General features: G+C 63.6%; 8 protein-coding genes across 10 annotated transcripts; 3 read left to right on the top strand and 5 right to left on the bottom strand.

Moving 5' to 3' along the window:
* Positions 1–63,968: 63,968 nt before the first annotated feature.
* On the bottom strand, positions 63,969–71,630 carry METRNL (meteorin like, glial cell differentiation regulator). Its single transcript, XM_037492197.2, has 4 exons — positions 71,458–71,630; positions 67,464–67,849; positions 64,872–64,931; positions 63,969–64,584 (listed from the first exon to the last, which is right to left on the bottom strand). Exons 1-4 carry the CDS (start codon positions 71,628–71,630, stop codon positions 64,241–64,243), a joined length of 963 nt encoding a protein of 320 aa, XP_037348094.1. The 3' UTR covers positions 63,969–64,240.
* A 10,257-nt stretch (positions 71,631–81,887) lies between these two features.
* B3GNTL1 (UDP-GlcNAc:betaGal beta-1,3-N-acetylglucosaminyltransferase like 1) lies at positions 81,888–93,009 on the top strand. 3 transcript variants are annotated; one of them, XM_037493374.2, is made up of 9 exons: positions 84,793–84,827; positions 86,322–86,387; positions 87,070–87,165; positions 87,388–87,483; positions 87,910–88,034; positions 88,988–89,123; positions 89,285–89,353; positions 89,651–89,725; positions 90,391–93,009. In XM_037493374.2, exons 2-9 carry the CDS (start codon positions 86,331–86,333, stop codon positions 90,469–90,471), a joined length of 735 nt encoding a protein of 244 aa, XP_037349271.2. In that variant the 5' UTR covers positions 84,793–84,827; positions 86,322–86,330; the 3' UTR covers positions 90,472–93,009. The 3 variants fall into 3 exon arrangements, with proteins under 3 accessions (XP_054545561.1, XP_037349271.2, XP_054545562.1); XM_054689586.1 differs by lacking the exons at positions 88,988–89,123; positions 89,285–89,353; positions 89,651–89,725; positions 90,391–93,009 and adding exons at positions 81,888–81,916; positions 82,908–83,002; positions 88,290–88,975 and having other exon boundaries at positions 84,763–84,827; XM_054689587.1 differs by lacking the exons at positions 84,793–84,827; positions 88,988–89,123; positions 89,285–89,353; positions 89,651–89,725; positions 90,391–93,009 and adding an exon at positions 88,290–88,975 and having other exon boundaries at positions 86,356–86,385.
* On the bottom strand, positions 91,932–171,028 carry TBCD (tubulin folding cofactor D). The gene is given in 40 exon segments (XM_037493372.2): positions 91,932–92,534; positions 93,121–93,230; positions 93,502–93,589; positions 93,902–93,991; positions 95,337–95,414; positions 95,856–95,977; positions 96,478–96,616; positions 96,756–96,804; positions 96,807–96,913; positions 97,190–97,273; positions 97,738–97,878; positions 98,282–98,373; positions 99,301–99,419; positions 101,276–101,348; positions 102,139–102,215; positions 102,707–102,769; positions 103,828–103,859; positions 106,010–106,032; positions 107,016–107,076; positions 107,693–107,810; positions 107,984–108,057; positions 110,200–110,280; positions 111,043–111,128; positions 111,985–112,014; positions 113,089–113,146; positions 119,425–119,581; positions 136,644–136,738; positions 138,506–138,580; positions 139,470–139,530; positions 139,670–139,818; positions 141,764–141,896; positions 143,670–143,715; positions 151,012–151,144; positions 160,930–160,985; positions 161,427–161,573; positions 162,325–162,426; positions 163,091–163,188; positions 169,155–169,205; positions 169,295–169,576; positions 170,893–171,028. Coding segments are annotated over 40 exon segments (4,269 nt in total). The 3' UTR covers positions 91,932–91,981.
* Positions 130,825–133,441, top strand: ZNF750 (zinc finger protein 750). The gene is given in 4 exon segments (XM_037494644.1): positions 130,825–132,236; positions 132,762–132,925; positions 132,928–133,266; positions 133,269–133,441. Coding segments are annotated over 4 exon segments (2,088 nt in total).
* Positions 171,029–171,227: 199 nt separating the features above from the next.
* FN3K (fructosamine 3 kinase) lies at positions 171,228–177,655 on the bottom strand. The gene is made up of 6 exons (XM_037494645.2): positions 177,515–177,655; positions 176,377–176,528; positions 175,066–175,157; positions 174,608–174,681; positions 172,165–172,287; positions 171,228–171,667 (listed from the first exon to the last, which is right to left on the bottom strand). The coding sequence occupies exons 1-6, from the start codon at positions 177,653–177,655 to the stop codon at positions 171,329–171,331; spliced, it is 921 nt and encodes a 306-aa protein (XP_037350542.1). The 3' UTR covers positions 171,228–171,328.
* Positions 177,656–179,682: 2,027 nt separating this feature from the next.
* On the bottom strand, positions 179,683–183,220 carry FN3KRP (fructosamine 3 kinase related protein). The gene is made up of 6 exons (XM_037491953.2): positions 183,080–183,220; positions 182,625–182,776; positions 182,218–182,309; positions 181,702–181,784; positions 180,955–181,077; positions 179,683–180,782 (listed from the first exon to the last, which is right to left on the bottom strand). Exons 1-6 carry the CDS (start codon positions 183,218–183,220, stop codon positions 180,444–180,446), a joined length of 930 nt encoding a protein of 309 aa, XP_037347850.1. The 3' UTR covers positions 179,683–180,443.
* A 14,663-nt stretch (positions 183,221–197,883) lies between these two features.
* On the top strand, positions 197,884–207,629 carry WDR45B (WD repeat domain 45B). Its single transcript, XM_037493900.2, has 10 exons — positions 197,884–198,004; positions 200,769–200,843; positions 203,122–203,223; positions 204,294–204,381; positions 204,597–204,691; positions 205,189–205,379; positions 205,583–205,668; positions 206,012–206,113; positions 206,284–206,405; positions 206,491–207,629. The coding sequence occupies exons 1-10, from the start codon at positions 197,938–197,940 to the stop codon at positions 206,595–206,597; spliced, it is 1,035 nt and encodes a 344-aa protein (XP_037349797.1). The 5' UTR covers positions 197,884–197,937; the 3' UTR covers positions 206,598–207,629.
* A 4,526-nt stretch (positions 207,630–212,155) lies between these two features.
* On the bottom strand, positions 212,156–229,450 carry FOXK2 (forkhead box K2). The gene is made up of 13 exons (XM_037493371.2): positions 229,212–229,450; positions 228,436–228,617; positions 227,136–227,299; positions 225,495–225,667; positions 225,054–225,184; positions 223,291–223,657; positions 222,457–222,604; positions 221,627–221,773; positions 219,351–219,544; positions 218,630–218,805; positions 217,771–218,067; positions 217,476–217,685; positions 212,156–212,604 (listed from the first exon to the last, which is right to left on the bottom strand). The coding sequence occupies exons 1-13, from the start codon at positions 229,448–229,450 to the stop codon at positions 212,408–212,410; spliced, it is 2,625 nt and encodes an 874-aa protein (XP_037349268.1). The 3' UTR covers positions 212,156–212,407.
* Positions 229,451–231,223: the final 1,773 nt, after the last annotated feature.

Below are 231,223 nucleotides of genomic sequence, written 5' to 3'. Positions count from 1 at the left end.
TGTTTGTAAAATGCTAACCAGCATTTTCTTATACTAACAAATACTTGGGAACACTCTAAATCAAAACTCCAGGAATCACTGAAATATATTACATTATATACATAAAGCAAATGTAGAAATTAGGTACAATAATTCTGAATAGTTTTCAGTAACTTGAAATATATGTATGTTATAATGTTAAATAAAGGAAGAAAGATATAAAATTGTAGGCATAGTGTTGTTTCAGCTATAAAATAAACATAATATGATTTATTCAAATCTTAAATACCAGACAAAATTAAAATCATGTGTTAAGTATGCATTTATTGATACACACTTAGGTGATGCATTGTCATGAAGGGCAAGGAAAATAATTATAATGACAGACACACATTCATGCTTAATTAGTGAGGAAGATGATGATATAGTGTGGTTGTACGTTTCCTCACTCAGCTAATGAGAGTTCATTTTGTAATTCTACAATTTCACATTTATAGTCTCTGCCCATACACATGGGTCCTATAGTTCACAGTTCAAAATACTGAAAATTATGAGGAAAAAAGTAAGCTAACTCACAAAATTATCTCTTTTAAAAAGATTTATTTATTAATGCATACAAATGCTGGGGTGTAGGCCAAAGGAACAGCGTGTGAGAGGACTCACCAGACACAGAGTGGGGAGTACAACAGGTATATCCACTGAAATCCACTGATGAGGGGAGCAGCAGGGAGACAGAAGAGGTCTGCTCTGCCTTGGGAGTCAACTCCCTGGCCGGGGATCAAACTCAGGTCACAGTGGTTGGCAATAGCTTGACAGCGCTGAGACTTTAACCCCTATACCCCCAGGGAAGCACTAAAAGGATTTCTCTTTTGATGAAAAATCACAATTCACTGTTCCTCATTGTATTTTATTCTAATGTTCAGATTTTCCACAATGTCCACAACTCCTTTTCAGTTTCAGAACCAGCCAACCAAAGCTAATAAAAAAATTAGTGCAATCAGTGGTTCAATTAGCCCCCTGTTCCTTGGCAGGTGAAAAGTAACCATAGAATTACATAGAGCTTCCATATGATCCAGCAATTCCACTCCTAGGTATTTACCCAAAGGACACAGAAACATCAATTCCAAAGAGCACCTGCACCCCTATGTTTATAGCAGCACTGTTTACAATAGCTAAGCTTTGGAAACAACCCAAATGCCCAAAAATAGATGACTGGATCAAGAAGATGTGGTACATATATACCATGGAATATTACTCAGCATTCAAAAAAGATAAACACATGCAATTTGCAGCAACATGGATGGCGCTGGAAGGGATCATGCTCAGTGAAATAAGCCAAAAAGAAAAAGAAAAATACCGGATGGTCTCACTCATAGCAGGAATCTAGAAAACTTAAATAAGGGACCAGGAAAATGAATATAAGAAAGTGAAAATCAAAATCAACAAAAAACTATGAACCAGAGACACTTTTTGGGGGTGGGGGGGCGGGAGGGAAGGATTGGGGTCAGAATGGGGCGTTTGCAATTGTATGGGGGAATATAAAAATAAAATTTATTATTTAAAAAAAAAAAAGAATTCTGTTGTGGTGGTCCTCCCTGGTGGTGCAAGAGGTTAGGATGCAGCCTGTGTAGCTGTCCACAGCCACTGTAGCACAAGTTCAATCCCCAGCCAGGGAGCTACCCTCATGGCACAGCAGGCCTCTCCTGGTTCCCCACTGCTCCCCGCAGCAGTGTATTTCAGTCAATCTGCCTGTTCTGTTCCCCACTCTGTCTCTGGTGAATCCTCTCACCACCACCCCCCCCCGCACACACACACACACACACACACACACACTACTGGCCTGTACCCCAGTTCTTGTATGCATAAATAAATAAAGCTTTAAAAAAAGCATTCTGTTGTGGTTATGTAGCAGGGTGGTACCCAGGAAAGGGGGAGTTACAGGTCTTGCCTCACCCAAGGGAGGGTGGAGCTGAGCAGGGAGGACAAAACCTGGACAGGAGACTGGAGAAGGAAGGAAGCAGTGTGGAGAGCAAGATGGAGACCTGGAGGAGACACATGGAGCAAGGAGACATGTGAAGAAACTGTGCTTGCCTTTTGGTCGTCGACTGGGTGAAACGTGGGTGAGAGACCCGTGGGGAGGTGACAATGGCGGTTTTTGTCTTGATTTTGATTTTGTTCTTTTCCTCCCAGACTTGTCTGGCTATTTCTGACCCTTTCCTATGGGCCCCCCTGGAAGGTGCTTTGTGGCAGCTTTTGGGCCTTGCTCTGGGCCAATCCCATTTGTCTAGACTTTTGCCTAGAGGGGATTGGTAACTCTGGGTGATTAATTTAGAAATTATATTCTTTGTCTTTTCTGTATTGTTTACTAATTGTATTAAATTTCCTTTCCATTAAAGGTGTTATGTTTTGTCTTGATGTGGCAGATGGCAGAACCTATTTAGAGCAGGCAGATTTGGGGGTTCTGGGGTGCCCCTCTCCCTGCCCTGTAACAATTATAAAAAATTTAAGGGTGAAAATATGGCATTCCTGATAGTAAAGCAGGGGTGGACAGAGCAGCTGCATGTCAGTTAATGTCAAGCTCACCTCGTTTTTGTTTGTGTTTTGTTTTCTGTTTATTACTGAGGGGTGATGGATTATTGGAATAGAAAAATTTAGAAAGGAAGATACTGTAAGGACAATTTATAAATCTTTATTAACCCAACTATGGAAGGTCCCAGCAATCTAAGGTGGGGTCAGAAAAGGTGATCAGCCAGAGGTGGGAGCAGAGAGGATTATCAAACTTAGAAGACCAATCCATTCTAACACCAAGGCAATAATTTCCACAATAATTCCATCAAGGAACCTTATGAAAGAATACCCCTTACCCCAGCAAAATGCAGTTTTTTTTCTTTCAGAAGCCTGTGTCTATGCAGACGTCTCTCTTTGCTGTTCTCTTTTCCTCAATAAACTTGATGCGTGCTAATGAAAAGGAACATTACTCAATTATTTGTCAGAGGGATCCAAGAAACCCCCCTATACTGAGCCTCATCACCTGAATTCCATCAAGGGGTTTTCAATTTTTAGTTTGAACTGAGGCTCCTACTCATTTGTTGGTCCAAATGAACACATTTTACCCTTTTTCAATTTTTAAAATATTTATTGTGCTTAGTCAACAAGCTTCATATAGTTATAGGTAAAAATTAAACGGTGAAAATAATAAGGCACTAAGACCAGACCCTTCCAGCTTTCGATACAAGATGCCTGGGGCCTCTCTCATGGTGCAAGGGGTTAAGTCTCAGCACTATCAAGCTACTGGCAGCCACTGTGGCATGAGTTCCATGCCCAGCCTGGGATCTGGCCCACATGGTGCAGTAGACCTCTCCAGTCTCACCCACTGCTAACCTCAGCAGAGTGTCTCTGCATCTCTGGCCTACAACCCCATCTTGTATGCATAAATAAATAAAAATTTTACAAAATAAACAAGTACAAGAGGCCTGAAACTTGTAAAAAATTATGGGAAGAAAAAGACAAAATTTTGAATGGAGCAATGACATTTCATAAAACAAAATTTGAAATAACTAATAAAACCTTCCTGTGACTAGTTCATTGCCTTTAGAAAAAGAAACATAGAACATAATAGAATGAAATTCCTGTGTTCCAAGTCAACTTGTCACAGATCAATATAAATCTAGTGTCCTACTGTAACAGGGTGGTCCCCAGGAAAGGGGGAGTTTCCAGGTTTCCTGTCCCACCCAAAGGAGGGTGGAGCTCAGCAGGGAGTAAAGAAGCTTCAGAGGAGACTGAGGAAAGAAGGAAGCAGGATGGAGCCAGAAGACCTCGAGGAGGCACAGGGAGCCAAGAGACATGTGAAGAAACTGTGTTTACCTTTTGGTCGTGGACTGATTGACACACACGTGGGTGAGACCCATGGGGTGGTGACAATGGCAGTTTTTGTCTTAATTTTGATTTTTCTCTTTTCCTCCAAGACGTGTCTGGTTGTTTCTGATACTTTTCTGTGGGTCCCCACTGGAAGATGCTTTAGACTTGTGGCAGCTTTAGGGCCATGCTCTAGGCCAATCCTGCTTGGGTTGACTTTTACCCACGAGGGAATGGGTAACTTTGGGTGCTTGATTTAGAAACTATAATCTTTGCCTCTCCTGTATTGTTTACTAATTGTATTAAAGTTCCTTTTCATTAAAGTCTCATATGTTTTGTGTTGATGTGGCAGATGGCAGAACATATTTAGAGCAAGCAGGTTTGCAGGGTCTGGGGTGCCCCTCTCCCTGGAAGGTAACACTACCAAACAGAACACTTTCATTTTCTGTCTCATCCTAGAACTGAAAACCTGATTATTTCAGTGGAGGTTCCAAAATAGACAAGAAATACGGTGATATCAAAATTTATATTGATTCATCTGTGGTAGTTCAACAGTGAGCCTATTTCTGGGTAAGCTTGCAAACCATTCAAGGTCAGAAGCATAAATGAAGAGGGTGCTAAGGCTCAAGGAAAAGAAAGAAAAAACACTGGGGGGCCTCCCCAGTGGCTCAGCGGTTGAGTGCTGGGCTGCGAACCTGCCTGCAGCCTCTGCAGCTCCAGTTCGATCCCCGGCCACCAGCGAGGGTCCCACATGGCACAGCAGACCTGTCCTGTCTTGCCTGCTGTTCCCCACAGCAGCGTATTTCACTCAGTCTGCCTGTTCTGTTCCCCGCTTTGGCTCTGGTGAATCCTCTCACCCTCCCGCACTTCTGACTGTACTCAGTGCTTGCATAAATAAATAAATAAATCTCAAAAAAAAATACACTGGGAATAGCAAGAGTCATATGAGGAACCAAAGAATGCCAACAATATTTAAATCCCATTTTTTAAAAAGGAAATTTTATTTTTTGCTAAAAAGCTACCCTATAAATGAATTTTGTCAACTGTCAATGAAAGTGAGTCACTAATACATAGCAGACAACTATTGCAATGTCTATCCGTGACCTTTATTGTGTTTGACAGGGTGACTTTCAAAGTAGCAATGATAGCAACAAATGTTGTAGTCTCAACCCATTTGAGCAATGTTGAAATGGAATTGTGTACCGACCCACAAAATGGACATCCTCATCAACATTTCCACCCAAGACGAAAAGACACTCGAGTCTTCCCCATTTATCTTAGAATTTTTAGATTGTCACCATCTTCGGAGGAAAAATGGGCTATTTACCTGTATCTCACTTTGAATTTCCACACCGTTATGATGCAGCAAGATCATCGGGTGGGTGTCGCCACCGTGAGTCCTGTCCTCCTTTGTCAGGGCTCTCCTAAGAATTGGAGTGAAGTCCCGACCTGGGCCACAGGTACATGAAGGTCTGATCACTGTTGTGCTTTGAGTGCTCTGAGCAGAGGACTCAATGGAACAAGGTAAAAATGCACCATGGTCTACCCAGGAGCTCGTCCTGCAACTGTGTCCATCACACTATGGGTCCCGCTACAGCTGATCACTGCCTATGACAGAAGCTGCACAGACTCTCTGAGCACCTTCATCTTCCCTGTAGCCAGAAGCTCTGCCCTGGGGGTGCAACAACCACACCATCTCCTCACTGGCCATGAGGGATTAGCGCCTGCCTGGCAGTGTCATTCCAGGCATCGAGGCCCCTGACAATTGAAAGAGAGGTGGGTAGGGCTGCTCCAGCACTTCCCCCCACCCAAGAAGATGCCAGGTCTGTGCTTCTACCTACACTGAATAAGGAGAGAGAGAAGTTGACTGGCAGGGGCACCAAGACTACCCCCTCTGCTGAAATGGAAGGTTCTAGGCTCAGGCAGGCCCAGGGGGTGTAGGTTTTTCTTTTTGTGGCTCCAATACCTGAGCCACAGTTTCCTCATCTGTACAAAGGAAAGTATCTCCTCAACTCTAGAGGTGGACATGACCCCTTCACCTGTTGTTGCTGAGTGCCCACTGTCTGCTAGATGCCTAGGACACGAGCTGAGCTAGGCCCACAGCTCAGGACACCCTCTCGAGCAATCAAGGACACAGGGAACTTCAACAGACACACAAGAATTGTGACGGGAAGTTTGAGATGCCACAATCTTCCCTGGAAGGGGCACCTGACACGCTCCTGGCCAAGGGGGCATCATGCAGGGCTCCAGCGGAATGACCCTTGAAGTGGACTCGGTCAGGTGAATGGGGTGGGGGAGAGAGGAGGAGGCTGTCAGAGAGGGGCCATGGGCCTGAGACAGCAGGAGCAGATGGCAAGACTCTCGTAAGCTTTTCTGGAGGCTTGGATTTTAGCCTGAGTGAGGACATGGGAGTCACTCAAGAGCTCTTTGAGGCTGTAAATAAATGATGTGACCCAACAGGTTTTCTTGTGAGGGCAGCGAGGACCGAGGGAAGGACTGCAGACAGCCCTTGAGAAACATCTGGTTCCTCCCTTTCCTCTCCCCAGCCAGGTAAAGATAGGAGGACGTGAACCAACCCACTCAGGACAGCAGCGACATGCCCTTGCTCTCCAGGTAAATTCAGACCCCAGGCCCAGCTTCAGAAAGGACCATCCACGGATGAGTGGGTCTGGTACTGCCTTGTCCAGCAGCAGGTGATCAGCCCACAATCAAGGATTGTGGATTTTATGGACACATGTGACCAGAGACGTGGTTCTATCCTTATTAACAACTTCATGTTTTCCAGTTTCACGTTTTGAATTTCGTGACTTAATTCCCATCCTTGATTCCTTTATAAAGCATACTGGCACTATCCTGCAATTAAGTCACTTGAGTGCAACATTTTCTCCGGTGGCATCATGAAGCAGAAAGGTGGAAGAATATCCTAATATTATACTATCAATAACTTGTCATCTATTATATGATAAAACACCTTTGCCTTTCAATCTGAAATATTCCTTCTTCATCTCTAGAGAACAGACTTACTTTGTCTTTTTAGAAATTATAGAAAATAGGGCCTCCCCTGGTGGAGCAGTGGTTGAGCGCTGGGCTGCAAAGCTACCCGCAGCCTCTGCAGCACTGGTTCGATCCCCAGCCACTGGCGAGGGTCCCACATGGCATGACAGACCTCTCCTGTCTCGCCCGCTGCTCCCCTCAGCAGTGTATTTTCATCAGTCTGCCTGTTCTGTTCCCCGCTCTGGCTCTGGTGAACTCTCTCACCCTCCTGCACTTCTGACTGTACCCAGTGCTTGTATAAATAAATAAATAGATAGATAGATAAATAGATAAATAAATAAATAATTTTTAAAAAATAAAATAAGAAATTATAGAAAATAACACCTATGTTTTTTATTAATACTCTGTTTTATGAATGTTCCATAATTGGAAAAGAGCAGCATACCTAGGTGGGACTTCCTATTTTGTATGCAATTGCCAGATTCAATGGAATTCCAATAAAAATTACAATGGTGTTCTTCAATGAAATGGAGCCAATACTGTTCAAATTCATATGGGATCACAAAACCTCTAGTAGTGAACATTCTTCTAACTAAAAGAGGGGAAGAATGGAGGTATTACACTCACAGACATCAAACAATACTGTTAGGGGGAAAGGATGTCCTGAACAAACTCCATACAGGTTTTGTGGACTCCACCCCCACTCCAGACCAAAGCCATCAAGATGCTGGGAATGACAAATCCCATCATCACCAGAGGGAGGATTGCTGGGACCGACCTGAGGGTGGAGTTAAGCAGCAAGGTTTGGTATAAAACCAGACATGGGCCTTGGCTCTCTCTCTCTTAGCCTCAGGGCTCTTGGCTTTTCAACAGCTCTCAGCGTGCCATTGGGATTCCAGATCAATGGAACTGGTAGGGCACATTCACGAATTTTCTCCCTCTTTTTGTAAACAAACCTTTTATTAACCTTGTGTGTGTGCCTGCAGTTGAGTATTAATAAGTCCATTTTAAGCACGCAGGTGAGGAACCACAGGCAACCCATTTCATGTCAGGGTTGCCCTGTAACAATACTACAAAGCTTTTATAATAAAAACATTATTGGAACAAAAACAGACACAGAGACTAATGGAATCTAATTTAAAGCCCAGAAATAAAACCACACTTCCATGACACAGGAACAAGGAATAAAACATTGGAACAAGAATAGCCTCTTCAATAAATGGTGCTGGAAAACTGGATTGCAACATGCAAAATAATGAAACTAGACCACTATCTCACACCATGCACAAACCAACTCAAGTCGATGAAAGACTTGAATGTGAAACCTGGCATCATAGAATATATAGAAGGGAACATAGGCAAACACTCAATGACACAATCCTCAGAAACATCTTTGAGGATTCTTCTCCAGAAGCAAGGAAAACAAAGGAGAATGTAAACAGTTAGGGACACATAAACCTAAAAATCTTCAGAACAGCAAGAGACAGTGATCAAAACAAAGAGACGCCCCACTGAATGGGAGAAAATATTTGCAAACCATATGACATATAAGGGACTGATATCAAAGATTTACATAGAGCTTACACAACTCAAAACAAACAAACAACCCAGTCCAAAAAAGGGGCAGAAGTCAAAAGACACTTCTCCAAAGAAGAAATGCAAATGACCAACAGGCACAGAAAAAAGGTTCAGCATCACTAATATCAAGGAAATGCAAATCAAAACCACATAGATGCCACCTCACTCCAGCAAGAATGCTCTACATTTAAAAAAAAACTGGAAACAACAAATGCTGAACAATCTGTGGAGAAAAAGGAGACTCCTACACTGCTGGTGGGAAGGCAAACTGGTCCAGCCTCTATGGGCAGCTGTGTGGAGCTTCCTCAGAACACTGAAAACGGATCTACATATGATCCAGCAATTCCACTCCTAGGAATCTACACACAAGAGACAAAAAAAAACAAAAACAGGAAACCTGAACTCCTATGTTTATTGCAGCACTATATTCACGGACTCGGTCAGGTGAATGGGGAAGCCAGAGAGAAGGAGGTTGTCAGAGAGGGGCCGTGGGCCTGAGACAGCAGGAGCAGATGGCAAGACACTCGTAAGCTTGTCTGGAGGCTTGGACTTTAGCCTGAGCGCGGACAGTGGGAGCCACTGAAGAGATTTTTGAGGCTGTAAATAAATGACATGACAAACAGGTTGTCTTGTGAGGGCAGCGAGGACCGAGGGAAGGACTGCAGACAGCCCTCGGGAAACATCTGGTTCCTCCCTTTCCTCTCCCCAGCCAGGTAAAGATAGGAAGACATGACCCAACCCGCCCAAGACAGCAGCGACGTGCCCTTGTTCGCCAGGTACAAATTCAGACCCCAAGCCCAGCTTCAGAAAGGACCATCCATGGATCAGTGGGTCTGGCCCTGCCTTGTCCAGTGGCGGGTGACCAGCCCGCAATCGAGGATTATGGATTTTACAGACACACGTGACCAGAGACGTGGCTCTAACTTCATTATCAACTTCATGTTTTCCAGTTTCACATTTTGAATTTCCTGACTTAATTCCTCTCCTTGATTCCTTTATAAAGCGTGCAAGTAAGTCACTTGAGTGCAACATTTTCTCTGGTGGCACCATGAAGCAGATGACAAAGGGATGATCTCACTGAGCGTTCCATCAGCAGAAAGGTGGAAGAATATCCTAATATTATACGATCAATAACTGGTCATCTATTATATGATAAAATACCTTTGCCTTTCAATCTGAAATATTCCTTCTTCATCCGGAGAACAGACCTACTTTGTCTTTTTAGAATTTATAGAAAATAACACCTACGTTTTTTATTAACACTGTTTGATGAAGGTTCCATAATTGGGAAAAAGTAACATACCTAGATGGGAGTTCCTATTTGTATACAATTTACAGATTCAGTGCAATTTCGATGAAACTTTAAATGGTGTTCTTCAACAAAATGGAACCAATACTGTTCAAATTCATATGGAATCACAAAACCTCAAGTAGCGAAAGTTCTCCTGACTAAAAGAGAGGAATAATGGAGGCCTGAGATTCCCAGACAGCTGACAACACAACAAAGCTATTCTCATAAAAACTGTGTTGGGACAAAACCAGACACAGAGACCAATGGAATCAAATTTAAGCCCAGAAATAAAACCACCCATATATGGTGAACTAACCTATGACAGAGGAGCAAAGAATATACATTGGAAAAAAAAGCCTCTTCCATAAACGATGCTGGGGAAACTGGATTGCAACATGCAAAAGAATGGAACTAGACCACTACCTCACACCACACATAAACCAACTCCAGTGGATGAAAGACTTGCATGTGAAACCTGGCACCATAGAATACACAGAACAGAACACAGGCCAACACTCAATGACACGATCCTCAGAAACGTCTTTGAGGAGTCGTCTCCAGAAGCAAGGAAACCAGGGAGAATGTAGATAGATGGGGCTACAGCAAACGACAGTCATCAACACAGAGACACCCGCTGCATGAGGGAAAATATCGGCACACCACACCACATAACAGCTGAGGGACTGATATCAAAGATCTACAAAGAGCTTACATGACTCAACAAAAACAAACAACCCAGTCAAAAAAAATGCCAGAAGTAAAAAGACACTTTGCCAAAGAAGAAATGCAAATGGCCGGCAGGCACAGAAAAGATGTTCAGCATCACTGATATCAGGGAAATGCAAATCAAAACCACAATGAGCTGCCACCTCACTCCACTGAGAAGGCTCCACATTTAAAAAGAGAAACTGGAAACAACAAATGCTGGAGAAGTGGCGGAGAAAAAGGAGCCTCTGACACCGCCGGTGGGCGCGCAAACTGGTCCAGCCACTATGGGCAGCTGTGTGGAGGGTCCTCAGAACACTGAAAATGGGTCTACACATTATCCGGCTTTCCACTCCTAGGAATCTACCAAAGGGACAAAAAAAAAAACCCAGGAAATCCGAACTGCTGTGTTCATTGCAGCCCTATTTATAACAGCCAGGACATGGAAACAACTCATGCCAGAAAACAGATGAATGGATCAAAACGTTGTGGTACAGTTACACCACGGAATATTGCTCAGCAATCAAAAAAGACACATTCATGCCACTGGTGGCGATATAGATGTAGCTGCAAGGGATGGTGCTAGCCACAATAAGGCAGGAGAAAGATAAATATCAGGTGGTTTCACTTACATGAGAAAAATAGAGAAACTGAACAAAAGGTAGAGAAAAAGACAACACTAGCAGGCTGACCAAGACCTGAGGCACCCAGCGGGGAGGGGAAGGGAGGGGGGTGAACAGAGGGGAGGGAAGAGCACAAGGGATTGTGGTGATGGGGCACGGGGGCTATTTTGGTGGGAGCACTATGGGGACCACCCCTGAGGGGAGACACCAATAACTAAAAAAATGAACAACGATGCAAGAAAAGAAAAAAAAAGAGAGATGGTCTTTAAGGACAGGGAAGACCCGAAGACAATATAAATAAATAAATGCTCTAAAGGGGGTCTCACCTGAGCACTGCTGGAGGCACTACCAAGGCATCCCCTCATCAGTTGTTCTAGATCTCAAGGAATTGTCTCTGGCCTGTGCAGCAAGTAAGCCTGCTGTGTGTGAATAATTAGAAAAATGCTATTTTTATTTTTAAAGATTTATTTATTTATACAAGAACCGGGGTACAGGCCAGAGGTGCGGGAGTGAGAGGAGTCACCAGAGACAGAGTGGGGAGCAGAACTGGTGGATGGATTGAAATCCAGGGCTGAGGGGGGCAGCAGGGAGACGGGGAGGTCTGCTGCGCTCTGAGGGCTGCTCCTGACCCACGGGGGTGGACTCGTCCTGCAGGGGCTGGCCAGAGCTGGGGATCTCCATCTTACCCCCCTGCCCCTCAGGAAGCCCATGAATATGACCTGAAATGGTCCCCAGTTCTCACCAGGAAGCTGAGCACAATCTGAGCTGTAGGAGAGATGGCGCCACCATGGGGATCATGATGGCGAGACCTTGCTCAGGGCAGCGACCTCCTGCCCCAGGACGGTGCAGGGGCTCCTGACCCCAGCTCCCCCTGCCTGGGCAGCAGCTGCCGGCCACGTCCTGGTGCCGCCCCCGGCCAGGGCCTCTCTACCCGCCAGCCCTCAGCAGAGGCAGCGCCGTTCAAGGGCCCACCCCACCCGGAACCCTGGATATCCAGTTGCTGCATCCCCAGGACTACCCAACCCTCTGAGCACGCCCTGGCCCTGGCCACACTCGCCGGGGGATAGAGGGTCACCTGCACCCTCCGCTCGCACTAACAACCCCAGAAGCAGCCTGGGCGGAGGGGCGAGGTCACTTGTCAGGGAGGCTACCCCAATCTAGCCACAGGCAGTGACCGCGCCCACAGCCAGGAAATGCAAATAGCACCCCCCCCCGTCACCTCAACGCACGCAAGCCCTGGACAACCCACATCCCTGATGGGGAAAAGCCCGCACCTGCCCCAGCTGACCTGAGAAACCCCAGGCTCAGCACCCAGGTGAGCCAGGCCCCACCCATCCACTGTGAAGGCACAAGTGACAATTTCAGAACCGTGGGTAGGGGCCGCCAGAAACCCCCTAGACCCTATACTCCCTGTCTTCTCAGTATGTACTTCACAAGGCGCACAAACCCTGGACAACCCGCATCCCTGATCGGGAAAAGCCCACAACGGTCCTTATTGCAATATTTCTCCTCAGATTTTTCTCCACAGAGGCCTGTCTTCTCACCAGAATCAGCTTCCAAGGGTGTCACTTCTCAGATATTTCTCCTCAACACTACTTACTACAGTATTTGCCCTCAAATTTTCTCTTCAGAGGCGTGTCTTCTCAGAACCTGCTTCCCAACGGGTAATTTATCCTCAGATATTTCTCCTCAACACTCCTTACTGCAGTATTACTCCTCAGATTTTCTCCTCAGAGGCCTCTATTCTCCTCAGAATCTGCTTCCCAAAGTGGCATTTATCATCAGATACCTCCTCTACACTCCAAACTACAGTATTTCTCCTCAGTTTTATTTCCTCAGAGGTCTGTCTTCTCAGTATTTGCTTCACAAACTGTCATTACTCCTTAGACACTTCTCATCAATAATCCTTACTGCAGTATTTCTCCTCAGATTTTTCTCCACTAGGCCTGTCTTCTCCTCAGAATGTGCTTCACAGGGTGTCATTTCTCCTCAGATATTTCTCAACAATCCATACTACAGTATTTCTCCTCAGATTTTTCTCCTCAGAGGCCTGTCTTCTCCTGAGTTTGTGCTTCCCAATGTGTCATTTCTCCTCAGAAATGTCTCAACAGTCCTTACTGCAGTATTTCTCCTCAGATTTTCTCCTCAGAGGCCCGACTTCTCAGTTTGTGCTTCCCAACGTGTCATTTCTCCTCAGATGTTTCTCCTCAACAGTCCTTACTGCAGTATTTCTCCTCACTTTTTTCTTCTCAGAGACCTGTGTTCTCCTCAGAATCTGCTTCCCAGGGGGGTCATTGCTCCTCAGATATTCCTCCTCAACACTCGTTACTGCAGTATTTCTCCTCACTTTTTTCTCCTCAGAGGCCTGTCTTCTCCTCAGTTTGTGCTTCCCAACGTGTCATTTCTCCTCAGATATTTCTCCTCAACAGTCCTTACTACAGTATTTCTCCACAGATTTTTTCCCCTCAGAGGCCTGTCTTCTCCTCAGAATCCGCTTCCCGGGGTGTCATTTATCCTCAGATATTTCTCCTCAACAAGAAACACTACAGTATTTCTCCTCAAATTTTTCTCCTCAGAGGCCTGTCTTCTCCTCAAAATCTGCTTCCCAGGGGGTCATGTCTCCTCAGATATTCCTCCTCAACATTCCTTGCTGCAGTATTTCTCCTCAGATTTTCTCCTCAGAGGCCCGTCTTCTCCTCAGTTTGTGCTTCCCAACGTGTCATTTCTCCTCAGAAATTTCTCCTCAACAGTCCTTACTGCAGTATTTCTCCTCAGATTTTTCTCCTCTGAGGCGTGTCTTCTCAGAATCTGCTTCCCAGGGTGTCATTTCTCCTCAGATATTTCTCCTCAACAGTCCTTACTGCAGTATTTCTCCTCAGATTTTCTCCTCAGAGGTCTGTCATCTCCTCAGAATCTGCTTCCCAGGGGGTCATTTCTCCTCAGATATTCCTCCTCAACACTCCTTACTGCAGTATTTCTCCTCACTTTTTTCTCCTCAGAGGCCTGTCTTCTCCTCAGTTTTTGCTTCCCAACGTGTCATTTCTCCTTAGATATTTCTCCTCAACAGTCCTTACTACAGTATTTCTCCACAGATTTTTCTCCTCAGAGGCCTGTCTTCTCCTCAGAATCTGCTTCCCAGGGTGTCATTTCACCTCAAATATTTCTCCTCAACACTCCTTACTGCAGTATTTCTCCTCAGATATTCTCCTCAGAGGTCTGTCTTCTCCTCAGAATCTGTTCCCAGGGTGTCATTTCTCCTCAGATATTTCTCCTCAACACTCCTTACTACAGTATTTCTCCTCACTTTTTTCTCCTCAGAGGCCTGTCTTCTCCTCTGTTTGTGCTTCCCAACGTGTCATTTCTCCTCAACAATCCTTACTACAGTATTTCTCCTCAGATTTTACTCCTCAGAGGCCTGTCTTCTCCTCAAAATCTGATTCCCAGGGGGTCATTTCTCCTCAGATATTCCTCCTCAACACTCCTTACTGCAGTATTTCTCCTCAGATTTTTCTCCTCAGAGGTCTGTCTTCTCCTCAGAATCTGCTTCCAGGGGGTCATTTCTCCTCAGATATTTCTCCTCAACACTCCTTACTGCAGTATTTCTCCTCACTTATTTCTCCTCACTTTTTTCTCCTCAGAGGCCTGTCTTCTCCTCAGTTTGTGCTTCCCAACGTCTCATTTCTCCTCAGATATTTCTCCTCAGAGGCCTGTCTTCTCCTCAGAATGTGCTTCCCAAAGTGGCATTTCTCCAAAGATACTTCTCCTCAACACATCTTTTGCAGTACTTCTCATATTTTTCTCCTCAGAGGACTTTTTTCTCAGAATCTGCCTCCCAACATGTCATTTTGTCCTCAGATATATCTCCTCAACACTCCTTACTACATTATTTCTTCTCAGTTTTTCCTCCTCAGAAGCCTGTCTTCTCCTCAATATGTGCTTCCCAATGTGACATTTCTCCTCAGGAACTTCTCCTCAACACTCCTTACTACAGTATTTCTCCTCAGAGGCCTGTCTTCTCCTCAGAATCTCCTTACCAGCATGTCATTTCTCGTCAGATATTCCTCCTCAACAATCATTACTGCAGTATTTCTCCTCAGGTTTTTTTTTTTTTCCACAGAAGCTTGTCTTCTCTTCAGTATGTGCTTCCCAAAGTGTCATTTCTTCTCAGATACTTCTCCTCAACTTCTCAACACTGCTTACTGGAGTATTTCTCCTCAGATTTTTCTCCTCAGAGGCCTGTCTTCTCCTCAGAATCTGCTTTCTAGGGTATCAATTCTCCTCAGATATTTCTCCTCAACACTCCTTACTACAGTATTTCTCCTCAGATTTTATCCTCAGAGGCCTGTCTTTTCCTCAGAATTTGCTTCCCAAAGTGTCATTTATCATCAGATATTTCTCCTCTGCACTCCTACTACAGTATTTCTCCTCGGTTTTTTCTCCTCATAGTCCTGTGTTCTCACTATGTGCTTCACAACATGTCATTACTCCTCAGATACTTCTCCTCAACACTCATTATTGCAGTATTTCTCCTCAGATTTTTCTCCACTAGGCCTGTCTTCTCGTCAGAATCTGATTCCAAGGGTGTCACTTCTCAGGTATTTCTCCTCAACAAGAATTACTGTAGTATTTCTCCTCAGTTTTTTCTCCTCAGAGGCCTGTCTACTCCTCAGAATCTGTTTCCCAAAGTGTCATTTCTCCTCAGATATTTCTCCTCTACACTCCTAACTACAGTATTTCTCCTCAGTTTTTTCTCCTCAGAGGCTTGTGTTCTCACTATGTGCTTCCCAACGTGTCATTTCTCACCTGATATTTCTCCTCAACATTCCTTACTGCAGTATTTCTCCGCAGATTTTCTCCTCAGAGAGAATCTTCTCAATGTGCATGTCTCCTTAGATATTTCTCCTCATCAAGACTTACTGCAATATTTCTCCTGAGTTTTTTTTTCCTCAGAGGCTTGTCTTCTCCTCAGTATGCTCTTCCCAATGTGTCATTTCTCCTCAGATACTTCTCCTCAACACTCCTTAGTACTATATTTCTTCTCAGATTTTTCTCCTCAGAGGCATTTTTTCTCCTCAGAATCTGCTTCCTTGGGTGTCAATTCTCCTCAGATTTTGCTCCTCAACACACCTTACTACAGTATTTCTCCTCAGAATTTTCTCCACAGAGGTCTGTCTTCTCCTCAGAATATGCTTCCCTACGTGTCATTTCTCATCAGATATTCCTGCCCAACACTCCTTACTAAGTTTTCTCCTCAGTTTTTTTCTCCTCAGAGGCCTGTCTTCTCCTCAGAATCTGCTTCCTAGGGTGTCATTTTTCCCCAGATATTTCTCCTCAACAATCCTTACTACACTATTTCTCCTCAGTTGTTTCTCCTGAGAGGCTTGTCTTTTCCTCAGTATGTGCTTCCCAACGTGTAATTTCTCCTCAGATTCTTCTCCTCAACACTCCTTACTACCATATTTCTCCTCAGTTTTATCTCCTCACAGGCCTGTCCACTCCTCAGAATCTGCTTCCTAGGGTTTCATTTCTCCTAAAATACTTCTCCTCAACACTGCTTACTACATTATTTCTCCTCAGATTTTTCTCCACAGAGGCCTGTCTTCTCCTCAGAATCTGCTTCCCAACGTGTCTTTTCTCCTCAGATATTTCTCCTCAACACTGCTTACTACAGTATTTCTCCTCAGGTTTTATCCTCAGAGGCCTGTCTTCTCTTCAGAATCTGCTTTCCCACATGTCATTTATTGGTTCGATTCCCGGCTAGCCAGGGAGAAACCCACATGGCGTGCAGACCTCTCCTGCCATGCCCGCTGCTCCCCTCAACAGTGCTTTCACCAGTCTGCTTGTTCTGCTCCCCGCTTTATCTCTGGTGAATTCTCTCACCCTCCCACACCTCTGACTGTACCCCAGTTCTTGTATAAATAAATAAATCTTTAAAAAAAAAAGATTTACCCCAAATGGGCCTTCCTAGTGGTGCAAGAGATTAAGATGCAACCTATAAAGCTATCCGCAGCCACTTCAGCACAAGTTCCATCCCTGGCCAGGGAGCTAACCACATGGCACAGCAGATCCCTCCTGTCTCCCCGCCTCTCCCCTGAGCAGTATTTCACTCTGCCTGCTCTGTTCCCCACTCTGTCTCCGGTGAATCCTATCACCCCCCACACCTCTGGCCAGTACCCCAGTTCTTGTATGCATAAGTAAATAAATAAATCTTTTAAAAAATAAAAGAATTATCCCCCCCATATGCCAGTTTGTGGATCAGGAAACGATAGGGAACTAAACAGTAGTACGGACTCACTCAAACAGGACCGACAGGAACCATCTCATCTAGGCACGAATATTCTTCCCCAGATATGGAAACATGCAGCTCTAGCATCATGTCCTTTTTTGCCTGTATACATTTCCTGCCCATCATCTCTTTGCTCTCTTCCTAAGAGAGAGGGGTTTTATTTGTGTCACTGCTCTGTTACCTCATTTTCCAGATCTGTCTGTTCCCTCTTATCTATACTTTGTCTTTCTCTTTCACTAGGTTATAGACAGCCCCCCTCTTTTTCTCTGTAAGCCTTTTTTTTACCAAAACCTATCCCTTTGGCCCTTCGAACCTCCCTGCTCCCTCTTAACCTCAAAAACCTGCTTTGGGTTATCAATGTTCACAGCTTTTTAATTATTTCACTTCATCAGTATATCCACTTTGATTCCCTGTTTTCCACATATAAGTAACATTGCCCAATATTTGTCTTTATATTTCTGACTTGCTCTATTTCACCTAATTCTCCCAAGCTCCTTCCATTTTACCATAAAGGACACTCCTCTCTCCTCACACCTGAGGAGTGTTCTGTGTGCTCTCTTTTTTTTTAATGATTGATTGATTGATTGACACAAGAACTGGGGAAACAGGCCAGATGCAAGGGAGGGTGAGAGGATTCACCAAAGACAGAGCAGAGAACAGAACAGGCAGACTGACGAAATACGCTAGGGCTGAGGGGAGCAGCGGGCATGACAGGAGAGGTCTGCCATGCCACGTGGGACCCTCGCTTACCGGCTGGGATTGAACCGGAGCTGCAGAGGCTGTGAACAGCTTCACAGCACGGCCCTCAACTGCCTGTGCCACCAGAGGAGGCCCCATGTGCTCTTTAAGGCTTTACCCTCCTTCACAGACCTTGTTGATTGTCCAGGTAGTCTGCCCGTGTACTCTCCTTTCCTCCACTTTCATGGAGAAATCTGAGAGAAAGTGGAAGGCAAAGAGCCTTAAGACATGGGGTTTGGCCCTGGATTCATTACCCACATAAGCCCTTTCTTTTACCTTTAGAATTCAGACGCCTTCATTATTTACAAGGGTTGCTGAGGTGTTGCCTGAAGTCATCCACATGAGAACACGTCACAAGCCCTGACTGACTAAAGAAACGAACCTTGTCTTTTCATGTGACTCTCTCATTGCAGGGAATGTCCAGAGCTGCAGTAAGTAGTGAATCTAGTATGAAAGAAATGTCAGGAACAGCCGCTTTGCTGAACACCAGTGGCTTAGAGCAGGCCCGGAGACCAGAGAACCTTCCTAAAGAAGCAAGTACTTCTGGACAGCACTCTAGACAAAAACGGGGTAAGAGAAAAGAATTGGGGTTTCATCCTCTGAGTCCTGTAGGAAGGTTAAGAATGAACTAGCTGTGTGGAGTGGACTTTGGATGTGCCTGGGCACATTCCCCCACAGTGGGAATGACAAACTCGAAAGTCAAAAGGTCAAAGAAAGGCCCAAACCTTTGCTTACAAGGCTAAGGCAGAAGAACATTTCAAAGGCCTTTTCCAGCCAAAAGTGGAGCTCTAGGGAGCATGAGAGAGTGACGGAGGGAGAGCCAAGCCCAGGCCAGAGAGAGAATCCAAAGGACACAGGCAAATTATTCACTGGGGTAGGATTGTCAATAACTACAACAGGCGAGTATGGAGGGAGTGGGCATCACACCTCAGCACACACCAGAAGATACACACAGGGGAGAAGCCCTGTGTCTGCAGGGAGTGTGGGCGAGGTTTCGGCCATAAGTCACACCTAATCAGACACCAGAGGACACACAGGGGAGAAGCCCTGTGTTTAACAGGGTGAGTCGGTCATTTCCTGTGAATCACTTCTCAGCAGCCACAGAGGAAAAAGTAGCCACCACTCATTCTGCACTTCCCCTGGGGCTGGGGGTGGGGGCTTCTGAGGAAATCTACTGACCGGTCCACTCCCCAAGAGCCTAGTGGGGTCAGAAATCATCTGAATCACCCTCCACTCTCAAGACAAGAGATGAGGACAAACAGGTACCTGAGTGGCATGGCGGTCAGTGCCCTCCATGGTTGTGTCTCATTTGTCTTGTTGCCTTTGCTCGAGTAAATTTTGTCTCCATACAAACCTGACCCAGGTCACGTACCTCATTGGTCCTTGGAAGCAGAGGGGATTGGGAGGGCCACGCAGAACTCACTCTCACCCAGGCTCCACACAAGCGCAACCCCTGGCAAGGTATCTATCTGGAATCAGACTTAGTAGGTAACTGGAGAATCGGCTGCTGGGCCCAGGGAGAGCAATCCAGGACTGAGGCTCCCGGGGAGGGAAGTCCCTGTCCAGAGGGAGGTGGGGCCTTTTCTCTTGAAAGAGCCCTTGCCTCTGCGGACACCCTGCTCCCTCCCTCTGGGGCCTCTCCAGCTCCTGCCTCTGCAGCCTGGGGTGAAGCCCTGGTGTGTGGTGTGCTGTGCCTCCCTCCTGCCCCTCAGGGTCCGCATTGTGGGGCTCCGCACATGGACTCCGGACCCAAGCTGAGGCCTGCCCTGAGGAGGACAGGACACTCCAGCTCAGCTGTCCCGTTTGTAGCTATTCGAGGGGGTGATGGCCAGTCTCTTCAACAGCACGGCCACAGGGCGTGCCTGGCAGTGCAGGCCACCCCGCCTTGTTCTCCCCCTGCAAAGCGCTCAGTGCCCAATTGCGGGCGGTCATCGCTGGTCAAGGGAGGGGTGGAGCCTGGGGGCCAAATGCTTTGGGGGGCCAACACCCCACGCTCTGACTCGACTCCCCTGGGGAAGAGGCGTGAGGTCAGGGATGCGCCTCCTCCCAGGCACTGCCCTTCCACGGGGGTGCGAGGGCGACCTCACACCCCCCAACGCGGGCGGGGGCCGTGGAACCCCCTACGGGGACCCCCGCCTGCCGCGACCCCCGGGGCGCGGGTCCTCCTGGCCGGCGCGGAGACCAACCGCGTCCACCCGGCGGAGCCCGCGCGCAGCGCCCGCCCCGGAGGCTGCGGGAGGCCCTGGGGGTCCCGCCCGCTCCCTGGGTCCCGGCGCCACCCTCGCGGCCGCACCCCGCCCTCGGGCCGCCCTCCCGCCTCGCCAGCGTCCACGCCCCACGCCGCGGTCACCTGTTTCCTGCGCGGGTCGGAAGGAGGGCGCCGGGCGCTGCCCGCGAGGAGAGGACCCGCGCCCCGTGGCCCGCGGCGTCCACAGCCGGGCTGGTGGGCGGGGCTCGAGTGGTGGGCGGGGGCTGGTGGGCGGGGCTCGCCGTGGTGGGCGGGGCCAGGCGCTGTGGGAGGGGCGGGGCTTGGAGCGTGGGGGGCTGCAGCGGCCCCGCGGGGTCCAGCCGGTTGTGGGCCCGGCGCGGGGACCCCACACTCCAGCTCCCAGGGCTGACGCAAGCCCCCGATGAAAGGCTTGCATGTGAAACCTGGCACCATAGAGAACATGGGCAAACACTCCATGACATGATGCTCAGAAACGTCTTTGAGGTAGCCTGGCTCGCACCAATCTGGTATTTAGGAGTAGCAGACCCACAAGGTATAACACTCCCAGACATCAAAGAATACTACAAAGCTGTTATAATGAAAACATTATTGGAACAAAAACAGACACAGAGACCAATGGTGAACTAACCTATGACACAGGAGCTAAGACTATACATTGGGACAAGAATAGCCTCTTCCATAAATGGTGCTGGGGAAACTGGATTGCAACATGCAAAAGAATGCAACTAGACCACTACCTCACACCATGCACAAACCAACTCCAGTGGATGAAAGGCTTGCATGTGAAACCTGGCACCGTAGAATACACAGAAGAGAACATAGGCAAACACTCCATGACATGATGCTCAGAAACGTCTTTGAGGTTTCTTCTCCAGAAGCAAGGAGACCGGGGAGAATGTACACAACTGGGGATACAGCTAGAGACTGTCATCAACACAGAGACACCCGCCGAATGGGGGAAAATAGCGGCACACCTATGACAGATAAGGGACTGAAACCAAAAGAGCTTACATGACTCAACAAAAACAAACAACCCAGTGCAAAAATGGAAATGCAAATCAAAACCACAATGATCTACCACCTCACTCCAGTGAGAAGGCTCCACATTAAAAAAGAAAAACTGGAAACAAGAAATGCTGGAGAAGCAGAGGAGACAAAGGAGCCTCTGACAGTGCTGGTGGAGCACAAACTGGTCCAGCCACTATGGGCAGATGTGTGGAGGGTCCTCAGAATACTGAAAACAGGTCTACATATGACCCAGCATTCCACTCCTAGGAATCTACCCAAGGACAGAAAAAACAGGAAACCTGAACTCCTGTGTTTATTGCAGCACTATTTACAGTAACCATGGTATGGAAACAACTCAAATGCCACAAAACAGATAAATGGATCAAAATGTTGTGGTATAGTTACACCACAGAATATTACTCTGCAATCAAAAAGACAAATTCGGGCCTCCCCGGTGGCGCAGTGGTTGAGCGCTGGGTTGCGAGGCTGCCCGCAGCCTCTGCAGCACCGGTTCAATCCCCGGCTGCTCCCCGGGCACCAGAGGAGGGCCCCACATGGTGCGCAGACCTCTCCTGCCGCCCGCTGCTCCCCTCAGCAGTGTACTTCGGTCCTTCTACCTGCTCTGCTCCCCGCTCTGGCTCTGGTGAGTTCTCTCACCCTCCCATGCTTCTGACTGTATCCAGTGCTTGTATGTATAAATAAATAAATAAATCTTTTTTAAAAAGACAAATTCATGCTGCTTGTGGTGATATGGATGGAGCTGGAAGGGATGATGCTAGCCACAATAAAGCAGGAGAAAGATAAATATCAGATTTGTGCGAGCCAGGCTACCCATGCTGTTTGACAGGGTCCAGGCAGGGGGGAAATTCCTGAAAGGTTGGGAAGCTCCACAGCCAGCTCCAGCTACTTCCTTTCATTTGTTTATGGCAGTTTTCACAATCATGGAAATTTTCTATAAAGATTTAAAATGACATTGTAAGTATTGACGTTAATGCTTGTTTTGGTAACGTGCACTACAGCAGTTTAAAAAATGTACATTCCAGAGAGGGCGGAGCAACATGGCGGCGAGGAGACGCTGCGAGTAAGATCTCCCATTAAAAAAAGTTAATAGGGAGGAAAAGCGGCAGGTCCCAGTGAGAACTGGGACACGGAAGATAAACGGACGACTCCAGCAAACTGCCCGAAGAAGAAAGTTGCCATAAAAGAGGACGAGAAGGGAGGGAAGCGCAGAACCCTGCTCCCCTCCCCCGCCCACAAAGTCGGCACTCTCCGACCCGCAGAGAGGAGGAAACAACAAACCAAAACAGCCAACAAGAAAAACGGACACAGCAAGCGGGACTGTGAGTGGAAAGGAACTATTGCAGCCACCACACCCCGTGAACGGGAGCTGAGGCGAACCCTGCAGGATCCGCCGCGGAGGTGAGCTCCAGACGCCATTAAAGAGAGCCCCGCCCCCCAGGAGGAGACCAGCACCAGCACACAGCCCCGGCCGCCTGATGACTCCTGGAAGAACCAGAGGGGAACAGAGAAGCCCACCCAAGATGCCGGCCAGTCCCAACAACACAGTGTCCCAACGCATACAGCAAATTAGAAAACAGACAGTAGGGAGGAGAAGAACCACACGCAACCTAGCAACTCTCCAGAGAAAAAGCACACCACAAAAAGAAAGCCAGCCCCCAGATTGCAAAGACAATAACTTGGAAGAATTTCTGAGCCTTCCAGAAAGAGAATTTAAAATTGCCGTGATTAAAAAACTGACAGAAGTCATAAAGGAAAACAATGATAAGGGAAAAATAATCAACGATCAGAAGAATGCAATTGAGTCCCTAGAGAGGGAAAACAATGGTCAGAAGAAAGAAATTGAGTCCCTAAAGAGGGAAGTAAAAGAAATGCAGGAGATCAAAGAATTAATGGAAGAACTAAAGAATTCTGGGAAAAGCAATGAAAGCAGAATAGATGAAATGGAAGAACGAATAAGTAATCTTGAAGACACAGAAATAAAAAGAACCAAAACAGAAAAGGAAAGAGAAGTACGAAGGAAAAAGAACGAAGAAAGACTTCGGGAACTATCTGACTCCATGAGGAAAGGAAATATAAGAGTTATAGGAATACCAGAAGGAGAGGAGAGAGATGTAGGAACAGAGAAAATATTCAAAGAGATAATTGAAGAGAACTTCCCAAATGTGAAGAAGGAGCTGAAAATTGATATACAAGAAGCAAGAAGAACACCAAACTTCCACGACGAAAGGAAAAATACAGCAAGACACATAATAGTAAAGCTCCCAAGAATCCAGGACAAGGAAAAAATAATGAAGCTGGCAAGAGGGAAGAAACAGATAACATTCAAAGGAAAACCAATCAGGCTGACATCAGACTTCTCCGAAGAAACACTACAGGCAAGGAGAGAGTGGAGGGACATAGTCAACAGACTCCAAGAAAACAGATGCCAACCAAGAATACTCTATCCCGCAAAGCTCTCCTTCCTCTTTGAAGAAAGAATATGGACCTTCCCAGACAAACAGAAACTCCGGAATTTCATTGCAACTAAACCCCCACTCCAAAAAATACTACAAGGAGTCCTAAAGCCAGAACCTCAGAGGGACGAATAACAATGAAAGAAGGCCAAAAAAAAAAAAAGTTATTAAAAGAATAAATAAATAAAATCAAAGGAAAGACAAACACAATGGCAAATACAGATGTTAACATATCAATATTAACTCTAAATGTAAATGGACTAAACTCTTCAATAAAAAGACACAGAGTGGCAGCCTGGATTAAGAAACAAAACCCAACCTTTTGCTGTCTCCAGGAAACACATTTAGCTACAAAAGATAAAAATAGGCTCAAAGTTAAAGGATGGAAAACAATCCTACAAGCAAATGGACCAAAAAAGAAAGCAGGAACAGCTATACTTATATCAGATAAAACAGATTTCAAACTCAAAAAGATAAAAAGAGACCCCAATGGTCACTACATTATGATCAAGGGGACAATACTTCAAGAAGAAATAACACTCATTAACATATACTCACCAAACGAAGGAGCACCAAAATATATCAGACAACTGTTGTCCTCTCTGAAAACAGACATCAGAGAAAACACATACGTAGTGGGAGACTTCAACACACCACTATCAACAATGGATAGATCAACAAGACAAAAATAAGTAAAGAAACCAAAGCTCTAAATAAGGACCTAGAGCAATTAGGCTTAACAGACATCTATAGAACACTAAACCCCAAAAAAACGGAGTACACATTTTTCTCAAGCGCACATGGATCATTCTCCAGGATCGATCACATACTGGGGCACAAGACAAACATCAACAGATACACCAAGATTGAAATCATATCAACCATCTTTTCTGACCATGAAGGCATCAAACTAGAAATAAACCATAAAAAGAAGGCAAGGAACTTTCCTACCTCATGGAGATTAAAAACCACACTACTGGAAGACCATTGGACTAATGAGGAGATCAAAGAAGAAATTAAAAAATTTTTTGAATTGAACGACAAGGAGGACACTAATATCCTAAATGTATGGGATGCAGCAAAAGCAGTAATAAGAGGAAAATATATAGCAATAGAAGCTCACATCAAGAAACAAGAAAGAACGCAAAGAAACAACCTCATCTCGAAGCTCAAAGATCTAGAAAAAGAACAACAAAAAACCCAAACCAGTAGAAGAAAAGAAATAATAAAAACCAAAGCAGAAATAAATGAAATTGAAACTAAAAAAACAATCCAAAAGATCAATGAAACCAAGAGCTGGTTTTTTGAAAAAATCAATAAAATAGACAAACCCCTAGCCAGGCTCACAAAGGAAAAAAGGGAGAAAGCACAAATAAACAGGATCATCAATGAAAGAGGAGAAATCACAACGGACACAGCAGAAATCAAAAGAATAATCAGTAACTACTATGAACAGTTATATGGAAACAAGTTTAACAATCTAGAGGAGATGGACAAATTCCTACAACTCTACAATCACCCAAAGCTAGATAAAGAAGAAATAGAACACCTAAACAGACCAATTACAATTAGCGAAATTGAAATGGTAATAAAAAACCTCCCCAAAAACAAAAGCCCAGGACCTGATGGATTTACAAATGAATTCTACCAAACATTCAGAGACGAATTAGTGCCTATCCTTCACAAACTCTTCCAAAAAATTGAGAAGGAAGGGACAATACCAAACACGTTTTATGAAGCCAACATTACACTAATACCAAAACCGAACAAGGACAACACAAAAAAGGAAAACTACAGGCCAATCTCCCTAATGAACACTGATGCAAAAATCCTCAATAAAATTTTAGCTATCAGAATCCAACAATGTATCCATAAGATAATTCACCACGACCAAGTTGGATTCATTCCAGGGGCACAAGGATGGTTTAACATCCGAAAATCAATCAACGTTATCCAACACATCAACAAAAAGAAATATAAAAACCATATGATAATATCAATAGATGCTGAGAAAGCTTTCGACAAAGTGCAACACCCATTCATGATAAAAGCCCTTGAAATTCTGGGGATACAAGGAACATACCTCAACATCATAAAGGCCATCTATGACAAGCCAACAGCCAGTATCATTCTCAATGGTGAAAATCTGAAAGCAATTCCATTAAGATCTGGAACAAGACAAGGATGTCCACTCTCACCATTGCTTTTCAATATAATACTGGAAGTCCTAGCCAGGGCAATAAGACAAGAGAAAGACATCCAAGGAATCCAAATAGGAAAAGAAGAAGTCAAACTATCACTATTTGCAGACGATATGATATTATACATAGAGAACCCCAAAAACTCCACAGAAAAGCTAATTCAACTCATCAATCAGTTCAGTAAAGTGGCAGGATACAAAATCAACACGCAAAAGTCAGTAGCCTTCCTATACACAAACAATAAATCTGAAGAAGAAGAAATCAAAAAGACCATCCCTTTTGTTATTGAAACAAAAAAAATCAAATATTTGGGAATAAATCTAACAAAAGAGGTAAAGGACCTATACAAAGAAAACTATAAAACACTGTTAAAAGAAATAGAAGAAGACACAAAGAAATGGAGAGACGTCCCCTGCTCATGGATTGGAAGAATAAACATTATTAAAATGTCCATCCTACCAAAAGCAATATACAGATTCAATGCTATTCCAATCAAAATTTCAATGTCATTCTTCAAAGAAATAGAACAATTATTGATGAAATTCATATGGAATCACCAAAAACCCCGAATAGCCAAAGCTCTCCTGAAAAAAAAAGAAGGGAATGGAGGCATCAGACTCCCAGACTTCAAACTATACTACAAAGCCATAATCATCAAAACTGCATGGTATTGGAACAAGAACAGACATACAGACCAATGGAATCGAATAGAAAATCCAGAAATAAACCCACAGATTTATGGTCAACTAATCTTTGACAAAGGAGCAAAGAATATGCATTGGAGCAAAGAAAGTTTGTTCAATAAATGGTGCTGGGAAAACTGGGTCGCTACATGCAAAAGAATGAAGCTTGACCACCACCTCACACCATACACAAAAATCAACTCAAAATGGATTAAAGAACTAGACATAAGACCTGAAACCATAAAATATATAGAAGGAAATATAGGCGAAACACTACGTGATTTGCACATCAAAGACATCTTTACAGACACATCACCCAAAGCAGTGATAGTGAAGGCAAAGATAAACAGCTGGGACTACATCAAATTAAAGAGCTTTTGCACAGCAAAAGAGACAATAACAAAAACAAAGAGAAACCCCACCAACTGGGAGAACATTTTTGCACCCAACACTAATGATAAAGGACTGATCACAAAAATCTGCAAAGAGCTGATGAGACTCAACAACAACAAAGAAAATAATCCAGTCAAAAAATGGGCAGAAGAGCTTAAAAGAAACTTCTCTGAAGAGGAAATGCAAATGGCCAACAGGCATATGAAAAAATGTTCAACATCACTTGTCATCAGGGAAATGCAAATCAAAACTACCATGAGATACCATCTTACACCAGTGAGAATGGCACATATTAAAAAAACTAGCAACAACAAATGTTGGCGAGGGTGTGGAGAAAAAGGAACTCTTCTGCACTGTTGGTGGGAGTGCAAACTGGTCCAACCACTGTGGAAAGCTGTATGGAGATTTCTGGACCTACTAAACATAGAGCTTCCATATGATCCAGCAATTCCACTCCTAGGTATTTACCCAAAGGACACAGAAACATCAATTCCAAAGAACACCTGCACCCCTATGTTTATAGCAGCACTGTTTACAATAGCTAAGCTTTGGAAACAACCCAAATGCCCAAAAATAGATGACTGGATCAAGAAGATGTGGTACATATATACCATGGAATATTACTCAGCATTCAAAAAAGATAAACACATGCAATTTGCAGCAACATGGATGGCGCTGGAAGGGATCATGCTCAGCGAAATAAGCCAAAAAGAAAAAGAAAAATACCGGATGGTCTCACTCATAGCAGGAATCTAGAAAACTTAAATAAGGGACCAGGAAAATGAATAACTATAAGAAAGTGAAAATCAAAATCAACAAAAAACTATGAACCAGAGACACTTTTAGGGGGGCGGGTGGGAGGGGAGGGATTGGGGTCAGAATGGGGGGGCTGCAATTGTATGGGGAATATAACAATAAAATTTATTAAAAAAAAAAATAAAAAAAATAAAAAATGTACATTCCAACATAATTGATAATGTGACGATTTCCAGTATTTCTCCATGTCCCCTGATTTGTAAATCACCTACCATGAGCAATGCTAAAATCTTTAACAAATCATGCTTGAAGGAACTATTGGAACCAAACCTGGTAGAAGTCCTCACAAGAGGAGGCACTGAGGCGCCCCAGAGACAAATTGGCCTGAAAAAAATGCACCACATACTGTTCCCACAGTAGGGGGACCCATTGTCCCAGCAAACTAGGAAGCTGCCTTCTGATCTTACAATGCCTGCTTGACCTTTATGTAGTTAACTAGCTTGGCCACATAAGTCATACTCTGTCTAGCTCTTGTTTCTAGTTCTGAGAAATTTACTTCACTTAAAGAAAAAATGTAATCAGGTTAATCACAGACAAGGAAATTTGAGTAAAGATTGTGCACTGTTAATAATTTAAAAATTATTAGAGAATCTAATCGCCACTGCAGAGGCTGCGGACAGCATCACAGCTCTGCGCTCAACTGCCTGCACCACCAGGAGGCCCTTTTCATCTTTGCTTACATAGTAGTTCATTTTTGTCTAGTTATTGGTTTCTCCCCTCAGGGGTGGTCCCCATAATTCTCCCACCACCCTAGCACCCATGACCCATCACCTTGTGCTCTTCCCTCCCCTCTGTTTCCCCCCTCCCTCCCCCTCCCTGCTGAATGCCTCAGCTCTTGGTCAGCTTGCTAGGGTTACCTTTTTCTTTACCTTTTGTTCTGTTTCTCTATATTTCGCAGGTAAGTGAAACCATCTGATGCTGGAGTCCAACTCCAGCCAAGGCAGGGTCCACGAAGGTAAGGAAGGCGTCAGCGGAAATGAGGGAATGAGGAGACACTGACACTTGATCAGGTGACAAGTATCTCCTCCTGATAGCCTCAGCGGAGTTTTATTTATGCATCAGAAATTTGTTATTTTATCATGCAATCATGCGATTTTATTTTTACATTCTCTCTAAATAAATACATAAATACATAAATAAATAAATAAATAAATAAATAAACTTGCAAAAAATTTTTAAAAAAAGAAGAAAAAATAAAAAGAGATGGTCTTTAAGGAAAGGGAAGACCCTAAGACAATATAAATAAATGAATGCTCCTAAAGGGGGTCTCATCTGAACAATGCTGCAGGTACTGCCGAGGCATCCCCTCCTCACCAATTGTTCTAGATCTCCAGGAATTTTCTCTGGTAGGTGCAGCAATTAAGCCTGCTGTGTGGAAATAATTAGGAAAAGGCTATTTTAACTGCAGTCTCTTGCAAGTAGCAATCACGTTTGGGATTAGAGCCATTCTAAAACTATTAAGTCATTCACGTTCAATATTAATGACAGCATCTTCACGCGGTGCAATGAAACTTGAAAGTTTTCTTCTGTCTTGTTTTAGGCTGAAGCTCCTTCCTTATGGAGGAGGACACCCAGCACCCGAGGACCTGTTCTGAGGATGGGTGGGGGCGCCCAGATTCCTTCCCTTCCCCTGGCCTCCAAGAGGGTTACAATTTACTCTCATTTTATTTTTTTTAAATATTTATTTATTTATTTACACAAGCACTGGGTACAGTCAGAAGCGCGGGAGGGTGAGAGGACTCACCAGAGCCAGAGCGGGGAACAGAATGGGTAGACAGACGAAATACACTGCTGAGGGGAGCAGCGGGTGGCAGGAGAGGTCTGCGCGACTTGTGGGACCCTTGCCCTGCGGCCAGGGATAGAACTGGTGCTGCAGAGGCTGCGGGTAGCTTCGCAACCCAGCGCTCAACCACTGGGCCACTGGGGAGGCCCTACCCTCATTTAAAAACCTCCAGTTCAATACAAAACACAGATTTGGGAATCCAAATATATCTGGCCCTTGATCTCAGAGAAGTTAATGATCCATTTTTGGACCTCAGGGTCCACGACTACAGGGTAGGAATAATATCTCTATAGCGTCATTAATGGAGATCACATAACTAAAGCAATGAACTTGTTGCTCCAGCAGGTGCTAAATAAATGCCAATTCCTTTCTCCTTTACAAAGAAATCCAACTTCTCTCCAAAGCGAGCGTAACAGCGGGATTGGCAAGGAAGGAGGTAACATCAGTTTAACACATTAAAAGGTAAAGTGCAGCCTCCCCTCCTCCACCCCAGTGGCCTAGGGGTTAAATCTCAGTGCTGTCACCACAATGGTCTGAGTTCAGTCCTGGCCACGGAGCTACCCACATGGTGCAGCAGACCTCTCCTGTCTCGCCTGATGCTCCCCTCAGCAGTGTACCTCGGTAGATCCGCCTGTTCTACTCCCTACTCTGTCTCTGGTGAATCCTCTCACCCTCCCACCCCAATGGCCTGCACCCCAGTTCTTCTATGAAAAAATAAACAAAAACTTTTTTAAAAAAAGATAAAATGGAGTATCTCCAAAATGTCCAGTTCCCACATGAGTCACTGTGGTTTACACAATCCCTGAAATAGGAGGAATCCTCTTAGCACCATCTATAGAGAAAAGATCTCAAGAGCTTAGAAAAGGGCCCTTCAGTGTCTCACATACTCCCCATGAAGAAACTTTCCACCCCGATGGGTGACAGTGCCCAGCTGTCACTGCTGTGGGGTTTCTTGGATGCAGAGAGGGCCACTGCTTTCAATACACTGAATTGGTTAATAATAACCCACATTAGAAAACCAAAGACTTGTAGCCAGAGTGTGGCAGGCCATGTGGCTCCTGGTCACTCAAGGCTCAGGAAAGCCTGGATTCTGTTCAAGGGTTGTTGTAAAGTCGCCTCATGAGGCAGTTTCCAGGGTCAAAGCCCCTTCAAGGCTCTGAATGGCCACATCACCTGCATGACAGGTAGTGACGCCTCGGCTCCCAGGCATGGGCCGAGGCCCAGCACAGGCGGCATCTCAGGCCCCATGAGAAATGCAGAGAAATGCAGGCACCAATCAACCCACTGGGTCAGAACCTGCACCCCGGGAGACTGGGACTCGACTCTGCCCTCCGGCCTGCTGGACCTGGTGTGGGGGGGGTGTCAGCCCCCGAAAAGTTTACAATACATCCCCCAAATTATATCCTAAGTCCACAGAAATAAAACACACGGATCAATGGAACAGAGCGCGGAGAAACCAGAAAACCCACGGGGGGGGGGTGATCGGTGCAGCTGGGAGGAGCCGGGAGCAAACACGGGGGGTGCGCCTTCATTCAGGGGCGCTGGGCACCCACGGGTCACACTCGGGAATGTCCTGACCCCCATGTTCCTCCAGGACCCCAATGACCCGCAGAGCTCCCCACAGCCCGCCCGCCCCGCCCGGGCCCCCGACGCGCCGCTCCGCATCAGCCATGGGCAGGGAGACGTCCTCGCCCCCTCGCTCCGGGGCGGCTCCTGAAGAAACCGGGGTCCCAAGGCCAAGGCCTCACCCCGAGTGCCGGGGAAGCGAGTGCCAGGCGAGCCCGGCCGCTGGGGAGGCGGGAGCCGGGCACAGGGTCGGGCGGCAGGGGCGGGTGTGGGGGCGCGCCAGGGCCGGGGGCGGGGGGGGAAGCCCCGGGGCGCTCACGGGGCGCCCCCGCCCGTCCCGCTGCCGCTGAAGTTCAGGAAATCAAACGCCAACGGAGGCCGAGAGCGCGTCTCTGAAAACACCGTGACCCTGAAATTCCCGCAGCCATGAAAACAGCAACTCGTGTCCACGCGCATTAAAGACACTGACCCGCGGCCACAGAGGGCCCCCAAAACCCGCTGCCCCCCACAGGGAGAGAAAGGGCGGCCCGCCCCGGGGGCGCCACCGCCCCGCCCCCGCCCCAGCCGCGCCTCCTCAGGATTCCCCGCGAGGCCGCACTTCCCCGCCTCGCCACCAGGCGGCGCGCGCTCCCCTCACGCCTGCGCGCTGCCCCGGGGCTTCTCCTCCTTGGCCCGGGGCCCGCTCCGCTGGGGCGGGCGCTCCTGGAGTCCGCGGCTCCGCCACTTCCGCTCCCGCCGCCGCTCCCGCGTCAGCGCGCAGGGGCATGACGTCACACGCAGGGGGCGGGGCTATGCCAGGAAGGAGAGGCTCGCGGGGGAAACCAGGGCTGGAGCAGCGGCGCGCGCCGCCTGGTGGCGCGGAGGGGCGGGGCGGCCGGCGGGGCGGCCAGGGCGGGACGCGGGCGGGAGGGGGAGGCGCGGGGGCCTGAGCCGCGGCCAAGGGGCGGGTAGGCCGGGCCAGGCGGGACGCAGCCCGGAGAGTAGTGGGGGGGAGGCCCGCGCAGAGGGGGAGCAGGAAGCGGGAGGTGTGACGTCAGAGCCCTGAAGATGGGGAGACGGAATGACGTGGAGGCAAGAACCCGCTGAAATAGGGGTTCTCGCTCATCCGAAGAAGAGAACAAGTTGGTGCTGCCCTTCTGCGGGAGCTCTGGGTTTAGAATTGGGAATATTATCTATGTGCGTATGTATTAAAAGAAATAGTGATTCAATAGTAATTCCCAATAGTAATGGGGAAATGACCTAAGGAAATGATTTGAACACAAATAAAAATCTTTATTTGTAAAATGCTAGCCAGCATTTTCTTATACTAACAAATACTTGGGGACAATCTGAATAAAAACCCCAGAAAACAGTGAAATATATTACACTGTATACATAAATGTCGCAGTTGGGTACAATCATTCTGAATGGCTTCAAATGACTTGAGAAATACTTATGTCATAATGTTAAATGAAGGAGGAAAGACATAAAATTGTAGACATCGTGTTATTCCAGATATAAAATGAACATACTATGATTGATTTAAATTTTAAATACCAGACAAAATTAAAAGCATGTGTTAAGTCTACAGTTACTGACACGCACTTAGGTGATGAATTGTCGTGAAGGGCAAGGGAAATACTTACAGTGACAGCCACACATTGGTGCTTACTCAGAGGGGAAGAATATGATACAGTGTGGTCTTGTGTTTCCTCACCCAGTTAATGGAGTTCATTTGGTAATTCTAAAATTTCACGTTTATACTGTCAAATAAATGTCACGTTTATAAATGTCACGTTTATGTCTAAAATGTCACATTTATACTGTTTACACGGATACGGCACCCAGAGCACACCTGGAAACTGTGTCCCCTTCTTCACTGACATCCAACCAGCTGCCCCTGTCTCATGGGAATCTTGTGATCACAACATGGGAATAGAGGATATTATCACACACGACACAGACACACACAAATAGGGACGCCCCAGACACAACGAAAGTGACAGATGGTCTGTTATTATCTTACTTGAATCAGGTTATGTTCAAGTGTGTGATGCTTATAGATCTTTTCTGGTGGTTTCTTTTTCCTAAATACATTCTAAAAATATGATTTAAGAAAAAAGAGAGCTGTATTTGGAAGTTGATTTTTTTTTTGAAAAAATGTTTTATCCTTTGTGCTGAGCTATAATTTATAATCTTTTTTAAAAGATTTATTTATTTATGCTACAAGAACTGGGATGCAGGCCAGAGTTGCAGGGGGTTAGAACAGTCACCAGAGAGAGCGCGGGGAGCAGCACAGGCAGACGGACCGAGAGCACCACTGAGGGAGCAACGGGGAGACAGGAGAGGTCTGCGTGCCCTGCGGGCATCTCCCTGGCCTGGAATCTAACTCAGGCCGCAGAGGCTGCCGACAGCTTCACAGCGCTGACGCTTAACCCTGCGCCACCTGGGAGGCCCGGGGATTTTATTTTTCGCTGAAAATATTTCATTCTAAGTGAATTTACGTCAGCTTTCAATTTAAGAGGGTCGCTCATACCACGCGGATGCCTTTCACGACGTATGTCCAGGGTGTCCCGGGCCACAGCGGGAAACCCACCCTAACCCTGACCCTGACCCTGACCCTGACCCTCACCATGACCCTCACCATGACCCTCACCATGACCCTAACCCTGACCCTAACCCTGGACAGGGTGCCACTGGAGAGAACGCCCTCTTCTATATGGGCGCCCCCAGGAGCCCGCGGCCCAGTGCCTGGACAGGCCCCACCTTTCCAGCCAGGCCCTCCCACCACCGCAGGGCTCAGAAGACGACCAGCGCACGTCCAGGTGCTTTCCAGGGCGGCCTGGGAAAGACGGGGGCCCCCGGGCACCCCTGCGTGCTGCCCCCTGCTTAAACTCTCCCTCCCCCTGAACCCCTGGGGCACAGCCGCCTGCAGCCCGTCACTTCCCGTCGGTCAGAAACGGGCTTTGCCCGCAGCGAGAGGCCGCAGGACACGCGCCGGAACCGCACAGCTGCGGGCACAGCCCCGCTCGGCCGGGCAGGGGGTGCCGAGGCGAAGGCGCGAGGCGGGGGGGGGGGGGGGGGGGGGGGGGGGGGGGGCGGGGCGCAGCGTTTCCTGCAGCTGGGCCAGGGGCGCCTGCGGGACAGCTCGGGGTTCCCAGCACCAGAGATGCATGTGAGTGGGTGTGAGTGGGTGTGCATGTGTGTGCACGCGTGCATATGTGTGTGTGTGTGCGCGTTGCATGCACACGCGTGGATTTACAGACGTCTACAGGGCAGGGCAGGCGCGATCCCACAGGGGGCACCGGGGTCACCGAGGCCCACCGGGCTGTGTCACCACAACAGACTAGAGCCGCAGGCGAAGCGGGGCTGGGGAGCCCCCATCACGGAACAGCCCCCCGCAGGCTCGGGAAGGGAGGAGCGCGGCAGAGGGGGCTCTGGTTAGAGGTCCAAGGGGGACTTGGGGCTCAGGACGGGTGACTCGCCCGCAGCCGGGCTGGCAGCTGGAGAGGGGCAGAGAGGACGGGCGAAGGGCAGGGGCGGAGCTGGGGCAGCCAGGGCTGCGGGGCAGGAGGGGGTGGGAGGGAAGACGCGCAGGGGGGGCAGGGGTTCTGGATGAGGGGGGTGGATGGAGGAGCAGGAGCTGGAGCCTCTCCCTGCAGCTCGCGCCCCCCACACACACCAGACAGCACCCCACGCTCCATAAGTGCGCTCGGCCCCCCACTTCCCTCCCCTGCTCCCTGTCTTTCAAGCCGCTGGCCCAGGGCCACCCTCGGCCTAGGGAGGAGGGGCCGCCGGCCCCAGGACACCCCCATCTCGGACAGGGAAAGGCAGGCGGGAGAACGCGGTTTGCACCGGGAGGGCAGAGCGGAGAGGATGGCTGGAGGGAGCCTGGGGGCCCCTGGGGTGGGCAGAAAGCCCGGGAGTGCTCCGGAGGGACCCTGGGGAGGCAGGAGGGCGGGAAGCCGGATGCCATTGGCCACAGGCTCCTCAGTCTGAGAGGGGAGCCTCCGCTGGCCGGGGACCCGCAGGTCATGTAGGTGAGGCCGGGCCCTTCCTGCTGGGGAAAGGAGGAAGAGCAAGCGCCAATGTGGGGGTGCAGGGGCAGGCAGGTCCGTGGGGCACGTGTTACTGCCCAGCTGGGGCAGAACTCAGAGAAGCCGACTTGCCCGGGTCAGCAGACGCTGAGGTCCCCTGGTGCAAAGGGGAGATGACCCTAAGGAGACACAGGCCCAGGTCCACGGCCTGCAAACGGGCCACGGTGCTTCCCCTGGGGCACAGGGGCTGCCTTGGCCTTGCGCTGGCGGGCACAGCCACACCGGGCATGGAGGGCAAGGCGCTCTGTGACCTGCCCGGTTACAAGGTGGCTCCGGGCCGAGGGTGCGGCTCGGACCCTCAGGCTTTCCAAAGCCATCAGACAACCCGAGCCGTCCCTGAAGGCTCCTCAGGTGCCACCATAAGGGGGAGGGTTCTGACCTCCTCTGCCCTGTGGTGGATCCGGTTCCAAAGCTCCCAAGGCAGCTGCCCTGCCCCAGCAGCACCCCCAGGATGAATTTCCAAGGCTTTTGGCAGCTTGAGTCCAGCCCCCCACGCAACCCCCTCCGAGCTCCTTGCCCGTACACCAGAAACCAGAAATCCTCTGCCAGAGCGCACCTATGTCTGCCTGCTTGGGCACGGAGCCTGTCCCAAGGGCTCTCCAGGCTCAGCCATGGAGGTCTTGGGCGGCGGCACTGAGTCCCAAGGCCGGGAAGGGAGGTGAGGGAGCCAGCTGGCAGCGAGGACAGAGGGCAGAATGAGTCAGGAGCTTCAGGAAGGAGAGGGAGGAGATCCTGGCTCTGAAGTCCCGGTGTGCCCCCCAGTGTGGAGCTGGTGCAGCAGGAGGCAGACACACCGTCCATGCAGCAGGTGGAGAGGCATGTACCGACCTCGGGGCTGACGCTCCTCGGGGGTCACCAAGTGATTCTGAAAGACAGCACGAAATCAACATGGCAGTTCACACGCAGGGACGAGGCAGGCCTGGGGGTGGGGGCACACACATGCACACGCCAGGCTGCAGGGGGCCTTGCTGCCCTAGCCAGGTAAGACACTGGCCAGCAGCTAAGAATAGGACCTCACACTGTGGGGCTGAAGAAAAAGGGCCTCACACCATGGGGCTGAAGACTTTCAAAGAGCCTCACACCGTGGGGCTGAAGATTCCTTGTGCCTCACACCGTGGGGCTGAAGATTAAACATCCCTTTGTTTTTTGCTCTTGGTCATAAAAAGAAAAAAACTCGTGGAATATACATTGGGCAATAAATTACACATTTAAGAATATTGTAAGTACATGGCATGGAAAATTATTTGCTTATAAATTGAACACTGAATAATTTGGCTCACTTGACAATGGGAAATAATTATTGTGCAAGGGCATGTCTGATAAGCAACCCACAGCTGGTCATAATATTCCTCATATGGAAGTTCCGTAGAGAAACCTTGTAATGAATCACCAAGTTGATTATGCTAGGAGTTTCTAGATAGAAAAAAGTTCTAACAACTGATTACCGGAAAGCAACTGGTCTCTGGCTACAGGCCATACAGATAGCAGAGTCTCCTGATATTGAAGCCTTGGCCATAGGGCGGTGCCAAGGACTGTTAGCTGACCTAGGTAGTTGTTTAGACTGAAATAATGAGTCTAAATTTTAATTATCTATTAACTTTTTTTTTTATAAAGAGGCACGTATTTTATTTATTTATTTAATTGTTTGTTTATTTGTTTGTTTATTTGTTTGTTTATACATGCACTGGGCACAGTCAGAAGCGCGGGAAGGTGAGAGAATTCACCAGAGCCAGAGTGGGGAGCAGAGCAGGCAGAAGGACCGAGGTACACTGCTGAGGGGAGCAGCGGGCGGCAGGAGAGGTCTGCGCGCCATGTGGGACCCTCCTCTGGTGGCCGGGGAGCAGCCGGGGATCGAACCTGCGTCGCAGAGGGCGCGGGCAGCTTCGCAACCCAGCGCTCAACCGCTGCGCCACCGGGGAGGCCCTCTATTAACTTTTAAGGTTGTTTCTTTTCTCAAAAACACGTAGGCGCCAAAATGTCTATGGGAAAGGAACGTACTAATTGTTTTGTTTTGCTTCTATGCATATGATGATGTAATCCCATCGCTTGCCTTAACGTATAAATAAAGACCCGCTGAGACCCTCAGCAGGAGATGCTTGCACCAATATAAGAGTGTCTGTGTCTGCCTCGCTCCCCTTCCCTTTAGCCCTTAAAGTTTGGCCTCGGCCGTCTCATCCTTTCAGGGACACCTGACCCGACATTTTGCCGAAAGCTGGTCTTCGACAGGGCGAGAAGTGGTAACTCGCGGCCCGCATCCTGCCTTCCAGGGCGCCCCCATGGCTGCTGCTATGGCCCCGCCCAAGTCTGCACCTGCCACGTCCTGCCTCAGAGCGAGGCAGTGCCCACCGTGAAGGGACCCCCCCCCGCAGCACCGCGTCCCAAGGGGAGTGGACACCAGGTGGGCATCTGCACTCACACCAGGGCACAGCGGGCAGGGCCACTGCGGACAGCCAGCTGCACGGATGGACACTCGACTCACGCACGTGCACACATGCGCGCTCACACGTGTGCGCACACACCTACACACACTCGCACTCAGTGTGCACACTCACACATATACACACGCACATCTACTCACACCAGTACACACCCACATGCATGCTCATGTATGCACACATACACACTCACGCTCAGTGTTCACACTCCATACATACACATGCATATCCGCTCACACATGCACACCTCCACAGTGCACACACACACCTGCCCAAAGGCGCACATGCACACAAACGTGCACATGCATCCGATCACATGTGCACACCTCTACAGTGCACACATATACACACCCACATACACATGTGCACACTCACACATATGCACACATCAGCTCACCTGCCCACACACATGCACACCCATCCACACATCTGCACACACGTGTATTCACACATATGTGCAACCCACACAATACTCATGTGCACATGTGCTCACGCAGAGATGTACATCCCTGCTCACACATGTGTGTGCACTCATAACACATGCACACTCAGAACATTCACATAACACGCAGTCACACACATAACAAACATATTCACATGTAACACACACCCACAACCAGGCACACTGACACCCACACTCAAACCCACAGTCCTCCCCCCAGATTATCCGGTCTCCACTGACAAGCTCATCCCTGCCAATCCTCTCAGTAATGAACCCTTTGACGTCCAAACAGACCGTGCCGATGTTCCAAACACCTGCAGGGTCAAAATTTGGATTCACTACTTTGCCAAAAGACTTATAAGGGATACCAGGTTATTCAGAGAGGAATCCTGTGCTGCCTGTGATAGGCTCGTCCCAAGCTCCGTGGTGGGGATGGACGGTCACTCGGCAGCAGGCCTTACTTTACATGGGAGCAGCAGCCTCGCTTTACATAGAAGCAGCAGGCCGCAGTTTACATAAGGAGCCACAGGCCTCGCTTTACATAGGGGCCGCAGCCTCGCTTTACATAGAAGCAGCAGGCCTCGCTTTACAGAGGCAGGAGCCTCACTTTACATAGGAGCAGCAGGCCTAGCTTTACATAGGGGCAGCAGGCCTAGCTTTAAATGGGAGCAGCAGGCCTCGCCTTACACAGGAGCAGCAGCCTCGCTTTACATGAGCAGCAGTGGGCCTCACTTTATAGGAGCAGCAGACCTCGCTTTACATGAGGAGCAGCAGGCCATGCTGGCATGAGGAGCAGGGGACCTCGCTTTACATAGGAGCAGCAGGCCTCACTTTATACAAGGAGCAGCGGGCCACACTTGATGAGGAGCAGTGGGCCTCACTTTATAGGAACACTGGGCCTTCTTTACATGCGGAGTCGCGGGCCTCATTTTACATGAGAAGCAGGTCTCACTTTACATAGGAGCAGCAGGCCTTGCTTTACATGAGTAGCCCTGGGCCTCACTTTATAGGAGCAGTGGGCCTGGCTTTACATGAGGAGCAGCAGGCCTCACTTTACATGAGGAACAGCGGGTCTCTTTTACATGAGGAGAAGTGGGCCTCGCTTTACATGAGGAACAGTGGGCCTTGCTTTACATGGGAGCAGCAGGCCTCACTGTACATGAGGAGCAGTAGCCTGGCTTTACCTGAGGAGCAGTGGGGCTTGATTTACATGAGGAGCAGCAGCTTCACTTTACATGAGGGGCAGCAGGCCTAACTTTACATGAGGAGTAGCAGGTCTCACTTTACATAGGAGCAGCGGGCCTTGGTTTATCAGAGCGGCAGTCCTTGCTTTACAAGGATCAGCAGCCTTGCTTTACATGGGGAGCAACAGGCCTTTATAGGAGCGGTGGGCCTAGCTTTACATGAGGAACAGCGGGCCTCACTTTACAGGAGGAGCAGTGGGCCTCGCTTTACATGGGAGGAGGCATCAGGCAGGGCTGTAGTGGAATGACCCTTGAAACGGAATCGGTCAGGTGAATGGGGGACAGGGAGAGGAGGTTGTCATCGAGGGGCCGCGGGCCTGAGACAGCAGGAGTAGATGGCAAGACTCTTGTCAGCTCGTCTGGAGGCTTGGACTTTAGCCTGAGCGCGGACAGTGGGAGCCACTGAAGAGATTTTTGAGGCTTTAAATAATGACGTGACAAACAGGTTGTCTTGTGAGGGAGCGAGGACCGAGGGAAGGACTGCGGACAGCCCTCAGGAAACATCTGGTTCCTCCCTTTCCTCTCCCCAGGGAGGCAAAGATAGGAGGACGTGAACCAACCCACCCAGGACAGCAGCGACGTGCCCTCGCTCTCCAGGTAAATTCAGACCCCAGGCCCAGCTTCAGAAAGGACCATCCACGGATGAGTGGGTCTGGCCCTGCCTTGTCCAGCAGCAGGTGGCCAGCCCACAATCAAGGACTGTGGATTTTATGGACACACATGACCAGAGATGTGGTTCTATCTTTATTATCAACTTCATGTTTTCCAGTTTCACTGGAAATTTGAATTGAATTTGAATTTCCTGACTTAATTCCTCTCTTTGATTCCTTTATAAAGCATACTGGCACTATCCTGCAATTAAGTCACTTAAGTGCAACATTTTTTCTGGTGGCACCATGAAGGAGATGACAAAAGGATGATCTTACTTAGCATTCCATCAGCGGAAAGGTAGATTAGTATCCTAATATTATACTATCAATAACTTGTCGTCTATTATATGATAAAATTCCTTTGCCTTTCAATCTGAAACATTCTTCATCTCTGGAGAACAGACCTACTTTGTCTTTTTAGAATTTATAGAAAATAACAACTACATTTTTTATTACCGCTCTGTTTTATGAATGTTCCATAATTGAAAAAGAGTAACATATCTACATGGGACTTACTATTTGTATATAATTCATAGATTCAATGCAGTTCCAATAAAAATCTCAATTGCATTCTTCAAAGACATGGAACCAATATTGTTGAATTCATATGGAATCACCAAAAAAATCTCTAATAGTAAAAGTTCTCCTGACTAAAAGTGGGAAGAATGGAGGTCTTACACTCCCAGATGTCAAACAAAACTACAAAGCTATTATAATAAAAACAGCATGGTAATGGAACAAAGACAGAAACACGGACCAATGGAATCAAATTGAAAGCCCAGAAATGAAACCACACACATATGGTGAACTAATCTATGACAAGGGAGCAAAGATTATACACTGGAACAAGGAAAGCCTCTTCAGTAAATGGTGTTGGGGGGACTGGGCTGCAACATGCGAAAGAATGAAACTAGCACCTCATGGCATACACAAAAAACAACTCAAAATGGATGAAAGACTTGAGTGTAAAACCTGGCACCATAAAATATATAGAAGGGAACACAGGCAGAACACTGCATGACACAAACCTCAGAGACACCCGGAGGATCCCCTCCAGAAGCAAGGAGGACAAAGGACAGTGTGATCAGCTGGGGCTGCATCAATCCACATCCTCAGCACAGCAAGAGACAGTCATCAAAACAGAGAGACACCCCATTGAATGGGAGAAAATATTTATACACCATATGACAGATAAGACATATCAAAGACATATCTTTGATATCAGTCCCTGATAACTACAAAGCGCTCACACAACTCAACAAACATAAAGCAGACAGCCCAGTCAAAAAATGGGCAGAATAACTAAAAAGAAGAAATAAATGCAAAGAAATGCAAATGGCCAACAGGCACAGGAAAAATCGTTCCTTGTCACTACTATCAGGGAAATGCAAATCCAAAACCACAATGAGACACCACCTCACACCAGTGAGAATGGCCCACATTAAAAAAATTGGAAACAACAAATGCTAGAGAGGATGTGGAGAAAAAGGAGCCTCCTACACTGCTGGGGAGATGCAAACTGGTCCAGCCACTACAGACAGCTGTGTGGAGGTTCCTTAGAACATTAAAGATGGATCTGCCACATGATCCAGCAATTCCACTCCTAGGAACCTGCCCAGAGGACACAAAAATACTAATTCAAAAAGAAACCTGCAGGCCTTGCTGGTGGCACAAGGGGTTAGTCTCAGCACTATGAAGCTCTCCGCAGCCACTGCAGCACAAGTTTGACCCCCGGCCAGGAAGTGACCCATAGGGCACAACAGCCCTCTCCTGTCTCCCCACTGCTCCCTCAGCAGTGTTTTTCAGTGGCTCCGCCTGTGCTGCTCCCCACTCTCTCTGGTGAATCATCTCACCCTCCATCCCCCTCCACACACCTCTGGCCCGTGCCCCAGTTCCTATACGCATAAATAAATAAATATTTTTAAAAAATAAACCTGGGGCCTCCCTGGTGGTGCGGGCAGTTGGGTGCTGCACTGTGAAGCTGTTCACAGCCCCTGCAGCATGGGTTCCATTCCAGCCAGGTGGCGAGAGTCCCACATGGCGCAGCAGACCTCTCCTGTCTCACCCGCTGCTCCCCTCAGCAGTGTATTTCTTCAATCTGCCTGTTCTGTTCCCCGCTCTGTCTCCGGTGAATCCTCTCATCCTCTCGTGCATCTAGCCTGTACCCTGGTTCTTGTATAAAAATAAGTAAATCTTTTTAAAAAATAAACAAATAAATAAACCTGTATGCCTGTGTTTATTTCAGCACTATTTACAATAGCCAAGACATAGAAACAACCCAAATGCCCCAAAATAGACAAATGGATCAAAAAGCTGTGGTATATTTCTATAACAAAATATTACTAAGTGATCAAAAAAGACAAACTCGTTCCACTTGCAGCAACATGGATGGAGCTGGAGGGATTATGCTAGCCAAAATAAGTCAGAAGGAAGAGGATGAATATTGGCTGGTTTCACTTATATGTGGAATGTAGAGAAACTGAACAAACAGTGAAGAAAAAGACAAACTGGCAGGCTGACCAGAGATCTGAGGCATGTGGGGAGGGGGAGGGAGGGGGGTGAATGCAGGGGAGGGAAGAGCACCAGGGACTGTGGTGACGGCCATGGGGGATATGGTAGCGGGAGCACTATGGGGACCGCCCTGGAGGGGAGAAGCCAATCGCTGCACAAAAATGTAAGGAAAAGAAAAAAAAGAAAGGGGCTTCCAAAGGCAAGGAAGGCCCTAAGATACTACCAATAAACAAATGAATCCAAAGGGGGTCTTACCCTGAACACTACTGCAGGCACTGCCAAAGCATCCCCGCCTCATGCCTCACCAGCTGCTCCGGATGTCCCCCCAGGTAGGCGTGGCAGCTAAGCCTGCTGTGTGGGAACAAGAGGAAAGGCTGTGTTGAACTGCAGTCTCTCAGGGTCACCTCATGTTTGGGATTAGAGCTGTTCTAGAACTATTAAGCAAATTACGGGTATCTGCATGGGGCTCTGTAGTGGCAGGAATGGGCACAGGGTAGGATCTCTACGACCCAAGCAGACAGGGTAAAGGAGGAAAGTGTCCTGGAGCCCTCAGTGGCTTTTGCAGGCTTTTATTGGGATTACCAGGTATATGGCAGGCAGGGGCACTGGGGGGCCGGGAGGCTGGCAGGCCTCCCAGCCAGTCTTCACTCTATCTGGGCTCTCCGGCGTTCTCTCTCTCTCTCTCTCTCTCTCTCTCTCTCTCTCTCTCTCTCTCTCTCTCTCTCTGCTTCTGTTCTGCTTCTCAGTTTCTCTGCTTCTGTTTGTTCTCAGCTTCTGCTGGCATCCCTGTGACGCTGCCCTTAAAAGCCCAGTCTTAGCCCAGGTGAATCCAATCTACATATGCCCACACCTTATTCCAGGTGTCTGCCATCAGGCATGCATTTAGGACCGCAGGGTTCTGTCATCTATCCTAATGGCAGGAGGGCAGAAAAGCCTGATACTTTTACCTTACCCTACAGGCTCAATGACACTTTAAAGTTTTGTTCTGTCTTGTTTTGTTCTTGTGAAGGAGGGTGCTCCGCACCCACAGAGCCATCCTGAGGACAGAGAGGGGAGGGGGTGCAGCCCACAGTCCTTGCTTCCCTGGCCCCCCGGGGAGGGGGATTTTCCACAGTTTACCCTCATTTGACAACCTCTGGTTCAGCACAAAATACAGAGATTCATGAGTCCAAAAGTATCTGACCCTTGTGCGTATTTGTGATCTTAGAGAAGTTCCTGGTCTCCTTTCGACCTCAGGGCCCACGACTACAGAGTAGTACTGATACCACCATAGCATCATGAATAGAGCTCACGTGAATTAAATAGCACATGCACTGCGATGCTCAGGTAATCTCCAGCAGGTGCTCAAGAAACGCTAAGTCCTTCTCCTTCCCAAAGAAGTTGAACTTCTCTCCAAAGCAAGCATAACAGAGGGATGGGCAAGGAAGGAGGTAACAGCAGTTTAACACATTAAAAAGGTTAAAAAGTAAAGTGCATTCAGCAAAAGAGACAATAACAGAAACAAAGAGAAACCCCACCGACTGGAACATTTTTGCACACAACACTAATGATAAAGGACTGATCACAAAAATCTACACAGAGTTGATGAGACTCAACAAAAACAAAGAAAATAATCCAGTCAAAAAATGGGCAGAAGTGCTAAAAAGAAACTTCTCTGAAGAGGAAATGCAAATGGCCAACAGGCATATGAAAAAATGTTCAACACCACTTATAATCAGGGGAAATACAAATCAAAACTACCATGAGATACCATCTCACACCAGTGAGAATGGCACATATTAAAAAAACTAGCAACAACAAATGTTGGTGAGGATGTGGAGAAAAAGGAACTCTCCTGCCCTGCTGGTGGGAGTGCAAACTGGTCCAACCACTATGGAGAGCTGTCTGGAGCTTCCTCAACCTGCTAAAGATAGAGCTTCCATAGGATCCAGCAATTCCACTCCTAGGTATTTACCCAAAGGACACAGAAACATCCATTCCAAAGAGCACCTGCACCCCTATGTTTATAGCAGCACTGTTTACAATAGCTCAGCTATGGAAACAGCCCAAATGCCCAAAAATAGATGACTGGATCAAGAAGATGTGGTCCATATACACCATGGAATATTACTCAGCATTCAAAAAAGATAAACACGTGCAATTTGCAGCAACATGGATGGCGCTGGAAGGGATCATGCTCAGCGAAATAAGCCAGAAAGAAAAAGAAAAATACCGGATGGTCTCACTCATAGCAGGAATCTAGAAAACCTAAATAAGGGACCAGGAAAAAGAATAACTATAAGAAGAAAAAATCAAAATCAACAAACAACTATGAACCAGAGACACTCTATGGGGGGTGGGGGGTGGGGAAAGGAGGGATTGGGGTCAAAATAAGGGGGTTGTAATTGTATGGGGAATATAAAAATAAAATTTAAATTAAAAAAAAGTAAAGTGCATTATCTACAAAATGCCCAGTCCCAGGTGAATGAGACATTGTGGCTTATTCAATCCCTGAAATAGGAGGAATCCTCTTAGCGCCAGGTATCAGCAGAGAAAAGATCTCAAGAGCTCAGGAAAGGGCCCTTCAGTGTCTCAGATGATTCCCCATGAAGAATTTTCCACCCCCACTCCCCATCCCCCACGTTGGTGACAGCACCCCGCTGTCCTGCTGTGGGCTTTCTCAGGTGTGTCCTTCAGTGATTCAGAGAGGGTCATTGCTTTCACACCGAGTCAGTTTATAATAACCCGTTTTGGAAAACCAAAGACTTGCAGCCAGAGTGTGGCAGCCACGTGGCTCCTGGTCACTCAAGGCTCAGGAAAGCCTGGATTCTGTTCAAGGGTTATTGCAAAGTCGCCTCATGAGGCAGTTTCCGGGGTCAAACCCCCTTCAAGGCTCTGAATGGCCACATCACCTGCACGACAGGTAGTGACGCCTCGGCCCCCAGGCGTGGGCCCAGGCTCAGCCCGGCAGCATCTCAGACCCCGTGAGAAATGCAGAGCCCCGGGTGCCACGCAACCCCCTGGGTCAGAACCTGCACCCCGGGAGACTGGGACTCGACTCTGCCCTCCTGCCTGCTGGACCTGGCGTGGGGGGGGGGGGTCACGCCGGAAAAGCTGACCGTGCGTTCCCCAGACTGCATGATAAACGGACCAAGACAGCCCAGAACCTGACCCCGGCGTCTCGACGCGCGCAGCGCCGGAGGCAGCAGCCCGGCCTTCTCCGGCGGCCTTCGGGGCGGGCGGCGAAGCGCGTCCACCAGGACAGGCCACCGCGGCCGGCTGCCCTCGCTCCCTCCGGGCGCCGCCCCTCGCCGTTCTCCGCACCCGTGCAGGCGCCGCCCCTCGCCCGGGTCCCCGCGCTGCGTCCCCGCCGCGCGCCCTCCCGGGCGGCTCCCGGCCTCGGCCTCGGGCGCCCGCTGCGTGTGGCTCTCCGCGGCCCCTCGGCCCTCGCACCGCGCCGCGCCCGCCCCGGCCCGGCCCGGCCCGCCCCGCCCCGCCCCAGCGCCGCCATCACAGGCTCCGGGGGCCGCTTCACGGCCTCCCCGCCAGGGGGCGCCCCCGCCGTTTCTCTGCCTTTGTGCCCCCCAGGACGCTCCAGCGTCCCCCTGCCCGTTCATGGGTCCCCCTCTAAGGCTGCACCTCGTCACATGCACACGCAGGGGTTCCTCGCCCACTCCCGGGGTGCTCCTGTAGATGCTGCCAAACATGTGTCACTATGAAGCAGGTGCTGGTCAACGTGGTTACCCGTAAAGATCATCAGTATTTCAGCAGCTCCTCAGGTCGCTTCCCAAATATACAGAACTACCACAGCAGGCAGCGCACACCGCCTGAATTCACAGGTCTCTGCAGAATGTTGGCACACTGATTCTTTCCTCAGGAATGGATGAAAGTACATATTTCACCTCACCCTGGCCAACATTTCATTCCGTCAACCAGTCAGTCTTCAAGATTGTGATGCTACCTTTGCACTAGAAACACGTGCACAAGGTTTTATTATGCATAAGAAATAAATACTTTAGACTCTCAGAAAAGGAGCACCATTAGCTCAGTAGCACTAGTAAGTGAAAATTTAAAGTGGCCCAAATCTTAGGTGGCCCAATGAAAGAGTGAAGGAACAGAACCACAGCAGAATGCCCATGGCCCTCCACGCACATGTTCCCTGGGGACCTCGCGATCGCATCACCTTCACGGGATCCCTCAGCTGCAGCCTGAACGCAGCTCTGGCCACGGGATGGGAACCGAGGAGACGTCACCTCAGAAAGGCCCCCTCCTCCTGTCTTCCCCGTCACCATCCTGAGGCTGGATGCAGGCGGCTCCCTGGACACCGAGGACAGAATCACTAAAACGAGAGCCTGAGTCCTGTATAATCATGTGGACACCGCCTGGCCAGGAAGGCACCGGCACGGGAGCAGCGGGATCCTAGTGGGTGAAGCATCTGGAACTCCATGTTGAACAACAGCTGGGCTCACTGGCTGCGGCCATGACAAGTGACTTCTTCAGTAATAAACATGTTCTGACACTGTTCAATGTGTCATGTTTTTGTCTTTAATCCTCTCATTCTATGCCATTCTTATGCCATTCACCCCATCTTAAAGAAACTGATTTACCCAACATGTATTTTAGGGGTCAGAGTTCATAAAGAGGTCAAGCCTAATTATTTGGGATCATGGAGGCATCAGAGCTCATGAAGAGGTCAATCCTAAGTACTGGGGGGGTTATGAAGGTCAGAGGTCATGAAAAGGTCAACCCTAAGTACTTGGGGTCATGGAGAGGTCAGTGGTCACAAAGAGATCAAGCCTCATGACTTGAGGTCATGGAGAGGTCAGAGGTCATGAAAAGGTAAACCCTAATGACTTGGGTCATGGAGAAGTCAGTGAGTTCAGTGTAGATTTCGGTGAAATCAGAGTTGAGCCTTTCTGGCGACTGTGTGGAGGACGTCAGGGAGGTGGTGTCTGGGTGTGGAGGGAAGCACTGGTGTGTGGGGGGCACACCAGCTGACTTTGTGCCTGTGAGTAGGGCAGGGGGAGAAGGCAGATGGTGTGAGCACCTGAGGTGCTCACAGAATGATTTAGTGGCCCGACCTTGACCCTGGCCTGGGGCAGGCAGAGGGCTTCATGCAATGTCCAGGTGACTCGACCTCAGCAGCGAGCAGCTGGAAGTCACTCAAAACCAGTCGGAACCAGCAGCAAAGACAGGGTTTGCGGCGCCGCCCCGGGGGTGGCAGGAGAGTCTGCGCCTGGACAAACGGCACAGCTGGTCCACGCAGTGTCCACTCGGGGGTCACAAGATGTACTCGTACTGCCATGACTCCACCAAGGGTCTCCCACGGGGGGCGTGGTCGTCAGCCCAGGCCTTGCTCTGCAGGGCGGCTGCGAGCGTCAGGCCCGCCTGGGTGCAGGGTGTGGGCTGAGCTGGGGTTGGGGGCCGCCTGCCACCGCTGGATGCTGGGCCCTGATCGCCTAAAGGGAGTGCTCCGCGTGCTGGTTGGCACACCCCAAGGCCATTTCCCTCACTGAAGCAGCTTTTCAAAGTGTTATCTGGCCCCAGGAATGTCGAGCTGAGGCGACAGGACACCAGCACTGGGCTAAGTTCTGGCACGGTGGTCAGCGCCCCTGCTGCCCAGCTCCCCCAGGGCCAGCGTCTCCTGCCATGGGCTTGCCCGGCCCGACACCCTGCTTTCAGGGTGGCTCTGAGCCAACACCGGATGTGGCTTCCATGGAGATGGCCCTGGGCGTTGCCAGCAGCCTGGGGATTGGCTGCGGGAGTCGCTTAGTGTCCCAAAGTCACCATTTCCTCCTAATCTGTGAGGGGACCCCTGTTCCTGACCCAAGCGGTGTCTGGCATGGCTATGGGACCCACCATGAAGGTGAAGTCCCCCTGCTTGCACCCCAGCTGCACACCCCCAACATGATGCCAGCACATAGGAGGAAGAGTCCCCAGCAGGCCCCTGCTCCAGGAACGTAACACTTTGGGGAGCGGTGGGGGACGGAGACCCCCCTAGGCCCCACTGGATGTAGTGCAGGCCCCAGGCCTGTGCTGCTGTGGAAGTGGCCCAGCAGACTCCTTGTCCTGGGCTGCAAGATGCTGCTCATCACGCTCAGGCCAGGGCTGGCAGGAGCACCAGTTGGCTAGGACCCCTGCCCTCGGTGCACCGGCCACAGCAAGCCACAGGGTGGCAGTGGGCGGACCAAGCCCCCAGCACTGGGGCCTGCCTGTCCCATTCAAGTCCAGTCTCCCACAGTGAGGCCCACCAAGAGGAGGGAATCAGCTGACCGGCCGTCCCCCAGCACCGGAAACACACACCCCTATGGCCATGGGCCTCGTGGAGAAGACCCAGGCACCCCACAGCCAGGGCCCTGTGGACAGGGCAGGGCCAGCCTCCAGGGGAGCCCAGTCAGGCCAGCCTGGAGCAGCGATGGCCCTGGGGAGCCAGTGCTGGGCAGCAGAGAGCAGAAGGCCTGGTAGACAGTGGCCTGCCTGGGCGGCGAGGCAGGGCCCCAGAGCACCGGGGCCCCCCTCCCTGGCTCTGCCCTGCTCCCTAACAGGGTGGTGGTTCTGGGGTCTCTTCCCTCTCGGTGTTTCACTCCAAAGGTGGGTGCGGACACGTGGGCTGTGCGGCTCAGACAGGCCAGCTCGGCTCCATTTCTCTGATGTGGCCACTGGGTTCTGGGCCCTGGGGTGGTGCTGGCCGCCTCTGGCTGACCTCCCGCTCTGCGCCCAGCACCCAAGGGTGAGGCCTCCCCACCTCAGCCCTCTGTGGGAACTGAGTGAGGGCGCTGGGCATCCACCACAGCCCCCCCTGCCCCTCAGCGCCGCGCGGGGCTCCCCCAGGCCCCCTGCTGCGCAGCGGGGCCTCTCCTCTCTGCCCACCTCCCGCGCCCCCACCGCGGCAGCAGGCCCGGGCGCCTGGCGCTCTGCCGGGCGTGGGCGAGCGAGCCCGCGGGAGCGGGGCAGAGGCGCTGTGTCCCCCCGGGGCCTCCCTCAGCTTCCCAGGACGGAGGCTGTTTCCAGCAGCGGGGAGAGGGGTGTTCGGGGTGGCTCTCTCTGGGGTTCCCGTGGCTGGGGAGGGCGAGGGACGCCAGCTCAGGCTGCGGGCTGGGGCGCTGCGGGGGCGAGGTGCCGGGGCGCGCCGGAGGCGGGTGCAGCCCCGCGCCCTCTGTGGGGTGAAGCTGCCACGCCGCTGTCCTCAGGGTCGGCGCCCGCAGGGGCCGCTCACGGCGCCCCCGAGGCCCGCGGAGCGCGTGGGCACCCGGGACAGCGAGGGGCTGCCGTCCCCGGGCGGGGCGGGGCGGGGCGCAGAGGAGGGCCGCCCCGAGGGGCCGCCCCGAGCGGACACAGCGAGGCCCCGAGGTTGCTGCCGGGCCCGCGCTTCGCCTCGCAGCTGCGCCCTGTCCGGGGCCGGCGGGCTCGGCGTCTCCAGGGTCCTGGCGCGGCCGGGCCGGCCCCGCCTCCGGGACGCTCCGCGCTCACGGCCCGCGGAGGGGAGGCGCGGGCGGGCGTTGGCACCGGCCCTGGGCGTCCGGCCCTCCCGCCGCGAGCGGCCAGCGCCTGGCGGCCAGCAGGGGGCGCCGCGGGAGCGCGGGAGCGCGGCCTCAGGTGGGGGCCCCGCCCCGCACCCCTTCGCCCTCGCGCAGGGGCTCGAGCGCGGCCTGGTCCCCCCAGGCCCGCTGCTTGGGCCGGAGGCGGAGGCTGGGCAGGGCCCAGGGCGGCCCAGCGCTGCCCGCCCGGACTCGCTGCCCCCGGCCCTCCCCCGCCCGGGGTGTGGGCGCGCAGGGCATGTGCGCGAGTCTTGTGTGTCTCTGGGTGTGTTGTGATGTCACCCCTGGGGGGGTGTCTCTGGGTGTGTGTGTCTCTAGGGTGTGTGTGTCTCTGGGTGTGTGTGTCTCTAGGGTGTGTGTGTCTCTGGGTGTGTGTGTCTCTGGGTGTGTGTGTCTCTAGGAGTGTGTGTCTCTAGGGTGTGTGTGTGTCTGGGTGTGTGTGTCTCTAGGTGTGTGTGTGTCTGGGTGTGTGTGTCTCTGGGTGTGTGTGTCTCTAGGAGTGTGTGTGTCTCTAGGGTGTGTGTGTGTCTGGGTGTGTGTGTCTCTGGGTGTGTGTGTCTCTAGGAGTGTGTGTGTCTCTAGGGTGTGTGTGTGTCTGGGTGTGTGTGTCTCTGGGGTATGTGTGTCTCTGGGTGTGTGTGTGTCTCTGGGTGTGTTGTCTTGGGTGTGTGTGTCTCTGGGGTGTGTGTATCTCTGGGTGTGTCTGTGTCTCTGGGGGGTGTGTGTGTGTGTCTGGGGGTGTTGTCTCTGGTGTGTCTGTGTGTGTTGTGATGTGTGTCATCCCTGAGGTGTCTGTGTGTGTGTGTGTGTGTGTGTCTCTGTGTGTGTTGTGATGTGTCATCCCTGGGGGTTGTGTGGTGATGGGTGTGGGTGTCTGTGGTGACGTGTCTGGGTGTGTCTGCGGGTCTGTGTCATCTGACCTGTCCACTCAGCATCCTCATGCTGTCCACGATGCGGGGGCCGGGGGGGCAGCTGCTCTGACCCAGTCCCCTCCCCCCCAGGGCCAGCGGACCCTCCAGCACACACCCGGGGCTGGGCCGGGGTGAGGGTCCCACCATGTCCCTCGGCGGTTCCTGTCGGGCTCTCAGACCGGAGGACGCCCAGTTCATCCACCAGAGCCTGGTGTCCGCCAGCCTCGCTGTGCCGGCCCCGGTGGCCCCTGCGGGTCCTGGGTGGCTCTGGAAAGGGCTGCTGTGGAGACAAGCCCCCTCAGGCCTTCAGAGCAGCGGCCACTCTGCTGACAGTCAGCAGAAAGCCCCGCTGCCTCGCTCCGAGGTCACATGGCCCGGCTGCCTGCACCAGAGGGTGACTCAGCTGCAGAAGCTCGGGCTGCACCCGCCCTCCCGGCCCTCCCCGCCTGCTTCACCCACGCGGCCACGGGCCTCTGCTTCCTGCCCGCCCAGCCTGAGGCCCCGGGGCATGGAGGGCCCCGAGGCCCAGCAGGGGTCAGTGCCCCGGGCTCTGGCTCAGTCAGCTCAGCCCACCCTCAGGGCGCTGGGCGATGTGTCCCCGGGGAGGCCCCGGGGAAGGTGGGGGATGAAGCTGAGGCTGGCGACCCCAGGGCCAGAGGCTACCAAGAGCCTCTAGTGGCCAGGCGCTCCCTGCAGAGCTGGGCCACAGGCCTGGCCAGCCTGACGGACACAGGGGGCAGTGAGAAAAGGGCTCTGACCCTGGTCTAGGCGGAGCCCTGGCACCTGCTGGGGAAGGGACAACTCAGCAGGGTGACGACGAGGCGATCAGCCCAGGGCGTCCAGGGAACGAGCTGGTGGGGCCTGCCTGATGTCTGCTCGCCTGCTGCGGGACTGTCCCTGGGACCTGGGGCCTCAGCCAGCCTGGACAGGGCCCCAGGGTTCTGGCCATCCTCGGGGAGGGCAGGCAGCATGTAAGCCAGAGCTGCCCCAGACCCCGCTGGTCCCGCCCGCCCTCCCTAGCTAGGGTCTGGGGCCCTGGTCCTGGCCCAGCTGGGCACATGGGCCAGCTGCTGTCTGGGGTGCTGGAGGCTCTGGGGCTCACACCCCAGCCCCTTCCTGCCCCCAGGGGCGCCCAAGGGCTGCTGGCAGTGGCCAGCTCTGCAGGATGGCAGGAGCCAAAGCGGCCCTTGCTCACACCAGGACGGGGCTCTTGCTGAGAGTCGCCCCTTCTGGCCAGTGCCGCAGCCCCGGGCCTCACCAGCCCGACACAGGAGAGCCCTGGGCTCCACGGCGCCCCCAAAACCTCCCATCAGTGGAGCTGCCTCCCCAGGGGGCCGGGCATGCCTGGGGGCCTTGGGTTGGGAGCTGGGAGCTGGCCACACGGACTCACGGCCACCAGCTGCAGCCCGGGCGCCACTGCTCACTGCTCACCTGAGACTGAGCCCCGCTGTGGACGAGCAGCCTGGGTGCTGGAAAGGGAGCCCACCGGCAGGAACCCGTCTGGGGAGCATGCAGGTTCTGGGGCCCAGGGGGCAGCCCCAGGTGAGGGGGACATCAAGTCTGCAGCTGGGAGCGGGCTCTCTCGGCAGGCTGCTGTGGGGCGCCCCTGCCTCTCCCAGCCGAGGCATCGCCAGGGGCCCCCGAGCCCGCGGAGCCGCAGCTGAGGGGCCACACCCCCCCAGGAGCAGGCCACCCGCTCGCCCCTGGCTGGTCCAGTAAGGCTGCCTGCAGGGCCAGCTGGGGTGGGCGGTGGCGGGGGACGCAGGAAGACCAGGACCCGCCGCAGAGGGTGCCCACCCGGGCAGCGAGCCGGGGCGCACACGTGAGGGAGCAGGGCAGGGGAGGTTTGGCGGGTTTTAAAGGCCTGTGCGCTGGGGCCGGGCGCCCTGTGGGCTCTGAAGTAGGAAAGGAAACCGCTGCCAGCGTCCGGGCCACTCTCCAGGGAGACCACACAGCTGTCTGTTGGGGTGTCCTGAGAAAGACGTGTCTCCTAACAGCCCTGCCCCGCGGGGTTGCTTCTGCACGCCCTGCACACCCCGATTCCTCTCAGCCAGGAGCAGAGAGCCCGGCAGCCACCCCCAAGCTGCCCTCCCGCTGCGCTGAGACTTGGCTGATGTTGGGAGCACGGGCTGGTGAGCAGGACACCAGCCTGCCCCGGTCCCAGCCCCAGGCCAAGAGGCCATTGGGCAGCCACGGCTTCCCGGTCAGGTCCTGGTTCAGGACAGGCAAGCCCCACGGAGGTGCCCCCACCCCAGGAACTGGAGGCGGGCGACTCGCAGGACTCCCCAGTGGCTACTGTCCTGGTCACGCCTCCCGAGGGGCCTTCTCTGCTCTGAGCTGCATTTCCCTGGAGCCCTGGGGTGAGCACACTCCCAGCCCTCAGTGCCCCAGTCTCTCAAGGCCAGCGTCCCTGCCCATGCCCCAGTCAGGCATGCCCCCTGGTGACCTCAGGGCCACTGCCGTCCCTCGCCCCCTAATGGCCACGCTGGGCTCGGAGGGCACCCTCCCGGCCGGCCGGCCCAAGCCGGGACTAAGGGGCAGCTGGACATCTCTGCCCAATGCCCAGCACAGTGACATCCTCCACGCTGTCCAGAGGCCTGTGCCTGCAGGCGCCGCCCTCCCCTGTGTGTGGACATGACCCTGGCCAGCCCAGCAGGCACCGCCCACAGCCATCCCTGGCCGCAGGGACAGTGTCCAGGGCCCGCCGACCCGGAGCCGGCCCCGCGGTGGGCAGGGCCTGAGCAGGAGCCCAGGCAGGCAGAGCCCGGCGGTCAGGCCCAGGGCCCTGACAGGACCCCCACGTGCCCGGCCAGCCTGCGCATCCCCCTTCCTGTCGCTGGGATGAGCCTGGCTCCTGAGCTTCCTGTGACAGTGCGGCTCCCGCACATCCGCCCTGAACTATTTCTGACTGATTTATGTATTTCTGATATGAGGAAGATATCAACTTCTGTTTTAGTCAGTTTTACAGGAAAGTGCCGCAGCCACTCAGCCCAGCAGCGTCCGGCCCTCCCTGGCGGGGGCGGGGGATTCTGAGGGCCCCAGCCGCTGCGGCCGGCACTGCCTCTTGAACAGGGTCTCTTGGGGCCACCAGGGGTGGGGTAGAGGCCCCAACAGCCCCCGGAGTCGCTTCCAAGGCCAGCCCCTGAGTGTGTGAGGGCCCAGCACAGCTGGGCCAGGCCGGTCTGCCTCCTGCCGTCTGCCCACTGGGGCTGGTCGTATGCCCCCGCCCTGGCTGCCCTCAGCCGCTACCCTGCCTACTGCTGGCCTCAGCCTCTCCCTGCGGGCCCAGGTGACCACCCCGACTCCCAGCTCCTCGCCGGCACGCCGCAAATACCACGGGAGGCCCCTGCACAGGGTGGGACCTGGGGTCAGCTGGGGCAGCCCAGACCCAGACAGTCAGGGGCTGAACAGAAGGACAACCCCATAGGGCCACCAGATGGCCTCCATGGAGGGCTGGTGCCCAGGGCCTCGGCTGGAGTGTCCACACCGTTGGCACCATGGGCCCACGCAGCGCAGAGGCCCCGGGAGAGCCGAGCTACGAGCGGGTCCAGGGGCAGCCGGGCAGCCAGGGCGCCGGGCCTGCTCGGGCAGGAGCGTGTCTGTCCCTGGCCTGTGCCCCCAGCTGGTCGAGCCCTGGCTCCTCCCAGAAGTCTGCAGCTGTCCTGGAGGGGGGCACCTCTCAGGCCGGCCGTGTGGAGGCGGTGGGCTGTCCTCCCCCCGGTCCACCCTCGTCTCTACAGGAAGACGTGGTGGGTGCCGGCCTGGGAATCGCTGGGCTGGACCCTGAAGCTGGACCCAGTCACGGGAAGGCAACCGTCCCCCACACACTGCAGTCCTTTCAGGGAACAGGACACGGAGGCCGACAGGGCGTTGACTGCAGCCGTGGCTGTAACCTGTGTGCTCCGGGCGCAAGATATTTAGGTAGAATGAGGGAAAGTGGTTCCACTCCGTCTCACCCCAGACCCAGGCTAGAGGCAAAAAGCACCTTACACAAGCACCAGGACCGCGCGGTCAGGAGGGGTGAAGCCAGGTCTGCGGACACGGACATTGCCCAGGCGCCCAGGGCCGCAGCCACAGAGCCGCCCCCCAGGTTGTGGGGGAGGACCGCGGGCACAGCTCTGAGTGGGCAACGCAGGGCAGAGGCCAGAGGCCGGGCAGGAGGCAGCGGTGCGGCCAGCGAGGAGGTGCCGTCGGGCCTGCCTGGGCGCTCGGAGCCTTTCCGGGAGCTGAACGTGGAGTGGACACGCAGCTGGAAAGGTGTCTGTGTAGGTGCTTAGGCAGCGCCGAGGACAGCTCTCCCGGGGCAACCAGAGCTGGGGCCCTGCGGCCTGGGCCCTCAAGGGCCATGTGAGCCAGAGGCCGGTGGTGACCCCCGGGGGCCACAGCCAACAGGCAGGGTGAGCACAGGGGCAGGTCCTGCCCTGCTCCCAGGCCCCACTGACCCCCCACCCCCACCCCCGCCACGGTTTCCATCCTGGTCCTCACCAAGGAGCCCGCACAGCCCCTCCCTCTGCCCCCGTCCAGCCAAGGCCAGGCCCGGTGTCCCTGCCTGGGGCCCTGCAGGGCTCCCCGGTCCCCCACCAGCAGTCCTTGTGGCTGGTTCCCTCAGGACCTGATGAGGTATGAAGGCCCAAAGAGGCAGCAGACACACCACCCAGCTGCGGGGCCAGGGGCTGGGGCGCCCAGCTCTGGGGTGAGGGTGGGTTGTGCCCTCAGCAGCGCTGCTCCCTGTGCCCGCCTCCCTCCCGGCTGCCAGGGCCCCCGTTCCTTCCGGCACAGCCCCTTCTCTCCTCGGGCTGCCCTGGAGTCCCCAGCGCCACCCCCACTCCCATCGGATGAGCTGGGGGGCTTCCGGCTCCGGCTGTAACCCACACCCACTATCAGCGTTATTTGATCCAGATGCTGTGGCTGTGCCTTGGGGCAGGGTCCTGCGGGGGTGGGGGCCGAGGAACCAGGAGAGAGCTGAGGGGGGGACCCCTTCCTGGGAAACTCAAGGGACTCGGGCCAGGTGCTTTCCCGCCCCGCCAGCCCTGAGGGTATGGGGGTGTGAGGGCGTGGGGTGCGAGGGCGTGGGGTGCGGGTGCAGGGCTGCTTGCTCCCTGCCTCTCCGGGCCCGGCTCCAGGCCTGAGGAGGGGCTTGGCCCCGCCACGTGCCCTGGGCCTGGGGTCAGCCCGGGAAGCTGAGAGGCTCTCAGGCACCCCTGGGGGCTCAGGGCCCATCGGAAGCTGCCCCCCAGCCCTGCCTCCTCCTCTCCTGGCTGCCCCCATGGGCGCTGCCTCCAGCTGGGACACCGGGCCGGCTGGTCTCTGCTCTGCTGGCCGCCCTGGGCTCCTGACTCACTCAGCATCAAGCCAGACCCCCGGGCAGGGCTGCACCCCACACCTCAGGCAGTGGGCCCCGTGCAGATGCCCCTCAATGGGGGTGTTCAAGAGGCCTTCCTCTGGGAGCCGCCAAGGGCAGGCGGCATTGGGCCTGGCCCAAACGTGGTTCTGGATATTTAAGAACAAAATATGGTTGAGGTTGGCGCGGCCGGAGCCGAGTTCCTCCAGCCGGGCCAGGGCTGCCTGTCCCGGCCGGGGTGTGCCTGCCGCGCAGAGCTGGGCCCCGGCCAAGAGACACAGCCCGTTTCCTCTGGGGGTGGAGACCGCAGGCCGGGCGGGGAGGACGGGCCCAGGGTGAGGGGGGGCGCCCTGGGCAGGGGCCGGGAGCAGCAGGGGTGCTGGGCTGAGAGCGGGTCTGGTCCCGGCCACCCTCCCGGGCCGCCCGACCTCTGCCGGCTCGCCGCACTCTCCCTCACGGGCCCGGGCTCCAGGCTGACCCTGCCCGCGGGCCCGGCGGCTACAGCGTGGCCCACAAAAGCCTGGCCCCAGACTCCGTCGGGGAGCAGGGAGCCGACACCCAGCTAGAGGCAAACCCGCCCGGCCCATCTCAGTTCCTGTCCCCAGACGGGGCTGCTCTGGGCTCCCAGTGCCGCAGCCCCTCCTGCTCCTCACAGCCCCGCCGCTCTGAGACCCACTGCCAGGCCCCCCTCAGCCCCCACGCTGCTGAAACGGGGTCTCCCCAGCCCGCCAGCCACCCTAGGGGCACAGCACCCCATCCATCAGCCATTCTCAGGCCTCCCCCAGGCAAGACCCTGGGGTCTTTCTGGGTGCAAGGTCACAAGGGGGGGCAGGGTCACCATGGGGGTGTGGTTACCACAGGGGCAGGGGGAGTGGGGTGACCACAGGGGAGGGGCAGGGTCACCAGGGGTGGCCAGCGGCCTTGAGACCCTTCGTGAGACCCTCCTGGGAGCACGAGGTCCAAGTCAGAGGGACAGGACCGGAGACCCTGGCCCCCCGACATGGGGCATCCCGGATGCCCCCATCTGCCTGGCCCCACTCGGAGGCCGCCCAAGGGGCAGCGTGGCCTGGCGGGCTGTGGGCAGGCCAGCTGCCCTCCACTGTCCCTCTCACTCCCGACTGCCCCGCCCAGGCGCAGAAGGGGAAGTGAGAGTGGGGGGCAGGCGGGGCTTCGGCGGTCTGGGCCGGACGACACCCCCGCCCGCGCGGCTTCCGGTGAGTGCACTCCTGGGGGGCCTGCGCCGCGCTCCCCTCGCCTGGCCTGGGCGTGGGCGCCGACGCACCCCAAGACGCGGCATCGGCCGAGCAGTCAGCTCACGTCACCCGGGCCGGCAGGGACAGTGGCCGCGCGGCCATTGCGCTCCCCAGCAGACGCCACCCGGCGGGGACAGCGAGGGCCGGGGCCACCGGGATGCCAGTTCTGCACACGCCCCCGCCCAGGCCCTCCCCGACGGCCGACCGCGGAGGACAGGGCGCCGAGGGTAGTGGGTGATGGACACACCACGACCCAGCCCCGCCCGCTGCCGTGGCCCCCGCCCAGCAGGGCAGCAACGGAGGCCGCGCGGGGCCCTGGCCTCAGCCTTCGTCAGCCCCCCGCCTGCCGGGCCCGCCGACCCCTGACTCCCAGCGGAGGGGACACAGAGAAGGTGACCTGCGTGTCCCCGCCAGCCTACCGGGAGACAGTGCCCCATGAGTGGGTGCTGTCCTCGGCCAGTGCCCCCCAGTTCCCTCCCCAACCATCGCCCAGGAGGCCCCGCCAGCAGGACTCTGGGCAGGCCGCTTCCGAGGGAGGCTGCGTCCCCGCCACGTCTGCCCCGTCCCTCCCCAGGCTGCGCTCCTGCTTTTTCCCGCCTTCCAGCCACACCTCCCAGCCCGCCTGTGTCCGCGCCTGCCCGCGCCTGCGGTCAGCTGTGAGACAGACAACAAAGCCCTCCGGCCAGCAGGACCAGGTTCCAGCCGCGCATCACACTCACTCCTCACCCGCCTCTGCTTTGCTCTGACACCAGGGTGTGAGGCCTGCGGCCGCAGCCAGCCCAGCACCCCAGCAACCCGTGCTGGCCGCCAGTGAGCTCTGGGCTCCAGGAGGCCGCTGCCGTGGAGACAGCTGCGGCCATGCGGTTGCCACGGCAGCGGGCGGCGCCGGGTCGCAGCAACATCTCACCTCTCCCACTTGCCCAACTGCTGGTTTCGTTTGCACAGAAGTTCTGCACCGAGCCCCTGGCCTGGCTCCAGGGCAGGCCCTGCCAGCCTCTGTCCAGCTCCAGCCACCGCCCAATGCAGAAGGGTCCAGCACTGGGCTGTGGGTAGAGGAGGCTCTGATCAGGAAGACCCTGGACTCCTCGGGCAGTGACCTGAGGTGCTGCGAGGCTTCGTCCAGGAAGAAAGAGGACAAGAGGCTGCAAGATCCACCCAGTCCCCCGAGCCTGTCCAGCACCACCCACACTTGACCCCCCATACCCACCACCAGCCCACCGCGCCCCCACAGCATCCCCAAACCTCCCAAATGGCCTCCCCCCGGCCACAGAACCCCTCTGGCCACCTGGTAGCCCACGCCCTGACCACAAGGTGCCCCACCGCCCCCGAGCGGCAGCGCCCAGGGCTCAGTTGGCCCCTCCTGGCCACGTGGCCAAGGCCCTCCCAGTCTCCACAGGCCCAGGAGGTCAAGCTCGTCCAGGGCCGTCAGCCCGGCGCTGCCCCGCGGCCACTCACCGACAGAAGACACGGGGCGGCCGCCGCCCGCCTCTGGACCCAGGTGGCCGCGGCTCTCTGGGCACGGTCCCGGCGCTGCAGCGGGTGCCGGGGGCCGCGGAGGGCACCGGCCGGAGGGCACCGCCCAGCACCGCCCGCGGGGGCCAGCGCGACCCTCTCCCGCCGACCTCGCGGCCCCTCGGCCGCCCCGACGACCCCGCCCCACGGGGCCCGCCCCCCCGCCGGCCCCGCCCCCGCCGTGGCCCCGCCCCTCCCGACTGGCCCCGCCCCGCCGGGCCCCGCCTCCCCCAGGTGCCAAAGGGCGTGGGCGCACCCAGGTCACGGCGCCCCACGCTCTCCGGGGTCCGGCCACGCGCAACCGCCGCCCCGCGGACGCCACGCCCCTCCCCGCGCGGCCGCCCGCGCGCCCCCTGCCCCGGCCCGACGGCGCCCCCGCGGGGGTCGGGGCTGGCCGGGGCTGGCCGGGCGTGCGGCGCGTCCACGCGGGCGCGCAGACCCTCCCGCGCGGGGCGCACCCGGCGGCCCACGCGGGTCACCGGCGCCTGCGGGAGCGCCCCTGGGGCGCCTGGTCTCAGGGAGGTGGGGGGGCACGCACCCCCGAGCCGGCGGGGTGGGGCCGGAGCCGCGTGAATGAGCCTCTGTGCCCGCCCCCGCGCGGCCCGCGCCAGGACGCCGGACGGTGACCGGCCGCAGCCCCCGCGCTGTCCCCCGGGGCGGCCGCCAGACCCGGCGCTTCAAAGCGCGCGGCCGGCAGGGCGCGGGCGGCCGCCTCTGGGCCCGAAGCCACGGCCGGGCCCGGGCTGCCAGCGGCGGGGGGGCGGGGGGGGGGCAGGGGCTGTCGCGGGGACCTCACGGCCAGCGTAGAGGACAGAGGCCCCTGGGACGCCCAGGCCCTCAGCCGGCCATGGCCAGTCCCTCCGCACACGTGGGACACGGGCATGTGGGCACGCGCGGGCACACGCACAGCTCAGCAGCCTGGAGCAGGGCCCGGCCTCCCCGTGCCTGCCCCTCGCGGCGCCGCCGGCCTCTGCCACCCTCAGCAGGGCCCTTCCAGCGGACACCCGCGCGTCGCCAGCTCTGGCGGCGCCGGAACCGCTGCCCCGCAGGCCTGCCCCTGAGCCAGCCCCAGACCCCTGCTCCCAGGCACACTCTCGGCGGCCAGGCTCTGCCAGAGCCCCACCAGCTTCCTGCATTCCTGGGCCCTGACACCACCCCCGGCCAGATGTGAGCGGCCAGGGCTCCCCGCCCCTCCCCTCCACGGCCGGCGCGCTGGGGCGCAGGCGCGCTGGGGTTCCCTCCCGCAGCTGAGCCCGCGGGGAACTGCTGCGTCCTCAGGGCGGGAGGGCAGCAGGTGACCACAGGGCTCCCCGCGGCTCGTCCAGCTGACTCCAGCCACCGAGGCGCCTGGACCTGGCCCCCTGGAGGGGCCGGGGAGCCACATGGTGGGGGCCCGGGAGCCTCCTGTCTGGCTGTGAGCCCCCCAGACAGCACCACAGGGCCCTGGGGGGAACTGGGCCGAGGCCCCTATCCCGGAGAGGGTTGGCCCCTCTGTGACCTCCAGCCCCTGCCTCTCCAGAGCTGTGGCCTGGGGGCTCTTGGGTCCCTGCCCAAGACTCATGCGGACGCCCCCATTCTGCTGGCAGCATTGCAGCTTGTGCCTCTTTCTGGGGTCATCTTGCCCCTCGGCATTCTGAACTCTGGGGACATCACTCTTGGGCTCCAGGACACCACTGGGGGGCACGGGGCAGGACCTGCTGTACCCCGGCCCCGGGCCTGGGCAGGCTGAGTGGCACAGGACACGCTGTGAGGAGTCCAGGCCCTCGCAGGGGTCTCTACCCCCGGGGGACAGGCCTCGGCTTCCCGTGCATGCTCTGCCCGGGCAGCCCTTCCTCCCAGCCCCTCCAGGGAGTGGCCGGAGCTGGACCCTGCGGGCAGCTGGGGCCGTCCTCTCCTCCAGGCCAGCTCATCCTGTCCCACGAGCTGGGGAGCCCCAGAGTTGCTGGCCAGCTCAGGGCCTCAGGACAAGGAACAGTCACACAGCCCTGCGCCGGCGGCCCCGGCACCTGCGGCTCTGAGGGCTGTTCCCTGCCTCTGACTTGCCTCCGCTTCCGCCTCAGAGCCCGCAGGCCCCTCCTCCCTGGCTTCAAGCCCACAGACCCCCAGGCTGTGGCTCGGCCCGAGCGAGCGGGGTCAGCGGGCTGCAGAGCACCCCCGCCCCGCTGGAGCGTCTGGCCCAGGTCCACCAGCTGGGGCCGGACAGCTCGGGGGCAGAGCGTCTCTGTGGCCCCTCCTGCGTGGCCTGCCTCCTGGCTGGGGCCATGCTCCCTGGCCAGAGCTGACCACTGCAAGACTCGCATTGCACTGGACCTGGGGTCACGTGGGGGACAGGAGCCCCCAACTGGGTGGGCGGGTGAGAGGCAGGGCTGCAGGGCGGCGAGCAGGGGTCTGCTCCCCTGCAACCCTCTTGCCATGCCGAGGCACCTGCCCCCCTCTCTGCCCCTCTCCTGGGTGGGTAGAGACAGCCCTTGGCAGTCAGGGGCCCTGGAGGAGCAGTGACCGCCTGGGCTAGGGCCAGCAGTGGGGCCAAGCAGGCGCCTTCATCTCTGGTGTCGGTGCTAGCGCAAGTGGGTATCGGGCCGTGGGGCCAGCAGGGCAGGAGAAGCAGTGGTGTCCAGGAAGGCTTCTGTGTGGGCACAGAGGGCGGCTGCCCTGGGAGGGCTGGGGCAGGGCCCGCGAGGCTGCTCCCACAGGCCCTTGTGGCCTGGACGCAGACCTGAAGGGCCCGGAGGGGCAGCCTTGCGAGGAGCCAGGACTGGTTGTTACTTCAGCCTTCTCTTCCTCCTGACAGACGGTGCCAGGGATGTGCGCGCCTGGGCAAGCATGGTCCAGCCGCTGTGGCCACCCTCACGGATCCAACTCAACCTGGGTGTCGTCACAGACCCCTGCTGCCTGGGCTGCCCCGACACCCCTGCAGGGTCCTGCCGGCCACCTGCCCAGGCCTGCGGTCAGAGGAAGGACGTGCCGTGCCGGGGCCAGTGACCCCAGCCACACTGACCACAGCCCAGGGGCTTTCAGGAGGGACAAGGCCCTGCCCTCCTCCCCCCAGGGAGAAACCCTGGGGTGGGAGGGACCCTGGGGAGGGAGGTGTCCTGGGGAAGGGGAAGGGCACTGGGGGGGGGGCTGGGGGAGGGGCCAAAACCCAGGCTGCGCCCCAGCCGGCCTGTCCAGTATCACTCCAGGGTCCACCGCTGGGCCCCTAAGGCCCAGCTGAGACCCTGTGGGGACCGCTGGTGAGTGGCCCCTTCTGGGCTGGGTATCCCAAGTCCGAGCCCAGCCCCCGCCCCCACAGCAGAGCAGGAGAGGTCTTGACTTTCCTCCTGCCCCAGCTGCCCGGCCCACACGGAGCAGGGAGGGTGGCCTGAGGCTTGGAGTGTGGGGCGCCCCGAGGCGCAGGTACAGGCAGAGCCCAGCCAGGAACAGGCCTGAGCATGTCCGCAGACAGGACAGCAGCAGGGGCACACCTGGGACCTTCGGGGTCGCCAGGGGAGGCGGGATCTGGACAGAACAGGAGCTGCAGGTGGGCCCAGGGGGCCAGTGGGCGCCACCCACAGAGGCGAAAGCAGGAGCTGCCCTCCCCTTAAGTAGGTGCAGAGGGTGACTCAGGACAGGTGACCCCAGGTGTGGGCAGGTGCGTCCCAGATGGAAACACCTGGAGCCAGAGATGGCCTCAGGCTGGGAGGACCCCACCCCCAGTGCCAGGGGTAGTGCAGGCCTGAGGGCTTCTCCTGCCCTGCTGGCCTTGCAGACCGAGGCTCCTTCCGGCAGCACAAGGCCTGGTGCGGCGTGGGGGCCCGTCAGGGGGAAGGGGTGGCGGTGGGGGGGCTCGGCACCCCTCAGCCTCCAGCAAGACATTGGGTGCCCACGGCGGCCCTACAGAACACTGACCAGGCACGGGGCCTCTGGCGTCCTCAGGCCTGGTGCGCGCTTCCCCAGGATGGACACACAGGGCAGGAGGTTGGCCCCCACCCTGCCCTCCCCACAGTGGCCGGAGCTGTGCCCCACCAGGCTCCTCACAGGACAGCACCTGCGCAGGCCCGGAGCAGCCCGCCCACCCGCCCGCCACGGGTCAGGGTCCTGAGCCCCGCAGAACTCAGACCACGCAGCGCCGCCCCAACTGCCTCGACCCTTCCTGACCCTCCACATGGGTGGCGGACACTGCCTGCGCCTGACAGCAGCCCTGGGCCTGCTGTGGCCCCAACCCCCGAGGGCCGCCAGCCCGAAACTGGAGCCAGCGCCTGGTCGTGCGGCACCTGCCCACAGACCCACCTGCCGGCGCACCTGAGCCGGCACACCTGAGCCAGGACACCTGAGCCAGCACACCTGAGCGGCACACGACTCCCCCCTGTGGCCACACGCTGGTCTTCAGCACCCGCTGGTCAGGATCCCTGAGTGCTCACTCCCTGTCTGCTCTGCAGTCAGGAGGCGGCGCTCGGCGCACCAGACGCCTTGCGGGGGTGGGCGCCCCCAGGCCAGACCAGCCGGAAGTCTGGGTGCGAACTTGTTTGGAAATTGGGTCCTGGTGGGCAGAGTCGTCCTGGGTCGGGGCTAACCCAGGAGCAGGGTCCCCAGGGAGGGGACCGGGCACACTGGCAGATCATGTGACGCTGAGGGGTTGGCGAGCAGGCGGGGAGGGGAGGCCCCTGCCAGCTTCCAGACAGCCGCAACACCTGGGCCTTGGCCCTCAGGCCTCTAGACACAGATGGAGCCCTCTGGGGCACAGAGGCTCAATGTGTGGGTGTTGCAGGGCCGCCAAGGACACCTGCTCGTCCTCCGGGGCTCTGGGGAGCCCTGGCCTCGCAGCGGCTCAGGCGTTCAGGGCGGCCAGTGTCCGAGGGCGGGCACCACGGGACAGGAGGAACAGGGAGCGTCTGGGGGCTGGGCGGGAGCCTGGGTGCGGGTCTCAATCTCCGGAGGGGCCGTGGGCCTGGAACCAGGGATCGCACATTGCAAACCAGGCCTGGAGAAGACACGGAGTATTTATGGATCCCTGCCCTAGAGATGGCCCTGGGGCAGCCCGGGCCGGCTCACCACACGGGGGCATTTCCTGTGGACACTTCTTTTTAAAAAAAATATAATAACTTAGTTAGCATTTTACATGCGGCCAAGCAAAGGCAGGGCGCCCTGGGCCACGTGGCCCTGGGGTCAGGTGCCCGCGAGGGCGGCCGGGCCCACGTCCTCAGACCCCACCTGGCAGGGGTTCAGTGCCCGCTGCTCTGCGTCCCTGTATGCCCGCTGGAAGTCCTGGAAGCGGGGCGCACAGCCCAGCTGGGCCTCCCCAAAGTGCATGTGTCCGGTGAAGAGGAACTCGCCGGGACCTGGCCGCACCCCGCACCGCAGCAGTGTGCTCACTCGGCCCCGCCAGCCGCCCTCAGGCGCCGGCCGGAAGACGCGGCTCTTCTGCCGGTATACCCGGCTCACTCGCAGGTGGATGGCCGAGGCCTGCCGCTCCGGCTCATGGGACACGTCCTGGATGGCGCCGCGCACGACTGTGGGGGGGAAGGAGGGATGAGGGGTGGGTGAGGGGGCCGCCCACCCCACTCCCCGCCCGCCTGTGCCCAGAGCCAGCCACATGCCCACTGGCCAGCAGGAGCCACCCTGGACCTGGGGGACCACGCAGCAGAGCCCGGGTCCACCGCTCCTCCCTCCAGGCTGTGCCCACCCAAGCCCTGCCCAGGCCTGGCCCTCCCAGCCAGCACCTCCCAGGGCCAGTCCCAAGTCCACCACCAAGGGCACGAGCTGCAGGCAGGCAGGCCGGTGGCTAGCGGTCACTCACCAAAGTCGCTGGTGCAGGCAGCCAGCAGCACCTCTGCATCGCTGCAAGGTCGGCAGGCGGCTGTGAGAGGGCAGGGTGGTCAGCAGCCCACGCAGGACCCGGTGGCTGCCATGGGCACTGCCCGTCCTTGCTGCCCACCCCTCTCTGCCTCGTGGCCAGGTGCGGGGGACGGGACAGTAGATGGGCTAGGGGCAGGTTGCATCCAGCCGATTCAGGGGACACCTGGGTGCACCCCAGAGTGTCCCTCACCAGGCCAGGCTACCTGCACACCCCCGACCCGGGTCCCACCACCCCACGGGGCCACAGTGGTGCCACCCACCCTCCTGCTGAGGCCGTGGGGCCTCCAGCTGACCAGCAGGTGCAGAGGGGCCTGGCCTTGGGCTCCAAACGCCCTTTGTAACACCCTTCACAGTCAACCCAGCTCTCAGCATCCCCAGAGGGCCCGGGGCTTTCCGCAGCCCAGCTGCCTCCCGTGAGGGCCTGCACCTCTGAGGGCTCGGCTGCGCTGGCGGAGCGAGAGCAGCCTTCCTGCCAGCCCCCACGTCCACACCCGAGCCTCTGTTGCACCTGCTCTATGTTTCCCAGTTTGGCGCGAATCCCCAGACGCCACAGGCGTGAGCATGCCCCGCCTCACCTGACTGCCCCCCGCCAGGCTGCCCACCGCCAGGCTCAGGGTGGCCACCCCAGGCGGGTGCAGTCCCTGCTGGGCAGAGCAGGGTCCTCGCAGGCCTGGGGAGCGTGCCCCGAGGCTGCGTCCTGCCCGGAGGAGGGCGCGTCCCAGCTTGGCTGAGCAAGCGCCTGACTCACACCCGCCCACCGCGGCCGCGTCTGACGCGGAACAGAGCCACGGAGCAGGACAGGCCTGTCGAGGCCCGGAGCCAGCCCGGCCCAGGCCGGCGGCCGGCGCCTCCCACCGGCCTGCCCCGTGCCTGCCCCCACGGGGTCCTCGGAGGGTCACGAGTCGGCTGGGGAGGGGCACAGGGTCCCCAGAGGGGGCTTCCTGCCCGGCCACATGCCAGGGGTGGGTGGGGAGGGCCTGTCCCAAGGTGAGGGGGCATCTGGAGATCCCGCACGGGGCTGGCGGGGCGAGAAGCCGTGAGCCCCAGACCCGCGGGGTGCAGCGCCATGACAAGCCCGCCGGCCCGGCCAGCCCACCTTGGAGGGCGGTCAGCGCACAGGCCAGGCGAGCCGTCCGCCGACCCCGAGGCTTGCGTCCCGGATCTGAGCTTCAGGAGCTGCGAAGCTACGGAAACAAACCCTGATGGGCTGGGGCCCCGGGCAGGGGCTGGGGTCTCAGATGAGCCCTGGGGGTGCACAGGAGACGGGAGAGGGGCCAGTCAGGGAGCGGGGGACAGCATGTCCCCAGCCCGGCAGGGGCCTGCAGTGGTGCGTCCAGACCTGCCAGGTGAGCGGGAGGTGGAGGGCGCCGTGTTGACCGGCAGCCAGGAGACAGGGCAGGGGGATGCAGGCCGTGGAGCGAGGCCCAGCTGCCCAAGGCCCACGGCCGCGCTGCCCCGAGGTGACCCCATGGGAGCTCGGATTCAACAGTCGTCCCCTGCGCCTGGCCTCACCCTCCCTCCCTCTTCCTGGCCAGGAAGTCAGGGAGCCACACCCTCCCTCGAGCCAGGGCGGACGCCAGGGCCACGCTGGGCAGAGGAGCCGCCAGGGCAGGCCCCCAAGCGCCACCCACAGGGCAAGGAGCTCTCCCTGTCACTCCTACCCTGGCCACTCGGCCCCATCAGGCGGGGCTGCCCCCAAGCTCTCAGGTGACAGAGGGGATCCGCAGAGGGGCTCTGAGGTCTCCAGGCAGGAGGGGAGGCCTGTGGGGCCCAGGTCCTCCCAGCGCCTCACTGGCCCGAGCAGCAGAGCGAGGAGGCCCTGTTCTGGGGGCCTAGCTGTGGGTCCAACGGCCGCCCCAACCCCAACCCAGAGTATGGGAGGGGCCGGGCGGGCCCCACTCCAGCTGGGAGAGAACCCCGCAGAAGGACTGCACCCCAAACTGCACAGCCGCCTTGCTGGCCGCACCCGTGTGCCGTCCCCATGGCCCAGCTGGTGCCCACATTCCTGGATGTGCCGGGCCGGGAGGAGCCACTGGCCGCCTGGGCTGACCTCAGCAGGGGTGGCCAGGGCTTTGCCCATGGCCCAGCGGCATCTGGCCACTTCCTGCCACCCCAGCCTCCCACCGGGGAGCAGCTGCCCTGGCCTCTCTCGGCATTGGTGCTGCTGGCGCATGTGTGCCGAGACTGGACGTGAGGCCAGCAGCCCAGCGCCCCACACCAGCCGGCCGCAGCCACGGACTATGTCCTCTCGAGATAGCACAGGCCAAAACCAAAGCCTCATCCCCAAGGGCGGGGGATGGTGGCCATCTAGCCCCAGGACAAGCCTCGGGCCTCCAGCCCCAGCAGGGGTGGGAGCCAACTCTGCCCGCCAGGGGCACCGGAGGCTGGGAGGAGGGGACAGTCCCCTGTGTGCGGCCGTCCGGGCACCACCACAGCCCCAGACTGCGCCAGCACTTGGGCGTGGGGGCGCGGGGCACCTCAGAACCCAGCCCCTCCAGCCTCCCATCCCACGCAGGCCAGCTCCCATGCTCACCGGAAGGCGCGTGCAGGTGGGAGCCAGCGCGGTGGCCCGTCAGCTCGTACTGGAAGCCGGTGGCCCTGCGGCTGATGTCCAGCTGCGGAGTGGCCTCCACGAACAGGCCGCCCTGCTCGAAGGGGAAGCACCGCACCTGGCCAGGCCCGGGCTCCCCGTCCCGCACCAGCAGCTTCAGTTCTCCAGTTTTTTCCAAATAAATATTGGCCCCCGAGGCGTCCTGGAGAGGCTTGACGCACAGCGTCAGGGGCCGGAGCGGGGACAGGGTGTTGGGCCGCAGGTTGACGATGAGCGCGCCGGTGGGGTACATCCACTCCACGGCGCCCGCGGCGCAGCGCAGGTACACCTGCTCCACCTCCTTCCTGTGCGCCTCGTGCGTCAGTCCGCTGCGGGGGAGGGACAGGGTCAGCAGGCGCCCCGCCCCAGGCCAAGGCCCCGCCCCCACCCCAAGGGGCCCCTGCCACCATCCCGCAGGAGGCCGGCCACCGCCATGTCTCCTGCAGCTCGGGGCCACCTCCGGGAACTGGTGGCCACCCAGCATCGGGCAACAGTAACCCCACACATCTCCCCACAGGCTCCCCCAGCACACCTGCTGCAGGACTCCAGGGCTGCAGGCCGGCAGCTGACCCCTCCCTCCAAGCCCAGTGCCTGCACCCCTGGCCTAAGGCGCACGAAGTGGGGAGACGGGGGAGAGGTGACAGCAGAGAACAGGGCTCTCCTGCATCAGCCCAGCAACAGCAGGGGCAGTGGAGGGAAGGGTGACCCCAGCGCCTGGCCCCCTGCAAGAGCAGACTGCTGGCTGCAAGGGTGCCCTACTGAGTCCGGGCAGGATGGGGTGCCGGCCCAGCCCATCGCCAAGACACCACTCTCTCTCCTGAGAGGCCACGTGGCTTCTCTCTGCTGACCACACTTTTTAAAATAAACTCAAGCATTATCACGGCCAGCCTGGGGTGGCGGGGAGGGTCCGCAGGCAGCGGGGGCCTGCAGGAAGCCGCGCTCTCAAGTCCGCGCGAGCCTCACTGCTGTTGTGCTCCACTGGCTGCTGGGCGCTGGCCGGGTGGGGCAGGCCCGGGACGTGGCTGGTGTTGTGTAGACAAGGCAGAGCCCCGAGGCCGGCCGGCGGGGACACACTGCAGCCCCGGCACCCGCACCAGAGCCCGCAGCCAGCCAGCTTTCCCGCATGGGGTCTGGTTCTGATCGGGGGCTCAGACAGGTTCCCCCACATTCTTGGGATTTTTATGTGGCATGAACAATGCCGCATTGAGTGTCCAGCCAGCCGAGGGAGCCCAGTGACCGCCACGGGGAGAGGCCCATGTCCTCGGCCCAAAAGCCTCACTGCCTGTGGATAGCCAGTGGCAGACCAGGGCTGCAGTCCGCCCGCAGGTCACCCACCGCAGGCCAAACCCAAGGGCCAAAGCCAGGGGACGCTCACAGGCCCCGTGAGGCTGGGGCAGCACCAGCCGGCGCGTGTGGGGTCAGGTCACGGGCGAGGGGCTGACCGCGCCATCATCGCCCACTGGACACAGCCAGGCTAGTCTGCCCCGGGCGCCCGGCCCGGCCCCAAGGGCCAGTGGGGGACCTGCCCCGTATCCAGGCACCGGCCCTCAACTTTCCCCAAAACCCCTCCTGTCCGAGGGATCACCTCCCTCCCGGCAACCCTGGGGTAGGGGAGCCACATGATAGGCCGTGCACCCCTCACTGAGTGGCCTTCATCAGGCAGCTCGCACCCCACCTGGTGGGCCAGAGGGAGCCCCATGGGCACAGGCGGGCACCCCACAGCCTCCCAGGATGGAGACCTGAGTGCGCACAGTGGCCCCTCACCCGCACGATGCCCATGGCGTCCCCGGGTCCAGGTACAGGGTGAAGGCCCACGTGGGCCCAGGCCCACCACCTCCCCTCCCCCAGCACCGCGGGGCCCACAGGACGTCAGGCCTCACGGCCTGCCCAGAAGGACCCCAGAGAATCCAGCCTGCAGCAGCCCTCTGGGTCTCCAGCACCTGCGGGCAGGAGGAAGGCCAGAGCCACCAGAGAAGCCAGCACTGCACCCCCGATGGTCAGCGTGGGGCGTCCCCGACATTCCCAAGAAATGCGGGAGGATGAGGCAGGACACAGCTCCACGTGGACCAGTGGGGCCCGGGTGGTGAGAGCTCGGCTTCCGCAGGGGGAGCGTCCAGTGGCGGCTCCAGGCAGACACTCCTGGAGCAGCCTGACGGGCAGAGGGCAGGGCATCCACCTCGGGGCCTTGGAAGGGTGGGTGGCTCCTGCCCACGTCACCAAGAGGAAGTGACAGCCGCTTGTTCGCCCCGTCAGGAAGCCCTCGATGGACCCTGGGAGCCACAGGCCCTGTGGCCAAGCCCCCGCGCAGGTGCAGCAGGTGCGGCCCTGCCCCGCCCCGCCCGGCCCGGCCCTGCCACAGCGGGAGTCCATGGTCCGCCTTTATGGCCACGGCCTGATAAAGCCCGTCCCAGGCCCACTTCGCTGCTTGGAAACTCAGGAGCACGTCCTGGCGCATCACATGCGCCGGCGCTATGGAGAGCCGCTCCCCCGACCGGCACAGTCGGCTGCACAGCGGCAGCCAGGCCCACCGCCACCCCGCCAGCTCCGTCGGCTGCTCCAGACACGGGCTGAAAAGTGGGGGGCAGTGCCGCCAGGCAGAGGGGGCTGCTCTGGGAACACGGCCCCGACTCCTCTCCGGACCCCACCCCAAGCTCCCCCGCCCTGCAGCCAGGCCTGCCTTTGGGCTAAGCGGGAGAGGACTGGAGGGAGCCCACGACCGAGGGCGCGCCGGCAGTCCTGAGGGTGCACAGGCACCCTGCTTCTCCTGGCAGGGACAGGAGGGAAAGGAACTCCTCCTGCTGCAAACACCTGCCTGGTCCGGCTGGAGAGCCCTGACCGGCTCTCCGTCCGGCGGAGACGCAGGCTCCCAGGCCAGGACTGGGTTTCTGTTTTTAATCGGCAGAGGCAGGACACCCCAAGGCTAGTGTGGGGGTGCGATGACTCGTCCGGCAGAGGCTGTGGGGCGGGGATCGTAGTTCGCAGCAGGGGAAAGGGCAGGCCAGGAGTGTGTCAGCCGGGGCTCGCGGCCAGCTCCGCTCTGGGGCTGCCCCCCCTGCAATCTCAGTTCCTCTACCCTGCTCTGGGGGGGCAGGCGGGCACCTCCCCATGCAGGGCCCGCAGGCTCTTCTAAGGGGGCGGGAAGGGGGCGTGGGGCGCGAGGCCGGTGCCCACAGAGCACTGGGGCTGCCAGTCCCCCGGAGGGCGCTGCCCGCTGCGGGGCCACCCTCTGGGGAGGGCACCAGGGGACCCCGCGAGGCCCGGCGCGAGGTGCCCGGAGCCTCCGGCCAAGGGGCTGGGCGAGGCCCGCTCCGGGCACCCCGACGCCCAGGCCCGGCCGGCCGCAGCCACGAGGCGTCGCCCCGCAAACGCGGGCTCCGCGGCGGCCCCGGCGCAAGACCGGCCCCGCGGAGGCGCGCGCAGGCCCGGGCCGCCCTCCCGCCGGGCCGCGCCCTGGCCTCGCCCGCGCCCCGGAGCTCCTCGCCCGTCCCTGGCCGGCGACAGCCCCGGGGCCGCGGGCGGCGGGGCGGGGGTCGCGGCCCGCGCTCCCCAAGGGCGGCCCGACCTTCCCCGCGGGGCGCAGGTGTCGCCGGCCGGGCGCCCGCAGAGGCCGCTCGCCCCAGGTCGCCGCCGCCGGGCTCGGGGGACCCTTCCCGCTCGCGGCCGCGCCGCCCGCAGGGCCCGAGGCCGGCGCCGACCCGCGGGCGCCCCAGCGCGGCCGGCCGGGCGGGCGGCGAGGGACCCGGGGGCCGCGCGGGTGTGGGCGGCCGGGCGTCCCCGCGCGCCGGGCCGGGCCGGGCCGGGCCGGGCCGGGCCGCCGCGGGCTCTTTTGTTCTCAGGCCGGAGCCGGGCCGGAGAGCGCGCCCCGCCGGTGCCGGCTCCGCGCCGCGGCCCCGCGGGCCGGAGGGAGGCGCGAGGCGGGGGGCGCGCGCGGACTCACCTCCCGCGCCAGCTGCAGCGGTCGCTGGAGTACTGGGCGCCCGCGCCGGCCAGCAGCGCGGCCAGCAGCAGCAGCAGCGGCAGCAGCGGCGGCGGCGGGCCGGGGCCTGGGGCGGGGGGCCGCGGCCGCAGCTGCCCCGCGCGTGCCCCGGCCGCCCGCGCCGCGCCCCGCATGCCCGGCCGGCTCGGCTCGGCTCCCGCTCGGCTCGGCCGCCGCCCGCGGCCGCGCGCCCGGAGACGCTCGCCCCGGCGCGGCCGGCGGGCCGGGCTCCGCTCCAGGCGGGTCACGGCGCGCGCCCCTCGCGCGCCCGGCGCGGCCGCCCGCCCATCCCCGCCGGCCCGGGCGCCCGAGCCGCTCGAGCCCCGGGAGCGCGCGGCCCCGACCCGCGTGGAGCCCCGCGTGGAGCCCCGCGCCGCAGCCCAGCCGCGTCTGGAGTTGCAAGTCCGCGGTCGGCGTCCCGGCACAGCTGGGGGGCGGGCCCGCCGGCGCCCCGCCCCGGCCCGGCCCGCCCCGGCCCGCCCCCGCGCCCCCGCCGCCCCGCGCCCCCGCCCCGCGCGCCCCGCCCCGCGCGCCCCGCCGGCGCTGGGCCGCCGTGGAGGGGCGGGGGCGCGCGAAAGGCCGGAGGAGTCAGGCCGGACCACGGAGTCGGGGGCGGGAGGGGCGGGGGCGCGGGGGAGAAGGGGGGGCGCGGGGGACGAAACTGAGACCCGGGCCGAGCGCCTGGCGGCCGGTGCCACGTCTAAGCCCTCGCGGCCTGCGGCCCCTCCCGGCCAGGCGCCCGCGGTGCCGGCTCTGAGCCCCCAGCCTGGGCGCCAGCGTGTCCTGCGCCTGCTCCCCGCGGCCGGGCCTGCTCCCCGCAGGTTCGGCGGGGTCCGGTTCTGCTGAGCGGAGACCCTGCTGTGGCTGATGGTGTAGCCAAGTGGCGGCCGGTGCGCCCTGGACACCGCCCGAGTACAGGAAGGCCCCGGCCGGCACCCTCCTGCGGGCAGCGCCGCCCCTGCGGCCGGCCGGGCCTCGGGACAGTGCAGACCGGCCGCTGTGCTCTCCGGCCGATCGCCTTTAACGAGGCAAACCGCCCCCCATACTGCAAACGCCCTCGGAGACCCCAGGACCCAGCTGCCGAGGCTGAGGGCTCAGCCAACACCCAGAGGGGCACGGCAGCCCGGCCCCGGGGCAGCGTCTCCTGGCCCGGTGCCCCCGAGAGGAGGGCGAGGGCCTTCCGGGCAGCACCACGGCCGTCCAGGCCCTGCTCCAGCCCAGACACACTCCAGGAGCAATGTCGCTGCCCCCGGGGCTCCCTCACAGTGATGTGCAGGCCGCAGCTCCTCAGCTGGCCGGGGGTGGGGTGACCACACTGGGCAGGCTGGAGGTGCAGGGCCCAGCATGGCCAGCACAGGCCTGGGAGGGGGAGGCGGGCCTCGGGCTGCCAGGCGAGGATGCCGGCTCACCCTGGAAGGAGTCCGCCTGGCCCTAGGACTGAGCAGGCCTGTCCATCCCCAAAGGGTCCTCTCACAGCGTGGAGGGGTGGGATGGGCTGGGGGCTGCAGGACCCCCGTGTCACAAATGCGGAGGTGGGCCTGCTAGGGCTTCGCCTGCCCGCCGGCCCTGGTGGCGGAGAGGCCGTCTCTGGGGCCCTGGAGCTGGCCAGCCCAGGCCCAGGGCTCCGTGGCTGCGGGGAGCTGCTGCCCCCAGCCCAGGTGTCCTCTCTAAAGCTGAGAGGATAGAGCAGGCGCAGCCACAGGTCGCCCCCGAGTCAGCACCGCCTTGGGCCCGCACGTCTGCTGAGGGCTGGGAGGGCCTGGCCTTGCTGCTGTCAGGCCTTCTCCCTCGGAACCTCCCTGGGACGCAGGTGCCTCCAGATTCCTGGAGGGTCCCTGAGCAGGAATTTCCAGATCCCCTCCTGACAGGCGAGGGTGGGGCTGCAGCTGCAGAACTGGTTGCCCGGCTTCTCAGGCCTGGCAGGTTCCTGCTGCCAGCAGGCGGCCTCCTTGACCGCCTGCAGGCCCTGGGGGCTGAGGGGGCCGTGGCTGTCACCCAGGGCCCAGCCAGGACACAGACCCCTGAGGGTTCTACCTGGGGGGCCTTGCCAGTCACAGAAGAGGGTCCCCCTGGCAGCAAGAGGACCTTGGGGCTGTTACTCCACCATGGCTGGGCTGGGGAAGCAGTGGGGGCCTTCCCAGTGCTTGTTTCACCTGATGAGCCCCGGAAAGGGCCATGGCCAGGCCACCCCCAGGGGAGGAGCTGGACATCGTGGTGTCCCGGCTGGACCCCTGGCTTCTTTCACGGCCCCCAGCGTGAGGCAGCTGGAGCCAAGGAGCAAAACTGCTCCCCACCAGGCCTGTCCTGCACCCCAGGCCTGCAGGGACCCCTGCGGACAGCAGCCACAGACCCAGGCCCCCAGCCTAGGGCTGCCTTGACCACGCCCCCCCCCACCCAGGGGCCTGGGCACTGAGAGGCCAGTAGAAGGGCCGCAGCAGTGAAGGCTGAGGCCTGTGGCCACCTCCAGCTCCCGGGCCCAGCCACATGGGCAGTGGTGGCTCTGTAGGTCGAGCTCACCTTACTCACCGCTTCTGTGGTCAGGACCCTTGCTGCCCGAGAGGGCCGCATGTGGCCAGGCAGGGAGCCCGGCAGTTGCCCACCCACTGTCCCCGGTGCTGTCCCAGTCGGAGCCACCTCGGGTCTGGCTGACTGGGCTGCGGGGCCAGGTCTGCTTTTGTGTCCTGGGCACCTGCCGGGGCTTCGGGGGTCCACATGCAGCCGGGCAGGCGGCCATGGCCCCAGCTCGCCAGGGAGGGGTGGCGGCAGCTCTCGCTGGCCCACGGCCCCCAGCACCCTCAGGACCTCTAGGTCATGTTCCCAGATGCGCCCGGTTGTATTCCCAGATGCCCCCAGATGTCGCGCTGCTTTGGGGACCGGCCACCCACACCAGCTCGCTAGAGCCTGCTCGCCCCACCCGCCTCTGCCTTTGGGGTCGTGGCCTGGTTCCAGCCCACCCCCTTGTGGTCCCCGCCCCCGGCCTGCCCACCCCTGGTGGGTCCATTTTGCTGATCTCTTGAGGGACATGATGGTTGAACTTGTAGTCGGTCGACAAACAGGCCCAATGCTATGATCAGACGCGCAGGCGCCGCAGGAGCCAGCAACATGTAATTACAGCGCGGCCACGCCCAGCTGCGTCGGAGCTGGACCCCACAGCCAGCACAGCAGGGCGGGCTTGGTACTGGACTCCCCTCCACCGGACCGAGGGCCCCGCCTTGAGGCAGCGCCCAGCGGGGACTTGGCTGGCAGGGAAGCTCTGGGAGCACCTCAGGAGGGGCTGGCCGCAGCAGAAGGTGAAACCGCACCTGGAGGGGTGGCGTGACATCGAGTGGCCTCCAGGGCTGACCACGGGTGGCCAGCAGGTCTGCGCAGGGGCCAGGGCTGTGAGTGTCCGGAGTCCCCAGGGGCTGAGCCGGAGCTGGGCCTCTGCCTTCGAGGCACTGACAGCCCCCGGGGCTGCCTTGGGAGGGGGCGCGGTGTCCTTCCCCACCAGGAGCAGAAGACTGAGAGGGGGAGTGTGGTCAAGCAGAACTCTTCCCGCAGAGGCCCAGCCTCCGCCCCTGTCCCCACACCTGCCCGTCTGCAGGCCCTGGGCCCAGGCCGGTGGCTCTGCCAGAGGGAGCGTGGCCCTAAGGGTGTGCTGGGGCAGTCTCCAGGCGCGACATCTGGAGGACAGGGCCCTCGCCCAGAGACCCCCTTCCGTGCCGAGGCCCCGCCCCTCTCCCTGCGCTGGGCTCTAGGCCAGAAGTAGAAGCCCCCGTGCTCCCAGGGGGTGCTCCCACGGGGTGCTCAGGGGGCCACACCCCACTGGAATCGGGCTGCAGCCACAGCATGCCCTGACCGTGCTGGCCACTGCGTAAAGCAGCTCCTTCACCTGCTCACTCAGGGCTGCCGGGCTCACCACTGGGCCAGCTTGACGGAGGATGGAGACGATGACGGACCGGGCTCATCCTCCTGGGTCTGCCGGAGGCGGACACCAGCCCCTGGTGACCTTTCAGTGGGCGCCAAGTGGGAACAGACGGGGGGGAGGGCATGGGGCCGAGCCCCAGGTCTGAGTCAACTGTCAGCGTGCAGGGCAGTGGCCCCCAGACGCCACGGGGCCTGCAGGCTGCCCCCAGGACACAGCAGCCTTGGGAGAGTGTCCAGACCCAACAGTGTCAGTCCCAATGGAAAATCGGCAGGAGGGCACCTGCCTCTCAGCCCCGGGCACCTCTCCTTCCGCACATGTGTGGGCAGGAGGGGGCAGGTGTGGGCACGAGTGGACAGGTGTGGGCACCTGTGGGCAGCCCTCCCGCAGCCCGATCGGCCCTTCACTGCATACGCAAGCAGGAGCGGCCAGGGCCTGGCGCCATCACCCGAGGCCGCCTTGCTCGCTGCAGGGAAGTCCACCTTCCCGAGCATCGGAGTAAGGGCCACAGCCCCTGCTGGGCACTGCCAGGAGCCTCAGTCCCTGGAACTGTGTCTTCAGCCTCTGCGGGGCTCACTGGACAGTGCCGCGGCCCCAGCAGCTGCGTCCTGCCCTGAGTCAGCCCATTCACACCCCGATCCCGGCCAGGCCTGCGGGGACCAGCCTCTGCCTGCGGGGTGGCCGTCGGGTCGCTAGGTCTGGCACAGAACGTCGATGGGGCCTCTGGGCATGCCAGGGGATGGGGGAGAACCAACCCCACCCCTGTGGGGCCCTCACTGGGGTACCCCGGGCTGCGGCAAGGGCTGGGGGGGACAGTGCACCTTGTGTTCACTGTCCAGGAACTGCCACCCCAGGCTTGCCCTGCTATGTGCCCGGGTTGGTCCTGCCTGGCTGGCACGGGCAGCTCTGGGTCACACCCGTGACTCAGCGGAGCAGGCAGGGGCGGCCATAAACACCTCGTCCAGGCCAGCAGGTGGGGCCGAGTCTCCCGCCACCTCCCGCCTGCAGGAGGCCAGACAGCCAGTGACTCAGGGTCGCCCCCTGCCGGGAGGTAGTGCAAGAAGGGCAGCCCGGGACAGGAGGGCCACTGCCCCCTCACCCGAGGTCCTGTGGGGTGGATAGCCCCAGCCAGAGCCGGGGAAAGCAGGCAAAGCGGCCTGGGGGACGGGGCGCCCCGGGCACCTCAGCCACCTGCCCAGTGGGGCCAGGGATGGGGTGGTCCAAGGGGAGCTGGCCACCTGCATGCTGCAGGCCCTGGAGACCGTGGCTGCATCAAAGCTGAGGCTGGGAGGGGCGAAGGGGCAAGCAGGAGTGGGGACCCCAAACCCCACTAAGCCGCCTGGGTGCGGGCTGTGGCCGCAGCCAGAGCCGGCCCCCTGTTGGACCTAAACCAGGGAACGCAACGGTGAGTGAGGCTGTGGCTCCAGCGGGGAGGACGGGAGGCTCCAGCTGGACCCCACTGCAGGCCCCGCCCGCCCCGCCGCCCTCGCACCCCGGGGCGGTGCTCGCCCAGCTGGACATACCCGCAGGCCAGGGCACCACGCAGGGGCGGGGCTGGAGGTCCGGGGCACCTGGAGGAAGGACTCAGGTGAGGGGCACCCTGTTCCGCCTGGACGGGGCCTCGGGCCCCTGGCTCCGGATGGACCCGCCACCAGCCCGCAGGCTGGGCCGCCCCGGCTACAGGACACTGGGCAGCGCTCACGGCGCCAGAGCCCTCCCTGCCCTGCGGCCCCACCAGGACCGTGGGTGGGCGCTGCTGCAGCTGTGGGACCCCCGGCCCCCAGCACAGCTGGCATCATTTGGGGGCACCACCTGTGCATCCATCCACCCTCCCCTCTGCAAAGGGGTTTTGGCATCCCAGCGTGGACCCCACGGGGGCCGGCACACACGGCTCGGGGGCAGGGATGCGCCAGCCCAGGGCAGCGAGGGCCGGTGTCTGCATGCCCGGCCCAGGGGCTTGCGGGCAGCAGGGCCTCACAGCCTGGGGTGCGGCCTGGGTGAGACGGTCCCCTCGCCCGGCCCAGGCGCCCGGCGAGTCCCTGCGCTGTCTCAGACGCCAGGGCTCCGGCGCCGTGTGCACGCGCTGGCACGTGTCTTGGCGTGCACGTGTAGCCCACGTGTGTGCCGTGAGTGTGCACGTGTGCTGCGCAGTGTGCCGGCATGTGTCTCTGTGTGCCTCGTGTGTGCGTGTGCCGTGTGAGCATCACACGCGTGTGTGGCGCAGGGTGCCAGCGTGTGTCTGCAGGAGCCTCATGGGAGCGTGCTGCGGCTGGCGGGCTCCGCGCCGGGTCTTCCCGGCCCGGCCCCGGGGCAGAGCTGGCGTCCGACTGTGGGGCTGGGTGTCCGTGCCCGAAGCGCCTGGGGGCACAGCGGCCGTGGCGCCAGCTCTGGGGCAGAGCAGAAGGAGCCAAGTCTGCTGGTGTCAACAGGAAGCTCTTTTGTCGGCGCTTTGGAACCCGCCTGCTCCGGCCTCTTTCAAGTCCGGCCGAGGGGCGGGCAGAGCGGCTGCCATCTCCCTGGGTGACCAGCCTCTCCGTGTCCACAGTCTCCTTCTTGGCCACCCCAGCTGCTGCCCCACATTCCCTCCCGCCCTGCTAGGCCTCGGGGGCCAGCCCCACAGCAGACGGGGCCGCTGGGGCTGGAGCCCACTGTACCCTGCCCTGCCCGCCCTCGCGGGGACTTCACCTCGCTCCCCTCAGCCCTGCCCATGCCCTTGAGGGAGACCAAAGAGCCATCCCAGAGCGCCTGGCAGCTGATGCTGGGCTCCCTGTCTCCCCAGGCATACCCACACTGACCCCTTACCCAGAGGCGCCAGCTTCTGCCATCCAGGACTCTGCTCCTGCAGCCCAGCCCGGCCCCAGGAGGCAGGACCTTGCTCTGTGCTGCCCCGAGAAGCCCCTCCTAGGTGGCAGGCAGGGCCTGGTGGGCTTGCAGCGCACGCGGCCAGTGGGGAGCCCGCAGCTGTCCAGCGCCTTCTGAAGAGGCCTGCTCTGCTGGGGGTCCCGGCACCCCGTGCCCACCATCCAGGCACCCGCCCACCATGGCGCAGGCAGCCGCAGCCCCCAGACGTGCAGTGCCCGGCACACAAGCGCTGGCCCTCACTGTGCCCGTCCCCTGCTGGCACATGTGGTTTTCAGGGACTGCAGGTCACTCTGGACATTTCCTGAAAACAATCATTTTGGTGAATGTCGAGGATAGTTTTCCAAAAAAAGAGGGTGTAGGATTGTTGAGCTTTCTAGCAGCCGGTGGGGCCGCCACATGCGGGGCCTGGCGGCCCACGTCCACGCGGGCCCTGCCCGTCCTCCCTGGCCAGCTGCTGGGTTTTACGTGCTGCGGACACAGCGTGGGGCACGGGATGGCTCCGGACACTGTCTTCGTCCGATTGACGAGACTTCTGCACTTCCGCGACGTCCCAGCAGAAAGCGCCAACCACAAAAGGCAAAACGAGCTTCGTTGGTGCCGGTGCCATCTCAGCCCCACAGCCGGCCGAGCTGCCTCCCGCCCCGCCCAGAGCACACTCCTGCGGCCGGCGGCCACGGGGACCAGGCACAGGTCTCCCCAGGGGCCTGTGATGCCTGTGGGTGGCAGGAGCTGCACCGAGAAGGGGCACAGAGCAAGGGAGCCCCACCGGGTCTGCTGGGGAGTGCGGCCAGGAGAGGATTCTCCTGGTCCCCCGAGTCCTGGAGCAGGGCAGCCAGCTGGGGCCAAGGCCCACTGTGTCCATGCGGTGAACACAGCCTGGGGGCAGGCGGTTGTGGAGCCGGGCGGGGGGATCCTGGCCGTCACTGGCGCTCTGCTGTGGGAGGCCCAGCTGCCAGGTGCCCACAGGAAGCTGGCGCACCCAGTGGGGTCCAGGCGGGCGCCCAGACCACGAATGTGGGCCGGGGCTCTTCATGGGCCAGCAACAGGCAGCGGCACCCAGGCCTGGCTCCCAGGGGTGGGGGGCCCTGCCCCTGCCTTCGAGGGTGCTGGGGGTGGGCCCCTAGGTGGGCAGTGGCCCCCACCCCTGGCTCACCTGGGGCCCTCTCCCTCCTTCCAATTCCCTGTTCTGGCTCCGCATCAGCTGCTAGCTCATGTGGGGCTGGACTCCGCGGCCTCTGGGGTGGGTGGTGGACAGAAGGACCCCGTGGGGGTGGCCTGGGGCAGGGTGGGCGCACTGAGGTAGCCCCACAGGGTAGGCAGGCTGGTGGGTCTCTTGGGCGAGAGGGCAAAGGCGAGGCTCAGGGCTTTGTGCTGAGCCTTTCCTTACTGGGAAGATGGTCACCGGCATGGAAGCGGGCAGAGCGCCGGGCGTCCCCCAGGAAGGCAGCTCAGCCCTGGGCTCCTGGTTCAGGGCCACCTGCTCTGGGCCCACAGGCCGGGAAGCTGCCCCAGGCCGCCACGCTGTCCGCACAGGCACCAAGCCTCTCCCCTGGGTGACCTAGCGCTGCTCTGAGCCAAGGGGGTGGCCGCTCAGGGCTGGCCACTGTGGGGAGGGGGCTCACGGCCGCTGCCCGTCGGGGCGCACCCTCTCCAGCGTGGACAGAAGTCCCGAACCCGGTCTGGCCCCTCATTAAGTGAGCAGGCAGCGGAGCCACGCCGGCCGGGACTGCTCCTCGAAGCTCACCTCCCAGGGCCTCCGTGCTGAGAGGCACAGGGGTTCTGCGTCCTGGGCTGCGGCCGGGATCCCCAACTTCCAGCGTTTACAGAGCCGCTGCCAAGTGCTGGCCCTGTGGGGCATGTGGCCCAGGAGCCCCCACTAGACACCGCCCGGTGACCCTGCCCCCTCCTGAGACTCTGTCCCCTCCTGGACCTCACCTACTCCCGGACTCCATGCCCCCAGGACCCCCTCCCCGGGAACCCCCAGCCCTACCCCCAGCAGTCGGGTTTGGGGAGGCGCGGCATTAGGACCGCGCGTCCACTTGGCTGCGCCACGGCTGTGGAGAGCCCGGCACCCGCACCCTCCAGGGCAGCCGGCGGGGTGGCGGGCATGGCCTGCTCCCCAGGGACCCAGGCGCCGGGCACAGGGCCGGAGCAGCAGGTGTCCTGTGGCCTGTGTGCTGCCAGCCACACCTGGGGGCTGGCGGGAAGCCTGGTGTTGGGGTGCAGGCTGTCCCCATGAAACGCGACCCGGTCCTCTGGCACTCACAGGCCCCCAGACTCCAGGCGGTGGCCGCCCCAATCCCCACATGCCTTTAGCCCGGCTTCGTGGAAGTGCCACGTGCAGGTCTTCTTGTATCTTCGTTTTTTTAAGATCTTATTCGGGGCCTCCCTGGGGGCGCAAGGGGTTCAGCACAGGCTAGACGCGGTCGCGGCCCCTGGGCACGAGCCGGGGCCCCGGGCAGGGAGCCGCCCGCGGCCAGCAGACCCTCCTGCCTCCCGCGGCCCCTCGGGTGTCCCGGTCCCGGGGGTGTCCTCTCGCGCCGGCCGGCCGCGCCCCGGGCTGAGGGGACCCACAGACCGGCGGGGCGGGACGGGCGCCGGGGGGGCTGCGCGCCGTGGGCATCTCCGCGGCCGGCTCGGGCCGCCCTTGGGCAGGGCCGGCGGGTGCCCAGCGGGCAGCGCGGCCTGGACACGGCGGACACGCGGCCGCACCCCGGGGCCCTCCCGGCCGCGCCCCGCGCCTGCGCCTCGCCCGGGAGCCCCCGGCGGCGGGGTCCGCGCGAGCCGGGCCCGTAACTCGGGCGACCTGGCCGCGGGGCGCGGGGGGCGCGGGGGGCGCGGGGCGCGGGGGGCGCGGGGGGCGGCGAGCCCCGGCCCTGACCACCGGCGGCCCCGCGTCCGCGAGCGGCCCCGCCCCCAGCCCCGCCTCCCCGGGAGATCCCGGCGTCTCACCCCAAGTTCCGTCGGGTCAGCCCCGCCCCCCCCGCCGCCGCCCAGGAGGCCCCGCCCCCCGCGGCCCCGCCCCGCCCAGGAGGCCCCGCCCCCCGCGGCCCCGCCCCGCCCCCGCGGCCCCGCGCACGCGCCGTCCGGAGGAGGCGGAGGCGGCGCGGCCATGGCGGCCCGGGGGGGCCCGGCGCGGCCCGCGCGCTCGTGGTAGGTGCCGCCCGCGCCCCCGCCCCGCGCCCCCCCCGCCCCCCGCCCGCCCCCCCGGCGCCCCGGCCCGGCCCGGCCCCCCCCGGCGCCCCCCGGCTGGCCTGGGCGCCCGTCCCGCTCGCGGCTCCGCGCCTCCTGCCGCGCGGCTGCGGCTCCCCCGGCCCGGGCGCTCTCGGGGCGCAGAGCCGGCGGCGCGGGGCGACCCGGGGCCCCCAGTTCCCCGCCTGCCGGCGGCCGGGGACCGTTGGAGGCGTCTGGGCGGGGCGCGGGGCGGGAGCAGCGGGCGCCCTTGGGCGGCTGGGTGCGGGCGCGGCGCCAGCGGGCGCGCGAGGGGCGCGCGAGGGGTGCCCGCGCCCGCGCCCGCCAACCCCGCCCGCCCTCCAGTCGGTCATCCTGCCGGTGCGCAACGCGGCGCGCTGGCTGGACGCCTGCCTGCGGTCCGTGCTGCGCCAGGACTTCCGGGGCCCCTTGGAGCTCTCGGCCTTCGACGACGCCAGCACGGTACGGCCTGCCTCGTGCTCAGCGGGGCGTGGGGGTCGGGCGCCCCGCAGCCGCCTGCGCTGAGCCGGAGCTGTCTGGCCTTGATGGGCAAACTGCTGGGGGGCAGCGGGCCAGCCGCCCGCAGGGCTCGGCGGTCAGCACAGCCCGGCGCCTGCCCTGGGACCCTGCGCTGGGAGAGTCTCGGGTGACGCCCCGCACCCGGCTGCGCCCCAGCCCTTGTCTGCAGACACCGGGGTCTCTCCGGCCCCCCACAGTACCCCTTGCCAAGCTCGACCCCTTGCCCGCGCCAGCGCCTCCTGGCCCTGGGGTGCCTGGCCCCGCGAGGCGGCCCGGAGAGGCCGTCCTCCAGTCTCTGCGTACACAACTGCTGGGGTGTCTTGGGCTGTTCACCCCGGTCTCTGTATAGTGACGCCCCCCTGGGGGCCACCCTACCACATTCCACCCGCCCGCTGCCCAGTCTCCCCCGCACCCCACCCCGCGCCCTCGCTGTACACCCTGGGTGGACGGTCGATCACCCACGAGCTCTGCCCTTTCCTGGGCGAGGACCTGCGCCCCTGACCACAGCAGCCCGGGCTGCCCGACCCCAGGGGCACTGCAGGCAGGTGGCCGGGGCAGCTCGGGAGCCTCCCAGGGGCAGGCAGGTGGCCGGTTCTCCAGCTGCCATGATGTTGCACCTCCTGTGGCGCAGGAGACTGTCCTCGTCGCTCCAGGCCAGTGTGGCCTCCCGGTTCCAGGCCCCCTCGTTCCCACTGAATGTCCCGCCCGTCCCGATGCCCATCACGTGCTGCTGCTGCTGAGCGAGCACTGTAATTCTGGGCTTGGGAACCCAACTCCCCACAACTGTTGGGGGGGAGGTTCCCCGTGGCGACAGACGCCAGCTGGTGGTCGAGCTACCACCTCTCGCCTCCTTTCGCGGTTTCCAGCTGGAAGGACGGGCTGCTGAGAGCCGGCCAGAGGCCCTGACTGCCGTGTCCCTGTGCTTTCAGGACAGGTCTCTGGCTATCCTCGAGGACTGGAGAGTGAAGCTGGAAGATGCCGGGATCCTCGTGGTGGTTGGAGGCCACAATGCTCCGTCTCCCCGGGGAGGTCGGTTCTGGGGGTCCTTGTCCTGCCTGGGGTGGGTGCTGCTTCCTGCAAGGTCCGCTGAAAGCCACCTTGGGGGTGCTCGGGCTGCTGCTGGCCCAGAGGCCACCAGGCCTGGACTTCTTGTTGTTTGGTGAGGACTCAGGCCGGGGCATTGCGCAGCCGTTGCTTCCCTTGTTTGATGAAGACTGGTGGGTGTTTTTACTTCCGGTGTGATTATCATTGTTGGTCACCTCCACTTCTCTTTTTTTTTAAGATTTATTTTTATTTATTTATTTATACAAGCACTGGGTACAGTCAGAAGCGCAGGAGGGTGAGAGGATTCACCAGAGCCAGAGCGGGGGGAATAACAGGCAGACTGACGAAGTACACTGCTGAGGGGAGCAGCGGGCGGCAGGAGAGGTCTGCGCGCCCTGTGGGACCCTCGCCGGTGGCCGGGGATCGAACCAGCGCTGCAGAGGCTGCGGGCAGCTTCGCAACCCAGCGCTCAACCGCTGCGCCACCAGGGGAGGCCCTTGCTTCTGACTTTTTTAACATGGGGCGACCCCTGGGTGTGGCTGGGGCCTCACTGCAGCTCATGTCTGCATTTCCTGGACAGCCACGCTGACCATGGGCGTGGCCCTGGGACAACTGCCTGCTCAGTGCCTCAGCCATTTTGGGGGGGTGTTTGCTGTGTCTTGTTGAGGTGAGTGGCTGTTAGCCCACCCTGGTGATCAGTCCCCAAAAGGGTGTGCCCGGCGCCGACATCCCACCCAGAGCCACCCGGCCTTGGGCGCCGTCTTGCCTTGGTCACCGTCCCAGCGGCGGCCCTCCCGCGAGGACGCGTCCTCAGGGTGCTGCTGGGCGTGGGCCACAGGGTCTGGCCAAGGCTTCTCCATGTCCGCCTGGGTTCCTGCTCTTGCATCCAAGCCTTTTGTCCGTTCCAAGTTGATCCTCACACGTGCTCAGCTCGTGGCTGCTCTGTCCTGGGCGTGGGGAGGCCCCGCTTCCAGCCCCATGCATGCAGCGGGGTCCCTGCTCCGCGCAGGTGCTGGCGGGTGGCCCTGGCCCGGCCGGCATGGCCCTTGCCTCCCACTGCCGCCTGCTGGGCCAGCAGGGCACCCAGGCCGGGTGCTGGGTGCCACGGAGGAGACTGTTCTGGGCATGCTGGTCGGCGCCCCTTTATGCCTCCTGACCCGTAGTGGCTGTGGTGTCCCCCTCGTCCCCACCAGCCCTTCAGGGCACCCCAGTGGGAGCTGCCTCATCCCCTGCCCCAAGAGGTGCTGCAGGGCAGGCTGGGCAGCCCTGGGTGGGCACCTCCCGGGCCCACGTTCTCCTCAGACCCTCCTCTGGACTGCAGCTGTCTGGCCACTCGGCCCGGCCGGCCAGCCTCTGCTCCAGGGAGGCGGGTGCCCGCCTGGCCCCTCTGGCTCTCACTGCCCCTCACTACCTACCAGAGGCTCCCGCTGGGCTCGTGTTCCTTGAGGCCACTGCTCAGAAACCTCCCCGCCTGCCTCCCAGGCTGAAAGCAGTTCCCACAGGCTGCGCTGAGCTCACCTGCCCTCTCACCTGCTCCCTTACCACACCTGCCCCTGTGGCCCACTCTCCGGGCTCCAGCAGCCTGTGGGCCTTGCTGCCATAGACTCTCTCAGTACCACTGCCACTGGGGCCCCCAGCGTGGCCTCCAGCAGCCCGGCCTCCCTCCTGCCCTAGTGGGCGGCGTCAGGGAAAGAACCACGGGGGTCTGAGTCATAAGAGAACATTTCTTTTTCTTTCTTGAACAGTCGGATACTCCAGAAACCAAGCGATAGCACAGAGCTCGGGGGCCTTCCTTTGCTTTTTGGACTCGGTGAGTGACTCTGCCTTGTTTAGAATGCACGGTGTGCGTGTGGGGTGAATGACCGAGCTGAGATCCGAGCGTGGCCACCCACATGCTATGGTCAGGAGCAACAGTCGGGCTGCAGTGGCAGCTGCGGTCCAGTCGCCGTGGCATTCCGTGGCTTTGGACAAATAAGATGACGTGGCATGAAGCACCACAACCGGAGGGGCTGGGGGCCTCGTGTCCAGCGGGGAGACGGCCTGCCTGCCTGTCTGCAAGTGCCGATGGACTCAACCTCAAGCCTTCCCTGTCTGTGTCGGCCTGGCCTGCCCCTCATCGCAGGGCCCGACGGGGGCGGCCGGTGCGGCGGCCTCCGGCACTTCCTGTCTTCAGGGTCTTCGTCTCTGTGGGGATGGGGGGATGGGCCTCTGGCCCCTTGTGCTGTGGGAGCCTCAGCTCACAACCACATGCTGAAGGAAATGGGGTGCTTGCAGGTGCAAGGGGCTTAATGAGCTCCCCTGGGGCCGAGGGCATTTTGTCGGCCACCAGGGATACTGCCTGGTGGCCATTAGCACCCACCCAACCTGTGGACCGGGCCTCCTTCCTTGGCGTCAGTGCCACCCGCTGCCAGGTATAGAGACGGGATGGGACGAAGCACAGACAGGAGGCCGGGGCCTCCCTTCTTGTCCACCAGTTGGCCATGCCACCCAGCACCAGCGCCTGCCCCAGGCCACCTGGCTGTCCCTGCTCGGTCAGGCCGCCCCTCCAGGGGGCTCTGGGCCTGCTTCCTGGCGCCAGCTGGAACTTGGCACGTCCCAGTGGCAGCTGCTCTGTGGCCTCCTTCTACGGAAGGAGGCTCTCGCTTCTCCCCCAACCTCTGGCTACCCTGCCCATAACGCAGACCCCCAACACCCTTCAGTCCCCAAAACCCACACACTTGCCTTCGGTGGTTGGGGTGGGCTGACACTGCCTGTCGCTCCCCATCGCCAGCTTCAAAGTTTGCCCTCCTTAGTCTCTGGCCCCAGCTGTGTCCGCTTGTTTAGTCCACGCTTGTGAGGTGACACCTTGTCGCCACACTCTGCCAGGGGGCCGGTGCCACTGTGGTGGTTTCCAGGTGGTTCAGCCTTGCAGTTAACAAGCCATCCACACACTGTAATACGGTGCCCTGCTTTAACTGAGCCTTCCTGAGAGCCCTGGCTAGTATCTCCCCAAAACAATTGGGGCGTTCTCAGACCCCTGTTGAGGACAGCCCAGCAGTACTGGAGTGTGCTCCTGGACTCAGGGTCTTGCCATTGAGAGGCAAAAAGGGCCAGCTGCGCGACCCGGGGCAGGCGCTGGTGATGGGCTGCCCGGGCAGCTGGCAGAAAAGGGAGGCTCCGGCCTCCTGTCTGGGCTGAGGCCCGTCCTGTCTCCATACCCGGTGCCGTGTGTGGGTACCTGCTGCCTGCCTTCCTCCTGGGCCCGGCCCGCCTGGCTCTTGTTTGTGGAGCTGCCTCAGGTGCGTGGGACGGCGTTCTCTTGCAGGACGACGTGATGATGCCTCAGAGGGTGCGGCTGCAGCTGGAAGTCGCCATGCAGCACCCGACCAGTGTGAGTAGGCGTCCTGCTGCCGGCCCCTGCTGCCCCCCCAGGTGCCCAGCGGGTGCAGCCAGGCCAGCGCCGTGTCTGACTTGGGCTGTAACACAAGGGCGTCCACCCTTAAGGACACATGCTTCTGTCTGAGTGGCGCTCGCCCCTCGGGTGGGGATGCGGGGTTTGTTTTGCTCCTGATGGGGCCACACGTCCGTCGTGAGTTTGAGCACCGCTCACAGCAACGTGTCCTTACTGTGCACTCGGCAAAGGCCAAAAGTGGCCCATCAGTGACCTCCGTGAGAAGAAGGGGTCTTTGTTGTGGCATCAGCCCATTGCTTGGCTGCATCTATCAGCGGCTGCAGTGGGCCTTGGTGCTCCTCCTGGCCAGGTGCTCCCTCCTGGGTAGGTGCTCCCGGGCCAGAGCCACGAGGCAGCCTGCTCTGGCTCGCCGCCCTCTTGAGAGGACCTTCGGGCTCCTGGGGCCCACGGCCGGAGCGGGGCTTGGGAGTCCACGCTCGGGGGGACGCGGCCTCAGCCTTTGAGCACCGGAAGCGCATCTGTGGGCCCAGCCAGGGCCGGCCGGGCCTCCACATGCTTGGGAACACAGGATTCTGCCTCACGGGTTTGGCCCACTTCCCCCGTCCCCGATATGCTATCACAGCGGGTGCAGGCCGGGCAGCTGTGCTGCGTGTTCCCGCAGGTGGTGGGCTGCCGGGTGAGCAGGGACCCGCCCGACTCCACTGAGCGGTACACGCGGTGGATCAACCAGCTCTCACCTGATCAGCTGCTCACCCAGGTACTTGCCGGCCCTGGGAGGGCTCCCGTGCAGCAGGGCCTGTCCTGCTGCACCTGCCGCCGTGGTTGAGTGGCTCTGTGTCTGGCTGAGCCCGCCCCATGCCGAGGTCTGAGTCCGTCCAGACCGCCTGGGGCAGCAGGCCCGGCATGGCCTTCTCCAGCTGCCCTGGCAGGGCTTGGGGCGCGGGCAGAGGCCCACGCGCCTCCCTCCCCGTCTCCCCAGGTCTTCACCTCCCACGGCCCGACCGTGGTCATGCCCACCTGGTTCTGTTCCCGTGCCTGGTTCTCCCACGTGGGCCCGTTCGACGAGGGCGGGCAGGTAAGTGTGGGTGCCTGTGGGTGTCAGGTGAGGGCGCCGGCCTCCAGGCAATCTCCCCAAAATCCTGCTGCCTAAGGCAGGGTTTCTGCAGGAAGGCCAGGGCGCCTGGCCCGGCCCCCTCCCCTCCCCTGGGCTGTCTGGGGACATGGGGTGCGGGCAGGTCAGGCCCTGTCCTGTGGAAGCACCGGGACTTCGTGTCCAAACTATTGCTCTGTTCTGGGCCACGTGGGTGCTTGGCCTCACTGGCTCTGGCCTCCCCAGCTCTGGCCTTCTCGGGTGGGGCCTGTGTCAGCACCCCAGGTCTCATCCCTTCTGCCTGGAGAGGACCCCGTGCCTGGGGCTCTGTAACCCGGCGGCAGGGGGAAGCCAGGGCCCAGACCAGGCCGTGGGTCTGGCCGCAGCCCTGACAAGTCTCGCCACCCGCAGGGTGTACCCGAGGACCTGCTCTTCTTCTACGACCACCTGCGGAAGGGCGGCGGGGCGGTGCGCGTGGACCAGAGCCTCCTCCTCTACCGCTACCACCCACATGCAGCCACACGCTCCGTCCTCGAGTGCGTAGACCCAGAGGGCGGGCAGGGGCCCTGGACTCCCGGTCCACAGCGGCCTGCTGGGCCTGCGGCTGCTGCAGTGCATGTCTCATGGGGCCGGGGAGGGAGGCCCCTCTGTGCCCAAAGGCTGTGCCGCCCACATGGCGGTGACCAAACCCCAGTTCCACGTGGGGTGACAGCCCTGGGCTCCTGGGGGGCCGAGCCCCCGCGCCCTGCTGGATCTTGGCCATGTCCGTGTCCACATGTCCACGTGTCCAGGAGAGACTTCATGACGGCGCAGGGGAGAGGCCCAGCCCCAGGGGCAGCTGCTGCCTCGAGCCTCCCATCTGATGACCACTGCCCTCGCCCACCGCCTGCTGCTTCCCAGAGTCTGCAGTGTCCCCGGGATGGGGCTGCACACCCTGCCTGCTGCCCAGCGGGGTCTGGCTCAGGCCTTGTGCAGGGCCAGGTCAGGCCTCCAGGCACAGCCTGGCTGGGCAGCTCTAGATCTGTGGCTGCCCTGTCTCTTTCAGTGGAGGACCCACCCCGGGACCCCCGTGGGTGTCCATGCCCATCCCCTTCACCTGGTGTCTGCCCTGGTTGGCTCTGGGGGGCGGTCAGCCCCAGCGGTTCCCTTAGTGGCCTGGGCTTGGGGACACCGGGCCTGGCCTTCCAGCCCTCGCGCACAAGTGTCTGCATGTCAGACCCCGGCCACCCGGCCTGCAGGTCGCCCACGGCCCACCATCCACACCAGGCGGCAGCCGCACGTGACCCCTGCTGGCCCAGCTACAGACCCCCAGAAGAGGGCCTGGGTCCTGCCTGGGGGCAGCCAGCGGTCAGGACAGTATCTGTGGGTGGGGAGCAGCACCCTGTGTACCTCCCCAGCACCTCACCCTGGCTCACGCGCCCCTGAGCTGGCGGGTCCTGGCGGGGGAGGGGCAGCTGAGGCCCTGCCCCGTCCCCTCCGACCCCTGCAGGGCCACCATCTGGAGCCACCGCGTGCGCTTCCTGGAGGAGCGGGCCCTGCCCCACTGGGCGGCCTTCACCATCTGGAACGCGGGCAAGCAGGGCCGGCGGCTGTACCGAAGCCTCACAGCAGGGGCACGGAGCAAGGTGGGCCCCCGTCCCCTGCTGCCCCGAAACCCCCACCCCTCCGAGACCGCCCTGTGTCCCGAGACCACCCCGTCACCCAAGACCCTCAGCTCCCATCCCCCCAAGACCGCCCCCTGTCCCCCGACATCCTAAGACCGTGCCCCACACCTCGCCCTCCACAGGTGGCTGCCTTCTGTGACGTGGATGAGAACAAGATCAGGAAGGGCTTCTACAGCTACGAGGACTCCCAGGTGGGCACCCGGGGCCCTGGTCTGCAGGGTCCCCCATCGACTGGGGCACCATCCTACCGCTGAGTGGACACTGCCCGGGAACCTCCTCCCTGGGCCAGGCCCCCTGAGCAGTGGGTGTGGGTCTGGTTCCCTTGCCCGTGGGGTCCCTTCTGAGGTTGGGGGACCTGCACGCTGTCAGCACTAGGACCATGTGGGGTGTACCCCAAGCGGAGCGGGCACCCCAGCTGGACCCCCAGGGCCATGCTGCCAGGCACACACCCCAAGGCAGGAGCAGGCCCGACCCCAGCGGTCTCTCAGGACAGGCCTAAGCCCCGGATCCCCATCCTGCACTTTCGAGCTGCCCGGCCACCCTTCGTCATCTGCGTGAAGCTGGTGAGTGTCGGGCGGGCCCCAGGCGCCTGACGGGGGGGCTCGGGCCCATGACTGAACCCCCGCCCCCACCGTGGCTAGCTCGGAGCCACCTCCCACCAGACCAGAGGCCAGCAGAGCCCCAGGCCCCAGTGTCCTCATCCAGCGGGCACGAAGCAGGGCCATGTCTTGCAGGCCGGGCGCCCTGTCACGTGACCCTGGCAGTGCGGCCATGGCCCCTTCAATCAGCCACACACTGCGTCTGCTGCCTCCACCCTCTACTGGTCTGTCTGGCCTTTCCACTCTTGACCGGGCAGCGTCAGCCTATATAGGGTCCCAGGGCCCGTCCAGCCCGACTGCTCCCCTTCCTGGCGGGGGCCAGGCCCCACCAGCCCACGGCGACACTTTGAGAGCGTGGGGGGGCAGGCAGGGCCACACTGGCATGGCCAAGGACACACGGGGCCTGCCTGGGAGTTGCAGGCTGAGCCCTGAGCCTCCCACCTGCCTTGGGGGACCACATCCTCTGCAGGGCTGGGGGTGATCCCCTCCCAAGGGCATCTCGAGGCTCCAGGCTAAGCTGGGGGAAGGCATCCGGGCCAGGCTGCCCGGAGTGGGTGCTTCCAGTAGAAGGCCAAGAGCACCACGTGATGGGGGGCGCCGGGAGCCTGACCAAGTGGACCTGCCCCCAGGACCTCACCGGGGGAGCGTTTGAGGACAACTTGCAGTCGCTGCAGCTGCAGGAGGGCCGGGACTTCATCCACTTCAGCTGATCAGGTAGCAGCGGGGCTCAGGAGAAGGAGCTGCAGGCCCTCGTGGGTGCTACACAGGTGGCTGGCCACCTCCCAGGGGCAGCGGTTCTCCTGGAGACCCACGTCTGGCAGCTGTAGGCCGGTCTGGGCCACGGGGTAGGGCTGATTCTGCAGACCAGTGGCTGCCTCATCTCGAGCCCCTGGACCAGCATGAACCCTTCGCCTGCGTCGTTGGCACTGCTGGACACTGCACCCAGGCGGAGCCAGGGGCACCTGCAGGGCTCGCAGCGCCCTCCTGAGGCCCAAGAGGGGTCCTGGACTCCACCCCCCTAAAAAAAAAACACCCAGGCCCGGAACCCTTGCCTGCTGCCCCCTGCTGGCTCCAGGGCTGGGCCGGTGCCTCTGCCCTCTGACTGGACAGTCCTCCTGAGCCCAGTGTGCTCCAGCTGCACCTAGCCGTTGGCCCCCACTGCCACCCCAGGCCCCCACCCCTGCACTCCTCACTGCACTCCCTCTCCACGTGTGACCCAGTCAGGGGCCAGCGGATGGGAGAGCCCCAGGCCGAAGCGGGCTGCTCGTGTGCGCTCAGCCTTTCGGATGGGTGGGCTGGCCCAGAGGACAGCGGCCCTGGCCTGGCGTCCTGGAGGAACAGCAGGGAGCAGAGCCGGCTCTCTGGAAGTGCCCACACCCCAGTGGCCACAGGCATGCGCGGTCTCTGCTGTGTCCAGCCCCTGGCCGGCACTCAGCCTGTCTAGCCCACTCTCCGCCCAGGCGGCCCCGCTCACACCACTGCAGGCGGACGGCTGCTCGTCTAACTTTATGAGATGTGGGTCAAGGCTACTACAAAAGCACTACCACCCCAGCCAGCGCAGGCCACAGCCACTGCCCAGCCCCGCCCTCAGCACCGCCATCCTCCAACGGTGAGACGTGGGTCCAGGTCTCCGTGCTGGACGGGTGCAACAGCTCAGCTCCAGGAAGGGACTCAGCGGGCACTGGGCTGCAGAGGACACAGGGCAGAGGTCGGCCTGAGCTCCCGAGGGCAGGCGGGGACGGCTGCCGGGTTACCCTCCATGCACAGACGAGGACAGCAGCAGCCGCTTGGCCCCAGCAAGGTGACAGCAAGCCCGACGGTCGGTGCTCATGGGTCAGACAGACACCTCAAGGACAGAGATTCCTGAGCTGAGCTTCACAGAGGACCTGCCTGTGATCTCGAGAGGGACACACAGAGAGTGGGGGCAGGCACCAAGCCACCTGGCTCCTGCCAGCTCCAGAGGCCTGGGCCCAGCTCTGGGTGGTGTGGGGCCGGAGGTGGCCTGGAAGGAGGTGGGAACTGCGTCCCTGACCTGCACTGGGAGACCAGGTGCTCGGCCTACAGCCCAAGCAGAGCCCACAGGATGGGGGGCCCAGCCTGCCCCACGCCTCTGGGGCCTGAGAGGCTGGCCACAGCCCACCGCCCTGGGACCTGCTCGCTGCACTTTCTGCAAGCCCATGCAGGAAGCTGTCCCCAGCGCCAGCGGGGCCGAGGGGCAGGCTAGGCTGCTGAGCAGAAGGCACGCCTGCCTCGGTCTGTCCAGAGCCACGGTCCAGCCCGTGTCCAGAGGGACATCGCCAGTGGGAACAGGATGGGGGGCAGTGCTGGGTTCACCTGTGGCAGAGCCCACAGGCTGGAGACTGGACAGCCAGGGGGCCTGCCCCTCTGCCCGGGGCACCACGTGGTGACCATACGCACCACAAGAGGCGCCAGAGCCCTGACTTCAGGGAACCACAGCTCTGAGCAGATGTCAGGCCATGGGGAATGGCTGGGGGGGCAGCCCCCAGGTGGGAGGTGGCTGAGGCTGGCATGGCACGGGGTGTCGAGGGCTCTCCCCACATGGCGTAGCAGGAAGCCCAGCCAGCACCGAAGGCCCTGGCAGAGGGCGGGTGGAAGGACCCAGATGGGGGTGCAGGCACCGTGGGGCAGGTCCCCAGGTCCCCATGCAGCCTGTGGGGATGTGGTTACCTTGGGGACCAGCTGAGGTCGGGGCACACCGAAGAGGTCACACAGGCGGTTGCGCTGGGCTCTCACCAGCGGGAGCTCTGCGTCCCTGGTTGGGGTTGGGGGGGGGGGTGTCAGCAAGGGGCAGGGCCCTGGGAAGCCCAGCCCCACACCAGCGGTGGCCGCTCTGCTGCTGGCACCACCGGGCCTGCAGGCAGACGAGCCCCCCAGCCGGCTCCCAGGACGGAGGGTGGGGGGGCCACAGCTCTCGCTGCATGATTTTAAGAAAATTTTGACTCTGAAGACTGTTTCCTTAATTCTCGTCACACATGGAAATTAAGCAGCACCGGCTCTGCAGACATGCGAGTCCCGCCCCCACCAGGGGCGCAGCCCCTGCACACGCACAGGGAGAAGGCGGGCCTGGGAGCGAGGGGCCCTTGACCCCACTGACAGTCACCAGCCCACGGACCCCAAAACATCGTGCCTGGCTCCCCGGACCCCTTGTCTCCCGAGGGGCCCACCCGCTTCACCCTGTGCCTGGCCCGCGTATTCTCTGCCAGCACTGAGGGCGGCTGTGGTCGGCCCAGGGGCACCTGCAGGTGGGGTGGGCGGGGCTGGCACGGCTGCTCCTGGGGGCTCCGTGCCATGCGCAGGCCAGAAAAGACAACCTGGAGAGGCCCGGGCCTGTCACTCACCAGGCCGTGTCGCTGAGCACAGTCAGCACCTCATTCAGCACGTCCACCCCCACAACGTCCCCATAGGTCAGCAGCATCTCATACACCTGGCTGGCCGTGGTCTTCCGGATCTGCAGGGCAGAGCCACAGTGGTGGGAAGCGGGCAGGACATGGGTTCCTGAGGGCACTGACCACCAGGCGCCGCGACGCAGCCCCTCCGGCCGCCAGATCAGGAGGCCAAGCGGTCCCCGCCCTGGGCCACACATCCTGTCAGGGGACGCATCTGTGCCATCCACCTGGTCGCGGCCCAAGCCCTGCCTCAGCTGGCTGAGGCTTGGTGGCCTGGGTACCCAAGGGGACACTGGAAGCCAGGTCCACCCCCAGGTGGACGGGGACACTCACCATGGGGAAGGGGTGGCAGAGGAGCAGGGACAGCTGCAGCAGCACCTTCTTCCGCACGGCGCCAGGGAACTGCACCATCCCACAGAACCTGGGGGAGGCACGGGTCAGCGGGGCGGGCGGGGCCGGCATGCGGGCATGTGGGGTGCCGGCTGGGGGTCCGGGCACGTGCACACCCGCATGCACCAGGGCATGTGTTAACACTGGCCTGGGCTGGGAGGATGCCCAGGACACGTGGGGGTGCCCGTGGGGCGCAGCCTCAGGGCTGTCTGCAGGGGGCACATAGGCTGAGGCTGGGCTGGCAGTGCCGGCTGGCCCGTGTCCACCCCACACTGCACAGCAGGCCCTGGGCCAGAGGGCTGATCTCCAGGGGCCGGATCTCCAGGGCGGGGGCGGCACTCACACGGCCACGCTCGACCGGAGTTTCTGGACATCTTTAGACTTCTTGGTCTCCTCCCTGCAGAGCTCCAGCAGCTTCACGCAGAAGGGGTGGCTGCAAGGACAGCGCATGAGAGCCCTCGCCCCACCCACCCCTGCTTGTGCCCATGCCCATGGCCCTCGTCGGTGGGCATGCTGACCCCAGTGCCCGCTGGCCTGCTTGGCGACACCGACGGCCAGCACCCCTGTGGGCACAAGGAGAGCCCAGGCCAGCAGGGTGACTGGGACCCCAGAGGAGGCTGGCTGGTGCCCGGGGTCCAGCCGAGTGCTGGGCTGAGAAGGACGTGGGGCCAGGGTGGCAGGGCCAAAAGGGTGCCTAGGAGACGTGCCTCTTCTGAGGTTCCCGGCCAGCAGCTATGCCCCCAGCCCCCCAAGTGAGCTACAAACGTGCAGTGTGGGCTGAGGGGGCCACGAGCCCTGCTCCCCGATCCTGCCCGCGGGCTGGAGGTTGCCCCAGGCAGGGGTGGAAGGGCACAGAAAGGGGCTCCGCGCCATGGTGGGAGGGTGGGCGGGCGCCGCCACCACTGCAACAGCGTGGAGGGTGACAGGACCGAAGCCTGCAGCCTGAGTATCTTGCTCTGGTGTCCTCCCAGGGAACAGAAACCCACTCTGGAGAGACCTGGCCCCCACGCTCCCCCGGCGCTCACAGCAGCCGCAGACACCGTGCACCGCCGCACGCCTCGGCCGAGCAGGAGGGGCCGGCAGGAGCTGGGGGCTGCGCTAAACGCAGCAAGTCAAGGCAGCCAGCGTCATCCCGAGGGGTGAGGAATAGCCTTAGGCTCTAAGGACGAAGCGGGGGCAGGCGGGCGAGGTCACTGGCCCAGGGTGGGCTGTGTGGAGAGGCGGCGCAGGGCGTGGCTGGTGGGGGGCAGGTGCTCGCAGAGCCCAGCACACGGCGTCGAGCCCACTGGCCAGCGCAGGCTCAGAGTCAAAGGAGCAGCCGAGGCCATGGAGGTGGAACAGGCTGGCCTGGCCACCTGGCCCAGAGAGCGGCCGTGCCCAGTCACAGGAGGAGGCCTGAGGCTGAGAGCTCCAGGTCAGCCCAGGCCTAACCACAGGCCGTGTCCGGCACGAGTCCAGTGCCCAGGGGTGTAAAGGCCACCCGGGCCCGTGACCAGGGGCCCAGTCTCAGCCCCACCCCGGCTCCATCCACCGGGGTGACCGAGTCCTCCTACCACACCAGAGCCAGCCATCACAGGCCCCGGCAGGGACCGCCCACAGCCGTCCCCTGCCAGGGGCCCCAGGCCTGCTCACGTCCATTTCCCCTGGGCAGCAGGTGGGCGCGGAGCCCGCAGGAGCGCTTTGGGAAGGGGCACGCGGCCCAGCATGTTCCCAGCGTGGGCAGCGCAGGCCCTGGCGAGCCTGTCCCGCGCGGCGGGCCAGCGGGGCGGCGCACTCACTCCTCCTCCGAGGTGAAGGTGTCGAAGCAGCCGTTGGCCAGCATCTGGTCCAGTGTCCTCAGCAGCGGCACGGACACCCTGGGGAGAAGACCCGCTTGAGAGCCAGGCAGCAGGGGTGAGGGAGAGCGGCGCGGGGCCTTCCACCGCCCCGGGACCCTGGAGTCCGCAACCGCAGGAGCCCGGCGCCCACGAGCAGGCCCCACCCCAGACGGCCACAGCACTCCCGCCGCACCGATGCCACGGCCGTCACGGGGGGCTGGCGCCCCACGGCTGCCAGGAAGGCCAGGGCCACCGTGGCAGGAGGCGCAGCCCAGAAAGGCCCCGAGCGCCCGGGCCGGCCTGCGCTCGCTGCAGGAGGCGGGTCGTGTGCGGCCTCCACAGGCAGTCAGCGCAGCCGGGACCAAGGAGCCGCTTGCCCCACCGGGCTCCACTGCTGGTGCCACTGGCGTCTGCCGCACCGCCCAGTGCCCATGGGGGACCCCTGCCCCCCGAGTCCCGGCGAGAACGGCCCCTCCTCACCTGTCATTCAGGAGGTTGTCCTCAAACACCTGCAGGAGGGTCCCTGCAAAGCTGTCCAGGGCCTGCATGTCGCCCTGCAGGCCCCTGGTGAACTCCAGCAGGCTCTGGGTGGAGTGCCGGACCTGAGGAGAGCTGTGCTTGGAGGCTGCCAGGGCCTGCGGCGCCCCCTGCATCTGCTGCGGGGCAGGCACCCAGCAGGCCTGGCCACCCCGGAGACCCAGGGAGGGTAAAGCAGTGCAAGGAGGAGGGCACAGTGCGAGGGTGGGCCTGAGGGCAGTCCCCACCCTGCCGGAGGGCCCTCACCCCGGCCAGCAGAGATGGGGGGAGGGAAACAGACAAGGAAGAGGAGCCCGGGGCACAGCAGGCTGCAATGCTGGGCCAGGAGCCCGCAGCCATCTGTGCTGGGCACCTCAGACATGGCCAGTCCCCACCGGCGCCCAGCAGCACCCTGGATGGAGGCCCCAGGACAGCCTGGGGAGCATGAGGACCTGACGCCCCCAGCACGGCAACACCCCAGGACACGCTGCCCCCCCAAGACCCACCCAGGCCCCTCGAGCCCTAGGGTGGAGACCCCAGACTGCCCCTGAAGAGGAGCTGGCAGGGCAGGGCCGGGGCCCCTCACCGTGGACTCCGTCAGGCCACCCACAGACACGGCCAGCCCCAGCAGGACGCGGTAGCGGTAGGCGGGCAGCCCCAGGAGCCGAGTGATGCGTGGGAAGGCCTGGGAGGCGGCGCTCCAGTCCACAGCGGCCACCTCCGACCTGCGGGGAGCGAGCACAGCTGGAGTGCAGGGCGAGGGGAGCTGGGGCTGCCACACGCTGGTGGGGGAAGTGCCCGTGGGAGTGGGGCAGGGCTGCTCCTGCTCCCCGTGGGGGCATGTGGGGGCCGTGCCCTGGGTACCTGGGAAAGAGCTTCTCCAGCTCCTCGCGGTGGGGCACGTGGGGCACGGGGGGCCGTCGGGGTGCAGCAGCCGCAGGAACACGCGGGCAGCGTGTGCGCGGAACCGGTCGATCTTCTCACTGGCCTGCTGGGCCAGGCCAGCCATGACCTGCTCGCAGCTGTGGGTGGGGGGAAGGAGGGTGGCCATCAGCACCCAGGACACCCCGGCCCCAGCCTGCACAGCAGCCCCACAGCTGGGGGAGGCCAAGGGCTTTGTTGGGGGCGGTGGGGGGCAGAGGGCAAGGAGGGGCGGGCATGAGGAGGCAGAGGGAGAGCGGGCTGGCAGGTCAGCGGGTCGGGGCGCAGGAGGGCATGGACATAAGAGGCAACCGCTGGTTGGGGAGCTTGGGTGCCGCTGAGGGTGCAGGCGGGTGGGGGTGCAGCGGCACACTCACACGCTGGCCTCGATCAGGTCAGGCTGGTCCCTGGCCAGCAAGAGCGTCAGGTCCATCAGACTGGTCATGGCGGCCTCACGGACCCTGCAGGCACACGGAGCAGTGAGTGAGGAGCCGGGGCCCACCCAGGCCCTTCCGCGCCAGGAAGTGCTCGCCAGCGGAGCAGGGAGGGCAGGGCCAGCCCCCAGACCAGCCACAGGAGCCGCCACTCCCAGGGGCCCCCGGGCCGGGGCGGGAAGCCCTGGGCTGTTCCAGGAGCAGGACGCCGCTCTGGACATGAGCCCCCATGCCGAACCCACGAGCCGCGGGCCCAAGCAAAGCAGCATAGCTCAGGGGACGGGAGGGCAGGGCCTCTGCAGCTCACCCGTGCACGGGCCGTCCCCCAGGATCTGGACCCTGAGCTTGTCCCGCTCAGCAGAGCCCCGAACCCAAAGTCCAGCCGGACCCCAGAGCAACCAAGGTGGATCAGGTGGGACGGCCGGGCCCTCCTCGTGCCCAGGTGGCCCCGCCAGCTGCCCACGGGACACCAGGGAAGCAAAGCTGCTTACCAGGCGCCCACATCCCCGCGGCTGTCGGTGGTGTAGTCCTGCAGGCAGGCCAGCAGCGTGCGGTACACCTGCGGCACGTTCGCCTGGCACAGGGCCTCAGCCGGGCGCCCTTCTGCCTTCACGCCGACAGTCTGGCAGACCCTGAAACATGGCATGTGACCCGTCCCTGCCCCATTTCAGGTCATCTCTGCCTGAGGGTGCAGGACAGGCCTGGAGCCCCCCTGGCAGGCTCGGGTCACGCCCCCTGCCTGGCCCCAGCAGAGAGGCCTCCTGCGTGGACTCCCTGGAGCCGGCCCCTGGGGAGGAAGAGCTCTCGTGGCCACACCAAGGCGTGTGCCCCTCGGCAGCCGGGAGCAGAGCCCCGGGTTGAGGCCCAGGGTCAGCGGCCAAGCCAAAAACCTTCCGATAGCAGGAGAAGCAGAGTGAAAAGAACTGAGCTTTGCCTCCTCAGGGCCAGCGGCCAGCTTCCCACCCATGGACGGCCGTGGCGTCTGGGGACGGGCCGTGAGAGGACAGTGCCTGTGGGGAGCAGATAGGCACTCACCTAGTGATGGCCTTCAAGGCGTCCCGCCGGGCCTCTGCGAAACTCACGTCCGCGGGAGAGATGTGGGTGACAGCCCCCAAGCCTGCGAGGACCTGCAGAGCCACAGAGCTCTTGCACCCAATGAGGGGGCAGCCCCCAGGAGAGCACCCAGTGTCCTCTGGTCCCACCCTCTGTGGGGGGAACGCCCAGGAGACCCTGCAGTCCAGCCCAGGTGTGCTGATCCCAGATAGGCCACACGTCCTTCAAGGTGCCATTAGCTCCAAGGCCAGTGTCTCTAGTGGTAAGCAGCGCGGGGCCGTATACCGCCCTACTGGGTGGCAGTGAGCCCACCCTCACCCCCGCAGATTCGGGGTCTGGGCCCGATTTCCCAGCCATGCTGTGCGGGGGTGGCCTACAGGTGCAGGCGCTGGAGCAGGACATGGGGGGCGGGGCGGGGCAGCCAGGATCCTGAAGGGCCCCGTCAGGTGTGAGTGTGGTGGGCTGAGGTCAGGCTGGGGTGCCGGGCAGTGGGCAGCCCTCCTTGGAACTGTCGGGGGGCTCAGGACCCAAATCAGGGCCTCAGGAGGGCAGCGGCCAGCCCTGAGAGGCAGAGAGCGTAGACAGCACAGCTCGAGGCACAGGGAGGCGGGAAGGCCCTGGGGCGGGAATGGGGAAGTTCCGGGCCAGTGTCCTGGATCGCCACAGTGGGGGGTGGGGCTGAGGAGCAGTGCTGGGGGGGGGGGGGGAGCCCATCTGGTGGGGGCAAGAAGCTTCCGGGGTGCCAAAGCGGGCCGGGAGACGCGGTGGAGACCGCGCGAGCACCCCACCGTGGGGTGTCCCCACCAAGCAGCTCCCTCCTGCCGGGCAGCAGCTCCCGCTCCAGGATGAGAACCCCACCCCTCCTGTGGCAGCCACCCTCCAGTACCCCCTAAGCCAGGCGCACCACAGGGCACTGAGCTGCGGCCCCTCCCACCACACCGGATAAGCTCCTCGGCCGCCTTTTTGGGCCGGATGTCAGAGCAGGACGCCTGCCCGCTCACCTGCTGCAGCCGGCCCCGCAGAAGGAAGCCGGGGAGGGCGCCCAGGGCCAGCGAGAAGCCGCAGCGCGTCGTCTCCTCCGGGCTCCGCAGCTCCGCCAGGTACTGCTCCACCAGCGCCTCTGCAAGGAAGCGGGGTGTCACTGCCCGCGGCGCCTCGGCACACGGCCTGCAGCGTGGAGGGGGCAGCCCCGCGGCTTCTGAAGCAGACTCTATCCGGGGTAGAACCAGAGCGTGTGAACAGGGAACCTCTGGGAACGGGGCTTCCAGCTTCCGTGAGCACGAACACCTCCGAGCTCACTCTCAGGAAAACAGGTCCACGAGGTGTGAGTGACGCTGCCCGACTTCCCCCTTTCACTCACTAAGCCTGTTACAGAGCAGCCCCGATACAAAACGGGGTGCCTGACTGTGGGTCCTCACCCGCGCGCTATTTTCCCCTAACAAGACCACAAGTTATCGGGGACGCCTCCCTCAGAAATGAGTGTCCGCAAAGGCCGGAGCAGGTGCAGCCCCAGGCTGACGCCAGGGCGCGGCCAATGAGCTTCCCAGGCAGGGCGGGACAGGGCAGGGCTGCCTGCCAGGGAGGGTCCCTAGACATCCACGAAGCGGGGGGTGGGGGGGGTGGGGGGGTGGGGAGGCACCTCCCACCTCTCCTGCCTCCTGCAGCCCCCAAGGCGCCCCGTGCCACAGTGTGTCTGGGAGCGAGCAAGGGCGCTTGGCTGTCGCAGGCACTGCTGGGCCGTCTGGGGGTGCAGTGGGGGCAGCAAGAGCAGAGCTCCCCTCCTCCGGACCCTTCGGCGAGACCCCAGCCCCCAGGAGGGGCTAATTTCAGAGAATACTTTCGCCTTCTGTGCAGATGGAGGCGGCGCGCCCCGCAGGTGGAAAGTAAAGTGTGGCCGCCCCGGACACAGACAAGATAACAGACGAGATAACGTGCTGACCCTGTGTGAACGTGCCCGCGGCTCGCTCGCAAAGTCTGTTAGGAGGTTACGGTACGGAACATGATTTTGTGTTTCTGAAAACCACAAAGCAGATTTAGACTTCTGTACACAATGTTTTTGAACACTGAAGACGATTTGTGAATCACCCTTCACACGCCTTTGAGTAACTGTCGTGCGTGCTGCATGAAATGGGGCAGTAAAACATGTGAGCACGGAGGTTTAATTCCTGCGTGAGACCATGGACTGGGTCCCAGAAACACACACGGTCAGGGACTCCCAGAGGCGGCTCAGGAAGACCTGAGGCCCAGCTGGGCCGGAGGCGGCTGCCAGAGGCGCCGTGGAGGGTGGGAGCCCAGCGTGCCGACTTGGGGGGACTCAGGGGGCCCGGGAGCCTAGCCAGGGCAGCCCTGACAGCCAGCGGTCCCTGCTGACGGGCCGGGGCCAGAGGGACACGCGAGACCTCAGGGCAGACGGCGCCAGCAGAGCTCAGTGAGGAGACGTCACGACAAGACAAGGGGCTGAGGACAAAGATAGGAGAAGGAAACCTGAATGGACAGAAGCACGAGAATGAGGTGACACGGGAGGAGATGTTCACGCAAAAGCACAGAGGCTGCAGACGGGTGGAGGGGGGTTCAGCGCAGCACGCGGGCTCCGGAGGATGGGGGTGGGGGGGAGCGCAGCACGAAGGCTCCAGAGGACGGGGTGGGCGGGGGGAGGGGTGCGCAGTACGCGGGCTCCAGAGAACGGGGGTGGGGGGGCGGGATGCTCCGGAGCCTGAGCATGCACCTGCTGGGCCGCAAGGGGCCCGCCCAGCACACCCGGCTCCGTCCAGGGCCGAGGCGCATCCTCAGGCAGGTGCTCGGAGCCAGCGGGGCCGAGGGTCACTGCGGCGCGTCAGTAGGTGTGCCCCCCGTGGCTCCTCAGGCCCCCACGCCCATCACCCTTGGTCTACAAGATCAACCCCAAATGGACCCGGCATGACTGCCCAGCTCTGCCCCCCCAGTGGCAGCCAAAGCCCCGCTGCCCGGGCCACTCACCCTGCCTGGGGGCCCCGGGCTCCGTGCGGTGGTACTCACTGCAGAGGGCGGCCAGGGCAGCGACGGCCGCGTCCTGAAACAGAGAGGGCGTGAGGGCTGGGGCGGGGTGGGGTGGGGGGTGGGGTGCCAGGGCCTTAGGCCCAGCAGCCCAGCCACATTGCCCCTTCCGGGTGCCCGCTCCTCTGTCCTCTGTGGACAACGACTGGACAGGGGAATTCTGGGTCCCTATGCGCCACAAGCAGAGCGGGCTCCAGGAGAAGGGCTGGCCAGGGGCCCAGAGCACGGGCAGGCCGGCCAGCCTGCTGCAGGCGAGAGGCCATGGAAAGACCTGGACACGATGCTCAGAGACCACGGGCGCAGCTGCACAAGGACCCGAAGGGCGGAGCCCTGGGGGGCCCGGAGAGGCGGCCTGAGCCGGGACAGCTGCCACGGCACCCGTGTCCCGCCGCGCCCCCAGACAGCCCGTGCAGATGGACGGGGTCTCACCCATGCAGGCGGGGGACCCGGCGGCCTGCCTGCTCCAAGCCTGACGCTGCCAGGCCGCCGCGTGGGCGCTTCAGAGGCTGGTTCCAAGCCGACTCACAGCCCTGGACGTGGCACTCGTCACAGCCAGCGTAGGGCATGCTGACGAGGTGATTACGGTGAACGGGCACAAACAGCCGTACAAAATTTAAATATGCTGCAAACCAACGGCTGCGCTCGTTTCCTGGCTGTCAGCAGCGTGCACGGCACCATCTGGAGGCCCCAAGGGGCGCAGGTGCTTACCGGGCACCAAGTCTCCACGTGGGGCCTGGAGCCGCTGGGACAGCTGCAGGTAGAGCTCATGCCCGTCTCTGCAGGCAGCAGCCGGAGCGCACGCTCACCTTGATCTGCTGTCGGGAGTGACTGGAAACGAGATGGAGATTCCTCAGTGTGTCGTGGATGAGCCACTGCCAGCCCCCTGCAAGGGACGCCGCCGTCAGCCCGTCAGCTGGCCGCGGGGACCTGGAGCGGCCTGAAGCGAGTACCCTGGGGCCGGCGTGACTCACAGGGAGACGCGGACGCCTTCACTGACAGTGGGGAAGGGGAAACTGCTCTGACCCCGCACACTGCCAGCCCCTCAAGCCCCCTGCGGCCCCCAGGTGAAAGCCTAGCACCCGTCCCAGCAGAGCCAACCCGCACAAGCGTCTTTTTCTTTGACGCTCCTGAGCCTCTGAGGCTGCAGAGCAAACAGCAGAGCGGGCCCAGTTGAAGGTGGCCCGAGGCCCACCGCCCACAGCACAGGGTGAGGGCGGCCAGGCGCTGAGGCTCCCCGGATGGGGTGCGTGGTATGTTGGGAACACGGGGCTCTTGCACCGGGAACCCTTATCCCCCATGCAGCCAGGCCTACTCTTACGCTCAGTGCAGGGGCTCTGGGGGCGCCACAACGTGGGGAGGAGGAAAAGCACTGACCGACCACGGCTCCATCCTTGACGGGCAGGCCGGAGAGCGACAAGCTTTCTATCAGGACGCACACTGGGAGACAGAGCACAGGCCGACGTCACTCCCCTCACGGTGGCAGCCCTGCCCCGAACCCCGCCCCGTCCCCCGTCCCCCAGGCCCCGTCCCAGGGCTGCGGGCAGCCGAGGCCAACCGAGAGCACAGCTCTGGGGCGGCACAGGGGACCCTCCCCCAGCCGGGGACGGGGGTGGTGGGTGAGGGCCCGCAGCAGCACGTGTGGGAAGGAGCTGGCTGTGCGGGGAGAGGGCCTGGCCACACGGAGGACGGGCTCCCGCACAGCTGGGCAGGGCGGCGCTCCTCGAAGGCCCATGCGCGGCAGAAGAGCCTGCGCCCTCGGCCCGTGCCCCAAAGCCAAAGCGGCCTGGGGCTTTCTCTCCAGACCTGTGATCGGCTGCCACTGGCTGGAACTCTCACCACTACAGGAAAGCGCAGGGCAGGAGGCTTGCGGACGCCCCGGAGCGCGCCCTTCTGCGCTTCACGTACCCAGCCGGGGTGGTGGCCTGAGCCAAGCAGACCTGACCCAGCCCACACAGCAGCCCCTTCTGGGACCCAGGCTGTGACCTTGCCCCAGCCTGCTCGGTGTCACTAGGTGGGCCGCGGGGCCCCTCCCCACGCTCAGCACGTGCACCCGCCTCCGGCCAGGCCAGCAGGGTACAGAGGAGCCTCGGGAGTGTCAGGGCAGACGGCAGCACGGAGCCCCTGGGTCACCAGCAAGCCCAGCTGGCCGCTCCCACCAGCTCCCAGCACGGCGCAATGGGCCCACTGCAGCAGCCTGGAGAGCGTGCTCGGGCCCTGCCGCAGCAGCCAAGTGCACCTGGGCCTCCAGGACGGGGGCAGAAAGGCCCAAGGGGACACCGCAAGGCCAGTTAGCTGGGCCTTTGCTCAATCAAGCTGGCCAGAGGGAAAGGGGTCTCTCCCCAACTCCGTCCCATTTGAGTTCCGACTAGAAGAGCAACATCCCCCGTCACCCCTGCAGCAGCCCCGGCGCGCCCACCGCCACCCCTGCCTGCCCTGCCCACGGCCAGGCCCGCTGCCCGCCGGACATACACGCAGGCCCCGTCCTTCAGACCTACCTGCGGCTCTCATGAGCTCGCCTCCCAGGCCCCTGAAACGAGGAAACACCTAGTCACGCTCCAGAAGCCACAGCGGCGTCCTCACTGCCACAGCCGCACCTCCTGAGAGCAGGGGCCGCTCCCTCAGGGGTGGCGGGACCTGGAGGAGACGCCACCGCCGCCCCGCGGGGCCCCTGCCGACGCCGTGCCGACGGGACCCCACATGCCGGCCTCCCCACGAAGGTCCCCCCCGGGCCCTCAAGCTGCGCCCCAGAGTCTGAGGGGCTGAGCGTGCAGAACCGCATCGCCACAAAACCCACGGAAAAACCGCCCACTCCAGACGCCTGCCCACGTTCGGGCTGGCCAGGGAGCTGGGTTGTGGACGGGACACTGAGAAGAAGACAAACCAACACGAGGCTCTGGGATCTCCCCACGGAGCAGCAGGGGTGGAGCTGCCTCCGCCCAAGATGGGGTCAGGCGCCAGGAAGTGTCCACGCGGCACTGGGTGAGCCGGGGACAGCAGCAGTGGCCGCCAGAGTGGAGGGGTGGCCACAGTCTCTGGTGGCCACAGGCCAGACCCGTCATCATCAGCTAGCCCGGCATGGGGCCAGGAAGAGCAGGCGGTGCCGGCAAGGGCTGCGACGGGCCTCCACCAGCACCATGGGGTGCAGGTGGCAGGAAGGGGTGGCACGCGGGCCCCACCACTGCCGGGGTGCCGGGCCCCCGCGGAGGAGGGCAGAGGGTCAAGAAGCACAGCTGCGGTCTGGAGGAGCATCACGTGGACGTGGCAGTGGGGTAGGCCAAGGAAGGGTCACTGTGCAGATGCAGACAGCATGGGTGGAGCCGCAGGAAGGACACCAGGGACGCTGAGGGGCCAGCAGCTGCAGGAAGGCAGGCCACGGGCCTCAAGGGACAAGCTGAGTGTGGGCTCATCCTGCCAAACTCCCAGAGACAAGGACAGATTGGGGGGGGGGGGCGCGGTTGCCCGGAAGAGCCCACTCCTCGTAGTTGTCCACTGGCCACTCACCATGGGGCCGAGCCCACACACACTTGGGGTCCACAGGAACTCCACAGCCCCTTTGTGCATCACACAAGCACCCACGACTGTCACCCCATCACCCGGTACGTCACCTGAGCTACCCTGGCCCCAGAGGAGCCCTGGCAGAGGCAGAGAAGGCTGTGGCTGGACCACGGCCTGGGCTCTACAGCAGACCCCCAGGCAGGCCAAGCCAGTGTGGGCACAGCAGGGCGCGAGGGAAGGCCCCTCTCCCGGGCAAAGCGACAGAGAACACCGCGCCGCCCGTTGGGGCGTGGAGCTCACCCCGAGGGTCAACCCAGGCCACGCAGAGCTCCCTGGGCCGCTACTAGCAAGGCCACCCCCTGGCTGACAGCACCACCCCAGCCCGCTGGACACCCGCTGCCCTGTCCGTCCGCCAGCTCAGGCAGAGAGTCTGTAGGAGGCGCGGCCCCAGGGCTGGCGCAGTGTTAACACCTGAGGGCCCCCTGCAGAGGGGGCTGTCCCCACTACCAGGTCACCTCAGGGGAGGGTCTTAGGGAGGAGGCCCAGGGCTACCTGCAGCTCTCTGGGCCAACTGAAAGGCCTGCCTGGCCGGGCCACCTGGGGCCGCCACGGGGTCACGCATGTTCCTGCATGGAGCAAGGCACCTCGGCAGGAGATAAGGGTGGGGCTGGGGCCAGAAGCTCTGCAGCCTCGAGGCGCCCACCCAGGCCTGCCTCACACCGTTCACAGGCACGGCCTGGGCCTGGAAGCCGCCCCCTGCAGCTGCCCTCGGGTCCTGTGACCTGGAGAAGTGGCCAGTAAAGCACCGAGAAGGAGCCACAACAGCCCTGGGACACTGGGACCACCCAGCCCTGGGACCACCCAGCCCTGGGACCACCACACAGGACACTGCGAGGGCCTGGCCGACGGGCAGAGGACTGTGAGGCCGCAGGAGCCCGGGGCCTGGCTGACGTCCACACGGAGACCAGAGAACATGGAGCCGCAGGGCAAGCAGGGAGGCCACTCGAGGGCCTGGCCCAGCCCACCATATGCCCCACAGGACGCCATGCGGGCAGATCCTGGAGGCTGGTCTGGAAAGCGGCTCTGCGCACAGAAGGGTCAGGGAAGCCCAAGGCTGACTGCAGTGCTGGTCAGGGGTGCCGGGCAGAGACACGGGCTGCGAGGACCGGGGGTGACACTCACCTGTACAGCTGGCGGTCGAAGAGCTGGAAGTGAAAAGAGTGGACAGGGAGTCAGCGGGAGGCCGGCCGGCGATGGGACAGCAGGCCTGGACAGGGGAGCAGCCCCCAGGCCCCGCCGGCCACCCCCTGCTTGTGCCGCCTGGAGCCTGACCCACCGGGCCCAGGGCTGACCCCCACCTCCCTCATGGCCATGGAGAGGGCCTACCCCACGGCTGCGCCCACTGTGGGCCGCCGAGCCCCAGGCATCCCGCATGCCCCCAGAAAAGCTCAAGTGGCAGGTCTGCCATCAGCCACACTTCACAGATGGGGATGGTGCGGCTGGGGTCCCCACTCTCTCTCCCCTGCGGGTCCCGCTGCCCCTCGTGGCCCCGAACATCGGAGTGAAGCCTCCAGTCTAAAGGGAGGACTGTGAGCGGCCTGGGGGGCCAGACCCTGGAGCAAGCTGATGGCCCGTGCAGGACGTAGGTCTGGGTTAGGAGGAGACAAGGGCACCGACCAAGGCATGGGAGGCCCCCACCCTTTGGAGTGACCCTCACGCTGCCCTGCACTGGGGAGACCATGTCCCGTGAGAATCCCCAACCAGGAAAACGCACATACCACGGTGCCCCCCCGACCCCTGTGGCCCTCTGGCCCTCCCCCGGCCCCCGCCCCCCAGCGCCCCGCGGCCCTCCCTCCAGGTTCCGCCCCCCGTCCCCCCAGGCCTAGCAGGCAAGCACTGGGTGCAATTTCGGGGGCTCAGAGGCGGCCTAGACTGCCGGGCCTGTGCGCGAGGGGAAGCAGGCAGTTCCCCGCGAGGAAGTGGCTGGCCGGACCGAGGGCCGGGCTGAGGGAGGGGCCGCACGCACTCTCCAAGCGGCACCTGTCCTGGCACATGCCCGAGGACATGGCCTCACGAGGGACACAGCGACGAGCCTAGAGCCGGGCGCGCCGGCGGGCCCAGGGCCGCAGGGTGGGTCCTCCCGCGGCTGGGACCCTGGGCCTGGGCAGCGCAGGCGCAGCCCACTCACCTGCTGGTGGGTCTGCCTCAGGCCCTCCATGACCTCCTCATCCAGGTGGGCGGCAAGGGGCCTGCAGGCAACGGCAGCCAACTAAGCCCACGAGCCCCACTCAGACGTGTGCCCTGGAGCCCGACCACACGCGGGCCAGGCCCTTCCCCACTGAGCCCAGTGGGGCAGGGCAGCCGTGCTTGGGCTGCCTGGGAGGGAGGCCTTAGGGCAGCTGGGCCAGCTGGGGGCTGGTGTGTCAGTGTGGGGCGGATGAGTGGCCCTTGTCCAAAGGGAAGGTGCCGCCTTCAGGGACGAGGCAGAGAGAGCTGCTTGGGCTGGGAGTCTGGGCCGCGCCTGCCTGCAGCTTGGGGACAGGGCCGAGGCACCCGCGTGGCTGCCCTGGGGACAGGGACGGCCCTGGTCTCCCTGCAGCACAGAGGAACTGCCCAATTATCAGGTGAGACCGGACACAGCCCCCCCGGAGTGGAAAGCTTGGGGCAGGCCGTCCCCCGGGGCTCCAGGCTTGTGCCTGCAGAGCACTCAGGGTGAACGAGCGGGGGGCGCTGGCCACGAGTGACAGGACCAGAGGGTGCAACCCATGGGCAGCCGGCAGTCCTCGGGCAGGGCCGAGAGGGCCAGGGACGAGGGGCAGTGGAAGTGGGCGTGGGCAGTGGGCGGGTTCTGGAGGCTGCTCCTACCTGCCCTCCTGTGCCGCCAGCATGTGCAGGCCCCTGGTGACCTCGGCGCAGGCCAGCAGGGCCCCGTGCCGCGTGTGCAGGTCGGAGCTGTGCGTCAGGGACAGCAGGTGCGGGAGCACTGCGGGGACAGTGGTGTGAGTGTCTGCCGCCCGCCAGGCTCGGCGCCGCCTGGGGAGAGGTGCCCCGCACTGGGCCAGCCAGGCTGTGCCCTTGTGCACACGTGTGCTGGGAGGTGGGGGTGCGTGTGGCATGAGCGTGCGTGTGTGCAGCCATGGCTGAACCAGCGCCTACCGTGAGTGGCCATGTACTCGGGCGCCTGGGGGGTCAGGTTGCGCAGCGCCTTGGCGGACAGCTCTCTGATGATCCTGCGGGAGAGGATGGTCAGCCCTCCGCCGGCGACTCCATGTGCCGCGCCTCCGAGCCGGAGAGCGGACAGACATGCGCCAGGAGCCAAGTGGCCATGTGCCGAGGACGCATGGTGACACTCCGCTCGGTGACCATAACTGGACGAGGCCCAGCACGGCCTCCTCCAGGAACGGCGGCTTCCGGGTGCCTGGCAGCAGAGCCTCCAAACTCCCAGGAGGATAGCGACCCCGCCAGGGCCCTGACCTCCCGCGGTGGAGAAGGAAGAACGTCACGGGGGGGCACCCGCCGCGTCAGCACAGGCATTTCCAGCCAAATCCCACCTGACGAATTCTCGGCAGGGGACCGCGGGAGATGCGCCCAGGATGGGAGGGAGCTGAGCCCCGCAGGCCAGCCCTGGTACCAGGGGCTGATGGACAGCCCCTCTGGGCACCGGAAAGCAGGAGGGCTGGGCGACAGCCCTGGATGGAGCAGGAGCTGCCCTCGCCTTGGTGGTCAGGCAGCGGCAGGACCACATGGGTGCGAGACAGGCCCCTGGGAAGCCGCATCTGGTCTTGCCCCTTAACAGGTGCACGGTGCGGGGGGAGCACAGGTGGGGAGCGGCTGCCATGGAGGGCTTGGCCCAGAGCGCGCCCACAGCCTGGGCCCCGTCTGGCAGGGCCCTGTGCGAGGGTGGGTGGCCAGCAGGGGCCCTCGTGCCAACACCACCACGTGCAGCTGCACACATGGCGCCTCGCGCAGGCCCCATCCAGTGCCCAGCGGGATTGTCTCTGGAGTGCAGGGGCTGCCAAGGCTGCAGCGAGAGCATGGACCTCGGCAGGGAAGACCTGCTGCCGCCGGGCCCCGTGAGGACAGTGTGGAGGCCCTGCCGTGGGCTGCATGCCACCGTGTACATGGCCACCCGTCAGCCAATCAGAGGCCAAAGCCGTCAGCACTCAGAAGAGGACAGGAGGGAGTTTCACGACGGGTGTCTGCAGCACCGTCCCGACAGGCCACACAAACAACAGTCCGCCAAGGCGCCGGCCCCTGGGCCAGCAGGCAGCAAGGATGTCAGAGCCCGCCAGAGCAGCCTGCGGGCAGAGAGCAGTTGCCAACTGCCCCTGGCAAGGGCCAGCCTTGGGGTGACCAAAGAAGCCAGACCCGGCAGCAAACACCAGATAACGTGATTAAAAAACGGTCAAAGACCTTGAAGAGACACTTCTCCTGAGAGAATGGAAACAGCCAACAAGTGCGTGGATAGAGACTGGCGTGGCTGGTCACTGGGAGCCCCAATCAGACCACGACGGGGGCAGCTCATAGCCACCAGGATCACAGCCATGAAGCAGCGACCGGGACAGCAGGGCTGGCAAGGACATGGACACACGACTGAGGTGTGTGGTCTCGGGGAGTCGGTCTCCTCAGGAAACTCCACACAGGATGACCCCGTGACCCGCAATCCCGCGTGGGGTCTGCACCCCGGGAATGGGCAGGTGGCAGGTGAGTGGGTGAGTGAGACGTCTACCTTGAGGCAATTCCGGCCACAAGAGTGGGTGCCCCCAGGGCATCGGGTCACAAGAGCCCAGCCAGGCGCAGGGCAGACACCAGCTGCAGCCCGGGGCCGAGCGGGGCAAGGCGGGCCGGGGACCCTGCGGAGGACAAGGGCGCGGGGAGGCATCACCACTGCAGGGCTGTGTGGGAGGCAGGGCAGCGCCGGCAGGCGTCCCAGGCTGAGGGCTCCTTGGTAGGACCATGGCCAAGGATGGAGTTTGCATCTTTAAACAGTTGCGCAAATGAAAACAAACATCTTTACGTGGGACGTGGGGTCCTCTGAGGAGCCTGCAGTGGCTCCTCACACTGGCCGCTCTCCACACGAGGAGGCAGACGAGACGAGGGCGTCCGGGACGCGGGGCGCCGCAGCCAGGAGGCAACTACAGGAGTCAGCCAGGCACGCGCACCCGAGGCCACACCCAGGCCGGCCTGCTCTGGGGACAATTCCAGGTCAGACTGACTCGGGGCCCAGGGCCAGGCCGGCCTCCCTGCTCCAGGGCATCCAAAAGACAAGCGCTGTGGGGAGGAGGGCGCCCACCGCAGCTCTCCTCGGGGCGGCCTCTCACCCGACACAAGCTCGTGAGATACAGTTTAAGGCCGACGCCACACAGACCTACCCATCCCAGTGGCCGATCTTCATGGTCAGCAGGTGGTCGATCATGGGCCGCGTGTACTCGGTGAAGCCCGCGATGGTCGTGCTGCGGGGACAGGGCAGAGGCGGCATAGGGCTGGCGGCCGAGAGGCGGGGCGAGCGGGACCGAGGGACCCAATGGGTTAAAAGCACAGGCCGAGAGTCCCCCGGCTTGAAGGAGCTGCTTTGCAGACCCAGCCCTCCCCCCGCAGGGCGCCGGGACGGGCTCCCTCCAGGTGCGGGACACAGGCAGGTGCCGAGGCGGCTGTGCACTCCCCTAACTGCACCGGGCCGCGCGCCCACCCTGGTCCCAAGCGTCGGCCCGCGCTGGCTCACCAGCCATGGGAAGTGCTGTTTCCACGGGACAGGAAGAGTCACCTCCAGCCCCACAGCCAGGATTCGCCCCACAGCCCCACCATGCGGAGCCCAGACCCCAGCCCAGCCCACACGGGTGCACACAGGGGCACACGATGGCCAGAAGGTTCAATCCAAGGCAGCACCTCAAAACTGCCCACTTGAGAAAGGAAGCCAGCGTCTCCCCAGCGACTCCCCGCGGGGCCAGCACCCCGGGGTGCCTCTGGAGGGGCTGCACCTCCACTCACCCCCACCCTGGGCACCGCACCCCACACCAGCACCCTGCCCACTCCCCCAGCTTTCACGCAGGTGGAACCAGATAGGCGGCTCCGGCCGGCCTAAGGGAAATGTGCTGACGCCTCCAACCCCACGGCTGCTCTTCACACACAGCGCCATCGGCCCTGAGACGCACGGGCCTGAGCTGCCACAGCTAAGTCAGAAGCGACACGTCTCGCGACAAGTCGCGAAGCCTCACCTGATGACGAGGAAGCAGTTGGAGATGTTGCCAACAGCAAAGTAGTCAGCTGCGGTCAGAATGTCGATCCCGTGAGGGAAAGTGCCCTAAAAGACAGGGGGGCAGTGAGGACCGGCCGACGGAAGGGCCAGTCCCCACGCTCCCGTTCACCCCCGCTGGCGAACACAGAGGCACAGCCGCCTGCCCCGGCGGGACAAGCGGGGATCACGGGGCCACTTAGAAACTCTGCACTTTCTGTCAGATGGCCCCTCAGACGCGGTGGCCCGGGGCGTGGTGAGCGTGTCCGTGGAGCCCACGGCATCAGCCTGCTGCTCCCGGCAGCCGCGCACTGCGGTCTCCGCCCTCCCGCCTGGAGGTGCCCCGGCCACTGAGGACAGGCTGACCAGCAGCGCCCATTCACACAGCTGCAATGCCCGCCTCCCACACCACTCCCCGGGGGCGCCAGTGCTACCAGACGTGCTGGCCGCGGCTCGGCGCCCATCTCCAGGGCGCGGGGCTGGCCAAGGTCCCCTGGAGACAGCAGTAGTGGCTGGGCGCTCGCCACGTGTGGCCTGCCCGTGCGCGCCTCCCCTTGCCCTTAGCTGCCGCCTCACACAGCCCAGGTGGGTCCTGGGCAGCAGCGGTCGACGCCCCGCAGGCGGCCCCTCCACCCATGGAGGTCGGGGTCACGGCTGCCTGTGCCTCGAGGCCGGGCCCGCAGGCCCCTCCCCCGACACGGCCCTCAGCAGCACGTGTGTGTGAGCATGGGCATGTGTGCACGCGCACTGCTTGCGCGCCAGGGCAGGGGGCGCCTCGGCGCACACGCAGGCTCCCTACAGGAACTGCCGCAGCCCGGCCGAGGGGGGCCGGTTCCAGCCTGGGCTCCGCGCCAGCATATGCGGCTCCCAGCGCCCCCTCCAGCCCCCAGGAAGCTCCAGGAAGGAAGGGTCGGGGTCACCGTACCTGTCTCCCCACGTTCTCCTGGAAGGCGGCCTGTGGGCAGAGAAGAGCGGCGTCAGGCTGGCTTCACGGCACCGAGCGGTCAACTGGAGCAGACGCGCCGGGAAGCGCCAGCCCTGCTGACAGCCGCAGGGCCCGACCGGACCATGAGAGCCAGGCGGCTGCTAAACAAGAGCCTGACGACCGGCCTGGGGCGCGGCTGGGTGGCGGGGCACATTGCATCGGCTGCTGAGCGGTGGGCGCGCAGGCCCACAGACGGTCAAGAGGTCTCAACGTGGCGGCGTCGCAGGCAGCATCCTTGCGACCCCAGCCCCCGGAGGGACCCCACGCCTGCTGCCCACCCCGGCATGGGGATGGCGAGGGCCTGGGCACGGCAAGGCTCCCCCACCCGTCGTTCCTCCCGAAGTGGCGGGGCCCCCTCAGGTGACAGGGCAGGTGACAAGGTGCGTGGCCGGGGAGGGCAGCACTCCCGCTGCTCTGAAGGGGAGTCCTTGGCAGGGCCTAGGCTGTCTCACCTGCCTCTCAAGACCCCCTCATCCCCGGCCCCCCTCACGGGGGGGCCCCAACGCCACGAGACCAGAACGCCAAGCTCCGGGCCCCTGCCAGTGCCGCCCGCAGCCGTCTCAGAACACTGCCCCGGACAAGCCGTGGCTCAAGGGGAGGCGCTGGCCCCGCCCCCGCCAGCCGCCCCCCTCACTGGCACCGTGGGACCCCAGAGTCTGCTCTGCCGGAGGAGTGCACTCGGCCGTGCCTCAGCCCCTCCATCCGGACCCCGCGCCCAGCTCTGCTGCTCCACATTCGAGGCCCGGTCAGCGGGCCCAGAGGTTGAGGGTGGCCAGGATGCCAGGGCCTCTGCCTCCTGAGCCACCCGCGCTATGTCCACCAGGCCATGCCCCAGGGGCCTGTCCTTCCACAGTTGGGCAATGGCCGGGTGGTGTCGCCCATGATGCTCAGGACGTGCCCCACAGGGCACCCTCCTGGCCCCACAGACCCACCACAGACCGCGGCCTTGCCCCAGTGGCCGCTTAGGCAGCCCCAGGTGCTCTTGGGGGCCGGCCGGAGCTGCCCGCTGCCCGCACCCCCAAGAGAGGCCCCGCTGGGACTCACGGAGGCGGCCCGCCTGCAGTTCACGTTCCGGTCAAACAGCGCGGCAACCACCAGGGCACTGCAGAGAAGAGGGGAGAGGTCACTCGGGCCCTGTGTGGGCACCCAGGCCACAGCAGAGTCCTCCTCCTTGCTTTCCCTCCCAGGTCCGGACATCGGCGAGGCCGCGGGCAACGCCAGGGCCCCAAGGGACACGACAGCACCAGCAAGGGGGGCCCAGTGGCAGGCAGGCCCCCTGAGAAAGCAAGGGGGGCCCCCTGAGAAAGCAGGTGCCCCAGTGCAGAGACAGCTAGAGGGGGTTGCACCCCACTCTAGGACGGAGGCGGGACTGTCCCTTGTGGACGAGGCCTCAGGGGCTCTGGCAGCAGGAGGGCCCGAGGCCAGAGACCCCAGCAGGCACAGCAGATGGCGACTGGCTGTCACAGCCCTGGGAGCATGCCCCCCACGCTCCCAAAGCGGCACTCCGCTCAGCCGCGACCAGACCCCGTGCTGGCCACCGCGGTAGATGCCTGGGAGGTGCTCACGAAGGACCGGGGCGCGGGGACGACACGTCTCCACGTGACCCGCGAGTGTGCACGTCACACCCGCCTCTGGGGAGAGGTTCTGCACGTGGATTTCAGACACCCTGTCACCCCGAAGGGAGCCCCGCAGCTGGGGCCTCACGCGGCCAACGCGACCACGTGCGCTGACCAGCTGACCTTGCCGAGGGCGTGACCTGCAGACACAGTCGAGGCCCAGGACCTCAGGGTGTTAGGAAGCAGGGGCTGGGAGACACTGGAGGGGCCCAGTGGCTGCCGGCCTCGAAGGGGGAGGGAGAGGCCAGGGGCCGAGGGGCAGGGCGGCGCCCGGCGTCCTCAGGAAGAAACCAGCCCCACCACACCCACGTGGCCCCTGCGACCCAGGCGGGCCTGTGGCCACCGCGTCCAATCGAGAAGACCCCTGCGCAGTCGGGGAGCCGAACGCGAGCGCGTGGAAGGGCTGACCACACGGCGACCACTGCCCGCAGCCAGAGCGGCGCTGCTATGGCTCCTGCTCCCCCAGAAGGCACCTCAGAGTGCCCGCCCCAGGGGCGGCGGGCGGCATCTGGGCCCTGTGCACAGTGTCGCTGCCGCGGCCCTAACACACGAGAGTCTGCACCCCGCCTGAGCGCACGGCGGCCCGGGTGCGCCCCTTGGCAGTGTGGCCTGCTTGCAGGCTGGCACAGGTGCAGCGCGAGGGCCGGGAGTGGGGCAGGGGCTCGGTGTGTGGGCGAGAACATGGGCTCCCAAAACACGCGCCTGGCCACGGGGGGCAAGGGTGCAAGGGAGGGCACGCGTGTGCATGTGAGTAATGGGGGTCAGTGTGAGAGGCGTGACGTGGGGCTGCGCGGGCTCAAATGTGAGCAGGACCAGGCCTCGGGCCGCAGCCATCTCCCCAGAGGCCCCGGAGCCTGGAGCTGGAGATAAAGCACCAGGGAGGAAGCGGATGAGGGTGCAGGGCACAGCCCCGGGAGCACCCCACAGGCAGCGCGGGGCCACCGGACATGCCAAACAGCACGCAGGGCGGCCAGCACGCCGGCAGGAGCACACGTCACGAGGGACTCCGACGCAGGGAGGCCCACAGGGCCGGCTGGACGCGGCACCGGCCAGCTTGAGGGCACCGCCCTCCACACACCACAGCCGGGGCCAGCCCTACCCACCCGCCGCAGGGAAGCGGGGCCGGCGGGGACACCGGACGTCACACGGCCCGAAGCCCTGTCCCTGGGCTGAGGTCTGCCTTGGCTGGCACAGTCTCAGCAGAAGCCTGCCCCCCACACACACCCCACTATGACGGACACTGCCGGGGCGCGGCTTCCTCAAGGCACAGCTTCTCCTCTGACCTCTGCTCTCTGACCCCGCGCGCTGACGCGGGTCTCCTGCACGAGCGTCTGTGTGGACGAGGCAACGTCGGGCTCCCGGGGGCCCCTGGAGGGGGGCTGGCACGGGCCCGGGGTGCGGGGCGCGCGGACCGGGAGGGCGTCGGGCCGGTCGGAGGTGGTGGGGAGCCCGGGGGCCCCTGACCCCGACCCCTCCAGGCTCGGGGCCGCCCGCGGGCGCGGGGAGAGCGGGCGGGAAAGGCGGGCGCGGGCGTCTGGGCGTGGGAGGCGGAGGGAAGAGGCGCCGCAGCCCAGGGAGAGCCCGGGGTCCCCCCACGCAGGAGGAAACTTGTGGGTTTTTCCATTTTAAAAAACTCAAGAAAATAAATAAATAAAAATAAAAAACTCAAATTATTTAGTTCTAAAATACTAAAAAGAAACGAAATCCACCTACAGTTGATCTGCTTCTAGCTGATTCTATTTCAGTATCAAACTGCATTTGTGAACAAAATCTTAGGAACCCTTGCACGGACGCTGCCCTGACCGAACTTCACCAAACGTCACGACACACAGCGCAAGCGCAGCAGGACTTAGAGGCGCAGCTTTCAGTCAGCTGGACGCTGAGCCAACGCCGCAGATCAAGCGTGCATACCCCCCAGCTTCGTAATATTGTTTTCATTAACTTTTCTTTCAGGTGCTCTAATTTCACACTTTCAGAATGAAACTGGCTCTTCTAGAAACACTAGTCTTCCCGGCACAAGCAGGTCTGACAATGCGGGTTACAGAGACACGGAGGCTCCTCGGCTCCACGGCCCACGTGGGCCTCGCGGTGCTGCTGCACAGGAGCCGAGCCCCAGTCCGCCGGCCGGCCTGTGGGGCCTTGGCCCAGGAGGGGGCGCGGGATGCAGGGCCCCCCGCCTGCTTCTAGGCAGAGGGCTGAGGGGCTCCCCACACAGACAGGGTCCGTGCCCGACAGAAAGGGGCCTTCTTGTCCCACTCGGGGGAGTGCCAAGTGCCCGATGCCTAAGGCCAGGGACAAGCCTGCCCAGCTTGGCTCCACAGGCCGCGCTGCTCCTCCGGCAGCAAGGACACGCTGCTTCCGGCTGAAGCCGCAGCACCCGCTCGTCGGGAGTCCGGGCGTTTCAGGTGTCAGGCCAGCAGTTTGAGTCCCGCCCCCGCAGCGGAGTGTTGCCCATCGTGCCCTGTTTTGAGGTGAGCGGCTGGCGGCCTTGTGGCCGGGGACCCTGCCCCACGCTGGGCACGGGGGCCGACGGGCTGGTGGGCCAGCCGGTTGGGGCACGCCGGCCAGCGGCTCCCACTCCGCCTTTCCCGAAGCCCCAGAGGCTGTCTTCCCTCTGGAAGGCAGCCACCAAGAAACGCTGAGTGTGAACAGGACGTAGCTTTGAGCAACGCTTGCCTGTCCTGATTTTTCAGGACAATCCTGCCCTCAAGGAAGAGACCCGGAGCCAATCCCAGGCTGCCCACACCAGCTGCCCGCCCTCTGCTGCAGGGGCGGGGCCGACACTGCCCGTTGGGGGTGGGGGGTGCAGGCTGATGTCACCAGCCTGCTTACAACAGAGTTTCAGGTGAGGAAATCCGCACGGGGCGGCGACACGCCATGGCGATGGCAGACGCTTCCTTCCCTTCTCGCAGGCGCTCTGAGTCCGGGGCCGGCGTCTCTGGGCCATGCTCGGCCCTCCCGGCCGCGCTGGCCGGACGTGGCCCGTGTTCCTGGATCACAGCTAGCTTTTCAGGAAGCCTTATTTGCTTTTCCACAAAACATTCCCTCTCTTTGTGCATCTGTGTGTGATGTTCAAGAACCAGGGATTCTCGGAGCCACCGAAGGCCAGTCCAGACACAGCAGAGCAGACCTGCCCGGCGGAGCCGCAGGGGGCAGGGGCGTAGGGCTCTCATGCTGAGGGGAACGCGGCCTTCCTGCCATCGAGAGTACGCTTCATCTCCACTGGCTGCCTCGCAGGCTCCCTGGAGTTTGTGAAAGTACTTACAGGTATCGAGATTTTATCACGTGCCAAGATTAATGGGCTTAAAAGCTGACAATTAAAATGTGGTCACTCATTACAAACCCAGGGAGGCAGATCTCAAAGGACACACCCCAACCGATACTCTGGGGCAGGGAGGCGCGCGCCAGCAGCGTCCTGCAGGCTCACCTGCTCGGTGACTCACCTGAGCCCGCCCTCCCGCCCCCGGACGCCTGCGGCCCAGATGGACCAGGCGGGCTGTGTACAGGCTCCCCAGAACCGGCCAGACCGGCCTGAGGAGCCCGGGGGCACGACTCTGAGGGCACCTGCTGATCTGGGCCTGAGGTGGGTGCAGGGAGTGGGGCTGCGAGGGGCCTTTTCCAGCAGAAACCCCAGGGGGCCACTCCACTCCGCCTGGCTAATTAGAAGGAACGGGAAGGGCTGGGAGGCAGGAGCCGGGAGCCCCCAGCTTGTGTGAGAGTGGGCCAGTGGCGCCCACGTGGGCATGCCAGGAAACCGGTCCTCCTCCAAGATCAAAGGGCCAGGGCCCGGGAGTTTCTGCAGCCGACGCGGCCCGTCCCCCGCAACCGTGCTCAGGTCACCAGGAGTGACACGGAGACCCAGGTTGGCTTGGAGCCCCATGAGGTCCCACAAGCCCAGCCCCTTCCTCGCCCATCGTGGTTCCTTAAAAAAAAGAGCCCCAGCTCAGGAAAGCCGCGGGGCCCAGCACCCACCTCCCGCCCACCCTGCCCACCCAGACAGACGTGGTGCCCTCACCCTCAGGGAGCCCCTGGGGTGGACTCAGCTCCGCCAGTCGGGGACAGGTGTCCAGTCACTCCCCCGTGCACCATGGGCGTGGCCCCAGCACCCACAACAGCCCCCATGTGCCGGACCCTCCCAGAGGAGCTGGCTGGTGGCTTCCAACCTGCCTGTCCCCCTCCAAGTGACAGCGGGCTGACTGCAATGGGGAGAGCGGGCCCCGTGCCCCCTCCTGTGGCGACGCACGGGCAGGAGCGGCCCGGTGCGGCCTCCCAGCAGGCATGAGCCAAGCACACAGCAGCCACGCCTGGGACAACAGACCATGCCCCACCGCTGCTCAGGCCAGAGGGGCTCAGGGCCAAGGCCTGTATCAGCAGCTCTCCTGGGGGACACTCTGCTTCATGGACGCTCATGAGGACAGCGCTACTACGTCACGTCCTGGTGCAGCAGGAGCAGAAGGGACCTGCGTGCAGCTAAAAGAACCTCCCTTCCAAAAGCCCAGGGCTGGGCAAGACCCCAGACCTGCGTCCACACCATGGGCCGGACACCAGGGCTGAGGCACCAAGGCTTACCAGCCGGTGGCCCCCACGGAGCCGCGAGGGGCAGAGGCGAGGCAGAACCTGGTCTCAGCCACCCTGCACCCTCCTGGCCGCAGGTCAGCTGACTGACCGCGAGGCTCTTGCTCCACCCGCCCCTCCCAGGTGGACAGGAGCAGGTGAGGCAGATGCCACTGCTTCCGGAAGCGCTTTATCTCCTGGAACAGGGAGTGGGTCCTCGGGCTCTGTGGGCTGCTTTGATGTGCGTGTCAAGATGGAGATACGCGGGCCGCACGCCAGGCCCCAAGACGAGACTCCCGCGGGAACAGATGGCCGCACCCCAGGCCCTCCACACACACGTCCCTGGAGACCACGCAAAGCTCTGGGGCCCTTCCTTGCAGAGCCGTGGAGACAGCATGCACACCAGAGCACCATCTGTCCTGGGGAGCCCATCCTGGGGAGCCCGTGGTGGAGGGACCATCCTGGGGAGTCCATCGTAGGAGCACCCATCCAGGGGGAGCCCGTCCTGGGGTACCCATTCTGGGGAGCCCGTCCTTGGGGAACCGTCCCGGGGACACCATCCTGGGGGCCCCGTCCCGGGGAGGCCATCCTGAGGAGCCCGTCCTGGGGGAGCCCATGCCGGGGCACCCATCCTGGGGAGCCTGTCCTAGGGAGCCCGTCCTGGGGAGCCCACACTGGGGAGCCCGTCCTGGGGAGCCCATGCCAGGAAGCCCGTCCCGGGGAGCCCATCCTGGGGCACCCGTCATGGGGAGCCCATCCTCAGGCCTCACCGGAAAGGCGAACCTGGGTGAGCCAAACGCGTGTCCTGGCGCCCGGGAGCGGAGCAAGGACGCGGCACGGAGCAGCAGGGGCCGCGGGTTGGCTCGCTCCCAGGCCAAGACAGGGGCGCGAGGCAGGCCCAAGCAGAGGCCAGGGCTGCCTGCTGGGGCTGGGCGCACAGGGGCGCCTGCTCTCCATTGGGACCCCAAGAAGCCGATGCCCCCCCCCCCCGGAACTGCCATGCAGCCTCAAAGCGGTAGTTTTGGCGCCGCTGTCACGGCGAGCACCCAGGCGCCCGACACCCCCTTCCCCGGGACTCCTGCCCAGGCCGAGGCCCCGAGAGCCCCCTCCGCAGAGCATGTGCCCCAAGAAGCACCCTTGTGTCCCGTGTGTGCCCACTCATGTCCCCCATGCATCCCCACGCCAGCACCCGTGTCCCGGCGCAGCCCACCTGGAAATGGCGGCCACAAAGGGCTCCAGCTCCCGTGGCTCGTAGGCGCGAGCGAAGGCCCAGCACACGTAGCAGGCGGCATCCCTGACGTTGGTGCCCACGCTGCAGGCGCCCCGCTTCTCGTCGTAGGCCAGCGCCTTCAGGATGACGGGGACCACTGTGCCAGGAGACAGGCGTGAGTGCCCGCCCAGCCCCTGCCCACTGCGAGCCGCGCACAGCCCTGCAAGCCGTGGCCCCGCAGGAGGAAGCGTCTTTAAGAGGTGACCCAAGAGACCTGCGGTGAGGCTGCCAGGCGGGGCAGGGCCGCGGGCACAGCCTGGGGGCGGAACGGCAGGCGCGGGGAGCTGACCCAGGGCTGTGGGGAGGTCGTGGCTGCAGGGGGTGGGGGCACTGGAGGCCCTGGGGCGAGGCCTTCCAGAAGGAGCCCGTGCCCACCCAGCGCACACAACCCCGGCATAGAGCTGCCCTGGGGGTGCAGCAGCCCAGCGGTGGGCGGCCAGTCCCCCCGGCTTTTGGGTCTAAGCATCACGGGCTGAAAAGGTGGATTTGGTTCATGCGGGTAGTTCTGAGGCTGGGGGGAGGGGGGGGCTGGGGGGCACAGAGCCGGGGGCATGAGGGGCATGGAGCAGGGGGCTGGGGGCTCGGGCTGAGGGGCTGGGGCGAGGCTGGGGGTGCGGGGCAGGTGACTGGGCACCTCCTACAGGGCTACCTGACTGACGGCTGGTCTGGGCCCTGGGTGGGTCCCGCACCTGTGCGGGGAAAGCCTCAGGTTCCCAGTCCAAGCCCAGGTCCGCCCAGGCCTCCCTGGGCCAGCAGTGGGGGAAGGTGGGTCTGTGCAAGGCCGGGAGCTGCACATGGGGCGGGAGCGGCAGAAGCCCCAGCAAGGGCCCACACTCCCGCCCGGCCCATGAGCTGCCTGCTGACTCCCGGCCACGCCCGCCCCCCGGGGCAGAGGAGAGCCCGCGGGGCCTCCCCACAGCCCCTCCGAGCAGACTGTACCCTCGTCCCCCCAGGCGCCGTGGAGGACCCACACCACACCAGGGGCCATGCCGGGGCGCGAGGACGTGGCGGCCGCAGCCCGGAGCAGCCTCCCTGCTGGCCGGGTCAGGCAGGAAGAGAACCCCCGCCCACCGTGAGGAGCGCCCGCTCACGGGGCCCTGGCAGCACCCTGCAGTATAAAAGTGAAAGAGCTCGGAGGACGGCAAGGCACAGGCAGACACAGGCTTCGGGGCGAGACACTTGGAAACGGCTGTCAGCACCAGCACAGCCCGGGCTGCGAGAGCGGAGACGGCGGGGTAGGGCGGCCGCACGGGGCTCTGCCCGGGCCACTGCCCAGGCCACACCGCCAGCTGATCCCGGCCTCCCGCCTCTACCGCGCCCAGGGCTGCCCGCGTCTAGGGGCCTGGCCAGGAGCCGCCTCAGCGGCCATGCGGGGCCTGGGCAGCAGGCAGCACACAGAGGAGCAGCAGTCTTCGCCCCAGACGTTCACAAAGTCATCGCTAGAGGCCAAAATTCAGAACAACTCCCGACTCCACGGGTTTAGCACAAGGAAGCTCTTCCACAGCCTGACCCCCCCCCGTGCCCCCCCTCCCTGCAGTTACACCTGCAAACGCGTGTCCAGCACTCGGCCCCAGAGGGCTTCCTTCTGGCAGCCCAGGCCAGCAAGGTCGCTGGGCGCCCTGCCCTGAGGCGGCATGTCAGCTGTGTGACGCCAGGGCCTCAGGACAAGCAGCCTCCGGGCGAGAACCGACTTAACGCTGAGGGTGCCAGCCACCCCCTGCACCCCCCGCCCCCGCCCCATCCTTCTCTGCCGAGGCAGAAATGCTCTCCAGGAGAATCACCCTACAGGCAGCACAGGGGCAGGGCCCTGGCAAGTGGCAAGTCACACTAAAAGAAAGACAAACGTCCGCAAAGGCCTCGGCATGGGGCCGCCCCAGCCGGGCAGGACCCTGCGCGCCGAGCGCGGCTTCTGGGAGCGGGTGTGGCCACCCCACAGCTCCCACCGCAGCCGCCGGCACAGCCAGCCATCGAGCCTGCGCAGAAATGCAGCCCAACTGGCTCAGGAAGAAGCCAGCACTGGATTTGCTGGGGGGCAGGAGGAAACGGTGGCCAGAATATCTGGTTCCACAGATGTTTGGGTTTTGAGCTCCCACAGGTCAGTCCTGAAAACCGCCCCAGGCCGGAGTGGCGCGGTGGCGGGTAGCCCCAGGAGTGCCCACCGCGTCCGTGCCGCTCCCCAAGGCCGCCGCCTTGGGCCCGTGGCCATGCCCCAGGCACCCCGGGAGGCCAGGCCCCACTGCCCGCAGGCGGCACTAGGGGCCAATGTCACGAGCGCCTTGTCCACTGAGCGCACGGATGACCCCGCAGAAGCAGCCCCCAGGCGAGTGGAGGCCTCGCTCCGGCTGGCGGCCAGCCAACACCTCCCAGAGGGGCTGAGCCCAGGCGGGGGCGCCCAGAGCCCCAGCCCCCTGCACACGAGAGGCCCCGTGGCCACAAGAACCCAAGCCACTGAGCAACGCGCCCACCAAGCTGGCTGAGCTGGTCCACGGGCACCAGGCCTCTGGGACCCGGGGAGACTCCGGATCGGTCAGGGTCTCCCTGAGCCTGAAGAGGGAGCAGCGGGCGGCAGTGGCGGTTGCAATGTCACGCTGGAACCCACTGCCCGCGGCGGCCCTGCCCGGCTAGCCCTGTCTGCCACGCGGGTGAGGCTGAGGCCCAGCGAGGCCCCAGAGGGCACCCCGGGTGGTCTTGAGGCGCCACACATGCCTCTCTTCAGGGCTCCTGCCATCACCCTCTCATTTGTTCAAACATGGAAACCAGATTCTTCCCCAAGAGCAAGACATTCCCCTCCTGAAACATCTCCTGGGGGGCCACACACAAACCCCAAGGGGAGAGGAGGGGCCTGTGCCCCCCCCACCCCGCCCCGGCCGGCCCTCACACCAGGCCCTGCACACACTCCAGCTGGGCTCGCCAGCAGCTGGCCCTCACCAGCGGGGGGACGCGACCCACAGCCAAGACTAGGAGGCCACTCGTCAGCCCGGACTAGATGGAGCCGCTCCACGGAGGCACCACGGCGTCCCTCATGCCCAGGCCGGTCAGTCAGGTGGGGCTCAGGGATCTGGGGCCCGGCAGACCCCAAAACACAGGGATAAGGGAGGTGCTGCTCACCACGCCCAGAACCGGCTGGTGCCACCACCGCAGCTGGTGAGGTCCGGCAGCCCCACCAGGCCGGTGGCCTCCAGGGACGGCCTCTGCCCACTGGTCACCACCTGCGCAGGTGGGTCAGAAGGTGCTGCCGGACGGGCCGGAGCGTGGCTCGGGCGGCCTCGCAGCTGGCGGGCACATGGGCATTGCATCCCCCTGGACAACCCCTGACCAACGTGTTGCTTAGAAATGTTTTCAAATTGAAAGTCCTTGTCTGACCTTTGCCTTTCCACACCCAGTCCCGGGCTGCCCAGTGGCTGAGGACGCGGCCTCCCACAGTGGCCCTCTGGCGCATGCCACGTGGCTCTGAGCACCCGGGGGACAGCAGGGCCACCCACTAAGCTCTGCTCCCTGCCCTCAGGGTGACTCAGGGCCGTGCGGCCTGGGAAGAGCAGAGGTCTGGGCAGGCAGGGCCTCCGGGGCAGGGGAGCGACACTGTCTCCTCAGCCTCTATAGGCAGGGCCTGGCATGGGAGGCCTGCAGTGTACCGGAGCCCAAGTGGGTCTGGGATGCTGCGCCTGCCCCGTGCCCACCATGAGGGCGTGTGGGTGGCGGCGGAGCGGTCGCTCCTGGCTCAGTTCAGCGGTCCTGGGGGGGAGGGGGACAAGAAGACAGGCAGGGTGGGGGCAGCAGCAGCAGGGGGTGCACGCGGCTCAGAGCACTGCTCTGCACGCACACGACGCCAGAACCAGCGGGGCGGAGCCTGGCAGAGGGGCCACAGATCAGCCGGCAGGATGAGCAGCCAGGGCAGCAGCAGCCGCTCCCGTGGCAGGACCCCGGGCATCGCAGACTGCAGAGTAGCCCCCAGGCTGGACCCTTACTCACTGGCAAGTCCAGCCGCAGAGGCTGGGTCACCCCCTGGGCTGAGGAAGGGTCCTACCAGCCATGCGGATCAGGATGGGTCCCTGACCAGCGAGCCCCCAGTGCCCAGGCCACGCCAGTGCGGGGAGGGGGCTCTGTGCGGGCACGGCACGGCCTGGGTGGCAACTGGCCCCAGACCAGGAAGCCGAAGCCCCTCGATGCTGCGAGCCGGGCGGAGCCGGAGACCAGCCGCCCGGAAGTCAGCAGGGATACGCCACACGTGTACACGCCTGGCGGGCGCGTCCATGGCGGCGCGGAGCTCAGTGGCCGGCGCCGAGGCCCCAGCCCCGGCCAGGACCAGCGGGGAGCACAGAGTCAGGAGAACCTGACACGCACCCGCTGGCCAAGTGGGCACCAGACGGAGTGGGCGCAAGGGGCGCACGACCCTCACCCGCCCCCACCACGGCTCTCCAACGTCTCGGCGCCTTTTTTTGTCTCTGCTGCTCCGGCAGCCGTGGCAGGAAGGACAAGCGGAGAAGCAGCCTCGTCCGCGCTCCCCACAGGGTGGCCACAGCTCCTCCCACGCACGAGCACGAGGCGGCCGCGGCGTGGGCCTGCTCCCCGGGCCGGGGCAAGCCCGAGGCAGGAGCGCCCAAGCGGGACACGCTGCTGCAGGGCGGGGAGGGCGCAGCGGTGGAGGGAGCTGTGGGAATCGCAAAACTTGGCCCAAGTTCACCACCTGGATCCGTTTCTCAATCAAAGACAAAACCAGCCGCAGCTGCTGGTTTCGAGTTTCCCGGAGGACCGAGGCGGGAGGGCCCCGGGGTGGGCAGCGCGCACCGCAGCGGCCACGGCCCTGCAGGCCAGGCAAGAGGGAAGGCCCTTCCCGGGGGGCTGACCAGCTCCACGTGCACGCGCCTCGGGCGTCCCCTTCCCACCCGCCAGCTCCGGGCAGAGGCTCCGCGGGGGTCGCCTCAGAGCGGGCAGCACAAACGCATGGAGGCCACACACCCAGAAACCGAGGCCTCTGCCCACCCACATGGGCCGCACTGCCCGCCAGACAAGACAGCCCAAGGCAGAGGGGCTGTGCACTCCGCACCCCCAAGACAGAGGCCCCCAATCGGCAACGCAGACGCCGGCACGAGGTGGGGACGTCCAGCCGAGCCTCAACGCCGTGTCCCCCGCCGCAGGCCTGAGGGACGAGCCGTCCACTCAGCATTGTCAATAAAGGTCCACAGCAAGACCCTCCACCCCCCGGCAGCCATGGCCACCCCACCCCAGGCGCCCCGCTGCCTCCTGGCAGCGCTGTCTGGCCCTGGCTGGAGGGAAGCTGAGGACAGAGGCACAGGTGGCCTGCGCGGCAGGAGGCCCCGCAAAGCAAACCACGGCCAGCAACGTCTGTCGAAGGGGGCTCCGGTCTGGGGGGCATCCAGAGGCCACGGCGGGGGGCCCAAGACCACTGCCTCCTTCCCAGACAGGCGGCGGCGCCAGCAAGGAAGGGCTGAGGGGCAGGCGCATGGCGATGCAGGCTCAAGGCCTCCAACCTGCCCGCCCAGCCTGGACGTCCACGTGCCTGCGCCAGGGTGACCGGCAGCCACAGATGCCAGCTTGTCCGCAGCGGTCTGGGGATGGTCGGAGGCCCGGCCAGAAGGCAGCGGGGGGCCCCGGGGCCTGGCCACCCCTGCCCCTGCTCAGGCGCCCGCAAAGGCACAGTGGCACCAGGACTGGCCCCGGCACAAGGGCAGCGCCCAGAGGGTGGGCAGAGGCAGCAGGTGGTGCGGGAGCCACAGCCGCTCAACACCCACGTCCCGCAAGGGACGTCGCCCGACAGACCGGCACCCGTGGGCGTGTGGGCGCAGGCAGAGCCCTGCTGCTGCAGTCCAGAGGGCCACACTGGGCTGAGGGTCAGGGGCCAGCAGGGGTGGGGCGGGCGAGGGCCCAAGAGGAAGGCCCCCACCCCCCGAGACAGGCTGCTGGGGCAGGAAATGGGCAGGGTGGGGACCCCAGAGCGGCACGCCGCTGCTGCCCCGCCAGCCCCCACCGTGGCCGGCGGCAAGGCAGGAGCCTGGCCAGGGAGGTGCGGGGTCTGAAGCCGCCGAGCCCGGGGTCGCAGCAGAGAAGGGGAGCGCGGCTGGCCGCGGGGCACGCGTGCACAGGCCTCCCCTCGCGCTCGGGCGGCAGCTGTCAGAGCCACACGCGGCCGGCCCCGACGAGGGTGACTGAAGCAGCATTGCCAGGAGCTCAACAGAAAGGGGCAGTGAAGGAAAATCCTGAAACTTCAACGTTCTTCAGAAAGTGCCCGGCCTGGCCCGCTCCCAGCAGGAAGACCAGGCGGGCGCCCGGGAAGGGGCGAGGGAGCCACTCGGGGTGGGGGTGAGGGGCGCGAGGGTGCGGGCCGTCCCCAGGGCGGCCGCTGCTCCCGCCCTCCAGTGGCCCGGGGCGGGCGTGCTGCAGCAGGCCCCGCGTGGTGCTGAGGTGAGGAGGCCGGCGGGAGTCCCGGCACGGGCGGGGAGAAGTCAGCAGCAGGAGGCGCCTCGGACCCCAGGGCGGGGGCCGCACCGGGGCCCCCTCCCAGCCAGGTGGGTGGTCCAGAGGTCCCAGGGGCTGCCCGCGGTGCCCAGTGTCCCCACGGCAGCCTCCTGAGTGAGAAGAGCCTCCCGGAGACCCACCTACACCCGGGGGGGCTCCCTGCTGCCAGCAGCGTCCCGAACCCATGCCCGTGTTGCCCCGCAGTGCAGAACGGCACCCCGAAACCCGCGCCAGAGGCAGGGAGTCGGCGCGGTGACGCTGGCGGGGGAGCAGCACATGAATCGTAGCTGCGGGCGGGGAATATCAGGTGCATCTCTACGCCCCGAGGGCCCGACTCCTGCCCTTAAATCCCGCCCACCGCGGCGGAGGCTCCAGTTTCAGCGAGCGCGCGCGTGAGAACAGGTCCTCTCCAGCCAGCCGCCGCCCGCAGCCCGGCCCGCAGCCGCCTCTGGTGAGTACGGCCGCTTCTTCTCAAACCCCAGCTTCCTCCCAGGCCCCACAGGCCCCGGAGCGCGCAGCCCCGCGCCCCCCACTGCGCCCCCCACTGCGACTGCGGGTGGCAGGTGCGCCGGAGCGCCAGGCTCTCTGCTCTCAGGCCGGGAACAGGTTTATCTGGAAGTGAAGTTCTTGTTTCGACCATAAAATTTAAACCAAAACTCAAATTTTTACTATTGCTTATCTGCTCCTTAGCTTAAAATAAACTTCGGTAAACGTCAACATCAAAGCAGCAAGGACGACACAAGCTTTTACGTGTAGGATCAGCTGCTGTTGTAATTTATGATTTCTTTAACTCTAAAATCTATTGTTTTAAAGAAAGCACTTTTCTGATATAAGCGTGCCCCCCCAGAGACCTCAGCTGGACCGGCGCCGCACGCGTGTGTGTGTGTGTGTGTGTGAGTGTGTGCTTATTTACTTACTTAAGGGGCTTCTTCCCTCACAGAAAGTGCCTCAAGCCTGTGCGAGAACAATTACTGACCCAAGGCAGACTTGGCTCAGACAGAGCCTGCCTGCGTCTGTTAGGCTGATTTTATGCCGTGAGCAGAGCCCCGACCTCCGAGCCCGTCTGTGGGGACCACGGCCGGTGCCCGGGGAGGGCCAGGGCGGCCAGGGGCAGGCCGGGGACTTGGGCTCCGGGGCTGAGGAACGTCCCAGCTTGTCCTTCCGGGTCCACCCTTGCAAGTTCTGTTTGGCCTTTCTGGGAGTCCTTCCGAGCTCCTGCCCAGAAAGCTGCCACCTCCTGGGTCATGGCTGTCCTGAAGTTTGTCCTTCACTTTAAAGAACCGAAAGTCTGGGAGGGAGTGGTGGTTAATCACTGGAAAAGCTCAATTGGAGTAAAACTCACAAATCTCGTTCTTGCGACACCCCGGTGGGTAGGTGACAATGGCGTGTCCTTGGGTTATGCAATGACGCCACATCACAGCGCTGTAATTAAGGCATGCCCTTCAAAGCGCTGTGCTGCCGGGCTCCGGGCCAGGCAGCTGGACACACGGAGGAGCGTCGCGGCCGCGCACTCGCCCGCCTGTCACATCCCGGCCCATAAAGTGAAGCCGTAATTACCTCCATTGTGTCCTACCGGAGTCCAAAAAGCCTCCCCCCGCCTGCTTTCCAGAGCCAACTCCTCAGGAGCTTTTAACACACGCCGGCCACCCTCGCTGGCCCACCGCCGGCAGCCGTGCTGGTTGGCGTGAACCCCGGGGACCTATCAGGAGCCGGTGCCGGGGCCCCAAGCCCCTCGAAACGGGCAAACAGAGCCCGTGGCCGAGTGAAACCACAGGCTGTTCAAGGTGTCGTGGGGGCAGGGTGCCCGCCGGCCCGCCAGGAGCCAGAGGAGCCGGGCCAGGAGGCTCTCGGCCCTCGCAGGAGCTGGCCAGCCGCAGACAGGCAGGGGCTGGATCGCGGGGCCAGATGCGGCGCCAGCTCCTCTCAGGCCAGCCGACCGCCCCTGCTCGTGACAGCCACCTCTGACCCCGCCAGGGATGGGGCCGGACGTGGGGGCAAGTGGGAAGTGAAAGGAAGGGGCGAGGAGAGAGCTAACTTCTGAACTGTGAACCAGCACAGGGGATCCACGAAGCCAGCCCTCGAGGGCCCCGCCCTGGGGCAGCACCCGAGGTGGGCACAGGGCTGGGGGCCTCAGCCCGTGCAAGCAGCTCAAGCCCCAGGCGACCCTGCTCTGGCGGCCACAGACTCTCTCCAGGATTCTGACCCCGGCAGCTGCCCAGGAGCAGGTGCCTAGCAGCTGCGGGCGGAGACGTCCGAGCCCTGCCCACAGGCGGCTGGCAGCGCCCCGCACAGAGGCCGCCGCCCTCGGGAGCTTACAGAAGCCTCCACCTCGTCCCACTCGCCCTCTGACTTTGCTGCGTCTTTACAGCCCAGGGAACGGCGCCGTCTCCCGCGGCCTCCTCAGCAGCCCCATCTCCTTCCTAATGAGCAAACGGGGCTACCCTGAGGTCGGTTTACACAGTCGCTGGAGGCACCGCGCCGGCAGACTTGCCCCCAACACCAGCACCCAGGGCGCCCCCCGCCCGGGGTCAAGGAGCCGTGCCCCAAAGCAGCCACTTTCCTCCTGCGAGCTGACACGGGCAGGAATCCAGACAGACACCCGGGGGCCGCTGACACAGACGCGGCCCCCCGACTTTCGGGCGACCCGCCCAGCGGGCGCAGGGCGGCCTCCCGGCCCCTGCGGGGAGGGACTGGGCCGCGCAGCTGCTCTGCGGCGCGCGCCCGGCTGGCGGGGCTGCTCTGCGGCCGGTGTCGCTGAGGCTCGGGCTCGCACTTGATAAACGTTTTGCCACTGTCATCATTTTGATCACGGCGCTTGCAGCGAGTGATGAAATCACCGTTTCAGATCTCTGCCGTGACATATCCTGCACAATCCTGGGAACCTGACTCGCAGAGGTTCTCACGCCTTCAGGACCGGGAGCCGGACGTGCCGGCACAGGCCCGCTGACTCACCGGCTGGCCCGGCCGGGCTGGAGGCGCTTCCTGGGGGCGAGGAAATCGGGCACTGACGGAAAGCCGGGCGCGCCTGCCCCCCGCAGTGGGGACTGAACTCAGAGCACGCTGCGAGCTTTTCCTTTAATAAGAGGGGAATTAGAAGGAGGCAAAGCTGTGATTACGTGTTTTATTTGCGGCTGTCACTCTGCCTGGCACCCCGGCGGCTGCGTGGTGGGAGAGGAGGGGCCGGGAGCGACACCAGGCCGCCGCCCAGCTGCCCCTGAGCCTGAGGCCGCCCGCCTCGCCGGGTCATAGGCAGCCAGAACCTCACTCTCCTGCAAAGTGCCTGCCCAACCGGGCCCTGCAGAGGCCGCTGGGGCGACCTTTGTGCCCAGGCGCCTCAGAGGCTTCTTGAAAAGAAATGGAGGACAGCAGGGGTAGGGGTCGGAGTGTGCAGCGGGACGGCTGCCTCGGCACCACGGCACCCGAGCGCCCCTCCTCGCTCTCCAGCAGGTTTGGTCTCTGGGCAGGTGGGCTGCAGGTGGGCTTGGCCTGATCCCGAACTTGACCTCTGACCTCCACAGCCCAACGCTGCTGTGGCATCATTCTGATTTCACTTTACTTTCAAGCTGGCTTGAAAATATTGAAAAACGAAAGAGCTTTTCTTTCTTTTTCCATTTTTATGCAAATGAATGCCTGGGCCTCCGTTCCTCACCTCCCTCCACACACCCCCACCTAGTCTCCCTTGGAAGTCAGTCCTGCCGGGGCTGGGCCCCAGATCCTACTGGGGGGGCCCCAGATGCTCCCGGGCTCCCAGCTCCAGGGCAGGAGGTAGAGTGAGCCCCAGGGATGCAGAGCCGCCTCTGAGGAAAACCCGGGCCAGGCAGGGTGCAGGAGCAGGAGAGGGGACACTCTGAGGAGGTATCTGGAAGGCCAGACACACCTGCAGCCCCTGGTGTGCCCCAGGGTCCTGCGGGAGATGGCCACAGACTCCACTGGCCACTCCATCCTGCCGGTCACCTGCAAGGGTCTGAGGGGTGTGGTGGGAGGCCAGGATACCCGGGGCCTGCATCCCTGCAGATGACAGGAGCGGCGCCACCCCCCCCCCCACCGACCACCCCTAAACCAGGCAGCCTCACTCTGGTTGCTCTCCTTGCAACCAGGGGTGCAGGCTTGGTTCTGCCCTGGGGAGGAAAAGCCAGGAAAGGCAGGGGCCTGGTCGGCCATGCCCTGCTGTCCACACCTGACGGGTGGCGAGTGCGTGGACAGCAGACGCAGGCCGTGCGGCAGGGGGGGGGGGGGGGGGCGGGTCAGTGGCAGGGCTAAGACATGCTGGGCGACACGCACGCCATAGCCGCGCTCATGTCCACGTCCACGTCCCCACTGGACACCCACCTGCAGACACCACAGACCGGGCCACACGCACGTCGGCTCCCGGGAGCCCCAGGGGCATCAGGGCGCAGTGCCCACTCTCCACAAGCTCCTGGGTGGGCCCAGAGGGCACAACCCTCCTGACCTCTGAGGCCTCGGATGGCAGGATGAAGGTTCTCAGAACCCAGAGGATGGCAGATGAGCCCAGGCTGACAGGAGACACTGCACATGCTGCGGCTGGCACCCCAGGCCACGCCCTCGGCCGGCTCCAGGGGAAGCCCGGGCCCAGCAGGGCTGGCTGCGGGGCGCACGCCCCGAGTGGGCCAGCTCCGGGATGCCGGCCCCTTGCCCTGGCCCCTGACCCCTCCCCAGTGTGCGAGGCCCTGTCCGGCCCGGCCCTGACCCTGCTCTCTGCCCTCCATTACAGCTCCTGGCCGTGGGCCTCAGCAGGAGGAACACCTGGGAAGCAGGAGGAGTGGCCACAACAGGACAGGCAGACGCCCCCAGGCAGCGCCCAGGAGCGGGCCGTGAGCACAGAGGGGACCAGCGCCCCCCGGAAAGATGAGTCTCCTCAAGGAGCGGAAGCCCAAGAAGCCGCACTACATCCCCAGGCCCCCCGGGAAGCCCTTCAAGTACAAGTGCTTCCAATGCCCCTTCACCTGCAACGAGAAGTCGCACCTGTTCAACCACATGAAGTACGGGCTCTGCAAAAACTCCATCACCCTGGTGTCGGAACAGGACCGCGTCCCCAAGTGCCCCAAGTCCAGCTCCTCAGACTCCAAGCAGGCCCACCCGCCCGACCCCACGGCCAAACCCTCCCCCGCCAAGGCCCCCACGGGTGGGCTGGCCCCACTGGACGCCAAGCTCCGGGGTCTGGCCGCGGATGAGCTCAAGGAGAGCTTGGAGCTGCAGGCGCGGGGGCCCCCCAAGGGCCCGGGGCCCAAGGCCACCCTCCACAGGGACGCGGCAGCCCCGAGCCCGGGCCCCGAGGCCGTCATGGGCGCCCAGCCTGTCCTGGACAGCACAACCCGGCCGTCAGCGTTTGTTCCTGTGGGTGAGCACAGGCTCAAGGGGCCGGAGCACGCCGAGGGCCCCGAGATGCTGGCGCTGGCCGGGCCTGCTGCCAAGGCTGCCTCCTTCCACGCCAAGTCGGCGTTCCACACGCCCGGCTACCCCTGGAAGACCGGCGCACCGTTCCTCCCACCTGACTTTCCGCATAAAGTCTCGTCGGCAAAGGGGTTCGGGGCCATGTCCCCGTTCCTGCACCCCACCATCCCAGAGTACCAGCCCCACTTCTACGCTGAGCACGGCCTGGCCACCATCTACTCGCCCTACCTGCTGGCCGGGAGCCCGCCCGAGTGCGACGCCCCTCTGCTGTCGGTCTACGGGGCCCAGGACCAGAGACACTTCCTACCCCACCCGGGGCCCATCCCCAAGCACCTGAGCCCGGCGCCGGCCGCGTACGACCACTACCGGCTGCTGCAGCAGTACCACGCCAGCCTGCCCCTCCCCTACGGCTTCTACAGGCCGGACTCGGCCTTCTCCTCCTACGGCCTCCGGCTCCCGGCCGGCACCGGCGTCACACGAGAGCACGGCTCTCATCTGCTGGAGGAAGCCGCCCTGCTCTACCCGGCCTCCAGCCCGCCCAAGGCAAGCCCTTCCAGCGCCCACAAGAAACACACAGAGTTCGAGAAACAAAGCCCGACCCCTGAGGCGAAAGACCCTTCCAAAGACGGGCCAAGGGCCGCGGAGGGGGCCAAAATGAGTCCACGCGCCGGCAGCGCGGCCACGGGCTCCCCGGGGAGGCCGAGCCCCACCAACTTCACGCAGACCAGCCAGCCGTGCGCAGGGCCGTGCGGGCTCGCGGACAAGCTGAGCATCGGCGCCCCGGGGCGGCTCCACCAGCCTGAACACAGCCTCGCTGGCCCCCCCCACGCCCAGGCGCTGGCCGGCAGGGCCGGGTCGCCCACGAGGTAGGAGCGGTTCGCGTCCAGCCCTCCCAGCGCCGTCCAGCGCTTCCCAGCGGCTTCCTTCTCTCCCACCACGGCCCTCAGGCCGCCCCAGCAGTGTGCGAGCCGGTGCTGCCAGGTGCTGCCAGCTCGCCCGCTCAGAGCCTCGCTTGCCCCCTGCCACGTGACTGTCGTCACTCTCTGGCTTGCTCCCGTGCGAGGCTCCCCGCACGAGGCCCCGCCTCAGGCTGGCGCTCTCCTGCTCCCCTTTCCCGGGCACGGCCCCCCTCACGCCAGCAGGTCTGCGGGAGTCAGCGCTTCCAGGCTGCACCCGCCACAGGTGACACCGCGAGAAGCGGGAACCCGGGCGGGCACGCTGGCACTCCTTGGGGGGAGTCCCAGGCGGGGCCCGCGGCAGCCCCACTTCCAGTCCTCCGCGGTCAGTCCAGAGGGCCGCCCTGCCGGGCGGAGGCCCCCTGGCTGCACGCACCCTGGTGCCGGGCGGCGCCCTCAGCACGGGTCTCACCAGCTTTCTCTCTGCCTCCCCAGCCTCGATGCGGCAGGTGCCGACGCGCCCTTCCGGCCGGGCAGCGCCTCTCCGGACGCGGAGGCCGCACCCCCCAGCCCAGAGGACAGCTCCAGGATGGCCCCGCTGAACCTCTCCAGGAGACCGGAGACGATGCCTGCGGCGGCACCCGACCCCGGGGCGAAGACCCCACGGAGCTGCAGGACGTGCCCCTCAACCTCTCCGTGAAGGACCCCTGCAACGCCCGGACCCCACGGCCATCTTTCCACAGCCCGCCCCGCACCGGGGTGGCGCCAACGACCGAGGCCGGGAGCTCCGGGGAGGCACCTGGGCAGCCCCGGGCAGCAGGCAGCAGCCCCGACGCCGAGGCGGCACCCACCCCATGCGCCCCCCAGGGGGCCCCGGAAGCGCGGGGGGCGGACAGCAGCGACGAGCAGAAGCAGACAGCGGCCGTGGCCCTCTGCCAGCTGGCGGCCTACAGCCCCGGCAACGCCCGGCCCGGTGACGGGGAGCCCACGGCCCAGGGGCCCCGGACGTGCCCAGCACCACGGAGCGCCAGGAGGCGCCGAGCGTGCTCAGGGCCAAAGGGCAAAAGAGGACGAGTCCAAGGGAGGCAGGAAAGGCCCAGCAAGGCCCAAAGCGGGCAAAGCCACACGGCACGGCCAGGGTGTTCACCCTGCGGAAGAGGACTCGGGTGTCCTAGGGCACCTGGCCAGGTTGCTGCTTGAGGGCACCTCACGGCGTGGCTTTTCTGGAAGACCACAGAAGCCGGCGCTGCCCGGGAGGTGTGTAAATAGTGAGCATGCGTGTAAAGGTGCTCGGCCTCCCGTCCGTGAAAGTGCAGGAAGGGCGGCCTGGGAAGCTGACCAGGGCCGTGCACCCTGTTGGGGGGTGGGCAGGCAGCCGCGAGGCGACTCCCCTCGTGCGCCGCCATGGAGGACGCCTCCCGGGCCCTCTGCTGCGAGGTGTCTGCTCGGGACCAGGGGCTCCGGCCTCCCCGCGGTGAGCAGCACTGACCGACCACAGGGCCGGCCCAGCCCCGCGTGACAGAGACTCGCAAACGCCAGGGGCTATTTATGCCGTAATTTATTTCCCCAAGGGAAAATACCTTCTGGTGAAGGGACCATGATGTACCCTGCTTCCCCGTAATGCTTCATGACTCTTGTGACCCCCGCAGCCCATCTCCACCCCCATAAACGGTGTCTGTGTTGCTGCCATCCCTGCACCTCGCAGGAGGACTCCGAGGACCCCGGAACAGAGCCATGTGTACCGCGTCCTGCCCCAATAAAGATGCTGGATGACGAGGTGTCCAGAGCCGAGGTGGTGCAAGCACACTGGTGGGCATGGCTCCGTCCCCACGGGATCCAGCACAGGCCGCCCCGCTGCTCGCAGACCCTGGGCTGGGGCCAGCGGAGAAGGCCCAGGCCCAGCAGCCGAGAGGCCGTCCTCCGCGGCACCCGTGGCCCTCTCACACCAGCCTTCTGTCCCCGCCCTCGCCAGCACAGCTCCTGGGGTGCCAACATGGCCAGCGAAGAGGCTGCTGGGCCAGTGGGCAGCCCCTCACCTCAGGGGAGACCCGAGAGCGCCCCAGCCTGCAGCCCCACGGGGGCGTGGCCAGGGCCTCAGCATGGAGTGCCTAGCACAAGAGCACTAGGCTGCGGGGGCCTAAGCCAGAGCCCACCTCGGAATGCCTCCCCCAGAGCAGCGTTGTCCTGCCGACACGCTGCTAGTAACGGACTTCTGGACAGCTTCACCTAGAAAAATAGTTGCCCAGACCCCGTGGCCACAGGGACCGGGACAGCTTCCCGCGTGGACTCCCTTCCCTGAAGGCATGGCCGGGCCCGTGGAAGGCTCTCTGGGCCAGGCAGGGCAGCCCCTGCGGACAGTCCACACACTGGGCCCACGGAGAGAGGGGCAGCGGGTTTATCCTGCTGTAGGATGTGGGGTAGGCACAGCAGGACCCAGACAGACGTGCACGTCACACGAACCTGACACAGCTGCTGATGCAGACTCAGGAGGGCTGCGGGGCACGTCCCTTTAGGGGGAGCTCGAGGCCCTGTCCAGAGCCCTCCAGGGTTAAGGCTGCCTGTGCCCCAGGAGCTGCACCCAGGAGCGTGCCCGCCCCACCACCAAGCAGGCCATGGGTGCACGCGGGCTCCCTCCCACCAGCTCCTTGGTGTCACGTGCCACATGCGCTTTGACAGAGGACAAGAGGGTGCCCTGCGTTCTGGGCGTCAGCACCCCACAGGAGGCGAAGGCTGGGGGAGGCGACACCAGCATGGTCCCAGAGCCCTGCACCCGCAGACAACCCCCATCCTGACCCAGAGCACAAGCCCTGAAATTCCCACAGGCGCATTTTATGGCACAGCCAGAAGTGGCGGGAGGAAGCAGGACAGTCGGCCCCAAGAGCAGGCGCTGCCCGGAGTGAGCCGAGGATAAGCGGTCACGCCGCAGCCTCCGCACGTGCCACACGGAGCAGCCCCGAGCCATGTGCTCTAGACAGAGAGGTGCACGCAGGGGAGCCGCTTGACACGAGGACCCTGGGACTGAGGAGGTCCTCTCTTAACAGGCTGCAGTGGCCATGGCCACCCATCCCCACCGCGGTCCAAACTCAATCCAATGCCACCCCCACAGGCGGGAAGCGGGTGGGCGCGATACGCCTGTGGCCTCCAGGAGCAGAGACGTCACCACAGAAACAGGGTCTCGACCCTGCACTGGGGACACTTCCCTTCAGATCCATGACCTGTGGCTCAGGCCCCCACAGGACCTAAAATCCAGAGCAGGCGGACATGAGCAGGGCACCCAAATGCCAGGGCCAAGGTTCATGGGCCGAGGGGAGCAGCGAGGCCAGAGGGCAGGGTCCTGCAACCCGACAGCCGCGCCACGGCTGGGCGCATAGCAGCCAGCCGGCACCGCCCTCCCTGGGACCCCGCACAGGGACTGATAGGGCCCCCTCCTGAGCCCCTGCCCTGCAGGCAGCACGTGGCCATGCGGCCTTCCCAGACCCCACTTGCCCCACAGGCACCCCCAGGAGCGCCACCACCCACGCCTGCCTCGGCAGCTGCTTCTTCACAGAGCTGAAGACGGCACTAGAGGCTGCTGATGCTCGACGGGGTGAGCTGCAGAGCGTGGACGCCCATGGGCCAGCCCCTCCAGCACAGCAGCCGTCGGGGGGCAAGAGCGCTGGCTCGACACAAGCACCTCCAGGCCAGGGCGCTCGCAAAGAGCCGTGTCACCGCACAGGCACCAGGCCTGGCGGCCACTGGGAAAACCTAAGAGGCCTCTGCTGTCTGCCGCGCCCAGTGCTGGTGCTACTGGGCGACTTTGCGTGCTCGCTGACCACTTGGGTGCCCCCTGGGAAGACATCTCTTCAAGTCCTCTGTCCACCTGAGACGTCAGGTTACCGGCCTCTGCTGTCGGGAGTGTCAGAGCAGACACGGAGACAAGCGGGAGTGCGCAGGCACAGCGTCCTCGTGCTCCAGCGCCACAGGCGCCACCTCTGGCTCCCAATGGCCGGTGCTAGGCGGGGGGCTGTGCCATGGGTGGTGATGCCAGAGAGGCCACAACCAGGGACAGTCCCCATCAGCCACAGACAGGGCTTCACGTGTGGCCAGGCCCAAGAGCCAGGACACACAGGGCCGGGGCGCAGAGTCCTCTGCCTCAGTCCCCGCAGAGCTGGTTGGGGCTCCTGCTCCCTGCAGGGCGATCTGGGACCTCGGACATCACGTGGCTTGTGGCCTGTGGCATTAACATCTCAGGGGGAAAAGCTGCCCTGGGAGACGCAGCAGCCTGGTCTCAGCGGCGGGGGCGGGGCAGGACGCGGTGTCAGGAGGCAGCGCAGCACTGGGGCAGGACAGAGAAACACCACCCACACTGCACAGAGGCAGTGGGCAGCAGCTACTCACCATCCGCCAGCCGAGAAGGGAGCAGCAGGCCTCTTCTGCCCAGTTCCGCCAGCGCCAGGCACCCACCGTGCCAGGCGTTGTCTGTCTCCTGGAAGCTGAGGGCACAGGGAACCTGAGACGGCAGCACCAGCCGCCCTGCAGCAGGTCCCCAAGTCTACACTGTCACACCTGGCTTTGCTACCGGGTGCCCGCCAAGGAGATGGGTCCTGGGGGAGCTGGGGCCTGAGAGGGTCTCCCGAGAGGGTCTCCTGCCCCAGCCTGCACGCCAGCCACTGTGCGAGTCCTGGACTCACTTGGGGCGCTGACCCTCGACACATGGACTCGAGGCCACGGGCCCAGGCCGCCCACCCACGGCCGACAGCTGACTTCAGTGACGGAAGCAGGAGTCAGAAAGTCCAAAGTGGCATTTAGAGAATCCCTGGCACTGTTTGAAGTACAGACGTTAATAAATATCTGTGACGCCAGCTAGTCAGCCATAATATAATTTTACTTCAACAAAAACTCCAAAGCGGTTTGGGAGGTGGGTCTGGCGACAGAACCGGCAGCTCCTCCCCCTTGGTCCCCAAAGCCAAGGAAACTACGGGGCTCTTTACTGCGTTGATAAGTCAACGTGATGCCAGGAAATGCTCAGGAAACCGCCTGGACAGCTCTCCCTGCGGGCGCAGGGCTCCAGGCCGGTGTGTAGCAGGCGGGTGCCGCTCTGAAAGAGCCAGCTCTGGACCGACCCTGAGGGGACGACCGTGCAGGCCCTCTCACGTCTGCCCCAAACTTCAGTGTGGGCGCCCAGTGTCCCCCAGGGCTGTGACTGGGAGAAGATGCTTGCGCTTTTCAGAGACACAGTAACGTCTGAGACAGACATGCAACCCCACCCTCACGGAGACCCACGTGGACGCTGTGTGCCAGTGGCCGCAGGTCAGCTGTTTGACAGGCGGGTCCGTGCAGGCCCAGCGGCTCGCAAGGGCCCAGAGGCCCACAAGAGCCCAGAGGTTGTGGCCACCGAGGGCAGGTGGGTGATCAGGGAGCGGGAAAGGGACCCTTCGCCTGCATCAGTGGCCCTTGAAAGACCCAGGAGAATCGGGGAGGGGGCTCAGGGGCCAGGATGGGGCTGGGGGGTGGGGGCTCTCACTGTCTTCCCTTCCATCTGACGCCAGGAGGAGGCACCTACGTGCAACTCCCAAGGGGCCAGCACTGCTCCGGGGCCTGGTCGCTAACGGGCTCACTCGGCCGCCCAGACAGGCCCTCTGCTCTCTGGACCCAGGACCGGGGGTGCCAGTGCCATCAGCCACCACCAGAGAGGAGCTCCGGGAACACCAGGCCCTGTGCTGCCGGCACCCATCCTTGGCCAGGTGTACCCGCAGAGCAGCAGGGCCCCCGCATCAGCTCTGGTCCTGAGGCAAGGCTGGCACCACAGCCCCCAGCTGCCAAGGTAACCATCAACTGGGCCTGAGCAGGCCATTCATGGCATTCACAATTCACGCACACCAGTGTGCCCAGGCGGACGCACATCTCCACAGCAGTGCAGCCTGAGGGACGTGGCACCAGCAGGCCCAGAACACCGAGCAGTGTGTGCTCAGACTCAGGACACAGACCCCAGAGCCGGGGCACTGCTGACACGGCCACACGCCACCCAGGAGCCTGGCCCCCGCACACTCACACCCCACCCCACACACGTATGCCCAGGAGCTCATGCGCCCCGCATACTCACACCCCCAGCACACTCACGCCCAGGAGCTCATATCCCCAGCACACTCACACACACCCCACTCCACTCCCGGCACACCCACCCCCAGCACACGCACGCTCACGTGCCAGAGAACCAGCGTTTTGAACGAGGAACGCCTGCCTCTCATCTCCTCACCTACCTGAAACAATCCAACACGGACCCAACCACGTCGTCCGCCAGCTCTCTGGGAAGCCTTCCCGCCATCCTGCCAATTCTGGGAAAGGGAAGGAAACGCCCGGCACCATCAGGACCACCCGCACGCCTGGATGTGCAGGGGAAGGGCCACAAGCCTTCCCACCGGGGCGGCAGGAGAGGGAGGCCGACGTGGCCAGCCCCCGGGGTTCTGCGCCCACCCTCAGGGAGCCCCTCACACTGGCACTGTCCAGAGGCTGAGGACCACGCGGGGTGCAGCAGCCCAGGGCAGGCAGCACCTCACCAGCAAGGCACCAGCTGTCAGCCTGGACCTGCCGCCCCTCTTGCGTGGGGCCACCTTGCTAGCATGCTGGATGCCGCCTGCTGGAACGTGTGTGTGGTCGGGCCCTACCCATGGCAGGTCCTGCCCTAGCACCTCCGGGAAGGGCCCCCCGCAGCCTATCCCACGCCAAACAGACATTTGGGCTCAGGGCCTGCGACCACTGAAACAAAAACAAACCCCCACTGGGTGCCTGCAGCCCTGCTGGCCTCTCTGAGGCAACGCACAGAAGCCCAAATCCAAGCTGAGGCCCGTGCACCACCCTGCCCCACAAACGCAGGTCTCATGGACGCTGGGGTGCTGCTCCACCCCTGAGCCCAGAGCCTGCCCGTGGGCCTCGCAAGACCGCAAGCTCCACGGCCACCACCCAGGTGACCGAGGGGCCTCTTGGGGCCCAGGTGACGGCTCTGTGGCACCTGCATGCCAGGCCTGGCTGTAGGCAGGGAGGGCCGTGGTGATGGGGACGTGGGGCCAGGGAGGCAAATCTAGCATTTTCCTGCGACAGCAGGAAGAAGATGGAGGCACGGACGCCAGACTGGGCACGGCCTCCGGAGCATCCAGCGCAGACGCCTCCTGAAGGCCGCCCTGCATGGGGCAGCAGGCGATGGAGCGGGGCCCGGCTGGCACCTACCCTTTGGCTGCAGACCACCGGACAATGGTGTCCTTGTCCTTCAGGCCAACCAGCAGCTGCTCTGGAAGAACACGGGGTGGGGGAAGCCTGAGCAGAGCCCCCAGCCGGGGCCGCTTCCCCGCCCACCCAACCCAGCCAGGGCCCTCCCCTGCCGCGCGCCCAGTCTCCCAGTCACTCCCCCTCAGCGGGAGGCCACGCACCTATCACACTCTCCACCTCTTCGGGCACGTTGTCCTCGTCATCCTTGCCATCATCGCTGCCGAGAGGCGGGGCCTGCACGGCCGGTGGGCTCTGATGCTGGGCCGGGAGCTGCAGGTTTGCAGCCAGCGAGCGGCAGCCACGCTGGTACCTGCAGGACAGACACAGCGGGTGGGTGGTCACGGCTCCCAGCTCGAGGGAGGACAGCCTCACCACAAGTCAGAACCGGTCTCCTCTGCAGGGACGGGGGCAGCCGGGCACGCGTGTGGGAAACGCCCGGCTCGAACGAGCTCAGAAGGGCTCGCGGGGGCCACGGCACGGCCTGACAGAGGCGGCACCAGCCACCCCCAACCGGGGACCAGCACTTGTGGGTAGCCTTGTGGGGCTGAGCCCTTCACCCGTGGGGGATGGTGCTATGTCCAAGGAGGACGGGCCTGAGCCCAACCTAGTCACAGGCGCGTGGCCAAGAGCTACGGGCATGGGTGGTGCTGTCCCCAGGCCCTGCAGCACCACCCACATGGGAGTGTGACCCCCCAGTGCCCAGTGGCCAGACGCCAGGCAAGCTGCTGTGACAACAGTGCAGTTGCCCTGCCTCGGCCTGTAGACCCCAACACAGAGTAGGCAGGTAGAGCCTCAGAGCGGGAGCCCCCCTGGGGGTCACCCTGGCCTGGCCTCACCCCTGACTTCAGGTACCCTCTGAAGTCAGCCCAGAAACAACAGGCAGAGGGCAGCCGCCTGGTGGGGCAGAGTGAAGCCCCGGCTAGGAGGGCTCGTAGGGGCAGACACTGGAGAAGGGAACCCTAAATTCTTCACAAAACCCACTGGCCCCTCAGGGGACCCCAAGGAAATGAGTCAGGCAAGACCCGGTGCCAGCTGAGAGCAGCTGGAGCAAGAGGGAAGCAGAGGCCACGATGCCAGGAGGCCCCAGGCGTGGAGGCAGGGGAGGAGCCTGAAGGGAGGTGCAAGGGGCTGAGGGAAGGGACACGGGTGTCCTTGGCCCGGCCGCACGAGGCCCACCTGAGACCAGGTGGGGACGGAGCCCAAGAGCCCTGGCCGGTGGGGGCTCATTCCCCCAGGGGAAGAGAGGAAACACCGGGCGCGAGGGCGGACAGCGGTGAGCAGCGACATAAAGGCGCGTGGAAGCAGACGGAACAAGCGCGAAGCTGAATTAGTCTCCTTCCCCGAAAATGCTCATGGGACGTATGGGGGCCTGTCAGCGTGTCAATCTGACTGGGTCAGACCAGACAGGAGGTCTACGCTGCTCGGCCGATCTGGGAGGATGTGGTGGGGGGGCAGCAGGCGGGACTGCGCAGGAAGACAGACTACCCCGTGCGCCATCCCCCGACCCACTGAGGCCTGGAAGAGCGCAGGCGACACCCCCACCCCGAGAGACAGGTTCTTCCTGCTTTCGCCTCCAACTGAAACGCCACTTCATCCTAGGCCTCGAGCCCGTGGCTTCACCCTAGAAAGACACAGCCGGTGCTCCCGGGCCAGCATGCCCACCACCCTCTTGATCTGAGCCAATCCCCGTCACTGTGGGCTAGCTCCACCCGCCCACAGCCTGGCACCTCGGGCGCCACCTGCCAGCATTCAGTCCCGAGCCACGCCGTGCGGGAGCCGCCCTCAGGCCTGTCCTTCAGAAGGTCCCATAATGAGACAAGGGCCAAGCTGGGCTTGACCAGATCATTCCTGCCCACACCACACACGCTAATGGCAGGAATAAAACTCAAGACTGTTAAGAACACACTAGGTCTGTCTCTGCAGCAAAAGCCACGACGCACCACGGCAGGCTGCCGGCGCGCTGCCTGCGGGCAGGCCCAAAGAGTTTTCTCTGGACGCGGCCGGGACAGCCCCGTGTTGCGGGCCAAGGCGAGCTTTGCCCACCGCCGGCCCTGATGAGCGGGGACGTGCTGCGCCCGAGGCACGGCACATGTGCGAGGACCGGCCTCCCTGCGACGGGCCGGCCGCCCTTCTTCCAGCCGAGGGCTGCAAGGAAGCCGCTCCTTTCAGATTCAGGAAGACTCCTGGGACTGGGAAAAACGTGAAAGCAGAACGCATTTTGTCCTCCCCCTTGAAGCCCTACTTGGTCTACCCACCTCCACTTGGCCACCCGGGGCTTCAGGAAGGTCAGGCCCAGTCGCTGCACGAGCTTCACCCCAAGTTTCCGAAGCAGAGTCTGGCTGCTGTCGGGGAGTCTGCACCCGTCCAGGCACTGGAGCACAGTGGCAGCTGCAACGACAGCAACGGGCTGGCATGCCCCGCACATCTGTGGCGGGCACTCATGCACAGCGAGCCCAGCCCAGGGCAGCAGGGCCCAGCTTCAGAGGCCCCTCGCCACGCCATTCACCAGCTTCCTCACTGGGAGGCAACTATCCTGAGGACGGCAGCATCCAGTGCGCAGGGACACACGGGCAGGTGTGGGCTGTGCACATTACGGGGAGGCACACATGGCCAGCAGCCTGGGCTGGGGGGCTGAGCTCAGGCCTGGCAGGGATGGGCGCTACACACAGGCAGTGGCACCGGGCCCTACACCACCAAGGCCATTAACTCACTGCGGTGAGCATCCAGGGGAAACTGAGTCAAGGAGCACATGGGCAACATCTCGTGTGAAAGGCGGGAGTGTGGGAATACAAGGCAAGTCATAAGAGCCTTCGGTGAGTTCCCAGAGGCTCCAAACAGCACAGAGCTGAGGGGCACAGTCAGGCCAGGTGGGCGTGTGGGCGGGGGCATGGGGGGCCATGCGGGGCTGCGCCCCTCTCCTGGGCCCTGTCCTTCAGACAGACATGCGGAAACATGCAGGCAGCACAACAGGATGTATGAGGGGCAAAGAGAGGGTGACACAAGAGAGCGTGAATTCAAGCTGTGTCCATTATGAGTCTCTCTTCCTCTACGTGTGCTTGAAATTGTCCATAATTTAAAAAAAAAAAAAAAAAACTATTGAAGCCCGATTCATGTGTCTTCTAAAATACAGAAGTGGGGCCTCCCTGGTGGCGCAAAGGGTTAAGCACCGCACTAAGAAGCTGTCCTGGCCGGCCAGGGAGAAACCCACAGGGCGCAGCAGACCTCTCCTGTCTCCCCGCTGCTCCCCTCAGCAGCGGATTTCAGTAGATCTGCCTGTTCTGCTCCCCACTCTGTCTCTGGGGAGTCCTCTCACCCCCTGCACCTCTGGCCTGTGCCCCAGCTCTTGTACGCATAAATAAATAAATCTCTTTAAAAAATAAATAAATAAAATACAGAATCGTTGGGGCAGCCTGCACCCCAGACCCAGCCCAGACGCTGACAGGACCTTCGCCCAGGATGTGGGCACGGGCAAGTTGGCCAGGGCGGGCTCGGGTCTGAGAGGGTCAGCACAGCCTGTGGCCTGAACTCTGCACTGGCATCAGGGAGGCTCAGGGTGCATCCAGGGGCTGCTGGGAGGGGCAGAGCAGCGCAGCCATTGGGGAGGCCTTTCTCAAAGGTGTGACCTGGGGAGAGGACTTATTTCCATAAACTGAGGTTTAATCTAAACAGTATGTTTCAGTGGATCTGTCTGTTCTGTTCCCCTCTCCCTAGTGAATCTTCTCACCCCCTGCACCTCTGGCTTGCACCCCAGCTCTTGTATGCAAAAATAAATAAATCTTTATAAACAAGTAGATAAACAAACTAATTAATTAATTAAAAGAATGAGGCCAAAGAGCGGGAGAGGCGCCGTGGCCAGGCAAGAGCAGGCTTCAGCGGCAGCCCCGGGACACAGGGGAGCCTGGGAGTGTGTCCATGGCACTGAGACCCTGGGACCAAGGCCCAGCAGCAGGGCGGGAGCCCAGCGCGCCCCCTCCCCAACAAAGCCAACAGCCAGTGGCCAAAGGTGCGTGCACGCACAGAGCAAGACACTGACGTTCTGTGATCACATCCACACAGTGAGCCACAGATTTTTGTGCCCCCGAATGAAGCGCACAAAGGAGCATGTGAAAGAGACACACTTGGTCACACCCACATCACAACACACCTTACAAATAAACTTACCGTAGGGCAAACAGTCTTCACGTTTTCCGTGCTTAAATATTTGTGCCTAAAAAAGAAAAAATGAGTATGCTGCTAGCACATTACAAATTGTAAACCTAAGTTATCCAAACAGTTCGTGTGTTTCCAGGATTTTTATTCTAAATGCCACCAAATAGGAAGAGACCAGTTTCGAAACCAGATACAGGAATTAAAAGAGACTGGGACAGAATCTTCTGGAAGCACGTGCTCACCCCCAACGGGGACACCCCGACGGAAGGGCAGAGGCGTGGCCACGGCAAAGTGGCCACAAGGAAGCCAAGGCCTGAGCCCTGGAAGAAGAGACTGAGGACCTCCCTAAGCCTGCAGTGTCCCGCGTGTTTGAGCGTCACGGGCAGGAGCGGCAGAACTGTGTGGCCCAAGGCGAAGCCCCAGAGGTGCCTTTGGAGTCGCCTCCACGTGCAGCCACCTGCTCACAGCTCAGGGCAGCAGCCAGGGGTGCCCAGCCAGGCATCTCCTGACCTGCTGGCCCCATCCCAGAGCCCCGTAACCAGCGACCACCCGACTCGCGTCCCCGGGAGGCCCAGACTTGGGCTCACCCCGCTGTTACACCCGGAAGACAAAGCAGGCGGGCATCCTCAGGCCTCGCCGACAGAGCAAAGCGCACGCGAGAAAGGGGTGTCTTCCCTCCAAAGGCGCAGGGGCAAGGGAGGGTGCGTCCACTCTGGTCACCTGCAGCCGCCTGGGCCGGCCCAACACGTGCCGGCTGGCAAGACCAGGCAAGAGATGCCCAGCCCTGGGAAAGGGGCCCCCGTCCCCGTTGGCGGCACCACGCACAGGCACCCGGAGTCAGCAGGAGGGTGGTGGACACTGAGGCACACGGGAGAGCCAGGGCAGGCACGGCGGGGAGCTGCCGCACGCTCAGGAGAGCCTTGCAGCCGCCTCCCGCGCCTCCGCCGGGGCCGGGGCCGGACACTCGCACTCTTCACTCTCTCCCTCATCTTCTCCCCCACCAGCCCCACTCCCACACCGTGACCCTGCCAGCCCATGGGGGGCCTGCAGCGCGCTCATCTCCTCACCCCCGAGCGCCCCCAGCCCTGGAACCACAGAAAGGCGGCCCCCACCACCGCGCCAGGTGCTCATGAACGGCAAGAGGGTGCCTCCGCCATCGGTTTTACACAGGCCCAGCTCCCGCCAAGGACTCCCAAGGAGGCAGGCGGGGGCGCCCCACCCTGCAGCAGCTGGTGAGCCCGGGCCCCCAAGCCGAGATGGCCCAGCCGCTCCTTCCCACTCCAGCAGCAAGTGGGCGGCTTGCCAGGCCCGGGAAGAGCCAGGCAGGGCCGGCGCCGCCATGACGCACCCCGAGTGGCTCGACCGTCTCATCGAGCGCGGAGTGAGAGTGCAATGGTGTGGAAAGGGTGGGCCCTGGCTCCCGCCTGACCCACTGCCATCAGGCAACTGGGTTCTTCCAACCCAAGAACCTGCCCCGCGCGCACCCACTTGTGTCCGTGCCAGGTAGGAGTGACGGAGCCACACGGCCGGTCCTGTCGGGGTCAAAGCTACGTGGCAGAGAAGCAGCAGGAAGGCGGCTTTGGGGCCAGAGGAAGCGGCGCCGGGCTGGCAGGGGCACACACTGGCTTGCGGGCCAGCTCTGCGGGCCAGGCACCTGGGCAGACAGAAGGGGTGCGGACACCACCCCGGCCCGCAGTCCCACGGAGGCTGCCACCGCGCCCGCGCCGGCCCAGGCCCTGCCAAGCGGCTCGGATGCGGCGAGTGGTGGTGGTGGCGGCGCCCTGACTCCTCCACCGGCCCAACTCGCCCACCTCACCCCGCAGCAGGCGTCTGGCTGCTTCACACAAGGCAGGCAACGCCACCCTCCGCGGAGCGACCACGTGCTCCTCACACTCGGCCCAAGGGCCACCCCCTCTGCCACCGGGCACCAGGGCCTCACAAGACCAGGAGTGAAATCCCCACTTGGAACCAGGGCCCGAGGGTCCCCTGCAGGAGAGCGCTGTGAGGGTCCTGCCCTCGGGCTGACCGCACGGCGGGGACACAGACGGGCAGCCCGGCCCGGTGTCCTTCACCCCGGCATACCCAGAGGGCTGAGCCCCACAGAATCCCAAAAACGCTCTCCACGTGCACATTCTTTATTCCTCACAAAGAGAACGTGAGAGAAGAGAGAACAGAGCCGGCGAGTGTCAGGAGGGGGCTCCGCGCTCCCCTAACTGTGGGCCTCCGTGAGGCCCCGGCAGCTCCACCCCACCCAACCCGCTGAGCTCCGGCTCCCGCTGTGAGACCCCACAGTCCCAGGCCCGGCAGGAGGGCGCGGCCACCTGGGACCCTTGGAGAGGGCCCGAGGGAGGGAAGGAAGTGGCACGCGGGGACCGGGCTCTTGAGTCTGGGGGCTCTCACTCCTGAGCACGAAGACAGAGGGCGGGAGAGGCCGCGCCCCCTGCAGACACGCTGTCAGCTGCACCATCAGTCACACAAACGCCGCCCTAAGCTGGGGCGGGAGCCGGCAGCCTGTTTTTGTTGTTCTAGAAACCAGCCCGGTGCCCAGTGCCAACAAAACCAGTCTCGGGAGGGCGCGCCCCCTCCACCGCGCCCACCCAGCCTCAGCCTCCCTGCCCGGGGCCGTCAGCTGTGGGGGCCAGTCCACCCTGCTGGCAAGCGGGGCGGGGGGGGGGGGGAGGTCAGGGCTCCCTGACGACACCAGGTCAAGGCTGAGAAAAGCAGCTCGACCGGCCCTGGGTGTTGCTCACCCCGACCCCTACCCTCTCCACAGGCTGGTGTGGGGTCCGCCCCCGCCCCCAGGAGGATCTGCAGGGATCGTGGCCCCCCCAGCAGCCGTGCTGCTCCCTCCGCGTCCTGTGTCCGGCCGGGTGCTGAGAGGAAGCACCAGGTACCCCCCAGAGGGCAGGACCCGAGAGCCCACACGGAGACCCAGGGAGACGCCGCTCAGGAACCCACAGCCTGCTGGGCCCAGGAAGCACCTCGCGGCCATGCTCCCACTCCACCCAGGCCGCCAGCAGGCTGCACAGGGCACCCCCTCACACGAGCAGGCCTCAGGGCCTCCACCTCCCCACGCAGCAGCAACTGACACCGGACAGGAAGCCCAGGACAGCGAGACAAGCGGGCTGAGGGGGCCGGCAGCGAGCCCCATGCCAGGCCTGGGGGGCAAGGACCTCTGTCCCGATGCTGCGGCTCCAGGGGCCGTGCCACAGAACCTGGGGTCACCCACCGCCGGGGTCGGTGGGTCTGCAGGCAGAGACACGCAGCCGGGCCACCCACAGGGGGACCTGCAGCCCCCAGCTGGGGCCTCAACCGGGCCTCCCCCCACAGGGAGGGCCGGCACCGCACGCGGGAGCAGGAAGCACAGGGGCCGGTCTCGCCCTGAAACTCATAGCGGCAGCCCCGCCCGAGCCCCGCGAGCTTCTCCCGCCGCAGGCTGAGGTTCAGGTTCGGAGGAAGCGGCCGTCCCCGCCCAGGAGCACCAGAGGGACTGACACACGTCCCCCGCGAGCCGACAGCTGACCTAGAGACGCCAGGCACCGGGGCCATGGGGACCTACGTCCCGGGGGGCGTCCCCAGCTGAGGGGCCGGGGACTAGGCGTGGAGAGGGGATCGCACCGCTCTGCACACGGACGTCAGGCCCAGAGCTCAGTGGCACCAACCTGGCTCCCGGCCCAGGGAAGGAAAGCAGGAGCAGAGGCCAAGGCGGGTGGTGCAGGCAGCCCGCGCTATGGGAAGGGCAGGCGGCCGACCCCTGGGAACCCTGGGCAGGGTGGGAGCTGGGAGGCCCCGTGGCCTGCGCCAGCAGAGGAGCCACCAACTGGGACCAGGGAGGGCGCGGGCCACATGGCCCCTCGCCGGGCTCCTGCCACACAGTCCCGCCAGCCCCACAGAAGCGCTGAGCCAGAGCCGCCGCCCTCATGACTTCGGGCTCCAAGGACAAGGAGGAAGCGCGCCTGAGTGACCCCAAGGCCCACACGCCTGGGGCTGCGCAGCGTGGCTCCACCCGCGCCCCGCCCCAGGCGAGCGCCAGGCTAAAGCCCCAGCCTGGGGAGTCTGTCCTCGGTAGCACCAAGCCCAAGGAGCAGAGACGGCAGAGCCTGGGGAGACCTGCTACACCCTCAGGCGGCTCCTCTGCTCCTCTGAGCACCCAGCACACGCGAGGGGCCTCACGCACCCTCTGAGGGGTGGCTCGGCCAGCTGCCAGGGCACAGGGGCTCCCACAGGGGCTCCCGAGGGCAGCAGGCCCTGCCTGGGGTGAGGACGGCCGGGACCCGGGCCGGGCCGCCCCCACCTCTCCCGAGGTGCGCGCAGCACCGGGACGTTCTGCTGAGGAAGACAGCTGCTTTGGTCAGTGAGAAAATTACGGAACTTCGCGGCAGCGGGTGGGCAGGGAGCCGCCCTCTCGGAGAGCAGCAGCATCCAGGGCCTGAGGACGCCGGGGTCGCGAGGGGAGCAGAGACTGGCCAAAGGGCCCCGCAGCCTGGGGGCTTCCACCCTCCAGCTGGCCCTGCCCACGGGACTAACAAAGGGCTCCTCAGCGGGCACTGCCAGGAGTGGCTGCCAAACACTGGCTCCCTCCCACAGGGCTGAGGTCACCGGGAGGGAGCCCTGGCAGGGAGCGGGCGGCCCCAGTTTCGACGGTGCTTGTCAGGTTCACCTGTTTCGCCGAGCGCGCACTAATGAGCAGGTGGATGGAAAGGCAGCCAAGTGCATCAAAGGCGACGTGCACGTCTCGTCACGCAGCGGCCACCTCCCCTTCAGGTCTGACGGGCTGTGGCGAAACCAGCTCCGCTCCCGCGCCCAGGGCCCAGCCCACCTCCCCCGCCGGTGGCAGCAGCATCAATTAGGCCAAACGGCTCTTCAAAACAGAGAAGGAAACAGCCCGAGTCCCAGAACAGGCCTGCAGAGGCGGCGGGAGGACGTGGGAGCAGGAGGCGGCCTCGCCCCGCGGCCCTGGCCCACTGCGGGTGGGCAAAGCCAGGGCCGCCGAGCCCAGGCAGGGGTGGCCCTTCCTCCCGCTCTGCCAACAATGGCGGCTCCTCTGTGGCCAAACCTTTCTATTCCACAGGAAAAAGAGAGACCAGGCCGGGGACAGAACTTGGAGATGAGGGAGGAAGCCCTTCCTGCCCCTGGCTGGTGGGCGGAGGGAGCGGGGCCGCAGCCAGCAAGTGTGTCCCGCTGAGGGAGGGCAGGCAGAAAACTGGCGAGAAGCCCAGAGGAGAGGGAAACAGCTTGTAAGAAGGGACCTGTGGCAAGTCAACTGCAGAGCTGCCCCACCGTGGCTGGCCTTCCCTCCTCAAGGCCGAGGCACCCGAGGCCTTGCACCCAAGGGGACCGCTCTCTGGCAGCTGAGGGACGGCCATCTCCCGCCCAGGCTGGGCCATGCGGCCTCTAGGACCCGACTGGCCCCAGCCCCTGGCCAAGGCGCCGACTGACCTGCGGGCTGCCCTGCAGGGCAGAGCAATAGCCCAGGAGGGCGGCTGCGGCCGCATTGCTGGATACCAGGAAGCCTGTCGAGAAGGCGGACTTCCAAGTGGACTGGGATGGTCTGAGGCGGGAACCCAGCCCCAGAGGCAGCAGGGCAGAGGACGCAGGCCCCGGCAGGGCTTCCTCCACCTCCGGGACCCAGGCTGCCCAGTGCGCAGAGCCCACTCACACCCAGACCTTCAAACAAACCCTCGCACCCGCCCCCACCTCCCGGAGCCCGGGGCCGACCGTGCTCAGCCCATCGGGCACCCTGCCCCGACCCCATCAGAGCAAGCCAGCCCAAAGTCCCAGGAGGTCCGTCCACACGGCGGGAAGAGAGCCCCCCAGGCACAGACGGCCACCCCACCGTCCTGCATACCCATGCGGCCGGGGAACATCTTAAAGGCCTCAGAGATGCAGAAAAACACATCGTTAAACTTTTTTTAAAAAACTACTGTTACCCAAGGAAACTGAAAATCTATGCCCACGCGAAAACACACCGGCCAATTCAGACGAGCACCGTTCACAACGGGACACCCCTCCCCAGCGCGGGGTGCCACACCGGCTCTGGCCGGGCCAGACGTGAGGTCGGGGCAGCAGCTCCACATCGTCACGGGAAAGGCCAGGACAGGCGCAAGGCGCTGAGCGCGGGGCCGGGGCAGGGGGCGCTACGGGACAGGGCTCCTGGGGGCAGCGCGGACACTCCGCCATGCGGGAACAGTGACGCGAACAGCCCCGTGTTTGTGCAGAATCCCCCTGAACGACGCCCTTTAGCCGCGAACGCCACGGCCGTGAAGTCTGCCTTTTGAAAGCACCGCCTGACACCCGTTTACAGAATGGGAGGAAGCACAGAAAAAAGTTATGACCTGAACAGAAAACAGGAATTCAGGAAATGTTTATTTTTCAGGCTCTTCTTCCCCTCCTCACCTGAACCACAGCCCTTCGAGATGGCAAAGGCAACACGAAAGGGAAACAGGTGATTCGGGGCAGGGCCCTTCCGAGAGGGCCCCGGGCCGCTCAGCCCCAGTGCGCGGGCCCCCTCCTGGGGCCCACAGCGCCCGCCTCATCAGAGCCTGCACGGGCAGAGGGCAGGCGAGGACGGCACTGAGGGGACGCTCAGGCGCGCTGAGAGACAGCCCTGGAGCCCTGTTCTCGGCAAGTGGCTGCGGGCCCAAGAGCACCAGATAGGATGAGGAGCAAGTGTGCCCCCTGCAGGTGAGGAGCAGGAAGGTGCCAGGGCCAGGATGCCCAGGGGCAGGGGGCTCAGAGCTGCTGGCTTGAGGGAGGGGGTACTGACAGGTGACCCACAACCAAGCTTCACGGCCTGGCAGCCTGCCCCCTTCCGCAGCCTCCTCACCCTCCCGTTAGCATTAGAAAGGGCAATGCCACATGGCAGCAGCACAGGCTACCCAGAGCGGGAGGTTGGCACCTCCCACATCCAGTGGGGGGTCTTGCCTGTGTTTGCCACCAGGGCTAGAAACGCCCTGGCCTGAGCCCCTGGACAAAGCCAGACTCAGGCACCTGCCCACTCCACGTGGGCTCCAGTCACCATCCTCCGTGAGGCAGGGCGGGTGGGGAGCCAGAGGTGGACGTGCCCCTGCCTGCCCAGCCACTCCAGGCTCAGCAGGCACCACTGCCCCCTGGCGGCCACTCGGCTGACATCAGGGCAGGCCCGCAGACGCACGGTCCAGAGCAGGGAAAACAGACACGGTGCAGCGCCAGGCAGGTTTGGGGCATGCTACCAGGCCAGCTGCCAAAAATGGACGCAAAAGCCAATGGCATGTCCACCGGTCCCTGCACCCACAAGCTGACCACTGAACACCTGACCACTGAACACCTGACCACCTGCACACACAAGCTGACCACTCCCCGGGGCAATGCTTACCAGGGCCTGCAGCGTCCCGTCCATAGCAATGACCCCCTCAATAGTCTGGAAAGAGGAGCGGGCCAGGGTGCACAGGCTCCAGTCCAGGAAACTCGCCATCTTCTTCTGCTTGACGTCCGGCCGCGTGACAAACCTGTCGGAGGAAGCAAGGGCAGGTGACGGCTCCACAGAGGCCCTGGCCCCACCAGCCTCCACGCCAGGCACCTGTGCTCTGCGCTTTGAGGCACACCTGCTTCCCTGTGCTGTTGTCCCCCCAACACACATTACGGCACCCCAGGAAGCTCCTGGTGCTCCTCGCTACCCCTCCCACCCTGCCGCCCACAGCGAGGCCCGCTGCAGAGCAGCCCACCCACCTCTCCCCACCTCGTGGCCCCCTGCTATACAGCCCCACACCCCAGGCTCAGCCCCACCCTGGGGAGGGCTCAGGACCAACACCCTGGAAACACCCTATGTAGGGTACAGTAAAAAAGTATCAGGCTTTTCTGTCCTCCCGCTTTTCTGCCTTCCACGGACGATGGAACTCAGTAGACCTGAATGCATGCCTGATGGCGGGCACCTGGGGTAAAGGTGGGTGTGAGTAAGTGGGTACACCTGGGCTAAAGCTGGGCTTATAAAGGCGGCATCACGGGGACACTAGCAGAATGGAACAGCAGAGCGAAAGGAGCAGAGAACAAGGCCACAAGAGAACACCAGAAGGAGTGAAGGTTTGCTGGGGGCTGGGAGGCCTGCCAGCCTGGCACCCCTGCCTGCCGTGTACCTGGTAAACCCCAATAAAAGACTGCAAAAGCCACCGAGGGCTCCAGGACTCCTCCTTCACCCGTCTGCTCGAATCATAGGAAACCTGTCCTGTGGCCCATCCCCCTGCGACACCCTATTTCAAGGTGACTCGGCCCACTATGGCCTCCAGCTCCCCGGAGCAGCACACGGCACCCCTGCGGACCCTTCGCCCCAGCCCCAGTGCCCGGCCCCTCGCCTCTTCAGGCTGCGGATCTCAGGCAGGCCGCCTGTTAGACTTTATACAGTGTAGATGTCCACGTGAGGAGAAAAGTTTCTAGAGCTGTCCTCCTGGCTGCCCCATGACCCGAGCCTCTGAGGGGTCGGGAGACCACGAGCTCAACCGCACTTCAGGGTGCTGGTCGTAAAGGGACCCCGAGCCCTCCCCAGGACCTCAGCGGATGTTGTAAGAGGACCCAGGAATTTCACTGAAAATCTGCATTCCGCTGTCTGCGGTGAGGACTCAGCATGGAGAGCGCCCCACCCACACCCTTGTTTACAACCCTGCCCGCGGGCCGAGGGCAACACCTGCAGAGCCCAACCTGAAGAGCCTGACCCCCAGCCCAGGCAACCCGGAGGCACCAGGGAGCAGCCCCAGACTCCTGCAGGAGGGGCCACACTCCCCATGGTGCGGCTCCAGGGAGGCCCCCACGTCCCAGAGCAGCACATGGTGGGGCATTACAGCAGGGAGCAGTACACGGGGTGCTACACACAGGGGAAGGGGGGCAGCACAGGGCACAAGGCTGTGCCTACCCTCCCCGAACAAAACCACACAAGGTGAGTTTCCAAATTAAGGTAAAAATCCTAAGATTGCTCTGAAAGATTTAAGGAAATAAGTTACTTTGTACTTTTGTGTCCTTTCATTAAAAAAAAAAAAAAAAATACATGCTCACAGACGTGTTCACAAGCCAGCAGAAATGGGCCCCACCACCGCCTTCCCTTGGGGAGCCCATCTCCCGTGCAGGCTAGCCTGCTGCCTCTCATGGGCGTCCGCAGACTCGGGCAGAGAGCCCCGGAGCCAGGCACCAGGAGCTTCCACAGCAGCCGCAGGGCCTTGCCCAGGCCAGTGCGGACGGCAGGTCTGAGACATGGCGGCGCAGCAGGGAGACAAAGCACCATCCCAGAGCTGGATGGGGACAGCGGCGCGAAATGGCAGCAGGCGAGAAGCTGGGCTCCCCGCACGCACAACCAGCCTCACCCAAACAGAGACCACGGTCCTGAGCGGCACCCGGGTGGCCGGTGCATGCACAGAGAGCATAGCCGGGGCGGGGGGGGGGGGCGGGGGGAGGCAGGAAACCCCGAGGGGTCCTCAGCCTCTGTTGCCCCAAGGGCATGCTCCCACCAGGGCTCTGGACCAGCACCTGACAGAAGGAGGTGTGCAGGGCACGAGAGCACAGCTGAGAACCCAGGAGCAGGGTGCAGGCAGAGGAGGCCATGGCCCCCCAGACCAGACAGCTGGAGCGCACGCCTAGGGGTGTCTGATGAGCCCCTGCACCTGCTGTTGGCTGTGGCTGTGACCTGCAGAACATCTGCCTTACACCACCCTGGAGCTTAACAGGAGCGAGCACCCCAGGACTGGGGTCCCCAAGGAAAGGCAGTGACGACACTGCAGGCCCGTGGCTCTGTCGCAACCATGATCCTGTCTAGCGCTGATCTGCTTTTCAATCACAGCCCGGAGGTTGAAATCGGCGCGAGACTGAGGGACACATTTCAGCGGAGGAGCTGGCCTAGGGAAGGGCTGCAGGATCCCCACCGCGCCGCACACCAGGCACCCATAGCACAGCAGGGCGCTGGAACCCTGGATCGTCACTTAGAGGAGGCCTCTCAGTGCCCCGGTACCCTGGCTCCACCTACTACCCCTCGCTGGCACAGAGCCCAGGCCATCTGAACAGGTGCAGACTCCTAAGGGGCCTGGGTGGTCCCTTAAAAGCCATGACTCGGCCCAACTTCTTGTAGGAGGGGTTAGAGAAGAAAAAGAAGCTCCCGTTATCACTCATAAAAACTGAAAATGAAGAGAAAGAAGAACATTAACAAATGCTGGAGCAAAAGCAAACAAACCCAGACTCGTCTCAGGCCAGCAGCGCTACGGGATGCGCGAGGAGGAGCGTGAGGGAAGGGCCGCGGCAGCGGGGCTCGTCAGGCGACCAGAAGAACAGACCATGGAAAACGTAAACGCAGTATGGGCAAACAGTTAACAGAGCTAACTCTGCAGTGGAATTAAAAAATACAACATGGGGCCTCCCCGGTGGTGCAGCAGGTTGAGCGCCATGCTGTGAAGCTGTCCGCAGCCTCTGCAGTGCAGGTTCGATCCCAGCCGGCCGGCGAGGGTCCTCTCGCAGACCTCACCCTCCCGCGCATCTGGCCTGTACTCTGGTGCTTGTATAAAAATAAATAAATCTTTTTATTTTAAGATTTTTATTTATTTATTTATTTATACAAGCACCGGAGTACAGTCCAGATGCACGGGAGGGTGAGCGGATTCATCAGAGACAGAGCGGGGAACAGAACAGGCAGACTGACGAAGTACACTGCTGAGGGGAGCAGCGGGCGGCAGGAGAGGTCTGCGCGCCATGTGGGACCCTCCTCCGGTGGCCGGGGAGCAGCCGGGGATTGAACCGGCGCCGCAGAGGCCGCGGGCAGCTTCGCAACCCAGCGCTCAACCGCTGCGCCACCGGGGAGGCCCCCAAGAAAACCTATTAAAGAAATAACCGTTGGGAATCACCTCAATCCAGGAACTGAGCCGGGCATCCCGACCCAAGAGACCCAAAGGAATCAAAAACAAAGTGGCAGCACGCCAACAAAATCCAAGGCACGTTATAATTAAAATATGGAAAACCAAGGACAAGGAGCGAAGATTAAAAACTTGAAGCGTGAGGGCGAGCACCTGTCAGCGAATACCCACCCGCCGCAGACCTCTCAGTGCCAACCTCACGGCAGGCAGGGAGTGGCAGAGACAGCAAAGCCCACCGAGACAGAGGCCAGGACCAGGACACCGCCCCAGACAGCCACCCGGGCAGGGCAGGGTGAGGCACTTAGCTGAACACCAAAAGTAAAAGAGCCTGTCAGCACCGAGCTGCTGGTGAGGAGGCGTGAAGGGGGCAGCTGCCACCTGGAGGTGACGCGTCTGAATTACACCACGTTGGGAGGAGGGTGGCCCTCAGAGCTCGCTGGGAGCCAGGTCACCTGAAGGGCTACAGAATGGCCTCACACCCCACCTCAGCAGAGCCCGCAAACAGAAACTCAAGAGAGCACGTCAGGGAGCAGAAGCAGAACTTAAGCAAGCCTTAAAGGGAAGACCTCAGAAAATAAAAGCCACTTGAGAAGATCTCTCAAAATAAGTAAAAGAGGGCCTCCCTGGTGGCGCAGGCAGTTGAGCACCGCACTGTGAAGCTGTCGACAGCCTCTGCAGCATGGGTTCGATCCCAGCCGACCGGGGAGATACCCACATGGCGCGGCAGACCTCTCCTGTCATGCCCGCTGCTCCCCTCAGCAGTGTCTTCGGTCTGTCTGCCTATTCTGTTCCCCACTCTCTCTCTGGTGAACCGTCTCACCCTCCTGCACCTCTGGCCTGTGCACCAGCTCTTGCATGAATAAAATAAATCTTTAAAAATATATATTAAAAAAATAAGTAAAAGGGGCCTCCCTGGTGGCGCAGCGGTTGAGCACTGGGCTGCGAAGCTGCCCGTAGCCTCTGCAGCACCGGTTCGATATCTGGCTGCTCCCAGGCCACCGGAGGAGGGTCCCACATGGCGCGCAGACCTCTCCTGCCGCCCGCTGCTCCCCTCAGCAGTGTACTTCGGTCCTTCTGCCTGCTCTGCTCCCTGCTCTGGCTCTGGTGAATTCTCTCACCCTCCCGCGCTTCTGACTGTACCCAGTGCTTGTATAAATAAATAAATAAATAAATCTTAAAAAAAAAAAACAAACAAACAAAACCACAGGTTTATATAAAACCTCAATTCTTTAAAAAAAAAAAATAAGTAAAAGAGCAGGGAGTACCTGTATCTCAGTGCTCACCTTACATGCAGAGGGTGAGAATTCACAATCAAAGGTGCAGAGTGGCTGAGCAGCTCTCCAAACAATTTCTAACCCATGACTATCAGCAAGAAACCACGGCAGACACGCAACGACACAGAGCCAGAGGTCAGAAGACGGTCACACCAGCAAATGATGACTGGGACGGCTGTACTCACATCAGACAAAATAAGCTTCCAATTTAAAAAGGTAATAAGAGCCAGGGCTAGACATTACAATCAAGGGCCAAATGCAACAAGGAGATACATACATACACACCGAATGATAATATAGCGTCCCGAGATACAACAGCTGTTAGCAGAACTAAAAAATATTGACAGAACAATAATACCAGAGAATTTTAATACCCCACCCACAACTGTGGACAGAAGAAGAGAGAATAAATCCGGGCACAACAGCTTTGAGTGAGGCCCCACAGACGTCTACTGAGCAGCTCACCTGCACACACATGAAACACCTCCAAGAAAAGGCCACATGGGGGCCTCCCTGGTGGCGCAGTAGACTGAGCGCCGTGCTGTGAAGCTGTCTGCAGCCTCTGCAGTGGGGGTTTGATTCCCGGCCGGCCAGGGAGATTCCCACATGGCGCAGCAGACCTCTCCTGTCTCACCCGCTACTCCCCTCAGCAGTGTCTTCAGTCCGTCTGCCTGCTCTACTCCCCACGCTGTCTCTGGTGAATCCTCTCACCCTCCCGCACCTCTGACTGTACCCCAATTCTTGTATAAATAAATCTTTAAAAAAAAAAAAAAGAAAAGAAAAGGCCACATGTTGGGAACACAAGTCAATGTCAATCAAGTTGGGAAGGGTGAAATCACACCAAGTATTCTTTCTGACCCTAATGCCATAGGGCGAGAAATTAACTATTAAAAAGGGAAACTAGAAAAACCTTTAACATGTGGAGACTAAACATGCTGCTTAGCAGCTTCTGGATTAAAGAGAAAATTAAAGTAGAAATCAAAAATTACTTTGAGATTGATGAACCTGCAGATACAAGTGATCAAAATCTGTGACGCAGCAGAAGCAGCTTCGCGAGGGAAGACACCTGCCACGCGGGCCCACATTAAGAAGAACCCCAGGCCGACAACATACTGCCACACCTGAAGTACCTTGAAAAGAATAAACAAGACCTAAAGTTTGTAGAAAAAGGAAATAATAAAAATAAGAGTGGCAATAACGAAGATAATAAAGGACTATGGAAAGATCGAACAAATTGAAAGTTGAATAAAATTGACAAATCTCTAGCAAAGCTAACAAACAATATTAATAAACAATTACAAATGAAGAGGAAAACTTACCACAGATGGCAGAGAAATGCAGAGGATCATGAGATTACATGTACCACCAAACACCAATAAATTTGATAACCTTAAAGAAACAAATTTCTAGAACAACATAGTTTGCCAAGACTACACCAAAAAGAACCAGAACAACTGAATAAACCAATTACAATCCCGGAAATTGAAAAAGTAATCAAAAAGCTCCCTAAAAACAAAAGCCCTGGGCCTCCCCTGGTGGCGCAGCGGTTGAGCTCTGGGCTACGAAGCTGCCCACAGCCTCTGCAGCACCAGTTCAATCCCCGGCCGCCGGCGAGGGTCCCACATGGTGCGACAGACCTCTCCTGCCGTGCCTGCTGCTCCCCTCAGCAGTGTGTTTCCTCAGTCTGCCTGTTCTGTTCCCCGCTCTGTCTCTGGTGAATCTTCTCACCCCCATACCTCTGGCCTGTACCCCAGCTCTTGTGTGCATAAATAAATAAATCTGTAATCTGTTTAAAAAAAAAAAAAGCTCACGTCCAGACAGCTTTACAAATGAATTCTATCAAACCTTTAAAAAAGAACATGGGGCCTCCCCGGTGGCGCAGCAGATTGAGCGCCACACTGTGAAGGTGTCCGCAGCCTCTGCAGCGCTGGTTCGATTCCTAGCCAGCCACGGAGATTCCCACATAGCGCAGCAGACCTCTCCTGTCTCCCCGCTGCTTCCCTCAGCAGTGTATTTTGTCAGTCTGCCTGTTCTGTTCCCCGCTCTGTCTCTGGTGAATCCTCTCACCCTCCCGTGCATCTGTCCTACACCCCAGTTCTTGCACAAATAAGTAAAAATCTTTAAAAATAAATAAAAATAAAGAAGAATGTATGCCTATCTTGATCAAATTACTTGTGAAAATCCACAGAGGGAACACTCCCTAGGACAGCTTAGGCCAAAAGTACCCTAAAACCAAAACCAGACAAAGTCAGTACAGTACTCCTAGGAGAATCCTCAACCAGGCGTCAACAAATCAAACCAAACAACAAAAGGGCCACACCACGCATCTACCCAGGCACGCAGGTGCTTTAGCATGCGCAGTCAGGGACGTGTACAGGAACCGCAGGACATAAAGACAAAAAGCAGACGATTATAACAAGAGGCAGAGAACAGAGGGTCATGGAAAAAAGATAAACTTGCTGACCAGAGACCTGAGGCCTACAGCTGGGGAGGAGGAACAGGAAGGAGGGGCAGGCAGGAAAGGAGGCACTTGTGGGCCCTGGGGAAGAGCCCCGGTCTGCGCTGGGGAGCCACAGGCTACACCTGAGCATGACAGCAAATACTGCGGGGAAACGCACAACGATGTAGGAAAACAAAATTAATGTAAAAAAAAGAGATGCAGGGAAAGCCTCTGACAGGACTGAGCACCCGTTTATGAGAAAACTCAACAACGAGGAAAGAGGGGAACCTACCTCATCACGACAGCCAGGGACAGCCGGGTGACAGCACTCCGCGGCGGTGACACGCCAGGAGGCCGCCAGGGCCCCACCCGCCCAGCCGGAACCCAGACGGCACAGAGCGAGAACATGAGAGAAGCCCCTGGAAGTCAGCCACATGGCGAAGTGGCTGACGGAGGGTCGAAAGCCCGAAAAGCTCTTGCATTTTAATATACAAATAACAAGTGAGCGGAAAAAGAAATTGAGAAAATAATTCCATCCACCAGCGCATCAAAAAGAATCAAATACCTAGGAACTGACCTGCCGGGACGGTGAGGGGTTGACACAGTGAGGACTGAAAGACAAGAACGAACGCAGACCAGGATAGAGTGAGAAAGACAATCCGGGCCGTGAACAAAGCCTCAACACAGTGAGATGAACGGTGCACCGAAGCGACATACAAATTTGATTCAATCTCCATTAACACACCAGTGACGTTCTCCAAAGAACCAGAACAAAAAATATGAAGATTTCCGTGGAACCACAACAGGCGTGGAACAGCTGTGGCAACGCTGAGGGAAAGAAGATACGGGAGCATCTCGTCACCTGACGTGTACTGCAAAGTGACGAATTAGAAACACAGCCTTGGAGCAAAAATACACAGGAGCCAAGGGAACAGGATCAAGAGCTAGAAGTCAGTCCACACGCAGCCGACGCTCAGCTCACGCCAAGGAAGTCACAGGACACCACGGGAAAGAAGAGCCCACAGAAGTCGCTGGGGATCCGAGGCTCCGTGCAAAGAAGGGGTGGCTCACCTGACTCCAACCCAGCAAGTTCCAAATGGGTTAAAGACTTAGAAATAAGACCTGGAGTTAAGAAAATATAAAGAAAACTTTGGTGATACGTTTCACGACCTCAATGATAAAGACGTTTCTGCAGACAGGACCTCCATGGCAAGGGACATAAAAAATAAATCATGTGATCGCAGCCAAAGGAAAGGCAAGTGAGTGGACACCGCGCTGAGTGGGAGGAGACCGTCACACACCACGCAACCGACAAGGGATTACTATCCAAGATACACGACCACCATGATCAACTGAACAATCACGAGCCCAGTTCCTGGGTGAGCAGCAGGACTGGACAGAGCTCAGGCTCAAGGCCCAGAGGCCGACACACAGAACGCGGGTGCTCGCGCTGAAGAAGGGAGACGCGGGCCAAGGCCGTGATGACGCACCTCGCCCCATAAGGAGGGCACACGTTAAAAAGTGGTGGGGTGGATGCCGACGAAGAGGAGCCCTGCTGCACGGCAGGCGGGACGTGACGCCCTCCCCCTGCTGACGCGGCCACTGCCGTCACCGGGGATCCCAGGACCTGGCAATGCTGGATGACACGGCAGCTCTCGGACGTCCATCCGACAGACACGCAACCGTCCGCTCAAAAACACATGCTCTAGACGCCCAGTGCAGCTGTCCTCACAACGGTCAGGATGGGGAGAGGCCTAAGCGCCCCCGCTAGAGGGGGTCAAGAGGACGTGTCCACCCACACAACGGACACTACTCAGCCGTAAGGAAAGACAGAATGCTGCCATTTATAGCAAAATGGGATGAATTCAAAGGCACGACGGGTAGGGAAGCAATCAAAATGACAAATACTTGATGTTTCTAAGCAGAAGATTCAACACAATGACAGACAGCAACCAGCAAACTCTAGAAAACAAAGTAAGGTTTCCACAGTTAGGACAAGGAGGGAGGCAGGAAAGGTCCAAGGGGATATAAGAGACGGAGTAAGGCAAAACTGTGAACGTTCTGTAAAATACATAGATTTCTTAATTTCCAGGGGCTACATAGGGAGACTGTGGCCTCATAATATTTCACATGTTCAAATCCTGTATTTCTAGGACTATAGCAAGATTTCTTTTTTACAGCATGGAGTGTAAATAAAATTTAACCTTGAGTTTTACAATAAAAAAAAATTACAAGTCAATAACAAGATATCTGGGAAGTCCCAGCATTTACAGAGAATTAAAGTAGTGAAATAGTCACAAAACAGTGCTAGAACAACTAGACACTTGTGGGGGTAAGGAGGGGGTATTGTGTACCTGACCCCAAAAGAAATCCCAAATGGATTAATATTTTGTATTAAACAATAGAAAGGTAGAAAAACACAAATGACTACTGGTAAGACCGCTTAATAGGGTAAGACTTCAAGCTTAAAAATAAAAATCACTAAATAAAAGGGGAAAACTGCCTTGACATTAGGTTAAAGAAGAAAGTCAAAAGCCACCTAGGGCCTGAGAGCATAACCCAACCACACCTGCACTGAGAGGCAGAGGGCAGGGGTCAGCGCCCCCCAGAGAATGGCAGCAGCACACCCCAGCAGGGACTGCCGGCAAAGTTCTCCCCACGCACGGCCACACCCCACAACGCCGCCAGAGGGCACTTACTTGGACACGAGGACAGCAGCTGCGTCTCGGGCCTTGTCACTGACAACCAAGTAGCACTGCAAGAAAGGGTGACGAGCAGGCCGTCAGATCAGGGACGTGCGTCCCCGCCAGCCCCACCCCCAGCAGCAACCCAAGAGTGCATCCTCACGATGCTCACAGGAGAGTTTGATCCCAGTCAGGGAGTGACCCCCCAGGGTGCATCAGCCCTCTCCTGTCTCCCCCCTGCCCCCTCAGCAGTGGGTTTCAGTGGATCCGCCTCTTCTGCTCCCCACTCTGTCTCTGGTGAGTCCTCTCCCCCGCCCCCAGCACCTCTGGCCTGCACCCCCGCTCTTCGATGCATAAGTAAATACATAAATCTTAAAAACAAAAAGGACACCTTTATTTTCCCTTATTGCCCCAGAAACCTCTCATGCATCATGATTATAACAGAGCATCTGTATAACCTACAAAGAAAGGAATCCCAGCCGGTGGCTGGTTGCTGGCACAGTCACATTTACCTCAGCTATCTGGAGGATGCGGTCCATTATGGACATTCGCGTCTGTCCAGGCTGGGCGATGAGGTTCCCATCAAGGCGTGAGAAGTCGAAAGGGATCAGGCAGGTGACAGAGAGCCAGAGCAACAGCATGTAGCGGGTCTCCCAAGTCTAAGGAATGAAAGACAAAGGACTCTGAGGTAGGACAGAGCTGACCAGCCGCCTCACAGAGCTGCTGACTTGCAGTCACTCAGCACCCAGGTGGGAGTTGGGGAGCAGGCCCTCCTCACCCACCTCACACCCCCTCTCCAAAGGACTGAGCTACCTCGGTCGACAAAAGAACAGCAAAGTGGACCAAGGAGAGCAATCACAGCAGTGCCAGGCTGCCCACTAGCTCCCTGCGGCATGCAACCAGCCTTCCGAGAAGGTTGGAAAGCAGATAAAGAGCTAAGTAGGAAAACAGAGGACTTCAGAACAAAGACACTTCCAGCCAAGGTGTGCCCTGCCTTTGAGCAGTCACTCCAAGATTCCAATTGGAGCCTGGATGGCCCTGGGCTGGAGAAGCCAGCAGCAGGGCTGGGCTCACCTGAAGGCTTCCCTAGGCCCGCGGTCACTCAGTGGCCAACCTGGGAATCTGGAACAGGAGCTCCGGGAGGAGCCCCCCACTCCCTAAGAGTGAGGGTGACTGAGTCTGTGCCCCAACTAGACTGGCCATGAGGTTTCTGCTGAGCGTGCCTTCCCACTGGAAGCAGGAGTTTTAGGGAGCTGCGCAGCACCCACATGAGCAGTCCCCAGGGAGAGACAGGCCCTGGCGCCCCACCTTTCCCAGAGATGACACTTCACACATGTCATCACAACTCAGCCAGGGCTGCAGGCACATGGCGGCGGGGGGGAGGGGGGGCACGGGGGGGGGGACACTCACCTCGTGGTCTTTAGGGCTCTGATTTGCAAACATGTCTAGAACAGGCTGGACGTCAGCTACTTCATGAGGAAACAGACGAAGAAATGTCTTGTAGCCTCGAACCTACCAGATAAAAAGACACTGCGTTATCTTATGCATAGAAAATAGAGAGCAGCAAAATTATTTTTTCCCTGCCTTCAGAAATCACCTGTGCCATCCAACGACCAAAGCGGACGCAGGCCGCAGCGGCAGATCTCAGAGAGAACAGCCGCGCTCTCCTCGCCTTGCGACTCGGCCACTAGACGTGCGTCCTACGCTTCTGCCCCCTGGGCTGGCAGGTCTCACCTGCGGCCCGTCAGAAACAGATGTGTCGCCAACGAGAAAGCCAACCTTCCTCTGCCCAAGCGCCACAGAGCTTGTAAGGTGCACCACACCACCCAGACCTTTCACTCCAGGGCCTGCAACACAACCTCCCCAGGACACACACCTGCATGCTGACTTGGAGCAGCGCCTCATTTCCCCTTGTAAGAAACTTTCCTGAATTAGAGCCCCCTCCCCACTCTCTTCCTCCCTCCCCTTCTACCTGGTGGTGCTGGGTCCACTCAAATACAAGATGCCAAACATCTTGGACACTTTTCAGCGAACCCTGGATCACTAACATGCGATGCCCACATATGATAAAAGAGCAGCAATGAAAGCCACGCTTGCTCCCGTGTAATGACAGCTGAGAAGGTGTCGCTGGGTCAAGGATATCAAAAAAAAGTATCTGTCGAGCATGAAATGCTACCTTGGTGATGATATACAGGAATTTAAAAGCCAGATGTACAAGGTCGGCTGGAGAGGTCTCATCCTGCACCAGACCCAACAGCAGGTTCATCATCCATTCTAGAAAAAAAATATGAAACGTCTGCTACAGAATTAAATGTCTATGATACTAAAATAAAATTCCAAAAGAAAAAAGGGTTTATTTAGAAATACAAGAGGGGTTCAACGTCAGCAAACCTCTGTCATCCAAGTACCAACAGAGCTAAAGAAAAAACATTCCGTCTTGGCAGTTTCTAAAGTGTATTAGTTAACACAATGTTCATTCTCTCTTTCAAAATGCAGAGGGGCCTCCCTGGTGGCACAGGGGCTAAAGACACAGCACTGTCAGGTTATCCACCAGTCTCTGCAGCACGAGTTCGATCGCCGGCTGGCCCCCAAGGTGCAGCAGACCTCTCCTGTCCCCCCACTGCTCCCCTCAGCAGTGGATTTCAGTGGATCCACGTGCTCTGCTCCCAACTCTGTCTCTGGGGAGTCCTCACCCCCACACCTCTGGCCTGCACCACAGCTCTTCTACACATAAATGAATCTTTAAAAAAAAAAAAAAAAGAGCTAGGAGGAAAGATCTAAAACGAAAAATTATGTAAATGGGGGGCCTCCCTGGTGGTGCAAGGGGTTGAGCACAGCCCCATGAGCTGTCTGCAGCCTCTGCAGCACAAGTTCGATCCCCCGGCCGGCCAGGGAGCAGCCCACATGGCACAGCAGACCTCTCCTGTCTCCCTGCTGCCCCCATCAGCCATGGATTTCAGTCAGTCTGCCTGTTCTGCTCTCACCCCCCACACCGCTGGCCTGTACCCCAGATCTCGTATGCATAAATAAATAAATCTTTAAAAAAAATTATGTAGGGCCTCCCCTGGTGGCGCAGGCGTTGAGAGCCACGCTGTGAAGCTGTCCACAGCCTCTGCAGCGCCGGTTCGATCCTGGCCAGCCAGGGAGGATGCCACATGGTGCGGCAGACCTCTCCTGGCTCACCCGCTGCTCCCCTCAGCAATGTATTTCGTCAGTCTGCCTGTTCTGTTCCCCGCTCTGTCTCTGGTGAATCCTCTCACCCTCCCGCGCATCCGGCCTGTACCCCAGTTCTTGTATAAATAAATAAATTTAGAAACTTTTTTTTTTTTTTATATACATGCACTGGGTACAGTCAGAAGCGCGGGAGGGTGAGAGAATTCACCAGAGCCAGAGCGGGGAGCAGAGCAGGCAGAAAGACCGAAGTACACTGCTGAGGGGAGCAACGGGCCAGGAGAGGTCTGCGCGCCAGCTGGTGGCCGGGGAGCAGCCGACCGGCGCCGCAGAGCAAACCCAGCGCTCAACCGCTGCGCCACCAGGGGAGGCCCTTGTATAAATAAATAAATCTTTTAAAAAAATGATGTAAATGGGATTAACAGCAAATCACACGCTGCCAGAGAACCGCACAGTAATAAAAGGTCCACACTGAGGCGGGGGCGGGGCGAGCGAGAGAAACCGACTGGCCCTCAGCTACACACAGGTCACATACATCAGCGTACGCGTGCAAGAGTCCTGGGGAGAGAGAGTGGCACAGGCAGAAAAAACATCTTAGAAATGGCCAAAGGTTTTCCAAATTTAAGAAAATTATTAACCCCTAATCCAAACGATTCGGCAAACTCCAAACAGGATAAACAGGAGGAAAACCATACCATGCACGCCATGACCAAACTGCTAAAAAGTCTGTGTGGGTGAGCAAGATGTATAAGGAAATCGCGAAAGCAGCTGGAGAAACAGCACCCCTCGCAGGCAGCGGCACAGAGACAAGGATGAAGACCGGAGAGCGGAAACAAAGCAGGCCCAGAACCGCACCCGCAACCTTTCCAAGATGAAATCGAAACAATCGAGCAAAAGCTGAACTCGTTCATTGCCAGCAAATCTACACTAAACGTCAAAATCCTTACAGCAGGGCCTCCCAGGTGGCGCAGCGGTTGAGCGCTGGGTTGCGAAGCTGCCCGCGGCCTCTGCGGCACCGGTTCGATCCCCGGCTGCTCCCCGGCCACCGAAGGAGGGTCCCACATGGCGCGCAGAGCTCCCCTCAGCAGTGTACTTCGGTCCTTCTGCCTGCTCTGCTCCCCGCTCTGGCTCTGGTGAATTCTCTCGCCCTCCAGGCTTCTGACTGTACCCAGTGCATGTATAAACCAAACAAACAAACAAATAGATAAATAAGACATGCCTCTAGGCAGAAAACACAGGTAGAAGGCAAAAAACAGAGGCAGGAGTGGTGAGCGCACGGATAAATACTGCAGATGTTTTCTCACTTTTTCTTTTTAAATGTTTTTTTTTTAATAGAGGCATGTTTTATTTATTTATTTGTTTGTTTGTTTGTTTTGTTTATACATGCACTGGGTACAGTCAGAAGCGCGGGAGGGCGAGAGAATTCACCAGAGCCAGAGCTTCGCAACCCAGCGCTCAACCGCTGCGCCACCGGGGAGGCCCTGTTTTCTCACTCTTAATTCCCGTGAAAGAAAGTGGGCGTTCACAGAGGAAGGCGCGCAGCAGCACACTTCAGGTCACAGAGCCGACGCCACCCCGGGGACGAAGACCCCGACGGGCTGACGCTGCGAACGCCCGCTGTGACGGCCCTGTGTGGGCTACGCGGACCCCCCAAACCCAGAGACAGAAAGCAGAGCGGTGGTGCCAGGGGCCGGGGAGAAGAGTGCGGCGTGAACACTGCTGGGGCTTCTTTCGGGATAAGATGTTCTTGAATCCGATGTGGGTGGTGGCTCGGCTCTGGGAGATACTGCAGGACACGGAAGCGTGCGCCCAACGGGGGTGAACGCTAGGGTGTGTAACGTCGGCCTCAACAAAGCTGCCATTTTCAGAAAAGTGTGTACACACCACTGCAGTGCTGCCAGCCACAAAATAAATCTTCACTGTACACCAGAAGGATCAGTCAGACGACAGAGCAAAGATCATTCCACAAAAGTAATAAAAGAGGCCTCCCCGGTGGCGCAGCGGGTTGAGCGCAGTGCTGTGGAGCTGTCCGCAGCCTCTGCAGTGCCGGTTCGATTCCCGGCCAGCCAGGGAGATTCCCACATGGTGCGGCAGACCTCTCCTGTCTCCCCGCTGCTCCCCTCAGCAGTGTTTTCGGTCCGTCTGCCTGTTCTGCTCTCCGCTCTGTCTCTGGTGAATCCTCTCACCCTCCCGCGCCTCTGGCCTGTACTCCAGTTCTTGTATAAATAAATAAATTGTTAAAAAAAAAAAAGCAATTGGGCCTCCCCGGTGGCGCAGCGGTTGAGCGCTGGGTTGTGAAGCTGCCCGCAGCCTCTGCAGCGCCGGTTCGATTCCCGGCTGCTCCCCGGCCACCAGAGGAGGGTCCCACATGGCGCGCAGACCTCTCCTGCCGCCCGCTGCTCCCCTCAGCAGTGTCCTTCGGTCCTTCTGCCTGCTCTGCTCCCCGCTCTGGCTCTGGTGAATTCTCTCACCCTCCCGCGCTTCTGACTGTACCCAGTGCATGTATAAACAAAAACAAATAAACAAACAAATAAATAAATAAAACATGCCTCTATAAAAAAAAAAAAAAAAAAAAAAGCAATAAAAGAGAAAGCACACTTCGAAATAAGCCAACAAAAATGTTTCCAGGAATCACCTAAGAAACTATTGAATTTCACTGAGAGACACAAAAAATCTGACTGGAAACACAATACCAGCCTTGTCAAGACCCCGAATGTCCCTACATGATTTTGTGAATTTCACAGAACCAACAGGACCTGCCAAGGCGTGGGTGTGATCAATGCTCCTGCAGCTCACCTGGGTCAATGCAACCAGGCCGAGACAGATACACGCGGCAGAGCAGAGCCGCCAGCATAAACCAAAACGACAAGGACGAAAGAGCGTGGAGGGGCCGAGGGCACCAGCCTAGACACCAAGGCCACGTACTCGAGGGCAGGTGCAGACCCGAAGGACCCCTCAAGCGGGGCGAGGGGGCGGGGGCAATGCGATTTACACACCCTCAGGAAAAACAAACTTCCGAACGGCCAAACCCAAAGGAAGAGACGGACCTGACAACGTGACCAGAACGCAGCACCCGTTCAGCAGCCGCACGTCGAGAGGCAGGCGCGAAGTCACGAGCTATGGCCAACAGAACAAGGGCCAGCACCCCATGATGTCCCTTTGCTAAGAGGGAGCTCTTCCCAGCTCATTTTAGGGTGAACCCCCCCAAACCCCTCAGACCACTCAGCGTTCTGCACAAGGGGCCCACGAGAGGCCTGAGGCTGCTCCCAGGGACAGAGCGTGACACACCCATGTTCGCTGAGGAGCTGCACTCCTAGGCGGGCCCACTGCGGCCCTGCAGGCGCTGAGCCCGGCCAGCCTCCTCAGAAGGGCGCCACCCTCCCGCAGCAGAGGCGCCTCCGCAGACCTGAGAACCATGTCCCCTGCAGCTGGCCCTCTCCCGGGTGGTCTCCAAGGGTCAGCTGGCCCTCAAGAGGGCTGCATGTTTTCCAGGAAGGACGATTCGGACGGAGTCCAGCTTCTGAGGATTTTTAAAGCAACTGCTTGAAAGAGCCCCTGAGAAGAATCTGTCCGCTTCCCGTCACCTTCACCTGAGGATCCGAACGGACGGTTCTGGTTCAGCCTTGGCTGGAACACCTACTAGCTGGTCATCTGTGGCCATCTGCCTGCCCTGCCTGGGCTGTGGTTTCATCTACACAGTGTTCAGAATAACTGACCTTCCATGCGTCGTGTGGGGCTGCCGTGACAGCCAATCTGTCTAAAAAGCCACTCGGGACAAGGCAAAAATATCAGAGTAAATGGATACAACAGGCAACTCGCAAAACAATCTGTGCAAATACAGCAGGAAATGCAGGAAAAAATCACCTTCACTTCAAAACCAACAAGCGCAAGACAAACCCACACGCGGCGCCCAGCGGCCTCCTAGGCAAACATCCGAACGCCCGGGCCCGTGGCTCGGAACCAGCCCGGGAGTGGGGAGCCCAGCTGGCCCCTCCGCGGCGACGCAGCCCAGCGGGCAAGGGCTGTCCTGGCCGGGCGCCGGCCCGCCCGCCACTGGGACCCCCGGGGCGGCACGGAGGGGAGGCCTTCCAGACAGCAGGCGGGTGGGGTGGGGGCGCCGGGCCCGCAGGCTGAGCCCCCCGGGGGGCTGGGCCGGGCAAGGGTCTGCGTGGCTGCAGTCCCCACGCCCGCGCTGGGGATCGAGCGCGAGTCGCGGGGCAGAACCTGCCGCGGAGCAGGCTTGGCCGCGTGGGCTCCGGGGAGCAGAGTCCCCAGGGAAACGCGTCCTGCGACAGCCTCAGGGGCAGAGACCCCCGCCAAGTCCGCCCTCGCGGCGGAGGCCCAGGCGGCCGCTCAGGGCAGCGCCAGCCGGGGGCGCGCGAGGGGGCTGGCGCGGCCACAGCAGCTCGAGGGGACCAGCACGCGGGACGGCGGCCCGGAGAGCGCTGGGGCCAGGACCGCAGGGGCGCGCAGGCCTCGGGAGCCGCTGGCAGGCAGCGGGCGGGGCCGGGGCCAAGAGGCGCGGGGTGACTCAGAAGGGGGTGCAGCCCGGACGCGCGCCCGCGAGGCGCCCCCAGCCACGGCCCGAGGCGAGCGCGCGCAGGGGGGCGGGGCCCCCGCGTCTCCCCACCGCCGCCGCACGTGCCGGCAGCAGCCGGGCTGGCTGGGCCGCCCCGCTCGCGCCGCGAGCCCCGCAAAGCACGGCGGCCACTCGCGCCGCGGCGGGCTCGGCGGCGCCCGACGCGTCCAGGCCCCGACGCTCAGGGCCGCCCCGGACGGCGCCGCTCTGGCCGCGGAGGGGCCCCGCCGGAAGCCCCCGCGGGGAAGGCCGGACGCGCGCGCTCCGGGGCCGGGGCCGGGGCCGCAGCCGGGGTCGGGGGAAAGGCCCCCAAGTGGCGGTGGGGGCCGGGGAGACGAGGGCGCCGCCCCCGCCCCGCCCCGCCCGGGGGCCTGTGGGCGAGCGGCGCCGCCGCCCGGGACGCCGCGGGCCGAGCGGGCCGGGGCCGCACAGGCGCCGGGCGAACTCCGCCCGCGAGGAGAGCCCCGGCGCCCCGCCCCGCGCCCCTTACCCAGGTCGGGGTCCAGCAGGTGCGGCTGCTCCTGGTACTTGTCCATCAGCGCTGCGGGGACACGGGCGTCAGCGCCGCCGCCCCGGCCCGCCCGGCCCGCCCGCCCGCCCGCCGCCCCGGCCCCGGCCCGCCGCGCGCACCCCGGAACCGCTCCAGGGCCCCCTCCCGGGCCGCGCGGTCCCCGCACGCCGCGCGCAGGCCGCCGAGCAGCTCGCGCGCCTCCGCGCTCTCGCCGAACGCCTCGAGGGCGCCGCCGCGGGCCAGCGCCTCGGCCTCCGCCTCGTCCTCCGGGGGCCCCGCGCCCGCGCCCAGGGCCATGCCGGAGAGGCGCGCTGAGGAGCCGGCGAGGCGCGCTGAGGAGCGGGCGAGGCGCGCTGAGGAGGAGCCGGCGAGGCGCGCTGAGGAGGAGCCGGCGAGGCGCGCTGAGGGAGGAGGCAGAGAAGCGCGCCCCTGGAGGCGGCAACCGCGCTGGCCCCGCCCCGTGACGGTCGGGCTCGGCACCGCCCACTACGGATCGCGCCGGCCGCCAAAAGAGCGCGCGCGGAGGGCGCCCCTGCGGAGCTCCGGAAGGGGACGCGGCGGGCCGAGGCCGGGTGGGGCGGGGCTGGGAGGTGCCCGAGGGCCTGAGCGGCGGGGGGTGGGGCGGGGCGGGATCTGAGAGGAGGCGTTAGAAGGACAGGGCAGGGGCGGGGTCTCAGCACGGGGCGGGGCCTGAGGCGGGAGCGGGGTCGATTCGGGGTGGGGCGAGGTCTGAGCCGGGGCGGGGCCTGAGGGTGGGGCGGGGTCTGAGGGTGGGACTCGGGGCGGGGTCTGAGGGCAGGGCGGGGCCTGAGAGGCGCGTGGGGCGGGGTCTGAGGGTTGGGCGGGGCCTGAGGCCGGGGCGGGGCCTGATGGTGGGATGGAGTCCGCGGGTTCTGAAACCTGGGCGCGGTTTGCAAACGGGGCGAGGCCCAAGGCGGGGTGTAAGTGCTGGGTGGGGCCTGATGGTGGGCGTGGTTTGAGCGCTGGGCGGAGCCTGAGGCGCCAAAGGTCCTGAGGATGGGGCGCGTTTTAAGGGAGGGGCTAGGCCCGAGGTTGGGCGGAGTCTGAGGGCCCTGCGAGTCGTGTGGGGCGGAGTCTGAGAGCTGGGCGTGGCCTAAGGGTAGGGCGGGGCCCGGGGCGGGGTTTGAGAGCTGGGCGGAGCCTGAGGTGAGGCGGGGTCTGAGGTGGGGCGGGGCCTATAGCAGGGGGCTAGGGCGGTGTGGGGCGGGGTCTGAGAGCTGGGCGGGGCCTGATGATGAGCGGAGTCTGCTGTCTGAGCTGGGAGGGGCCTGTGAGGGAGGGGCCTGACAGCTGGGCGGGGCCTGGCGGGGGCGGGGTCTGAAAGCGGTGGGGGGGGGCCTGGTGGTGGGCGAGGCCCTGGGCGGTGGAATTGAGGGGGTGGGGCAGGCCAGGAAGGAGGAGGCACCCCAGGCCCGCCCACCCCACCGCTGCTGCCTCCGAGGGGACCCCGCGAGCCCTACTCCTCCCGGGGCTGGGCCTCCTGCCCTGCGCAGCGGCTCCCTCCGCGTCGGAGGGGAGGCGGTCAGTGCTTGCCCTGGACGGCCCCGGACGGCCCCGGACGGCCCCGGACGGCCTCCAGAGGCGCAGCAGGCCCGCGGGCGCCGCTCGGGCTCTGGCCGCCCGCAGACCCGACAGCCGCGCTCCCGGGCGCCGCCACATTAGAGCCGGCGGTTCTGCCAGGGGCCTGGACACGCACCGGCCCTTCCCGCAGGCCCAAGATCGCGGCCGTCCGCGCCCAGCGAGGGCGCAGGCTGCAGGCCCCGGGCAGCGAAGGGCGGCTGTGTCGGCCGCGCCCAGCAGGGGTCCCGGGGGCAGCTCAGAAGTGGGGCCATCTGTGTCCCCAACCCTGCCTGAGCTACAAGAAGCCCCAGGGGTGGGGCAGGGCCCAGCACCAACTTCTGCCTTAGCAAAGCCCAGATTTGTGTTAATTTCCATACAAGTGTCCTTAAAGGCTCAGCTCCCCCCACCCACCCCCACCCTCAGGCCTGGGGACCCTGGCCCAGCAGTGAGCCCAGCTGCAGAGGACAGAGACAGGCGAGACCAGGCCAGGACCAGCCCTGAGGCCCTACCAGGCTTTATTATCCCCCTGTGGCTGCCCAGGTCACCTGCTGGACGCCGCCCTGGGCTGGCAGCTACTTGAGCAGCTTCCTCATGGTGCCCAGGGAGGGGCCCCGGTACGAAGACCCGAAGTGGTTCCAGTGGTTCAGGTAGTTAAAGAGCTGGTACAGCAGCAGCCGCTGGTCAAACCCTGGAGCCTTGGGGATCTTCCGGTGGTAGGCGGTGAAGAAGGACCGGGGAAAGCCCCCAAACATCCGGGCGATGGCCAGTTCAAACTCAGCATGGCCGTAGAAGGAAGCCGGGTCGTAAATAACGGGCCCTGTGTCATCCTCAGCCACGTTTCCGGACCAGAGGTCCCCATGGAGCAGGGCCGGGACGATCTCCAGGCCGCCAAACAGCTGGGGGATCTTCAGCTGGGAAGCAGTGGGCCCAGCAGGCGCCAGTCCTCAGCACCGGGAAGGCGGCCCACGTGGCCCAGGGGCCCCTCCCCACCGCAGGGCAGGGCCCACTGCTCAAAAGGGATGGGACTGCCACGCCAGCTTAGTCTGGACGCTTCAGGGCCCTCCGCACTGGGTCCTGGGGAGGGACTGCAGTCCGGCAGAGACACAGCTGCAGCGGTTTCTGTAACCAGCCGCCTTTCCCCACTACTCGCACTTCACCATCCCCATGCCCGCACCTCTGCCCTGCCCTGAGAGCTGTCTGGAGCTGGCCTCTGGGCCATCTGCCCCCATGTGCTCTAATGTGTGACGCAACCGTGTTGGGCAGGAAGAAGGGTAAGAGTGGACGGGACAGTCACAGGGAACTTCCGCAGCCAGGCAGCCCCCGCGCCACCCCAGCCGAAGCACCCTCAGGCCCACCTGTGAGGCCGCCGCGCTGCCATCCTGCACCCCGCCCTGCCAGCCGTGCCCACCTGCAGCCGTGACCACAGCTCCTGCGCCTCCCGGTCCCCGTAGTCCTTCTCAATGAGGTCAAGCTGCGCCTGCAGCCGGTGCCGGGTGAAGAAGGTGGCCCAGTCGTCCTGCCACTCGTTCACCTGGCCAGCGAGGGAAAGCAGCTTGCGTGTGGCCAGCTGACATAGCGACTGCTGGGGCCGGTCAGCGCGGGGAGACGCAACGTGGGAGAACGATTCATCCAACCGGGGGCGGGGGGGCGCTGGGGGACAGCACGAGCAGACTCGAAGGGCAAGGAGACAGACTCACACCGCCACACCAATAGCGCAGTGAGGGAGCGCGCTCTCAACTCAGCCCGAGCGACAGGCGTGGGCAGGCGGGGACAGGACGACAGAAGACGGCAAGAGAGGCGCTTAGTACAGAAGAACAAGCAAGTTGAAAAGCTGCTCCTCACAACCGGCAGTCCAGAGAAGACGGGGCGCAACACTGACATGGGCCACAGAGATCTCCAAGCAAAGCGCGTGGCGAGTGCAGCCATGGTGGCGCCAAGCCCTGGACTGTCAGGCGGCAACCGGGCACACAGACAGGGCCCACACCTGTCATCAGGCAGCCGGCTCTGGGGGCGCCACTTGACGCCCCAAACAGGGAACACTGAGTGTGGCAGGAGGCTGGCTCTGGGTGGGGGAGCAGGTGGCGGCCCGGGCAAGGCGCCTGTGAGCTACTGTTGCCCCGCCCGCCCCACCATGGCCACGCCCGCAGCTCATCCTGGCCGGTGAAACCCGCGTGGAGTCCGCTTGGGCAGAGACGCAGAGCGTATTTCATGCAGAGGGTCACTTTGTGAAGCTCCGTCAAGGGGAGCTTTTGAGAGAGCACAAGTCCCATGGTGGGACAGGACCCTCTCCTGACACAGGCCCCGGGTGATTCTTGCTCAGGGTGGCCAGGCCATAAAAGACACAGCTTGGGGGCCTCCCTGAGGGCACAGGCACAGGCCTCGGCACCAGCTCCAGCCACTGCAGCCTGAGTCCATCCCAGCCAAGGAGTGACCCACAGGGTGCAGCAGACCTCTCCTGTCTCCCTGCTGCTCCCTCAGCAGTGTGTTGCAGTGGATCCACCTGTTCTTCTCCCCACTCTCTCTCTGGGGAGTCCTCTCACCCCCACACCTCTGGCTGGCACCCCAGCTCTTATATACTTAAATAATAAATAAATAAATAAATAAATAAATAAATAAATAAATAAATCTTTTTAAAAAATGAAGACACAGCTTGAGCACTGGGAACAGGAGAGCAGAGCTGACCTGCCCCACCCCGCCACAGAGGGTGGTGACCCCACACCCACGCGAAGACAACCTGCCAAAGGTGGCACCACCTGGCTGCACAGCTGGTGGGAGCCTGAGACCTCAGCTTGCGGGGGCCAGGCCGGGCAGTGTGGCCCCTGACCTGGCCACCACTTGGCCTCTGTGAGCAGCCCCATCTACCACTGGGTCCTGACCTCGTCTGTGTGCGGGCGCCTCGGGCAAGTGTGGTGCTGAGCAGGGCAGAGCTCAGTGTACAGTGGGGCACACACAGAACCCCATGGGCTGAGAGCCCCCGAGGGCCCCCCCCAGGCAGCCTCTCAACCTTCCTCTGCCCTGGGGCTCACGGATGGTGTCATGGGCAGACGTGGGCAGGTGTCGCCCCCCTCTGGCCAGCTGCAGCTGACCAGGCTGGCTCAGGGGTGGCAGGGGCAGCCTGTGTATGTCCCTGGCAGACCAGCCCCGCTCTCACCCGCCTCACCCACTGGGTATGCATGCACTGCCATTCCCCTGCTCTGGAAAACGAGACAAGCCACTGTGCAAGGCCAGCCGAGTGTCCAGGTAGGAAGCAGGACAAGCCACGCCAGCGCGAGCAGGACCATAGCGCCTCCCGCGTTCTGAGCCAGCTCTTCACAGGGCTGGGTAGGAACCTCAGGGGTGAGGGCCCCTAAATCAGCGACACCTGCCCACATCTGCCCATGATGCCATCCTTGAGCCCCAGGGCAGAGGAAGGTTGAGAGGCTGCCTGGGGGGGGCCCTCGGGGGCTCTCAGCCCGTGGGGTTCTGTGTGCGCCCCACTGCACACTAAGCTCTGCCCTGCTCAGCACCACACTTGCCCGAGGCGCCCGCATACGGACGAGGTCAGGACCCGGTGGTAGATGGGGCTGCTCACAGAGGCCAAGTGGTGGCCAGGCAGATGTTGCCCAGGTGACCACTAACTGGAAAAACTGCCTCTGCCCACATAGGGAGGGACACCAAGGCCATTTTACAAATGCCCAGAACCAGAATGTCATGGGTGTTACCCCTCGATTGGGACAGGGAGTGGGGGACCAGGACTTAACCCCTTGCCCTCCTCCTTGGCCTTCGGACACATGTGGGCCCAGGCACCGGCCACCTACAGCCCCGGCCAGGCACGGGCAGGAGCAGCGAAGCAGGGACACCGTTGCGCTCACCTGCGGGATGAAGCCGCAGCACGTCCCCGTGTGGAAGCCAAACTTGGTCACATGCTGGGGCTCGGCCGGCCTTCCTGTGGAGAGGGGCAGGTCTTTCTGCTGTGGCCTGGGCTGCACTGCTAGAGTGGGGGTCCGGGAGGGAGCCACAGGGCCGAGGCGTCCCCCTCCCCGCTGGACACACCCACTCCCCACCAGACGCGCGCGCCCCTGCATGCAGGCGGTCCCCACCCGCAGCCCACACCCATCCCCCCGATCCCGGCTGCGGTAGGCGCGGAGGGGGGCCCCAGCCAAGGTACTAGCTTATCAGCTCCGTCAAAATTCACATTAACAATCTCGCTTTCACACGCCGTGCAAGAGGGGTGGGGTGCAAGTCACCCTGTCGGAGCATCCCGGAGCAGCAGTCCAGGCCGACCCCGCCGCGGGCACGGCGCTCCTGAGTGGACACAGCCCGGACGCACCCACGGTACTCGCCACCTCCTTCCGCTTCTCCCCCAGCCTCTGGTTGTGAAGGTGCAAATCTGCCATCTGTTCTCCGAGGACAGACGCCTGGCTGGGGACAGAAACAGGCCAGTGGGGTGAGAAGCAGCCGCTTGGCCTGTTTCGCTTTGCGATTTGCTGTCAGCGCCTGGAAACCGACTCGTTCTTCAGCGGAAAATGAAAGGCAAACTGCAGGCAATGGTCTTTGTGAAAACAAAACGGTGTGAAGGCCTGGCAGGGTCTGGAGTTCAGCCCCAAACACCACATTGACAGCCGGGAGACACCTGCTCCTGACTTTTGTAAGTGTGTCATAAGCCACACGAAAGAAAAAGGGAATCACAGGGGCCTCCCTGGTGGCGCAGGGGGTTGGGGTGCAACCTATGAAGCTGTCTGCATCCTCTGTAGCACAAGTTCAATCCCCAGCCTGCAAGGGAAAAACCCCCATGGTGCAGCAGACCCCTCCTGTCTCCCCGCTGCTTCCCGCAGCAGTGTGTCTCAGTGGAGCCGCCAGTTCTGTTCCCCACTCTGTCTCTGGGGAGTCCTCTCACCCTCCACGCCTCTGGCCTATACCCCAGCTCTTGTGTGCATAAATAAATAAACCCTGGGCCTCCCCTGGTGGCACAGGCGGTTGAACGCCACGCTGGGAAGCTGTCCGCAGCCTCTGCAGCGCTGGTTCAATCCCGGCCGGCCGGCGAGGGTCCCATATGGCATGGCAGACCTCTGCAGTCTCCCCGCTGCTCCCCTCTGCAGTGTATTTCATCCGTCTGCCTGTTCTGTTCCCCACTCTGTCTCTGGTGAATCCTCTCACCCTCCCGCGCCTCTGGCCTGTACCCCGGTTCTTGTATAAACAAATAAATAAATCTTTCAAAAATAAATAAATAAACCTTAAAAAAAAAAAGGGAATCTCGGCCAAACCCATAAAACCACAACTTTGTGGTTTCTGTGCATGCGCTTGTATTTCCTACTTTTTTTTTCTTTTACAGGAATGTACGTAACTTGGGGAACCAGGAAAAGCGGTACCTGAGCGCTCTCGGAAGTCCAGGGCCGCCTTGTTCTTCTGTGTCGTCTTGTTACCGTCACATCATTGTTGCTAAGGCGAGGGCGCACGGCACCCACTCACGCGCCGGCTCCACGCAGCAGCACAAACACCTCCCCGGGCCGCATGGGCCGGAGCGCGAGCGCCCCCCAAGAATGGCAGGGTCGTGGCTCTGCCTCTAGCGCCCCCCTTCCTGCCTCTCTCTCCATGTCCATCTCCCTCCCTCTCTCGTCTGCCCCCCACCGCCCCCACACACCTGCTCAGACTCCGCATCTTCAGATGCTCCATCACAAAGGCAGCCCCACCTCCAGGCACATCGATCAGTGCAATGGGCCGCGGCGCCCGCACCACCCCGGTGCTCCGAAGGGCCTCCAGGCTCGCCATCTCCCCCTCAAACATCTGCCGGGCCTGCGTCCAGGACACGTCCATGAGCCCCAAGCCAACGGGGCCTCTGTGGACAGGCTATGCTGTGGCTCGGAGTCCAGGCAGAAGCCACCGTGTGGCTGGAGCATGGCATTGGGCCTGGGGGTGGCCGCGGGGCGCCAGGATAGAAGGGCCCAGAGACTGAGGCCGGCTGGGGCTGGGAGCGGCAGGGGCTCCTGAGCAAGCACTGACTGTGAAGAGGGGGAGGTTCCAGAGGTACTGGGGTACAGAAGGTGCCATGGGGATGCCAGGGAGAACAGGGGGCTGCCATAATGCACATGGTTTCAGAAGGTGCGTGGAAATGCCTGGGGACATGGGGTGCAGGGGCACAGTGGGTGCTTCAGGGTGCCCTGGTGTGCCAGGCGTGCCTCAGCGTGCAGGTCAGTGAAGGGGCTGGCCTGCCCCCTTCCAGGTGACCCGCACACCTGGCAAAGGAGCAGCAGCCTGGCTCCAAGGACTGGGGCTCTTGGATGGGCAGGGAAGGTGGGGGCCGGGGCCTGGGCTGGGGAGGAGCCGAGCGCGGGTGCAGGAAGCAGGGGACGCCTGCACTGAGCCAGGGCCTTCTCATTTCTCGAGCTCCCCCCAAGCCCCCCAACACCCCAGAGGAGGACCCCCTTCCGCCCCCTGAGCGGCCACAGAGCTCCGGTTGGCTCTGCCGGGCGCGCACCCTGGCCAGGGGTGTCCTCAGCACCTGCTCTCGGCCGCGGCGCCCCAGGGCCCACAGAAATGACCCCCCACCGCCGCCCCGTGCAGGCTCATGCGTCACAGCAAGCAGGCCCCGGAGGCCGCCCGGGCCGCGTGACAGCCACGCCCCCCGGCAGCCGGGCCGGGGCCCCGCCGGCCCCGCGGGAGCAGCCGAGGCGCCCGGCCGGCCGGCGCGGGCAGAGGGCGCAGCGCGGGCCCCGGGGCTGCGCCGCGGGAGGAGCCGGTCCCCACCCCGGGACACCCCGCAGGCCGGCGCCCCCGCGCACCTGCGGCCTGCGGTTGACCTTGACGAACACGGGGCCGGCGTCCGTGTCGTAGGCGCGCCCCTCGCTGATGCAGCCGGCCGCGGGGCTCCCGAAGGCCCGCAGCGTCGCGGTGCGCAGCTCGGCGCGCAGCAGCTGCTCCATGGGGCGGGGGCGGGCGGGGGCGCGCGGCGGGGCGCGGAGGCGCGGGGTCCCGCCGGGGCTGTCCGCGCCGCGCAGGGCCGCTAGCGGGCGGCGGGCGGCCCAGCGCCGGGTCCAGCGGCCTGTCCCCTGGGGCGGGGTGACTGACGGGCGGAGCCAAGCTCCCGCCTGCGCCCGGCCCCGCGGCCCGCCCACTCCAGCCCCAGCTCCCCAGCTCCTGCGGCCCGCGCGTCCCCACAGAGAGAGGCGGGGAGGCCTGGGTGTCCACCAGGGGCCGGCAGGGGCGGGGCCTCCCCGCCGCATCCCTCAGCTGCTCCCTGCAGCCCCCAGGCCTGCCCTCCCTGCCAGGGGTTCCATGGCCCTGACCGCCCGGCACAGGCCCTTCCCGCAGGCAGCAGACACCCGACTCGCCCCGGGAGACACAGGCCAAGGACCCGCTGACCCGCTGACCCGCTGTATCTCGGGCTGCCCGGGCAAGGCGGGTCCGGGCCACCCCGGGCAACCGTTGCTGGCGTTGGTTTGCTCGTGGGCGCCTGGTGCTGGTCAGAGATAGAGGCTCCTCTTGGCTCTGACCCCAGGCGCTGCCCCACCCGGGTGGGCCTCCTGATTACAGAGCCCTGCACTGGGCTGGGCCAGGCTCCCACCCTGCTGGAGAGACCAGCCCATGTGAGTGGGCTCGCAGCCAGCCAGAGTGCGGGCCCCAGAGGCGCGCCGGGCAGCAGGCCCCGCATCTCTCAGGGGCCCGCAGCGGGCCCAGGTGTGCCGCCCAATGACACTGGCGCGGTCAGGAGGGCGCCATGGGCCTGCCCTGGCGGCCACTTGAGGACATGGCCTGCTGACCGGTGTCTGCCGGGGGTGGCCACGGGCAGGAGGAGGTCAGCAGGCAGCCTGGCATGGGAGGGACCCCAGACAGGGAGCCAGGGCCTGGCCCTGCCAAGGAACCTCCCGGGCTAACCTCCCCGGTTAAGATGAGGGGCCTGGGCTCAGGATACGCTTCCCTTGTTTCAGGGAACCTTTTCTGCCACAGCCTGCATAAATCCCAGGGCCAGAGCAAGTCGCCCAGTCTCTCTGGGCTTCCAGAGACAGGACCCCACAGGCCGCGCAGAGGCTGAGGCCTTTCTCGGTCAGGCCCCACCGTGGCCTCCCCTTCTGCCTGGCGGCCCGGGGGCCCGCGGTGCGGGAGAGGAGCCCGGCAGTGAGCCTGAACTCCCGGCCCACGCCTGGGTCCCAAGTCGGGTCTCGAGCTTCCGCCGCCCCGGCCTCTGCGCCTGCCTTCCAGCCCCGAGACGCTGAGGCTGGGCACGTGACCATCCGGGAGGCGTGCTCGGGGACAGCAGCCAGGCGCAGGGCCCGCCTTGCTGCTGCATCTGAGTGTCCCAAGGGCGCCGCCAGGGAACAGGCAGGCCCTCTCAGGGCGGAACTGGCCCCGGGGTCTGGCCACACCCTCTGCTCTGTCCCGTTAGTCCAGACCTTGGGTCTGAAGTGGGCTCCGAAGCCGCTGTGCTCAGGTGCCCAGGAACCTGGCCCTCCGCCCTCTCCCGGCACCGGGGTGACTGGTCTCACTGGCCGGAAGGCTCTGGAACCCTCAGTGTGCAGATGCAGACAGGAGGGCACCTGCTGGCCTGGCCACACCCTCCTGCTTCGTGGGGATCTCAGGCCAGCGCCCTGCACTGCAGACCCCTCCCACCGCACTGGTGTCCTGCCCCTGGCGCTTCCAGGACCAGACTGGGGCTCCAGGAGGCAGCCCAGGCCCCACTGGGAAGGAGCCCCGGGCGACGTGTCCCGAGGGAAACTGGGAGGGGTCTGGGAAGGACAGCCAGGACTGACGGGGCCACTGCAGGCCAGGACGCTCTGATCGCCGGCCACGCTCACTCCCCCTGCCCACTCTCAGGGCCTGAAAGGCTGCTCAGGAGGGAACCTGTCTCCTGGGGGGAACCTGTCTCCTGGGGGGGGGAACCTGCTCTCGGCAGCCACAGCTCCCCAGGGCACCCCGGGGGCGCCGGAGCATGAACTCCCACAGCCGGGCTGCCCGAGCCAGCCCTGCCCGGCCCTTTCCCGCTCTGGATTCGCTCCCTGGAAAGTCAAGCGAGCATCACTTTCAAGAAACCACGCAGGGCCTGTTTATTGTCACAGCGGGATCCAGAGGCGTCTGGCAAGCCGCAAAGCCCCACCTGGGGGTCAGCCTGAGCCCAGAAGGCTCATTCACCCTTCACACGGTTCCCTGGTGACGCACGGGCCGGTCGCTGCTCGTCTCTGCGAGGGCAGGGCAGGGGGAACACGGCATGGGGGTGTGGGGGTGTGGCATCGAGGGTAGAATCAAGGGACACAGCACTGGGGGGGCTTGGGGCACGGATGTTGGGTGGCAGGCGCAGGGGGTGCTAGGAAACCACAGACGCGCAGGGTTAGGGTTAGCAAAGGTGCCCAGGGATTGGTCCCTCCTGGAGCCCACGGCCAGGCTGCGTGGGCAGGACAGGTGGGGAGGGACGAGGAAGGGAAGGGCTCGGGCCTGGGCCCGGTCACGAGCAGGGCTCCCCTCAGCGGCGGCGTCCAGACCTCTGACCTAGAAGCATTGCCCTGGACGCCAGTCAACTCTGCAGACGCGGCGGGGTGGGCCTGGAAAGGTGCAGGGCAGCGGCGGCCCCGTGCAGCCCTTCTGAGATGTCACGCGCTCTGCAAGGCCTGGGCAGTCGGGCGAGGCGGCCGGGTGCGTGGAGAACCCGGAAGCCCCGGGGCAGGACTGCAGGGACGGTGGCTGCTGGAGCCCTCATTTGATGAGAGCTCCCGGAGCAGCTCATTTGATGAGGTTTCTCATGATGTTGAGGGAGGACCCTCTGTAGCCCGACCCAAAATGATTCCAGTGGTTCAGGTAGTGGAAGAGCTGATACAGCTGCAGGCGCTTCTCGAACCCAGGGGCCTTGGGGATTCGGGCGTGGTAGGCAGAGTAGAAGGAGCCGCTGAAGCCCCCAAACATGCCGGCGATCGCCAGCTCGTACTCTGAGTGGCCGTAGAAAGAGGCCGGGTCAAAGATGACGGGCCCAGAGGCGTCCTCAGCCACGTTTCCGGACCACAGGTCCCCATGGAGCAGGGCGGGGACGATGTCCAGGCCGCGGAACAGGCTGGGGATCTTCAGCTGCAGGGGAGACACAGCCTCAGCAGAGGGCTGGGCTCGCGGGAGCGGGCAGGTGCCCTCGGCGCGGCTCCCCCACCGGCGCAGAGTGGGGCGCCCGCACGTGGGCTCAGCAGGTGGGAGCCAACACCTGGGGTCCCCTGCAGCACGGGCGGGCGGGGCGGGGCTCCCTCACCTGCAGGGCGGCCCAGAGCTCCAGGGCCTCCCTGTCCCCAGACCCCTTCTCCACCATGTCTATCTGGGGCTGGATGCGCTGCCGGGCGTAGAATGCCACCCAGTCCTCCTGCCAGTCGTTGACCTGTGAGGGCGACAGCAGAGGGGCAGCCGAGCCCACGAAGACGCGGGCTGAGGGCAAGGCCAGTGGCCAGGCGGGCGGGGTGCAGAGCTGGGTGCTGGCCGGGCAGCAGGGCCGATGGGGCCCCTCCTCCAGCAAGAGCAAGCACAGCAGGCGCAGAGGCCATGCGCCTACATGTGCACACGCTGCGGTCCTGGGGAGGAGCGGCCCCCCAATGCCTGACGGAGCTGGGAGCCAGCGGGACCGGCCTAGCCAACTGCCGCTGCCATCGTCCCCCGCGCCCCGCCAGCACCCGGCGCCTGCCAGCCTGAGCGCTGCCCTCACAGGGGTGCTGGCCCGGTCTGGGGTCTCCGAGCTGAGAGCTACAGTCCCCACGTGACGGCTCTTAACGAAGGCCTTAAAAGTCCCGGCGGTTCCCACCAGACACCCAGCCTGCCAGTCCTCCCGTCGTGCTGAGCCCTGGCATGGGAGACGGGTAACTCTGGTTAGCTAAGAAAACAAACTAAGAAAAAATAAACTAGGAAAAATTAGCTGCGAAAAAAGGGAGCAGGCTTTCACCAACTTCAAAAGGGGGAGGGGTCTCCCCTGCTGAGGGGGGCCACCTGAAGTGCTGCGGGCGCCACGCACCTGGGGCAGGTATCCGCAGCAGGTCACCACGCTGAACCCAAACTGGTCCACGAAGGCCCGCTCCGCCTGGCCGCCGCCATGCCCTGGTGCAGTAAGAGAGAGCCCAGCGCTCCCCTCGGCCCTGCGCCCCCCCATGCCCGCGGCACGAGAGCCTGGGAGCCTGGGGAGCCTGCCTCGGGAGCCTGGGACATCCGCTGCTGCGGGAGGCACGGAGGGGGAAGTGTGGACAAAGCCAACCCATGTCCTGTGGGAGCGGGCAGCCCGAGGCTGGCCGCGCGCCTGAGCTGCGAGGGAGAGCCGCAGTGCTCCGAGAGGCCTCCCCTCCCAGATGCAAAGCAAACCCCGAAGAGGCACCAGGCCGGGAACTGCCCCCATCAGGGGCTGATAGGATCCAGCGGGCGCACCCCAAACCGCTTCCCCATGCCCAAGCCTGCAGCTCAGGGCCCACACACTTCTCCACCCAGCACACAGGCTGGGGCTGCCGCCACGCCGCCTCACACGCCGCCTGGCCCGTACCCACTGTGCCGGCCCCCTTCTGCAGCGCCTCCCCAAGCTTCTTGTTGTCCAGGTGGAGGTCCGCCAGCTGGCCTCCGAGCTGCGCAGCGTGTCTGTGAAATCAGGGAGCGGCTGGAGCGCGAGCCCGCACCGGCACGACGGGGGAGGTCAGGCGAGCGTGGGGTGGCAGGTGTGCGGGCGTCAGTCTTTCCCGGAGCAAGGGGAGGCGGGCCCCGCTAGGGGAAGGTCCTTAGCGCCTCCACCTGCGCTTGCGGCCGGTGGCACCTCCTCTCCCCTCCGAGGGCCCTTTGCCCTCGGCCTCTCTGCGGAGGACGTGACCTGTGGGCCCGGGCCCTGAGCTCGCACCCCTCGGAGTCGCAGGCTTCGGGCGGGAAGCGCCCGGGAAGGCCCCGCCGGGCGCCGCGCACCTGCTCAGCGGCCGCATGTCCAGGTGCTCCATCACCAGCGCGCAGCCGCCGCCCGGGGCGCCGAGCACCGCCAGGGGCCTGGGCACCCTCACCGTGCCCGTGTCCAGGATGGCGGTCAGCCCCGCCCTCTCCCCCTCGAACATTCTTCTGGCCTGTCCGGAAAACAAGGGGGGGCGGGGGGCGGGGGGCGGGGGGGTCACTCCCGCAGGCCGCGCAGAGGGCCCCGCCCGCCCGCCCGCCCGCCCGCCCGCCGGCCGGAGCCGCCCCGGGCCCGGGCCGCAGGCTCACGCCCGCCGCACAGCGCCGAGCACCGCGGCCCGTCTCGCAGCCCCGGGCGCGCCCCGCCCCGGCCTCCCCGGCCGCGGCCGCACAGGCCCGGGGGCCGCGAGCCGCGCGGAGGGGAAGGGCCCCGAGGCCGAGGCCGGCGCCGCCCGCCCGCCCGGCCCGCGCCCGACCTCCGCCCGGCCGTTCTCCTTCACGAACACGCGCCCGCGGTCCGTGTCGTAGCTGCGGCCCTGGCTGACGCAGCCGCCGCCCGCGTGGCCCGTGGCCCTGACGGAGCCGCAGCCCAGCTCGCGCCGCAGCAGCGCCTCCATGTTCCCGCCGCCGGGCGGGGCGGCGCGGGGCGGGGCCGGGCCGCGGGGGCGCGCGGGGGGGGGCGCGGGGCGGATCCGTCACGACGCGGGGCGGGGTCAGACGGACGCGCGGGAGCGGCGGCGCGGGGCGGGGCCGGGCCGCGGGGGCGCGCGGGGGGGGGCGCGGGGCGGATCCGTCACGACGCGGGGCGGGGTCAGACGGACGCGCGGGAGCGGCGGCGCGGGGCGGGGCCGGGCCGCGGGGGCGCGCGGGGGGGGGCGCGGGGCGGATCCGTCACGACGCGGGGCGGGGTCAGACGGACGCGCGGGAGCGGCGGCGCGGGGCGGGGCCGGGCCGCGGGGGCGCGCGGGGGTGGGGCGAGGGGCGGATCCGTCACGACGCGGGGCGGGGTCAGACGGACGCGCGGGAGCGGCGGCGCGGGGCGGGGCCGGGCCGCGGGGGCGCGCGGGGGGGGGCGCGGGGCGGATCCGTCACGACGCGGGGCGGGGTCAGACGGACGCGCGGGAGCGGCGGCGCGGGGCGGGGCCGGGCCGCGGGGGCGCGGGGGGGGGGCGAGGGGCGGATCCGTCACGACGCGGGGCGGGGTCAGACGGACGCGCGGGAGCGGCGGCGCGGGGCGGGGCCGGGCCGCGGGGGGCGCGCGGGGTGGGGCGCGGGGCGGATCCGTCACGACGCGGGGCGGGGTCAGACGGACGCGCGGGAGCGGCGGCGCGGGGCGGGGCCGGGCCGCGGGGGCGCGCGGGGGTGGGGCGCGGGGCGGATCCGTCACGACGCGGGGCGGGGTCAGACGGACGCGCGGGAGCGGCGGCGCGGGGCGGGGCCGGGCCGCGGGGGCGCGCGGGGGGGGCGGGGGCGGATCCGTCACGACGCGGGGCGGGGTCAGACGGACGCGCGGGAGCGGCGGCGCGGGGCGGGCCGGGCCGCGGGGGCGCGCGGGGGTGGGGCGCGGGGCGGATCCGTCACGACGCGGGGCGGGGTCAGACGGACGCGCGGGAGCGGCGGCGCGGGGCGGGGCCGGGCCGCGGGGGCGCGCGGGGGGGGGGGCGCGGGGCGGATCCGTCACGACGCGGGGCGGGGTCAGACGGACGCGCGGGAGCGGCGGCGCGGGGCGGGGCCGGGCCGCGGGGGCGCGCGGGGGGGGGGCGCGGGGCGGATCCGTCACGACGCGGGGCGGGGTCAGACGGACGCGCGGGAGCGGCGGCGCGGGGCGGGGCCGGGCCGCGGGGGCGCGCGGGGGGGGGGCGCGGGGCGGATCCGTCACGACGAGCGGCCCCCGGGCTGGCGGGGCGCCAGGGGCCGCGGGGCCGCGTCCCGGGTGGGGGCCGCGGCAGGGCGCGCAGGGCGCCCACGGGCAGGGCCCTCAGGCGAGCGGGCCGGGGGCGGGCGGACGCCGCGCCGCGAGACGCCGCTGAGGCGGGACGTGGGGAGACGCGGCCCGCGGACGCGCAGCGCGCGCCTGGAGAATGGCCGGCGCAGACTGACGTGGAACCACAACCCCCAGAGAGGGGTGCCCCGTGGCGGGAGACCCCGGCTCTGGGAAGGGCGCCCGGGCGCGGCTCTCGCGGGCGGGCGCCCGGCGTCTCAGGCAGAGACCGGCAGCGACTCCGCGCGCTGAGCTCGTTAAAAAGGAGAATTTCTGTCCCCAAGAGATCCGAAGAGAAGGCCAAGACCAGCCACCACGCGGACAAGACACTCTGTTCTCGGAACAGAAGGGAGCGGCCCCCAAATGTTTCCAAAAGTAAACGGAAGGGAGAGACCCAGAAATAACCCCAGGAATAGATACTCAGTATATTCACAGCAAAGGAGCCAGGACGATACAACGGGGAGAGAACAGTCTTTCAGCGAGTGGGCCTGGGGCCTGGACAGTCACATGCCACAAAATAAAACAGGGGGAAGAGACTGCCACTAGCTGGCAGCACAGACACCCGTTACCTCCAAGTAGATGAAGGACTTGAACGTAACACCGAAACCACAAAACTCTTGGAAGGAAACAGGCGGCCATCTCCTTAGCATCGGTCTTGGAGAGGGCTTTTGGGTTTTTTTTGAAGATTTATTTATGCACACGAGAGCAGGGGTACAGGCCAGAGGTGTGGGGGTGACAGGACTCCCCAGAGACAGAGTGGGGAGCAGAACAGGCAGACTGACTGGAATACACTGCTGAGGGGAGCAGCGGGGAGACAGGAGAGGTCTGCTGCGCCGTGTGGGTGGCTCCCTGGCGGGGGATCGAGCTCGTGCTGCAGGGGCTGCGGACAGCTTCACGGTGCTGAGACTAACCCCTGGGCCGCCGGGGAATCCCATGGTGAGGGCTTTTTGGATTATGACCAGAAATAAAGGCAACGAAGGCGAGAGGAAGAGCAGGACCCCGGTGGCGCAGGCAGGCAGGCACCACGGCAAGAACGTGCTCACAGCCAGCACGCGGAAGAGCTCACGCCCCTTAGCAGTAATGACACATGATCCAGCTAGAAATGGGCAGAGGAGTGGACGATTTTTCCAGAAGGGCAGCTGCCAGCGGATGGGAAAGAGGCCTGGCGGGTCAGAACCGTAAGCCCGCCTGCCGAGAGGACCCCGGCACCTGGGACAGGCGGTCAGCGTCAGCCTGGCCGTCCAGCTCAGCCTCCTGCTCCAGGCCAGCGGCCCTGCAGCAGGCACCGGCCGCAGCGTCTGAGGCAGACCTGTGGGGCAGTGCCTGCCCAGGCAAGCCAGCACAGACGGGCAGCCCTACCCTCAGAGGCCCGGGAGCAGTCGCCAGGTCCGATGCTGGGGCAGCGGCCTCTCTGTGCTGAGGACATCGGCAGTCAGAGAAAGGCCGGGCAGGCAGCCGTGAGGGTGCGCCTGGAGCCTCGCCAGGTGGCAGTCGGACACAGAAACACCCGGACGCCAGGTCCAGAGGCAGAAAGCAGGTCAGCGCCTGTGGGCAGGGCCTGCGGGGCACTAGCTGTGCGGTGGGCACATGGCTCCGGGTGCACACTGATTGCGGCTGGAGTTCTACAGAAACAAATCCTAACAGGCCAGGCTCGTCGCAGAAACAGGCGCAGCACTGGAGTCTCGTGTCTGAGAAGCCACAGGCAGGATGCCCACTGGGGCACCAGCCGCCCCCACCAGGGGCTACTGGCACTTAAGAATAACCCAAGCCTGGCAGCTGTGCCCTGCAGGGCACACCTCACAGCCCCTTGCTCAGATGCAGCGGCAATCAACCCGTCCCTGCCAAGCAGGCAGCCCTCCGGCGGCTCTGGAGACAGCAGCCCGAGATTGGGGTGCGGGTGGGCTCCCCAGGCTTCTGGGCGCCCCCGATCCCACAGACCTCTCCCTGTGCTGCCTCCCGGGTCCCCACCCCCCTCCAGGCCAGCAATCCCTTTGGTTCGGGACCCCGTGTGACCTCCCACACGTCCCTTAGGAGTTAGGGCTCAGCATGGGCTTTGGAGGACATGGTTCAGTTTCTGAGTTTAAGGACTTAAATCGGGGCACAGACACGACAGTCCAGCTTCACAGCAGGCCTAGCCGACGGGAGGCCAGCAGACCGCAGGGCACTCGCCCGAGGCAGGGGTGCAGGCTGCATGCCAGCCCCCACCTGCCAAGTAGGCGCTGCAAATCCTGCTCCTCAAGTGCACTCAGCTTGCACTTGAGGTGGGCGGGATAGCAAATGGATGTGAATGTTTCATCACAATTTAAAGATGAAACGGCCTCCCCGGTGGCACAGCTGGCTGAGCGCAGCGCTGTGAAGCTGTCTGCAGTCTGCAGTGCGGGTTCAATTTCCAGCCGGCCAGGGAGCTACCCACATGGCACTGCAGACCTCTCCTGTCTCCCCACTGCTTCCCTCAGCAGTCTTCAGTCTGTCTGCCTGTTCTGCTCCCCACGCTGTGTCTGGTGAATTCTCTCACCCTCCCACAGCTCTGGCCTGTACCCCAGTGCTTGTATAAATAAATAAATCTTTTTTTTTATTTTATTTTTATATTCCCCATAAAATTACAACCCCCTTATTTTGACCCCAATCCCTCCTTTCCCTGCCCCCCAACCCCCATAGAGTGTCTCTGGCTCATAGTTGTTTGTTGATTTTGGTATTTTCTTTCTTTTTTTTCAGATTTATTTATTTATACAAGCACTGGGTACAGTGAGAAGCGCGGGAGGGTGAGAGAATTCACCAGAGCCAGAGCGGGGAGCAGAGCAGGCAGAAGGACCGAAGGACACTGCTGAGGGGAGCAGCGGGCGGCAGGAGAGGTCTGCGCGCCATGCGGGACCTTCCTCCAGTGGCCGGGGAGCAGCCGGGGATCGAACCGGTGCTGCAGAGCCACTGGACAGCTTCACAACCCAGCGCTCAACCGCTGCGCCACCGGGGAGGCCCGATATTTTCGTTCTTATAGTTATTCTTTTTCCTGGTCCCTCATTAAAGTTTTCTAGATTCCTGCTATGAGTGAGACCAAAATAAATAAATCTTTTAAAAGACAAACTAAATCTCCGTATAGAATATACTCAAAAATTAAAAAAAAAAAAAAAAAAGATGAAAATAGCAATACCGGCGGAAAGCCCTCGGCCTGAGTCCGTTTCCTCAGAGGCAGGGGCAGACCCCCCTCAGGGTGGTTGTGAGGCCGCAGACAACCCCCAAGGACCCCCCCTCTGTCAACCACAGGCCTGGACCCCTCTGTCCCCACGTCCTGACGGCCCCACGCTCCTCACCCTTGTGTGGGGACACCCACCCATGCTGCAGGGCCCCCGCCAGGCCTGGCCCCAGCCCCGGCCACCACAGCCGTCTCCATGGTCATGCAAACAGATGCCGTGGGCTCCCCACATACAGCAGGAGGCAGGCTGAGCCCCAGAAAGATGCCTGGTGTGGGTGTTCCAAGGCCCCAGGTGGCACCTGTGGACTTCACCCCAGCCGCAGCCCACCCTGTGCCCTCCAGCTGAAGACTGACCAGCAGCGGGTGGGCACCCACTCGCTGGTCTCCCCAAAATAGACTGCTCTTGCCATCTTGGCACGTCTGCCGGACAGGGCGGGAAAGTGTGGCCTGCTCGCGGCAGGTCTGGGAGGAGTACGCGAACCCAAGTGACTCTTGAGAGTCCGCCTGGGACAAGGAAAGTGAAGCACCCATGGGCGTGGGGGAGCCTGAACTCCAGGGGGTAGGGGATCCCCACAGCTTGCAGGGGGAGAGCAAGCAGCCCCCTTACCTGCTGTGACAGCTGCTGGGTCAGAGGTCAGCAGGTCACGGGCTGGGCCCCGTGTCAGTGGGAGGCTGCAGCCCTCTCTGGGGCCTGGGCTCTGCGGCCTCTTCTCTGTTTCTGCCGCCTTGGTCAGTGGTGCCTTCCTCCTGCTGCAAAGGGTCGGCGTCCCTCCCACTGGGGGATTTGGGGGTGGAAGCTGAGTGTCCCTTTCCACCACCCCTCCCCAGGGGGAGCTCTGGCGATGACCCTACGGAGTCTGGACAATCCAGGACCACCTTTTCCTCGGGGCTGCCTGCACTGTCTTCCCACAGGCTGTGGGCCCCAACTGTGTCCAGCGGCCAGGGCCTCTCTGTTGCTCTTCCGGGCTCCTGTGGGTGTCCCCGGCCGCTCCTGCGTGGTGGCAACTTCAGTTTTAGTGACGCGCGTCGCGCGGTGTCTAGTCTGTCACACAGGCTCGGCTCTCCTGCTGCCCAGGCTCCCATGTTTCTCCTGGGCTTTGTAATTTCCCTTTTTTCTAAATTTATTTGTTTATTTTACCAAGAACCAGGGTACAGGCCAGAGGTGCAGGAGGGTGCACCAGAGACAGAGCAGGGAACAGAACAGGCAGACTGACGAAATACACTGCTGAGGGGAGCAGCGGGCGGCAGGAGAGGTCTGCGCGCCATGGGGACCCTTGCCGGCCGGCTGGGATCAAACCGGCGCTGCAGAGGCTGCGGACAGCTTCACAGCGCGGCACTCAACTGCCTGCGCCACCAGGGAGGCCCTCCCTTTTTTTCAATTAAAACTTTCTTTCCCAAGTTCCTCTAGCTCGGCGGGTCCCCCCTGCGTGTGTCCTGCACCGGTCGTCACGCTGCTGAGGTCCTCGGTGGGCTCCGGGTCCGGTCTCCCTTCAGCCTTAGTATCCCTCAACCCTCTTCCGTGAGATGCATAGGAAGGAGCCGTGCTGGACTCTCAGGGCCACGTCCCCACGTGGTCCGTTTGGCAAATCTTGGCGCCACTGCGCTCTGCAGGGTGGCCTCGTTTACCTGTGACCTCCATGGCTGCTTTCCAGCGAGAACGAGGCGTCCAGCCGGCGTCCCTGCCCTCTGCTGCACAGTCCCGGGGCCACATGGCCTCTGTCTGGACAGCCTCGCTCCGCCGGCCTCCTGATTGTGCTCTCCATGCACAGCAGCAGGGCGGGTAGCGCTGGACTGGAGGCCGTCTGGGCCCTGAGCTCCAGAGCAGTGGAGGGTGTTGCCCAGGGGTGTCCTCCCCCCACCCCAGGTGCCGCCCCCGCCTGGTCCACCCGGGCCGCTGGCGCTGAGGCCTCGTTCAGCTGCTTCTCCCCGTCAGCGTCTCCCAGGCAGGAGCGGGAGGCCGGGCTCTGGGGAGGAGGGAGCCAGGCGGAGCTGGGCCGGGCCTCTGCGCAGCCACCTGCAGCTCAGCCTCCAGCCGCCGCACCGAGTGGGGCCCACCCCGACACGGCTGCTCCCCAGTCACTTCTGCCAGAGCCAGAGCTGCGGTCCCCACTACTGGGAGCCAAGAGGAGGCCCGGCGCCCGCTGGGTGTGTGCGAGGCTCGCAGCGGGCTCTGTCGCGCCCTCAGAAACTGCCCTCCACCGCCCTCAGGAAGCGGCAAGGGCCGGCAGGAACGGCGAGGCGAGCCAGGCCCTAGCAGCCCGCGGCCCAGCAGGCGGCACCGGACAGCCTGGGCAGAGGTGCGGGCAGACGGGGCTGAGAGGCTGCAAACACCGAGGGCTGGAAAGGTGGGGGTGGGGAACTGCGACGGGCAGAGCACGAAGTAAGCCAAGGGCAACTGGCGGCGGTGCCGCCTCGGCTGGGGCTCGGGCTGCTCCCGTGTCTCTAGCAAGGGGGGGAGCATGAGTGTGGGTGCCTGGACGGGGGCGTGGGGTGTTGGAGGAGCAGTGCAGCCCCCTTGCCTGGGGACAGGTAGATTCCGGCGAAATCGGAGATGTCAGGACGTAGCAACCTAAGCGAGTCGTTTGCAGACCTAGAGCCCACCCAGGAACGGCCTGGAAGGTCTGGGTGGGCTGGGGCCGGGGCTGAGGTCTGGGCTGGGGGCCGGGTTCAGGCCAGGGCTGAGGTCTGGGTGGGGGGCTGGGCTGGGGCTGAGGCCTGGGCTGGGGGCCGGGCCGGGGCAGGGGCCAGGACAGGGGCTGGGACGGGCTGGGGTCTGGGCAGGGGCAGGGGCAGGGGCTGGGGCTGGGGCTGGAGGCCGGGCTGGAGCAGGGGCTGGGCTGGGGCTGGGCTGGGGCCAGGCTGGGGTCAGGAGGGAGGAGTGGCGGAGGGGGCGTGGGCCTGCTCGCCCTCCCTCCAGCTGGGACAGGCCCCTGCGGGCAGTGAATCTGCCCAGTCGCTGGGCTCTGCGCCCCAAGTCCTCCTCGCTCAGGGGCCCTTGCCACGGGTGATGGGGGGAGGTTTGCAGCCGCCTGTGTGACCCCCACAGGCATCGACTACAAGACCGCCTGCTGCACGGCCGGCGTGTGAAGCTGCAGCTCTGGGGAGCGGGGTCCTGCCGCCAGGGGGCCCCAGACTGGTCAGTGCACCCCCCACGGCTCTCATTCCCAGCCGCCCTTGGCTCCCCCGAAGGGAAAGGAAACCCCAGGACTGACGGGGGGATCCCGGAGCCTCCCCGAGGCGCCGCTGCGTGAGGCCTGGCTCCTGTGGTCCCCGCCCCCGCCAGGCGGCCTGCTGCGGCTCTGGTCACCGCCTGCCCCTCCGGGCCCAGGCCCTGGGGCGAGGGGCCTCCTGCCGTGACAGGCGCTGGGGCGCCCCTGCCCCATGTCCCCCTCTCCTGGGCCACCTGCGTGACGTCCTCCCCACGGACCGCGCCCACGCCCAGACGGGCGGCCTGGCTGGCGGCCTCTCAGCCCGCGCCCGCTGCCTCCTCCCTGCCCAGCTTCCCGCAGCTCCCGCCTGGGCAAGCCCGGGGGCGGTGGGCCCGGGAGGCTGACCAGCTCCTCCCTCGCAGGGACATGTCGGGACGGGGGCAGTTTTGCACCGTCTCCTGCTCGGACTCGCGCGGCGCACAGCGGGAGGGGGCTCCAGTCAGGGCCCGCCCCAGCTGCGGCCAGGCCTAGGGCGGCCGGGGTGTGGGCAGCCTGGCGGTCCTCCGAGCCAGGGTGCGAGCGTGCCCTGTCCACGCCCCGTACGCGCAGGTGGGCTGTGGCCCGCGGCCGCCCCACCCGCCCCGGGCAGCCCCTGGGCGCAAGGGAGAGGCCTCGCCCACTCCTGGGCCACGGGCCTCGGAACAGCCTTGGAGAGGGTCTGAGACTGGGACGTCTGGTGTTTCCCAAATGACCTGTTTGTGTCGAGACAGGCTAAGGGGAACTTAGCTGGGGTGCCGGAGCCACGGCCAGTGGTCTGGGGGTCGCGCCTCGGGTCAGCCTGGTGCCTCTCCCCCCAGGGGGTGATCCTGGTCTACGACATCGCCAACCGCTGGTCCTTCCACGGCATCGATCGCTGGATCAAGGAGATTGATGAATTGGGCCCGGGCCCTGTGGGCGCCCCCGCGGGCTGGCGGGTGTCAGGCCAGGGAGGGAGGACCAGGCTCCAGCAACACCACAGGGCCCTGCTGCCCGGTTGGTCATCTGCAGGCGGTGCCCACGGGAGGTGAGGGGCTGTGTGCTGCATGGCCGGGGGCCAGGCTGTGGCTCTGCCGCGAAGGCATGGGCGGGCACTACTCTAGGGGCTGGGGGCCCTCCAGCCCCCAGGCGCACAGCCCCCTGCCTGCCCTCTTCCGCCGGACCCAGGGGACCTCACCTTAGCCAGTTACTAATGACACCAAGTCTCTAGTTCCAAGCAGGGACCTGCTCTCTGATTCTGGGTGGGCGTAAATTTGGGGGCACGCCACTCACCCCAGGAGACCCGAGGCACCCACAGCCGAAGCTCACACTTGACCCTCTCTCCTCGCCCTCCTCCGCCCCAGCACGCTCCCGGTGTCCCCAAGATTCTGGTGGGAAACCGCCTCACCTGGCCTTCAAGCGGCAGGTCCCCACCGAGCAGGCCCAGGCCTACGCCCAGCACCTGGGCGTCACCTTCTTCGAGGTCAGCCCCCTGTGCGGCTTCAACATCACAGAGTCCTTCACGGAGCTGGCCCGGACCATGCTGCTGCGGCACGGCAGGGACCGACTCTGGCGGCCAAGCAAGGGTGGGCGCTGCCCTCCCCATGCGGGGCCCCGCACCGCCTCCTGCGGCCGCCGGCGAGGGGCTCTGCAGGGACCGACCTGGCAGCATGGCGGCAAAGGGCTGGACCTGGGGAGGCTGCTGGAGAGGAGGCCTGGGGTGGGGGAGCCTGTTCACAGGGCGGCACTGAGGGTGGGAGGCGGGCTCGTGGGAGCTGTGGCCCTGGGCACTGGGCGCTGGCTGGGCAGGAGGCCAGGACTGGCTGTCCTGCTCCCTTTGCCCTGGCTTGTCGGCTTATCGCTCCCAGAAGACAGAGGACCCGGGCAGTGGGGGCGGGGTCGTAGCGCCAGACCCGACCCCTCTAGTCAGAGATCCCCCAGCCTTGGCTGTGCCGCTTGTCTGTGTAGACGTGACTGCAGTGAGCCCGCGTGGACACAGGCTTCGTGCCTCCCATAAATATGCAGGAGCGGCGCTGCCGTTCGCCCGGCTGGTCTCGAGTTTCGAGGCGCCTCCTTCCTGCTTGCCTAGTGCAGGCTCCAGGCTCCACCCCGCCACGGGCACAGGGCGCCCCCGTGCCCGCGGTTTCCTGTCTTGAGGATGGCCACCCCCACCGTGGGTACGCGCCTGGTCCTGGCTGGGGCAGGTGGGCCGCTGGCAGGGCCTGCGCCTGGCCGTCCCTCCTGCTGGCGCTGGCCCCGTGGGCCAAGCCCGAAGGGGTATTTGCATCCCGTGGCGCCCCGTGGGTTCTGCAAGGCTGACCACTCTCCGGTGTTGGCTGCACCACCGAGGACGCCGCCTGAGGCCTTGGGTCTCTGGCCCAAGCAGCGGTCCCGTGTCCTGGGACCTCACTGGCCGCCCGCGGGTCGCTCTGCCCTCAGATCTGGAGGGAGAGATGCAGGGACTCAAGTGTGGGGACAATCTCAATTCAGGGTGGTCCCCAGCCCTGCCCTGTGTGGCACGGCGGGGGCGCCCACGTCTGGCGTCGGCACTGAGGGGTCCCGTTCTGTCCGCAGTGCTGAGCCTGCAGGACCTGTGCTGCCGGGCCGTGGTGTCCTGCACGCCTGTGCACCTGGTGGACAAGCTGCCGCTCCCCATGGCCCTGAGGGGCCGCCTCAAGTCCTTCTCCATGGCCAATGGCCTCAACGCCCGGATGATGCACGGCCGCTCCTACGCGGTGGCTGCCAGCCACACCCACAAGAGGGGCGGCCTGCGCAGGGCCAAGGCCCCGGGGCCGCCACAGAGCCCGCCCAGGCCCGGCACCTGGGGCGGCTGCAAAGTGTCCCGAGGAGGTGGCGGGAGGGGCAGCCCCTGCCCCCGCGGCTGGCCGGGCGAGCGGCCGCTCTCGTGTCCACCTGCGTCTGCAGGGGCAGGACGGGCCGCGCGAGACTGTGCCCCCCCCTTCAAACCCACGTGAGCAGAGACGCCGGCGTGGGGGCGCGGGGGCCCAGCCCGTGGGGACGCCCTGAGACGGCTTTGCTGTGTGATCGCCACGTCTGGGGCTGAAGTGCCTTAGATGCATGTTTTTCCGCGCGTGGACTTATTTTGTACACAACGCTCCAGCAGTCACGAAGCTAAGGGGAGGAAATGCCAAAGACACCTCTGCGCCTGGGTGCTGCCGCCGCTGGGCGGCTCCCCATGAGATACCATCTCACACCAGTGAGAATGGCACATATTAAAAAAACAAGCAACAACAAATGCTGGCGAGGGTGTGGAGAAAAAGGAACTCTCCTGCCCTGCAGGTGGGAGTGCAAACTGGACCCACCACTGTGGAGAGCTGTGTGGAGATTTCTGGACCTACTAAACATCGAGCTTCCATAGGATCCAGCAATTCCACTCCTAGGGATTTACCCAGAGGACAGAAACATCAATTCCAAGGGGCACCTGCACCCCTATGTTTACAGCAGCACTGTTTACAATAGCTAAGCTCTGGAAGCAGCCCAAAGGCCCCAAAATAGATGCTGGATCAAGAAGATGTGGTCCATACACACCATGGAATATTACTCAGCCATCAAAAAAGATAAACACATGCCATTTGCAGCAACATGGATGGCGCTGGAAGGGATCATGCTCAGCGAAATAAGCCAGGAAGAAAAAGAAAAATCCCGGATGGTCTCACTCATAGCAGGAATCTAGAAAACCTAAATAAGGGACCAGGAAAATGAATAACTATAAGAAAGTGAAAATCAGAATCAACAAAAAACTATGAACCAGAGACACTTTTTGGGGGGCAGGGGGCGGGAGGGGAGGGATTGGGGTCAGAATGGGGGGTTGCAATTGTATGGGGAATATAAAAATAAAATTTATTATTTAAAAATAAATAAATAAATCTTTAAAAACAAAACAAAACAAAACAATAAAGCAGCGCTGGGCCCGGGGCCTGGGCGCTCCCCTCGGGCTCTGTCCTCCCTGCGCCCGTGACCCTCTGCCGCCCCCTGCTCCGTGTGTCCTGGCCATCATGGTGACTCCTGCCCCGCCTCTCCTGCTCCGGGTCGCCCTGGGGCAGCCGCGCCGCCAGGGAAGGGAGGTGGCGAGAGGGGAGAGGACGGCGCCTGCAGAGCCGCAGGCCCTGGGCCCAGCTCCAGCAGGGGCAGGACCCGCGGGGCAGGCAGGAAGGTGGACCTCGCGTTCCGAGGCTGGCGGCTGATGGTGGGGGACTGGGAGGGACCCCAGTCTTGGATTAAACGGGCCTTTCCATTTCTCTTCTGGTGTTTAACCGAGGGACCCCCGGAGGCCCTGGAAGGGATCAGTTCCCCAGGGTTTGTGGAGCACGTGGGCATCCAGACTTCTGCTGGCCTCGGGTGGTGGCCGCTGGCCGGCAGCTGGGGAGCAGGGAGACCCCACCTGAGCCTCTGGAGGCCCCCGCGCCACACCTAGCCCTGACTCGGGCCTGGAGCGCAGGTCCCAGCTGCCCACCTGGCGGTTGGTGCTGGAGCCCGGGGCCCAGGAAGCAGGCGAGTCTCGGCGGGAAAGGCAAGCAGAGGAGCGAGTCTGTGAGGTGAGCAGCGCGGACACACGCGCCGTGGGGGAGACACAGGAGGCCGCGGGGCGCGGTCAGGCCGGAGGAACCCCCGGGGCTCCTCAGCAGGGCCCTGGCTGCGGCCGCGTCCAGGGCGTGAGCTGGACACAGAACGCCGGGCCCGGGAGTGGGGCCTCGCCTCACGCCGCCTGTGGGGCCTCGCGGCCCGGGTGACGGTGGCGGCCGCCGCGGCGCTCCCCAGCCCTGGGGTCCGAGCAGGACAAGCGGCCGGCCTGGGGGTGGCGCGGCGCCCTGGCCGCAGCCCCTCGCCGCTCGCGCGGACGGCATGAGGCGGGCCCGGGGGCCGGGCCGGGGCCGCGCAGGCCTGAGGCCTTGACCGGGCTCCCGGCCGCGCGGCGCTGTGGCTGCGGGGGGCCGGCGCGCCAGCCGGGCCGGGCGGGCGACGGTGTTTCTGGCACTGAAGAGAGCTGGGCCCCCCCCCCCCGCGCCCCGCGAGCCCCGCGAGCCCCGCGAGCCCCGCGCGGGCCGGACATCACAGCCGCGGGAGAGCCGTGTGCCCCCGCCCGCGCCCCGGCGCGCCCCGGCCCGTCTGCGAACTGGCGCGCTGAGGGGTCGGTCCCCGGCGGCTCCCCGCGGGCGGCTCCCCGCGGGCGGCTCCCTCACGCGCCCCGCGCCCGGGGCAGGCGGCCCTGCGGCTCCGGCGCCGGCGGGTGTGGTGGCGGGAGCGCCGCCCGCCTCCCCGCTGCGGCCCCGCCCGCCGGCCCCTCGCGCTCGTTTTCCGGCCCTGAGGACTCGGGCCCGGGAGGGGCGCCGGCTGGCCGGCGGGCGCCTGTGGCTCCCGGGGTCCGGGGGTCCCGGCCGGCCTGCGCCCCGCCCTCCGAGCCCGGGCGAGGCCCTGCCCGGGGAGCCCCGCCGCCTCTGCAGCCGGCCGCGGGCGCGGGCACCCCAGGCCGCGCACCCCCGAGGCCGCGCACCCCCAGGCCGCGCACCCCCGAGGCCGCGCACCCCCAGGCCGCGCACCCCAGGCCGCGCACCCCCGAGGCCGCGCACCCCCGAGGCCGGGCACCCCCGAGGCCGGGCACCCCCGAGGCCGGGCACCCCCGAGGCCGCGCACCCCCGAGGCCGGGCACCCCCGAGGCCGCGCCCCCGAGGCCGGGCACCCCCGAGGCCGGGCACCCCCGAGGCCGGGCACCCCCGAGGCCGGGCACCCCGAGGCCGCGCACCCCCGAGGCCGCGCACCCCCGAGGCCGGCACCCCCGAGGCCGCGCACCCCCGAGGCCGCGCCGAGGCCGCGCACCCCAGGCCGCGCACCCCGAGGCCGGCACCCCCGCGCACCCCCGAGGCCGCGCACCCCCAGGCCGGCACCCCGGCGCACCGGGCCCGAAACCGCGCACCCCCGAGGCCGGGACCCCCGAGGCCGCGCAGCCGGGCCCCCGAGGCCGGGCGACCCCCGAGGCCGGGGCGCGACCCCCGAGGCCGGGCACCCCCGAGGCCGGGCCCCCGAGGCCGCGCCCCCGACCCCCGCCGCACCCCCGAGGCCGCGCACCCCCGAGGCCGCGCACCCCCGAGGCCGCGCACCCCCGACCCCCGAGGCCGCGCACCCCCGAGGCCGCGCTCCCCGAGGCCGCGCGAGGCCCCCCAGGCCGCGCACCCCCGAGGCCGGGCCCCCGAGGCCGCGCACCCCCGAGGCCGCGCACCCCCGAGGCCGCGCTCCCCCGAGGCCGCGCACCCCCAGGCCGCGCACCCCCAGGCCGGGCACCCCCGAGTCCGCGCACCCCCGAGGCCGAGCACCCCCAGGCCGCGCACCCCGCGCGGGCGCTTCACTCGGGCTGTTCCCAGCGGATGAAACACGCGTGAAAAAAGGCTCTGGCCGCGCCCTCGGCACCTGCCTCCCGGAGAGCTCGAGCCGCGTGGGGCGTGGGCCCAGCGGGCGCCGGGGGCGGCGGCACCCGGTCCTCCGACGCCGCCTCCAGGGCCCGGGCCTCGGGGTGCTGGACCCGGCAGAGGCCCGGCCCCGCCCCCGCAAGCAGGCCCCGCCCCGACTCCGCCCCTCGGACACCGGCCCCGCCCCAGAGGGAGGCCCCGCCCCATCGGGCCCCGCCCCAACTCCGCCCCGGGCCCCGCCCACAGAGCGCAGGTCCCGCCCCCGAGCTCCGGGCACGCTCTTCCGCCCCGAATACCCGACCGCCGAGCGCCCCGCCCCGCCCAGATCCCCGCCCGCCTAGCGCCGGCCCCGCCCCCAGGCCGCGTCCGCCGAGCCCCGCCCCCGCGCCGCCGCGATCGCGCTGTCGGCGCTCCCTCCGCCCTGCGCTCGCGGTGGAGGCGCTCGGCGCTCGGCGGCGGCGGCGGCGGCCTGGCTGCGCGCGCACGCACGCCCGCCCCTCGCTTCCGGCCGCCGCGGCCGAGCGCCCGTCGCGACTGCGGCCCCTCCCGGCCCGGCGCTGCGGGCCGAGGCGGCGCCATGAACCTCCTGCCGTGCAACCCCCACGGCAACGGGCTGCTCTACGCCGGCTTCAACCAGGACCACGGTGAGGCCGCCGCGGGCGCCAGGGCCCCGCCGTCCCCCGCCTGCCCGGCCCCGGCCCCGGCCCGGAGCCCCGCCCCGCCCCGCCCCGATCCCGGCCCGGAGCCCCGACCCGCCTTGACCCCGGCCCGGAGCCCCCGGTCCCGGCCCGGAGCCCCCGATCCCGGCCCCGAGCCCCGACCCGCCTCGATCCCGGCCCGGAGCCCCCGGTCCCGGCCCGGAGCCCCCGATCCCGGCCCGGAGCCCCGCCCCGCCCCGATCCCGACCCGGAGCCCCCGATCCCGGCCCGGAGCCCCCGGTCCCGGCCCGGAGCCCCGACCCGCCTCGATCCCGAACCGGAGCCCCCGGTCCCGGCCCGGAGCCCCGACCCGCCTCGATCCCGGCCCGGAGCCCCCGGTCCCGGCCCGGAGCCCCTACACGCCTCGATCCCGGCCCGGAGCCCCCGATCCCGGCCCGGAGCCCCGACCCGCCTCGATCCCGACCCGGAGCCCCCGATCCCGGCCCGGAGCCCCCGATCCCGGCCCGGAGCCCCGCCCCGCCCCGATCCCGGCTCGGAGCCCCCGATCCCTCCCCGGAGCCCCCGATTTCGTCCCGGAGCCCCCGATTCCGGCCCGGAGCCCCGCCCCGCCCCCGACCCGGAGCCTCCGATCCCTGCCCGGAGCCCCCAATCCCGGCCAGGAGCCCCGACCCGCCTCAATCCGGCCTGGAGCCCCCGATCCCGGCCCGGAGCCCCGACCGCCCCTATCCTCGCTGGAGCCTCCGATTCTCCCCCAACCCGGCCCGAGCCCCGACCTGAACGCCTGCCCTCCCCAACCCTGCCCCACAGTCCCCGACCTGCAGGGCCTCCCCCGCCCCGACTCCGAGCCGCAGGGCTGGAATCCTGGGCCCTCCTGGTTCCACCGGGTGGGCGTTCAGGCCTGGAGGCCGGGGTCCCCCAGAGCCAGCAGTTGGGGCCTGCGGGCTTTCGCAGCCAAGCGGGGAGGGGCGCGCCGTCCCCCCGGGGAGGGACCCTCAGGGACAGGCTGCCAGACCCACCTGTTGGCTTCCAGGGGAGCCGGAGGGCGGCGGGGTGCTGCCTGGGCTCACGGGAGAGCAGGCAGAGCCCGCTGGGCTGGAGCCAGGCCGGGCGGCCTGGGGGCTGTCCAGCCGGCGGCCTTGGCCCTTGAAGGCAGGGGCGGCCGCGCCATGAGAATCAGGCTTTCCTGAGAGGAGGCAGGTGGTGGCGAGAGTGTGAAACAGGCAGAAGCGAAAATCGTAGTGACCTGCGGTCACTGGAGCCGGAGGAGGAATCTGTCTCACCAGGCGTCGCGGGAGGCCGCGGGCTGCTGAGGAAACCAGCGGCGCTCGTAATGTCTCAATAAAGATTTCATCAAGACTGTTCTGAAGACACGGCTTTGTCTTAGCGGACGTGTTTCAGTCGCCTGGAAACTGCCCTTTCGTAAAGCAGCCCGTGCCGCTGCAGCCCGGCGGAGCCCGCGGTGGGAGAGACAGATGACCCGGCTTCTGGGCACCTGCCCCTGAAGCGCCTGCTGCCTGGTTTCGCCCTCACTGCCCCCGCAGCCACTTTCCAAGAGGCGTGGCCTCGTCTCACGCTGGGACGGGGTTGTCTCCTCCCAGAACCTCAAGAGGGCCCGGGGGTCTTCCCGGCCCGGGGTCCTGCTGGCCAGGCCGGCTGCGTCTGCACGTGGTCCGGGGCGGGGGTACTGTTCCCCAGTCCCACGGCCCAGCCTGTGGTCAGCTGTTGGGCTGAGGGTTAAACAGCAGAGATGAGGGGATTGATGCCGCATGACAACCAAGTAAATCTGGTTGATCAAATCAAATAAGAAGTAGCATGGGTGCCGCCTCCCCCTAGAAAGTGGATTTTACGTTTGCTTCTGGCTTTGTCCTTCAGCGGGGAGCAGTGAGCCCCGCCGCGCAGGGCTGGTCTGAGGCCGCTCGGCCGACAGTGTCTCTTATGTGAGGGCCAGGACTGGTAACCATCCTGCCGGGGGCGACTGCTGCCCTCCCAGCCGCCCCGTGCGGCCCCCCACCCCCTGCATGGCTGAGCCGGCCTCTTGGGCCACGTGCTTCCAGGGGCGTCTGCAGCTGTCACTGCGTCTCCCAGACGCTGGCGTCCATCGGGCATTGAGCCTGGCCTCACTCCTCTGCCTGCCTTTCCCTGCAGGCCGCTCGGTCTCTCATACACACACACACACACACACACACACACTCGGTCTCTCATACACACGCACGCACGCACGCACGCACGCACGCACGCACGCACGCACGCACGCACGCGCGCGGCCTCCCTGGGGAGAGGCCTTCCTCTAGGGGATCCCCGAAGCAGCATTCTGGTTCCTGGGCTCAGATTACGGAGTGGTCGGAGAGGGGCCGCGCGAGTGCATCTCAGAGCCGGAGAGGTGACGCAGAGGGTGTCCCCCACGCGCTGGGGTGACTGAGTTCTTGTGTTTGTCATGTTCTGTGGTTTAAAAATTAACTTGGAAAAAACACAAGCGTGCTCCCCACCTGGCTGGCGGCCGACAGGACAGAATGGTGGGCCCGAGCCGGGGCGGCCGGGGCCGGGCGTGGAGAGCGGGTTCGGAACGGAAGGCCAGTGGCAAGAGGCACGAGGCGCGTGGGCCCCGGTGGAGGCTGGGTGGAGCGGAGCCTGGCCGGCGGGGACACCACGAAGGGCGCTGGGTGCCGAGCGAGCATGGGGAGAACCCGCCTTCGAGGCGCCTGCGGGCTGGGGCCTACGCCGGGACTGACGGGTCTCTGTCCCGCTGCAGGATGCTTCGCGTGCGGCATGGAGAATGGCTTCCGGGTCTACAACACCGATCCGCTGAAAGAGAAAGAGAAGCAAGGTAGGGTGCCAGCGCCACCCCGTCAGTGCGGGCAGGCGGGCGGGCGGCTGTCCTGGGGCGCCCCAGGCCGGGCGGCTGTGTTCCTGCGCGCTACTGCCCGGCTGCGCCAAGTGGTGCTGCCCGGGGCCGGGCCGCCCGTGTGTCCGCGGTCAGCGGACTCTGCTGTCCCCATGAGACACGGCGCAGTCCCCTCCCTGAGAGGCCTCCCGGGGCGATCCCGGGCGTCTGGATGATGCTGGCACGGCCCTGCGGGATCGGACTCGCGGTGGAGAAACGCGGCAGCGGTGGCCCTTTTTCCAGGGAAACGATGATATTGTGGGCGGACGTCCCCAGCCTGTCCATTTTCTTCGGCTACGTGTCCCCGGCCTGGCGGCGGTCATGTTCCTGGGTGGGCGTCGTGTCCTCTGCACGGGGAGGTCGCGCCAGGCGCCACCAGCAGCCCCCACCCCACCCAGCCGGGGACTCGCCGCGTGGGGTTTCAGAGTGGCTGGGGCGACGGCGCCCCTGCCAGGGGACCCTCCCCTGCAGCCCGGCTTGTCCAGAGAGGCCCTCGCGCACATCGGGGGGCACCTGCAGGCATAGGCTGTCCTGGTCCCTGCACGCAGGCCCCGGCCACCGCCTCAGAGCTGGACGCAGCGCCACCTGTGAGGCTGCCGGGGCCTCGGTGCATCCCGCCTCTGCCCCGCCGGGGGGCCAGGGTGGCGGCAGCCGCCTCCTCGGGCCATCATGGGACGGGTGGGCGAGAGGAGTGGGGACGGGCCGGCTGCCTGTCCTGTGCCCCCTTCTCGTGCGGGCCCCGGCGCCCCCCGACCGCCCGGCTTCGGCGGCACTGCGCGGTGAGGATGGGTCACAGGAACCCCCGACCGCCAGCCTTGGGGTTCAGGACGCTCGTCCCTTAGATTAGCCCAGGCACCGGGAGTGGCAGAGAGACGCCGCCGTCAAGGCTGTGCCGCAGCAGCTCCCGGCCAGGGCGGCTTAGAGATGTGAGCGGGGCGTCTGGAAGGCCCCGTCCAGGACCGCCTGCACGTGCGTCTCCTGTGCCGGTGCCTGTCCCGGCCCCCATGGCGGCCCAGCAGCGCCCGCCCACACCCACGCACCGGTCAGTCTGCGGTGCTGGGCTCTGCGGCCGTGCCTGGGGTGACCGTGGCCCTGAGGAGCCCTGCCCAGGCGTGGGGAGGCCTGTGCATCCCGCGGGTGGGAGCTGGGCCCAGCCCCGGCCCATCCCCACCGAGTGGACCGCAGGGGCCTCGACATCAGCCTGACCGAGCCTGAGGCCCCGCCTGACCTAGCCCTGCCTGCGGGGGCAGCGCACCGGGTGCCGCCGTCACCCAACGGCCAGCAGAGGGACAGCCACAGCGTGGGCTTCAGGTTGTAGCACCCCAGAGCACCCAAGCCCTGCCCTGTGGTGTGGGCACCAGAGCACAGTGCCCGAGGTGGCCACAGCTGGAGCTGCTAGCACAGCCAGACCGCTCCCCCCCCGCCCCCGACCCCCACGCACCCTGGACCCTCCTTGTGCCCGGCCAGGCTAGGGAGGAGTCAGGCCTGGCTGGACATCTCACCTCCAAGCCGCCGGGTGGAGGTGGGGCAGGTGGCCCCCCGGGGCCCAGACTGCTCTCCCCGGGAGCACGTCCGTTGTCTCCTGCTGCCTCCCCCAGATTCCTGCGCGGCCCTGAGCCTTGCAGACTGGAGGGGGGAGGCCGAAGAAACCCGGAGAACAGGCCAGCACAGCTTCTGTGTTAAAGCACTAGCGAGCTGGGCCTCCCCGGGGGCGCAGCGGCTGAGCGCTGGGCTGCGAGGCTGCCCGCAGCCTCTGCGGCGCCGGTTCGATCCCCGGCTGCTCCCCGGCCACCGGAGGAGGGTCCCGCATGGCGCGCAGACCCCTCCTGCCGCCCGCTGCTCCCCTCCCAGTGTCCTTCGGTCCTTCTGCCTGCTCTGCTCCCCGCTCTGGCTCTGGGGAATCCTCTCACCCTCCCGCGCTTCTGACTGTGCCCAGTGCTTGTGTAAATAAATAAATAAATCTTTAAAACAAAAAAAAAATATTAAAAAATAAAAAAGCACTAGCGAGCTTCCTCAGAGTCTGGTTCTGCTGCACCTTCCAATGTTGATTCCGTGTATCTTGTGGTGGCCGCCTTAGGGCCTTGTGTGCGCATCGCTGAGGGGGGACGCGAGGGGCCAGGGTTGGGGTGCGGAGGCCGGGGCCTCACTCCGGCCTGGAGTGTGACGTGTTCGCGTTTCTGTCTGTCACGTGGACACAGACTGCTTTTTAATGTTGTTTCAGAGTTCCTGGAAGGAGGCGTGGGCCACGTTGAAATGTTATTTCGCTGCAACTACTTGGCATTAGTTGGTGGAGGGAAAAAGCCCAAATATCCCCCGAACAAAGGTGAGGAGCCGCGCGGGCCGTAACTCTCGTAGAAACACTGTGACGAGCAAGAGAGCCAGAGGCTGTGCAGACCTACGGGAAAGCAAGATTCTAATAGGGAATTCTGAGTGAGGCTTAAATTTACTTTCTCTGTCCGGTGCCAAAGGCAGCTAGAAAAGGAAACCGGTTTGAGCTTTTCTAACATTAAAAATACCCTCCTCGGGCCTCCCTGGTGGCGCAGCGGGTTGAGCGCAGCGCTGGGGCTGTCTGCAGCTCTGTGGCGCGGGTTCCATCCCGCCCGGCTGGGAAGATTCCCACATGGCGCGCAGACCTCCCGTCTCCCCGCTGCTCCCCTCAACAGTGTCTTCGGGCCGTCTGCCTGCTCTGCTCCCCGCTCTGTCTCTGGTGAATCCTCCCACCCTCCCGCGCCTCTGGCCTGTACCCCAGCTCTTGTATAAATAAAATAAATCTTAAAAAAAAAAAAATCCTCCTCAGCGTGATCCAAACGCTGGGTCTCAAGCTTAACACCCGAGGACACGTGCGGCCGAGGCGTGAGGAGCTGGCCTGGGCAGACGGGCTCCGGCTGGGGCTAGTGCGGCCTTGGAGGGAGGGGCTGGGATGAGCCAGCACGGGGACACCCCTGGGGAGGCTGGCCCTGGGCCCGTGGGCGTCGTGCTCTGGTCACGGTCAGAGCTGGCCGGGTGAGCACAGGGTGCCGGGCGGGAGGAGGTGCCGGGCGGCGCGTCTTGATGTGAGTTGTGGGTCCACGGCCTGTTCTGGCCTAACCTCCACCGGGTCCAGCCTCCAGGCGCCCCGGTCATGGGCCGGGCTCTCCTGGGTGGTGCCTCATCCGCGCCGGGCCACCCTGCCCGGCCCATGGGCGCAGCTTGGGTCGTCCGAGTCACCTCGGCCTGGCGCACAGATGGCCGCAGGGGAGGGGTGGAGAGGCAGCAGGAGGGCGGCTCCTAGTCTCCCTGGGGGCCGTCTCGGCCCCTCCAGCGCCCTCCTCAGCATGGCCACGGGGGCGGGGGGCAGGGGGTACGGGGCTAGCTCGGGCTCCTGTGTTGACGCTGCCCCCGCCCCCGCCCCAGTGATGATCTGGGACGACCTGAAGAAGAAGACGGTCATCGAGATCGAGTTCTCCACGGAGGTGAAGGCCGTGAAGCTGCGGCGAGACCGGTGGGTGGCGGCCCCTGGCTGGAGGGTGCCCTCGCCGCGCTGGAGGGGCCGTCTGGCGGGGCGCGAGTGTGTCCGCCAGGGCAGGGCGGGCAGGGCGGCCGCGGAGGGGCCTTTCGTGTGTGGGCGTTGGTATGTTTCCGCATCTCAAAAACGAAAAAAAACCAGAACCTGGAGTTTGCTCTTGGGGCTCGGCTCTTACCGTTTTCTTCTTCCAGGATCGTGGTGGTTCTGGATTCCATGATCAAGGTGTTCACGTTCACGCACAACCCCCACCAGCTGCACGTGTTCGAGACCTGCTACAACCCCAAAGGTGAGGCCCGGCGGGGGCGTCCGCCCAGCACGCCTCGGCCCCACCCACCAGGGGCCTGGCCCCAGTGTCTGCGGGCGCCACGCTAGTCCCGCCCGCAGGAGACGATGGCTGAGGGGCCCCGGCCCTTGGGCTCCGACCGGCAGCGAATGCCCTCTGGGTTTCCTGTCCGGCCAGTGATGTCTCCAGGCTGGCACCGTGACTTCTTAGAGAACGTGAGGCCGTTCCAGCACCTGCGCCTTTGCTCACACTGCTGCCGGCTGGGTGGGGTCTGGCTGGCTCTCGCCTGCCCCGTGCCCGGCGCTGCTGCCCATGCGAGTCCAGGCCTCTGCCCGCTGCTGTCAGCTCCGCGCGGACCCGGCGGGTGGCCCTCAGCAGAGGCCCTGCTAGGCGCGTCCGGTGTGCATGGCCGCGGGTCTGGCGCAGGCCAGAGGGGGTCTCGCTGCGGGGAGTGGGGTTGCAGGGACGCCGGGCCTGACGGGGTCGCGGGGCCTGTGCAGGCCTCTGTGTCCTGTGCCCGAACAGCAACAACTCTCTCCTGGCCTTCCCGGGGACGCACACCGGCCACGTGCAGCTGGTCGACCTGGCCAGCACGGAGAAGCCGCCCGTGGACATCCCCGCCCACGAGGGCGTCCTGAGCTGCATTGCGCTCAACCTGCAGGGGACCAGGATCGCCACCGCGTCCGAGAAAGTGAGCCCAGGCTCTAGCCCGCGGCGTGGGCGGCGCGGCCCCTGGGGGGCTCTCGGGTCACCCAGAGCCCTCGTAGTGACCCAGGGCGGGGGAGGGTGTTGGGTGAACGGGGTGAGCTGGGGAAAGGGTGTGTGGCCGGCGGGCGTGGGGTGCGACTCGTTCCACGAGGATAACACAGACGTCCCCTTCCCTGTCTTTCCAAGGGGACCCTTATAAGAATATTTGATACTTCATCAGGGCACTTGATCCAGGAGCTGCGAAGGGGCTCTCAGGCCGCCAATATCTACTGGTAAGACCTGCCGCTGGGGCCTGTGCCCCGTCATCCCTGAGCTGAGCACCCGTCACCTCCCGGGCCCACTCCGCCGGGGCCCTACCCCACTCCACCCCGGGCAGAGGCTCAGGGGCCCCAGAGGGCGTGTCTGTAGCAGCTGCCGCCTGAGAGCCCCCCACGAGGAGGCGCTGGCAGCCCGGGGCTGAGGGGGAGTCCCGCGCCCAGAGGCCAGCCTTGCCCTTGTGTGCTGCCCCCTCTGTGCTGGAAAGGGGGTGCTTGCCGTGGCTGTTGAGGGGCAGGAGGGGTGCAGGCCTGGGCGCGGCTCGCGGTCCCCAGGCCGAGCGCAGCCCGTCTCTCGCAGCATCAACTTCAACCAGGACGCGTCCCTCATCTGCGTGTCCAGCGACCACGGGACCGTGCACGTCTTCGCGGCCGAGGACCCCAAGAGGAACAAACAGTCCAGGTAGGGCTCAGGGCGGGAGGCCCGTCTGGCATGGGGTCCCCTCCCCGGCTGCCCAGGCTCAGCTCCAGGGCGGCGGCAGCAGTGGGGCCGCCCCGCGGGGGGGCTTAGGGAGCCGTGCGCGAGAGCTCCCCGCACGCCTGGCAGCCGGTGACCTGCCCTCCCGTGTCCAGCCTGGCGTCGGCGAGCTTCCTGCCCAAGTACTTCAGCTCCAAGTGGAGCTTCTCCAAGTTCCAGGTGCCCTCGGGCTCCCCGTGCGTCTGCGCCTTCGGGACGGAGCCCAACGCCGTCATAGGTGAGCCCGGGCTGCCTGCCCCCAACCCTGCGTGGCCCTCGGGGGGCCGCGAGACGCCCCCAGTAAGCTGTGTCCTTGTGCCCAGCCATCTGCGCCGACGGCAGCTACTACAGGTTCCTGTTCAGCCCCAAGGGCGAGTGCCTCCGCGACGTCTACGCCCAGTTCCTGGAGATGACCGATGACAAGCTGTGAGGCCGCTGCGCCCAGGCCTTGCCTGCTGTCCCGTGGGCACCCGCGTCCAGCACTGGAGTGGCCACCGGGCCCCGTGGACGCTGGGCTCCGACAGCCGACGGGCTCGGGGCTGGGCTTGAGCGGGGACCCCAGGGGCCGGCGCAGCCTCCCGGGGGCCCCTCCTGTCCAGCCGCAGCATCGAGCGAGGCCAGGCTTGCGGGGCTTCCAGAGCCGGTCAGGACCCCCCTCCCGCCGGAGCCGCCTGCCGAGCGCAGACCTCACTTCTCAGCCCCCCCCGAGGAAGCGTCACGGCCTGGGCTCCCGGCTGTGAACACCCCGACCACAGCGGCCGGGCCCGGGGCCGCGTCTGTCCCGCCTGCACCGTCTGCGCTCGGCGTCCGCGTGCATGTCCCGCCCGTGTGTCCTTAATCACAAGTTTAATTTTGCACACTTACTTGTAATGCTTCTTTTAAATAAAAGTGGCTAATTTTGTTGTACCTGTCGGAGCGCACAGGAGACCCCGGGCCGGCCTCAGCCCGCCGGCCCGCTGGCCGCCACCCACATGGCACAGACTGGCTGGTCTCACCCTCACACCCCTCGAGTGTCGGGGCAGCGCGGGCCCAGCTGTCCCCCACGAGGCGGCGCCTGCAGGTGGGCCCGGGGCGTTGGCTCCGGGGAGCAGGCAGCGCTGAAGAGGCCCCGGCACACCCCGGGGTGGCTGTGAGGCCCGCGAGCCGGCCGGCTGCGTCTCAGGCAGGGCAGGGCGGAGGCTGCAGCCCACCCTCGCCCGGTGGGCACCCCCTGCAGCCCCGCCCCGGGACCAGCCGAGCTGGGTCTTCCCGGTCAGACGGGGGCAGCCCCGCGGTGTCTGCTCATTGTCTCGTTTGTAAAACTTTTTATATAATCGCCGTTGTCTTCTCGTTTTATGTTTGTTTCAACCTGGGGGCTCCTCATTCCTGCGCAGTCTGCCCTCCGGTGCTGTCCACCTCTGTGACTTCTGGTTCTGGTTCATGATTAAAACACGTTTTTCTTTGGGTTTTACTTTGTGGATGTTGTCTTCACAGCTCGCCCTCTCCGGGGTGAGCCGAGCGCCTCCGGAGGTCAGGCTGGCTGCCAGCCCCCGGCTCTGCAGGCGGGAGCCTGGACACGGGCCCAGCCAGCGCCTCCCCGCGGAGAAGCGGCTCTGCTTTGCCCGGCCCCGGCACGACACACCAAACAGCTGGACGTGCGGCCTCCGCCGGCGGCTCGGCCCGTCGCGCTGTGGCAAGTGTCAGCCCAGCGGCGCTCGGTGTGCGGGGCCGTGGGGGCCGGCCCTCGTCCACAGGGCACCCGGCCTCCTGCCCTCCGGCCGCCGCGGCGGGGCCAGCGCCTGCTGGGTGACATCAGATGAAGCTGCGGAGGGCAGTGGGGGGTGTGGGCCGGGCGCCTCCCCGAGTGGCCAGCAGCACAGAGCAGCTGCGGCTTCTGCGTCTTTGGAGAACTGTCCGTTCAAGCCCTTCGCACGGCGTGTTACGGCCAAACACACGCCCCAGGACCCACCATCTCATCCACTCTTGACGGTTGTCACTTTCGGTCCAGCCGTCCCAGTCCCGCGTCTGTGGCTTGTCCTCACCCCAGACAGGCTCCGTGTCCTCAAATCCAACCCGCAGCCCTCCCTCCGGGCGCCGCAGGGGCGGGTCTGGGGCTGCCGCCTGGGGCTGCGTGAGCCGGGCTCCGCCACGAGCATCAGGCGGGAACCGGACGCCAGGCCTCGCAGGACACGCGCTTCCCTGCTGCTGCCTCCTGCCCCGTGGCGGGAGAGTGGCTGTCTTCAGTCTCGACGCTGTCCTTGTGCACAAAACTTTGTTTCTTTTAGATTTATTTATTTATACAAGAGCTGGGGCACAGGCCAGAGGCGCGGGAGGGTGAGAGGAGTCACCAGAGACAGAGCAGGGCGCAGAACAGGCAGAATGACTGAAACACACTGCTGAGGAGCAGCGGGGAGGCAGGAGGGCTCTGCCGCGCCATGTGAGTTGCTCCCTGGCCGGTGGGGAATCGAACCCGCGCTGCAGAGGCTGTGGACAGCTCCACAGCGCTGTGCTCAACCCGCTGCGCCGCCGGGGAGGCCCAAAACATATTTTTTTAAAGATTGATTTATTTTTGCACACAAGAGCTGGGGTGCAGGCCAGAGATGAGGATTCCCCAAAGACACAGCGGGGAGCAGAACAGGCGGACCCACTGAAACCCACTGCTGAGGGGGCAGCGGGAGACAGGAGAGGGCTGCTGCGCCCTGGGGGTCGCTCCCTGGCCGGGATGGACTCGGGCTGCAGAGCCGACAGCTCCATATGCTGAGACTGACCCGTGTCACCAGGGAGGCCCAAAATGTTTTAATTTTTATGAAGCTCAGTTGATCTTCTTCTTTCCTTGCTCCTACTTGCGGAGTTAGACCTACGGGCCAGACCCGAGCTCGAGAACGTTCTTCCGATAGGGCCGCTCTGGCGCCTACGTTCAGGTCGTCGATCCACTTTGAGGCAGGCTGTGAGCTGAGGGGCGGCCGGCCTCCCTCCTCGGCGCGTGGCCGGCCCCTTCCGAAGCCTCCTCCTTCGCGTTGAATGATCTTGGGGCCGTAGTTTCTAGTCCAGGCCATGGCTGCCTCACGGTGCCCACACGTGGCGGGTCCCGCTGCCGCGTCCGCCCGTCGTCCCTGCCATGAGTCACTTTCCTCCGGCCGACCCCAGGTTGAAAAGTTGTCCTGCGTGGTTTCCGGTTGATCCGAGTTGGCCGAGCTCTGGTCGCCAGATTCGCGGCAAGTGGGGCGTGTCCAAGTGTTTCCTCTACCGTCCTGCCGCCGCCCTCCGCCCGACCGAGGTGGCTGCAGCCGAGCGCCTGTGCCGCCGGCAGGTGTTTTCTGTTCACCGGCTTCACCTCTCACGAACGCCTTTTTAAGTCCATGACTTCTGGGCCCTGGCAGGAGCGCCTGCCTCACTCCACAGGCGGCCGGACCCTTGCTGCGCCCCTTCTGTCCCGTCGGGCTGACCGCCTTCCCGGCTTCCCCGGCTGTCCCACCCTGAGCGGCTGTGCACACCCTGGGCTTTCTGCACATCGTGGCCCTCAGCCCCGTCACCACCCTCCAGCGACGCCCGCCCTCCCTCTGCGCAGCCCAGGGCCACGCCGCATCCCTGCCCCCAGCCCAGCCCCAGGCCCGACATGGCTCAGGGGCAAAGCCAGCCCGTCCTCCCACCTCTGCTGGTGCCCTCCGCCGTCCCTGCACTGTCCGGGTCCTCCGCTGGGAGGGCAGGCTCAGCCCCTGGGGTGCTGCATGCCAGAGTCTGGCCGGGCCCAAGTGGGCAGAGGAAGAAGCGGCAGGATGCCCCCAGACTGGAGGGCCCGGGAATCGCGTCTTCAGGGCCCACCCGGCCCGTGGTGATATGTGGGGTCATTAGAGGCCACCTGCGGCCCTCCTGCGCCTCTGGGCGCCGGCCCCGCCACGGGCAGCAAGAGGATGCTCAGGTGCTGAGGCCCAGCTGCCCCTGGGGGCTCTACCCGCGCTCAGGCCTGAGCCTGCTGGGGGTGGCCCACACGGGCCCCGGGCGTCTAGGTGGCCGGGGAGGGCCCGTGACCGACAACTGACCGCTCTCAAGTGCTTCTTGCCAGCCGGAGCCGCCTCCGCCCCCTCGCTGGCCTGGCCAGGCTCCTGCCGGGAGCAGTCACCTGTCCTCTACCCAGCCCAGCCGGGTGACCCCGCATTCACCGGAGCAGCCTTTCCTGTAGGACACAGGGCTGTGCCGGCGCCGCCTCTGGGCAGCAAATCTCGTGCCGCAGGAGCCATGTGCTGCGCCGGGTGGGGACGAAGCCGGCCCAGGGCCAGCTGGACCCACCCCCGCGGCGGCCCCTGGCCTGGCATCGGCCAGCTTGGGCCCGGTCACCAGCGCGGGCCTGCCCAAGGCATCGGCCGCGTGCGACCCGCAGGGTGACGGTGAGGCCCGTCCCTGACCTGCCAGCGCAGGGCGGGCACGGCCACCTCCAGACAGGCCCCGGGAGCAAGATGACAAGGACACGCTGCGCTCAATAAAAATTAATAAAAATATTTTATTGAATTTCAGGAACTTGGTATTTTTTTAAAATGTCAATTTTCGCACACAAGTCATGAGGCCCCCCAGCCCCCCCAGCATGAGGGGCAGGGCCTGGCCCAGCGCCCACATCCAGACGACACGCTTCCTTTCTGGGTCTCCGCGGACTTGGGGACGTTCCTCGTTCCTTGGGGGGCTCCACGTTTGGCAAAGATCAAAGCGAAGACGTCTCGAAAAGTCAGCCCAGAGGCCCGGGCGGCTGGGGGCAGAGCACCAGGCTGGAGCCGCGGGGCCGCGACGGGGCTCCTGGGACCGCAGAGCTGCATCCACAGGGGGGACGTGCCCGGGGCGGCGGTCCACAAACCCGGGAGTTTCTCTTGGCGGCTCCCCGAGATCCCCAAAGTCCGCGGCCAAACGAGCCGGCAGCCGGGGTGGGCTGGGGCCGCCCTCTGCTCCACATCGGCGAGCGGGGCCTCGTCTCCTCGGCGCCAGCAGAGCCTCATGACGGTGGCCCGCGGGGTCCCGGGGCTCCCTCCGGCGGGCACCCGCGGCCAAGCACGTCTCCCCTCCAGCGTCTTGTCCACTCACCTGCCGAGAGGCGGCGGCCGGGGCTGTGGCGCATGGGCCTCGGGCCGGGGCACTCGTGGGCGACCCCAGCCGGGACCAGCGCAGTCCTGAACCCGCGAGCTTCTGAGCCAGACAAACACACGTCCCAGGCGCCGCGCGCATGGCTCGTCCCCACGATGGCTTGGCTTTTGTTTTCTAAAGGGCTGAGTGACCAGTCCAGCGAGGGTGCGGTCATTTCATCATGTTTAATTCGCGTTATCTGCAGTGACACGTGACAGCCCCATCGGCGACGGACACACAATACTCAGGACAGTTATCATATTTGGTCTTTAGGTAAATAATGTTTTAAAATTGCCTAAATATACCATTCTGAGCGCTTCATTCCACCAGGAAAATACAGGGTTTTTTCCTCTTTAAAAAAAAAAATTAAATACCAAAATAACTACATTTAAATAAATAACGTTATGGTGATGACAGGTAAAAGCTCATGGTAAGGCCGCGGCCCTTGCGACCTGCTGGCTGCCCAGCCTGGCCCCAGCAGCAGGGTGGACTGTGCCGGGAGCCTGGCGAGGCCAGGGCCTGCCTCTCGGGTCTCACCTTCGTGCCTCCGAGCCGAGGAGGCCCTGCCAGGGCGGCCAGGCGTGTCCCAGGCGGCCGCCGTGCCCCCACGCGAAGGGGCCGCGGTCCTGTCCTTGCGACACACACGATACTCAGGAGACGCGTTTTCCTCGCGGGGAGGAGTCAACACCAAGAAACAAACAACCGAGGAGCGAGACGGGCGGCGGGCGCTGTCCGGGCGTGGCCACATGCAGCCCCCGGCGCCCGCCCGGGGTGGGTCCTTCCCGGCGCTGCGCGGGCCACGCCGGCGAGCAGCCCCCCCCACCCCGGACTCGAGCGGGACGGACAACGGTGACCGCGCCGGTCTGGAAACAAAGCGAGAAAACCGGCGCCCCCGCGAGGCCCCTGGGGACGCGCGTCCTGTGGCTGAGCCCCGGCGTCTGCGTGTCCGGGCGCCCCAGCAGGCCCGCCCCGCCGCGGCCGCGAGTCTTGGGGGAGGACGACGTCGGTGTCCCGGGCGCGTCGAGCTCTAAACCAAGGGCTCTGAGGCCCCCAGGTGAGGCCCCGGGGCTGAGGTGGCCGCAGGCCTCGCGGCCCCGGGGACACGCGGCGTCGCCTTCCAGCACCGGGAGTCGGTCTCCCAGAGACGGCCGCGCCCTAGTTCTGGACGCCCCTCTCCCTCCCGGCTGCCGGCGGCGCGTCCACGCTCAGGGCGATGACGAGGCTCTCGCCCTCCTCCGTCTTGACGCGCTTCAGCTCCGGCTGCTCCGACGGGTCCCCGTTCTGGCGCTTGGTGGGCAGGGAGGCCGAGGCCGAGGCGTGCGTTGCCAGCATGTGCAGGGGGCTGGCCGCCGCTGCAAAGAGACAGGGAGTCAGACCCGCGGGCCCTCGGGAGGCTGGGCCGGGGCCGGACAGGCTCGGAGCCCTCCCCGGCTGACCCCGGCGTGGCAGAGGAGGGGCCAGGCCGGACCAGTCTCCGAGCAGACATCCCCCGCCGCTGCCTCCGGGGCGCTGCCCCGCCCTCGGGCCCCCACCCCAGACGACCTGCTGGACGGCCTGCTCCGCGGCGGACAGCGCGGGGCTCAGTGCAGGGGCTGCCTGTGCTCCGCCCGAGGGGGCGCGGCCGCCACACACAAGCCCAGGCCAGGGGGGAGGGGGACACAGAACCGCGGCCTGACCCGGTTCCAGGCGCGGCAGCAGGCGCTGGGGCCTTAGGAGAGGCGGCGGCGCGTTGGCCGGGCGGCCAGTGGGCGGCACACGGTCAACCCTGCACGCCCGGCCCAGGAGTGGGGTCGCCCCGTCCAGAGCCCGGCTCAGCCATGCCCCGTGCGGCCAGTGGAGGCGGCGAGGACCGCGTCAGCTGCGACCCCAGCCCGGCCAGGACGGGCCACACGCAGCGAGGGAGACGGCGGCCAGGTTGGGCCGCGGGCAGCAGGGCCTGCGGTCTCGGGGGAGCAGCACGAGCAGCCCCAGGAGAGGGCCTGCCACACACTGGCCCCGGCCTGGCCTCCAGGTCCCTCCCGCAGTTGAAGACCCTGACCCGCCCACTGGCGCCGCCGTGACACCCCGGCGCCGGCCCGCGAGGACACGGCAGGGCAGCCGCACGCGACCCCGACAGGCCCCCCACCGCCCGCCGCGCTCAGCCTGCTGAAGGTCACACTGGCGCCCACGGGCTCGGCCCGGGCACGCCGGGACAGCTCGGGGTGTGAAGCCAGCCAGCGCGCTGCACCACATCGGAGAGCGTGGAGGGAAAACCACGCAACGCAGAAAAGGCATCTCACCAAGTGCAACATCCTCTCCCGACAGAATTTCCCAGCGAACCAGGAACACGGGGAAACGCTGACCGAACGAGGTCGTCTGCGTCAGCACCGGGCCCCCGCGTGACGGCCTGGACTCTCCCTCCCGAGACCAGGGCAGGACGAGGACGCCCGCCGGCCGGCAGTGCCCACGGGCGCCCCCCGCCAGGAGGAGGAAGGGAGGGAAGCACAGCGCCTGGAGCGGAGCCATCACCGCCGGCGCGCCCGGGGCCGCAGACAGGAGAGCGGACGCGCCGGCCTGACGGGCCGAGCAGGAGGCGGAGAAACAATTCCATCAGGAAAAACATCAAAAGGGATCAAATAAATGTAACCAAAACGGAGTCGCTGCAAGACACACACGACGGCAAGCGCACGCTTTAAACGTGGAAGCGACCGCCCCACGCGTGCCCGCAGGCCCGGGAGACTGACGGGGGAGGTGGCCTGACTGCCCGGCACGGCCTCACGGTCCCCCGCGAACGCCCGTGCACAAGCTGCCCTGAAACGGACGTGGACTCGCGGGGCGTCCAGGACAGCCACGGCGATCCTGGCGGACTCCCTGTGTCACAGCCTCCGCCACGGCCACGGTCGCGAGCCGAGCCTGGGTGAAGGGAGGGCCAGGCACGAACGCCAGCAACACAGACCAAGAAACAGACTCGCGCGGCCGTGGCCGCCGGGCGGGGCTGGGCCCAGGCCTGTCCAGCCAGACACGCCCAAGCCCTGAGCGCGAGCCGGACAGCAAAGCTCCCAGAAGAGAGGGCGGCGGGTCCCACGGCCCCGGGCTCCGCGGTGCTCAGAAGAGGCACCAGAGGGGAGAGACCCGCCAGAACAGGGAACTCCGCGCACTCGGGCGCCGCAGGCGGGGCACAGCCGCCGAGAACGGCCGCGCATGCACCTGAGCGGGGTCTGCGTTCTGGGGACAGCGCGAGCTTCTGGAAGCAACAAGACGGACACCGGCCGAGAAGCGGCCAAAGGGCCTCGACGACACACACGAACCTGCAGCCCCAGGGAGACGCTCAGCACGGCCCATCGGGGGGGCCGCCGCGGCACACCCGAGGCCTGACGACGGCCAGCACGCATGGCAGACGCCCCCCGCCGCGGGGACACGACAGGCTCTGCAGCTCCTCCGCACGTCCCCGCGAGGTGCAGCATGTCCAGGCCGTGTTTGCAGACCAGTCCCCGCACCCCGGTGTTCAGGGCCCGCCCGAGTCCCCTCGGACGAGTAAACACCCCGAGACCACCTGGCCCGCAGGAGGGAGCTGCTGGCCCGGTTGCCGCGTGGACGGTGGTGACGGGCCTGAGCAGAGGGGGGACGGCAAACCGCCTCTCGGGGGAGGCACGAGCCAGCAAGGAGCCGTGCACCCTGGACGGGGCCTCTGCGTACCCCACGTTTGCGCTGTTTGGGAAAGCCAGGATGGGGCCTCCCCGGGGGCGCAGGGGTTGAGCGCAGCGCTGTGGAGCTGTCCGCAGCCTCTGCAGTGCTGGTCGATCCCCACCAGGCCTCGGAGCAAGCCACGAGGCGCAGCAGACCTCTCCTGTCTCCCCGCTGCTCCCCTCAGCAGTGTCTTCAGTCCGTCTGCCTGTTCTGCTCCCCGCTCTGTCTCTGGTGAATCCTCTCACCCTCCCGCGCATCTGGCCTGCACCCCAGCTCTTGTATAAACAAATCTTAAAAAAAAAAAAAAAAGCAGCCAAATGGATGCTCTGACCCCCGCGGAGTTCCGGGCAAGAGCATAAACCAGAACCACAGGCGACACCAGGCCTGCGGGCTACCGGGCCTCGTCCTCCAGACGCTGGAAAAGCCGTAGGCAAGAGGGACAGTGTCCGGGCCTAGGCGGGCACAGGGCGGGGCCGGGAGGCAGATGGACACGTGGTGCTGGGTGGTTTCCTTCTCAGAGAGCTCCGGAAAGTAATAGCGAGGGTCTGATTTTCAGAATTCACACACAGACGCCGCTTCCCTTTCCCTGGGGCGCCTTCCGAGGGGAGGCCAGAGTTACGATCACCCGCCAAGAGGCCTTCAAACCAGGTCAGGCAGTGCGCAAGTGACGCTCCGAGGAAACCACTTCCGTCCACGCCCCCCTCCTCCCGCTGCGCAGAGCACGGGACGGGGCTGCAGGTGCCAGGGCGGGAGCCGCTGGGTGGTTAATCCTGCTCCAAGCCAGAGACTCCAGGAAAATTTCACCCAATTCGAAGGCAAGTCAATAGAAGTTCCCACTAGCAGAGCATTTAAAAAGTTTTCAACGCGGCGGCTGAAGCTGGCAGGCGTCTTGGCCTTCTTCCGCGCGAGACCAGGGCTGGGGCTCCCTGGACGCCTGCTCCGGGCCGGGTGAGGGGCGCGTTCCCCTTACAACGAGCCCAGAAGCACCAGGAAACGCTCTTTGGCCGGGATTTTAATTATCGGGGTTTTGGGTTTCTAAGAACTGTGTTTTCGGCCTTAACGCACCCCGCAGTAGTAACAACTGATAAGTCAATCTCCATAGCCCCGTACATTTTCAACATTTCCACGTCTTCTGGTTGCAACAAAAAACGTGCTCAGTAGATGACTCTGACGCACGAAGGTCACGACCTCTGCGCAGACCCGGGCCTGGGCGGGCACCACGGAGCGGGAGCAGCGGCCTCGGAGCTCGCCCGCAGGGAAGACCGGTGTGGACTTGCGTCAACAACCGCTCTTTTCCCTAGTGGAAAGTCTAACTTCCTGCTTATTACACTCACGGTGACAGACACCAGGCGCCAGCTTAACCCCGAGACAGGGACGCACACGGACTTCCAGAGTCTGAGGGACAGGCTGGCTCAGAAAGGCCCCGCAGGGCCGGGTGCGAGGGCCGCAGTGAGGGCACCAGGCGGACCTTCTCCGGCGGGGACTCTGGGAGGCGCCTCGAGCGATTCCGGGGCGCTACTGTCCAGGAACGCCTGGCTCGGGCCGAGGAGGGACAGTGCAGACGCTTCTCAGTGCCGCCTGCTGCCAGCCGACCACAGCAGGTCCGCGGCACCACAACCAGCCCCAGGAACGACGCTATTCAGGGCAGGGAGGAGAGGCCCGAGCCGCCCGTGACGCCGCTGCGTGGCTCCGGGAGGAAAGCACTTTAAATGAGCAAATGGCCGCAAATTCCTCGAACTGCCCACAGGCCTCCGTGTTAGCTGGAACTTAACAACCCTCAGCCGACTGGTTCTCTCAGAGAAGGCTCTGGACCTGGCTCCTCCATCCGTGCCGGGGGAAGCAGGGTGGGGACCCGCACCCCACAGAGGTGCGAGCATGTCTCAAGGCTCTTTGGCTCAGTGGGGGCTGGAAAGTCAACGCGACCGAGATCCTGTCCTCCTCACAGGAAGCAGCGACACGGGCACAGAGCCCTCCGCTCGGATGGCAGCTTCCGCCTCCATCCCGAGTCCCGAAGGAGCCAGGCGAGTGCCGGGGAAGAGACAGCCACGGCGCGGCCCGCCAGGCCCGGGCCAGAGCTCACCGCAGAAGCCTCTTAACACCTGCTTGAGGACCCTATGTTGCTGAGCTGACTGACCAGCGGGACGCCTGCCCTTCCCGCGGCCCCCCGGCACTGGCCAGGCCCCAGGGGACTGACTCCCTGGCCCGCAGCCCCACCCGCAGTCTGCATCAGAGTGGAGACCCACACGCCGCGCCCAGCCTCTTGGGGAGAAGCTGCCCTGACCGGTAGGTGGGAACACCACAGGGCCAGACAGCAGGCTCCAGCGCCAACTGCGGGAGTCTGAGAGTGCCCAGCAGCGAGACTGGGGAAAGGGTCTGTACCCCGCTCCGGTATCTCCACATAACTCTACCGAGGGGCGCCCCACAACAGCCCATCCTCAGCCACCCCCAGGCCCATGGTTCCTGGGTTCCCTGCGGGTGGACATGCGGCGTCTTCTCGGGCGACCAACCGCAGCTGCGGTAGCAGCAGGACTGAGTGGGGGCGGGGGCCGGTACTTACCGTTGTTGCCCTGGCCGGGCACGGTGGTGGGCAGCGGCACCACGTGGGTCCCGTTCTGGGTGACAGTCTTTATGGGGAGCTGGTGCTGGCCGAGAGGGGCCTGCTGCACGAGGGTGACCGTCTGGACGGGGGCAGAGGGCGATGGCTGGAGGATGCGGCTGGCAGCGCCCAGCGTGGCGTGGCCAATTGCTGGGATGGGCTCAACTTTCACTGAAGCGGGAGAGAAGAGGCTGGGGTCACTGGGAAGCTTGTGAGCGCAGAGTCGGGGTGGGCGGCATCTGGGGCCGTGGCTCACCTCGCACTTCCCGGTGGTCACCGTTCTCCTGTGGCTCGGTCTTCGGGGAGGCCAGCACGGCCGCCTGGGCCACCACCGCCTGCCCTGCCACTGCATACGTGCTCGCGGAGGCCAGCCCGGCCACGCTGGTGACGGACACAGCTGGGATCTGGTGGACAACGTGGACGGTCTGCACGACGGGCTGCTGGGGGGTGGGGGTGGGTGCAGGGGCAGCGACGGCGTAGGCGACGGGCTTGATGGTGGGTGGCAGCGGCCGCTGCACGGCAATCAGGACGGGCTGACCGGACAAGGGCGAGCCTGTGGGGGTAGGCAGGTAAGGACACGGGAGGGGAGGGTTCCACCCCAGCCCAGCTCCCAAGAAGGCAGCCGGGTCCCCACAGCACCCGCCCCCGTTCTCAGGGAGGAGGAAACACCAGCACAGGAGGTGGGAGGAAGCCGCAGTGGGGCTGAGGACACTCGGGGCAGCGGGCCTGGCAAGGCCAGACGCACGTCCGCCAACCAACCAGGGCCACAGTGGGGCCTGCGTGGGCCGAGCCCACGCCACGTACTCAGAGGACGTTTGCCAAAGGCGGGGCAGGCGGGTCCTCGGCACCCCCGCTGCCCAAGTGAATTTCAAGACACTTCCCGTCCGCTGGATGGGGGCACCCCTCCCGCCACGCCTGGTTCTTCTGATTCATGCTGGGGGGTGGGGTTTCCAATGAAGACACCACTCAGAAATAGCTAACCTGCCCCAGGTGGCGGCCAAGGTCTCAGAAAGGGGGCTTGTTGATTCTCAGGCGTTCAACCGCCCGGGGCCCACCGGGCGCAGAGGCTGGGTGGGAAGCAGGTCCCTTCCCGAGGGCCCCCGGCCGCGCCTCACCTGGGGCACTCTGGGCAAAGCGCGCCTCGGGGATGACGGTGAGTTTGGGCTGTGGGGCGCCAGGCTCGGGCTCCGCAGGGGCTGGGGACCCTTCCCTCGACAGGCTCTCGGGTGTCTGGGCGCCGCTGGAGTGGGCGGACAGCACCCCGGCATGGTTGGGCGATGCCGGGGCGCTCCTGTGTGACCAGAGAGAAGACTTGATGAGTTGTTGTCACTCTGATGCGTGCGTGTCCAGAGGGGCAGCGTCCGTCTTTGGCCTGTCTCCTGCAGCACCCCCCCCACCGCCCCCGGGAGCGCCACAGCCAGGGCAGACAGGCAGCGGGCCTCACTGGGCTGCAGTGGTCAATTCGCAGCAGGGCAGTGCCAGGGCCAGGGCCAGGCTGGCCAGCCTCCCAGCCAGGCAGCAGGACATGTCGCTCTGCTTTTTTCTTTTAAAACAAAGTATCAATGCCGGTAGCAACGTGACCTCAGGGTCAGGCAAATTAGCTTGAGTCAATCTCGAGCTTTTCCCACTGAGAAAAAGGGACGGCGCGATCGTCCCGTCCATCAGCAAACGGGTGAGGCCACAGGCAGCGCCTGCTCGGGACGCAGGGGTCGGCACTCAGGACCCGAGCTGCCCAGGGCAACTGGAGACGAGGTGACGCCGGACACTGTCTCACCTCCCGCCCCACCCCACAGTCCGGCTTTGGTGGGTCCCCCCACGAGGGCTGCCCTCCCCTACCTGGACGAGAGTGGGCCCAGGGGGGTTCGGAAGCAAGGCACGCCCCGGGGCCGCCTCTTGCGGAAGGCCTGCTCCACCAGCTTGCTCTCAGAGGCGGGGTCGACCCTCCAGAAGGAGCCTTTGCCCGGCTCTTCCTGGGAACGTGGCACTTTGATGAAGTAGCGATTCAGAGAGAGATTGTGGCGGATCGAATTCTGAGAACATAAAAACAGGCAGAATCCGCTTGTTTCTTTGCTGGGAAGCTCCAAACCTGCCAGCTCCACCTCACCCCGTCTCGGGGACGGCTCGGCCCGGCAGCTGCTGCCACGTCCAAGGGAATTGTACCGGCGCCACGCAGAGCCCCACACGCCTCAGCCTCCACAGTTCCTCCCGAAACCCGAGTGACCGCTACCGCGGCCCTCCAAGACCAAGAGGACCTGTCAGTGCTCGCAGCCGAAGGGTGACAACGGCAGGTTAGGCCAAGGTGGGCTGGCCGCCCCGGAGTGAAGCCGCGCCAGCACCTCAGGCCCAGCCCCCGCCCTGACTCGCCCGGAGCACGGCCCGAAGCTGCCCTTCCTCCTCCTGGACAGAAATGAGGAGCTCAGCAGCAGCTCCGCAGAGAGGCGGGCGCAGGGGTGGGGTGAGGGGGTGGGCGCGCTGCACGGAGGCCGCGCTGACTGAAGGGGGCCTGCCCCAGCAGCCACAGACGGGCCCAGTTTGCCTGGACGGTTCTGCTCCTCCCTTGCACACGCTCTCTGATGCGCAGCCGCACTCTCACAGACGGACACACACGCAGCGGGAGACCTGCCAGCCCCAGCGCTCGCGCCACTGCCAAGGGTAAGAGCCCAGCAGCGGAGGGGGAGCTGCTCTGGTGTTACACACCCGCGGCCTGCAGCGGAGGGGGAGCTGCTCTGGTGTTACACACCCGCGGCCTGCACGCGACTCAAGACCCTCACAGAGGAACACTCAAGACTGAGTCGGTCTTGATTATGGTCTCTGGAAGCATCGGGGCCCCGCAGAGTCCATCCACACAGCTGCGCCCTTCCTGGGCTGTGGACAGGCCTGGTCAGCCACAGGACTGAAGAAGGGTTCAAGCAGGCTCGTGGACATAAGGCAGGGCCGGAGGAGCTCCGGGGACACTGTTCCAGCCTCCCAAGGAAGAAACGTCCAGCAGCCGCCCTCAGGGAGGGGAGGAGCCGAAGACCTTTCGGGGACGGGGCCTCCGTCCTGTGCCTCCATCCCTGAGGGGAGCCCAGAGCCCAGCCTGGCGTCTCAAAGAGCTGCGGTTGCCGCACCCCCGGCCGCTCCCACGGCTGTGACCCCGGGTGTCCTGAGCCGCCTCTGGGGATCCGCACGACCATCACACTGGCCAGTGCTGCCCAGACTCCTGGTGGGCGGCGGTGGCCGTCACTGACGCTGTCCGGGCGGGGCAGCCGCCCCGGGTGGCCACAGGAGCGCTCTGTCTCCCGTTTGTGAGAGAAACCCCGTGGGTGTTCCCGGAGCCCCAGGCCTCGTGTGGCCGCAGGAGACCCCCAGTGACCTGTCCTCTGCCGGGCCCTGGCCTTTGACTGCTGAGCCACAGGCCCTACCGCGGGGGTGTGCGCTGCTGCAGCCCTTGGTCGGCTTTTGGCCTTTGGGGCCGTCTGGCGGCTCTGCTCTCAGGGCCGGGCAGGTGGGCAGCAGTTTCGTCCTCCCATCCCGCCTGTTGCCCTGACTGCCTGTTTCACGACGGCAACTCTACGTGGCTGTGGGGAGGCGGGGGGGGGCGCATCTCCTCACCCTACTCATGGCACCAGGTGACACGGTTCGCCAGACACATTTTTCAAAGGACCATTTGGCACAAAGACTCAGAGAACCTGCTGCCAGCCCTGGTCACTCACGACCCCAAAAACCACATGCGCCCCCCTCGCCGCACTGCCCCGGATGCCCCCGCCCGCGAGGCCCACGGCACAGCCAGGACACAAGTGCAAGAAAAAACCCACAACGTGAAGCTTAGAAATCAAGTTAAGCTGAAAAGCTAAGCAAGGAAGGGGCAGGCACCAGCCGGGCGCCCGCGGAGGCCTGGTGTCCACCCGCCCACCCTGCCGGAGCCGGACGGAGGGCAGGGGCACCCTCCACGCCACTCCACTCCTGCGGGAGCGGGGCCACCGAAGGAAACATCTGGCAGAGCCACGCTCCGGGAGACGGGCGGCGAGGATGAGCCTGGCGCCCGCCCCAGCACCGCAAGGCCCCCGCGCCAGAAACAGCAGCTGACCCTCCCCAGCCGGCGCCCGGGGGCAGCCGGGCCCCCCCACTACCTGCCAGCCCTTGTCCGCCGTCCGGTAGTACGGGTAGTTCTTGGTGATGTGCGTGTAGATGCCGTTGAGGGTGAGCTGCTTGTCGGGCGCCATGGTGATGGCCTGCACGATCAGCTGCGCGTAGGAGTACGGCGGCTTCGAGTCGTCCTAGTTGACGCCACAAGAGAAAGGCAGGGGAGTCACCGAAGAGTCTGTCACCAGCGTCTCCGCGGGCGCATCCGCGAGGATGGTGTGTCTCTCGCTAGAGGAGCGACGCCACCTGATGGGGCCCCTGGACCCGCGACAGCAGCCCGAGCCGGGCTCACGCCACATGGGAAGGCCACATTGCCAGGACGGAAAAGCAGAGTCGCGCGGCCGCGAGTCGCAGCTCGGCCGTCAAGCGGGGTCAGAGGCCTGTGCCCAGACACGGGGTGCAGCGGGCGGGCGGCCAGGGGCTCATGGGCAAGCACAGTCACACGTGCCCGCCCTCACCCGGCAAAGGGTGTTGCGCCCGCACCGAGCTGGGCTCCAGGCTGGGGGGGTCCCTGCGTGGCAGGGAGACAGCTTGGCGCCCCATGTGCATGGCGGGGGCTGGGAACAAGCCCAGACCGAGGCCCAGCCCCGGATGCATGGGGGCGGCAGAGGCCCAGATGGCCCCACGGGGGTGAGGACACCAGCCATCCTGGCCGGGTCCCAGCACCCACAGCCACCTCCCGGAGACCCCGCACCCGGAGACCCTGGCTCCACACGGGAAGACAAGCTTGTGCTCGACAGGGACCCCCAGGCCAGCCCCGCAGCCACGCCGCACCCTGCCCAGAAGCTGGACTGGTCCATGCCCACGGAGCACTCACCTTCGGGCTGTCCCCGCCGGAAGTTTCCTTCTCATGCTCTGGCTGTGAGCTGTCAGCCATCAGGTTGAGGTCAGAGGGCACTGCCCGGCCCACTTTGTACCCTGAAGACCCCGCTCCCCGGGGGCTGGACGGGCAGGAGTTCGCAGCACTGTGGACAAGAAAGGGTCGACGCTGTCTGCCCGCCAGAGCAGACGGCCCTGCCCGATGCACGGCTGGCCCACGGACACGCGCCCAGAAGGGAAGGGGCTCGGTGCTGCCGTGGGCAGGGGCGCACGTCAGGCCAGCATGGAGCAGCGGGGGTCGCCTGCTGCGGCCCCAGAGATCCCTGGCGTGAGGACAGGCCACCACAGAGCAGGCGACTTCAGTGCGCCAGGGGCTCGGAGAGCCAGGGCAGGCGATGCAGAGCTCTAGAAGGCCCACACGGAGCCGGCTCTTGAGGTGAGAGAGGCTGCACTCAGAGCCCCTCTGGCCCCCAGCCACCCCTGCCTGGCTCGCTGGCCCCCGCTGCCCGCAGTGAGCTCACCCGCCGCCCGAGAGCCGCTCCGATGGGGGCTGACACCCCAGAGCCCGGCAGACCAGGCAGCCACCGAGGGGGGCCCTGCCTGAGGCGCCGTGTCTCCTGGGACCACATGACAAGCACGCCTGCCGCCATCACCTCACTTGGGCCAAAGTGGGCGCCAGCACATCACAGGAAATCGCCGCAAGATGGAAGAGCTCAGGCCTTGAGCCAGCGTGGTCGGGGAGCATCACGGCCCCTTCAACGCACGCTCAGGTCCAAAGAGGCCGTGAGCGGGCCCAGGAGCCGGGGGCAGGAGAGGGCGGGGCCTGGTGTACCTGATGGTTCCGGTCGGGGAGGGCAGGGGGCTGATGAGGTGGGCCATGGTGTCTGGAATGTTGATGGTCAGGGGCGAGATGTGGGCCTGCACGGGCTTCACCGGCGACTCGGGCGCCTCCTGCTTCTCCCTCTTCTCGCTGGACAGGGCGGTGAACGTGATCTTGATGTTTGTGCTCGGGAACCTGAAGGTGCACCTGCGGGGAGCCGCGAGTAGAGTCAGCGCTGCTGGCCGGCCCGGAGGCCGCACAGGGTGGGGGCGTTGGCGGGCAGGGGGCGGGGGAAGGGCAGAGCGCACCCTCGGAGCCTGCTGGTGCGGAAGCCCCGGGGCCCCGTCAGCCAAACGGCCACAGCCCAGGCCTTCGGGACCTAAACACCGACGGACCCAACGCAGCTCAGCCAGCCAGGGAAGCAGCAGACGCGGCCACGCTCAGACACGTTTGCGCGAGTTACCCGTTCTGGGGACGCGCAGACTCGTTCTAGATCCTGAGCAGATTCAAGCCAAACTCCAGCGCCCATCGGCACACATCGCCCTTGCTACGGACGCGGACCAAGCCCCCGGGGCCGTGAGCCAGACTGCTCGGGGGCCTCCCTGGGGGCGCGGGGGTCAGTCTCGGCATACGGAGCTGTCGGCAGCTGCTGCGGCCTGAGTCCATCCCCGGCTGGGGAGCAGCCCCCCGGGCGCAGCAGACCTCTCCCGTCTCCTGCTGCTCCCCTCAGCAGAGTTTTTGGTCCATCTGCCTGTTACGTTAGGCTCCCCGTTCTGTCTCTGGGGAGTCCTCACCCCCGCACCTCTGCCCTGCACCCCAGCTCTTGCATACATAATAAATCTTAAAAAAAAAAAAATTCAAAATCGCCCCTGACTCACAATCTGAGTCTCGAGGTGACCCCAGCTCGCCAGCACCGGGCTGTGAGGGCAGGAAGGAACAGCTCCCCTCCCCCACGCACCCCGCACCCGTCTGGCGCCTGACAGGGACGGCCCAGCACAGACCACCACATGCCCACCACGGGCACCTCTTCACGAGGATCTTCCCAAAGCGCGAGCTGGGGCGGGAGGGGCAGCCACTGGGGGCAGCCTCGTCCCCTCAGCCAGGCGCAGCGTCTCCGGAGGGAGAATGGGCGGCTCCTCTCCACCCCGGCGCCTCAGTGGGCTGTCACCCCCAGGAGCTCGCCCCGGGGCCGGCACCACAGGTGTGGCCGTCACGCCGGGGGGCACTGGGCGTGGGTCGGGGTGCCCAGGAGGACTCGCGGGGCGGGAAGGAGTCCCCGCACCGTCCGCTCAGCAATCCTGCCGCCGCGCCGGGGTCAGCTGTTACCGAGAAGAGCGTTTCAAAACACGACGACGGCACGTCAGAAGAGGACGGAATCAGGGAGTCCCGCACCCCCGGCCGGCCCGGGCCCCGCCTCCCCTCCCGTGGCCGAGACAGTCTCCACGGCGCCCACAGCAAGCGGCCCTCCCGTGCCACCCGCCCCAGGAAGGGGCCCTGGGCCGACGCCTCCCCCTAAGCCCACAGCCGCCGGGACCCACAGGCCCAGTCTGCGACGGGAGACCCAGTGACTCCCCGACAGACGCCACTCCGCGGGCCACGGCCCCGACTCCCCACCACACCGAGGGCCGGTGCTGGGGGCCACTGGGGGGCCTCCTGCTCTCGGGTGGGGGCAGACCTGACCACAGCTCGCCACCAGGGCCCTGCGCGCCTGGGGGTGACCGGCACAGGTGCGCCTCGCTGCTCCCCCTCACTCCGAACTCAGGCTGGGAAAGCACCAACGAACGCCCCTCGAGAGTTTCCGGCAAAGCGCCGCTCACAGCCCAGACACGCAACGAGGGCCTGCAGCCGCCCGGGAGCAGACAACCGAAGGACGGAGATGCCCAAGGCCAGGCCCGAGCGGGCACGCCTGAGGGCGGGCAGGGGTGCGGCTCAGAGCCAGCTGCCAAGCCGGGGGGAGGGGGCGGTTGGCACCGAAGGGCCCGTCCAACACCAGCTGTCACAAGCCGCGGGACAGCCGCTGCGGGCCCAACGTGCCGGGGGCGCAGCCCCTGCAGCAGCAACGCAGGGAGGCCAGGCCCCAGGGCGGGCGAGGCGGCCTCCAGGGCTACCACAGGTGACGCCGAATCTTCAGTTTCGCAGCAACACAGGCCAAGGCACAGGAACAAGCAGGAAAGCAGGACTCAGTCGGAGCAACCACCTGCGAGACAACCCCCCACCTTGCGTTTACTCCAGAAACAAAGGCGAGCACGGAGAGCCGACTCCGAAAGCCCGACGTGGAGGGACCCGCGAGTCCGACAAGAAGGTGGAAGCCCCAAGAGCCGGACAGGACCCCGGAGCCAACAGCTCGTGCGAGCAGAGACCCGCGCGGTGGCCCACTCTCCCCAGGTGCCTGAGGGCGGGGCGGCGTGCACAGAGGGGGCGGCGCCGGGGCCAGAGAGCACGGGCCCTGCACCCGATGAAGACACGAGCCGCGGGCCCGAGAGGCAGACACGAAGGGGCTCGGAGCATGACGGGAGGCGGCGCTGCAGCTCGGCGACGCCAACAGCGGCTCTCCTCAGTCTCCTCAGACCCCAGGCCGGGCCGGCGCTCACAGGGCCAGCGGCTATGTCCAGCAGAACTGCCCTTCATGAGGCCTCCCTGGGACCCGGGGTCAGCCTCAGGCTTTCCCCAAAGCCGTGGCCTGAGTGACCCCCAGGGCGCGGCAGACCCCGCCTGTCTCCCCGCTGCTCCCCTAGGCAGTGGGTTTCAGCGGATCCTCCTGCTCTGCTCCCCACTCTGTCTCTGGGGAGTCCTCTCAGCCCCCGCACCTCTGGCCTGCACCCCGAATGTACACAAAAATGAATAAAGTCTTCATTTAAAAAAACAACAAAAACGCGTCCTTCAAAGGGAAGGAGAAGCAAAGACATTCCAGCGAGCCAAAGCGGGGGGGGGGGGGGGGGGGGAGTCGGTTGACCGTCCGCCCGCGCCGCGGCAAAGGGGGGCCCGGCTGCAGGGAAACAGGCCGGGGCGGCGCTGCCTCAAGGGCACGTGGCTGCCGGGGAGCGGCGGCCCTGCAGGACTCCGGCCCCAGCGGCCCACACGACGCGGCGCGCGCTCCTCCCGGGGACGAGGACGTGGACACAGAAGCCGCCGGCCAGCAGGGACGAGGGGCCAGTGAAGCCCCGACCGCAAAGCGCCAGGGTCATCTGAGAGGACTGGTGAACGCCAAGCCCTCCCGTTCGGGACGCAGCAAAGGAGGCCCTGGAGGCAGAGGTGACGGGGAGCCCCCGACGACGTCGAGGTCGGAGAGGCGCAGGCGCCTCTGGGAAGCGCGGCCGGGGCAGGGACCACAGACGCGCAGACCTTGGGGAGGCGGCGCGAGAGCGAGGAGAGCCGAGCGCTGCCCCGGGCGCCCGTCCAGCCTTCTGCCCGCGGTCTGTGAGGGGACGGGCAGGGAGGGACGCGGCCCGGCAGGGCCCTCTGCAGGGGGCTGTCCTGCGGCCGCTGGCGGCCTCCCTGTCCCCGCCAGGCGCGGCCCCGGGGAGGCCCGGGCTCCAGCGGGCAGCAACGCCCCACGGGCCTTTGCGGCTGGGCACCCCAGCCGCCGAGCCGGCGGGGGCCGGGCTCCTCTGGGCCCCGGCCTTGGCCGCGGGGGGTGCAGGCGTCAGCTCCTCGCCGGGGCCGGGCCAGCCGAGCACTCAGCGGCTCGCTCCGCAGCCCAGAGGGAGCCGGGCGGAGACACGGGGGAGACGGGAGCGCCCAACGCACGCTGCTTTCGTTAAAAGCGTCCTAATTTTAGAAACCTTCTCTTCGTTTTCCAAAAAAAGCCCCGTCTGCTCAGCACAGCGCGGGCCACCCCTCAGGGGGCGGCCCGGTACCGCCCTACGGGCCTCGATGGCACTTGGGGGCCTGGACGGCACGGGGGCGGGGTCTCGACGGGACCCGGGGCGGGGAGGGGGGCTAAACCCAGAGCCGAACCTGCCCAGGGCGTCCGGGCCCAGCCACACTCGGGGCGGAGGTCGCAGCCAGCAGGTGCCGGGATCTGGGGCAAGTGACGGCGGCGCAGCCGTTCCCAGGGAGGCAGTGCCATCGGGGCTGGTCCCCCTTGCCGGACTGGGGGGGGTGGGGAGAGCCCTTGTTGCTCCTCCCCTGCCAGGGGACCTGCCCTTTCCTCCCTGGGGGCGCAGGATTAAGTGAAAGCTGTCGGCAGCCACCACAGCCCAAGTCCGATCCTGTCCAGGGAGTGACCCACAGAGCGCAGCAGACCTCTCCTGTCTCCCTGCTGCTCCCCACTGTCTCTGGGGAGTCCTCTCACCCCCGCACCTCTGGCCCGCACCCCAGATCTCGTCCGCATAGATAAATAAACCTTTAAACGTGAAGAACCGCAGCACAGGCGGAGCCAAGGGAGTCTCCCCAGTCAGAGCCGCGGGCGCCCCCCGGGCTAAGGCAGCACCCCAGGAGAGACGGTGGCCCGGGTCCGAGTACGTGCGGCGCGTCACCCCTCAACGGTTCAAACAGGAAAGCAGCAGGGGAGCCCCCGCCCTGCAGGGTCTGGCCACCACCGACACCACACATGGATGCCCAGGAAGCACCCAGGCGCCCCCCACGAGACTCTCCTCCCGGCGACACCCGTAGTGGTAGCAACAGCCCAGGCGCACACGTGTGCTCGCGCCTGCCGCCCCGGGGTCAGGACCCCCTCGGGCCGCCGGTCAGCAACAGGCAGGCAGCTGCTACCTGGGGGGGTCAAAAGTCCCGCCCGGATTTCTGGCTGCGTTGGGGGGTGGCTCGACAAGTTGGGTGGGCCCTCGGAAACCGCCAACCTCTTCACCGGGGAGGGCGGCCGCCCTCGCTTCCAAACCACCGCTGGGACATGTCGGCTTCCGACGGGGCCACCTGGACGACTCAGCCTGGCAGGCCCCCCTCACCCCCACGGGAAGGCCGTGGCGCCGATGACCCGGGCGCAAGCCCCGTCAGGAGGCCGCTGAGGGAGGGCTCCCCAGATGACCGGCCCCACGGACGGTGCCAGCTCCGGGAGGAGGGGTCAAGGCGCTGAGCAGCGGCCTGTGCGTGGGCCCCAGGCGAGGGCTAGCCTGGGGCGGGGGGTGCCGCGGGGACAACACAGACGCTGCCCAGTGTCCAGCGGGGCGCAGACCCGGAGCGTGCCGCCCGCTGTCCCACCCGCGGGGGCTGAGGCTCGGACCGGCGAGGCGGCAGGGCTGGACCCCCCGCCCTCCGCCACGGCGTGGCCAGGGCCGATTCTCAGGTGCGCCAGGCGGTCCAGCTGTCTTGAATCCGGACCGTCCTCAGCTGCTCGTCCAGTCAACGTCACGCTGAGTTTCGCCAGCGCGAGAACCGGCACCCTGGCGAGGCAGGAACTGGTCACCGGGTCAGTCTCGACTCGAAGGCTAGCGCCAGAGCAGCGGCCCGGACCCCATCCCCGGCGTGCACCGAGACCCCGGGCGGCCTGCCGGGGCGGCGCCTGCGTTGGCCCCAGAAAAGCGCTGAGGTCCCGCAGCCTCAAGGGGCAGGCGTGGCCCCCCCCTCGCCCCCCCGCCAGACCCGTGACCCCTCAGGGTGCCCAGTCCAGGCGGCGGGCTCACAAGCTGGTAGGTCTCGGGCCGGGAGACGAAGGGGTCCTGGCAGTCCTGGCACGGGTCAAGCGCCCCCCACCCCCACCGCAGGGCCCCACCCCCGGGGTCCGCTCCGCTCCCGCCCGCCTCTGGCCCCTCCCCTGGCACCGCAGCCTCCATTCCTCCCTCTTCCCGACACCCCAGGAACGCTGACACCGCACCCCACTCCCCAGCCTCCTCCCTCGGCCTCCAGAACCGCCTGACCCGCAAGCCCCAGCACAGACGCTGCAGACGCGCGGGGGCAGCGCCTTCCCCAGGCCGCCCCCTCCCGGGCACTGGGGTTCTCTGGGAACCTCCGCCCGCCCAGCCCCGTTTCCTGGTCACTTGCGTTCCTGCGTTCTTTCCCAGGCGACTCCCCGGAAAGCTCCAGAAGCCGGCCTGCCGGCCTCGCTCCAGCCTTCACCTCGGCGGCTGCCGTAGCTTTTAAGGAGAAAGTCTCCCGGGAGGATGCAGCCGCCCTCCCGGCGGATACAGCCTCGGCCGGACACCAGTGGCGCGTCCAGTCCCTCCGCCTGCTGCCGGGGGCCCCCCTCGCTGATCCCACCGCAGCCGGCGCGCGGCATCTCGGAGCAGGAGCAGGAGCAGCCGTCGGGGCTGCGCGCTCACCCACACACGCGCTCGGTGTGCTGCCATGGCGACGGGCCCAGCGCCCGCCGCCCTACTCGCGCCCTCAGGTACCAGGCTTCAGACAAAACCGGGGGTCGGCCTCGGACGGCACATTCTTCCTCCGTCGCCGGCCACGTGGACGCTCCCACCAGGCCCAGGCGGACCCCCCACGCTCACCAGCCCCAGGGTCCCTCTGCCAGAACTTCACCTGCTGCAGGACCAGCGCCACGCACCCGCCAGCCACAGCAGAGAACTGCCTCTGGGGGCCGGGTGACCCAGGGCTCACCCAGCGCGCCCCAGCCCCGGTGCCGGCGGCCGGCCAGTGCTCCCGGAGCGGGGTCCTCTCTGTACACGGCCCCAAAGGCTCAGCCGGATGCCACTGGCTTCCTGTAAAACCACACGCCCTGGCGCGCCTGTGAGACACACTCTGAGCAGGGCACGGGCCCGGGGCTTGCCAGCCACTGCGGACAGCGGACGCGTCCAGCGCCCACCCCGTGCCACGCGCAGACAGCAGCGGCGGCCCTCGCCTCCCTCCACCCCGCGCGGGCTCCCCACGTTATCCGGGCCCGAGTTCTCGCTAACTTCCCAGAGCGTGCCCGCCCGAGGCTGGCCCCGGGAGAAAGCCGCCGTCTCCGCTGGGCACAGCAGGACGCCAGCGTCTTCCTCGACAGGGACCTCCAAGCGGCGGGCGGCCCCGAAGCCCCCGCACGAGCGCCCTGAGCGGCAGGGGCCTCGGGCTCGCAGGGGCTGGGCTTCCAGCTCGGGAAGAACTTGCAACGCAACGGCTCAACGTCCAGAAAGGGATCTTTAGAGCAACGGCGCCCGCGCTTACCCCACACGAGCCGTCCCCACAGCTCACCCGCTGCGCGGACCGCCAGCCGCCCAGTCGGAAGCGACCCTCGCGGGATGGGAGGAGCCGCGGCCGCCCCCGCAGAACAAGCAAAGCCCCCCACGGGCCCCCGCAGCCCAGGCTGCCCTCTGCGCGCCCGCTGCCAGCTCGTGGCCCGCCGCTCCTCTGCTCCGCGGGCCCCCCAGAGCCCAGCTCCGCTCCCGCGGCAGGCGCGAACGGAAGGCCGGCGACCCCACGTCGGCACCAGGGGCGTCGGCGGGACGGCAGCAGGACGGTTTTCTGTGACGCCTCGACACGCGGCCCGGGCTGTGACGTCACCAGGCCGCTCGCGCAGGACCAACCTGCCGGCCGGGAGGCCGCTCGGGCCGAGCCCTGATGCCGTGTGCGCGCTACAGACAGCGGCCCCGTCCCGTCATCAGGGCGCCGGTCAGCTCTCGGGGCGCGGCGCGGCGCAAGCACCCGGGAGGAAGCCAGCGGCGGCTCCAGGGACGTCCCTCTGCCCACAGCAGCGGCCATCCCAGCGGGCAGCCAGGGCAGGGCTCTCCCGGGGCGCCGAGGAGGGAGCCGCGGCCCGCCCCGCCCCTCCTGGGAGCGAGAACATCGTCCAGGCAGGCAGGGCCCCTCCTCGGGCCCGGACCGCTTGCCCGCGAGGCCCGACCGGACACCTCGCTTCCACGCTCGCCCGGCCTCTGAGAGTCGCGTCAGAATGATCCAGTTCCCCCAAAACGCGGACGGCCCGGAGCCCAGATCTGAAAGCTCACCACGCGTGGTGGAGTCGGCCCTGTCTAGGCTAGAGGGGACACCGCGGGGAAAGCCCTTTCCGCCTGAAAACCCCTCGAGGTGCCCCGCCGGTGCAGACAACGGAGAAGGGCGCGCCAGA

Source organism: Talpa occidentalis, unplaced genomic scaffold (genome assembly GCF_014898055.3).
Source record: "Talpa occidentalis isolate TD23 unplaced genomic scaffold, MPIMG_talOcc4v2.1 talOcc4.7, whole genome shotgun sequence".
Lineage (NCBI taxonomy): Eukaryota > Metazoa > Chordata > Mammalia > Eulipotyphla > Talpidae > Talpa > Talpa occidentalis.
The sequence above is the reverse complement of the archived record's forward strand: the minus strand, read 5'-3'. Positions and strand labels throughout refer to the sequence as shown.

Excerpts from the sequence above, each read along its gene's own strand:
- METRNL (XM_037492197.2), bottom strand. The coding sequence starts at position 71,630 with ATGCGGGGCGCGGCGCGGGCGGCCGGGGCACGCGCGGGGCAGCTGCGG. Across the intron at positions 67,850-71,457 it reads CGCTGCAGCTGGCGCGGGAG|CGGACTGACGCACGAGGCGC; the intron begins GTGAGTCCGCGC and ends CCTCCCCCGCAG. Across the intron at positions 64,932-67,463 it reads CCACCTGCACGCGCCTTCCG|CCGCCTGCCGACCTTGCAGC; the intron begins GTGAGCATGGGA and ends GCCCTCTCACAG.
- FOXK2 (XM_037493371.2), bottom strand. The coding sequence starts at position 229,450 with ATGCCGCGCGCCGGCTGCGGTGGGATCAGCGAGGGGGGCCCCCGGCAG. Across the intron at positions 228,618-229,211 it reads GAAAGAACGCAGGAACGCAA|GGTGCCGGTTCTCGCGCTGG; the intron begins GTGACCAGGAAA and ends CTGCCTCGCCAG. Across the intron at positions 222,605-223,290 it reads TCCCCGACCGGAACCATCAG|TGCTGCGAACTCCTGCCCGT; the intron begins GTACACCAGGCC and ends TCTTGTCCACAG.
- B3GNTL1 (XM_054689586.1), top strand. The coding sequence starts at position 86,331 with ATGATGCCTCAGAGGGTGCGGCTGCAGCTGGAAGTCGCCATGCAGCAC. Across the intron at positions 86,388-87,069 it reads CCATGCAGCACCCGACCAGT|GTGGTGGGCTGCCGGGTGAG; the intron begins GTGAGTAGGCGT and ends GTGTTCCCGCAG. Across the intron at positions 88,035-88,289 it reads GCCACACGCTCCGTCCTCGA|GAGAGACTTCATGACGGCGC; the intron begins GTGCGTAGACCC and ends CCACGTGTCCAG.
- FN3KRP (XM_037491953.2), bottom strand. The coding sequence starts at position 183,220 with ATGGAGGCGCTGCTGCGGCGCGAGCTGGGCTGCGGCTCCGTCAGGGCC. Across the intron at positions 182,777-183,079 it reads AGGAGAACGGCCGGGCGGAG|GCCAGAAGAATGTTCGAGGG; the intron begins GTCGGGCGCGGG and ends TTTTCCGGACAG. Across the intron at positions 180,783-180,954 it reads AGCTCTGGGCCGCCCTGCAG|CTGAAGATCCCCAGCCTGTT; the intron begins GTGAGGGAGCCC and ends TCTCCCCTGCAG.
- FN3K (XM_037494645.2), bottom strand. The coding sequence starts at position 177,655 with ATGGAGCAGCTGCTGCGCGCCGAGCTGCGCACCGCGACGCTGCGGGCC. Across the intron at positions 174,682-175,065 it reads GGAGGTGGCGAGTACCGTGG|GAAGGCCGGCCGAGCCCCAG; the intron begins GTGCGTCCGGGC and ends CCCTCTCCACAG. Across the intron at positions 171,668-172,164 it reads AGCTGTGGTCACGGCTGCAG|CTGAAGATCCCCCAGCTGTT; the intron begins GTGGGCACGGCT and ends ACTGCTTCCCAG.
- WDR45B (XM_037493900.2), top strand. The coding sequence starts at position 197,938 with ATGAACCTCCTGCCGTGCAACCCCCACGGCAACGGGCTGCTCTACGCC. Across the intron at positions 203,224-204,293 it reads CAAATATCCCCCGAACAAAG|TGATGATCTGGGACGACCTG; the intron begins GTGAGGAGCCGC and ends CCCCCGCCCCAG. Across the intron at positions 206,406-206,490 it reads GGAGCCCAACGCCGTCATAG|CCATCTGCGCCGACGGCAGC; the intron begins GTGAGCCCGGGC and ends CCTTGTGCCCAG.